General features: G+C 56.8%; 24 protein-coding genes across 44 annotated transcripts; 13 read left to right on the plus strand and 11 right to left on the minus strand.

Annotated features, from left to right (window-relative positions):
* Positions 1-1,355: 1,355 nt before the first annotated feature.
* On the plus strand, positions 1,356-57,230 carry NSD1 (nuclear receptor binding SET domain protein 1). Its single transcript, XM_050713615.1, has 23 exons — positions 1,356-1,474; positions 1,697-2,412; positions 17,419-17,554; positions 20,497-20,669; positions 22,615-24,556; positions 28,763-28,884; positions 29,032-29,323; positions 30,659-30,768; positions 31,833-31,902; positions 32,685-32,803; positions 36,853-36,996; positions 37,487-37,610; positions 38,154-38,354; positions 39,708-39,887; positions 40,264-40,420; positions 40,712-40,917; positions 41,493-41,605; positions 44,294-44,563; positions 45,883-45,999; positions 46,635-46,776; positions 47,263-47,369; positions 50,476-50,680; positions 54,637-57,230. Exons 2-23 carry the CDS (start codon positions 1,717-1,719, stop codon positions 56,964-56,966), a joined length of 7,956 nt encoding a protein of 2,651 aa, XP_050569572.1. The 5' UTR covers positions 1,356-1,474; positions 1,697-1,716; the 3' UTR covers positions 56,967-57,230.
* Positions 57,231-63,658: 6,428 nt separating this feature from the next.
* RAB24 (RAB24, member RAS oncogene family) lies at positions 63,659-66,404 on the minus strand. The gene is given in 9 exon segments (XM_050713590.1): positions 63,659-64,119; positions 64,420-64,482; positions 64,595-64,645; positions 64,934-65,033; positions 65,151-65,195; positions 65,197-65,219; positions 65,342-65,404; positions 65,523-65,607; positions 66,256-66,404. Coding segments are annotated over 9 exon segments (612 nt in total). The 5' UTR covers positions 66,373-66,404; the 3' UTR covers positions 63,659-64,054.
* Positions 66,405-66,648: 244 nt separating this feature from the next.
* Positions 66,649-68,490, plus strand: PRELID1 (PRELI domain containing 1). Its single transcript, XM_035559654.2, has 5 exons — positions 66,649-66,816; positions 66,989-67,214; positions 67,296-67,409; positions 67,690-67,768; positions 68,198-68,490. Exons 1-5 carry the CDS (start codon positions 66,725-66,727, stop codon positions 68,332-68,334), a joined length of 648 nt encoding a protein of 215 aa, XP_035415547.1. The 5' UTR covers positions 66,649-66,724; the 3' UTR covers positions 68,335-68,490.
* An 86-nt stretch (positions 68,491-68,576) lies between these two features.
* Positions 68,577-69,955, minus strand: MXD3 (MAX dimerization protein 3). Of its 3 annotated transcripts, none has more exons than XM_035559650.2 (5): positions 69,771-69,955; positions 69,662-69,691; positions 69,457-69,571; positions 69,183-69,354; positions 68,577-68,950 (listed from the first exon to the last, which is right to left on the minus strand). In XM_035559650.2, the coding sequence occupies exons 1-5, from the start codon at positions 69,953-69,955 to the stop codon at positions 68,673-68,675; spliced, it is 780 nt and encodes a 259-aa protein (XP_035415543.1). In that variant the 3' UTR covers positions 68,577-68,672. The 3 variants fall into 3 exon arrangements, with proteins under 3 accessions (XP_035415543.1, XP_035415544.1, XP_035415546.1); XM_035559651.2 differs by having other exon boundaries at positions 68,813-69,112; XM_035559653.2 differs by having other exon boundaries at positions 68,813-69,112; positions 69,662-69,730.
* Positions 69,956-71,007: 1,052 nt separating this feature from the next.
* On the minus strand, positions 71,008-74,602 carry LOC118254414 (lateral signaling target protein 2 homolog). The gene is made up of 13 exons (XM_050713683.1): positions 74,561-74,602; positions 73,611-73,751; positions 73,407-73,543; positions 73,078-73,326; positions 72,914-73,003; positions 72,727-72,816; positions 72,537-72,638; positions 72,219-72,448; positions 71,989-72,162; positions 71,798-71,911; positions 71,530-71,628; positions 71,284-71,396; positions 71,008-71,184 (listed from the first exon to the last, which is right to left on the minus strand). The coding sequence occupies exons 1-13, from the start codon at positions 74,600-74,602 to the stop codon at positions 71,053-71,055; spliced, it is 1,713 nt and encodes a 570-aa protein (XP_050569640.1). The 3' UTR covers positions 71,008-71,052.
* Positions 74,603-75,737: 1,135 nt separating this feature from the next.
* Positions 75,738-84,048, plus strand: FAM193B (family with sequence similarity 193 member B). The gene is given in 12 exon segments (XM_035559607.2): positions 75,738-75,827; positions 75,829-75,966; positions 75,968-76,048; positions 77,454-77,693; positions 78,293-78,515; positions 78,874-79,083; positions 79,539-79,953; positions 80,891-81,086; positions 81,466-81,702; positions 82,264-83,281; positions 83,475-83,550; positions 83,663-84,048. Coding segments are annotated over 12 exon segments (3,021 nt in total). The 3' UTR covers positions 83,760-84,048.
* Positions 84,049-84,205: 157 nt separating this feature from the next.
* DDX41 (DEAD-box helicase 41) lies at positions 84,206-90,289 on the plus strand. Of its 2 annotated transcripts, XM_035559702.2 has the most exons (17): positions 84,206-84,279; positions 84,366-84,467; positions 84,548-84,707; positions 84,811-84,885; positions 85,202-85,262; positions 85,860-85,996; positions 86,208-86,280; positions 86,451-86,604; positions 86,728-86,864; positions 87,052-87,214; positions 87,315-87,446; positions 87,574-87,645; positions 87,904-88,000; positions 88,316-88,465; positions 88,597-88,668; positions 88,879-88,989; positions 89,157-90,289. In XM_035559702.2, the coding sequence occupies exons 1-17, from the start codon at positions 84,256-84,258 to the stop codon at positions 89,291-89,293; spliced, it is 1,857 nt and encodes a 618-aa protein (XP_035415595.1). In that variant the 5' UTR covers positions 84,206-84,255; the 3' UTR covers positions 89,294-90,289. The 2 variants fall into 2 exon arrangements, with proteins under 2 accessions (XP_035415595.1, XP_035415594.1); XM_035559701.2 differs by having other exon boundaries at positions 84,217-84,279; positions 87,574-88,000.
* DOK3 (docking protein 3) lies at positions 89,662-92,719 on the plus strand. The gene is made up of 5 exons (XM_035559602.2): positions 89,662-90,006; positions 91,191-91,484; positions 91,562-91,655; positions 91,734-91,906; positions 91,988-92,719. The coding sequence occupies exons 1-5, from the start codon at positions 89,662-89,664 to the stop codon at positions 92,717-92,719; spliced, it is 1,638 nt and encodes a 545-aa protein (XP_035415495.1).
* A 307-nt stretch (positions 92,720-93,026) lies between these two features.
* PDLIM7 (PDZ and LIM domain 7) lies at positions 93,027-110,364 on the plus strand. The gene is given in 28 exon segments (XM_035559586.2): positions 93,027-93,138; positions 94,486-94,592; positions 97,717-97,868; positions 98,195-98,225; positions 99,874-99,890; positions 100,564-100,709; positions 100,969-101,005; positions 101,620-101,662; positions 101,788-101,929; positions 102,159-102,195; positions 102,757-102,795; positions 102,922-103,097; positions 103,273-103,309; positions 103,946-103,984; positions 104,106-104,260; positions 104,472-104,499; positions 105,035-105,073; positions 105,201-105,355; positions 105,570-105,606; positions 106,227-106,265; positions 106,354-106,508; positions 106,702-106,735; positions 107,667-107,725; positions 107,834-108,068; positions 108,157-108,337; positions 108,520-108,640; positions 109,068-109,183; positions 109,463-110,364. Coding segments are annotated over 27 exon segments (2,442 nt in total). The 5' UTR covers positions 93,027-93,138; positions 94,486-94,487; the 3' UTR covers positions 109,550-110,364.
* Positions 110,365-112,847: 2,483 nt separating this feature from the next.
* On the plus strand, positions 112,848-123,627 carry DBN1 (drebrin 1). Of its 3 annotated transcripts, none has more exons than XM_035559583.2 (14): positions 112,849-113,059; positions 117,181-117,236; positions 117,345-117,457; positions 117,627-117,701; positions 117,789-117,935; positions 118,073-118,150; positions 118,236-118,387; positions 118,495-118,558; positions 118,657-118,716; positions 118,849-118,963; positions 120,974-121,105; positions 121,915-122,480; positions 122,590-122,692; positions 123,276-123,627. In XM_035559583.2, exons 1-14 carry the CDS (start codon positions 112,974-112,976, stop codon positions 123,350-123,352), a joined length of 1,824 nt encoding a protein of 607 aa, XP_035415476.1. In that variant the 5' UTR covers positions 112,849-112,973; the 3' UTR covers positions 123,353-123,627. The 3 variants fall into 3 exon arrangements, with proteins under 3 accessions (XP_035415478.1, XP_035415476.1, XP_035415477.1); XM_035559584.2 differs by lacking the exon at positions 123,276-123,627 and adding an exon at positions 122,790-122,970; XM_035559585.2 differs by lacking the exon at positions 120,974-121,105 and having other exon boundaries at positions 112,848-113,059.
* Positions 123,628-123,763: 136 nt separating this feature from the next.
* Positions 123,764-124,946, minus strand: PRR7 (proline rich 7, synaptic). The gene is made up of 2 exons (XM_035559765.2): positions 124,535-124,946; positions 123,764-124,411 (listed from the first exon to the last, which is right to left on the minus strand). Exons 1-2 carry the CDS (start codon positions 124,836-124,838, stop codon positions 124,023-124,025), a joined length of 693 nt encoding a protein of 230 aa, XP_035415658.1. The 5' UTR covers positions 124,839-124,946; the 3' UTR covers positions 123,764-124,022.
* On the minus strand, positions 124,910-144,916 carry GRK6 (G protein-coupled receptor kinase 6). 2 transcript variants are annotated; one of them, XM_050713571.1, is made up of 17 exons: positions 144,837-144,916; positions 142,024-142,119; positions 139,283-139,395; positions 138,969-139,046; positions 138,606-138,706; positions 137,259-137,351; positions 136,927-136,990; positions 136,165-136,305; positions 135,289-135,479; positions 134,555-134,592; positions 134,326-134,415; positions 134,028-134,236; positions 133,635-133,772; positions 133,284-133,421; positions 132,966-133,100; positions 125,082-125,178; positions 124,910-125,046 (listed from the first exon to the last, which is right to left on the minus strand). In XM_050713571.1, exons 1-17 carry the CDS (start codon positions 144,886-144,888, stop codon positions 124,910-124,912), a joined length of 1,911 nt encoding a protein of 636 aa, XP_050569528.1. In that variant the 5' UTR covers positions 144,889-144,916. The 2 variants fall into 2 exon arrangements, with proteins under 2 accessions (XP_050569528.1, XP_035415541.1); XM_035559648.1 differs by lacking the exons at positions 124,910-125,046; positions 125,082-125,178 and adding an exon at positions 131,413-131,463.
* A 3,109-nt stretch (positions 144,917-148,025) lies between these two features.
* Positions 148,026-149,063, minus strand: LOC118254509 (alpha-2C adrenergic receptor-like). Its single transcript, XM_035559784.1, has one exon. It carries the CDS (start codon positions 149,061-149,063, stop codon positions 148,026-148,028), a length of 1,038 nt encoding a protein of 345 aa, XP_035415677.1.
* A 752-nt stretch (positions 149,064-149,815) lies between these two features.
* On the minus strand, positions 149,816-153,989 carry SLC34A1 (solute carrier family 34 member 1). 2 transcript variants are annotated; one of them, XM_035559705.1, is made up of 13 exons: positions 153,925-153,989; positions 153,518-153,634; positions 153,202-153,384; positions 152,890-153,018; positions 152,673-152,816; positions 152,461-152,572; positions 152,184-152,379; positions 151,899-151,994; positions 151,664-151,763; positions 151,321-151,488; positions 150,822-150,938; positions 150,550-150,674; positions 149,816-150,475 (listed from the first exon to the last, which is right to left on the minus strand). In XM_035559705.1, exons 2-13 carry the CDS (start codon positions 153,618-153,620, stop codon positions 149,921-149,923), a joined length of 2,028 nt encoding a protein of 675 aa, XP_035415598.1. In that variant the 5' UTR covers positions 153,621-153,634; positions 153,925-153,989; the 3' UTR covers positions 149,816-149,920. The 2 variants fall into 2 exon arrangements, with proteins under 2 accessions (XP_035415598.1, XP_035415597.1); XM_035559704.2 differs by lacking the exon at positions 153,925-153,989 and having other exon boundaries at positions 149,921-150,475; positions 151,664-151,781; positions 153,518-153,620.
* Positions 153,990-155,800: 1,811 nt separating this feature from the next.
* RGS14 (regulator of G protein signaling 14) lies at positions 155,801-162,853 on the minus strand. Of its 2 annotated transcripts, XM_035559659.2 has the most exons (15): positions 162,708-162,846; positions 161,287-161,308; positions 160,166-160,320; positions 159,963-160,055; positions 159,299-159,442; positions 159,059-159,208; positions 158,801-158,921; positions 158,600-158,724; positions 158,334-158,531; positions 158,169-158,245; positions 157,942-158,068; positions 157,633-157,714; positions 157,383-157,441; positions 157,111-157,225; positions 155,801-156,906 (listed from the first exon to the last, which is right to left on the minus strand). In XM_035559659.2, exons 1-15 carry the CDS (start codon positions 162,750-162,752, stop codon positions 156,668-156,670), a joined length of 1,752 nt encoding a protein of 583 aa, XP_035415552.1. In that variant the 5' UTR covers positions 162,753-162,846; the 3' UTR covers positions 155,801-156,667. The 2 variants fall into 2 exon arrangements, with proteins under 2 accessions (XP_035415552.1, XP_035415551.1); XM_035559658.2 differs by having other exon boundaries at positions 158,334-158,921; positions 162,708-162,853.
* A 1,284-nt stretch (positions 162,854-164,137) lies between these two features.
* Positions 164,138-166,874, plus strand: LOC118254445 (ADP-ribosylation factor-like protein 3). 5 transcript variants are annotated; one of them, XM_035559664.2, is made up of 6 exons: positions 164,138-164,269; positions 164,886-165,074; positions 165,157-165,273; positions 165,378-165,428; positions 166,112-166,297; positions 166,385-166,874. In XM_035559664.2, exons 1-6 carry the CDS (start codon positions 164,222-164,224, stop codon positions 166,430-166,432), a joined length of 639 nt encoding a protein of 212 aa, XP_035415557.1. In that variant the 5' UTR covers positions 164,138-164,221; the 3' UTR covers positions 166,433-166,874. The 5 variants fall into 5 exon arrangements, with proteins under 5 accessions (XP_035415557.1, XP_050569540.1, XP_035415556.1 ...); XM_050713583.1 differs by having other exon boundaries at positions 164,904-165,074; XM_035559663.1 differs by lacking the exon at positions 164,138-164,269 and adding an exon at positions 164,499-164,588.
* A 379-nt stretch (positions 166,875-167,253) lies between these two features.
* Positions 167,254-171,030, plus strand: LMAN2 (lectin, mannose binding 2). The gene is made up of 8 exons (XM_035559660.2): positions 167,254-167,438; positions 167,544-167,662; positions 167,747-167,864; positions 168,395-168,474; positions 169,515-169,676; positions 169,880-169,994; positions 170,298-170,417; positions 170,488-171,030. Exons 1-8 carry the CDS (start codon positions 167,294-167,296, stop codon positions 170,646-170,648), a joined length of 1,020 nt encoding a protein of 339 aa, XP_035415553.1. The 5' UTR covers positions 167,254-167,293; the 3' UTR covers positions 170,649-171,030.
* Positions 171,031-171,667: 637 nt separating this feature from the next.
* On the plus strand, positions 171,668-174,397 carry B4GALT7 (beta-1,4-galactosyltransferase 7). The gene is made up of 6 exons (XM_035559668.2): positions 171,668-171,842; positions 171,962-172,303; positions 172,937-173,162; positions 173,439-173,522; positions 173,671-173,775; positions 173,909-174,397. Exons 1-6 carry the CDS (start codon positions 171,796-171,798, stop codon positions 174,062-174,064), a joined length of 960 nt encoding a protein of 319 aa, XP_035415561.1. The 5' UTR covers positions 171,668-171,795; the 3' UTR covers positions 174,065-174,397.
* A 3,371-nt stretch (positions 174,398-177,768) lies between these two features.
* Positions 177,769-183,059, plus strand: N4BP3 (NEDD4 binding protein 3). 3 transcript variants are annotated; one of them, XM_035559856.1, is made up of 5 exons: positions 177,769-177,870; positions 179,684-180,118; positions 180,339-180,893; positions 181,219-181,476; positions 181,682-183,059. In XM_035559856.1, exons 2-5 carry the CDS (start codon positions 179,714-179,716, stop codon positions 182,252-182,254), a joined length of 1,791 nt encoding a protein of 596 aa, XP_035415749.1. In that variant the 5' UTR covers positions 177,769-177,870; positions 179,684-179,713; the 3' UTR covers positions 182,255-183,059. The 3 variants fall into 3 exon arrangements, with proteins under 3 accessions (XP_035415749.1, XP_050569533.1, XP_035415750.1); XM_050713576.1 differs by having other exon boundaries at positions 177,821-177,906; XM_035559857.1 differs by lacking the exon at positions 177,769-177,870 and adding an exon at positions 178,578-179,162.
* A 317-nt stretch (positions 183,060-183,376) lies between these two features.
* Positions 183,377-184,781, minus strand: NHP2 (NHP2 ribonucleoprotein). Its single transcript, XM_050713698.1, is given in 5 exon segments — positions 183,377-183,590; positions 184,242-184,348; positions 184,417-184,491; positions 184,641-184,745; positions 184,748-184,781. Coding segments are annotated over 5 exon segments (447 nt in total). The 3' UTR covers positions 183,377-183,464.
* A 9,433-nt stretch (positions 184,782-194,214) lies between these two features.
* On the minus strand, positions 194,215-209,805 carry BRD8 (bromodomain containing 8). 3 transcript variants are annotated; one of them, XM_035559871.2, is made up of 21 exons: positions 209,710-209,805; positions 209,267-209,363; positions 208,673-208,742; positions 207,608-207,657; positions 206,805-206,927; positions 206,567-206,647; positions 206,041-206,105; positions 205,404-205,540; positions 203,343-203,487; positions 201,952-202,161; positions 201,258-201,538; positions 200,308-200,763; positions 199,862-199,955; positions 199,600-199,646; positions 199,026-199,240; positions 198,622-198,714; positions 198,338-198,406; positions 197,445-197,622; positions 196,685-196,789; positions 195,777-195,821; positions 194,215-194,622 (listed from the first exon to the last, which is right to left on the minus strand). In XM_035559871.2, exons 1-21 carry the CDS (start codon positions 209,795-209,797, stop codon positions 194,563-194,565), a joined length of 2,709 nt encoding a protein of 902 aa, XP_035415764.1. In that variant the 5' UTR covers positions 209,798-209,805; the 3' UTR covers positions 194,215-194,562. The 3 variants fall into 3 exon arrangements, with proteins under 3 accessions (XP_035415764.1, XP_035415762.1, XP_050569654.1); XM_035559869.2 differs by lacking the exon at positions 195,777-195,821 and adding an exon at positions 204,755-204,970; XM_050713697.1 differs by lacking the exon at positions 194,215-194,622 and adding an exon at positions 195,012-195,185.
* A 154-nt stretch (positions 209,806-209,959) lies between these two features.
* Positions 209,960-219,350, plus strand: KIF20A (kinesin family member 20A). Of its 2 annotated transcripts, none has more exons than XM_035559866.2 (18): positions 209,960-210,334; positions 210,767-210,856; positions 210,989-211,108; positions 211,571-211,709; positions 211,802-211,989; positions 212,076-212,220; positions 212,911-213,111; positions 213,363-213,474; positions 213,570-213,641; positions 214,205-214,348; positions 214,431-214,596; positions 214,848-215,009; positions 215,691-215,830; positions 215,929-216,031; positions 216,666-216,876; positions 217,275-217,366; positions 217,647-217,784; positions 218,319-219,350. In XM_035559866.2, the coding sequence occupies exons 1-18, from the start codon at positions 210,176-210,178 to the stop codon at positions 218,589-218,591; spliced, it is 2,655 nt and encodes an 884-aa protein (XP_035415759.1). In that variant the 5' UTR covers positions 209,960-210,175; the 3' UTR covers positions 218,592-219,350. The 2 variants fall into 2 exon arrangements, with proteins under 2 accessions (XP_035415759.1, XP_035415758.1); XM_035559865.2 differs by having other exon boundaries at positions 209,962-210,334; positions 212,908-213,111.
* Positions 218,710-244,091, minus strand: SFXN1 (sideroflexin 1). The gene is made up of 11 exons (XM_035559867.2): positions 243,981-244,091; positions 232,917-233,091; positions 232,128-232,298; positions 229,777-229,875; positions 228,609-228,684; positions 227,521-227,606; positions 226,178-226,305; positions 225,598-225,647; positions 221,100-221,149; positions 220,375-220,422; positions 218,710-219,037 (listed from the first exon to the last, which is right to left on the minus strand). The coding sequence occupies exons 2-11, from the start codon at positions 233,078-233,080 to the stop codon at positions 218,941-218,943; spliced, it is 969 nt and encodes a 322-aa protein (XP_035415760.1). The 5' UTR covers positions 233,081-233,091; positions 243,981-244,091; the 3' UTR covers positions 218,710-218,940.
* An 11,202-nt stretch (positions 244,092-255,293) lies between these two features.
* On the plus strand, positions 255,294-261,032 carry DRD1 (dopamine receptor D1). 4 transcript variants are annotated; one of them, XM_035559710.1, is made up of 4 exons: positions 255,631-255,796; positions 255,880-256,758; positions 256,868-257,034; positions 257,483-260,629. In XM_035559710.1, the coding sequence occupies exon 4, from the start codon at positions 257,491-257,493 to the stop codon at positions 258,844-258,846; it is 1,356 nt and encodes a 451-aa protein (XP_035415603.1). In that variant the 5' UTR covers positions 255,631-255,796; positions 255,880-256,758; positions 256,868-257,034; positions 257,483-257,490; the 3' UTR covers positions 258,847-260,629. The 4 variants fall into 4 exon arrangements, with proteins under 4 accessions (XP_035415601.1, XP_035415602.1, XP_035415603.1 ...); XM_035559708.1 differs by lacking the exon at positions 255,631-255,796 and adding an exon at positions 255,294-255,407 and having other exon boundaries at positions 256,868-261,032; XM_035559709.1 differs by lacking the exon at positions 255,631-255,796 and adding an exon at positions 255,304-255,407 and having other exon boundaries at positions 255,880-260,629.
* The last annotated feature ends 5,099 nt before the right edge of the window (positions 261,033-266,131 follow it).

A 266,131-nucleotide genomic window follows, 5' to 3' on the forward strand; every position in this document is an offset into this window, starting at 1 on the left:
GGAGCGAGGCCGGGCAGAAAGCGTGCCCGGAGGCTGCCGGTGTCCCCGGGGCACCCTCGGGGAAAGAAACCCCGAACGGCCCCGGCCGGCCGGGAGGGCACCGCGGCCCCCCCCGCGGCACCCAGCCTCCCTCCCGGCACCCCGGGGGGCCGGCCGGGCCCTGCCCCCAGCGCGGCCCGGGCAGCACCGCCCCGGTGCCCCATCCCCGCGCTGCCCCCCGCCGGGCCGCTGCCCCCCGCCGGGCCGCCGCCGCCCCCCCCCCGCCCCGTGCCTGCCCAGCCGTGCCGGTGCGGCGGCGGAGTGGCGTGGCGTGGCGTGGCGCGGCGCCCGGCCCCGCTCCTCGCCGCTCGTGGTGGCGGAGACCCCGGCCCCGGCATCTGGAGGTAGCGACGGAGCCGCCGCCGCTGCCCGCCCCGGGGTGGGGGGGGGGTGTGCGGGGACCGGGGGGGGCGCGGCGCTCGGTGGCGGCGCTCGGAGGGCGGCGGGGAGCGAGGGAGCGGCGCTGCCCGCCCGGCATCGCGGAGCCGGCCGGGGACAGCCCCGCCGCCAAGGCCGCGGCCCTCCCGGCGGGGCGAGGCCCGGTACGCGCCCGGTGGGGCCGGGGGGGAGGCGACGGGCGGGCGGGCGGCGGGGCGCGGCGGACAATAGCAGGGCCCGGCGGGGGAAGGCGGCGGCGGCGGCGCCCCGCGGCCCCCGGCCCGGTGTGCGGCCGCCCCGCGGAGGGGCGGGCTGCCGGGGTCGGGGCCGCAGGGCCCGGCCGCCTCCATTTTGTTGGCGCCCGCTCCGCCGCCGCCGCTCCCCGCAGGCCCGCGGCCGGCCCCGCCGGGCCCGGGGGGTACCGGGGGAGCGCGGCCCGCAGGTGAGGCACGGCCGTGCCGCCCGGTGCCGGGCCGTACAGCCCCATCCCGGCCCGGCCCGGCTCGGGGCCGCCCGGTGCCCGCCGCCACCTAAGATGGAGGCGAGGGCGCGGGGCCGGCCGGGGGCCGCCATGTGCGCGGGGCCGTGCCGGGCCGTGCCGTGCCGGGCCGCAGGTGGGAGCGGGGCCGGGCGGGCGGCCGCTGGCACGGGGCGGGCCGGGGGGGGGCAGCACTGAGCGCCCCCTCCCCTCCCCCAGCCCCAGACCGGGGGGGGGGGGCAGATGGGGGGGGTCCGGGCTGGGGGGAGGGGGGGCACGGGGGAAGGGGGGGGGCACGGGAGGGAGGGGGGCGCGCGGGGCGCGCGCTGATTGGCCGCCGCCGAACCCCCCCCAGGAGCGGGCGCGCGCGCGGGGCGCGCGCCGGCGGGATGGCGGCGGCGTCGGGAGCGCGCATGCGGGGGAGGGAGGTGGAGGAGGAGGAGGAGGAGGAGGAGGGAGGAGGAGGAGGAGGGAGGCAGCGGAGCGGCGCTGGCGGGGCCTGGCCGGGCCGGGTCGGCGCGTCTCCTCCCGATCGGCCCGCAGCGGGGGCAGGCGGCGAGCCGGCCGCGGCGGCCGCAGGTGAGCGCTGCCCGGCGCTTCGGCCGGGCGGGCGGCGGAGCGAGAAGGGCCGGGCCGAGCCGGGCCGAGCCGGGCGGCGGGCCTCGAGCCTGGGCCTAGCGCGGCGGAGGCCGGGCGGCCGCCTGCCTGCCGCCTGCCCGCCGAGCGGAGCGGAGCGGGCCCCGGGCGCGGCTGCCATTTTGTGTCGGCGGCCGGGCTGACCCCATTGTGCTGTGCCCGCAGGTGGATGCCCGCCGCCCGGCATGGAGCAGGCCTGCGAAGTGAGCCGCCGCAGCTGCCTCGTCCCCTTCGGCACCTCGCTGGCGGTCGCCGAGGCCAAGGGCGGCCCGTTCGGCGAGGGCCGCGGCCCCGAGCCGCCCGCCATGCAGCTGGCGGCCGCCAAGCCCGTGTACGGCCAGGACCCGTCGTCCTGCTACATCCCGCTGCGCCGGCTGCAGGACCTGGCCTCCATGATCAACGCCGAGTACCTCGGCGGCGCCGCCGACGGCGCTGAGGCCCTGCCCGACCCCGGCTCGCCGCCCCCCCGCGGCCCCGGGGACCCGCCGGGCGGCGCCGACGGACCCAGCCCGGCGGCCGACAGGGCCCCCCCGGCCTTCCCGCTGCTCCTCCGGGACGGGGAGGACGAGGAGGAGGAGGACGAGGGCGAGGAGGAGGAGGAGGAAGGCGCCGAGACGCCGGAGGAGGAGGAGGACGACGAGGAGGAGGACGACGACGACGACGAAGAGGAGGACGAAGACGAGGAGGCCGCCGCCGGTTCCCGGGAGCGGGCCGCGGCGGAGCAGAGCCACGGCCGCGCCGGGCCGCAGCGGGGCCCCGGCAGCCCGGAGCCGCCGCCCCGCCTGCAGCAAGCCGAGCTGCCGCTGCTGGACGGCGGCCCCGCCGCGCCGGCCGGCGGGGGGGACAAACCGGAGGCTTCCGCCACGGCGGCCCTGCAGCTCGTAAGCACCGGGGGTGGTGGGAGAAGAAGAAGAAGGAGAAGAACGGGGGAGGGGGGTAGGCCGGGGGGGGGGGGGGGGGGAAGCCGGGGCTCCATTTTGCGGCCGCCGGCGCGGAGGGGCCGGCGCGGTCCCGCGGCTGGCAGCTGACATCGTCGGGCTGCCTGCTGGCAGCCATCTTGCCGAGGGGACAGTTTTGACACCAGCGCGGCCGCCGGGGAGCCGCCGCCGCTCGAGGCCGCCGGGCCCGGGCCGTGCCCCGGGTAGCAGCGCTGTCACTCGCCCCGGGGACGTCGTCGCCTTTGTCGCGGGGCTCTGAGGCCGTCCCCGCCGACACCTCTCGTTATTTGCCCCTTAACTGACATCATTCCTTCGCAGGAGCAGGATGCTCGCAAAGTTGCGCCAGAGGTTTTGGTTTTTTTTTCGTCCCCATTACCGGCTTTTTTCCTGGTGCACTTAATGATGACAAGGGCAGGAGCAGATCTTTCTCCTCTCTTAGCATCTTTTTTTTTTTTTTTTTTTTTTAAGCTCTGTCAGATTGCTCTCTTTGTTTGGGTTAGCGTAAGTTGCCCAACCTGCGAGACTTTCCCGATTGCTAGGGAGGGGCTGTGTCACGGCCTCTCCGATCTCACTTGGGAAACCTTGCCCGTTATTCGGGCAGGCTTTTTTTGGTTCTTTCTAATTTCACCCTGCGCTCACAAATTCCATCAGTTGGTTTTGAGATGTGCTTAATGAGCAAAGCTGGTCCAAGCCTTAGAGCACTGATAGTGGTTAGATGCACATGACGCGTTCGTACAACTCGTTTTTGAATGCAAGCATAACTTTTGAATGGTTTCATTGTTGAGGTTCATCATCAAGTTGAGGTTCATTATTTATACATACATACCTTTTAAATATATTTAAGTTCTTAGAGATCTTGAATATTTTCCCCGAGTATTTTTAAAACGTTTTTGTGAGCTTAAGTTTTCCCACTCTGGCTTTTAAGTATTATTTGGTGGTGAGGTGTGGAAATTAACTCTCGTGACAATGCTGACCTCTGAAACTGTTTCGCTCTTTCTCATTGCAGTATAGCCGCTGATGCCAGGCAGATGCTACTGGTGCATGCAGCGTTTGGGGGAAAAAAACCCGCTTGCTTTCACTTGTGTTCATTTGGGAACCTGTGCGTTTCTGCCGTGTGCTGTGGGAGATGCGGGACCGCTTGTCAGCGAGTGCCCATAGAAGGGCTGATTGCAGCACGGTGCTGAAAGCAGCTGAGTTTGTTTAAGGCGCTGCCAGGCTCAGCTCTGGATCACGGATCCTTTTGCGTGTTTCTTTGGGAGAATTGTCTCCTTGTGGAGACCCCACCTTCAGTGCTCTGGGGTGAGAGGCTGCTGTCAGCGTGAGGTCTGTATGTAAACTTAGCCTTGTTTTTAAGAGTAAAGCAGGGATCTCAGCAGCCATGTGCTCAGTGATGCGGTTGTGGGAGGGTCTCACGTTGTAAACAGAAGCTCGCAGAGGTACTTTCACAACACTTGCTTATACTATCAGTGGCTTTACTACGTGCACTGCAGAGCTGCAGCTTTGTGCAGTGAACACATTTAGTGATTGAGCCTGTTATTTGAATATGCAATGAAGGGTTGACTTCTCAGTGAAGCTGCCATCCTGTCTGCCATAGTATGACATTAACCTCACTGAATTGTTCTGCTGGCTTTAAAACACAACTGCATTCAGGGGAGAAAAAAAGCATTAAAAAAAGCGTATTGTAGACAGCTTGGGATCCTTCTCTCCTTGAGCCTTGCATTCTTCTGTTGATAAGGCCGTGCAGGTTGTGCCAGCGTTCACCCATTTTAGCTCTGTTGTTCATGGGATGGGAAGCGGCAGAGATTTCTGTCTGTGCCAGGTTACCAACGAGATGGTTAAATCTCTTAATTGTTGAACATGACATAGCAGCTTGGAATAACCAGGCTTGTCCTAAGAACCCCATTCATGTAGGCATTTAATTCCTGTCTCATTTGTATTTGCATAACTCGAGTCAGCTGTCTTTGAGAGCCTGCTAAAACTTGAAAAAAAACAAACAAAACCAAACAAACCTAACAACAAAATAGAAAAAACAGGAGCTCTGCATTGCTATTTTTAGGGTGACTTGTCATAGCTGGGCTACTCTTTCAGATAATCCCATTTACCTAGCCCGACATGGGTCTCCTTCACTTTACAGCAGGACTTTGAGCTTTTATTTGCGAAGCTAAGGGCTCTGAGTGTATGCCCACTGCTTCTTCGCTCCCTGTTTTGCCAGGAGAAAAGCGTGCATGCATCTCAGCCCTCTGTGCGCTGACATTCAGCTGCCCATCAGACCCTTGCAAGCTTTTGGGTTTGGCTGGATCGTTAGGAGCTTTGAAAAGGCTCATTTCCAAAATGTCAAGGGTGCTTCCAGCAGAAGGGACAGCAGTTGGCTCGGCCTTTAGTGGGATGCAAAGGCCGGCATTCAGGCAGTGCCTCTGGGCAGGCGGGGTGGCAGGCAGGTATTGTTTTGCACGGAGTTGTTAATAGCCCTGGCCTCTGGTTGCTCTGGGGTGGCAGCAGGCAGGGGACAGGTCGCTCCGGTAGCATTCAGGTGTAAAGTGGGATGTGCATATTCTGAAGTTGTTTTAACTGCCGCCTTAATCTTAGTTAAGGGTTGCTGAAACTCTCCTCCCAGCTCTCAGCAGCTACTGCCAGGTTTTGTGCTGGAGGGAAACAAATCGCAGCAGCCGTTATTGGGGCTATTGTTTCTGCTCCAGAAGTGACAATGCAGTGACTGCTGGCAGCTGATGGCGTGCTTCATTCTGAACGTGGTGTTAATGTTGGATCGGAGCCATTCAAATTGAAACGGTGGACTTTTTTTAAAATTTGTGTTCTTTATCAGCTTGACGGGAACTTGTCTTTAGCACTTCTTTGGCCTTTGCGAGTTGCAGGGGTCCTGTGACAGCCTTGTGTGGGGCTGGATGGGGACCGGGACCCAGGCTCTGCCTGCTGGGGAGGGGGCGTGCAGCCACGGAACGGACCCCTGAGCGCTGCCCGTCGTGTGTGGACTGTCGCTGCGGTACTGGAGCAGGTGGGCTTGCTCCTGGCACGGTTCTCGTGCTGGAGTAGTGCATTCTTAGCTAAGTTTGGTACCATATTACTTTGCTTTCGCTTTGCCAGTTGCTGATTTTTTAATTGCTACCCACAAAGTATGTCGGAGCCGTTTGGTTTGCAGAGCTGAGCACTTGAAAGCTGAGAGTTCTTGGCTTTAAGTACGCTTTGCTCTTGTGCATATATATATACGTTATGCAATGCGCAGGCTTGGGTTATGCGTTCACAAGCTGGTTTTCCCCAAGACCCTGGTGACTTCAGGCTGCGGGATGTTCAGAGCTTGGAGAGGGGAACTCGCTTGGTGTTGCTTGTCGTCGTCATACCGGTGGTGGTGTTGTCCTGTTCCACTCTGTGGGAGTGTGACGTTCTTGTATTAGAAGCGAGGAAATGAGGCCCAGGGAAATCAGGAGCCAGGTCGTTCATTACTGAAGTTGGCTGCTTCCAGCGACTGGATGCACAAAACGAGTAGGGCATGCATGAAATGAGTAGGGTATGTGTGTAGGGCCGCTGGGGGTTGGTTTTACCAGAACCGCACGCGCAGAATATGTTTAAAGTACTGAAGGCTAGCAAAGTCATCTCTTTAAGCCTGGAATTAATCCATAATAAACTTGAGACTTTTGTTGCAGCTGTGGGAAAGTACTCTTGTTACAAAGTGTTTGTGTCCCTGTATATGAGAGTTACTGAGGTTCTCCTTTATTGACAGGCTTCTCTAGTGCCATTTCTCCCTTCGCTAGAAGTAAAGGAACCCACGCCACGTGATGCTTGCTGTTCCTGTAAACATTTCTGAAGGCATCTCCTACTACGCTCTGTTGGTTTGTGGTACACATAACTGCTGGTAATGGCAGATCCCTGAGATAGAAGAGGCACTGCAGTAGTTCGAGCAGGGAACGTAAATTTCCTTGGGCAGTTGACATCTTCCTAGTGGGGAAATCGATCCAGTTTGGCTGGCAGTACCTCCTGCGAGCCTTGTCTGCAGCTGGAGAGGCCAGGTTCTCGCTGCAGCGCTGTCCCCATCTGTCTGGCTTCACGCACCCCTCTGCCACCGAGACTGCGCTGCTGGGAAGGATTTATTTCTTCTCAGAAAGCACGTAGCTGGATCTCACCTGGCTGCGGAGCTGGCTGGCATCCCCTGGGTGTGAAGTGGCTGATTCTGTCATTTAGAAGTGCCTTCGTGTTTTGAAAATTAGGCACAAAGGACTTCAGCCATGGTGGGCATCCAGAAGAAGGTGGGTGGATGTTTCCGTGCTAGGGCACTGCCCTGGACTCTCTCAGGGCTTGACCATAAATTCTGAGGTTTTTAATGGCTTAGCTTCCCTGGTGTGAGAGCACTGCCTGGCCCGTGCGTGGTGGTGGAGTAGGTGGCGGTGGAAATGCTGGGGCAGCAGGCGTGCAACTGGGGCGAGAGGAGCGGTGTGGTTCAGTAAGTGCTGCTCCGGGACCTGTCCCTCGAGCGAGAGCTCCCCTGTGCAGGGAGTCCGGGGAGTATTTATTCCAGTATGTGGCCGTGATGGCTCTTTTTGTTTCGTTTGTGTCTGTTTTCTAATCTAATATTAGGTTCTGTGTGTGCGGTGTTACTGAAAATAACCTGGCTTCTGTAGCAATACGGATGGTCTGGCTACCTGTAGTGCGATGTGCAGCTTGGGTGATAGATGCCTCCCCTTATCTTACGGGGCCGTGCAGATCTCTAGAGCTGTGTCAAATAGCAAGAACGGAGGTATTTTGGACACTTGAAGGTGTGGTTTCGCAGAATAAAATGTCAAAAACCTCTCTCACTTCTGCTTTCTAAATTATTAAAAATTAAAAAAAAAACGTAGCTAAGAGAGGTTCTGTTCAGGCAATGCCCTGGTTAATACACATAGCCATAAATAATTAGTCAAAACTTAGTCGAGTCTTCAGTTGTTGGTTAGGTTGTTGCCGGAGGAGTGTAGACTTCACCTGGCCGGTTGGCAGCTCAGTTCTGGCCTGTACAAAGCGTGGTGTACGTGGTGCATCCCTGCCGCTCTGCGGAAACGTCCAGCAGCAGCACTGCCTTTCTCGGGTGCTTTTCAGAGCACGTGCTGCCTCCTTTTTGTATTTACTTGCTGGTGACTTTTAGAGAATTGTGTCTCCCAGACCTTGAACTCTTTTGTAAGGTTTTTTGTTGTCAGGGGCATGATGATGCTAGCCCTGTTCGTCTAAACCCTTGCTGAAACTAGCGGTGGTGGCTCGGTTTGCTTCTGTTACGGCAGTTCTTGACCCCAGGGCAAAATATTTCTGTTTTGCTTGGAGCCACGGATTTGTTGATTGCCTCGTGCTTGTACAGCAGCTTCTTTAGACCTCGGTGCTTCCTACTTCCAGAAGTGGGGTTAAACTGTGCAGTGTGTAAAGATGATTAGTTTTTTAATTTCCCTGTGTTAACTGAACAAATCTGTAGCTCACTGAAGAGATGTCAACTCTGAATGTGATCGTAATAAGCCACTTAAGCCCCAAGAAAAGAAGGGATATTTTCTGAATTATTACTGAGACAGTGCATCTTAAAAAGACATTATTAACTCAAAAATTAGTGTTTTGGGTGGTGATTAACTTTCGTTGCGTATTCTAAGCAACAAGTTCTGTTTTTCTTGTCCGTGATTGACAACTTTTTGTGCATAGTGACTTTTTTTTTTTCTTTTTAAGTCAGTTACTTTTGCATTTGGGAGGTCGCAGGGACTAGAAACACATGCAGAACGAAACTCAAAATCCAGGGGGGGGCATGTCCTGGAAGAATTTTTTCAAAAATAAATACCAAGTTAATGTCACTTCTGATACCAGGAAAAAATGACATATGTTTTGTTCTGTCTGCACAGAGCCATCTGTGCTGCGCAGTGCAGTCTTTGCTTAGTAAAATGGGAGTTAAATCCTTTATGGTGGTGAAGGCATTGCCAGGATTTCCAAGTTAATGGGTGGAAAAGGTCTGTAAGACAGTCTGCTTTGAATTAGAGCAGCAGTTTTCAACCTCTATTGATTTGTCCACCCCTGAACACTTCCCAGGTGCAGACTCTTGTATGGAGAACTCAGACCTACCAACAATAGCCTCGCTTTCTTTTATGCAATTTCGTGGCATGGCAGTATTTTTCTGCGGACGCGAGCGTGCAGACAGCTGAGCAGCAGAACCCATTGTGAGTGTTCGATGTGGCACTGAATTTGGTGCCGAGCAAAACACGAGAGGGGCCACGTGGCTGCTGGGCGCTCGGTGAGAGCTGCGCTGTGCCCCGGTGAAATATTTACCGGGGGCTGTAAATGTACGCGGTGCCCTGGTTGCTGGTCTGGGTCGGAAGCTACGAGGTGTGGTGGTGCCATCCAAGATGTGTTGGGGCTTTTTGGAGTGCTGCATCGCAGGGCCCTGACCACCAGGTTCCCTGTGGGGCATGATGAAAGGTGCTGCCGTGCGCTGGAGGCGGAGGCTGGTGCCTCTCTGCTCGTTGTTTTTATCGAATTAGGAAGCTGTTTCTCTGTGGCTGCCCACAGGGGCTTCTGCAGCAGCGGCTGGATGTCCCACGGAGGTGAGGCTGCCTCGGTGCGCAGCACTCGTGTGCGTCCTAAAGCACTGGTGAGTCCAGGAGTAACCCCAGTGCTGTGCTTCTCTTGAGAGATGGGAAAGCATCCACTAAAGCTGACATGTTGACTTTCTGCAGCTGCCATTAAGATTGCATCAAGCTTTACCTCACCCACATCTTTAGGAAGTATGGCAAAAATAATTAGGAGCACAGTCCTGGTGTGCCATCCCCTTCCCAGCAGTTGTGGGTGAGCTGCCCTGGCCAGAAGGCTTTCACCTGCACCTCTAGCACAGCCTGAGCAGCAGCTCCGTGCCAATTTGACCACGGCTTCTCCAGGCTCTGGTTGTGGCCTCGACAGCGACAGAGCTGCGTGTGCCCCACAGATGAGTGGCAGGACCCTTTAGTGCCACGGGGTGGGCACCGCTTCGGTGTGCGTGGTGCCACAGGGCAGGTGGCGCTCCTGGGGGCACGGCCGGTGCCAGGAGCTGTGGGAGCAGGCAGTCGGCCTGTGGTCGTGGGGGCTGCTTCCAGGCCCCCCAGGCCGCCAGCAGTTGGGGTGTTTGCCCTGGGAGGCAGCTCCTGGTCCCTGAGCAGGGCTTTGTTGGCGTTGGTTCTCACAGGGAGCTTGTCCTGCGGGTTACAGGTGGTGTCAGACGGTCGTGAACACACATTGACACTGCTCTGGTCTTGAGGAAAAACAAACAGTTTTATTGGTAATAAAACAGAGTAATTCCTGTTAGCTTTCGGGCACCTGTTGGAAGACCTGTGCTGGGGACCAACATTTCAGTTCTAAGCGTGCAGAATTGCTTTTTTTTGCAGAGTTGAGCTGTAGAGAGCAACCCAACACAGTGTTATGTACTCGTTAAAGAATGTTTTTTTAAAAAACTACATGGAGAATAGTTCCTTGCGCAGTGGTGTCTCAGGACACTGGCAATCTCCAGCTTTTCCCAGCTCCGTCAGGGCATTTGCTGCTGAGCACCCAGCGAGGCTCTGGTCCCGAGTCCTCCTTGAAGCTTCCACGCTCGTTTTGTTTAGCAAGAGTGTACTAATGACGTTAATTAATACGCTCCCACTGTTAGTGGAAATATAGAAACCTGCCTGTTGCCTAATGCACGAAGGGCGAGGAGCAGGATGATTATCTCCTTGTAATAGTTCCTGTGCTTGCCCTGGTGCTGGTTTGTTTGGTTTTCCCAAACACCTGTTCAGACACTTGCTGTTCTGGGCAATGCCCTGACCGCCCACAGGTTAATTAGCAGCAGTGAACCAAATCAGATTCTTCTTAGTTTGTTGGCTGGCCTCAGTATGAACGCGAGTACGTAAGAAGCTGGATCCACGACGTAAGGGTTAAGGAGCTTCTCTTAAGTGTAAGTTCGTAGGACCAGGTGACTGAAGCACGAACCTTCTCAGGGCACGAGCCAGAGTGCAAGTATCAAGAAATGAGTAAACACAAGTGTATTGCGCTCTTAGTGTTCAAAAATTTTGAAATTTCAGCAAAAGCAGATGAAACTTTAAAATTTTGATGTGAGCATGACATCTTTTTTGTTTGGAAGAATGGTTCGATGGCTTGCACGCTGGGCACCTGCTGGCTTTGAGGAGGTGGCAGCTTTGTGGAAGCGACATCTTCGGACTGTGAATAACGAAGTGGGATTTCGTATCTCCTCCTCCTGTGGGCAAGTCATAATTTCTGTGGGAAATGACACTTAAAAGCCCTAGTTAGATGTTGCTTTTAAAGAAGACCCTGGAATTATATTAAAACCCCAAAGTGTGGGTAGTTCCTCATTTAATGTAACCCAAACTCCCAATTTTTAGCTGTTAAGGCTCTAATTCACTGGTTGCAGTGTGTGTACACTCTGTTCTCTGGTCCTGCTTCCTTCTGGTTACAGCCTGTCATGAAGTGCACACTTTACGTATACAGATGAGAATAACCAAGTTTAATGTTTGCACCATTTGAATCTGGCTTTCATTTCATGGATTTTGAAACCTAATTTCTGAAAATGAACGTTGCATTTACTGGATGTCTTGCTTGTAAACAGTCTGACAGAGTAACCAAACACAAAAATAAGGCTGAAAAGAGGGCAGATCTGATGACCTGGTTTCAGTTTGTTTTTTTTCTGTAGTTCACTGATACAAGAAAATATTTGTTGATAATGACTTCTTTGTGAGACTTTGCGAGGTTCTGGTAATGCCTGCAGTTCCTCCCTTTCTTGAAACAGTGCGGGTAAAAGAAGCCAAATGTAAAGAGAACTCAGTTTATCATTTAAAATGTATGCGGATAAGCAAGTGTGAGTGTTCCCAGGAGTAGCTTTTCTTCTGCTTCAGGCTTCTGGCAGTGGTTTGAAATCTTTGTGTCTGTGGGTTTTTCTCCACTGCGTAATCCGGGTGAGTCTGTGCCCCTTCTCTCCCGCTTCCTCCCTTCTCCCTCAAATCTTGCTGTCAGACCCATTTCTGGTTACTGCGATGCTGAAGTGTCAAAGCTTTGTATTGCACTGCCATTCTATTCAAATCATAAAAATGATTAAACCATTAACAAAGTGGTGAAGCAGAGATGCTGTTGCCCAGTTATCTTCATGTCTGAGTCTTGGTGTTCTCACGTTAAGTGTGCTCTTTATTTAAGTATATACATTTATATCTCCCAAACTTGGAACGGTTGCTCCAGGATGTATGAATTACCCAATATAATGCAATCAGCTCTCTTTATTTTAACCTTTCACGGCAGTTTGTACGTGAATTTGTACAATTTGCATTTGTAGGCTGCCTCAGCCTGGGCAAGGGTACTACAGGCTAGCCAAAGACAGCGCACGTCCACAGGCACATAGATAACAGATGTTTGGCTTGTATCATAACCCCCGCTGCATTTTCAGCTAGTGAATATTTAATTAGTGAGTATTGAACACTTCTTTGTGATGATGGTCCCAGATAAGAGGTGGCATACTTTTTCGGGCCTGAATGTAGGTCAGGTGCCGTTGCCCTCACCTCTCTGCTGGAGCTGGAGGGGGCTGGCGCAGCACGGTCCGGGCATGTGCCCTGCACGCTCCCTGTGGCCCCGTGTGGTGCTGCGAGGTCGATCCCCAGACATCCTTTCCCCAGACATCCTTTCCCCAGCCATCCTACCCCGAGCAGCACCACGTTCTGGCCCTGGCTTTCCAGCAGTCCTCTATCATTTTTGCGTTCACGTCGAAGCTTGCCATAAAGTGAAGTGCCGGTGTGATTGCTCCGGTGAGGGCGGTGATGGTTTCACCATACAGGTGTTGTGGTTTGCGTGTTGTTTTTTTTCACTCCCTCAGCTGGGCTCAGCCCTTCCCCGAGCTGGGTTAGCCCCGTAAGCGCTCTGACAGCCGAGTACCTGAGCCAGCGTTGCTGCTCCTGCCTGTGGAGGCTTCACAGCTCGTTTGCTTTGTAGTGCTACTTTGTACTGAGGAAACTTTGACCTCTTTTTGCTCGGTTTCAAATACTTCCTGAGCTATGAAGTAGATATAATTTATTTTTCTTTCCATTTTCTGCTTTTTGACAGATCTGGTTTTGATTTCAGAAAAGCTTATTTAAAAAGCAAGAATCTCTCCTAATGGGAATTCATTTTTTGGCTTCGTCACAAGCAGCTATTAATTACCATTCTTGACTTTGGTTCCTTAATTTTTGTTCTTAATCTCATCTCCTTCTTATCTTTTTCATGCACCATATTCACAAACTTAAGATTATTTCCCAAGTCCTGTCGTCTTTCTTTCTATCTGTATTCATTCATTTCTCAGCGCACGAGTGCTGGAGCTGAAAAGTAATGAACAGGGAGTGGATTGCTTAGGGGTGGGAGGGTGGAAGGGAGCCCAAGAGAAGGGCAGTGGTAGAAGTCTTATTTTTGACTGTCTCTGACTGTGAGGAGGAGTCACTGCATACCAGCTGCAGTCGTAGCTGTTTTTTAGGTTTAGGTTCGGTTAGAATATCTGGAGCCCACAGTGATAGCAGCCGGGCAGACCAGGACAGAATGACGAACCTGAGCTCAGTGGGCTGAGATTTTAACACAGAGCTGAGCAGCTTTGCCGTAAGTTAACTCAATGATTGTAAGAGTAAGAAACAAAATATTGGCCTGAGCTTGCCTGGAGGGAAGCACCAACTTGTGAAAGCTCTCGAGATATTTCTTGCAGTGCTTCCAGGCTGGTTCTGGAGGCATTTTTAACAGAAAGTTTGTGCCCCAGCTGCTGCCCCCCCTTTGTGAGGGCACAGAGGGTGGGCAACCTGCTGTGCGTGGTGGGGAAAGGGAGGGATTTTGGGAGTGCCGTGTCCTCGGTGTGGCACCTGGGATGCCAGCTGCGGGGCTGGTTGTGTTCCAGTCAGCCCCAGGGACCTGCAGGTGTCATCCGTGTCCCGGGTTTGTTTTATTAGTGGTTCTTGGCTGGCACAAAGAGCTTCAGAGTCAGTGCTAGCGGAGTACCTGGGGTGGGTTGGAAGTAGGTGAACTTGTCATTTCCTCCTGTTCAGGATCTTTATCACTGAGCTTTAAAGGAAAAAAGCTGGGTGGCGGGCAGGAGGCCGGTCCTCACCAGGGCATCCAGCCCCACCTGGAAGGCAGTAGGGAGCTGCTGGGGCTGGTGGGCTGTGAGGAGAAGTGGGAGAGGGGCTGCCCAGCAAGGAGAGGCCTGAGGGAGCCCTGGGCTGCCGCCATCCTCCCGTGGCGCTGGGCTGGGCGAAGTGTGTCCGGGGCTGTGGTGGCACTCTGAGGAAGCGAGCGGTCCTGGCTGCCTGCTGTTGGTGTCGTGTATGCGCCGCCTCCTCTGTTTTCTTCCTTGGCTTTCTTGGGGCCTGCTCGTGCCTGTACCAGGCTGACAGAGGCTTTGTGTTGTTCTTGGGGTCAGCAGCTTCCTGCTTCCTTGTCCACGTCCTCATGCAGTCTGTTCTGCCACCCCAGCTGCACTTGAGGAGCGTGTTCTGTCCCTTGCTTCACTGAATAACGTCACGCTTGTAGTTAAGGCAGGAATAAACTGTGAAAGGGTTGTTTTGGCCAACCTTTTCTGTGATGGTTTTCCAGGTCTGAATTTCAAGTATGTGGGGCTATGCTGGGTGCAGCTGGGTGCTCAACCTCTGGCAAGCCAGGCTGCTTGGCTGCGTGTCACTGGGGGTCTTGGCCTGTGACAATAGTTCACCTGCCACTATGCGTGACATTTGGTCTCGCTGGGGCTTTACCAAGTTAATTGTGTCCCCAGCCACACTGCTGGGATGCCCAGGTGCCTGCAGTCATGCCCGAGATGGCAGAGGTGAGAGGTGCACCCCGGATCTCCCAGCGTGTGGGTGTGCTTGTGGTGTTTTGTGCCACCGCTTCCAGCAAGGTGAATGGATTCATGAACGGCAGCTCGAGGTGACGCAGCCGGAGTGGTTATTGGATAGGCTTTATTTTTGTCACTGTTTAATGATGTGGTTATTTGAAAGGGAAGAGGATTGCTGAGAGACAGTCGAGGGCTTATCGTATGTGTACAATAATAAAACCATTTAGAGGCGTAAGTTTTCTTTGCTTGATGCTCGTTACGTATTTGTCTTGTGGTGAGAATGGCAGGAGTGCAGCGATGCTGCTTGTGCAGTTGTCGTGGCTAATAGAAGGCCTGCTCTCATGAAATACTGCCCTAAGCTGACGCTCAGCTTCGCTCAGTGACTTGCAAAGGCTGGTGTGTTTTGTGTAATACAAATTCAGGAGGTGGCTGTCGAAGCAGAAGCATTTGTGTCCTGCTGCTGAACCTTGCTTGTGTCCCTTCCTCAGGGATCGGTGCTTGTTTGGGGTCTTGGCTGGTGGGGGGGGCTTGGTTAGAAAAACACCCACAAGATGTATTCTGGTTCTCTCCAAAAATAGCACAAAGTGCTCTGAAATACTGCGTATAGTCTAGAGTTCAGGCTGTAGCTTGTCTCATCCGAGCAGCAAATTAACGCCAAACAGCTGATAACAAAGCAGCAGTGGCTCCTTCAGGAGAACACCTTGCAGCACACAGACTGGTGCTCGCAGGTGGAGCGGGGCCGTGTCTGGCCCTTCCTGACGAGCCCAGGCTCCTGCACTGAAGGCACCCAAAGGAGGGATCTCCAGCGGAGTTACGAGCAGGACCTACCCGGTATGCGGTCGTTTGCTTAGTTTTGTTGTTATTTAAACACTCAAACATTTGATTTCTCTCTGGAATAACATCCAGTACCCTGACCACATATGGGGGCTGCATCGGAAGTTCGGCATTTTGGTGTTGTGCTTCAAAAAATGTGGGGCTTTCCCTGGTTCACGTAAGTCATGGTTACTGCAGGGCTGAATCTTTTGCAGTCAGGATTTATTAACAGTTAGATCTTTGCATAGTAAATGGAAGTACTAGGAAAGAAATTTGTTATATTCTGACCCAAGAAATAAATGCTTTGGGGCTGCAATTATGGATCATACAGCAGAGTTGAAACGACGTGATTTTATTGTACCTGGAAATGATGATAACTGCTGCTTCTAGAGATGGGGAAAATAGTGCAAGACAGTGGCTGGTGCCTTCTGTGCCCACTGGTGGGGCCTTTGTGGTGCTTAATGCTGAGGCATGAGAATAGCTGGGGGACAGGAGTGCTGCTGAAAGCTTGCTGAGTGCTCGGGAAGAGAGTTAACTGTCGAAGCATTGTCTGAATGGTTTCGGGAAAGCCACGTTTCCATTAGGCTGTGTGTGGTATTAGAGGGTGACAAAGGGTTGATTTAAATGCAGACTTGCCTCTGGGCAGGGGCTGTGGGTGTCGCTCAGGTGAATCAGTGTGAATGACTTGGGCAAATCCCCAGCATAGTTTTACTGCTTGTCCAGCTGACTCTGCTCGGGTTACAGATTTCAGCAGGATGCACGTGCATTGTGTGTACTCTGCAAGGCGTTTGAGATGTGTTTAGTGACGATATTCATGCTTCCCTTAAGACCCGGGGTTGAAAAATGCGTGAATAGCTGGGGTAAATGTTTACAAGAAGAGCACATAAGCTGGAAAGAAAAAAAAACAAGCACACAAATTTTGCATCTCAAAAAGCACCCACGATTAAGGTGCCAGCAAGGCTGGCACCTCTGCTTGCCTTGCTCACGGATGTGTGTTTTTGGTGCAGAAAGCTCCCCTCTGTGGTGTGGGGTGGTGAAATGATGTGCGGAGCAAGGGGGTCTCAGCAGCCCCTGCCCCGTGCTTGTTCACGATGCCTTTCTGAGCTCTTGCTCAGAAATAAGTTATTGCATGGCTTTTGATGGCTGAGTGAGAAGAATTCCAGCAATGTAGTCTGTAACGTAATTACCTGCCTTTTTTTCATGTAACAGAGGAGTTTATCCTTTTGTAGTCTTTGTAACCACATGAAGAAATCCCATAAACCTCGACCCGAGGTGGGATATACCTTTTATTAGATCTGTTGGGTTTTAGTCTCTAGGATGTTGAACTGTGAATTGCAAGAGGCGTGCCTCAAAGGGTGGCGAGCAGAGCGAACAAGCGAAGTGAGAAGGTGTGTGTTTATGCCATGACAGCTTTAATGGGGAGCACATTGCTGGTGCTTATTGGCAGGGATACCTGCAGCACTGCTCAGAGCTCTTAAAATGCCAAAACCGCCTGGGACGGGTCACCGGCAAGTGCTGGTAAACGGGTGGGGTGCCTCATGGCAGGCACGGGGCTCCTGTATCGCCTGAAAACCTCTTGCACCCCGTCCTGTTTGATTCATCAGGACGTGTGCAAGCTCCTGAGTCCTCGTCCTGGCAGAGGTCCCTCTGTCGTGTTTCACAGAGGAGGGGTGGCTGCAGTTCTGTTCCCTAGCCCTGCTATGCCGTGTTGGGGCAGAGCAAGAGCCCTTCTGGTCACACAAACCAAACATTAGAACATAAGCAGTTTTTTTTCTGTTTGTAGTTGCCCTTGGTTTCAGATGCTTTTATGATGAAGGTTTTTCCTGAGCGTCTGTAAGAAGAAAGATAGTCATTAGCTTGTACATACTGACTCTTTCTTTCTTTTTTTTCCCCTCCCTATTGATAGATTCCTTATTTGCTGTTCTCATCGCCTCCTTCCAGACAGGAACATTTCATTGTCTCTTATTACTTTTTCTGTACGCCGCAACCTTTGAAATGAACAAATTGGTGTTAGTGAAGTCTGTCGGCGCTAGTTGTGACTCAAGGTATTTACCTGGTCAAATGGATGGAGTTCGAGTGCAGTCATTTACCAGAGGTCACATACCATACTGAAAAAAAAAGATAAAACCAACCCTAGTTTATTGTTTCACCCTTTCAGAAGGATGAGGAGAGCGATCGTGTTCTTTGAAGGTGTAGGAGCCACTAAGTAAAATCAGGACTTGCTTTTTAATGTAAATGTCTCTGGTGGCCAGATGTAATCTGCGCACAGGGGGGAGGCAAATCTCTTTAAAAGCATCTGGAGCTTTAGTGATTTCTTGTGTTCTGGTTTTTCCCCAAAGATCCGAGCCAAGAAGAAACCTACTCCAGTGAAGTATGAAGTTGGGGATCTTGTTTGGGCCAAGTTCAACAGACGCCCATGGTGGCCATGCACAATTTGTCATGACCCAGTGCTGGACTGTCACTCAAAAATGAAAGGTACTGTATCTATTCAGACCGCAAAGTGGAGGAGTTCTTTATTAATGGGGGGAAAAAAATCTGGCCCTTGAAAGATGTGAAGAAATAGACTGTAGAGTTGAAGACCTGGGTCTGTAAAGCAGACCTAGACCAGGGAGGTGACGGGGGAAGAAGGGGCTGAAGCTGATGGAAGGCACAGGCAGCTGCTGGACCTGTAGGCTTTGGTTTCCAGGGCATGAGAAGGACGAGTGTCCAGGGTGAGTGCAGGGCAGTGCAGCCTCTTGAAAAAGAGATGCAGAGAGAGGTGAGGGCAGAGGAGTGCAGCGGATGGAAAGGGTGGGCAAGCGCAGCTGGGTAGGCTGGAGCAGCGAGGGCACAGAGGGTCGGCCAGGCTTGGGAAGGGGAGGCGGGAGAGGCTGTGAAGTGGTGTGTGGGGTCAAACAGTGTAGCTGCTGAATGCCTGAAGGTGTGATGTGAATGTGTGGGAGGAAGTGAATATTTTCTTGGCCTTGTTTGGCACAGGGAAGCAGGGGGCTGTTTATGGGGAAATATCGGAAAAATCTGGTGATGGAACCACATATGTGAATGTTTAGGGCATTAGTGTGTTAGCTGAGTGTGAGGGGATGGGATGGAGGGAAATAAGACAGAGCTGCATGTGCCTGAGCACAGGGAAGAAGAGGGTTGAGACAGGAAGGAACGGAGTCTCACAAGGTCAGGACAGAAGCGCAGATAAGTCATTGAGAACAGAAGGAAAGTGATGGTTTGGAAATTGCAGTTTATTTGAAAGCTCTCACACTGCTTTTAGGATCATACTAGCTGCCATGGGGAGACTGCCACAAATGGAAAGGCTTATTTATTCTGGGTTTTCCCTTCTGGTTCGTTTTGTTCTGTGGGTAACCAGAAACCCCTTGAAATGGTGCTGTCTGCCACTGACAGCTCGGTGGCCCTCACCAGCCAAAGAACCACGTGCTGAGAGTGAGGAGACATTTTTCTAGTGACCACAGGCTCGGAGCCATCTGCTGTCTCTCTAGAGACATGAAGTGGCCTTTTCTACATTGTGCTCATATCGTCCACAAGTGTGGTTGCTGTAGTCTTACTTGCTATTTCTCCACCTTCCTCTTCCTCCTTTGGGAGGCGTTCATCTGGTTCTGGGTAATCCTGAATGTGCAGATTTAAATAGTCCCTTTTGAGCTCTCAAATTCCCATCAAAGATGGTGTCTGAATCCACCCCTGTTGCCCTCTGTCCCCCAAACGTAATGAAATTATGGACAGGGTTTAATATATATAGCTGTCCTGCAATCCCCCTCAGCCTGTGTATGGTGATTTCTAATAACGGAATTCTGCGGGGAAGAAACATGCTATTAACAAATTCCAGCAAGATCGAATCTCCAGCTACATGAGAGACTCTCCCGTCATGTTTTATCCATGTTCACATCAAGAGAACTCTGGGGAAAACTGCATTTTCCAGTTGTGGTTTCATGTAATCTATTCATCTCACTTCCCCAAGGGGAGGAATGGCAGAGCAGGTGGATCCGAACTCTGGTGTTTTGGGGCAAAAGGAGCTGCTAGGGCTCTGCGTGCACCATAGGAAGCGCAGTCCTCCTGCCTCAGCTCTCTCCTGTTGTCATGGGAACCAGCCCTTCAAAACAAGGCAGGTTGCTTCAAACTCATCACTTGTGCAGAAAGCTCTTCTCTTGGTTCGAGGCACGGTATTTCGTTTCAAGCACTTTCCCTTTTCTCAGCAAGCTGAGTGACATAGAGATTTTTGGAGCTGGAAAACCGAGACTCAGTGGCTTGAGTCCCATTACTGTAGATGGGATGGACTACATCTGTCATCTTTGTCCTTGGATCGATTTTTTTTTTCCCCCAGTCAGCATTTGTCATCCTCTTTCTGTTCTTGGTCAGAAGCTTAATTCTGGCATCACTGAACGCCAGGCTGCTGGTGCTGCGTTGGCGCTCCTGGAAGAGGCAGCACAAACAAACCGGGCTGCAGAGTTTAGGCTGCGTGTTCAGGCAGTGAAGGTATTCCCAGGACAGCAGGAAACACACGCCTCAGTGAAATGTGGGGGAAAAGTTTATATCCCTTGTTCAAGCCTCATTTGCTTTGTTCTGATGCCTGTAGCCTGTCCTTTTTTGCCAGCATACCTAATTGTGGTTCAGTTCTTAAGTGTATCATGCCTGTTCAGAGCTCTTGCACAGAAAACGTCTTTGAAAAATCCTCAAGTGGTTGTGATTGTGCTCTCAAGATTTTCTTCTCTTGATCTGCACCTTAGTGCCCCTGGTATTGAAATACTCGTTACAACTGGCGCTTTGTCCCAACGCACCCACTCCACGTAGAGTGTGTGTGCGTGCATCTGTGGCTGACTTAAATGCTGCTCTTCATATTTCATGTCCAGAGTAAGAGTTTGTTAACAAAGCGTTGAGCGAGATGGGATATGTTGTGCTGGGGGAGGTATGACCTGCATGAGTAAATCCTATCCGAAAGGCTCTTATTTCTGAGTATTGCGGGTGCACCGTTGTCTTTTCCTGATGGTCAAATGGGGTGGGCTGTTTAATTATTAATTGGGGAGAAACAAGAAGAAATGGCTTGCCTAGTATGTTACCTCTCTCAAGGAAAAAACAAAACAAAAACACAAAACAACATTTGGCTATTTTTCAAAATTGTTTTGCAGCCGATCTCAGTGGTCATTGCTCTAGGGAGACAGATATCTTAGACCTGTTAATCGCTGTAAGAAAAAAAATGCAGAAATGCAGAGTAGCAACACAAAATAGACAGCAGGGCTCGTCGGGGTCTCCCCGAGTTCTGACTAGGAATTGCTAGAGCCAGCATTCAGGTGGGAATGTTATTAAGCAGAAAGTGTGGAAAAATAACTGTCAAATTGCAACTGATTTATATGATTCTTGTTATGCATCTTTATTCTGGTATGTGCAAGGGGTTAATTCTGTTAAATTGTCCAAACTAGTTTCCAATCGGAGACCGTACCGAGAGTACTATGTGGATGCCTTAGGAGAACCTTCCGAGAAAGCCTGGGTGGCTGGCAAAGCTATTGTCCTCTTTGAAGGAAGACACCAGTTCGAAGAGCTGCCTGTTCTGCGGAGAAGAGGAAAGCAAAAAGAAAAAGGCTACAAACATAAGGTGAAAGATCTGTTTTCTCTAATACGATTTTGATTCCTTGAATCTGCACAATGAAAAGTATTCCTTTGTGTCTGGAGGTGTACTTTGACAGCTTGCTTCTGTGGCAGGGACTGCAGCAACAGGGCCAGGGAAGTGATTCTCTGCATCCGCCTAACAAGCGTGGTTTATAAGCCGCTGGGAGTTTCTGGGCTCCCTTTTATGTTTATGTCAGGGTGTACCCACTGCTTTTGTGGCCCTGCAGAGCTCTGAGAGGCAGAGGAGTCAGGTCCCCGTCAGTACGGGAGTTGTAGCAGCGTGGCCCTCTCCTGATGCCAATTACAGTGTGCTTTTAAAGAACTTCCTGTGCTCTCTGGCAGCCCCTTTTGGCTGATCTGAAGTCGAGCTGGAGTTGCATACTTGAGCTAGATTACTGACTGAGATAAAGCGGTGGGGTTTTTAGTCCCGCTTCGATAATTCTCTTTATAGAAACCTGTTAGGACTTACCGTTTGACTTAAAAAACATAGTCAGCGAGCCTGTAGGAATGAATTTTGTGGCTCATTGCATCATCTCCATTTCCAAACATAACAGCCCTGAGCAGTTGTAGCCAGTGCGATGTAATGTGACACACAAGCCTGGTCTACGTCTTTAGGATCGTGGCTGCAGAAATTAACTTTTTAGAATTGCTAAAACGAAGTAAACAGGCTACCACGTTACTGTGAGAGAGCAGATAGCCATACTAGGCAATGGTGTCTGTTGTGGTTTTTGTTTTTTAAAGAAATTTATTAGCAGTTAAGTACTTAACCCATGTTAGTGCAAAGCAATTGGATTAAATTTGCTCTTGCAGATGTGAGCTACCTGAGTGTAAGGCTTTATTTTCTTTTTTCAAGGGTGTGCTCAGTAGCTTGTCTCACAACTTTGCTACCTCTATTTCCACCTCCCTCGCCTAACAACTCATTCCCAAGTAACATTTCTGGTCCTAGGAATTAAAATGCTTCATGGCTAGAACCTCATCCTGTATGTAAATCGTAGCACCAGTGTGGCTGCAGCCGAGGGAACTGAATCAGAGCATTTTTCTGCTTTGCCACTGGGCCCTGTAAAACTTTTTTTTTTTTTTCTAAATCTGCTGAGATGGTAATTTATTGCTGTTTTTTTTCTTTTTAAGGGAAAAGTATCAAATTTGAGATGTTCCTCCTGCCATGGAATAGGTTTTGATTTTTAGGAGCAGTTGTGAAGCATTTGGTTTTCTGTTGTGCAGCCAAGAACAACATGTGCAGATAAGAATCAGAATAAGAAAGTTTCTTGTTGTTTTTAGATGTTAGCAGAGGTTCCTGTCCAGTATGCAGTGTGCCCTTGGTTTTATTCTAAGGGTGGAGTTGAAGCTGGGAGAATTATGGATAAAGGATATGTTGAATCTATTAGATTATATTTTAGGTGTGTGTCTCTGGATCTTACGTTTGTACCAAGGTGAGTTTGTGGAGAGGGAAGGCTGAATTGTGCCCTGAGTTCAAGGGATGCAGGAACAATGAAGAACAAGAAAAGCAAACGTGTCTGTTCAAATATTCTGAGAAAATGATTTTACAGTTGCATTGAGAGCCCTGTGGGCTGTTGCTTTGCATTTCTGTCAGGGTTCCATACCATATGCATTCCCTCTGCCTGCTGTTGTTTTTGGGATGTGGTGGGATGCCAGGGTGTTTGGTCCCGGGGAGACCAGTGCTTGCAGTTTTGCTATTTTGGGAATGCACAAGGATTTTTATTAGGCTTGGGGAGAGTGTGGGGTATTTACCTGGGAGGAGTGTTTTGTGTCCTCTAGGTACAGTCTCTGGGAATCCATGTTAATTGTCTTAAAGATGCAAAATGCAGGATTGTTACTCTGTTCTGTGCCTTGTCCATCTCTATCTCACTTTTATCCTGTTGGTTACCCCCTCATTTTTTCTTTTTTCTTTCTTTGTCTCCTCCAACTTTAAGGTTCCCCAGAGGTTTATGGCTAAATGGGAAGTCAGTGTTGGACAGGCAGAAGACATTCTTCTCGGGGGGCCAGAGGATCAAAAGTGCAGCCAGAACTCCAGCGAGCTGGACAGCGAGAAGGAAGTGCAGTCGGAATACTATGCCAATGGCCCTGGAGCCGAAAAGGACAGGCAGCTGAATGGCTGTTTTAAATCCTTGGCGTTTGACTCGAGACACTCAGCCAGTGAAAAAGGAAAATTGCACATTAAGCCACATGTGAAAAAGAGCTCTGACAGCAGAAAGAGGACTAGAGTAAAAAAGAATAGCATGAGAGGAGAAGCTTCCAAGGGAGAAATCAAAGAAAAAATTCCAGAGAGCATAGTTAAAAATATGATGGTTGGGGACCTACCAGATAAACATGCATCTCATGAGCTTCGCCGGATTGCGAACAGCCTAACGGCATCCAATAGCACCAGGGAAAACCATTTGCTCTCCTCCTTTGGAGAAAGACATTTCGAAAAGATAACTTTGAAACCAGACTATGAGAATCGTAAAAGCGGTGCTCTGAAGAACACACTCCAGGGGGATTTGTTTTCCAGTGCATCTTTGGAGAGAGAGAAAAGTTCCCTGGGCATTCTGTGCAGTTCCAAGTTACAGATACACTATTCTGCGTCTGAGGCTGGCATTGAGAAAAAGCAAACTGAGTCAGATTCATCCTCTTCCCTCTCAGACGGTGGGAACAGTGATGTGGATACCATGGACCAAAGTTCAGAGAGAGCCTCTAGCACTCTCGAAGTCAGTGATTCTTCAGATAAGGTGGAGAAGGAATTTCCTATGACGTCAAGTGGAAACATTAAGCTTTCTATGTATTTTTCTCAGAAGAGCAACAGAAGGGCCAGGAAGAAGTCGTACAGAGATCGCAAACCTTTGGGAGGTTCCGTAACCAGCAGACTTGATGCTGAATTTGCACATGGGGAGCTTGAAGGAGGCTCCTCTGATGCTGAGATGTCATTGACAACTCTTGAGCGCTCTTCAGATGTGAGAAATGACAATCTTTCCCTAGCAAACAAACACACTACTCCCCAAAGTGTTTCCAAGGACAACTCCTGGCCTGCTGTTGCAAATCAAACAACCTTAAAACCGAAAAGCATGAAGTTGCCCCGGATCAGGAGTATAAAATGCAAACATAAAGAAAAATGTTCTGGGTTGGAGCCTTCTCTTGCAGAAGAGGAGGGTGGCATGAAGCGCTGCTCTTCTGATACCAAAGGTTTCTCTGGCCTTCAGAAAGATTCTCTTCTGAGAAGTGGAAAAGTTGATGGTCAGAAGCTGTTAAACAACATGCACGAGAAACCCAGGGATTCTGCTGAAATAGAAACGGCTGTGGTGAAACACGTCTTGTCGGAGCTGAAGGAGCTCTCTTACCGGTCCATGAATGATGATGCTAGTGACTCTGGCACTCCAAAGGCCACAGTACCTTTACTTTTCTCTTCTGCCTCTGGTCACGGTCGTTTGCCTATTGAGCCAAATTACAGATTCAGCACCTTGTTAATGATGTTGAAGGATATTCATGACAGTAAGGCAAAAGAACAGCAACTGATGACTGGTCAGAACATAGTCCCGTATCGAAATACCAGCACAGCCGATGGTTCTGGAAGCAATTCTGCGAGTGGTCTGACATCCTTGTCTATTGTAGGTCCCCCATATAAAATAGAAAAAAATGGAGATTGTGTCCAGGAAACGGTCAATGCGAACTCCAGTATAAGCAACTCCTCATTTTCACGCAATCCTCCAGCCAAGTTAACAGGGATTGGTGCTAGTAAGAGGGAGCCTGCGAATACTGCTGTTTCTGGGACAAATGGCACAAATTGCGTGTCCAAACGCAACTGTTCAAAATCTAAGCAGTCATCAAAGCTTGGAGATAAGACAGTTTCAAACAGAAAGGACTTAAAACCAGGAGGGCCAAGTAAGTTGTTAAGTCGGTTATCCAGAGATTCAGGAGAACATGCATTCCGCGTTCACGGTTCGGTTACCAGTCCTCTAGGTAATGAAGCAGAAGATACTGGGAGGAAAGAGTCTGTTGATTTAACAGAACATTCAACTGATGAAGACTCTGCTTGTTTATCTGATGACAATTTAGGTCGTATTGGAAGGAGACCTGAAGCTGGTAGAAATACTGAGAGCTGCACTTCTGCTGAAAATGGGGAGAGTCCAGACTTGGATTCAGAGGCAAATAGTGAGAGCTCTCTTGGTGATGAGGCTAATGATATAAATCATGTAGCACCCAAAAAGCGATGGCAGCGTTTTAACCAAAGCAGTGCTAGATCTAATAAGCACATCAGTAGATCTAGGGAACAAGGAAACTTGGCAAGTCCCCTTGGCCTGAATTCTCATGGCTTTTCACTGAAGGGAAATGAGTGCTTGGGACGTAGGCATTCCCCTCATTCAAAGGTGCTTGAGGGAGACCTAACAGGTCAGGACTATGAGAATCATTTAGACTTAGTTGAGAAACGTTTGAATGTATGTGGTAAGCCAAACAACAGTGTGATGGACTCAGAAACAGAGCTTGGCAACTTTGCTCCCCAGTCTGAATTCTCTGCACAAGGTAAGGGAGCTGGACTTGCGCCAGAGTGTGTATTTATGCATTTTATAATTTTTCATTTAAAGCATAAGATGCAGATTTTTGGGCTGTTTGACAACATGGAGGCGTGTATATATCTGTGAGCTGAAGAAAAAGTGTTGTGTTGTTTTTGGGTTCTCTCAGCACAGAGAACAAAGAAGCTGGCATGACTTTGGGATTTTGCTTAGCTTTTGGTTAGAAAACTTAGATATTTAACAAATAATTAGTTCCTGCACAGTGAAAGGTAAAATTTTGATCTTTCCAAGCCTAGGATTTTTTTCCTTTAACTTACACCTTCGTAGTGTCTCCCTCAGTCACGTGCTTGGTCTTAGCTGGATAGATAGCTCTAGAAAGCTGTAGGAAATGGATCATAAAAAGATCCCTCTCCTTCCCCCCTTTTTTCACCTCCTGCTGTTTGACTTAGACATAGTCTCTTTGACTTGTTCTGTAGTATTTCATCAAGACAATGTCTTGTTTATTTTTATTTTAATGTGAGGTTTATTAGTTGCTAATAATGAATCGGGGAACTGCACAGATTTGCTAATTCACAACACTTGTGGGGCTGTCTGAGGGATAAAAATAAAAGGGAGAAGATAGGATGGGAAAGTTGCCAGGGAGTCTGGGATGGAGGTGGGTCTGGAATATGGCGCGTGGTAATAAGGCAGCCTCGTCCAAAGGGAGGTCACCTCAGAAGAAGGATGCTTCAGGGGGCCACAGGGTCAGACAGCCCTGCCTCTCCCACAGGGATCTGGGTGAGTTTATTATGGATAGCTAAGGTTGGAGGGGGGGGGAGAAAAAGGTTCCAGCAGAACCATGTTCAACACATGCCTTCCTCAGGCTTCTGCAAAGAATCTGGCGAAGCAAGCATTAATGGAATGCATTAATTTCACTGAAATGAAAATTTTACAAAGATCTTACCAAAATTAAACTGTTTGCAAGTAATAGCATGAATGATGGGCAGAGTTCTGAACCTCTGGGCACACTGTCACTCATGTTCCCTGTGTCCCCTTTTCGTTGCACGAGTACTTTGCCATCAGCAAGCGGTTGCTGCACACCTGTGCAGTGCAAAGACAACATCTGGCCCCATGGTCACAGGACCTGCGAAGGGCAAGTCACAGCAGGCACAGAAATGGGCCCATAGGGTGTGATGCACTGGGTAAAAGTCGTGTTTTGAAATCACGGCAAGCTTAATCGCTCGCTGAGTGCTCTGGCTGTGTGTTTTTGAGGACTTAAGTCCTCCCAGAGGAAGCGGAGAGCTGAGCTTTGTTCTGGGATGGGGCTGTGTGGAGAGGCCGGGCCGCAGCCTGCCGAAGCGAGCTCCTGCTTTATGCAAAGGGCACCACTGGATTCTCGTGGCTTTCTGATGGTTTTGCAGTTGAAGCATCCAAGCACCTCGTGACGCAAGGTGAAGGTGCGAGTCTGCAGAGAGAGCTAGAGAGGAGCTGACACGAGGCGGCAGTGCCGGGAGAACCGGCAGCGGGAGGCAGGCGGGAGCCGCATGGGGCTGGCCTGGGGCAGCGGGCTGGAGAACAGCAGAGGAAGAGTGCGTGGGCCTGGGTTTGCTTGCAGAAGTGGCAGATCAGCAGCCGTAGTGTAATCTGGTTCCCCTGCCCTCGGTAGCACACCTGAAGTTTGTAAGGAGACACCAGAGCCTCCGTGCGTGAGGAGCTGTCTGGGCTGCTGCGGTGTCCCCAGTGCAGGATGGGCAGGGAGTGAGTGAGTGCTGGAAAAGGTCCGTCAGTGGAAACTGGTCTTCCTTTGTGTTGGAGCAGGCCAGTTATACAGAAAGTAGAGAGAACGGTGCTGGAGGTTAGAACTGCCACTTACAGAAGAGAACGGGCTTCCTCTCTTTGCCAGTGCTTTGAGAAGATGTGACTAATCCTCCTCCGCAGGCAGACATGTAAGGGGCCACAAAAGATTGCATTCACAACTGTGTAATTTCCACTGAGCTCAAACTATACAAGTCCTCATCGTAGCCAAATGGCAACATCCGGCATATTTCTGCTGCAAAATTTGTAGTTGGGTGTCGAGCAAGTAAGGCAGAAATGATGAGCGAGTAAGGCAGAAATGATGGATGATTGGTAGCATTTGTGACTGAGAACATACAAATAATATCTTTTTAAGGTGTGTCATTTGCCGTTGCCAATCAGATTGCATATAAGATTCTTGTACAGGGTTCACTTTAGGGGAAAAAAGTGCAGTTAAGCCACCCTTCCTCTGGTACAGTGCTGCGTGCCCTGCTGGGTGGCTTTGAGGCTCTCGGTAGTCCCCTGGTGAAGATGCTCGGTCTGGAGCTGGGTATGTGCTGAAATGCAGATCTCACTTAGACACCTGTGCAGAGGGTTAATAGCAGCTGAGAATAGTTGTGTTTGGGGAAAAAAAAAAGTTCCTTTCTTCTCTTTTGGCCAAGTTTGACACTTCTGTGCTTGTTTAACCACAAAGCCCCAGTGAAGTGTAGCAGTCTCGTCCAACATCCCTGTTCGTGTAAGTGTTGCACTGGAATGCTTTTTTGTGAAATGTGTCTGGACAAAGAAGAAAAACCCACCTTCCACCCGGGAAGGGGAGTAAAGAACAGAATATTTAGTGTTTGTTCGTTAACTCCCAGGAGACCACAAACGTTCTTGTGATTAGAACTGCTGTGACGATGATAACTCCGGAAACTAGTGAAGGGGAAAAGTCAAAGGTATTTGAGAAAGTGAGATGACGACGTAAACTTGCATCATCTTGCTTGTGCAGCTTACTGAGTAGAGATGAGTACGATGGTATCAGAGCTCTTCTCTGGAGCTTGCTGTGAGCTGGGTGTTGTGAGAGTGAGCAGTTAGGTTTGTACTGGGGAAATCCCTACTGCCAGGCTTTTCCCTTGTGACGATGTTGTGCAAGCGTAAAGAAAAAGGCATCCGAGCCTTGAGCAGCTTGCAGTCTCTGGGGAGGATGGGTTGCTCCCTCGTCATCCTGGTCTCGGTGTAGAACGTATTGTGGGGAGGCAAAGGGAATAAAGAGGCTTGCAGTGGCAGACGGGGAATGCAGGGCTCTTGAAGCCTGTGAGAAGATAGGCTGGGGAGGAGGCGAAGGGAGGGAATCGGGCTGACAGCACTAGGGATGCTGGTGACTGAACTGTGTTAGGGAAAGTAGCCTTTTCCTGTGCTCCTGCCCCCAAACCCAAGGGAGTTTGGGTTAACAGGAAAAGTAGAGTGAATCTGAGTTTGTAAGAGATGTTAGGTTTCAGTAAGAGTACTGCATAAAGGATAAATGTTGTTTGTTTAAGATGTTGGATGAAATTCCTAGGAGCCTCTCAGTCAGATAGCTAATGTTTAATTTCTTACCTGAAGTGCTTGAAGGCCTGAAAAATCTCACTTGCTATGTCAGGCTTATGGAAATGCGAAGCTCCAAATGATAAGGCAGTATCAAAGAGAAAGAAGTACCGGGGCTCTTCCCACGTGGAGCCTGCAGAAGAGAAAAGGCAGGAGCAGCTATTACCTGCAGATCATGAGGAGAATTTGTCTTGTGATCTTCTCAGAAACACAGTCTTGAAGCTGCTTTCCTTTTTCTTAGTACATTCAGAGAGGAAACGCCTTAGAAAGCCAAGTAAACGGCTTCTGGAATATGCAGAAGAATATGATCACTTATTTGCACCCAAGAAAAAGTCAAAGAAAGTCCAGGAGCAATTGCAAAAGGTAGGTTAAGGCAAATGTGCTCTTCATGTCTCTTGCTTTTGGGCTCCAGTTCACGTGCTTTTGCTGTGTTCTTGCTTGCTGACCGTCTTTGCTGTCTGCAAGGCTGTGCAGGGCAAATGTTTTCACCAACGTGTTTCGCTACGCTAGGTGAATTCTGTGGCGAGGTCTGAATTTGAAGGAGGTCTTCCTGCACAGTGCAGTCCTGACAGAGATACCCAGCGGGGGCCAAGCCCTTTGATTTCAACTCCATCTTCAACCAAAGAGTCCCCTCCCATTCTTGAAGCAGAGTGCTCCTTCTCAGAACTAGGATCCCATTCCACTGATCCCACCCACCAACTTCTAGAAGGACCTTCTGATTTTCCAGAGCTTGTGCTATCTTCCTCAGATGTTTCTGAAGTTTCTGCTTCTCCAGATGCGGAGGAGAGGTTCCTGAAATCGGGTAAGTGGGAGGTTGTGTGATTCTGCTCCCGTAAGCGAATGTGTCACAAGTTCAATGGAAATATTGCTTCAGTCCAAGTTAAAAGGTTAGTAACTGCTGATCTGTTTGGTTATTGGTATATTTATTTTGCTTTGATTCATTCAGAGACCATTACTGGTGCTGGGAAGGGAGAGGGCAGGTGCAGTGTGTTACGCAGTGAGGTGGCTGATTATCTTCTGCTTTTACTGTTCTGTGTAAAGATGTGACCAGGGTCAAGGCCCTGGTGTTCTGGCTTTGTAAACATGTAGGGAATGCTGTTTCTGTTGGTGTATGTATTTTCCTGTAGTGTTTCATTTTGTTTATAGAAACAATAAATGGTGTGTGTATATATACACATTTAATAAATATATAATAAACATAAATATGTATCATAATAAACCAAGCATGTAGAGAGAGGTATAGTCACTGAGAGATCAGTTAGCCTGTTATTTCTGGGAACCGGGGGGCTGTGGGTGTCAGATGGAAATGGAAAGTTGGCGATGATTAAAGGAGGGAAAACTGGGAATGTGAACCTGAGGTTGGATATGCAGGAGAACAGCACACAGTGCAGCAGTGGAGCAAACATCCAGCATGCAGGGGTTGCATTTCTCGTCCCACTTGTGAGAAAGCTCATGTCTCGCTGAAGCACGCGGTGCCCGAGCTGTGGGCAGAGGCTTGCCTTGAACGATGATGTGTTGTCCTCCGTTAGGTGTCTGATGTCTCTGGTATCTGCGCAGAGGCGTGTGTCGTAGGAAGGACATAGTCAAGGCTGATAAAAGAAACAGATGAACAGGGTAGGGTAGGTAGTAGGCTGTTTCTGTGGAGTGTCTTGCACTCATAGCATCACAATTTCCTGGTCATTTTACATTTCTACTGTTGCCCACATTTGGCAACTTGTTATTCCCAAGGGCCAGCAAAAAGCTTGAGCAAGAAACCAATGCAGCTTACAGCTACTTTGCTTGAGTCGTCTCTTACCAGGTGGTTTTAACTGGGAGCATGTCCTATAGCCTGTTTACTGTATGCAGCAAGAGCACTGGTACGAGTGGTGTGGGAGTGGAAGCGGGAGGAAGCAGGGCTGTATTTGTCAGTGGTAGGATTGGATTCTTCTGGAATCTTCTTCTGGAAAGAGGTCCAAATGGAGGTCCATTTTTATATAAGGTGTACAGGTAATTGGCACTTTTCCACAAGGAGCTTGTGATACAAAAGACGAGATGAATTGGGTTGTTTTCAACTGTTGGCTGGTATTTGCTTAATGGTCTTAGTGTGACTGAAGTTAAGAAAATCCCCATTTATCTAACAAGAAGGACTTCATTGCAGGAAACTTTGAGAGCAAACGTCAAAGGAAGCCCACTAAAAAGCTCTTGGAATCCAATGATTTGGACACTGCCTTTATGCCAAAGAAGGAGGAGTGGACTCCCCCAAAGAAGGTATTTTTCCTTCCAGTGCTTTTGAAAGTCTGATAGAAAATGAGCCCAGACACCAGACGCTGCTGAATGAGAGGCACAGTGCAATGGGCTGTGGTTTTTGTTGGCTGTGGCCCAGGAGTGAGGGTCCACCCTTCCCAAAGGTGCTGGTTGCTGTGTTATGATGAAGAAATCTGCTAAATACAGAGGTGTTCCCCACCCCTCCCCGCTTGTAATGAGAACTGGGGAATTTTGGCTGTAAAGTCTCCGCTCTCCATTGATTTATATGGAAAAATGAGTCATCTGGATACTGGTTGGGAAGGTGTGAACAGAAATGTTCTGGGCAGAGCTGTTCTGTCACAGGGAATCCCTGTTATGTTACGGTGTAACTCGAGCTTGAACCAAGGCTTTCTCCTTTTCTGTCAGATTTCCTCTGAATAGTATTTCCTTTGTTATACTCCCAACTGGGCAGGCACATGGTAAGTAAGTGCAGAACTTGTAGCCGGATGGAGGTTTGAGTTGTATCACATATGGTATGCAGTGCTTGATGCAGTGAAGCAGAAAATAGCAGCATTTTCTTTTAAAAATACTCGATATTCAGTAACATCATTTGGAGAAAAAAAAAAAAGATCAGAAAGAGTTATGTCAGGCATTGTACATGCACAAGACCTGTCATTGTTTCTCAGGTGAATTAATAAGTTTTGTTGCTTTTCCTGCTCTCTCTCTCTGTGGCACGGTCAGCATGGTTGCAGTAATGCAGAAGCCAGTGTAATTCAGTCTTAGGCTCCATAAAAGTGTGAAACCAGGATTGTATTCCCAGCAACTTACAGGGTGTGAGCAGCCTTTTTGGGAGAGCTCAGGAAACCATGGGGGATACTGGTGAGCATGAGGCTCGTCAGTCTCTGTGCAAGGAGGAATGCCTTTTCTATGTGGGATCTATGAGACACAAACCAAGTGTCGTCTTGTAATGCTGATAATCATTGATGAATTCATGATCTGAAATAAGAATTGTTGCAGTCACTTGTAAAAGGCTGAGGAACATGCATCTCTGATTTGCATCTGGTGAATCGTCTCTTGTGTATTTGTAGGGCACCGGCCCTTCGGAGAGTGACAGCTCTGAACTGTACTCACCAGCCCACTTCTCGGACCTGGGAGAAGGTAAGTGAAGACAGGGCAGCAGGGGTAAACTGATGCCATGTGGATCAGTGCCTGTGGCTTTAGAGAGAGCTGTGTGTAAGGGCTTACGTGTCCTAGGCTCTTAGTACTGCTGAGGCAGTGGCAGAAAAAATAGGTTCACCGATTGCTTGTCAAAGGTGTCATTATATCTTTGACTTCCTTAAGGAAAGTGGAGGTGTTGGGTTCATATTTCCACTGGAAAATATTAAATTTTCATTCTTAGTCTGAATGGTTGAAGGAAACTCATCACCGCAGGTGCTGTACCACTGCACATCTTGCCTGATGGCGTGCTGTGCCCAGGCTCAACAGTGGTGTTCCATGGAGGATTGTGCAGTTGCACTGTGTTCCCTCCCCCGTGTGCCTTTATATCAATCACATTGGTGTCAACATGAGATTTCTGTTTCATGGTGGTGGGAGGAGATAATTATCAGCATTTGAATAGCAACGTTAGCTTTGTGTTGGTAGCACTTCCTTTTTGGCTGGGGGGCTGTCTCAGGAAAAGTCAGTAAGGATAATCCTCAGCTCAGCAAAAGAATTCATACTGAAATTAGGGTGAGTCAGTGTGGTCCAGGTCCTCTGATGGCTGCAGGACAAAGGACAGACTGCCTTGGAGGCAGGCTTGCATCGCCCCAGGCCATGTGCCTTCCAAAACAATGGGAACCAGTCTGAAGCAGTCAAGAGTGTAGAAGCTGATGATGGGCCTGTAGTAAGCAAGCAGATTGTGATTTTTGCATTTTTCTTGAATGGTCTTTGTCACATCCCAGCTCCTGAAAAGCTCTTGGAGAAGCAACGGAAGCGGAAGAGACAGCGCCATCCCTCTGTCGCAATGCATTCCAAGAAGGAGAAAAACGGGGAAGGGCTGGGGGAGACCCCACATTCTGAGGTACTCTTGGGTTTTCCTACACTCTCTTATCCCTGTAATCTCTCTGCTACATCTCAGGGTGCTGTGCAAAGCCTAGGCCAAGTAGTCTTTGGCTGGCTGAATGAGATCGGTGTCAGATGGGACTTCGTCCCCCTGATGTAGTTGCATGAGCTGGGGTTGAAGCTGAAGGTATCACCTTGATTTAGTAACTATTCTGTGATGGCTGCTTAACTCGGGCTCAATTTTTAAGCTGCTACTCAGCTAATTCTGCAGGAGAGAGTCCGTTCTGATCTGACAGAACCAGGGTTTGCCTGGCATCTTGCTTTGCACCTCAGAAGGCCTAATTGCTGTAAAAGGTCTTGTCTTCTGGTGGTGGGTATCTTGCCCTTTTACACACCAGTATGAAATGTAAGCACTAGATTGTGGACTTCAACCCCTTCTTGCACTTGCCCTGCTTGCCAGGGTTAGCTAAGAGCCGCATCGGAGGGGATGGGAGGGGGGGGACTGTCTGTGTCTGCTCGCAGGAGCCTCTGATTACATTCTGCCATCCAGCAGAAAGGGATAATTGGGGCGACTCCCTTCTACTGCATCCTAGCAGAGCTGGCATACAAATATCTCTGACAAGCACGTTTTGCCTTTTAGGAGTGAGCCAGGTATCACCAAGTGTAGGGGAAGCAAGACTTTTCCTGGGAGAGGCGGGACACCTCTGGGCCTCTCTCAGCATCGCCTCTCACTTCCAGTGGCCCAGGTTCAGCAGCAGGCTGTTCTGTCAGGATAGTCAGTATGTATTTCAGGAGCCAATTATAGACATATATTGTTATATTTGTTGTTGTTATACAGCTTCCAGCAGAGCACAAACGTCACACCAGTTGTCTGAGCAGTGCCAGCTACCCTGCTGTCTGCTGCTACTGCTGTTTGAAAAGCATTTCTGACGGGGGTGATAAAGTTTGGGGTAATACCTCAGGGCCCTGCAAGCCTTCCCGTGCTGCTTAAAGAGCACTGGTCACTTGTTTCTGAAGTGTGCTCACCTGGAATCATGTTTCAAAGAAGCCTGTACAAATATCTTTGCCAATGCTGGGGGGTAGTTAACACTCTGCTGTTAGGCACCCTGTAAGAGGCCGGCTCAGTTCAGAGCCAGCAAATTCTCTGCACACCCTTTGTAGCGAAGAAGTGAGGGGGCAGTTCAGAGCAGCAGGGTAGCTAGGCCACGGCTCTGAATGCCGCGCTCACCGCTCACTGCAGAGGAAGTCCAGGGAGTCTTAACTGCCTCCAGCCTTAGACATCTGTGTTGGGTACCTGAAGTCATGTAATATCAATACTCGGCACCTTTTACCAGCATCCATTTTCATGATTGTCTCTCTCGAGCCAGTGCGGTGAGTGTTCACCCCTTGGCTTAGGTGAGTGCATGGGTGAGTATTGGGGTGCTGTGATGCAATTACACTTTCACTTGGAATTCAGACCACACTGGTCCCTAAGTGACTGTCCACACACCTGGCAAGGAACCTCACTTTCTCCTGAATGGTGCTAGAAGAAATACATGTTCTGATGGTGCAGCACAGTGAAGCCATGGATCCAGCTGCTTTCAGAGGGCAGAGGAAAATCTGTCTACCTGGGATGAACTGGGCAGTTTTCTCTGCCCTTGCCTGTCTGTGGAGCCAGGAATGCAAGTTGGCAACATCAGGGCAGCAAGAGACCAAGAGAACAAGATGGAAAAATACTGTTGAAGTGGTGGTCAAGGTTGTGTGTCAAGGTCAGGCTGTGCCAAAGAACAGGCCAGGCTTTTAAGGATGTACCAGATACGACAGCAGAAATAGCTCTGGAAGAAGACCCAAGATGAGACCTGCCCTCTATAGGAGGTATGTAGCTTCACAGCGCTCACGTTGGGTAGGGGAAAGAGTGGGAACAGTGTGAGAGGTTCTTCTGAGTGATGGATGGCGATCTCCCTTCTCCCTGTTCGCAGAGCGCAAGTACCTGGCCTTGCCCATCCTGCCCAGTTCTGACATCCCATTCCTTGTGTGTTTCTGGGAGGACTGATTAAAAAATAAGGCCAAGGTCCCTGACATGTTAAATGTACAGATTGGCCAGGTATTTGTGGAACTAAATAGGATGGCTTGAGGCTGAAAAGATACGGGCTATAGCATGCTCTGCTACATTGGGCAGTCTGGGGCCAGTTGTTAAGGTTCTTGCTAATAGCAAATATTTTCAGCTCTGGGGGTTGCTGGTTCATGTTATGTAACTCGAGGTACCTTTTAGTCTGTCACTCCATTGACACGTGAAACGTGGCCTGGGTTCATAACAAGCAGTCCTAGCAGCCATGGTAGAAAGCAGCCAGAAGGATGAACCAGTTCTAAATCCCTCGTACCTCTGGCTGTGGCAAATCTGAATGTCTCCCCTGCCTCCTTCTAAAACCCCCTTGAAACTAGTGGGAAGCTAGTGTCATTAACCGCAGAAGGGATGGTGGTCGTTAGCCAGTTTCCTGCCGCTCTGGAAGGGTCCTCAGCGACCACACGAGGGGCCAAGCTTCCTTTGTCTCTGCAACACTGACCCCAGCACAAACAGAAGCTGTAGCTGAAGTCATTTGCCCACACCAGTAGCTGATTAACCCTGCTCTTGTTCTTCCTTACAGTGACCCCTGCAACCCTGAGGTCACTGCTGAGCTGAGCAGAAGAGGGAGCACCTATGTAGGAATAGGAGGACCTGAGCTGTAACCAGTCCCTGGGATGCTGGTCGCTGATGCTGCTCCTGGAGCATTCCAGGAGCCAAATCGAGTGTTTGAGCCAGAGGGCTGCCTTGTGGCAGACTGCGCCCTTCCTAGCAGAAATACCTAGCAGGAGCAGAAGTATCTAGGTAGCACTTCAGATGCCATTGTGTGTAGAGGCAAAGGCAGCTGTCGTGTTGTTAGCAAGTGGTTTTACCAGAGCTGTAGACCTTTTCCTTACCCTTCCATCTTCTAGGGTTAGGATGGCAGCAAATGACATGCTCCTTCTCAGAATTCCTGCAGGCTGTATCATTGCCAGCCTTCCGGCATGTATGTAACGATAGTTTGTAAGGTTGTACACTGGACGTGTGATTGGCAGTAGTTTGTAGCTGAGAGTTTTCTTTTTCGTGCTCAATAAAGCAAACTTACACCACTCATATTTGTATTGTGTGCTTTAATATGGTGTCAGTGCATCATTGGTCCACGTGGTTTTAAAAGGTTCCCAAGTGAAAACATGCCGACGTATTCAAGGACTGAAAAATCAAGCAAAGGAAGCATCATTACCTGACAAGAATACCAGCTCCATGTTCTCCCAGCTTAAGGATGTAAAGCTTTCCCAACGTTTGTTTTGCTCAGACTAATAACGTGTTCAGAGTGTTCAGCTGAGCTTACAAGCTTTAGTGGCACCACAGCTCAGATGAGTTATGGTATTCTCATGTACAGAAAGTGGTGCAAAGCTCCCTCTCGTCATCGTTAGTTGTCCACCCGGCACTGAGCAGGCTCCAGGGTATGGGTGGTGGTTGCTGCTCTTGCTAGGAGTTGGAATTCCTAACAAGGTCTTTAAAGTGCACAGCTTTCTTCCGGACATGCAGTATGCATGGCTTTTTGACCCAAGGAGGATCTTGGATCAAAAAGCCGCTGTAGCTATGCACTGAGATCACTCAGCTATCTGCAGTGAGCTGGGATTTAAAACCAAACAAAAATAAATTTCAGTCTTTTTATTTGCATTTCTAGTACAAGCAGACATCAACATGCAGGATGCTTCTCTGGCATTGGTGGGCACGACTTTCAGACTATGCAAGCCTGCCCGATGTGTTCCTATGAATCTGTTCTTCCTCAGTTGTGACTTTCTTTCCTCAAAGCAGTTTATGCACAGAAAAATAGTTATGTTCATTGTGTATTTTAAATGATCTAACAAACTAAAGAGCTCTTCCTTTCCTTCCTTGTAAGTCTTTTGGTGGAACTATACGGGGGGCGTTCTCTCCAGGGTGGGTAGCACTGACTGCCAAACTTGTATGTGCTCGATGGCTGAATTTGTAGTGTGCAAGACAGGACAGAATACACAGCCCTAATTTTGAATTTCTTTTTAAAGGGGGAGACATCAGGTCATGGGACTGCTACAAGCCCTAAAGAGGGAAATGAAGAGGGGTCTGAGAATGACCATGGAGTGCCTTCATCCAAAAAGATACAGGGGGAGCGTGGAGGAGGAGCAGCTCTCAAGGAGAATGTGTGCCAGGTAGTGTCCTTGAGGAGACCTCTTTGAAACTTCAGTACTCCCAAAGATTTTCCATGTGAGTGCTGACATGCTCTTGTGCCCCCAGCTAAGTCCAGGTGGCCTCAAGGTGCACGTTATTGAAATAACCAGCTTTTTGTGCTCTTTGAGGGGCTGTGTGGTTCTGAGGGCTTTGATAGGCCTTTAACCAGTAGTGTTCTGAATCGAGCCTTTCCTGTGCCATTGTCTCATCCTGCTGAAGTTTAGGGATGTTAGGGAGATGTGACCAATGTACAGTTCATTTTAGCTGATGCATCGTAGTAGGGACAGGACAGCAAATGGCAGTGGTGATGCACAAACCACCTGAACTTACTGATACACTGAAAATTAACCTTTTTTTTTCCGCAGGAATCTCTGCTGGCAGCTGCGCTCAGCATGCAGAGCAGTGCTGTCCAGGATGAGTTGGGGAAGGGGTTGCTCAGAGCTCACGATGTGCTTCCTTCCCACCCCACAGATCTGTGAGAAGCCAGGGGAATTGCTGCTGTGTGAGGCGCAGTGCTGTGGTGCTTTCCACCTGCAGTGCCTTGGGCTCTCTGAGATGCCAACGGGCAAATTCATCTGCAACGAGTGTTCCACAGGTACAGCAGCTTTCCTGAGCACAGAAGGGCAGAGTGTTTCCTGCCCGCTTACCTGGTGCTTCCTTCGCTGAAGTGTTATGCCAGCAGTAGGGCCACTAACTGGCTGTCAGTCCTTTGGTGATTGGTTTGATGATCCTTTTCTAATTAACTAATCTTACCATTGATTCCGGCACGTGGGTTGGGGATAAAAAAGTGAAATTCTTATCTGGGATTAGGGTGGAGAGGGGTGGTAGGGTGGATGGGTCCAGAGCAGGCTGAGTATGGCTCTTGGTTTTTGTTTTTCTTTCTTTTTTTTTTTTTCCCCCAGCCTGCAGTCACAACTACGGTCTTTTTTTTTTTCTTTTTTTTTTTTTTTTTTTTTCCAGTCTGGGCTTACATTGCAGCTGCAGGCAAAACCAGCCTGCTGCAGAGACTTGCGCTCTGCAATGTGTACAGCAGCAGGCTGGGAAGTCATACTGTGCTGCCCCGCAGCCTGGCAGAAGTGACAGGTTTTCATTTAGTCTTTCTGTATGACTGGTGTTCTGTCTGCTGCTCTTTCTCCAGGAGTCCATACCTGCTTTGTGTGCAAGAGCTGTGGGGAAGACGTGAAACGGTGTTTGCTGCCACTCTGTGGGAAGTATTACCATGAAGAATGCATACAGAAATACCCGCCCACAGTCATGCAGAACAAGGGTTTCCGATGCTCTCTGCACATATGCATGACTTGTCATGCTGCTAACCCAGCAAACATCTCTGCGTCTAAAGGTACTGAAATCTTCCGGTGTGATCCCAGGGAGGCAGTTAGAAGCCTTCTCTTTGTTGACCTGGTCCGCTAGTTCTTGATGCTGTTTTCCTGTCCTCGCCACAGTGCTCGCTGTAGCGTTTGCTTCTCTCAGGGGAGCCGAAGGGGTGGTGTCCATGTGTAAGGTCGCTGCTCATCAGCACTCCTGATGGCCAGGCACAGCAACTGAACTGTTCATTTCTGTCCAGATGTTTGGATGCCTGCACGTCTGGCAATGTCACGTTCTTCTCTGGATTTTTGAAGCCTCTGGAGCTGTGTGGACACTCTTGTGTTTCTTCTTTGTACTTCTCACTATGCCAGTGCTGCAGACAGTGCGTCCTTAGCAGTGGCTATCAAGGCAATGGCATTAGAGAGCAGCGTAGTAAAAATTGTGATACTGTTTTTTCTTTCTTTTTCTCTTAAATGCAAACTCTGATTTTTGTAGTGACACTACTCACTTAAGCTTCTCAGGCAAATATTTGAGCCGTTTGCTCCAATACCTTGACCTTTATCTCGCATGATTAAACTTAAAACTTTCATTTGAGTGCCTTGTATGTTTGCTTCTAAAACTGCCTTTCTTTAAATCTTTGGTATCTTAAGATGAGTGGCAATAATACCAGCCGTATTTTTATCCTCAGGCTCTGTGTTAGTCTTGTTTCCTTCCACATGTCAGTACTTAATATGGAAGAAGCTATTAGGGCATTAAAGCCCTAATAGCTCATGGCTTCCTCTCTGAATATTTGCCTTGTGCCCCTCTGGCTGTTGCTTTCCAGTGGTCAGATTTACCCCTTTCTTTCCACCTCTTCTCCCTGTTAAGTCTCTTGTGAGGAACTTAAAAGACACTGAGAAATCTTGGATGAATTAGGCCTGCAGGCAATTTTAAGTTCTCTATTTGGGACTTTCAGAGTAAAATCTGATAAAATGGTAAGGCAAGTGTTGATGTTTCAGAAGCTATGGGGATTGGTTTCATTACGTTCAGTTAAGTACTTGGAACACTCGCTCTGTAATTAGTGTCTGAGCTGGTTTACTAATTACTTGTGTATGATAGGAAGCAGTCCTAGTCTGTGAACTCTTGAACTGTTCCTGCGTATCATGCAGGAGGTTTTTCACCTCTAAATAATATGATTTTCTATTGTATTATATACAAATACAGATCTATTTTTATACGTATTTCATTTTATTAATTTGATGTTCTGTAGAAATTAAAAGTCAATTTCCATTTCCAAAAATCACCTATGGTTTTGAGCTCAGATATCAATAGAGAGTAGTTTGGGGAGGAAATAAAAACTCAGTTTCCTTTAGAGATTCACCATGTTTCTGATACGTTCTGACGGCAGGCCGCTTGATGCGCTGCGTGCGGTGCCCAGTAGCATACCACTCCAATGACTTCTGCCTCGCTGCTGGCTCCGTGGTCCTCGCCTCCAACAGCATCATCTGCCCCAACCACTTCACTGCACGGAGGGGCTGCCGCAACCATGAGCACGTCAACGTCAGCTGGTGCTTTGTCTGCTCGGAAGGTGAGACGGTGTCCACTGGGTCCCCTGTTGTCGAGTGATGCCCTGACGTAAATGACAAAAGAGCAACAGAAGTGCTGTGGGAGGAGATCATTGTAGCAGGCAGAAGCTTTGCCGGTGCAGAGGGTGCTGGTGAGAACTGCAGAACTGCATAGAGCAGGTTGCCTTCCTATACATCCCCGTTTAAGTCCAAATTCAGGCTAGGACTTTTTCTGGATCCTTAGAAGGGTTCTTTGTGCAGCAGAGGTATGGCGCGAGCTGTTGAAAAGGGTTTGCAGAAGAGCATCGTGCCCTTCTCCCAGCAGTTTCTGTCTAGAATTGTGTACTCCAGGGCTTCTGCACAGTGACTTCAATGAATTCCTCCTCCTTTTCTTCGCAGGGGGCAGCCTTTTATGCTGTGAGTCGTGCCCGGCTGCGTTTCACCGTGAGTGTCTAAACATTGAGATGCCAGAGGGAAGCTGGTATTGTAACGATTGCAAGGCAGGCAAAAAGCCACACTACAAGGAAGTAGTCTGGGTGAAAGTTGGGCGCTACAGGTAGGTGAAGGTAGAACAGACTTGTCCCTATCCCCTCTTCATGCAGTGATCATGGTGTTTGAGGTGAGAAGCTGCTTGGCTCTGCAGGGTTCAGTGCAGCAGCCTCTGACTTTTTGCACGCACGTAGCAGCTGAAGTGCATGCCTTCCTTCTCCAGTAGCCTCTTCTCCCCCAAGTCTTGCTGGTAGCCCTCAATTTTTTTCCCCCCATGTCTCTATGAAGTAACATGCTTCTGAGGCCATGGGGGAAGTGGGGAAGTCAGAGGTTTCAGATGCCTTTCCCTCTGTTGTAGGTGGTGGCCAGCTGAGATTTGCCATCCCAGGACAATTCCTGTCAACATCCAGAAAATGAAACACGACATCGGCGAGTTCCCTGTGCTGTTCTTCGGCTCCAAGGATTACCTGTGGACCCACCAGGCTCGTGTGTTCCCGTACATGGAAGGCGACGTCAGCAGCAAAGACAAGATGGGGAAGGGTGTGGATGGCATATACAAGAAAGGTAATTTGTCTTCATCCGGGGAGGTCTGTGTTCTGTTTCTCCTTGTTCCTGTTTGGAGAAGTGATCTTCTTGTAACAAAGAAAAATACTATTTTAGAGCTAAAGCTGAATTAAATTTGCAGAATGAACTGTTGCTTATCTATCATTGCGCACACCTAGAATTTTCGTGGGTCTCAGCTCACAGAGAGGGCCAAGGGTGTGTAGATCTTGAGTGTTTCTCTAGCTCTGATGTAGCTCCTCTTTCTGAGCAAGCTGCTGCTCTGTCAGCTTCCCTGTGTCTAGTACAGTCGCTATCTGTATAAAAGTGCATTTGAGAGTTAGGAATTGACGCTGCCTGACAGCTCTTCCCCAAAACACTCAAAGCTAGCTGGCAGCTTGGATGCTTCTTCACCCACAGGCACTGTAACTCCTGTGACTGCCCTACTGCATTGTCCTGTTCTCCCTGTGACCCTCTGCCTCTAAAAGTATTCTGCCAGGCAGTGTTGTCTGGGGAGCTGTGTGCTGGGTGCATACTGGCAGCCCACCTCTGTGTGAGCAGGGGGAATTCCTCATAACACGCACTGTTATTTCACATAGCTCTTCACGAAGCTGCGGTAAGATTTGAAGAACTGAAGGCACAGAAAGAACTGAGACAGCTTCAGGAAGACAAAAAGAATGACAAGAAACCTCCTCCCTACAAACACATCAAGGTGAGGGCAAGTGAGGGGGGGCAGGTGCAGAAGAGAAGTCCTGAGCTGTCGGTACAGGTGATTTCCAGGTATACAGAAACATTTCTACTGTTTGGGCATCTGGCTGCATTTGAAGGTTACTTTGGTCCCTTTGGCATCTTCAGTCATCCTCCACAGAAACAATTCATGTATCTGCAGAGCTGTGTGGAAGCTGGATATCAGTGATAGAGGTACTCTGCTTTGCTGGAAGAGATCTGGCCCTCTCTGCTGTTCTGTGGCAGTTGTGTGGTGTGAGAGGAGTGTCCCTTCCTTGGGGACTTAGGGAGAGTGCTGGTATCATCCATTGTGCTCAAATTGTGCGTGGTACTGGTGGCAAGGCGGGCCTCCAAGGTGGTTTGGGACAGGAGATGGTCAGGGTACAGTGGAGCAGAGGGGAGGATGGTAACCCACAGTGGCGTGTGACAGTATCTTTGTTTCATCTCTGCTATTGTGGGGTGGTTTCTTCGGTGGTGGTTTTGGTTCTTTTTGCTTATCAGTTAAACGGAAACACTAGAACAGATACATGTGCTGGAACACCATCCTTTTTGCTGAGTTTTGGGGACAGCCAGGTTTAGGGCTGATTTTTGACGTAGAAGTGGAGCACCATTTTTTTCAAGGAATTGCTACAGGATGGAGGTGATTTGAGAGGAGAGCTAGGGCCAGGCAGGTATATGTGATTGGGGCATGGGCCAGAGTGATCCGAAACCTAGTGACTCAGGGACTGTGTTCCTCTTTTTCATTGCTTCCTTCTGCTACTTCCATTTTTTATGTGGCGAACTATGAAAGCTTGATTGATTGCTGGCACTTTTTGTTTATAGCTAGACTTTTGAGGCAGGCAGGTATATACTGTGTGAGTGTACTGTACAGTGTAAAGAACACAGCTGAATGCTGTGGCAGCAGCATGGGCCAGGCAACTCCAGCAGAGGAAATCAGTTTCTCATTCTAGGTATTTTTAAGCCTGTCTCTGGCTGCAAAACAAAGGAATATTTGAAATAGTCTTGAGCCTTTGAAAAACACTTCTAATGTTAATAATACTGGTTGCAGTCACTAGCCGTGGTAGATCTTTGGAGGTCTATGTGCAAGCTGTTTGTTTCTGTGAAAGCAAAGGAAACACTCTGCCCGAGAATTCCATGAACTGGCCAAAGCTTGAGGATGGAACGGACAAATCTGGCTGTGTCTGCTCCTTTGCTTGACCTTCTAATGAGATCAGCACCTCAAGGTCTATCCCAAGGAGTGCCAGTGCGAGAGACTGCTGCAAAATACATTTGGGATCCTTCATCACATCAGGATTAGGATTGTGGCTAGTCGAAGAGTTTTGCCCTGTTTTGGAGCTGATTTCATACCAACAGTGCCTTGGTGATTAGGGCCGTGTCTGCTGGGTGTGTGTGAATGCTGAGGGGCTGATCTTGCTCAGACACCGTTGTAGTTTAGAGCAGCGAACTGGTATTCTTCTGTCTCCCCTCTGCTGGACAGTCCTAATCTTGTGGCTCGTTATTGAAGTGATGAGCTAGCAGTTTAAGTAAGAGATGGGAAGCAGCAGAGAACGCAAAAGCGACACGGTGGGAGATGAGAGGCAGTACTAGGAGAAAGAGAGTGGAGGAGGAGGAGGGGGGACACTGTTAAGAGATTAATCAGGGGGTTCTGCAAGGTTTGCTTTTAAAATTAGAGGGTAGGAGCTTGGCCTGCCTGTGGTAGGCTGCCAGTGCAGAAACTGCTGTGTGAGTGGGACTTGAGAAGGTGTGGGAGGGGGAGGGCCGGAAGAGTTTTGCTAAACAATCTCCATGTTCTGGGAGAGGAAAGGGACCTAATGGTGTGGCTCGCCTGGGCAAAGAACAGCAAGGAGCTTTTCTTCAGTGTGTCTCCAAAGTCCTGACTCTCTGTTGCCTGCCTTTCAGCGTTCGCTGCCTTTAACCAAAACCAAAGGACCCTGCTCGTGCCAAAGACAAGCCAGTCGCTTCTCCACCTGGTGCTGCGCTCTGCTTCCTTCAGGAGCGGTTTTTAGAGAGCTCCTTGGCTTAACTCTGAGCTCCTGTTTGGGCCTTCCAACCCCAACCCTTGTCTGTTTTTTCTTTGATTTACATCTGCAGGAAAGTTGGGTAGGGAGCTCTAACTGCTTGTGGCCTGGTGCGTAGGTAGAGCCTCTGTACTCTGTCACGGGCATGCCAGCCTGGTTCTCCTAGTGACAGCTGAGAGCACAGAACAGCTTGAAGGTAACAGATTCAAAAAAAATAGGGCTGTAAGAACAAAATACAGAGAAGGACCTGACACTCAGAGACTGGAGAAGGTGCTGCTACACCCAGAAAGTGTTCGGTGTCGGTCACTGGTATATTGTGTACCCAGCTAGAGCGCTGGGCCATCTGGGCTGGATTTGGTCACAGCGGTGTTGGGAGGGGGACACCTTGCAGCCTCTCCCCACTCTGGGGATGCAGAACACACACGGTACCAGGTGGTGCTAATGGGGGATCTGCATCCTCCTTAGCTCTTCCCTCTAAACGTTCACTTCTTGAAGTATTGTGCACAGAAAAAAAACCATACACGCCTGTGTGTGTGTCGTCCTACCCCTTGTAACTTGCACTGCAGCCTGTCGGCTCATGGGCAAAGGCTGAGCACAGAAGTGTGTGTCGTGATGACCTGTTCTTAATTAGCTAACGTCCTCCGTGTGCATTCAAGGTGAACCGGCCGGTGGGTAAGGTGCAGATCTTCACTGCAGACCTGTCCGAGATACCACGGTGCAACTGTAAACCAACAGACGAAAACCCCTGCGGCCTGGACTCTGAATGCATCAATCGCATGTTGCTCTACGAGTGCCACCCCCTGGTCTGCCCCGCAGGGGAGCGTTGTCAGAACCAGTGCTTCTCTAAGCGGCAGTATCCCGAGGTACAAATTTTCCGCACGCTGGCACGAGGCTGGGGCTTGCAAGCCAAAACAGACATCAGAAAGGTACGTGCTCTGCTTCTGCATGCAGCTTTCTCTTGCCACTTCTCTCTTGCTCAGTGTCAGTTTTAATAGATTTGAAAAATTGTCTTCTGTAATTTGAAGGACTTTGTTGCTATAAAATGCTGTTCAGGAAAGAAATGGATTAATTTTTTACTGTCCTACAAGCATGTTTTGGCTCAGCTAACTAAGAAAATGTTTTATGTTAATTTCCCACAGGATAAGAAAGATGATTGCATAATCTGTCTGTAAGGATGGTAGACGTTATGAATGTACCAGAATACTGACGTAAAAGACTACTCAGGATTTTCAGATGGGGAACAGTGATTACACCCATGTCCCCAGTTCTTGAATAGCGAGGCTCTTGTAGTATAAGTCTTGTATCACAAACTGAGACCAAGCCTTGGCTCTTTCAAAAGAGTAATGTCTTAGAGATGGCTATAATTATTGTGGAAAATAGTATCTGCAGGCAGCTAAAATACTTGTATGCATATTTTAAATCCCAAGAGTAATTATTCTGCGTACACACATCCATGCTGAATGAAGAAGGAAGAGTTTTCCAGCAAAGAGAACCCCAAAGCTAAGAAACAGTGAAGTGACACAGAGGGCCATAGACAGCATAGTAGGAGAAGAATGTCTGAAAAAGGAGTAGAAGAGGGCAGTCAGGGAAGGCTTGATATCTGTGGGAAAAATGCAAGTCTGTCCTGTTCAGGCTTTGCTGCCTGCTGTGATATAGGTTAGAGGGTCTCTTTGCCATTTCATGCACCTTATGTTTCACTGTTAACAGACGGTCTGGAAACAGCAAAACTCAATTATTTAATGGAGGCACCTGTTGGCCCCAGTGGAGCAGAGCTGTGGTTCCCTGTAATGGTCTCTGTAGTACTTACTGCAGGTGAACACCACAGATTTACTGCAGGAGCAGGTGCCCCTGGTGTATCGTGCTCAGTGTGGTAGGTCCCCAAAAGGATGTTGTTCCAGCTGGAATGCAGTTATGCAGTGCCTTGAGCTTTGCAGAGAAGAACTACACATGTGGTTTAGTTCATGGTGTCCCTGAGTGTTAGTTCTGTCTGTAGCACAGAGAATAATCTGATGGCTATTGTTGCGTTATTTAATTTATTTCAAGTTACTTGTTTCTGTGTGTAAAATGGATTTGTAATTCAGGGCTCTTAATGAAATTATAGGTCAAACCGACTGCAAAGCACAGAGGAGGATTATGAAAAAAATTCCACAAAGGAAACAGGAACTAATTTTTAGCACAAAGGTGTATGTCCCTCCATCTCGGAGGGAATTTGTCATATCTTATCAGTCTGTTTTCTCTGTGGCAGGGTGAATTTGTTAACGAGTATGTTGGGGAGCTAATTGATGAAGAGGAGTGCCGAGCCCGAATCCGCTATGCTCAGGAGCACGACATCACCAATTTCTACATGTTGACACTGGATAAGGTATGTGGAAGGAACTTCTCTTGCCAGAAGCCTAGCCAGAAGTAAAATTATTTCAAGGTAGGCATGGTAGTGCTCTTTTCCAGCAAGTAAAAAGGTGCTAAGAGACACTGATGAGCTGGTCTGCATTTCCACTTAAAGTGAAGACTGAAAGAATGGACGTAATGTGCCGTAGAGAAGTTTCAGGTTGGATCTTAAAATCAGCTTCATTGGTGTTTATTCAGTCCTGACATTACAGAGAGTGCTAACTTCCCAGAAAGCAGTGGTAGTGCCTTCATGGCTGTCCAGGAGGCTGTGCCCCTTTTAAGATGATGATATTGGGCAGGAGTCTGTATTGGTGCATGTTCTGCCAAGTCTGATCAGAGACATCAGTGTGGAAACTGATCAGCCATCTGTTGATTGTCCAGGCAACAGAGCGACTGACACCTGCACTTAACACTTGGTTAAAACGTGTTTGCATACTCAGGTGCTTTGCAAGATGTCCTGACGTCCAGAGACCAGATGTCTCAGTTGTTGCACTTCTCACTACCGAAAAAGATTTTGTTGGCACACTGGTACCTCTGCTGTAATGGCTTGAGTGGGATGTGGCAGTTATTGAACGTGCTTTTTTTTTTTTTTTTTTTTAATTGCAATTCCAGGACAGAATCATTGACGCTGGCCCAAAGGGCAATTACGCTCGGTTCATGAACCACTGCTGCCAGCCAAACTGTGAGACTCAGAAATGGTGTGTGAATGGTGATACTCGGGTTGGGCTCTTCGCAATTGTAAATATCAAAGCTGGTAAGGAACCCCATTCTGTCAGTACCTGCAGTTGAAAGCATGGGAACCTTTCTGTAAGGAAAGGAGGGGAGAGGAGGGTATGTAGCTCACCTGGGGAGATGCTTAATCTTTCTGTTTCCATGCTTAATTTTTCTCATTTCACACCAGCTACAACACCAGCACTGCCATAGTGGAACGTAAACATATCCATACTACAAATGGAGGTTCATAGATTTAATTTATAGGTCCAAGAAATGGAACTAAGCATCCTACAGTATGGGACAGAATGCCCTTTTTGGCTGTAGGATGTGGTAGGAGAGTGAGGATACACGTAATTCTTAATTCCCACAGATCTGTGCTGAGAAGAATATTTGGTACCCTTACGTAGTTGGGACGGTCATTTGTGTCATTTTATTTCAAAAGTGCTTTTACTCTAGCAGTAGCAATAAGGCATTCTGCCACATAGGTTGTTACAACTTCTTTGGGTTTTATCTGCTTTTGTGCCAGGGACTGAGCTGACTTTCAACTACAATCTGGAATGTTTGGGAAATGGAAAGACAGTTTGCAAATGTGGTGCTCCAAATTGCAGTGGCTTCCTAGGAGTGCGGCCAAAGGTATGATACCTCCCTTAAGCTTTTGTTCTTCCAAATGACCTCTCTGCATAGATGTGGTGCATTTGTTGCAGGTATTTTGGGAAGGGTAGTCCACTTTCAGCGTGGTCTTGAGAACACTGCTTGAATTGAGATGAATGCTCAAATTACCGTTCTGAGAGTGCAGATCTGGGGTCTGAATTTGCTGAAGAGGTGCTCCAACCAAAGCGTAAATAAATGTGTTTTTTTTCAGAATTTTCTGCTGGTTATCATGGCAATTTCAGTCACTCTAGAGCAGCAAAAGATAGACATGGGAAAGACTTCTGTTGGATAACCAGGAAAGTTCTGCTCAGCTCATTTCCCTACATGAAGGCCTGAGTAAATTGTGAGAATGCATGGGAGGCCAGCAAACTCAGATTCCTTTAGCTCCGAGTTGCCTTAGAGCTAGAAGGCTTCTGCATCGCTATCTTTCCTGCAATAAGAAAGTTCCTATTTTTTTCATTCTTTTGTTTAAGTGGCTCAAGTGTGCATATCAGACAGGAATAATACATTTGCTACGTCTATAGTAGAAAAATCACTACATTTGAGAACTCACTGACTTTGGAGAACTGTGTTTTGTAACTGCAGTGTTGCAGTAACAGGAATTGATTTCCGATACCTTCTTGTGAGCTGGTTCTCACTGGGAAAAGGAAATAACAGAAGCATTTGGCCCAGTTCCCAGCTGTCACCAGCTAAATCTGTCTCAGCTGTTGGTTTGTTTCAAGAGCTTCACCAAATCAGCCTGTAATCCTTCTGCTCTGGCATGTCGATACCAGCAGCTTACCCACAGTAAAGGGTTAAAAGCTCCAGCAGCGTAGTTGTTAAGCCCTGTCAATATATAGGGTAGGTTTGCGAATTTCCCAGAGAGCTTAGTTCTGCAGACAAATTAACTTAAGAAAAAAATGATGTGTCTTCAGAGGTTGATGGATGAGTTGAATTATACGTCTGGTGTATTTAGTTCTTTTTTGGTTGTGGTTTAAAGTTCAGTTTCTTTCGTGCTGCTCCCATGTTATACGTGGCTTGACTACTGTCATTTTTGCCCTGAAATTACAGGTTGCGTGATGGAAATCAGAGAAAGGTGCCGTTAAATTGGCATTAATGTTCCATTGTGATGACTGAGGTGATATATTCCATCTTGATGAGGTGGGCTAGGAAACAATGCCAAGCAAACAGTACCTTGGTGGTATTTTTTGTCTAATTCATCCAACAAAAGATGCATTTTTTAAGATTCCTGAAGATACAGCAAGACAAAACTTCACTGCATATATACTCAAGTTAACTCTTAAAAGTGACCTTTCTAACTAGGAATTCTAGGAAGAACGTTCTGGAGTCTGATGTACTGCAGTTGAAAAGTGAGAAATGCTAGAGTTGCTTAGATATTCAAATTAACTGTGAAACGTTTTCTTGTTCTCCTTGTAACTAAGTGCTAGGTGGTGAGAATAGGTGAGATAGTTTAGGTATGGCCTGTGGTGATTACATTGCCTGCATTTACAATGATAAGAAAGGCCTGACCTGTCCCTATTGTTAGTGGAAATGATGGTATGAAAACAGAAATATCTGTGTGTGAAGGGGAGGCAAACATCAAGAAGTGTAACACCCTCCTGATAGGGCTACCAGATAGTCAGTACTGCAGAATTCTTAAATTGTAGGGTCTGGAGACAAAGGTTTCAAAAAGATGTTGGTTTTATCTTGAGAAGAATGACAAAAATAGTGCCTAATGTTTATGCAGAATAAAGGCATGCAAAAACCACCTCACAGGCTCCTTCTCAGCATGCAGAGATGTTCTGGGTGTAGAACGCGAGTTTGGACATAAAGAATAGGTGGAAAATGGGATAAAATTTAGCTTGTGTCAGTTTAGATAAACTAAATTGGTAGTTCTTTGATAGTGTCATTATCTGTGTGAACCTGAGTGTTTGGTACAATGGGAGGCTTATCCTGGGGAGGATCAGTGCTGGGGATTAGGAGGACCTGGCTTGAAAGGGTGTGGTGTGGGACATTGAAAGAGGGAAGCCTTAGGCCAGGGAAAAGAGCACTTAGGCCATTGAGATGCCAATCTTGGGACCAATTGTGGTTATTCCATTACTGCCTGTAAGACAGATGTTGGAAGCATGAGAACTTAAGTGTACTGATAACACAGAGGTGTCTGGTGCCATCAGCATGGAGACAGTTGGGCAGTTGCAAAGTACTGGAAATGGGCTGAAACGTAGTGATTCAGTACTCCAGAGTACACCTGGAGGGTAATAGCAGAAACAAATCTGCAGTAAGGTCATCGATGGGAAGTAATATGGTGGAGAAGGAGCCGCCGTGGTGTTCAGCCCTGGCGTGACTGGGAGCTGCTATTGCCATACAGCTGTGAAGAAACAAACACATCCAGGGTATTCTGTAATACCGAGAGGTATTCATGTCACTACACGGGCCTGGGGGACATCATCCAGGGCAGAGTCTGTAGTTCTGTAACTTGTATTTGGGAGAAATGACCTCGAGAGAGGCAGAAGAAAGCCATTAGGAAGATTGGGGGTGAAGACTGAAAGCGTTGGCTTGTGAACAGGAGGGAGTAGCCTGGTGGTTACTTCAGGGAGGGAGAGTGACCTCTGTGGGATGAGAACAGTGTTCACACGAGAATGGGTTGAAACTGATCACAAATAAACTCAGGCTGAAAATGACGATGGGGGTGAGAAACGCTAAAAGTCCAGGAAGGCCTGGGGAGGAGAGGCTCCTGGTGAGGGTCAGGGGCGTGAGGAGACAGACCCAACTGCTTTGACTGAGGCATCTGTGAGAGGTGGCACGACCTCATGGCAGCAGGCAGGCCTCGGCTCCTCGCTCTGCTCCTGCTAATTGCACATACTGCATGTTGAACCAGGCTTTGGTGCAGGGATTCCGGACTCTTTCCTTAAAAATTTACTTGAGTAAATTGGTTGCCAAATATTAAGAACCACCGCAGAGGTACTTTGTATGCTCAGGTATGGCTGGCAGTGGGATGTTTGATCACATCCCACTGGACAGTCACAGGGCTGACAGCTTTCTGCGCTGTATCAGGAAGAGGAAGGATGGCAGGGGGCTGTGTTAACGTGTTGTCTTGTCTTACCCACAGAGCCAGCCCACCCTCACCGAGGAGAAGTCCAAGAAGATGAAGAGACGGCCGCAGATGAAGCGCAGGTCGCAGGCGGAGGTGATGAAGGAACGGGAGGACGAGTGCTTCAGCTGCGGGGACGGAGGGCAGCTGGTTTCTTGTAAGAAGCCAGGCTGCCCCAAAGTGTACCACGCCGACTGCCTCAACCTGACCAAGAGGCCCGCAGGTCAGTGCGGTGCGGCTTGTCTCTGCCAGCGGAGCAGGGGAGGGCGCGGGCTCCCCGGCGCTGCTCTCCTCACAGCTTCTGCAAATGAGAGAGATTTTTCTCTCTTTAACAGGCCTCGTGGCCCACAGGGCACGGCCCTGGGTTGTGCCATGCTGTGACTGCAGGCACGTTGGTTACTGACCCATCCTTGGGGCCTGGCAGAGAGCAGGCCCAGCAAGAGTCGATTCCTGCTGGCTTTCCAAAGCTGCAGAGGACCGAGTGAAAAGAATTACGAGAAGCACTGGTGGAAAATGGCAGTTAAAGAAGAAGAATGTGCTACGTGTCTTAACTAGCCACGAGTCCTTTGTTAAGGAAGGAAACAGAATCTCCTAGTTTGTGGTGAAATGAGGGCAAAAGATTAAAGTACAAAGAAAAAAAATCCCCAAGGTACTTGTAGTTGTGTGCGGAGAAGCAGGCAACCTGTATGAGTGGTGAAACGGTTTCTAGTTTGCCAGTAACTCAGGAGTAAATAATATGTATTAGAGGAAAAGGCTTGAATTGCATTTAAAAGTCTTACAGGAGTTGGTTGAGGGGAATGTTTCCTCTGTTCCAATAATTTTTGGTTACTGCAGAGGTTCATGAGACCTTCAATGAGTGTTTAGGTTTAACTGATATTCAGAAAGGGAAAAGTCTGACCTGAGTCTTGGTAGGCCAGTTAGCCTGACATGGGATCAAGTACCGTAGAACTAAATGGTAAGAATATAAGCAATACCAGATAAGTTTTTGAAGTAGAATACCTCAGCAAAGCACTCAATTAGGCTTGATGAAATTATAAATTCAGTTAATAAAGGCAATTGCATTGAAGTAATTGGTTTAGGGAGTTGTAACACTTCTGATTTAATACTGTAAGCATCATCATTATTAGAAATATTCTCTGAACACACCTGAGGCAGGCTGGGAAGCGTGTAACCAGGTCTCTGAAGCTACCTGTCAGGAGAGTGGCTGCAGCAGGGCTTCTCTGGAGCTCCACAGGGAGTCAGAGCTGAGCATTCAACACCTTCAGCTGTGACTACCAGAACATATACAGGTGCCAGCAGCGTTTTTTGTAGATAGCAAAAAGTGTGCGTGTTAAGTTTTGGGGAGAGTGATGTATTTATACAGAATAGCTTGGGTTGATCACTGAACGAATGCGATGTAAAAGCTAGCAAGGAGCACAGGTCATTCCTGTGGAAACAGTAACTGAGGGTGAGAGTGTCCTGAACATCACCCTTCTATTCTCATTTTTGTGTGCTAACACAGGACATTTGAACATCCTGGCAGGTTTTCTCATGCTTTAGATTTTCCTTTATTGGAGGTTTTAGCATTTAGCCTGTTTTCTGGGTTTCCATTTGAAAAACTTCTCCTGAGAGTCTGACATGAAATAACAATGGGTTGCCACCTCTCCGGTATCCATTCTTTTGCATACTGGAGGACTCTTATCTCCTAAGTGCATTTCCAGATGAAATGAACAGCCTTTCCTTGCAGCTCTTATTTTTCTAAAAGTATTATTCTTGGTCTGTTCTGGAATGTGTCCCATTTCCCTCCGTATTTTTTTTTTTTTAACTCTGGTAACACATATTTTTAACAGTATTGCAACTGAGATTGTGCTAAACCGACGGAACAGAATATTATTTTGTGCTTTACATAAAATTTGTCAGGAAATGAGATCTGACTTGTTTAGCAAAAATAACTTGATACTCAGTTTGTGATTTGTCCTATCATCCTTGAGTCGTGTTGTCTTGATCTTCTTCACATATTTATTCTGTTTCTTCCTCCTACAATCCTCCTTCGCCCTGCTCTTGCTTTACCTAATTGCACCTTGTTGGTACAAGAGTGTTTGTCCAGTTTATCAATACCATTATGAATTCTGAGCCTGCCTAAGCAGATTCTTGCAGTTCTTCCCAGGACTGTGCAGATAACCGCGAGGCTGTAAGAGTACTTGGTATTCTGCTTCCAGAAATGAAAATTAAAATATAGGCTAAAATAGACTCCTGAAGCACCTCATTTGAAAAGTCCCTGCACTTTGCCAGAAGACCACTAATAGCTGGTTTTGAGAACGATTTTCAGCCTGTTGTAACCATTTTACCATTTTTATACATGGGCAGTTATTTTCCTAGCTTGCTCCTTAGAATATCATGCAGGACATCAAAGGTTTGTCTTTTTTTACTTCAAATATTTCTTCTGTCATGGGCATTGCTGTTAAGTAATTGGAATTTCCTGCTTGTTTGCATGTTACTAATGGTGCAATCCTGCTTCCAAGAGCCCCTCAGCTCTGGGCCATCTCTGGAGAGACGGCTTATTCATTAGCCTTTTTATCCTGTCAGAGACCATTAGAGTGGTTTGATATGATTTATCCGTCCTGAAACACACTGGCACTTTTTGACTGACTTCATTTTCCGTCTGTACAAGCGACCTGTTTAATAATTCCAGAATCTTTCCGCTGGTCAAAGTGAGTGTTCAGAGCGGCTGCTCTCTGCTCAGCAGCAGTGCACCACGAGAGCTCGCTCTGCCCTGCGGTGGGAAGGGGCTCGGTGCACACCGACAGGGGGGGGAGCAGTGATATAACCCGTGCTGCAGCACTGCGAGCCTCAGGCAGGGGAGAACGCATGTAATTTTAAACAACCCTGCCCCGAAAATTATGTCAAGAAACTGGAAGAGGCACACAGAATCTGTGTACATATTTAAGACCAGAACAGAAGCCTTGGACTGGCTTCAAAGGAGGGGAAAAACTTACTGCGTGTTTTCTTCAGCCCAGGGGGAAAAGCAGCAGGAGAGGGGGGAGTGGAAAGCTGATGTTGCACAACAGCATCAAGAGATGACCACAGCTGCTCGGCACAGTGCTGCAGCCTGCCAGCCTCTCTGGAAAAGAGCTGGTAGCAAAAACCACGGATGTGTGGGCTTGGTTCAGAGAGGTGGGAAGTGCTCTGCCGGTGCCCACAGCTGTCCTCCGTCGTTGCTTGTGCAGATGCCTGTGGCTCTACTCAAGGTGCCGGGGGGGGCCTGCCATGGAAAATGCTTTTTACAGCAGGATGAGGAACCACTGGGAGCGTGGGGCGCTGAGGGGAGCACAGAGGCAGGGGGTGTCTTTGGAAAGGCAGCCACGCTGATCCCGCAGTGAGAGGGCAGAGCCTCTGCTTTGTGTGCCCTGGGTACAAGTGGGCCCTTAAAGAGAAGCTTTTGGCAGAGCCAGCAGCAGCCTTGGCTGAGGGGAGTGGGGAGCTGGACCAGTGAGATCCAGCTTCAAGTGAAGGAAGCAACAACCTCTCTGCTGTCACGTTGACTTGTTTGTTTTCCTCCGTGATGGCATTGATACTGGTGGTGAATAGATTCAGTGTAGGCACTGAGCTTCTCGGGGCACAGCTTGGCTTTATGATAAGAAGCATTTTTATCATATCCGTGCACAGGGTTAAATATGCCTTTGGGTATGGAGACGAGAGAAACCTACTCCCTGATGTCCGCTGCTCTCCGAGTACTACTTTCTGATAAACAGGAAGGGAGGATGTTGGCCCAGAACTAAACAAAGACTTAAGACGAACCTGAAATATCTACTTAAAGTCTGTTGGGTGTATTCTGCGCAGATACTGTTGCTCTCATCTGGAAATAGGAGACACGGAGAAGTGCAAGCTGGGGCTGTCTTCTTTTGTCTAGGGACCCATACTGGTTTGTGTCATACTGGAGCCAGATGGACTTTCGGTCTGACCTGGCAGAGCTTATGTTCGTTGCAGTTATGATTTCCCTTATTGCTTCCAAGGATGCAGATTCCTGTTAACTGCCCTTCAAGCGTAGGAGCTATGGCAGAATCCGAGAAGAACATGTAGAATTGCATCGGAGTCTTACAGGGGCGTTCCCTCTTGCCCTTAAACTCTTGCAGCAGGCCTCGTTATCTTCCCTTTATACCACTCCTAAGTTATGTCTTTTCTCCTGTGTTTGTGCTGCAGGAAAATGGGAGTGCCCATGGCATCAGTGTGACATGTGTGGTAAGGAAGCAGCTTCCTTCTGCGAGATGTGCCCCAGATCCTTCTGCAAGCAGCACCGGGAAGGCATGCTCTTCATCTCCAAGCTGGATGGACGCTTATGCTGCACAGAGCACGATCCCTGTGGCCCTAACCCCCTAGAGCCAGGAGAAATTCGTGAGTATGTGCCTCCCATGGGAGCACTGACTAACGGCGACGACACCCAGCCGCCAGAGCAGCCGCCTGCAGATACAGACCTGAGCGTTCAGCCTTTGGACAGGCTACCTCAGTCTACGGCCTTCAAACTGCAGTCCCCAGAAAAGCCCCCCGCTACCCTAGCGCTGCGGCTGCCGCCGTCAGACAAACCCCCCACCACCCTAGCCCTGAGGCTGCAGCCGTCAAACAAGCCCCCCACCACCCTGGCCCTGCGGCTGCCCCCGCCAGACAAACCGCCCGCCGCCCTGGCGCTGAGACTGCCGCCGTCAAACAAACCCCCCACAACCTTGTCGCTGAGGCTGAAGCCGTCCAACAAACCCCCCACCACCCTGTCCCTCCGGCTGCAGCCCTCAGACAAACCTCCCACCACCCTGTCGCTCCGCCTGCAGCCGTCAGACAGGCCCCAGGCTGCCCTGTCCCTGAGGCTGCAGTCGGAGAAGCAGCCCATCATCGTAGCGCTGAAGCCTCAGCAGCCCGACAAACCTCCCGCCAACGCCGTGCTGTGGCCGCTGGACGAGGCTTCCAGCGACGCCTCGCAGCCTCCTCTGCCCAGCAAGTCTCCGGGAAGCCCGCAGTCATCGGACGAGGCGCTCGTTCCTGCTGGGGCCCTGCAGCTCCAGCTGTCGGACGAGCCTCCTGCCGCTGCTGGGGTTTTGGAGTTAGCGGACAAGTCGCTCGGCGACACCAGGACCCAGCAGCCGGAGCTGCTGAATGAGTTTCCGACAAAATGCCTGCACCCTCAGCTGTCGGACAGACTTCTCGCCACGGCAGGGACCCTGCAGTCCCAGCCCGTGGATGAGCCTCCCGTGGCCGATCAGCCTCAGCTGCTGAGCAAAGCTGCTGCCCAGAGTCTGCAGCCTCAGCCTGTGGAGAAGGCCCCCAGCTCCGTGGTGCAACATGTCCCAGCACCGGAGGAGGTTCCCAGCCCTGGGGTGCTGTGGCCTCTGCCCATTGAAAACGTCCCCAGCTCCCCGGTCTCACGGATCCTGCCCACGGAGAAGGTTTCTGGACTGGGGGGGCTGCGGCCCCCACCTCCGGAGAAGGCTTCCTTCTCCGGGGCAGCGCGGGTCTTGGCCACGGAGAAGGCTCCCGCCTCTGGGGCACCCCATCCCCTGCCTCCAGAGAAGGTTCCTGCCTTGGGGATGCCACGCATCCTGCCCCCAGACAAGGCTCCCAGCTTAGGGATACCGCGTCCGCTGCCCCTGGAGAAGGCCCATGGCTCCCGTTCACCCCACGTCCTGCCCATGGAGAAGGCTCTCGGCTCGGGGGCCCTGCGGATCCCCCTCACGCAGAAGGCTCTGAGCCCCGGCGTGCTGCGGCCCCTGCCTCCAGAGAAGGCTCCCGATGCTGGGGCGCTGCGGGTCTTGCCTCCAGAGAAGGCTCCGAGCTCCGGGGCCGTTCGGCCTCAGCTCCTGGAGAGGCCCCTGGCTCTTACGGCCCCGTGGCCTCAGGCCTCAGACAAGCTGGCTGCTGCTGTGGCTCCTCGGCCCCAAGTCTTGGAGAAGCCCCCAGCCGCATCGGCCCCGAGGCTGTTGCTGTCAGAGAAGGCGCTGCGGCCCGTCGACCAGAACGCCCAGCCCAAGGACAGGGGAGCGCCCGCCGCGGAGCTCAACCCCCAGCAGAAGGAGAGGACCCTGTTAGCTGGCGAGCAGATCTCGTGGTCGGTTGGGAAGGCGGTGCCGCACGTCGGACAGTTACCTTGGCCCACGGAGAAGCTCCAGACACACGAGCAAACCCACTGGCCCGCTGCGAAAGCCCTGACGCCTGCCGAGCAGTCTCCCCGGACAGCAGAGAAGCTACCAGAGCCGACTCTTCAGCCTGTCTGGGAAGTGGCCTCAGCCCCCGCGGAGCAAACCCCTTGGACATCAGAGAGATTGCGTGCGTTCGAGCAGACCCCCCGGCCTGCCAGGGAAGCGCCGGTGCCCCCAGAGCAGACGCAGTGGATTGTCACAAACATTCAGACTCTTGACCAGATTTCTTGGCTGGCTGGAAAAGTACATACTCCTCGGGGGCAGGACCCTTTGCCTGAACAGAACGCAGCACTAGCCCGTAACCAGGATTCTGTCTGTCACGAATTGGCTGACTCAGAGCCAAAGTGAGGTCGGTGAACATGGGAGGCAGGTTTCAGTCTTTTAATGTTTAGGGAGGGGGATATTCTTTGTTTTGTTTTCTTTATTCACTTCCCTGAGCCCAGCCCCTAACCCATGCACATCCCATCCATATTCTCTCGTGACATGAGCAAGGACATTCACTTCAGTCTGAGTGTGGCCCAGCCAAAGGGAGAGAGCATCCGTGAGCTTTTCCTCTTCCTTTTGCGAATGGTAAAGCTGAAATAAAGAGTCCACTCTGGGTAAAATCTCAAATTCCACTGAAATGGTCACATTACTGATCCAGCATGTTCAAGCTCCAGGTCCAATTCCTAGGCAGGTTCCCGCGTACAGCGAGGGGCCTCGCTCTTGCTAAGTGTATTTAGAGGAAGCAGATCCGTCAGGCTGCCCCGGGGTCGGAGAGGTTTCAGGGATCGGATGGGGAGCAGTCAGGCGCGTACTCTCTTGCCGACCTCTGCAGAAGGCAGGGAGGGGGTTTATCTGTTGTCTGCCCTGCAGGGTTTTGCTTTGCGAGGTTCTGTCCGTATGTTCACCGGGACGTGCTGCGTGCGCGGCACACCGAGGACAGGCGTTGTGTCCGGCTGAGTTAGGAGAGGAGCCTGCTGCACCCGCTCGGTGCGGTTTTCTCCAGCAATAGGCAGTATCCGCGTAGGCTCCTTGATACAAAGCTGCAACTGCCCAGGCCCCAGAAGCGGGGAATCTGAAGGAGGTCAGGGAAAAAGAAAGATCTTGGAAGAAGCCATCTGGCAGGTTTTTCCTTCTTGTGTCTTAACCCTTTAGCACGGGGCACGCGGCGTGCTTCCTGCACTTGCCAACACCCAGACCTGTAAAGCAGCAATAGCAGAGTCAGGCAGAGGGACTTCCCCTGGTGCTGGGCGTTGGTGTCGGTGCTCCCTTTGACGTTTCCATCCAGTCTCTTGGTGACTCGTGCCGGCACCGTGAGCCAGCAGCCTGCGTGGTCTTTTCTCCCCTTGCCTCGGACGTGTTCAGGACGTGCTCGCATCCCACCAGGTCTTCCCAGCAGCATGGGGCGTTGCAGAGCTGCAGTCGAAGCCTGTCGTTAACTTTGCAGCGCGGAGGCAAGGGTGCTGTGCGTGTAGGGGACCCGTTCTGCACCTTCCCCTCGGGTAGCTTCCAGCTTCACTCATCTACAACCAAAGGAGACTTGAATTAACTGGACTGTGTCGGTGTGCGTGTGTGTGTGCGCGTGTGTGTCCTTCCGACCCAATCGTAGTTCTCACACTGGAACGCGGGGCTCGAGCAGCTGGCCGCCTTCTTTCCTCTTCGCCCTTTTCCGGCTGAGGAGCCCCTTTGTTACCTGGTGGGTGTCCAGGCTAGGCCTGCTGAAAGCAGCTCACCCCAGCGTTGAGGCAGAAGTTGGGGGCGAGTCCCAGAGGACCGGAGCGGCGTCTCGCAGTGGGTGCCGCGGGCCAGCGCCGCCCGTGCAGGCAGGAGGAGGACGGGTGGCCCCGGGCACGGTGGGGTCGGCACCCTGCCGAGGACACACTGCTGACCCGGACGTTCTCCCACTCTCCCAACACCTTACCTCTGGTTTTCCTGAGCTCTGCTGACCCGGGTACCGCAACCTCAGATCTCAGTGCCCGCCACCAGGCTCCGGAGAACCCCCTTGTTTGGGGCAGAGGCGCAGGAGCCTCCCCAGACTGGGTTTGGCTCCAGCTGACCCCTTCCCGCTGACTTGGGAGCACATCCCTGGGCTTGCAGGTGCTTGCTTGCTGCTCCTGGAGCAGGTGGTCACGAGCTTTGCTGTTTTCCGTGAAGGGAGGCAGGCGCATGTACCAAGACAAATCCTGATCCATTCTCCTTTCCTTACGTGTGCACCCCAAGACAACGTCCTACTGTAAAGGCCGGGTGTGCTGGGCACCCGGGACGTTACCAGTGCAGTGGTGCATCTCTTCCAGTCCGCATCATTTCAGATCCTTTGTAGAATAGCTAGCGACTTCAAAAAGCTTTACGGCTTATGGAAACTTACTGATTAATGATGTTTTTCCGGGAAGACTGGCAGGTCAGTTCCTGCTCGCTGCTGAAACTGGGGGAATGCAAGCAGCTTGTGTTTCTGCGTGACTCCTGCACAAAGGGAATCAGGACAACTCCTCAGAGCCATTGAGAGAGAAGGTAATCTAAGGGCATTTAACTTTTTTAAACAGAAATAAAAATGGTAATGAGTTTCAGTATATTAAGTATTTATCATGTGTGAGAAGGAAAATAAACCTTGAATTCACATTTATAGGCCTTCCCATGAGCTGGACGTAGTCATGTAGAGTATGTAAGTAGGGTTACCTCCATGCCAGCCGCCCAGCCAGCTACAGCTGTAACAGAGAGGGGTCTGCGCTGCTCTGCCCAGCTCCGCTTTGCATCGTCACGTGTTAACTAGCTATTTGTTTCATGAAAAATAAACTGTGAATATTTTTGGTGCAGGCTTTTTTAAATCTGTAAAATGGAGAAGTTCTCAGTGAATTCTCGTAAGTGCAGGTTTGAAAAATCACTTCTATAAATCATGTGCTCAAACAATAGGGCGAGGTTCACGGCAGCAGAAGCCTTTCACGCAGCGCGTTGGTTATCCAAAAGCTTGTTCTGAGCAGTGACCATAGATTGAACTGTTGCATGGCATTTCAAACCCACAGCCTTATACCTCGCATCTGACCGTACCCCACCTCTCTTCGCTCCCTTCATGCCTTTTCCGCAAGGATCCAGGTTTCCGACTTGCTCCCTTCCAGTTACGTGTTGGAAAGTCTAATTTAGCAAGCTGCTGTTCCCTCCCAGCCCTTGTGGGTAATTCTCTGCCAGATCAGGAGGGCTTCTGAGATGTGTGCAGGGCTCTGTACGTGCTTGCGGCAGTGACTGCAGTCACCCCAGTAAAATGGCCTGAGGTGGGGAGGTCGGTCCCTGAAGTCCTGCTGCTCCCAGCCTGCCTTCACCTGGGGGTGAGCAGCTTCAGGCAGTGGCAACCCCACCGAGGAAACGCGGGCTGCTTCAGCGCTCGGGTGACTTGGTGGCAGCTGGTGGCACAGCCTTGGAGGAGGAGAGGTGTGTACTGAAGCGGTTCGGTTCATTTTCTGCCTTGCAGAGTTCAGCCAGTTTGAATCACGGATTCTGTTGACGTAGAGGAAGGTGGCAGGTAACTCATACCCCTGGTACGCTGCTCGTGCAAGAGAAACTGCTGGCGGGCTGCTCCGGCTCGCAGAGCCCCAGCGCTGGGCTGGAGGTGGCCGAGGTCGGCAGCTGTGGCACCGTTTTGGTGTGTTGGAGTGCTCCGATCAGCAGGTGAATCAAGGGCAGTTGTGAACCTTGGTCAGAGTAGCTTCCCTTTCCCTGCCATCGGGGAGGCTCGCGGGAACTTCCCGGCAGCAGTCCCCTTGTAGGAACGGCTCTCCCTTCCCCGTGGAGAAAGGGCTGAAAGCGTTCACAGCTTTCAGCCTGCTTCGCCTGGCAGCGTGCTTGCTGGTGGGGCAGCCTGCCCCCGCTGCGAGCAGTGCGTTGGGGTCACCGCCTGTGGCCTCAGCCCCACGGCACGGCTCAGTTCAGTGCCCCACCACGAGCAGGAGAATTGAGTCCCAGTTCACCTCTGCTGGTGGAGGAGCTGTTCTGGTGGAGAACGGCAAGGCGATGGGCCTCGCGTGGGCACCATCTGCCTGCCGAGGTGGTGCTGGAGGGTTGCGGGGCTGGCTCCTGCTGTCAGCGGGGCTCCGGTGAGGCTGGCAGAGAAGAGATCACTGAGGGATAATCCCGTACCCTGTACCTTCTGATGCTGACTAGCTCACGGTAGCTTTCTTTTTTGCTGTTCACATGCTAATACTTTTTTCCTATTTAAAAAAAAAAACAAAGATTCACTTCCATGCACAAACTCCAGGTAGTACTGTGGGTGCATGCGTTACAATTGGGGTTAAACCCACCCCCCAACAGGCACAGGGCTTCGAAGGTGTGGCTATTAGAATGCAATTCGGATAGATGGTTAAATCTGAAGGGCAGTCACGTATTAAGGTGAGGAGATGTGGGCTTAGGGTGCCAGAGGAGCTTCAGCTGTGTTTCACGGGAAGAAGAACGACAAGAAGGAGACCTAACCCTAACGCATCGTCAGCTGCTTTAACCCGAGCATGCCGCTGGCGTACGCTGCTCGTACCGGGGTGCCGCAGCCGGTGTTGCAGCAGGGCAGAGGCGAGGCCGTTTGAGGAACCTCAGACCTTCAACACCTTCTGTTTTATTTTTAATTTCAGCCTTAACTCTGATTTTGCTTGATGTTTGGAATAACCATAACTGTAACCTGCTTGTAATGTGCTTTGCCCTAACTTCCCGATGAGTCATTTCAGCCTTCGCCAGCGAGCGAATGTCAAAGCAAAGTGGCAAAACGTGCGGCTACTCCGAAAGGAAGCGACAGAGGCCGCCACCCGGGTCTGGCGACGGCTCATTCCGTGGTTTGATCACCCCAAATTAGCTTTGTGCTAATGACTCCCGTGATAGTGGCAACGCGAACGGAGGCGCTTGCAGCCGAGGTCTGGCTGGCGGGGGCTCAGGGCTCCCGGGGGCTGTTTTATGGGGCATGGGGCTTGGGGACATGGCTTTAGGGGCAGCTGGCCGGCGTGGTGGCAGCAGGGTGCGGTGCCCTCGGTCAGCTCGGTTGGGGGAACGCCTCCGAAATGGATCTGAGCCGAGGCAGGGGCAGGCGCCCTCCAAGCGAGGCAGCGGGACAGGGTGCGTGAGCGCGGGCGGGGGCAGCGGCGGTGACGGACAGTCCTACAGCACTGAATCTACCTCCTAGGGAAATCTGAGAAATGGGTGTTGCTATGTCCTATTTCAAGGTAAAGTTTTAATCAGTTTGCCCTCGGCTAAGCTCTTGGGCTATCGTGGTGCTATTGTAAAACGTTCGGCAGCTTAGCACAGTAGGGCTGGACTCACGGCTCCTAGCCCACGGGCCGAACCCCGTCCCCGCGCAGCTGGGGCTGGGCTGCGGTGCCCGCGACCGAAACGGGACAAGGCATGTCTCCTGCGCCCGGGGAGACGGGGTTCCTTTGATTTGTGGTGGTTTTGAGACCCAAACCAGCCGTGCCAGTGGGCCCTGTGAGCGTAGAGAGCGAGTGGAGCCACGTGAAGCAAGCCAGGCGTCCGCTACCTGCATGTTCTGTGTGTCCGTTTGGTACTGAGCTGGTTTCAGTTTTGTTTTTCTGATGTTTCCGAGTTGTTGACTTCAAGGAACTGGGTTTTGTGTATTTTTTTTTTTTTTTTTAAGACACTGGGAACTTGTTTAAAAGCAGAAGCAGCAGCACCGGGAGGCTTGAGGTGGAGCGTGGCTGGAGCTGAGGGTGGCCCCGGTCGATGTGCAGGGAGGAGGGCAGGGGGGCGCTTGTGCCAGCAGCGGCTCGTGCTGGCCCAGGGGGAGCAGGGTGCCAGGGGCACGCTCCCCGCCACTGCCCCTCTCCCTGCCAAGGGCACGTTACACCCCGATAACCCACGGCGCTGCATTTGCCGCCCCGCCAGCCCGCTCGCCTCCGAGACACCAAGCCTGGGGTAACGCGCCCGGTCCCGAGCAGCCTCAGCCATCCTCCGGTGCCATGCGCCCTGGCTTGGGGCCCCGGGGAGGTGGCCCGCTCCTGGCCCCGAGGGGACCTACCTGGGTGTGCAGGGGGCTGCCGGGGAAGGAAGCTGTGCCCGCTCCCCCTCCTTTGCTGCCAGGGAGGGGACAGGGGAACGCCGTGCTCGGGTGGTGGCGTAGGGTTGTGCTTAAGCCGTGAGGTCGGTGCCGGGACTCCCAGAGGCCAGGACACCGCCCTGTGTCACCCGCTGAGGCTTGCTGGGGGCGTCCTGCGCAGGGTCCCCTCCTCGGGCTTCGCCGAAGGAAATCGTGGCTGGAGCGGGGGTGCCCAGCCCGGGCGGGTGCTGGGGGCGGGTGGGGGCTCCGGGGGGGACGCGGGGTCACTCAGAGCTGTCCAGGTCGCGTCTGTCGGTTCTAAGCGGGAGTGCCAGAGCGGGTGAGAGAAACCTACATATTTCCAGCATGTATATTATTTTTAGAAGAGGGAGAGGGGAGAGTCTTGGACCATTGATTACTTTCATTTTGCTCCCCTTAGACTGTTGGCTGTGTATGTGAAACTTATAATGAAAAGAGGGTTGCCCTGCCCAGGTGCTCCCAGAACATGTACTGTAATTCTTTGTATATAGAAGAAAAATTACTGTAAAGTAAAGTTTAACTTTACTCTCGATGTCCTCTTGTGTTTTGTCTTGCTGGGGGGGGCAGCGGGCGAGTGGTGCTCACGGAGGCAGCACGGGGGGGGGCCCAGCCCTGCTGCGAGGCTGACCGTGGGCACCGGGCACCCCGGGGCAGGGACGGGAGAGCCCCGTGGGCACCGTGCCACTGGCCTGGAGGAGGGCGGGAGAAACCTTGAGCCCCCCGAGGGCAGAAACCCTGGTGCGAAGTGACCGTGTGCCGCACGGCAGGGCCGGGGCAATCCCGGGGCACGTCAGGACAAAGCCGAGGGACGCATCCCGGGCAGAGGCCAGGCTGCGGAGCTGGCGCAGCAGGTCGGGCAGGCCCCGGGAGCCGCTCAGGACCGCAGAGGGTGCAGGAGCTCAGCCCCGGGTGCAGGGACCAGGTCGGGCCCCACACGGCCACGGCCGAGCCCTGGCGCCAGCCCCGGCTTGAGGCACGCGCCGGTGTCACGTCCACGAGCCCGTTCTCAGACCACAATGCATTTTATTTACATTGTACACCTCGGTAGGAGACACTTAAATAATCTGCAAAGAATCAGGCGCTAGTTCAAGAGAATAAGTTAGGGGCTGCTGCTGGGCCCCGGGGAAGCAGCTCCTGCGGGCGCGGGGTCAGGGGCACCCTCGGCGGGGCGAGGAGCCCAGGGGGCAGCGACCCGCAGCTCCTCACGCCGCTGGCGACTTCCAGCACCGTGCAGCTCTGCACGCCGAGTCCGGGGAAGAGAGCAAGTCCGTGGGGCCACGCTCCCTTTGTGCGCCGCGGACGGCTCGTGCAGCTAAAATACAGCAAGTAAAAAACGGGAGGAGTCCAGAGAGCGCCGGCTGGCCGCCCGGCAGCAGCGATTCCCTTCGGGCACGAGGCCTCAGTGGTGGCAGCAGCTGTAGAAGTAGGTGCTGCTCTTCTGGGCCAGGTCGACGCCTTTCTCCTCTGGAAGAGACAGGAGGAGGAGGAGGCTGCTGACACGTCCGTGCCGCGATGCCAAACGGAGCCCAGAGCTCACAGCCCCCCCTAAGCCTCTAGAAAGTCCCGAGCAGGGTCTGCGTCCGGATCCTCCTGGCTGCCCCCTGCCCGGGGTGAGGGGACACGGGGACACCGTGCACGGGGACCGTCCTCAGCAGCGTGGCACGATCCCAGCGCAGTGTCCCGGGACCCCCGCAGCGTTCATCCCCTGCACCCTCCCCGTGGGACCCCCAGCGCCGGGCGCTCAGCAGGGCCCTGCCCGCTCACCTGTCATCACCTGGAAGGCGGTGAAGTGGACGTAGTCCTCGGCCACCTTCTGGAACAACTCATCTGCGGGAGGGGACGGGGGCAGCGTGGGTGCCAGCAGCGCCCCAGGCCCCGCACAGCCGCCCGCCAGCCCCGCGCGAGGGGCGCTGCCGGCTGCGGCACGGGCGCTACTCACCCACGCTCTGGCCGGTCTTGCTGGAGGTCTCGAAGAGCTCTGCCTTCACCTCTGAAACAAGGACCCGGGTCAGCGGTGCCGGACGTGCCCCTGGGGCTCAGCTCTTCCCGGGTCACCCCTCAGCTGTGCCTGCTGACAGCGGGCTGGCCGGGGCCCAGGGCACGGCCCCGCGCTGCTCCCGTCCCCGCCGCCCAGCTGGCAGCGGCCCCAGCCGGCGGGTCGGGACACGCCGTGCTCGGGGAGGCTCCTGGCGGAGCCGAGGCCCTGCCGCCGCGCGGGGAGCCCCGGCACCGGAGCCGGGGATCGATGCGGCAGCGGGGAGGCAGCACGCGGCCGTACCGTCGGCGTAGTCCTGCGCGTCGTGGAAGTCGACCGCTCGTGTCCTGGGGTCGTCCTCCAGCAGGTCGCTCTTGGTGCCGCACAAGTAGATCCGGCAGCCCTGGGGCCGTGGGGGGGGGGGCGCGGTGAGCACCAGGCACTGCCACCACCGCTCCCACCCAAAAAAAAAACAGAACACCCCAAAACACCCCAAAGCGGGGCCCGTCCCCGTATTTACCTCCTCGCAGTTCTGCAGCTCGTTCACCCAGAACTTGGCCCGCTGGGAAGCTGCTGCTGTTGGTGAGGTCTGGGAGAGAGGGGTCAGGCCCTGCCCCGGGCCCCCACGTCCCCCCCCCCCTCGGTGCAGCCCCCGAGCCCCCCGGCACCGTAACCCTCATCCGCCGGCCGCTCCTCTCCCCATGCCCTTACCGTAGCAGACGATGGCGGCCCGCGCCCCGCGGTAGTAGATGCGGCTCATGGCCTCGTAGCGCGCTCCGAGCCGGCCGTGTCCTGCGGGGGGACAGCAGGGGGGGGGGTCGGTGTGGGGCTCGGGGGAGGGGGGGGGGGGTCCGGGAGGGGGGTGACCGGGGGTGGCAGCACCCGGCGTGGCCGGGCCCTGCGCTCACCCAGATCCCCAGGGTCACCGTCTGGTCCCCCACGGCCATCACCTTCGCCACGAAGGCGGCCCCGATGGTCTGGAAGAGAAACGGGGTGTGGGGACGGGGACACGGTGGGGACCGGCAGGGGGACGGGGGGGGGGAACTGGGGTGGGGACTGGCCCGGGGACACGGTGGGGACGCCCGGCCCGGGGTCGGGAACCAGCCTGGGGTTGTGGGGCCTGGCCCGGGGACACCGGGGTGACACGGAGGGGGCAGGCCCGGGGAGGCGAGCATGGGGACGGGAACCGGGGCGGGGGACACGGGGGAGAACCGGGAGGGGACAAAACGGGGGGGGGACACCTGGCCGGGGCGGGGGGAGACCGGGGAACGCCGAGGGGGCCCGGCCACCGGTGCCACCGGGGTGACACGGAGGGGACTGGGGGGGGGCAGGGGGGAGGGGCGGGGACGAGCACGGGCGTGGGGGGGAACCGGGGCGGGGACTCGGGGGGGGGGAACCGGGGCGGGGACTCGGCGGGGACCACCCCGGGGCCACCGGGCCCGGAGCGGGGGAGGGGGGGGGGGGGGGGGGGGGGGGGGGCAGCGGGGACCCGACGGCGGGGGCACCGCGACGGCCCGGGCGGGGACGCGCAGCGCGCTGCGGGGGGGCGGGGGGGGATAGCACCGCGTTCCGGTGGAAGGGTCCCGGTGTCGGGGGGGTCCCGGCGCGGTGGCCCGGCGCCTCACGTTCTGGTAGGGCCCGGCGCGGAAGCGGCGGTGCGCGCAGCGCTCCACCAGGCTGCTCTTGCCCGCGCCCTCCTGGCCCAGCAGCACCACCTTGGCGTCCACCCGCCGCCCGCTCATCCTGCCCGCGCCGGGGGCGGGGCCGCCGGGAGGGGGGCGGGGCCGCCGGGAGAGGGGCGGGGCCGCCGGGAAAAGGGGGGCGGGGCGGGGCCTCGCCGCGCGCGCCGCACCGGGAGGGCGACGGAAAAGGGGGCGGGGCCGGCGCGGCGGAAGCGCGCGCGGGGCGCGAAAGGGGCGGAGCGGGGCTAGCGGCGGAAGTTACGTGCGCGGCCGCGGGCGGAAGTGCGCGGCGGCGCGGCGGGGCGGGGGCCGCATGGCGGCCGCCCAGCAGGCGCGGGCCGGAGCGGGCGCGGAGGGGGCGGCGGCGGCGGCGGCGGCGGCGGCGCGGGCGTAGATCGGCGGCGGGCGGCCCATGGGGAAGTACTGCGCCAGCCTGGGCGTCCTCAAGGGGCCCTGGGACCAGGTCTTCGCCGCCTTCTGGCAGCGCTACCCCAACCCCTACAGGTGCGCGCGGCCCTCGCGGCGCCGGGGCCTCCCCCGGTCCCCCCCCCGGTCCCTCTGCCCCCCCCGCCCCCCCCCCCCCAAGGGGCCGCCCGGGGTCCCCCTCTTGAGCCCCGGCCCCCCCGGGGAGGCTCCCGGCGCCGCCCCGACCGCCGCCCCCCTGTCCCCGCTGCAGCAAACATGTCCTGACCGAAGACATCGTGCACCGGGAGGTGACGGCGGACCACAAGCTGCTCTCCCGGCGGCTCCTGACCAAGACCAACCGGATGCCCCGCTGGGCCGAGCGCTTCTTCCCGGCCAACGTCGCCCACTCCGTCTACATCCTGGAGGACTCGATCGTGGACCCCAAGAACCGAACCATGACCACCTTCACCTGGAACATCAACCACGCGCGCCTCATGGTGGGTGCGGGCGGGCAGGGGAACGGGCAGGGGCGCGCACGGGCCCTGGGCAGCGCTGACGGCTGGGGTTTGTGCCCGCAGGTGGTGGAGGAGCGCTGCGTCTACCGGGTGAACCCGGAGAACAGCAACTGGACCGAGGTCAAGCGGGAGGCCTGGGTCTCTTCCAGCCTGTTTGGCGTCTCGCGGGCTGTCCAGGTGAGTGCTGCCGACAGCCCCCGCTTTGCCCCCCCCGGTTGAAGAGGTTTTAGTGCTGCTGTTTCCTCCTGCTGGGCTCTACCCCTACCTTGTGCTGTTTTTCTCCCCATCACTCCCACAACCGCCACAAGCTCTTGGGAAGCCCCAAACCATCCACCTCAGGCGGTGTAACACCTGTGAGCCACTAGGGGTTTGGTCAGGCTGGGACAGAACCCCGTATGCAGCGCCCCTGTATGAGCAGGGGTCCGGGGCTGCGCCCTCACAGGCTCTTCTGTTGCAGGAGTTTGGTCTGGCGAGGTTCAAAAGCAACGTGACCAAGAGTACTAAGGGATTTGAATACGTGCTAGCAAAAATGCAAGGTGAGCACCTGAGGGGAGGCTGCGCCTGACCAGGACGGGTCTCGGGGGGTTACAGGTCACGCTGGCATTGCTCCAGTCTGTGGACAGGCCGCAGCTTGAGCTAAACTGACCGTGAAATCCTTGTCCCTGGCCTTTGCCCCCAAGGGCACAGCCCGCTCTTCCGGAGCGGAGCAGGCAGGCAGCGCGTTCAGGCTCTGCCTCGGCCTGCAGGGAGGCTGGGCAGGGGTGGAGCTGAGGCGGGAGGGGGAAGCAGCACGGCAGCAGTCACGTGCCCGCAGCTTGCTGCGACGTGCCGCGATGCACACAGGTCAGGAACGCAGGGTTCCGCTTCTCCCGGCGCGGGGCAGGAGGCAGAGCTCGGGCTCAGGCAGCTCGCGTCAGCCAGGACGGGGTTAGCCGGGGTTGGGGATAACGATTTGTGTGTTACAGGAGAAGCTCCCTCCAAAACGCTGGTGGAGACGGCCAAGGAAGCAACGGAGAAAGCCAAGGAGACGGCTCTAGCTGCTACAGAGAAAGCCAAGGACCTGGCAAGCAAGGCGGCCACCAAGAAGAAGCAGTACGTGTGAGGAGCCAGGCACAGGCAAGGGTCGGGCTGCACCACAGCAGACAGGAACCTCCTTAGATTTTATATTTTTAAACAAACTGTACTAGTCTGACAATCAGCTGCCGGTAGATCCTTTCCAAGATGTAATTATCATTAAAGAATCGACTTCCACCTCTGACTTCGCCTAGGGCTGGCCTGTCTGGCGCAGAGCTGGGCTCCGGGGGGTGCGGGTGCAGGGGGCAGCAGGGAGGAGGCAGAGGCGGGTTTGACCAAGTGCCTTTACTGCAATAGTGTCGGGTATGTACAGGGGAGGGGGGCCGAGGAAGCAGTGGGAGCGTGTGGGCGAGTTGCTCAACGCCCTCACTTCCCCTTCCTGGCCCCGGCGGGCGGCGGAGCGGGCCGGTGGCCGCGTCTGGCGGGGCTGGGCACTGCCCAGTGCCAGCTGCAGGCAGCCTCGGGCTCCGCGGCATCCCCGCCGTGGCCGGGCCGGCTGCCAGCGCCTCTTCCGCCCTCTCGAAGTGCTCTGCTGTGCGCAGCGGGGACCGTTAGCTGCGCCGTGCCCGGCTCCGCGCAGCGCCCGGGTGCCCGGTGTCCCCCGGTGCCCTGTGCCTGGGCGGTGAGGCTGGCGGCGGCACTTCCTGCGGCACGGGCAGCGGGAGGAGGCCGGCGGTGCGGAAGGCGGCGCTGTCAGGACCAGGCCCCGCGGGGGCTGGAGTAGCTGTGGTCCCTCCCGGTGCTGAAGGCGGCCGGCGGCGGCTCCCCGCCGAACACCGCGCCCTCCACATCCACCTCGGCCTCCTCTGGGCACAGCGGCGAGGGTCAGCGCCCGGCGGCCGCCCCGCACCCGCCCCCCCCCGTCCCCGCACTGACCTCCGTCCGAGCCCGAGTGCTCCGAGAGCCGGGACGAGTCCAGGCTGTCCGCCCGCAGCCGCTCGCTGCCCGCAGGTGCGAGCAGCTGCTCGAGGCGCTGCCGCAGGCTCCGCTGCTGGCTGCGCAGCCGCTCCTTCACCCGCCGCGCCCTCACCTCCTGCTCCTGCAGCCGCTGCGGGGCACGGGGCGGGCGGGGGGGGGGGGGGGGGCGCTGTCACCGGGGCGGTGGCAGGGGGACGTGGGGGGGGGTTCCCCTGCACCGGGCCGGGCTCACCTGGATGTGCAGCCGGGCGCGGTGCAGGAGGCTCAGCGTGGTGGGCCGGGCCGGCCCGGTACCGGCGGGCACCTGCTGCTTCAGCTGCTCCAGGCAGCGCCGGAGCTGGGCTCGCCTGCGGCCGGGGCGGGCGGCGCTCAGCGCGGGGGCACTGCCCGGTACCGGCCCCGCTCCCGGTACCCCCCGCCCCTCCCTCCGCCGGTACCTGTGCTTCTCCAGCGCGTTGTGCACCGACCTGCGGGAGAGCGGGGGCGGTCGGTACGGGCACCGAGCTCTCGGTACCGGCACCGGGCGCCCCCCGTCCCCCCGCTCACCGATCGCTGCCCGCCGCCTGCCGGGCGCGGGCGGGGCACAGCGAGGCGTAGCCGTGCTCGGCCTCCGCCAGGCCCGCCGGGGCCCGGCCGCCCCTCCCGGTGCCGGTGGCGGCGCCGCGGTCCCGGCGCTCCAGGAACTCCGCGGCCCGCAGCAGCGCCTGGATGCTGCCGCCCGCGGGCTCCATGCCTGGGGGGGGTACGGGGAGGGGGCGGGGCCGGCCCGCCGGGGGCGCGCTCCCATTGGCCCCGCCGCGCCCCGCGGGGCTGACGTCGGCGCGCCGGGGCGGCACGTTCGGGCGGGAAAGCGGCGGCTTCAAATTTGAATCGGCGGGAAGGGGCGGGGCCGCGCGGGGCGGGGACACGCCCACACCTGGAGGCGCCGCCCACAAGCGGGTGGCTCCGCCCAGCCCGCGGGGCGAGGCCACGCCCCTTAAAGGGGCCGGGGCGCGCCTGGGTGGGCGGGCGCGCGTGCACGGAAACCCCGGGGCGGTACGCGGGGCCGCGCCCGTTGGCGTGCACGTGTGCACCCGTGGCTACGTGTGCAGGCAGCGCGCGCGGGCGGGCGTGCACGTGCACAGGGGTGTGTGCACACCTGCGTGTGCACGCGGGCGGGCGCGCGTGCTCGTGTGCGCGTGCACAGCAGCGCTGCCCCCCAGCCCGCGCCCAGGGTGGCCGCTGTCCCCCCTCGCACCCGCCCCGCTGCCACGTTGGGGCACCCTCACCCCCCCCCCCCCGCCCCGCGCACCCGCGGGTGCCCCGCCGCCCCCCAGCCCCGCAGAGCACAGCCGGGCAGCACGCAGCGCTCGGAGCCGTTTATTGGAACCCTGCCCCCGGTGGAAGGGGGCGCCGGGGGGCCCCCGGGTGGCAGCCAGCCCCCCCACCCCCCACCCCACCCCACCCCGGGGCGCGGGCGGCCCCGCCGTCATGTGAGGGCTGTTTGCACCGTCTCAGGACAGGCCCCGGGGGCGGGGGAGACTCTGCCCTGGGCCCAGCAGCAGCCAAAGTTCACCTGAAAAAACGCAACGAAGCAAAACGGGCCCCAGGCAGATCTCCAGCCCCGCGGGCAGGAGCCTGGCGGCGGCCCCGCAAGCCCCACCGGGAGCAGGGGCACGGCCACCACGCACGGGGTGAGGCGGTCCTGCGCCCACCGCGGCCCCGCCGGCACGGCCTGGTGCCGGGCACGGAGCCCTACTGCCGTGGAGCCGCTCCGCAGCCTCGGCACAGCCGCTCCCAGCGGTCCTGCGTCCTCCTACGGAGCCAGGTCTTGCAGCCGGGGGGGGCCTCACCGGCTCCGGGAGCGCCGTGGCGCGGGCGAGAGGTGCACGGCGTAGCAGTGCGTGCAGACACGCACGGGTTTCGGCTGGCCGTAGTGCGGCAGCGCGGCGGTGTGCGGCGAGCAGCGGGCGCAGAAGATCTGTGGGCACAGAGACGGAGTGGTGCTGAGCAGGTCCAGGACCCCCGCAGCCCCGTGCCTGGCGCCGGAGCCCCGTGCCCGGCCCCAGCCCCCCGTTACCTTCCCGCAGCTGCGGCAGTGGTGCCGTCGGCGCAGCAGGGTGAAGGGCGCGCGGCAGGCACAGCACTGGCTGCACGTGCTGTCCGGCACCCACTCCGGCCGGCCGTGGGCTCCTGCTGGGGAAAACACAAAGGTGAAAGCCCCCTGTGGCCCCATCCTCACCTTGGCCACAGCAACGTCCCCAGCCCTGTGGTGCCACCGGGCCGGCACCGTGCCCCAGCCGAGGGCAGCCCCCGTGACCCTCACCTGCCCTCCGGAGCCCGGCTCCCTCCGTGGGGCTGTGGCACAGGGGGCAGTCGGCTACTCGGGGTGCGTCACCCACGTGCAGCTCGCCGTCCTCTTCTTCTGCAGGGACAAGGGAAGTAGACTCAGTGGCCAGGACATGCAGCAGCCCCTGCCCGGGTGGCTGCCAGCAACCCCAGCCGGGTGCTGCGGCCACATCGTCCCCACGCCTGCTGCCACGGCCCCGTCTTGCCTGGAGGAGAGGAGCCGTGCCCCGTGCCCCGTTACTCACTGCTGGTGCCCAAATCCTCTGAGGGGTCCCCCTGCGAGGCAACGATCTTGAAGACCGTTTTCAAGATGCTCCGCAGGTCGCTGGCGAAGTTGGTCTGGAGCTGATCGGCCACCCCTGCGCCGCGAGAGCGGGGCTCTTGGTGCTGCTGGGGGGGCGCGGGGTGGCCGGGGGGAGGCGAGGCGCTCACTCACCTGAGATGCAGACGAAGAGGGTGTGCAGCATGTCCTTGGTGCTGCTGTAGTGGGAGCGCAGCTCCGACCAGCGGGCACCCGGTGGGGCCTCGAGCCGTGGCCCTGGGCTACTTCTGGGGGGCTGGGGGCTGTACGGGGGGAGGCGATGGTCACCCACGGGGTGGCACGAAAAATCTGGACACCCCGGCCCCGCTCCCTCCCCACGCAGACCCTCACGTGCCTGTCCGTGCCTGGGCTCTCCACGGCACTGGGGGGGCCCAACCGCCCCGTGCAGGTGTGGGGTGGGGGGGTGGTGTGCGGGGCCTCCAGGAGACCCCACGGAGCAGGGGGACCTGCTCCAGGCATGGCTGCCCCCCAGGTCGGAGGGGTGGCCGGACTGCAGGGATCCTCTGATTCGGCTGCGCACAGGCTCCTCTCCAGCAGGCAGAGCTCCTCCGCTGACAGCACCCGCAGCAGGTCCCTGCGGCGAGGGGACACAGTGAGCCCTGTGTCACCTCCCCACCACCACCCCGCGGAGGCAGCCGTGTCCCCCCCTCTTGCCCCCATACCTGATCTTCTTCAGGAGGTTGTAGAAGGGGCTGAAAACCCGCGACATCTGCTCGGGGCCGCGCTCCAGGCTGAGGGGACCCTCGGGGTAGATGAGGAGGCCGCTGCGAGGGGACAGCGTGTGACACGGGGTGGCCGCTGGGGCTGGCACGGGGCACCCCCGGGCACCCGTCTGCAGGGGGCTGCACCCACCTGATGATAGCCAGGCGCGGGATGGTGAACATCAGCAGCGGCTCGTAGCCGTCGATCATCTCCTGGGTCAGGTAGCCCGAGCGCAGGGCTCTGTCGGGTGGGGGACACGCAGCCTTACAGCGGGGCTGGGGCAAGGCCAGGGGGCTCAGAGCCCCGGCCCCCCCTCCCCGTGTGCCGTGCCCCTCACCTCTCCACCGTCTCGCAGAAGAGCACGATGATCTCCTGCTGCCTGTAGATCTCCTCGGGGGACTTCACCGCCACCAGCGAGGACACGTAGCTGGAGAGTCGAGGGGGCCGTGAGGTGCCACCAGCCTCCCCCGAGCCCCCCCATCCCAGCACCCCGGCCCCTACCTGAGCTCGAACTCCGCGAAGAGTCGGTCGAACTGGATGAGCGCAGCCCGCACGGGCTCGGGGTAGGTGCCGGGCTGGCTCAGGCTCTGCTCCCGCAGCACCGTCCGCACCAGCTCCAGGCTGCACAGCAGGTTCCTGGCCCGCGGCCGCAGCTGCGCCCCCTCCGCCTCCTCCACCTCGATGAAGGTCCCCGCCAGGAGACACTGCCGGGACCGAGGCGGGGTCAGGAGCCGGCCCCCAGGAGTCTGCCTGTGGTGGGGTGCGCCCCTCGCCCCCCCAGCCTGGGGGACCCGGTTTCCAGCGCCCCCTCCCCGGGGAGCAGGGCTCACCTCGGCAGCGAACAGCATGTGGTTCCCAGGTTGTCCACCAAGAGCTCTTCGGGGAACTTGACCAGGTAGTCGCGGCTGTGCCGCTGCGTGGGGATGCACTCCTCCATGATGCGCTCGATGACGGCCAGCAGGTGAGCCTGGGGAGGGCACGGGCGTCACCCGCAGCCACCCCCATGGGGACCGGGGGACGCGGTGGGGCCGTACCTGGCTGAGGTGGAGCTGGTTGAGGAGCACCAGGTACTGCTGCGGGTCCAGCTCGGCGTCCAGCCCGTTGATCTCGGCCACCACCCGCGTCACCCGCTCGTCGGCAAAGAAGAACTGCGAGAGCAGCCGGGGGTCGGAGCGCTGCGGGGAGAGCGGAGGGGCGATGGGGGGGTGCCACACGGGGGGTGCCACGCCGCAGGGCACCGGCTGGGGTCTGCTCCCGGGTGGCAGCACCCCGCGGGGCAGCCCCGCACCGAGCGCTCCCGGCCGAGGCGGCCGTCCCCACCCATGCCTCAGTTTCCCCAGGGCAGAGCAGGATGAACAAGCTCGCCTGCATCCCGCGAGCGTGGGCACGGATCCGTGCGCAGCTGTAAACACCGGACCGGGTGAAAGGTCCGCAGGAAGGCTCCCGGGCAGGGAGCGCGGGGGCACCAGGAAACGAGCTCCGTGCCCCGCTGCTCCCTAAATCTCTCCGCAGGGCCGGGCCCGCAGGGCTGGGGGTGCCGAGGCCCGGTCCCGGCGTCGCTGGGGCGGGCGCGGAGCTGCCCGGTCCCGTCCCGCTCCCGTGAGTCACCAGCCGGGCCCGCCGGCACCGCTCCCTCCTCCGCCCTGCCCCGGGAGGGCCGGGCCCCGCCGGGCTCCCGGCACCCACCGGCGTCGCGGCGAGCCCCCGAGTCCCGCTGCCCGGCTCCGGTGCCCCCGGGGCCGCCTCCTCCCTCCGCAGCGCAGCCCCGGGGCTGCCCCCGTTCCTCGCCCGGCAGCACCGGCAGCGCTCCCCCCCGAGGGGGCTCCGTCCGCCCCCCGCCCCGGCTCGGCCCCGGGTGCCCACCGGCCCCGGTACGCGGGGCCGCCGCTCCGGGGGCACCGGGGCTGGCGGCCGCCCCGTCCCCGGTACGGTCCCCGGCGGCCCCGACGGGGCGGGCGGCGGTGGCCGTCGCCGCCGCTCTCACCTTGGGCCGGTGCAGCCACCTCCGGAGGGCGGCGGGCAGCATGGCGCGACCGGGAGCTCTGTCGCCGCCGCCCGGCTCCCCGAGCCCGCCGCTCGCCGACGGGGCGGGCCGGCACCGGGCACCGCCCGGGGGCGTGACGGGGCGGTGTCCGCCCACCTTCGGGTCTACGGCCGCGGGGACGCGGTCGGCCGTTCCCCGTCGCACCCCTGCCCGCCCCGCCCGGCCCGGCCCGCGGCGGGACCCGGGGCTTGCCCGGTGCCGGCGGCCCCCCGACGGGCCGGTTCCTCGCTGCCGTCTCACCGCGGGCGGATCCCCGTCGGGGCGGGCAGGGTGCCCGGTGTCGGTGCCCGGTTCCCTCCCGCTCCTCCCGGTTCCCCCGTGCCCCCGCGGCCCCTCCGGTGCCCGCCCCCGCCGGCCGTGGGCTGCAGGGCGGGACGGTCCGGGGGCGGGCGGCTGCTCCCACACGGCACCGTGCCCCAGGATGTTGCGGACGGCGATAACTCCGATGGCTCAGAGCCTAACGAGGTCAATTCACCAGCCAAAAATCCACTGGGGACGCACCGAGGCACCACCCGGGCGGAGGAAGTCCCTGAGTCACGGCTGGCACGGCCGGTCCCGGGGGGCCCGCTGGGCTCGGCTCCGCCATGCCCGAGCACCGTGCCCACGTCCCCGGTACCGTGAGCGGGACCCCTGCCCCCCCCCCCGCCCCCAACTGTGGGTAGCGCTGTGTGTTGGGGCTGGGGGCTCAGGGGGTGTCCTCGTCCCCACGTACTGCGCTCATCCCGCTGCAGGAGGCCCGCCGGCACGAGGCTGTGGCGTGGATGGAGGCATCCCACGGGGCATTTTTGGGGCGACGTGCTGTAGGGGGACAGGGGGGCGAGGGGCTGAGCCGGCCCCAGCTCTGCCGGTGGGTTCGGGGTGCCCCGGGGGGGGGGCCTGGCGGCGCTGTCCGCGCACAGCACCGGGAGCAGGGTGCTGGGACGCCCCTGGGCGCGGGCCCCGCTGCACTCCCCGCAGAACCGAGGGGGGGGTTCCGAGGGGACCCCCCCCCGAAACCTGCGAGCCCCCCACACCGAGCTCCGGGCCTCGGGGGCGGGCAATGCCCGGCGGCGGCTCCCGCCGAGCCTCCTCCGGCCGCCGGGCGGCGCCCCGGTGCGCGGCGCTGCCCGCTCGGGAAATGGCGGCGGCGGCTTCGCCTCGCCGGGCCGCCCCCCCCCGGGCAGGGGCCGGACGGGCCGCGCCGCCATATTGGCTGTTGTCCTGTCTGCGGCGGGCGCCGGGCCGCGCTCGCCATGACTCGCAGGCGGAACAAGGCGGCGGCGGCCACCGGCGGCTCCGCCAACCGCCGAGAACGCCCCGGGGGTGCCGCCGGGCCGACCCCCCCCGCCCCGCCGCCGCCGCCGCCGCCCCCCCCCGGAACCTCCCGCCCCGTCCGAGGTGGCGGCGGCGGCGGGCGGCAGCGCCGAGCCGGGCAGAGCCGCCCCGCAGGTACCGGGGGGAGGGGTCCCGGGGGGGTTCGGGGGCCCCGCGGGGTCTCCGGGGGGTGCGGAGCTTGGGGGGGGCCGGGGGTGCCCGGGGGGTGCCGGTGGGGCGGGGACGGCGGCGGCTCCCCGTGCACCGCCGGGGGGTGCGGGGGGCTCCGCGCTGCTCGGTTGCCGCCCCCTGGGGAGGGGCCGGAGCCCTCGCCCCCCGGCAGTGCGGGGGGGCCGCTCCCCGAGCCGCCGGTGCTCTCCTGCGGCCGGGGGCCGGCCGCTCCCGCAGCCCCTGCGCGCCGGGACCGCCGTGCAGCCGCCCCCCGGGGGCTGGGGGTGCGGTGCGTGCCCCCCTCCCGGGGGGGCGCCCCCCCAGCTCGCTGTGCCCGGGGGGCCGCGGGGGGCCGCAGCGCCCGCAGGGCGGGCTGGCCCCGCTGCTGGGCGATGCTGCCCGCTGTCCCCAGGGTGCTGCCGCCACCTGCTATGGGGGCACGCGGCGGGACCGGGGGGCGCGGGTCCCTGCTCCGCAGGGGTGCGCTGGGTGCCCTGGGCAGCGCCATCCCCTACAGCATCCCCTACAGCAGCGGTGCCGCCTGCCCCTGCTGCAGCGCGGGGTGGTCCCGCGGCCACCGCCCCCCAGCCCGCAGCCGCCCGGGGGGCTGCGCGCCCCCCACCCTCTCCTTGGCCTCTGACCTTAGCGTCACCTTGAGCCCGGGGGACGCCATCTGTTTGGCAGCAGCGGCTCGGTGTGCGCTCATTGTCGCGGGGCCCGCCGCAGCCGCAGACAATGGGGGCCCCCGCGCAGCGCTCGGCTCGGCGCGGCCTCCGGAGAGCCCGCAGGCTGCGGCCCCGTGCCCGCTGCCGTGCCAGGCTGCGAGCCCCGTCCCGTCCTCCCCGCGCACAGAGAGCACCGGGGGCTGCTCCCCGCCCTGGCGCATCCTTGCTGCTGGGTTTGCAGAACAAAGAGGTGGGCGGGGGGGCTCAGGGGGTGTGGGTGCTGTGATAGGGGGTCTGCGATGGGCAAGGAGGGAGCGTGGTGGCTGCAGGACCCCCAGCCCGGCCCTGCGGGGTGACGTCCGCGGATCCTGCTCTGCCCTGGGAGTTTCCTTGGTCCCGCTGTAGCGCAGGTGCAGGGGGAGCTGCTGGTGGCCTCGCAGGCTGGCGTGGTGCTACCTGGTGGTGGGACCGGCTCTTGAGCACAGCGTGGTCCACCCAGTGGTCTGAGATGCTCACAGCTGGCACATCTTAAGCCCGAGGCCGCTCTGTGCTGCTGGGACAAGGCGCAGACCCACGTGTAGCCTGCGAGAAGCGCTCCGGTTTGATGCCAGCATCCCGAGGGCTGCCCTGGTGTGCCAGGCTGGGCCCCGCCGCGAGCCGTGCCGTGCCCCGGGGTGACTTGTGGCCCATGTGTCCCGCCGCAGGGGCTGCCCACCGCCAACCAGTCGGTGCAGACGTGCTGCCTGCTCTGCCACCGCGAGCGCAAGGACTGGGGAGGGCCGTCCCACAATGGGCTGGTTTCCCCCGGCGAGAGGCTGCCGCCAGACTTCGTGCCAACGCTCGTGCAGAACCTCCTGGGAGAAATGCCGCTGTGGATCTGCCAGAGCTGCCGGAAGAGCGTGGAGGAGGAAGAGCGGCGGGCGGTGCAGGAGCAGGCCCTGGCGGTACGCGGCCGGGCAGCGGCGGGTGGCAGGGCTGGGTGTCCCGCGAGCGCGGCCTCGCAGCATCGATCGCCCCGTGGCGTGAGCTGGGTGTGCAGACCCCCTCCTCGCCGCGACCTGAGCTCCTCAAGAGTTGCTCGGGTGGGTCAGAGGGTGGTACGGAGGCTTCCCTGGCAGCCTGAGCAGTGCAGGAGCTGCCTGCCTGGCCGGGCCGGCGGTGCCGCTGCTTCTGTGCCAGCCCCGCTGCACAGCGCCTTGTGCTCGTCCTCCCCGCGCTGCCTGGCCCAGCCCTGGGGCTCTGGGCTGCGGGCACCCGGGGCGGTGGGGCAGCGTGTGCCAGGGCAGGTGCCTGCCTGCGTGCAGGGCTCGGGGGGCAAAGCGGTGACTTCCCCTGTGGGTCTATTTAGCCCTGGCCCTTGGCATCCACCTGGCTTGCTGGCCTGGGCCCTGGGAGCCAGGGTGCGTCGCTGCTGGATGGAGGCAGCGAGAGGAGCAGGGGCTCGGATCAGTGGAGGGGGTCTTGGCCCCAACACCGCGGGGCTGAGGGCGTCCCGCCTCCCCCAGGGGCCCGCTGCTGCTTCACTCCGTGTTTTCCTTGCCAGGTCTCGTTATCCCACACGTCCTGCAAGTCGCAGTCTTGTGGGGGTGGCTCCCACTCCTCTTCCTCTTCCACCTCCTCCTCCTCCTCCTCGTGCCACGGGAACTCAGGGGACTGGGACCCCAGCTCTTTCTTGTCTGCTCACAAGCTCTCGGGGCTCTGGAACTCGCAGCACACCAACGGGGCCGCGCAGGGCAGTCCCCTTGGGGCCCCCCCTGCTGCACTAGGTGAGTTGAACCCCTGCGGGGCTGAGCAGAGCTTTCTCCCTGCTCCTTGGCTGAGGCTGCTTCCTTGCAGGCACCGGAGCGGCGGGCAGGGGAGGTGGGCTGGGTCTCTGCATGCCGGCTGGGTGCCTGGGTGCCACCCTCTGCTGTGTGCCACCCTCTGCTGCAGCAAAGGCAGAGGTGCTGGGCTTTCAGAGCGTTCTGCTTTGCCGTGAGTGCTGCTCCAGCACCGTGTTGGCGTGCCACGCTGCGGGCAGGGTAGAGCGGGGTGGCTGCAAGCATGCTTGAGCTGCTTTTCCCCCCCAGAAATGGCCAGGGGACGCCAGGCAGTAGCCAGGCCCTCGCTCTGCTTTCCTTTCAGGCGACAAGCACCCCAGCCTGGCTCTCTCCCCAGAGTGTGTCGGCCAGGCTCCTGCCGCGGCGCCGGGGCTCAAGGCCTGTCCCTACAGCCACGCGGCCTCCCCCGCAGCCGGCAGCGCCGCCCCGGGCTCGCCTCTGCCTACCTCACTCGACTTCTGCAAGACGCTGCCGAAGCAGTTCAAAAGCATGTGCCGGAGGGCCACCCCGCCAGGTGCGTGCGCCGGGGCAGGGCTGGCCTCGTCCTCCCAGCCCGCTGCTCTGCGCTGCCTTCTCCAGCCCCCTCTTTCCCCTCGCTCTGCTCCGTGTGGGGCTGGGCCAGGTCCTGCGGGGGAGACAAGGGGCTGCCGAGGCCCCTTGCGAGCCGGGATGGCTTCGAGCCCACGTTCCCTGCGGGGAGGCAGGGTTGGTCCCGTGGAGAAGCAGCCCAGAGAGCAGAGGTGCTCGCTGTCCTGCTCCCTCCGGAGCAGCCCCTGTGCTTTGTCTGCTGGCTGAGGATGCGCTGTGGCACCTCTTGGCACTAGCAGAGGTGTGGGAGCCTCCTCTAGGCTGGTGTGGAGCTCGTGCTGAGGGACCCGTGCGATTTTGGGCGCGGGGTGGCTCTGAGCATGTCCCTGGCCCACGTAGGACAGCCAGCATCTGACCGTCTCTGCTTCTGCCCGCCCGCAGGTGAGGCCTTCCACTCCTCAGAGCACCATCAGCACTCGGACCTCACCGCTCCTCCCAACAGCCCCACCGGCCTCCCCTCGCAGCCGCCGGCGCTGGTGCCCTCCAAGCAGCCCCCTGCCCACCCGGGGCCCTTCGGCTCCCCTCCGCACGTCCCGCCGGGCTCCTCCCCGCAGCCCGCGCTCTTCCCCGCGCCCAGCGTGCAGGCGGCAGCCCCGAAGCCGGCGTCCGAGCCCCCTCCCGCTGGCGTCGCCTCCCACGGCCCGGGGTCGTGCAAGAGCCCCCACCTGCCCCCCGCCAACGTGCCGCTGCTGAAGATGCCGCCTCCGCTTTCCGGCTGCGCCCACCCGTGCAACGGGCACTGCAGTACTTCGCTCATCCCTCCGCCTGCCTCCCACCAGCTGCCCGGCACGAACAGGTGAGCGGGCGACCCCCGCGTGCTTCCAACCTCTCCTCCTGGCCAACACGCCCCTTCTCCCACCCTGCCCAAGGATGCTCCTTCCCCATGTGAAGGCACCGACCGCTCTGGAGCGGTGGTGCAGAGCTGCCGTGGTTGCGGGCCGGTTCCGTAGCCGCAGACCCCTGGTGTCAGGGGGTTAAGCCCTTTTTCTCCCCGTGTGTCTTCTCTGTGCGGTTGTCCCGTAGTACTGCGGTGCAGAAGAGACTCTGCTCGCTTGCTCCTCCTCCAGTTAAAAGACCCAGAGGAGCCGCCTGGCCAGCCTGCTGGTGGCCACCAGGACCTTTGTCAGTGAGACCCAAGGGACCGGGCAAAGGTCCTCGAGAAGACGAAGCCCGCGGACCGCTGGTTCTGCTCGCCCGCTCCTCTGGCCCTCTTCGGGCTGCCTGTGCCTGGGAAGAGAGCACGCTGAGCCCAGGGCGCTGGTCCCTCTCCGCTGCTTAGCGCTCGCCGCTGAGGGCCAGCCGGGTCTCGAGCAGGAGCTAGAGGAATGGCGCTGTGGGCTCTGCCCCGGCCACCCCGGCCTTGAGCTGGGCGGGCCGTGCCCGCGGGAGTCGGGCCCGCCCGCGCGTGGGGATGTCTGGCAGCTGCGTGCAGTTCCAGCGTTTCTCTCCCGTGCTGCCTGCTGCCCCCAGTGAGTACCGCTCCTTGCCCTGGGATCAGCTCGTGGCCTCGCAGGGGACGGTTTTTGGAGCTCTGCTGTGCCAGAGGCGCTGGGAGGCGAGGAGCTAGAGGTGCCTTCTGCTCTGGGCTCCTCCACTGCAGGAGGAGGGTGCAGGGGATGGGGTTTGTCTGCCCTGCGAATCGTGCTCCGGCACGGGAGGGGTGCTCCTACACACCCAGCGCCGGGTGATTCTGAGCCCCTGGGTTCCCCCTCACCTCTTGCCCTTCTCCCCAGGGACCCCTCTTGCAAAGGGCACAAGTTCCCAAACGGCACCGGCTGCCACCCGCCGCAGCCGTGCGAGGCGGACGAGGGGCTCGGGGAGGACGAGGACAGCAGCTCGGAGCGCAGCTCCTGCACGTCCTCCTCCACCAACCAGAAGGACGGCAAGTTCTGCGACTGCTGCTACTGTGAGTTCTTCGGCCACAACGCGGTGAGTGAGGGGCTGCTCTGCAGCCGCCCCCGGTCTTCGGGCTCGGCTCTGCTCTGTGCTGTGAAGTTATGAAGTCTGTGTGGAGGGTGGGAAGGTGGGAAGCTCGGGCCGCAGCTGTCCTCTGCCATCATGTGTACCCCCTGCACCCCGTTGATTTCCCTCCTGCCTCATCAGCTTGTTGGTCCCCCTTGCTCCCAGCCTTCTGCCTGTCAAACCCTGTGGCTTGGAAAAGAGTTTGGCAGGGGCTGTGCTCACTCATCCCGCTGTGACCTCAGGGACAGGAGCGGTTGGGGAGGGCAGTGGGGGACCCGTGTGGAAGCTGGGGCTGCCTGCGCTGGTCCCCGTGCCTGCCAGGCCTGACAGGTTTTGCCTCCCGCAGCCCCCAGCCGCTCCCACAAGCCGCAACTACGCCGAGATCCGGGAGAAGCTGCGTTCGCGCCTCACCAAGAGGAAAGAGGAGCTGCCACAGAAGCTAGGGCACAACAGCGGCTCGGGAGAGCCGGCTGTGGACCACCGTAACGTGGACGAGCTGCTGGACTACATCAACAGCACGGAGCCCAAGCCCCTGAACAGTGCCAAGGCGGCCAAGCGGGCACGGCACAAGCAGAAGAAGAAGGTGAGGCTGGGCAGAGGGAAGGGCTGCTCTGTGCCATGTCCTGTTGTGCCGGGTGGGGAGAGCGTGCAAGAGGGGAGGCCTGTCCTCCTCATCTTGGAAGGTCAGGCCAAGACTGCGAGGGCTTTGCCTTCTCTCTCTTCATCCTTTTGGTTTCTTCAGCTCTATGTCCTTTACTGCCCCTCTGCCCTGAGGTGACAGCAGTGCTCCGTGGGGGGAGCTTCCATGGGGAGCTTCCCTGTGCCTCTGTTCATACAGAGGGTACCCAAAACACCTGGGAGGGCCAGACTGGTGTGTTCTGCCTGCTGCAGGCTGGGGCTCTGATAAACAGCACGGCTCTGTAGTGGAGAGAGGCAGTGCTGTGACAGCTTCTGCTGTTTGCTGCTGCCTCGTGCCCAGAGTGGTGGCTGTTGTGGTGCCCACAGTGGACACCTGACAGTTTGGGAGCTGTGGACGACATGGGAAAGCCATACTGAGCACTAGCCCTCAGTTTGCTGCCTGACAAGGCTAATGCGTGGCCTGCATGCGTGTCTCTGACCCATCTGATCTTCTCCTGTGTTGCAGGAGAAGGAGAAAGCCCAGCTGGAAGCGGAGGCCCAGAAGCGAGCAGAGCGCGCCCCTGCAGCCAGCCAGACCAGGGAGCCGGCCGAGGAGAAGCTGCTGGAGTGGCCAGAGCTGGAGCTGGAGCGAGTGAACAGCTTCCTCAGCAGCCGGCTGCAGGAGATCAAGAACACCATCAAGGACTCCATCCGGGCCAGCTTCAGCGTCTATGACCTCAACCTGGACGTCAACGACTTCCCCAAGAAGGCAGCTGTCCTGGAGCAGAAGAACCTGCTCTCCCACCTCAACGGCTCCTCCGACCTGCAGGACATAGACCTGGCCCTCGCCCCGCTCAGCCTGGGCCCCGCCAAGAGCCACGCGTTGCTCCGGGGCGAGCTGGGCCCCCGATGGGGCGAGGGGCCGGGGGAGCCGCCGCCAGCCCCGCCGGCTGAGAACGGCGTGGTGAAGCGCCTCAGCGCCGTGCCCAGCCTCTCCCGCATGATCTGGGTGCAGTCCAAGGCCGCGGACTCCGCCGTGGACGGTAGCGGGCTGAGCCCGGAGCCCAAGGAGGGGCCGCAGCCCAAGGGGCTGGAGCCACCGGAGCAGGCGCCGGCGGGAGGCCGGCAGCGGAAAAACAAGCGGCAGAGCGGGCAGGTGAAAAAGGGGGACGGTGCTGTGGCGCCCGGGGGCCAGGCCAGGCTGGAGAGCCCTGGTGCGAAGGGGCAGGTGCTGGGAACCAAGCACCCTTCGAAGCCCGGCGCCACGGAGCCGCAGCGGGCGGGTGGCTGCGCAGAGGTGGTGGAGGGCAGCAAGGGGCAGCCCTGGGGCTGCGGCAGCGCCAGGCCGGAGAAGGAGAGGAGCGGCGACTGGAAGGGCCGGAGGGGAGAGGGCAAAGCTGAGCTGCCGGATCCGGCACAGCCGCCCAACGCGGCCCCCGGGGACCGGCAGCTGCCTCACCCCACTGCCCGGGGGGGGTCCCCCCAGCCCAAGGGCAAGAGCAGGAAGAGCCGGAACAAGGTGGAGAAATCCAGTACCTCTATTGGTGAGTGTCAGCGGCTCTGTTCTATGGTCCCTTCCCCAAACCAGCCCTTCCCCTGCCCGCTGCCACCCCCCTTCCCATCCCCGTGCCCTGGTGGGGGGAGTCCCGTCCCTGGAAGAACGGTGATGGGAGGGAGCTGGGCGTCCGGCATGCCACCATATCATGCTGACCCGTTGTTCTCTGCCTTGCCTGCCAGATGACGTGTTCCTGCCCAAGGACTTAGACGGGGTAGAGATGGACGAGACTGACCGAGAAGTGGAGTATTTCAAGAGGTGAGGTGGCGTCACCTGGCACGGGACGGGGGCTGGGTCCGGGAGCTGGCTCTCAGCCCCGGGCTGGTCGGGGAGCTGCTGGCTCATGGGGGCTCTCTCCTTTCCCCGCCAGGTTCTGTCTGGACTCTGCCAAGCAGACGCGCCAGAAGGTGGCCGTGAACTGGACCAACTTCACCCTGAAGAAAACCACTTCCAGCGCAGCGCAGTGAGGCGCGGGGCCGCCCCCCCGCCCCCGGCCGCTCCGCTCTCCTCACTGTGCCCCTCGCCACCGCCCTCCCCGGGGGTCCCCCCGGCTCTCCTCTGTGGGGTCCCCCCTCGGGGGGGTCCCGGTGCTCTCCTGCCCCGCGGGACCCCCGGGGCTCCCTTCGCCCCCTTCCTCCCCGCCGCGGGGTCACCCCCGCCCCAGCCGTCCCCTCGCCCCTCTCCGCCCGGCTCCCTGCGGGGAAGAAAGGCCCGTGCTGGACCCAATAAAGAACTTTTTAATTTTTTATTTTATTTAACCCCAGCCTCTGCTGCTTTTGTTCTGCGCCCGGGGGAGGGGGGGGGGGGGGGGGCTCGAAGAGCTTTCGCGCGCGCCTTCTGAGGAAGTTTGGCCTCCGAGGCGACCCGTAGGGAGTGCGGAAGGAGGGGAGCGGCTCGCGGCGTTGCTAGGCGACAGCCCGGCACTTCCGGCGGGCGCCATTTTGTATCCGGGGCGGCGGCGCCATGGAGGCCGCGGCGGGCAGGAAGGTGAGGCAGCGGCCCCCCGGCCCCCCTCGGCCCCCCCCCCCCCCCGGGGCCGCCTCTCCCCGCCCTCACCTCGCTTCTCCCCGCAGCGGCAGCGGGAGGAGGCGGCCGAGTCGTCCGAGCTGTCCGGGGAGGAGGAGGACGCTGACTACGTGCCCTACGTGCCGGTGAAGCAGCGCAAGCAGCAGATGGTAACGGGGGGCCGGGGAGGGCAGGGCGGCCCCGTCCCGCTGCGGCGCCTCACACCCGGCCTCCCCGCGGTGCCCCCCAGCTGCAGAAGCTGCTGCAGATGCGGCGGAAGGTGGTGTCGGAGGAGGAGCAGCGGGACAGCGGCGGCGAGCAGCGCGGCGACGAGGACGACATCCCCCTGGGGCCGCAGTCTAACATCAGCCTGCTGGACCAGCACCAGCACCTCAAGGAGAAAGCGGAAGGTGGGGGGGGGGGGAAGCTGGCGGCAGGGCCGGGCGGCTGGTAGGCCCGGGTGGCCGTCTGGGGGTGCTGGGGCCATCTCACGGCTTCCCTGACTCTCCCCAGCTCGGAAGGAGTCAGCCAAAGAGAAGCAGCTGAAGGAGGAGGAGAAGATCCTGGAGAGCGTGGCGGAGGGCCGAGGTGAGTGCTGGGAGCTCTGTGGGCTGCGGGCACGTCTGTAGGGCTGTCGGGCAGCAGGAGGGGCGCTGCCTGCCTTGCAGTGCTCGGTGATGTTCCACCCTGGGGTTGGGAAAGGGATCCCGCCGTGAGTTCCCCAGCTGGCCTCTGACTGCCTGGCTTAGCTGGGAGCGTGCTGGAGCAGGCCCCTAGACCCAGCAGGCTGCAGCCCTCAGTGCTCCTGCACCCGGAGGTGCTGGCTGGCTCACTGTCTTACCCTAACGTCTGCGTGCATGGAGGTGGAGAGCGCTCTCTGATCTCGTTGGCCTTGTTCTTGCAGCCCTGATGTCAGTGAAGGAGATGGCAAAGGGTATCACCTATGATGATCCCATTAAAACCAGGTGCGTTTCACAGCGTGGAAGTTGTCTTTCTGGAAACCTCAGTTCCTCGCAGCTGACAAGAGCAAGACGCTGTGCAGCCTGGTAGGAAGAGCGCTGCTCTGTGGCCACCAGCTTTACCGCACTGCCTGGCTTCATGCCTCTGTACGTCAAATCAAAGGCTGCTGAGTTGTTCAGGATGTTGTTTTATGTACAGTAAGACTTGTTAGAATGCATTTACGTAAAACTTGAAGGCTTGAGCTGGGCTTTCGGATCTTGGGGAAGACTAAGTTAGAGAAAAAAGGGGAAAGCTCAAGGAGCCAGCGCTGCTCAAAGCTCCGCAGTGTCAGGGAAACAACCAGGATGTGTCCAGGTGGTGCTGGCGTGGTTCACCCATTATTTCCAGGCTGCTCTCGGGTGTTAGCTTGGGGCTTCTTACTTGGAGCTGGGGGAGGTATTTCATGGACTGGCTTGGGTCTGCTTATGAAGCCCCTTGGGGTCACCTCTTCTCCATGGTGGGATAACAGCTCGGCAGGGAGTTCTCCTCGGCCTCTGTTGGTGCTGCTGGCTCTGAAGTCCCGGGACATTTTGCATCCTGACCTTCCTCTCTTGCCTTCCCAGCTGGAGAGCACCTCGTTACATCCTGGGCATGTCCGAGGCCCGGCACGATCGCGTCCGCAAGAAGTACCACATCCTGGTGGAGGGGGAGGGCATCCCGCCTCCCATCAAGAGCTTCAAGGAGATGAAGTTTCCAGCAGGTGGGACCCAGGGGGGGGTCTTCTCTGGGGACACTCGTGTCCGGCAGCGAGCAAAGGTGTCAGATCTTTTGCGCTGTCCTAGCTTAAATTCACAAGTGGTTGTGTCACCTGGCTGCTGCTGTCAAATGGCTGCTGCTGAGGGAGGAATTAAAAGGGAAAACGGGGGAAAAACTTTGGGTAGCGAGCGTGCGTGTCCCTTGTTCTCTGGCAGCTATCCTGAGGGGCCTGAAGAAGAAGGGAATCCAGCAGCCAACGCCTATACAGATCCAGGGCATCCCAACGATGTGAGTGCTCTCACCCCCTCCCAGGAGTTGTTTCCCCCCCACCACCCACCAAGCAGGATAAAGCGGGCGCTGTGCCCTGGTGACAGCGAGCCCCCTCACCCTGCTCAGGCCTTGAGGCCTGACCCCCCCTGTAATTCCGTGGCTCACCGTCAGCCCTGTTTCTCCGGCAGCCTCTCGGGAAGGGATATGATCGGCATTGCCTTCACTGGCTCTGGGAAGACCTTGGTGTTCACCCTCCCCGTTATCATGTTCTGCCTGGAGCAGGAGAAGAGGCTGCCCTTCTCCAAGCGGGAGGGACCCTACGGGCTCATCATCTGTCCCTCCGTGAGTGCCTGGGGCGCGGTGGAGGCGGGGAGGAAGCTTTTACCGATGTCAAGCACCGATCCCACGCTCTCCCCGCGTGGGAAGGAATTAACGTGCAGGAATTAACGCGTTCTCTCTCTGCAGCGGGAGCTGGCCCGGCAGACGCACGGCATCATCGAGTACTACTGCCGCCTGCTGCAAGAGGACGGCCTGCCCCCGCTGCGCTGCGCCCTCTGCATCGGGGGCATGTCCGTCAAGGAGCAGATGGAGACCATCAAACAGTAAGGCCCGGCTGGGGAGGAAGTCCTTTGGTCAGGAGCCGCGCTCGCGTTTGCTGGCGGGAGGCCGAGGGGTGGCGTCCTGCCTGCGGCGGGGGCCAAGGGGACGTGCCAGGCAGATGGTGCGGGCCCCGGGTGTTGTGTGGGGCGGGAATCCACGCGCCCGACCGCGGCTTTTCTCGTCCCACAGTGGCGTGCACATGATGGTGGCGACCCCGGGCCGCCTCATGGACCTGCTGCAGAAGAAGATGGTGAGCTTGGACATCTGCCGCTACTTGGCCTTGGACGAGGCTGACAGGATGATCGACATGGGCTTCGAGGGGGACATCCGCACCATCTTCTCCTACTTCAAGGTACTGGGCTGGTACGATACGAGCGCCCTGAAGCTCGATCCCTACACCCAGCTCTTTGGGCGAGCGCTGAGTCCTTGCCTGTGCCCCGTTCCCCGCGCAGGGCCAGCGGCAGACGCTCCTCTTCAGTGCCACAATGCCCAAGAAGATCCAGAACTTTGCCAAGAGTGCCCTGGTGAAGCCCATCACCATCAACGTAGGGCGAGCGGGTGCTGCCAGCCTGGACGTTGTGCAGGTGAGGTGGTTGGGAGCTCCCTGTGTGGAACCCAGCGTGGTTCTCGGGGGCGCTGGTACCTCTCCCTGCCAGCCGTGGGGTTAATTTCTCTGCTGTCTGCCCGACCCGTCTCTGTGCTCCTTCCTAGGAAGTGGAGTACGTGAAGGAGGAGGCCAAGATGGTGTACCTCCTCGAGTGCCTGCAGAAGACTCCGCCACCCGTGAGTAACGCGCTCTGGCTGCCCCGGGCACGCCGCAGCCCCCAGCTGGGTGCTGGCTGGCAGCGGGGACGTGGCCGTGGCGCTGCCAGGCTCTGCCCTGCGTGGGGGCGGGCGCAGGAGGGAGCCGCGCTCCGTGTCGGTGCTGGGCCTGGAGCTGTCGCAGCCCCAGTTCGGCGGGAGGGAACGGGTTTCTCGGGGCGCCGTGCTCTTTGCCAGCACGCGCAGGCCGCTTCTGCCAAGGTGTCTGCGTCGTGGCAGGTGCTGATCTTTGCGGAGAAGAAGGCCGACGTCGATGCGATCCACGAGTACCTGCTGCTCAAGGGGGTGGAGGCTGTGGCCATCCATGGGGGCAAAGGTCGGTGAGAGCGCCGGGGGGGCGTGAGCCTGTCTGATCCCACTCACGGGCTGTAGGGTCCCAGCACGCAGCGGGTTGCGATGCTCCGAGGGAGGACTGTGCTGGTGTCAGCAGTCCTAGGAGTGCACGCCGCTGTGCTCGCTGTTACAGCAGGTGTAAACGTCGTGCGGGTCCCTCTGCCCCTTTGTTTGGGGAAAGGATGCGGGGGTCCTCACGCAGGCCGAGCGGTGCTCGCCTTTGAGGCCGCAGGGGTTGCTGCAGGAGGTAGGACCGGGAGCTCTGCCCCCGCTGATCTCCTGCGCTGGGCCTTTGCAGATCAGGAGGAACGGACGAAAGCCATCGAGGCCTTCCGGGACGGGAAGAAGGACGTGCTGGTTGCCACCGATGTCGCTTCCAAGGGCCTGGACTTCCCGGCCATCCAGCACGTCATCAACTACGACATGCCGGAGGAGATCGAGAACTACGGTGCGGAACGGGCGCTGCGGGAGGGCGTCTGCGTGGGTGCAGGGCTGCGTGCCTGTCCTGCTGCTCGCTGGGCCGGGGGCTGGCCGTCGCGTTGCCTTTCCCCGAGCCTGACCCTCTCTGCTTCTCTGCAGTTCACCGCATCGGGCGCACGGGCCGTTCAGGCAACACCGGCATTGCCACCACCTTCATCAACAAAGCCTGCGGTGAGGAACGGTTGGGGGCTGGGGGAGTCGTGGGGTGGGCTGCAGCCCCCAGCAGCCGGACAAAGCTGCCCTGGATTTGACGCGGGAAATGTTCCCGAGCAAGCAGGGATGAGTAACGGAGGGGAAGTCAGGGCCCTGCACGTCGTCCTTGGGGCGCTCTGGGGTCGGGCTCCTGCTGGCGCCGCGTCTGATCCACGTCTCTGCCCCCAGACGAGTCGGTGCTCATGGACCTGAAGGCTCTGCTCCTGGAGGCGAAGCAGAAGGTGCCACCCGTGCTCCAGGTGCTGCACTGCGGGGACGAGACCATGCTGGAGATCGGAGGTGAGAGAGCCCGGCTTGGAACTGGGAGCTTCTGCGGGGACTTGGGCTGCAGACGGCGCCCCCGTTGCTCGCGGGGTGGCTCCTGCCTCCCTGCCCCGCGGGGTGCTGCCTCGTCGCCCGGCCTGGCGTGGTTACGGCTCAGCCTGACCCCGTTCCCCCCGTTACAGGGGAACGCGGCTGCGCCTTCTGCGGCGGCCTGGGCCATCGCATCACGGACTGCCCCAAGCTGGAGGCGATGCAGACCAAGCAAGTCAGCAACATCGGCCGCAAGGACTACCTGGCCCACAGCTCCATGGACTTCTAGCCCGCCTGGGTTTCGGTTCCCTTTCAGCCGGGGCTCGCGTTCCAGAACCCAGAGCAGGCCTGGACCAGAGGCCTCTCCTGCGCTGCTGTGGCCTGGTCTTGGGGCTGTTGCTCGCCCAAACTCCTGCGCTAGGAGGTGTGTGGAGCAGTACTGCAGCAGCCCACTACAGCGCACGCTGCTGTGAGGTGCTGAGCAAGCAGCTAGCGGTGCCCAGTGGGACGAGGAAGCTCCAGGGGCTGCTCCCCCTGCCCAGTGGTGTGTCCAGGGTCTTACACGCCGCCCCCCCAAAGCCCCTCAGCCTCGCCCCCGTACCTCGTTCCGTGCGTCCTCAGCTCGTGGCTGTTCCCGTTGCCACCAAAAGAGCCCCGATGCAGCCGGGCTGGGCGCACTGCGCTCGCGTCGGGCGGTCCCCTGAGAGCTTCCCCCGCTCTCGCGGCATGCGTTCTGCCCCGCTGCCCCGCTGCGAGAGGAAGGGCGGACGGACACCTCCTGTGGCCCAGCCTCTGCCCCTCATCCCACACACCAAAAAGGGGAAGTCTCGGCGAGAAGGAAGTCCGTCCGCCCCGTGCAGTTGCTTCGGCTGCAGTCACGTTTCTGTGCCGCTGCCTGCCCGAGGCCCGGAGCCTCGCACTGACCGCCGGGGCTGCGCGGGGCCCATGGAGAGCCCGGTGAAGGATGGCATCCTCTATGTGCAGCACTGCAAGTTTGGGAAGGTAAAGGGCAGAGGGGGGATTCGAGGCTGGCTACAGGGTTTGCCCTGATCCATTTTCACGCTAGGCCTGCACCCCCCGCTGCTGGGGAAGGGGGGGAACGGAGCCAGACCCCTTTGGGCCCCCCAGGGCGAGCCCTGCGCTCCGTAGCCCCCCCCGCCAGCGGGCTCCCCCACGGCCCAGAGGACCCATCCGTGCGGGCACCTGCGGGTGCTCAGCCCCGCGTGCTGTGTCCCTGTCCTCGCTCGGTCACCGCCGGGCTCCTGATGAATAAAGGCGTGGTAACGAGGCGCGGCTCCGTGCCTGTGTGCCGGGGGGGGACAGCGGGCGTGGGACGGTGGACTGAGCATCGCCCTGGGGCGGCGCTGCAGGGAGAGCTGCTGGGCCTGGGACGGGCAGCGGGTGCCGTGGCCCTGCGGGTACCTTACGGGGACCTTACGGGGACCTTACGGGGACCTTACAGGTGACCGTGGCGGTCCCCGTAGGGTGGATCCAGCGCCAGGGGGCTGTAAGGCGGGGTGTTCACCGACCCCTGGCCTCCCCGTGCTCGCTGGATGTGCGGGGCTGCCATCGTGCCCCCGGTGCTCTCAGAGCTGCTCCCACCTCCCTGCCAAGCAGGAGCCGAGTCCCGGAGGTGAAACGGGCAGTCCCTACGTGCGTGGGGCCGGTGCCCTGCCGCGTGGGAGGCCGCAGATATTCTGGGTGCTCGGCAGCGTGGTTTTTTTTTTTTCCAGGGCGGAGGCTGGGCCGTGTGCTTCGAGGTGCACGGGGCCACGCACCCCCTCTATTCCATGACGGGCTGGGAAGGCGCTGGTACCGCAGAGCTCCCCTGGGAGGAAGCGGGCTGCGAGCTGCAGGGCCTGGCTGTGCTGAGGCCCCGTGCAGATGTGAGGCTGCCAGCAGGAGCCCCAGCAGCTCAAAATGGCTTTAATTTGCATCGCGATCCCTCCTGAGAGCAGCTCGCGGGGCTCAGCTGCAGCAGCGGCAGGCTGGCCTTCGCAGCAGGGAACAAAGCACAGGACCTGGTGCTCAGCGAGCCGCAGCGAGTGACGCTGAGGGCGCTTGCAGCGAGGGCCCTGCCTCTGTCCCGTCCCCGGTGGGCTCTGCAGAGGCAGCGCGGACGTGGCAGGCAGCTCTGCTGACCCTTTTTTCCCCCCCCCCTTGTCTGTGCCCTTCCTGCGCTCCAGCGGTCCTGGAGGAAGGTGCGGGCGCAGCTCTTCGCCGCCAGCCCCTCCGGCGTGGCCCGCATGGAGAAGTTCGACGTGCGGGACGACGGCAAGGCGCTGGGCAAGTCCTCCCTGCGCCGCTGCGCCCGCCGCGTGATCCGCCTCTCGGACTGCGTCTCCGTGGGCCCCGCGGGGGCCGAGAGCTGCCCCAAAGCCACCGCCGCCTTCTACCTCACCACCACGGAGAAGAGCTACGTGCTGGCGGCCGAGCAGCGGGACGAGTGGATCGAGCAGCTCTGCCAGCTGGCTTTCCAGGTACCGCCGGCACCGCTCGCGCTGCTCCCGGCCCCGGCGAGCCCGGGGGGGGCTGCGCTCACCTCCCTCTGTTTCAGGGCACCAAGCAAGCAGCGCCGGGCAGCGCCAAGCCCCAGCCCGGCACCGACGTCCCCATGGAGGAGAACTCCCTCTACTCCTCGCGGCAGGACCGTACGTGCGGCGGCGGGGCCGGGGTGGGCTCGGGCTGGGCGCGGCGGGGCTGACCCCGGCCTCGCTCTGCTCCCCCAGTGACCGATTTCCCGGTGCTGCTGCTGCGGACGGACGCGGCCACCCGCTGCGGCCTCCACGGGCACTACCTGCTGGCCGCCCTGCCCCACAGCCTGACGCTGAAGGACGCGCAGTCCCGGCAGCCCCTGCTCACCTGGCCCTACCCCTACCTCCGAAAATTTGGCCAAGATCAGGTGCGTGCCCCTCGCCCTCCCCGCGCCCGCTGCCTGCCCCCGGCGGCTGCCAGCCCCTCACCCTGCCCTCCGACCCCGCAGAACGTCTTCTCCTTCGAGGCCGGCCGCCGCAGCGACTCCGGCGAGGGCACCTTCACCTTCAGCACCCCACGGGCCCTGGAGCTGTGCCGGGCCGTGGCCGCCGCCATCGCCTCCCAGCAGCAGGGCAAGGACGCGGCGGAGCCCCAGCTCTCAGCGCAGAGCCTCGAGCCCCCTCCAAGGGGACCGGGGGCCAAGGAGCCCCAGCCCAGCCCGCCTGTGGGGAGGGCGCAGCCCGGCTCGCACCCACCGCCCCCCCGTCTCTGCTTCCACCCCTCGGAGCCCGAGCCCCCCGGCCCCATCGTCTACGCCTCCATCGCTCGGGGCCAGCAGCCTCTCTTCGGGCCGGGCCGGCCGGCGCCCGGCGAGCCCTGGGCGGGGGGGAAGCCGCCCCCCGAGCACCTCTACGAGAACATCTTCACCGCCGAGCCGGGGCCGCCCGGTGCCCCCCCGGAGGAGGAGGAGGAGGAAGAAGAAGAAGAAGGGCGGTGGGAGCTGGGCAGCCGCCAGGCCCCCGAGGGCCGCAGCAGCGAGGCTGCTCACGTCTACGACCCCCGCAGCTCCCCGGCCCCGCGGCGGGGCAGCCCCCAGCCCCCTCCCCAGCAGCCCTGGGGCCGGGGGGCGGCGGAGGAGCCCCCGGGGGGGCGCCCGGGCCCCAAACCCCCCGGCAACCTGCGGGCCCGCTTGGTGCGCCTGCTGAGCCGGGAGGGGCCGGGCCCGCGGGACTGGCTCTGAGCCGCCCCGGCTCCGTTCGCCTCTGCCGCTCAATAAACGGCCTGCGCCGCACCCGCCTCCGCTGCTGCTCCGCGGGGCCGCGCACCGGGACCGGCCCCGGCCGCGGGAACGCGCCCGCCCCCCCCCCCCCCAGCCCCGTCCCGTCCCGTCCCGTCCCTCCCCGCCAGGGGGCGCCGCCGCGCCCGCCCCGTCGGGGGGTGGCGGGGGTGGGAGGGGGGCCGGCCGCGCGCGCGCTGATTGGCCGAGCCGCCCGCCGGCCCCGCCCCCTCCCGGCCCTATATAAGGCGCGGCGGGGCGGGCGGGGGGCGGTGCCCGGGTTCGAGTCCCGCGTCCGCCGGCCCCGCTCCGCTCCGCTCCGCTCGCCCGCTGCGGCCACAGCCCTGCGGCCCCGCTCCCCCCGGGGGCCGGCCCGGCCGCGGGTGAGTGCGGGGGGGCTGCTGCTTCTAAAGGGGGTGGGAGCTGGGTTGGGGGGCTGAGGGTCTAAGGGTGGGGGAAAGCGGGTGGTCGGGGCCGGGAGGGGCAGGGCAGGGCTCCCAGCATGGGGGCGGGGGGCTGCCGAGGGGAACGGGGGGTCCTTGTGGGCGGAGGGGGTCCCGGTGGGACAGGGGGGGTCCCCATGGGGCTGGGGGGGGGCCAGGTGGGTCGGGGGGAGGCTCGGCCCCGCAGCCCCCCAGCAGCAGGTGCCCGGGATGCGGGTGACCCCATGGGACGTGGCTGTGCCCATCCTCCAGCAGGACGCACGAATGGGGGGGGGGGCTCCCACCTCACCCCCCCCCCGCTCTCCCAGCCCGGGGCTGCCAGCCCCCCACCCCCTCCCCCCGGTGCTGCTGGGGACCCCACCTTGTCCCCCCTTCCCCTCCCCGGCGAAGGCAGCGCCTCGCTGGGGTCTGCGCGGCTGCTGCGTGCCGGGGAATGTCTGACCCGGGGAATGTCTGACACGCAGCCTGCACCCAGCCTCGGCGAGAGGGAGCCGCCGGGTGTCAGCTTACACGCCTTATATAGCCCGGGTTAGGCCCGGGGGGAGCCGGGACACGGCGGCCCCCGGCCCCCAGCCTCCAGCCCCGGGCGAGGCGTGGGGAGAGGCAGCCAGAGCCCAGCCCGTCCCGGTCCCATTCCATGCGTTCAGGGCTCGGAAAGGGCATCGCGGCTCTTCTGAAGAGAGGTGCGGCCAGGGCTGGCCCGAGTGCCCCGTGGCTTGGCCGGCTGACAGCTGTCAGCGCGGTGCTGGTGGGCAGGGATGCGCTGGGATTCCCTGCCCGAAGCCCCGGCGCTGCGTGCGGAGATGGGCTCGCTCCCAGGTAGCGTCTGCTCAGCCAGCTGCCGGAGCGCCAGCGCTGCCAGCCACCTCGCGGGGCATCGCGCGGCTCCCGTGCTGCTGCTGCTGCTGCTCATCCACCCGGCAAAAAGGCTTCTGGTTCCCGGCCCTGCCAGCTGCCGCCTCTCCGCTGTCTGAAATGCCCTCGGGGGTTCTGGGGTGCTGCGAGGGAGAACCCGTCCCAGGTTTGGGAGAGGGAGGGCAGAGCCCGTCTGGCTCCCTGGTGTCCGTCAGCGTTCGCCTGGGCCCCTCGGCTCTGGCGCTGCTGTCGGAGATGCTGATGGATTTGGGGTGCGTCGGTAACCACAGTGTGGGATGGTCGGGGTGGAGCTGCTGCTGGAAACGTGACCTGTCTCCTCCTGCCCCGTCCTGCCAGGCCCCCTCCTCGGCTGCTCTCCCCACGCCGTTCCCACGTCGCGCACCTCCGGGCTCACACCCTCTTCCCTTGCAGAAATGGGCGACATGGAGTCCTACAAGGTGATGCTCAACGGGCCGGCGCCCTGGGGGTTCAGGCTGCAGGGAGGGAAGGATTTCAGCATGCCGCTCTCCATCTCTAGGGTAAGAGAAGCCAAGCGCTGTTGTGGCTCGTTCTCCTCCGTCTCTGTGGGTTGGAGATCATGGCCGCTGCACCCAGGAAGCCGAGGCAGAGCCGTATGGGGGATGCGGGCGAGCTGGGGCCCCGGGAGCGCTGTGCCCGGCCCTGCCTGGCTCTGCTTAGCCTCCTCGGAGCCGCCTTATCAGCTCTGCTCTGGCAGGGGGTGTGTGTGTGTGCTGGGGGTGTTCCGGGCAGGGAACCGCAGCAGCGCTGTGCAATGCTGCTCAGCCTCTGCAGAGTCATCCTGGCTGCTGGGGGAGGCAGGGGAGGCCTCTTCCGGAGCGAGCCCCGCGCAGGGGGAGGGCGGCTGCTCTCGATGCGTCTGAGCCACGGACCGGCTCCGATCTGCACTGCGACACCGTGCTCACTGTCCTGGGGCCCAGTTTGTGCAGGGCACTCGCCCTGTCTGCCCTAGGCTGCAGTCCTGCTGGCAAGGGACACGTCCCATCTACAAAACCAGCCCGTTTCCTGAGCACAAACACGCACGAGCAGTTGTGCTGCCCGCTGCTCCTGCCCGGGGCACCTGGTGCGAGCTTCCCCTGGCGTGATGCTCACCGAGGCCAGGTCTGGCCCCTGGGTGCGTGTGGGTCCCTGTCCCTGGGTGGCCTGGCCCACGGGTGCTAGCAGCAGCTCCGGCCACAAAATTGCCTTATAAGCCTCGGAATGCGCCTGCACCGCCCGTGCTGCTGACGCTCGGGCAGCTGGCACGGGAGGCTGCTTCTCTGAGGACGGCCGCGCCGGCGGCACCGGGCGCAGCGTGGGGGCCTGCCCCCGGCACCAGCCTTGGCGCTGGGTGCCCGTCCCCGAGGCGGGGGTGTCCGCAGCGCCCAGCACGCAGCTCCCACCTGGGGGGCACCGTGCGAGGCTGCAATCGCTGGCACCGCTGCCCTGGGGCCAGCCGATCCTCGCCGAGCGCGGAGACGGCTTCGGCGAGTTTATTCTCTAAAAAATGTTTCTCTTGGCTGCGAGCCAGCGCTTAACAAAGGGTCTGATCAGACGGAGGAGCCTCCGAGGGCCTAGGGCAGGGGCCTTGTGAAGCAAGAGGCGATGTGCGCGCAGGCCAGCCCCGCTGCAGGGGCTCGGGAAGGGTAGGGCAGGGCAGAGCGGTGCGTGGGGCCCGGGGCGGAGGCGCTGGGGCTGCAGGCGGCTCCTGAGGAGCCTGGGGCTGGGCAGTGGCGGGGTGAGGAGCAATGAGGACGTTCCCAGGGGACACAGCCAGCTTTGGGGTGGCCCTGTGGTGATGCTGGGCTGTGTTGCAGGGTGATGGGTGCTGTCTGATGGGGCGGCATGACCCTGTGCACTGCTCTGCACCCCGGAGCTGCTCCCAGCCCTGAAGGTACCGCCTGGAGCATGCTGGTGGCTCTGCGGGGTCCCGACGCCTCGGCTGTGAGGTGTCCCCAAGGAGCGGATCCGTGGGCTGGTGGCAGGGCTGAGGTAGGGGCAGCAGCGGGTGCTGCGTGGCATGTCCTGGGGCGTGCCAGTGGGGAAGAGGAGAGACCTGGGTGCTGCGGGTGAGAGGGATGCTCCTTGTGCCGGGCTCACCTTGCTGGTGAGATGCGGAGCCCTGCAGGGAGGCCGCCCGGTGGCACCCGAAGGTGTGGGGAACAAAGGCCTGGCTGGGCGGAGAGGGGAGGAAGGAAACCAGGGCAGGAGCTTTAGCCCAGGGGGCAGGAAACGGGAAGGCCAGAGCAGCTCCTGGCCGAGCCCCGAGCCCCGCTGAGCTGGCATCTGCAGGAGGGGCTTCCTGGCGTGGCGGTGCTGGCGTGGGCTGGGCGTGCCGGGACACAGCCTGCCGCGCTCCCCCTCCCCGGGCAGCCGTGCGAAAACCTCTCCCAGCTCCTGCCTCCAAACCCACGCAGCCACGCTCCTTCCCAGCCCCGAGGGCAGCAAGCCGGGGCTTGCAGGAGTGGCCGGGAGCCGGCCGGGAGCATCCTTCTGTCCCAAACACCGCGGGGGATGCCCGTGTCCCTTCTGGGGACGGCGGCGAGGTGCAGGTGGAGCTGGGCCGTTCCCGGCACCGGGGGCAGGATTCAGCCTGGCGCAGGGGGGTCGAAGTACCTGGGGCAGGGAGCGCTGCGCCCAGGGCGGGCCGGGCTCTGCGCATGGGCAAGGAGGGCCCCGATGCTCGGCGGCAGGGATTTTCCAGCCCTCTGACAGCGCTGGGAATCTGGCTCGCTCCTTTTATGTTCATGTCGAACAGGGCTTGAGGAAATACTTGGTCCAAATCCAAGCGCCTTGAGTTCTTCTGCGCTGGAGGAGCAGGAATGGCTGCAGCCTGCCCACGTCTGTCTGTCTGACTGTCTGTCTGTCTGTCAGTGCCTGGGAGCTGCCTGCAGCGGCGCTGGGGCCTACTCCCTGCTCGCCCCTCGGCTGCGCATCCCCGGCAGGAGCAGAGGGTGTTTAGGGCCGGTGGGGGCGATCCAGGCTCGTCCCAGCCCCGTAGCTGAGCCGGGTGAGGGGTCCGAAGGGCACAGGAGCGCGGCCTGGCTGGGGGGTGCAGGGTCTGTCCCCCCGTGCCCCACAGCCCCAGCTCCAGGCTGGGAGAACGCCTGTGGTTTGCGGCCCCGAGGGGCGAGACGTGGGTTGCGTGATGGGCCGTGACTCACCCCGCTCGCTTCCAGCCCCGACACCTCAGGGAGCGAGGCAGAGCCAGCGCGGCCTCTGCCGACGGGCATCGCTTGGAAAGCCCGGGCTCTCCGCAGGGCTCCCTGTGGGGATGGGGACAGATGGGGACGGCGCTGTCCCCGGGGTGCTGGCACAGCCCCCAGCTGTGCTGTGCCTCAGGGCAGTGTCTAGGGTTAGTGCTTGGCTGCTGCAGCAAGGAAAAGGCTGCTCTGGGTTAATGAAACGGGGAATGTGGGGTGGTCTGGGGGTCCCTGTGTCAGGCCCGGTGCTGCTCTGGCCCCGCACTGCTGCAGCACCGTGCTGCAGCGGGGAGAGGCTGTCCTAAAATGGGACAAGGGACTGTGAGGGTTGTCCTGTGCCTGGCTCGGCAGAGCCTGGCTGACCTTGTCCCTGGCTCTCACGGGGACAAGATCATCCCTCCGCCGGGCTGGCCAGCTCCCCCTGACGCTCTCTGTCCTGCAGCTGACTCCGGGCGGGAAGGCGGCCCAGGCTGGCGTGGGAGTAGGCGACTGGGTGCTGTACATCGACGGGGAGAGCACCAGCGCCATGACGCATATCGAGGCCCAGAACAGGATCCGTGCCTGCGGGGACAGGCTCTGCCTCACGCTGAGCAGGTAGGGGCTTGTGGGGCCCGCAAATACGGGGTGCTGGTGTGGCCGGAGCCAAGCTGGGGCCCTCTGCCCGTTGCTCCCTCTGGTCCTGCTGCCCCAGGGCAGCGTCAGGCAGCTCCTGCAGCCCCAGCTGGGTCCGAGGGCTCTGCTTGGCTGCATGGGGCTCGCCCCGGCTGCAGCAACCCCGGCTCCAAGCCCTGACCTCTGTCCGTGGGGCAGTGCTGGCCGGCCATGGCTCCCTTGGGTGTCAGCACCCCATCGGTCCCGTCCGGGGGGGGGATGGCTGCTGGGCCCGTGCAGCACCTGCCTCACTGTCTCCTCTCTTGCAGAGCCCAGAACCACCTGGGGAAGCCGCAGAAGGTAGGTGTTGCTGCGTCACTGCCTGCAGCAGCTCGGCCCTGAGCTGGGGGTGGGGAAGTCTCCGAGCTTATCCAGAGGAGCGGACTTTGCTCCTGGGGCCCAAAGGCTTCTTGGGGACCGGGGTGTGTTTGGAGGGCTGGTACGGCAGCTCTGAGCCCTAGGGACACAAGAGATCGGGGAGAGCAGGACCTGCCCTGTGGGTGCCCAGTCCCCAGCTGCCGCCACTGGTCCTGGGTGAGGGCAAGGGTGCGGAGGGACCAGGCAGCAGCAGCAAGGCCTTTGGGCACCACGTTTGCTGGTGCTGGAGCTCCCTGGCACAAAACTCCCTCCCTCCAGCTGCTGCACGGGGAGGCAGAGTCAGGGCCAGCGGCTCCTGGACGGAAGCCACCTGCATGCCTTCCGCTTTGTGCCACGGGATGGTTGCGAGCAGCGCGTGTGCATGCCCGGCCCCGCTGCGGGGCAGCAGCGAGTGTGCGGGGCACTTACTAATCCTGCAGCAACCCTCGGGACGGGTGTGCAGCCTGGTGTCCCTGGGCTGGATGCCCTGCGGAGAGGGGACCTGGCTGGCAGAGCCCGGTGCCCGAAGCTCACGTGCTGTCCGTGTTTGCGTGCCCGGGTGTGTGTGGCTATGAGGGCCTGCAGGCGAGGACAAGCCCAGCTTTTCCACCTGGCTGCCCGCTGCGCTTCCTGGCCCAGGGCTGCCCCTTGCATGCTGCTTGACGTGTGAGCCCGTGTCTGTGTGTTTTGTCTCGCTCAGGACTCACTCCCCTGCTCTGAGCCCCCGAAATATAACTTCGCTCCCAGCACCGCCCTCAACAAAACAGCTCGGCCCTTTGGGGCCGGCTCGCCTCCGAACCCACGGCCCGGGCTGGTGACGAAACCCGTGACGTACGTGCCCCTGGCGCCCGCCTGCACCCCCCAGCACAATGGGTATGTTGCTGTCCATCCCGCTCCCCGAGAACACAGGGGAGCCCCGCTGCCCGGCCCCGCTGCGCCTTGCATGCCAGGCACCCATGGGTGGGAGCGGGTGACGGTGCCTGTGCCGGGTCCCCCGACGGCTGGTGCTGAGACTGCGTAACAGGACCGTCACGCGTGGGGACACACTCACGCCTGCTCCTCGCTCGGGGACGTGTCCTCCTCCGCTGGCCTTTGGGGAGCCCCATGGGGCGCAGCCATCATAGTACACTCACTGGTGTCTGCGACAGCCCTGCACCGAGGGGCAGGAAGGCTGTGGCTGCCATGGACGCTATCGGCAGCCCAGGGTATTCTGTGGGGCTGTGGGGACAGGCTGGCAAAGGGAAGCCCTGCGGCCCTCCACGGCGCTGCCGTGTGCCCGGCCAGCTGCTGCTCCCTGCCCGTCCTGGTCACAGCAGCCACGGCATCCTGGAGCTGGGTGATGGGGGGACGTGGCCCTGGCTGTCCTCTGCACCCAGGCCTGTTTTGGGGGCTGAGGGTGGCACAGTCTGCTCTGTTGGCAATGTCCCTGCAGCCCAGCGTGCTCCCAGCCCCGGGTGAGCTGGACACAGGCGGCAGGGGGAGTGGTGCAGGCTGTAGGTGAGCTCTGGAAACTTCTTGGGTGCTCTGGGTCTAATTTCACCTTCCTTCTCTTTCTTTCTCTCCTCCCTTTCTCTTTCCCTCTCCCCTACAGGTGCAGAGCCTTGACAAGTCAGTAAGCCTTTTGCCTGCTCTCTCTAGCCTTCCTGCATGCCTCTTGCCCTGTTAGTCCCCTGCTGGTGCCCCGTACACCTGGGGCAGGGTTAGCCTGGTGGCTCAGTGTCACCGTGCTGGCAGCACACTCCACTTGGGTCACGTGGGTCTCTCCTGGCATTAAGCTGTCCTTAGAGGTGCTGGCTGTGAGGGCACTGAGGTGTCCTCGCACCTGGTCCCTTTTCTCTCCAGCATGCGGAAAGCTGCGCTGTGCACCCTGCCCATAGCACCGCAGGTGTTTGCCAGGCTCCCATACTGCTCCCCTGTGTGTGATTTTGATCTTGGCTTTCTCTTGCCCTGTCCTCTCTCCTCCTGGCCTTTAGGGCCAGCCTCAAACAGCAGAGATGGAAAATGAGTGCTGAGAAGACGTCCTTAGTGGGCCCTTCCTATGTGGACGATACGTAAGGGGTGGGGAGGACGTGCGCATTTGGTGTGTCAAATACTTGCTGTTGTGCTGCTGTTGTGAACCTGCAGAGGTATGGGGTGGCCTCGGGGAGGTGGTGATGCTGTGGGGATCCCCATGGGTCTGTGGAGCAGTGGTGGGGATGGGACATGGGCAGCGCTGCCCCATGCCGCCGGCCGGGCAGGGACAGGACGGTGCCAGCTGAAAGCCCGCCCCTGTTGCTCGCAGGCAGCCGCCGCAGCACCCCACTACCCCTATATATGACCCCAGCAAGTTGCATCTGATCGAGGACTCTGAGGACTGGCAGCCCCGCAACACCAACACCCAGTCCCGCTCCTTCCTCAAACTGGCCCAGCTGACGGGCACAGACAGCCGTAAGTTCCTGCGGGGCCTGGTGCTTGCCGGCTGCCCGGGGTGCCCAGAACAGGCCCTGGATGCGGGTTGAGGCGGCATCGGTTTGTAGCCGTGGTGGCCCCGTTGTGTCCCTGCGTGTGGTGTGGGCACGTGGTGGTGCCGCAGGGCTGGTTTGGGGGCAGCAGGGAGGGGGTGCCCGGTTCTGTTCCGTCGTCCTGTGCGGGGCTGTGGCTGTCCCCAACTGACTCTGTCTCCTCCTTTCTCTCTGGCTGCCCTCAGTGGAGGATCACGATGAGGAGCTTGTTAGGAAGCCCAGGTAAGGGGTGGGCTGCAGGGCACAGCACAAGCCATGGGGCCCACAGTGCCTGGGCTCAGCTCCCAGCCCGTTCTCCCTCCCACTGTGTCTTCTTCTGTCCTGCCACCTCCTTGCTCCCTGCCCCTCTCTGTCCTCTCTGTGTCTGCAGAGCCGAGGTGGTCACTGAGCTGCAGCACTCGCTCTGTGTTCTCCTCTGCGATGGGCACCGCCGGCACTCAGCCACTGCTGTGCCCGTCCTGTTGTGAGGGTCCTGCCCGGGCGTTGGGCTGTCTCAATCTGGGGTGTCCTGGTGCTGGGTGTCCCCATGCGTGTGTCCCCGGCAGGACCCAGGGCACTGCTGGCACTGGGGAGGCTGAGCTGCACCGCTGCATCGAGGACACAGCGGGTCGGTGGGGTCTGGTGGCCCTGGCAGAGCCTGGCTGTGGGTGTAGGGAGGTGCTGGGCATCGTCTGGACCTCGTGCACGAAATCCTGTGATCGTGATGAGGGGCTGTGGGGGAGCTGGAACTGAATGAGTGCTGCTGGCGTCACCATGGGGCTGCGGACAAGCCTTTGGGAATGCTCGGCCACGTGCCAGCGATTTACCGTTGTGCCATCATTTTCTTGCCGCCGCAGGGGTCCTCGTGTGTCATTCTGGGGTACCGAGGAGGAGTGGTGAGTGCTGGGCTGTGCTGGGGGTTGATATATACCTGACCCCTTTCAGCACTGCCCCGCGCCGCTGGCTGTCAGAAGCAGGGGCAGGTCAGTGCCAGCTGAGTCCCCGCCCCTGTCACTCGCAGCCAGCCCCTGCACTCCCCTGGGACCCCCACGCGTGACCCGGGCAAGCTGCGGCTGATCGAGGATGCTGAGGACTGGCAGCCCCGCACCGGCACCTCCCAGTCCCGCTCCTTCCGCAAACTGGCCCGGCTGACGGGCACAGACGGCCGTAAGTTCCTGCGGACCCTGGTGTCCAGAGCCGTCCCTGGGTGCGGGGCCCAGTGTCAGGGTCTGGCCATGGTGGCCCCGTGGTGGCCCTGTGTCGGCACGTGGTGGTGCCTCGGGGCTGGTTCGGGGGCAGCAGGGAGGGGATGCCTGGTTCCGTTCTGTTGTGCTGTGTGGGGCCGTGGCTGCCGCTGACTGACTCTGTCTCCTCCTTTCTCTCTGGCTGCCCTCAGTGGAGGATCACGATGAGGAGCTTGTTAGGAAGCCCAGGTAAGGGGTGGGCAGCGGGGTGCAGCATGAGCTCCTGGCCATGGGGCCCATGGTGTCAGGGCTTGGCCCCCAGCCCATTCTCCCTCCCACTGTGTCTTCTGTCTTGCCACCTCCTTGCTCCCTGCCCATGACGGGTACTGCCGGTACTCAGCCACTGCTGTGCCCATCCTGTCATGAGGGTCCTGCCCCAGCACTGCGCTGCCAGGCTGGGCTGTCCCCATCCAGGTGTCCTGATAGTGGGCTGTTCCCAGCTGGGGTGTCCTGGTGCTGGGTGTCCCCATGCGTGTCCCTGGCAGGACCCAGGGCACTGCTGGCACTGGGGAGGCTGAGCTGCACCGCTGCATCCAGGACACAGCGGGTCGGTGGGGTCTGGTGGCACTGGCAGCAGGGAGGTATGAGGCAGCACCGGGACTTCAGGCAAGGGAGCCCATTGGGCTTCCATGTGGCTGTTTTGGCACAAGTGCTGACAGCATCTTTGGTGGACTGGGGATAAGCCAGGGGAATGCTCAGTGCTGTGTGCAAAACATTTACTGTTGTGCCACCATTTCCTTGCTGCCACAGGGATTCCCGCGGGTCATTCTATGGCACAGTGGAGCAGCGGTGAGTGCTGGACTGTTGTAAGGTTCAGTGTGTGTCGGGCCCTTGGCAGCTCTGCCCCGTGCTGCCCGCTGGGTAGGGGTAGGAACAGGATGGTGCCAGCTGAGCACCTGCCCCTGCCACTCGCAGGCAGCCCCTGCAGCCCGTGGAGCCCCCCGAGACACCCGCGTGTGACCCGGGCAAGTTGCGGCTGATCGAGGACGCTGTGGACTGGCAGCCCCGCACCGGCACCTCCCAGTCCCGCTCCTTCCGCAAACTGGCCCGGCTGACGGGCACAGACGGCCGTAAGTTCCTGCGGGCCCTGAGTGTGGGGCTGAGTGTCAGGGTCTGGCTGTGGTGGCCCCGTGGTGTCCCTGCGTGTGGCGTGGGCTGGTTCAGGGGCAGCAGGGAGGGGGTGTCCGGTTCTGTTCCGTTGTGCTGTGCGGGGCCGTGGCTGCTGCCAATTGACTCTGTCTCCTCCTTTCTTCTGGCTGCCCTCAGTGGAGGATCACAATGAGGAGCTTGTTAGGAAGCCCAGGTAAGGGGTGGGCAGTGGGGTGCAGCATGAGCTCCTGGCCATGAGGCTGGCTCAGCCCCCAGCCCGTTTGCATTCCCACTCTGTCCTGCCCTGTCCTGCCACCTCCTTGCTCCCTGCCCCTCACTGTCCTTTCTGTGTCTGCAGAGCCGAGGTGGTCACTGAGCTGCAGCACCCACCCTGTGCTCTCCTCCGTGACGGGCACCACCGGCACTCGGCCACTGCTGTGCCCGTCCTGTTGTGAGGGTCCTGCCCGGGCACTGCGCTGCCAGGCTGGGCTGTTCCCATCAAGGGTGTCCTGGTGCTGGGTGTCCCCATGCGCTGTCCCCAGCTGAGGTGGCCCCGGCAGGACCCAGGGCACTGCTGGCACTGGGGAGGCTGAGCTGCACCGCTGCATCGAGGACACAGTGGGTTGGTGGGGTCTGGTGGCCCTGGCAGAGCCTGGCTGTGGGTATCGGGACATGCAGGACAGCACCGGGACCGTGTCACGAGGCAGTGATACTGGTGTGGGGCTGCAGGGAGGCTGGACTGGGCCTAGTGCTGCTGGCGTCACTGTGGGGCTTGGGTTAAGTCATGGGGAATGCTCTGTGCGGCATGCCAAGCATTTACTGTTGTGCTGCCATTTTCTCGACGCCGCAGGGATTCCCATGGGTCGTTCTATGGCACAGAAGAGCAGTGGTGAGTGCCATGCCGTGCCAAGGGTCAGTGTGTGCTGGGCCTTTGGACAGCTCTGCCCTGTGCCACCGTCTGGGCAGGGGTAGGGGCAGGTCAGTGCCATCTGAGCCCCTGCCACTCACAGGCAGCCCGTGGAGCCTGAGGAGCCCCCCGAGACCCCTGCTTGTGACCCGGGCAAGTTGCGGCTGTTCGAGGACGCTGTGGACTGGCAGCCCCGCACCGGCACCTCCCAGTCCCGCTCCTTCCGCAAACTGGCCCGGCTGACGGGCACAGACGGCCGTAAGTTCCTGCGGGGCTGAGTGTCAGGGTCTGGCCGTGGTGGCCCTGTGGTGGCCCTGCGTGTGGCGTGGGCCCTGTGGTGGTGCTGTGGGGCTGTTCGGGTGCAGCAGGGAGGGGGTGCCTGGTTTTGTTCTGTCATGCCGTGTGGGGCCGTGGCTGCCGTCGACTGACTCTGTCTCCTCCTTTCTCTCCCCGCCGCACGCAGTGGAAGATGATGATGTGTTTGTTAGGAAGCCCAGGTAAGGGGTGGGCAGCGGGGTGCAGCACGAGCTGCTGGCTGCATGTTCCGGGCACTGCTGTCACTGAGCTGGGGAGGTCAAGGTGTACCGCAGCCTCTTGTGCTGCTGGGGCAAAGAGGAGAGTGGTGGCACTGGAAACCTTTCTGTGGGTGCTGGGAGGTGCTGGGCAATGCTGGGGTTCCTGTCAGAAGAGCTCATGAGGTTCCTGTGGGGCTGCAGGGGCCAGGCAGAGCTGCTTAGCACTGCTGGCTGCTCCATGGGGCTGGGGCCATGTCAGGAATGGAGCTGGGGCTGGGGAGGCCGTGCCCTGCAGAGCTGGGGCAGGTCTGTCCCCTCACGCTGGTGGCACCTCTTGTGCCTTCCCATTTCTGTGATCCCTCCTGCCTTGGCATTGTGACCACTGGGTCCCCAAGTTGGGAGGCGGCATGGGTGCAAGGGCAGCTGGCATCGCTGTGGGGTAGGGATAGGCCAGGGGAATGCTCCGTGCCACGTGCCAAGCATTTACCGTTGTGCTGCCATTTTCTCAACGCCACAGGGATTCCCGTGGGTCCTTCTGTGGCACAGTGGAGCAGCGGTGAGTGCTGGACTGTTGTAAGGTTCAGTGTGTGTCTGGCCCTTGGGCAGCTCTGCCCCATGCTGTTGTCTGGACAGGGGCAGCAGCAGGACAGTACCAGCTGAGTGCCTGCCCCTGCCACTCGCAGGCAGCCCCTGCAGCCCGTGGAGCCCCCCGAGACACCCGCATGTGACCCAGGCAAGTTGAGGCTGATCGAGGACGCTGAGGACTGGCAGCCCCGCACCGGCACCTCCCAGTCCCGCTCCTTCCGCAAACTGGCCCGGCTGACGGGCACAGATGACCGTAAGTTCCTGCAGGGCTGAGTGTCAGGGTCTGGCCGTGGTGGCCCCGTGGTGTCCCTGCGTGTGGTGTGGGCTGTGCAGGGCCATGTGGTAGTGCTGCAGGACTGGTTCGGGGCAGCAGGGAGGGGGTGCCTGGTTCCATTCTGTTGTGCTGTGTGGGTCCATGGCTGTCCCCAACTGACTCTGTCTCCTCCTTTCTCTCTGGCTGCCCTCAGTGGAGGATCACGATGAGGAGCTTGTTAGGAAGCCCAGGTAAGGGGTGGGCTGCGGGGCACAGCACAACCCATGGGGCCCACGGTGCTGGGGCTCAGTCCTGGCCCATTCACCTTTCCACTGTCTTCTGTCCTGCCGCCTCCTTGCTCCCTGCCCCTCACTGTCCTTTCTGTGTCTGCAGAGCCGAGGTGGTCACTGAGCTGCAGCACCCACTCTGTGCTCTCCTCTGTGATGGGCACCGCCGGCACTCAGCCACTGCTGTGCCCGTCCTGTTGTGAGGGTCCTGCCTGGGCACCACGCTGCCAGGCTGGGCTGTCCCCATCAGGGGTGTCCTGGTGCTGGGTGTCCCCATGCGTGTGTCCCCGGCAGGACCCAGGGCACTGCTGGCACTGGGGAGGCTGAGCTGCACCGCTGCATCGAGGACACAGCGGGTCGGTGGGGTCTGGTGGCACTGGCAGAGCCTGGCTGTGGGCATCAGGACATGTAGGACAGCTCCGGGACCTTGTCACGAGGCAGTGATACTGGTGTGGGGCTGCAGGGAGGCTGGACTGGGCCTAGTGCTGCTGGCGTCACTGTGGGGCTTGGGTTAAGCCACAGCGAATGCTCTGTGCCTCGTCCCAAGTACTTACTGTTGTGCCGCCATTTTGTCAACGCCACAGGGGACCCCGCGTGTCGTTCTGTGGCACAGAGGAGCAGCGGTGAGTGCTGGGCCCTTGGGCAGCGCTGCCCCGTGCTGATGGCCGGGCAGGAGCAGGATGGTGCCATCTGAGCACCTGCCACTCACAGGCAGCCCATGGAGCCTGAGGAGCCCCCTGAGACCCCCGCGTGTGACCCGGGCAAGTTGCGGCTGTTCGAGGACGCTGTGGACTGGCAGCCCCGCACCGGCACCTCCCAGTCCCGCTCCTTCCGCAAACTGGCCCGGCTGACGGGCACAGACGGCCGTAAGTTCCTGCGGGCCCTGAGTGTGGGGCCGAGTGTCAGGGTCTGGCTGTGGTGGCCCCGTGGTGTCCCTGCGTGTGGCGTGGGCTGTTCGGGGGCAGCAGGGAGGGGGTGCCCGGTTCTGTTCCGTCGTGCTGTGTGGGGCCGTGGCTGCCGTCGACTGACTGTCTCCTCCTCTCTCCCCGCCGCGCACAGTGGAAGATGATGATGTGTTTGTTAGGAAGCCCAGGTAAGGGGTGGGCAGCGAGGCGCAGCACGAGGTGGGCTGCATGTCCCGGGCAGGATGCTGGGCACCGCTGTCACTGAGCTGGGGAGGTCAAGGTGTACCGCAGCCTCTTGTGCTGCTGGGGCAAAGAGGAGAGTGGTGGCACTGGCAAACCTTGCTGTGGGTGCTGGGAGGTGCTGGGCAGCGTTTGGATGTCAGGCATGAGGGCTCATCAGGGTCAGGCCACGTCTGGAGGCAAGGAAGGTGCAGGGACTGGGAGAGGCCTGTTGGCAGCTCTTCTTTTGGCTTTGTACTTCACCTTCCCTCCTGCCTTGGTGTTTGAGTGCTGGTTCCATATCCGCCTGGTTTGCTCTGTAGCAAATAAATTCTCCTGTTCTTATAGCCTGCTCCTTTTTCTGTTTGCCCTGGAGAGGCACAGAGCTGCTGGCTCTCTGTCACTGTCCTTGCCCCTCTGGACCTCGCTTGCCCTGGCTTCTCACAAGCCCGGTGCTGGCAGCATGTCGTGGGGGTCACAGGCACTGCCACCCAGGACCAGCCTGGCCCTGCCCTTCCCTGCCTCTGCTGGAGCTGGCCCGGGGGCTCCCCACGCCTGACTGGCTGTAGGGTGCTGTGTGTGAGGCTGGGGGTACCTAGCCACTGTCATATTTGAGTGGACTGCAGTGGTGTGTGCAATCCTACAGGTCCCCGCCACCCTACAGCACCCAACAACTGGGGCACGGCACCCCAGCAGCTCGATGCTCCTACTCTGCTGGGTGCCACAGACCTGGGGGTGCTGCGTCCCCCAGCACCAAACCCGCTACCGGCCGGGCACGGGGGCTCGGCCAGCTCCTGGCTGTGGGGTGGGGGTCCCTGCTTGCATGCACATGCCTGCCGGGCAGCCAGCCTGTGTCATGGGGGTGAGCGTGGCAGGCTGGATTAACTGCTGGTTCTGTAGCCAGGTCTCCGTGTTGGATCCGTCCCCGGGAGCAGCGATGAAAACAGAGCCGGGACTGGGTGAGTGAAACGTTTCCTTTGGGTTCGGGGCAAGAGGGGTGGGGGCAGAGGTAGGGCTGGTGCAGGGGGATTGGGAGCACTGTCCAGGAGGCTTCTGTGTGTGTGCAGCCCCCAGGACCCCCGCTGCCACCCCTGGCCCTGCCAGCCGCCCACCCTGGGCTGTGGACCCGTCATTTGCCGAGCGCTACGCCCCGGACAAGACGAGCACGGTGCTGAGCAAGCACAGCCAGCCGGCCACGCCGACCCCCATGCAGAACCGCAGCTCCATCGTGCAGGCGGCCCAGCAGGCGCCCGAAGGCCTCGGCCGCACACCGCTCTGCTACAAGTGCAACAAGGTCATCAGGTGAGCCCTGCCACCCGCCGCCACCCTGCCACCCTCCTGGGCACGTGCCAGGCCCCGGCCGGGCTGACGTGGCTCTGTTCCGCCGCAGGGGACGCTACCTGGTGGCACTGGGACATTACTACCACCCCGAGGAGTTCACCTGCTGCCAGTGCAGGAAGGTGCTGGATGAGGGTGGTTTCTTCGAGGAGAAGGGCTCCATCTTCTGCCCCAAGTGCTACGACACGCGCTACGCGCCCAGCTGCGCCAAGTGCAAGAAGAAGATCACCGGGGTGAGTGTCCCTCAGCCTGCCCCGTGCCTCCTGTCCATGCTCCTCACTCGCCTACGTGTCCCCAGCTCTGTCCCTTCCCATCCTGCTGGCGCTGTGCCCCAGGGGACCCCCTTTCCCTTTTGGCCCTGGGTAGGGGTCCCCCTGCAGTGCGGGGTGCCTGGCTGACAGCGTCTCTCTTCCAGGAGGTGATGCACGCGCTGAAGATGACCTGGCACGTGCAGTGCTTCACCTGTGCAGCCTGCAAAACTCCCATCCGCAACCGTGCCTTCTACATGGAGGAGGGACAGCCCTACTGCGAGAGAGGTAGGACCGGGGGGACCCCCCGTGTCACCCCGGGGCACCGGCAGGGCTCGGCACCTCGCGGCAGGAGCCCGGGGTGAGCTGCCCTGCGCTGCGGGGCTCTCCCTGAGCCACGGGGAAGGCTGGGTGTCCCCCGAGCCCTCTGTCCCCGTCCTCCCCGGCTGCTGGGTGGTGCCATTGCTGGCGGGTTGCCACGGCGATGACGGAGGATGTACATCAAAGCGAGTGCTGCATCCTGGGAGCTGAGGTTCGCCTCCTCCCCGCAGCATGGTGGCGGCCGGGGACACCCTGCCCCGGGTGCCTGGCGCCTCGAGCTTTGTCCCTGTCCCGGGCTGGAAGCGAGATGTCCCCAGGCTGTGCCCTGCTGCACGGGGACCTGAGGGGTTGCGGTGTGGGGGAACGCTGACCTGGGCTCTGCCTCTGCTCGCAGACTACGAGAAGATGTTTGGCACCAAGTGCCACGGCTGCGACTTCAAGATCGATGCTGGGGACCGGTTCCTGGAGGCGCTGGGGTTCAGCTGGCACGACACTTGCTTCGTCTGTGCGGTGAGCCACGCGTCTGCCTTGTCCCCCTCTCCCTGGGTGCTGGCTGGAGGCTGGCCGGGGCTGTAACTCTCTGCGGTTGTGCTGCACATGGCGGGGTCTGCCCACAGCGCAGGGGCCCTGAGTCCACGAGTTTTTCCCCACCTCGCTCTGTGCCGGTGCTTCTGAGCCTGCTGCTCCTTGGCGCCTGCACGAGGCCAGTGCTGAGTGGGAGGGCAGCTGGGGCTGAGCGTGGGAGGGGACCCCGGGGACCCTGCTGACCGCCTGCGCTCTCCTCCCCAGATCTGCCAGACCAACCTGGAAGGGAAGACGTTCTACTCCAAGAAGGACAAGCCGCTGTGCAAGAGCCACGCTTTCTCCCACGTGTGAGGCGCGGGAGGCTGGCTGTGCCCACGCATGCCCCTGGCCCTGCATGCTCCTCTTCCACCCCTTCCCCTGCCCCAGGGAGCCAGGCTGGGACCTCACCCCTTCCCCTCGCTCCTGCCTCTTTCCTGGCAGCTCCTGGCTGGGCTCCAGCAGAGGCAGCGCCGGCCTCAGAGCCCCTTCTTGCTGGGTGGCTTCTTCTGTGCCCCCCCGGCTGATCTAGGAGCCCGGGGAAGGGGATGCCACGTGGCTCTGCTGCCCCTGAGCCGCTCAGCATCGGGGCTGGAGTCAGGGGTAGGTGCCTGGCTGCAGCGGGGCTGCTCCCTTGCCTGGATGAGGCCCACCTGCCCTGGCACCAGGGCAGGGACGCTCCTAGCGCATCCCTGAGCGGGCGAGGACCAGCCCCAGCCCCTGCCGAGCTCTCCCTCACCTTCCCTGCTTCATGCTCAGCACGTGGGGTTGGAGAACCGGCTCTTCTCCCCCTGCCTGCCGCGACCCCACCACGTTGCAGAGCACGGCGGTGCCTTCCCATGGCTGTGGGCCGGGGGTCTCTGTGCCTTGTGTCCCTGCACCTAGCTCCCTGCTGCTCCCCTGGGGCTGGCGGGGGGCAGCACCCCCTGCCTGGCCGTGCCGGGGTGCAGGGCCCCGTGCCCGCCTCTGGCTCCCCGCAAGGCTCGGAAACAGCTTCCTACCAAAGAGCGTGTGCCGCCGCTGTCCCAGCACTGTAAAACGCCTCTCCCAAACCCACACTCTCCGGTTGGGCTGCGTCTGATGTAGCCACGGTGCTTTTAGTGCCTTTAATAAACACTTCTCTGCAAGTGCCCGCTGTCTTGGGGCCTGCGGTTTCGCCGAGCGAGGGGCGGCGGGGCTGGGAAAGTGGTGCGCAGCCCTCGCCCCGCTTCGCCTGGAGCCCTGCCCTGGGGCCTGACTCAGCTCGATGGAGCTCGCAGGGAAAAGCTTTGCCTCGGGTTTCTCCTCCTCTGCCCCTGGGTCTCCCCCGCCTGCTTTTAGCAGGCAGAGGCTAACGGAGGCAGGAATTAATCCAGCAGGCAAAGCTGGGGCTGGGCTGCGCGAGGGGGTATGGGGTCGGACACCACAGCGGCGTCCCTGCTTACCGGCATCGTCCCCACGTCCCTGCTGCTGCGTCCCGGAGGCCGTGCAGGGGACAAGGAGCCGTTGGCACGAGCGCGGTGGTGCTGGGCGTGCTTCGGCGTCACGCGGCCACGCGGCCGCGCGTTGAGTACAGCCGCTGTCCCAGAGGACGGGCGCGAGGCAGCGCCGGCACCGCCGGCTGGAACGGGCTCGGGGGCAGTGGGTGTGGGGAAGAGCTGCTCCCACTGCTCCGCTCTGGCAGCCGTAGCGGTCATTAATAATTGCAGCTCTTAACATGATGAGCAATCGTAAGGAAAAGTGTCTTGCTAATCTGCTGGAACGTTCTGCCGGGGGCAGGGTCTGGCTGCGGGAACCAAACCCCACCCAGAGCCAGGCCGAGGTGCGGGGTCCCCGGCCCCCGGAGAGATGCAAAACCCCAACAGAGACTGGCAGGGAGGAGGTGGAATAACTGGGACTTACTGGGAGGTTGGAGTTGGGTCCTGTCCCAGGCTGGGGGCGAACGTGGGTGGTGTGAAGCGAACGGGGACGGTGACACCGCTGAGCTGGGTGGGTGAGAAGGGGCAGGACAGCCAGCCTGGCAGGGACAGAAAAAGCAGGGACGTGGCGAGCGCCTGTGTGTGAATCCTGGCTGCGAAGCCAAGGTCAGGGGAAGTGGGGGGAAGGTGGCACAGCCGCGGCGGGGACACAAAACCGAGCAGACGGCGGGGAAGGGGCAGGCAGCCGAGCGTGACGGGGCCCCAGCCGCTGGGGTGGCACGTCCTGGGAACGGGTTGTGCCGGCTGAGCCGCGGGGCACCGGCCTCGGAGCGGGGCAAGGGCAGCCCCAGCCTGCTCCGGGCTGACGGGGACGGGGTGGCAGAGCGAAACCTCTCCGTGCACCCAGCGGGGGCTCTGCTGCTTCCGCCGCTTGGTGCCCTGTTGCCTCTGGTCCCTACTGATGGCCTCCGGGAGCCGAAGTGCCGCCGTGCTTTGCCGAGAGCGGCTCTGCGCACCATGCGAGGAGCTCAGGCGGCGGAAGGAGGGTCTCGGGTGGGCTGCGGAGGTGGAGCCTGGGGAGGGGCTGCAGCCGCGCTGCTCCGAGAACAAAGCCTCGCGGCGCCGAGCTCCGCGGGTCCCAGCGCGGGCTCCCACCGCCGCCACCCCCAAAGGCAGCTGGGCCGCTCGCGGGGCGCCTGCCGCAACCCCCGGCCCCCGCGCTGGCGCCGGCAGCTGCTCGACAGCTGCTCCCGAGCCCTCCGAGCCTCCAAGGGCGGCTCCGGCTTCGGCCTGGCTCGGAAACGCCGCTGCAAGAAGGGCGTGGGCAGGGGGCAGCCACCCCGTCCTGCACCCCGCTGCGCTCGGGGGGGCTCAAAGCTGGGTGGCTCTCAAGGGCACGGTGCCCTGAGCTGCAGGGGTCGGGCCACCACCCCCCCCCCCGGCTTTGTCACCCCGGTGTGGACGTCCCTTTGACACGGCTGCTGGCCTGTTTTGTGCCTGGGGCATGGGGACACGGGCAGGGTGACGCTGGTGTCCCTGGCGTGCCGCTGCCCACCTGGCTGGGAGCAGATGGAGCTGGAGCTGGGCACCCTCTGGCCCCGCTGGGCCCTGCCTGGGGTCGGCTGGAGGCAGCTTTGGGGGGTCCGCGCGAGGGGCAAACCCTGGTGGAGACGGGGCCGTGGGGGTCTGGGGCGGTTTGGGGGCAGGGGGGCACATCTGGCAGCAGCTGGGGCGGGCAGGGACGGAGGGGCAGGCTGGCACCAAAGGGGACCCCGCGGCACAGGGGACCCCGCGAAGGCTGGGCGGCACAGCTGGGGGGCTCGGAGGGCAAAACGGGGGGCGTGGGGGTCTGGGATGGAGGGGAGCTGATGGCAGGGGGGGTCCCGTCGTCGGGGCGCAGGAGATGGAGCCGTGGGGGCATCCCGGGGATGCGGGGTCCCCGGTAGGAGCCGCACCCGGGGGGGGGGGGGGACAGGGGGTGCCCGGGGCATGTCCCCAGGGCGAGCCGTGCTCGGGCTCACCCCGGGGGCGACACCCGGCGGGGTGTCCCCGGGGGGGGGGGGAGGGGAGGGGGGGGAGGACGAGGACGCGGGGCGGGGGGGGGCGCGCCCCGGGGGCGCGGCGGGGGCGGGGGCCGGGGCGGGAGAGGGTGGGGGGGGCCGAGGACGGGGGGGTGGGGGGGGGGGGGGGGTTGGGGGCCGCCGTTCGCGGCGCTAGGACCGGGCGCGGCGGCGGGCGGAGCCTCCCCGCCGCTCGCCCCTCCGCCCGGCCGCTGCGGCAGTGTCTCGGAGGCGGGCAGGCGGCCGGTCCCTCCGGTCCCCCGGCAGCATCCCGGCCCCGCCATGGCTGGCGTCGGCTTCGCGGCGCACCGCCTGGAGCTGCTCGCCTCCTACCAGGACGTGATCGGCGAGGACAGCCCCACCGACTGGTGAGCGCGCCCGCCGCCGCCGCCCCTTTGTCCCCCCTCGCCGCCGGGCCCCCTTTGTGCGCACGGAGCCGCCCGGTGCACCGAGCGCGCCCCCGCCGCCACCGGGGCCGCGCCCCCCCCCCCCCCCCCCCCCTCCCCGCCGCCCCCCGCCACCTGCCGCCGCCCCGGGCCGGGAGGGACCGGGAAGGACCGGGAGGGGCCGGGAGGGGCCGGGAGCCCCGGCACACAAAGGCGGGCGGGGCCGGCGGGGCGGCGGAGGGGGTGTGCCCGGCCCCGCCGCCCCCGGTGCCCGCACCTGCCCGCCGCCCCGCGCCGCCCCGCACCGGGCCGGGCGCGGCCCCGCTTTGTCTGCGCCGGCCGGCACGTGGGGGCACCGGCGGACTCCCCCTCCCCTCTGTTCCCCCCCCCCGCCCCCCCATCCTTCCTTTCCCCGCCGGTACCGTGCGTGGGGACAGGCCCGGGGGTCCCCCCGCTGCTGGGCCCGGTACCGGGATGCGGCGGATCCTCGCCATTGTCTGCGAGCGGAGCGCCCGGCGGTGGGATGGGTGGGATGGGATAGGGACGCCCCCGGCCCGGCCCCGCTGGAGCCAGGCCTGCGGCCGGGAGGGAGCTGGGGACCCCCCCGGGCCCGCTGCTCCCGCTCCCCGCAGCCCCCCGGGGGGTCTGTGGGTGCCGGGTCCCCGGGAAGGCCGTGCGGGGTCACCCCGGGGCTGGGCTGCAGTGAGCCAGGGCAGGGGCTGGGGGCACCCTGGGGTGCTCGGCTGCACCCCAATTGCTCTGGCAACCCCATGCCGCAGGCCCGGCAGCTCCAGGCCCCGCTGCAGCCCCCAAACCTGCTGCAGCCCCAAAGCAGGAGCCGTCGGGGAGCGTCTCCCACCGCAGCCCCGCTGCCGCCAGCCCCCCGCACCGGGCTGGCCCCGGGGACCCCCTCGTTGTCCCCTCAGTGCTCGCAGGGGGTGCTGCGGGCACCCGGGGGCTCAGCGGGGTGCTGCGCGCTGCTCCCCAGCCGGCTGTCCCCCGGGGCTGGGGGGGCACGGGCACGGCCCCCTCCCCACCAGCCCCGGGGTCCCCGCGGCCCCACCGGCGGCGTGGTGGCCGCCGAATGCGGTGCGTGGCGCCGGCCAGGAGGCAGCTGTCAGCCCCGGGTGCATCCCGCTTCCCGGCATCCGCCGCAAAGGCTCCCTCCCTGCCAAAGCTGCTGAGAGCAGCAGAAACGGTTCCCGGGAAGGCGAGCGGCAGAGCCTGCCCCCCCCCCCCCCCCTTCCATCACCGAGCCCCAGGCGGGCAGCGAGCCCCCACGGCCTCCGTCCTCGAGGCTGAGCTTCGCCCCGTCCTCCCCAGCCCGTGGTCACCCGCGGTGCCCGGTGCCAGCAGCATCCCTGCCGCAGGGCCCGGTGCTGGTGCCCACCCTGGGCGTGGGGTGGGGAGCGGTGCTGGCGGGGGGGGGGGGGCATTGCCTGGGGTCTGTGGGGACCATCCCCTGATGGTGGCACCGGGCAGGGTGAGCCGGGGCTGCGAGGACACTGCACCGGAGCGCGTGGTGCGCGGCGCTGGCTCTGGGGAACGCCGGGATCCCCGTGGCCTCGGGATGTTTAGTCTGGGATTTCCCCCCCACCCCCCGCCTGCCCCCGAGCCCAGTCCTGGAGGGTCCGAGCCTCCCCTCCCCCTGCCCGGCCTCGCGGAGGCTGCTGGGGCCCATTACTCGATAGGAAAGGAATTTGGTGCTGCTTTCTGAGCACGCCGACTCCCTGGAGCTCGCAGCCACATTGGAAACACATGTGCCCGGGCTGGGGCAGGCGGGACGGGGCGCCCCCCCGCTCCAGACATGGCACGGGGGGCAGGCGGCCGCGGGGACACCGGATGCCAGCACCCATGGGTGCTGTGCCCGGTGTGCTCCAGCTGCACCGGCGAGCGAAGGGGGCTGCGGGAGGGCAGCGGGCTCCTGTTCCCCCCCCTCCAACAGCAATGGGGGTCCCCCGGCCACGATCACCCCCTCCCTGCCTGCCCCCTTGCACCCACAGGGGATCCCGGAGCCCAGGGTGCTGGGAAGGGGCTGGGGAAGCTACGGGGACCTGGCGGGGGGGATTGCAGCCCCCGGACGGGGTCGGGGCTGCCCGCTGCAGCCCGCACCCTCGCTGGTGGGGTTGGTCCCCGCTGCCGGGGCTCGTGGTGATGTTTTTTGGGCTCCTGGGGCTGCTGCTGACCCCCGTGGGGCTGGGAACGCTCAAACCATCCATCCCAGTGTGGGGCAGGGGCCGTTTTGGGGGTGATACCCGGGCTGGCAGGCCCCTGCCAAGCCCCGGCTGCCCCACGAGCACCCCTGGGTGCCGGCAGCAGCACCCAGCTCGGGCATCACCCTGCGTAGGGGGGTCCTGGGGTGGGGGGTTGGGCACTGGGTCCCCCAGCACCCACACGGCTGCCCCGGCGGCGACACCTTGGCTGTGCCCTACTTGTGCCCTCCCTTTGCATCCCGCTCCCTGAGCGCCCAGCTCCTGCCCGCAACCCTGAGCCCCCCCCGGAATTGCAGCACCCCAAAAAATGCATCCTCCGCCCCAATCCCAGGGGAAGCAGCAGGGCCGGGGCCGTGTTTGTTGCCTTTCCCCGGCGCAGAGGCACTGCGGACCGCACCGCGCGGCCGCTCGGCTGCCCCCAGCCCGGGAGCCGGCGCCGATTAGCGGGATTTGGCCGGGCGGATTAAAGGCAATCCTGTTGGTGCAATTATCTGTGGCTCGCTGCAGGAGCTGGGCTGGGGGGGGGCGGGGGGGACTGGGGACATCGGGTGCGGGCGGGTGAGGACGGAGGCTTGTTTTCCCCTCTTTGTTAGGCACGGCCCTAAATTCCCTTCGTTTGTCGGCTGGAGGGGGCCAGGATGGAGTCGGGTGGCTCCGGTGTGGGGTTGGCTCTGCCTGTGGGGGGGCTGCCTGCTCCCCATCCCCATCCCCATCCCCATCCCCTTCCTGTAAGCCGCCAGCTCCAATGAATTTGCCCTTTCCCAGCACCGCAGGGATTTTGGCACTGGGGCGAGCACCGCCTGGGTGCCGCCATGCCAATCGGCACAGCCGCCCGCCTGCCTTTATGGGGGGGGGATGGATTTGGGATGGGGGACGGGGGGGGGGGGGGGGGAGGGTCCGGCACGGGCTCCCCAGGAGCAGTGCGTGACGGTGGCGGGTTTGGGCGCCCGCCAGGCCCCCGCTGCCTGCCTGCCTCCCCCGCTCCCCTCCGCTAATCACCTCGTCATCGGGGCGAGCTGCATCCCAGCTGGGATGGGGGGGGGTTGCCGTGGCGACGGAGGATGCTGGTTGCATGGCAACATCCATCCCTCGCCCACCCGCCCCGGACCCGGACCCATCCCGATCCCGCAGGCATCCCTCTTCTGCCCCCCCCCCACCCCATAGCCTGCTGCCTGCACCGGCGGGGGGGGGGGGCGCGGGGGCTGGCGGGGGGCTGCGGAGCCCCGGGGGGGCTCTCTGGGGCGCAGCGGGGGCACGAGGGGGTTTTCCCAGCCTCGGTGAGCGGTTTCCAAGGAACGGTCTCCATGACGGCCCCATCACACCCCGGCGGCACATTGATTTGCTGCTGCTGCTGGAGCTCCGGCGTCCTCCCCCGGCCTGGAGCCTGGCGGGCCGGCGGCTCACGCAGCCGGGAACGTGAGCGGCCCCGAGTTCCCCGTCAGGGCGCGGGGCTGTCCCCAAAGCCGGCTGTCCCCGTGGGGTTGGGGGTCAGGGGTGGGTGTGCGGGGAGCTGGGAGCGCTGCAGGATGGGCGGTGGCACCCAGCTGGGCCCCGTGCCCCAGCCACCCCTCTGTCCCCGTCCTCGGGACCTTGCCCTGTGGTTGTGAGGGTGGAGAAAAAGGCCCTGCCCTAAATCCTGGGGGCAGGGGCAGTGCCCAGCCCCTGCTCTGCAGCGCCCTGTGTGCCCCGTGCCTATGGGGCAGCCAGGCCCTCCATGGTGCTGACGGGCAATGGGGGCTTGGGGGACCCTGGGGACACCTCAGGGACTGTCCCCGGGACCTGTCCCTGCCCCGGTCTCTGTGTCACCAGCACCAGGAAGGGGAGGTGAGGAGGCTGCCCCGTGCTCCCCCTGGCTGTGCGGCGCCATTTCTCACCCCTCTGCCTCCCCAGGGCCCTCTACACGTACGAGGATGGCTCCGATGACCTGAAGCTGGCAGCGTCGGGAGGTAAGGTCCTCGTCCCCCCCGGCCGGCTCCGCTTTCCCCAGCACCCATCCTGGCTGGGGGTCCCGGTGCCGGGTGGATGTGAGCTGAGGGTGCTGTGTGCCCCCCCAGGAGGGGGTCTGCTGGAGCTCTCCGGCCACTTTGAGATCCAGAAGGTGATGTACGGCTTCTGCAGCGTCAAGGATCCCCAGGCCGTGCTCCCCAAATATGTCCTCGTCAACTGGGTGAGTAGGGGGAGCGTGCGGGCACCCCCTGCCCGGGGTCCCATGACAGTGCAGGTGCTATAGGGGAAGGGGTGCGGGTGCCTTGCAATGGTCAGTGGGGTGGGGGGCATGTGGGACACCCCCCCCCCTCGGCTCTGTCCCCCTCTCAGCTCCCCTCTGGCCACCACAGGTGGGCGAGGACGTGCCCGACGCCCGCAAGTGCGCCTGTGCCAGCCACGTGGCCAAGATCGCCGAGTTCTTCCAGGTGGGTGACAACGGGGACGGGGGTGGTGGTGACCAGGGAGCCCGGGGTGATGGTCGGAGGGGGTCTCTGACGTGTCTCGCCCCCCAGGGCGTGGACGTGATCGTCAACGCCAGCAGCGTGGAGGACATCGACCCGGGGGCCATCGGGCAGCGGCTCTCCAACGGGCTGGCCCGCGTCTCCAGCCCCGTGCTGCACCGCCTGCGGCTGCGGGAGGACGAGAACGCCGAGCCCGTGGTAATGTCCCCTCGGTGGTGGCATCACCCTGCTGGCCAGGCCAGGCTCTGTCTGCCCCGGCCCGCCGCCCCCCGTGCCGCTTACTCGTATTCCCCTCGCTGGTCCCAGCCACCCCCCCTGACTCTGCTCCGTCCCAGGGCACGAGCTACCAGAAAACCGACGCCACCGTGGAGATGAAGCGGCTCAACCGGGAGCAGTTCTGGGAACAGGCCAAGGTCGGGGCAGCGGCGGTGGGTGGTGGTGGGTATGGGATGTGCCCCGGGCCAGGCTGACGGCCCCGTCCCGACCCCGTCCCCGCAGAAAGAGGAGGAATTGCGCAAGGAGGAGGAGCGGAAAAAGGCGCTGGACGCGCGGCTGCGGTTCGAGCAGGAGCGCATGGAGCAGGAGAGGCTGGAGCAGGAGGAGCGGGAGCGGCGCTACCGGGAGCGCGAGGAGCAGATCGAGGAGCACAGGCACGGGGGGATTTGGGGTGGGCGTGTGGGTGTTGGGCCCCGACGGGGACGGGGACGAGGACGGGTGTTGGTGGCAGTGCTCAGCCCTGCTCCCGTGCCCCTGGCAGGAGGAAGCAGCAGAGCATGGAGGCGGAGGAGGCCCGGCAGCGCCTGAAGGAGCAGTCCATCTTCGTGAGTGCCCCCGTGGGGACGCGGATGGGGGCTCTGGGGGTGGCGGTGCTGGAGGTGGCGGTGCTGAGGGTGGCAGTGACGGTGGCATTTCTTGGCAGGGGGAGCAGCAAGAGGAGGACGACAGGCAGCAGCTCCGGAAATCGGAGTCGGAGGTGGAGGTGAGCGCAGCAGCGCCCTGCCCGGTGCCGGTCTCCGCTCCCCAAGCTGGATGGGACCTGGAGCGGGTCACGTCCGCCCGGCCGGGGGTGCCCCCCACGGGACGAGGGTCCCAGCCTGCCCCCTCCCCGCAGGAGGCCGCTGCCATCATCGCCCAGCGACCCGACAACCCCCGGGACTTCTTCAAGCAGCAGGAGCGGGTGGCATCGGGCAGCAGCGACGCCATCTCACCGGGCAGCCACAGGACAGGTGAGGGGCTGGGGGGGGCACGGGGGGCCATGGAGCAGGTGAGTGCGGTGCCACGGGGGTGTCCGCAGCTCACTGGGTCACAGAGGGATCGGGTGTCCCCTCTGCTGTCCCTTTGGCTGTGATTTTGGGTTCTGGGGGTATCGCTGCGGTCATCCTGCTCAGCACCACCACAGCTCCTCAAGTGGCCTCGCGTCTTCTTGCGCCTCCAGGGGGGTGCTGCAAAGAGGGGAGGGCTCATTCCTCATCCTGCTCGCTGCTGGGTGCCCTCTGCCCACCCGTCTGCTGGCACGCAGGGTGGCGGCGTGGTCCGGCTGTGGGGACAGCTTGGGGACCGGGCGGTGGCTTGGGAAAGAAGCTCTGGAAGCTACAAAGGGCAGCGGTGGGACTGGGGCAGGGGGGCAGAAGTGGGGCGCCTGGTGTGCCCCCGGCTGAGTGTGTGTGGGGCACCCCTTGTGCCCCGTGGTGCTGTGCCCGCCCCAGGGTCCCTGGTGCCAGGGCAAGTGTGTGCAACAGGGCAGGGCGCCTCTTTTGGGGTCTGGGTGCTGCCAGCTGGCCCTGGCAGTGGGGCTGGCCCTGCCGAGGGCTCTCTGTGGGGTGGGGGTGGCTGGCAGGGGGTGCCCTACGGGGGGCTGGGCTGCCCCACAACGTGGGGTGCGGCCCTGGGGCTCCGCTTGTGGCTTTAGGGCAGGGGCTGGCTGTTCTTGGGGTGGGCGCCGCCGGCCGTGGGGCTGTGCCGTGGGTCAGGCTGCGGGCTGTGCCGTGGGGCTGTGCCGTGGGGCTGTGCCGTGGGGCTGTGCTGTGTGTTCTTGTCGTGGGGCTGTGCCGTGGGGCCGTGCCTTGGAGCGATGTGCGCACTGTGGGTCGTGCTGTGGGCTGTGTTGTGGGGTCGTGCTGTGGGGCCGTGCTGGGCCTGAGCGAACAGAAGGCCCCGTGTCCTGTGGCTGTGTCCTGGCCTCTCTCCCCACCTGGCCACTTGATGCTGCCTCCTGTCCTGCCGTCCTGCCATCCTGCCGTCCTGCTGTCCTGCTGTCCTGCTCTCCCGCCGTCCTCCATCCCGCTGTCAGTGCTGCCTCCCCCCCGTCCTTTCCATCCCGGTGCCCCGGTGCCCCGGCCCCGCCGAGCAGGGACTGACCCATCTCTCTGCTCTCTCTCTCTCCGTCCGTCTGTCTGTCTGTCTTTCTTTCTCTCGGCAGGTCGTCTGCACTGTCCTTTCATAAAGACAGCTGACAGTGGGCCGCCTTCTTCCTCCTCCTCCTCCTCCTCCCCCCCACGGACCCCCTTCCCCTATATCTCCTGTCACCGCACCCCAAATCTCTCCTCTTTCTTCCCATGTAGGTAGCTGGGAGCCCCCTGGGCACGCAGTCCCCCCTGGGGCCGAGCCCCGCACCCCTCCCCAACCCCTCCACGCACTGGGCCCGGGGCACGAGGACGGAGCCGTGGGACTGACGGCCGAGCCAGCACCCACCCACGGGCACCCCGAGGGGACCGTGCGCCCTGTATGGCCGGGGCTGCCCCGTGGGACAGGCTGTGCCCGGGGACAAACGGGGACAGGGCAGAGCCGTGCCCAGGGAGGTGATGCGGTGCCAGTGGGGCAGCGAGGGATGGACGAGGCTGTGCTCAGGACCGTGCCTATGGGGCCGAAGGGGCCATGTGGGGCTGTGCCCCCTGGCTGGGGGGGGGGGGGGCGGAGCGGGCACAGCGCGGTGCCTGCGGAGAGGAGAGGCTGCGCCGGGGCGATGTGCGGGCAGGGCCAGCGTGTGCTGCGACAGGGATCGGGGCTGCGGCTGTGTGGGGACACCCGGGGGGGGCTCGGGTCTTGCAGCACCCATGGGTGCCTCCCCGCTGCTCCGCAGGAAGGCGATGAGGCGGCGGCAGGTAGGTGGCGGCGTGCGTTTGTCACCCGGTGGCCGGGCTGGCGCGGGGCAGGAGCACGGGCGGCCCCGGGGCGCTGGATCCCCCTCCCTACATGGGTACCCCCCCCACCCCAAGCCGTGTCTCCCTTGTCCGCAGGCAGCCAGTCGGACGCCTACCGAAAGGCTTCGGCAGTGGGCTGCAGCCCCTGCGAGTCCAGCCCGGCCTCCACGCCGCTGGGCCAGCAGGGCGCCCGCGGCTTGGCCGAAGAGACGCCAGCAACGCCCAAAGGTGGGCGCGGGGCTGGCGGGCTGCCCGAAGTCCCCACAGACCCTACAAACCTCTGTGTGCCCCCCCGGTGCATCCCCTGCCGCCCCCGGGTCCCCTTTGCATCGCTCAGCGCATCCCCGCCGCCCCTTCTGTATCGCCCGGCGCATCCCCTGCGGCTCGGCCGCGTCCCCGCCGTCTGCGCCACGTCCCCCGTGCGTCTCTGCTGCTCCCCGCCACTGCGCCTGTCGTCGCTGCTGCATCCCTCGTGTATCTGCTGCGTCCCCCCCATGCACCCCTGCCAGCTCCGGTGCAACCCCCCCCCCCCAGTGCATCCCCACCATATCTGGTGCATCCTGCAGAACATCCCCGCTGCATCCCCACCAATCTCCATCCCTGCTACATTCCCAACCACCTCCATCCCCGCTGTCCCCACTCCATTTCGCCCCCCCGTACACCTCGGCCATCTCTGCTGCATCCCCCCTACATCCTCGCTGTCCCTCTGCACCCTCTGCTGCATCCCTGCTGTATCCTTCACACCCCGGTGCATCCCTGCTTTCCCTTCTGCGTCTCCCAGCCACCCCCACCCCACCCCACCCCACCCCTACCAGGGACCACCGATCCCCTCTGCGCCCCCAGGTGATCATCTTACCCCACACCATGTCCTGTAAGTCCCTTGGTGCGTGCCATCGGTCCCCTCGCTGCCCAGCCAGCCCCCCCCATCCCCTCAGCATCTCCCAACCCAAAGACCCCATCCCCGTCCCCAGGTGCCCCCCAGCCCTGCCCGGGGGCGTTGTGCCCCCGCTGACTGCTGTCCCCCCATCCCCTTGCAGACTCCCCAAGCCCCAGCAGCGCCCAGGTGGCCGAGCCAGCGGTGGCCGAGCAGCACTGGCCCTTCCCGGGCCCCGAGGACAAAACCGCGGAGCCCCCGGGGGACGAGCCCGACCCCAGGCCGGCGTGGGCAGCCCCTGACGCCCTGGGGGACCTGGTGACCCTGGAGCCCACCGACCCATCCCCGCTGCCCGCGGCGGCCGAGCCGCAGCCCACGGTGCCGCCCGGCGCTGCCGAGCCCCTCATCGAGCTGTGGCAGAGCGACGGCGCCGCCACCGCCTGGCCCCTGCCCGTCGCCCCCACGCCCGCCCCCGAGGGACCCCCGGCCGCCCCCGACGAGGGGCCGCTGCTGAGCCTGGACGAGCTGCCCGAGCCCCCCGCCACCTTCTGCGACGCAGAGCGGGAGGAGATGGAGGAAGAGGAGGAGGAGGAAGAGGAGGAGGCCATTGCAGGGGGCCCCCACCCGGCGGGGCTCGGCTACCAGGACGCCGGCCCGGGCCACGAGCCCCCCCTCATCACCAACGGGGAGATGGCCCCCAAGGACGGCACGCCGGGCCGCAGCGAGCAGGTGAGCGTGGCCGGGGGCGAGCACCGCGGGGGTCTTGGCACCGTGTCTGTGTTTGGTGGGGGTCCTGACCGCGGTGGCACTGTTGTGTCTCCCCAATAACCACCCCCAGGCCAGCGAGGGCTACTTCAGCCAGTCCCAGGAGGAGGAGGTGCTGCAGCCCGAGGAGCCATCGGCCAAAGCCCCCCAGCCCGTCTTCTACAACAAGCCCCCAGGTGAGTGGGGACGAGGTTTGAGGGGTGGGGGGGGTGGGGGGGGGGTGCCTGTGTCCCCGTTACGGGGGTCCCTGACCCCCCCACCCTGTCCCCACAGAGATCGACATCACGTGCTGGGACGCAGACCCGCTGCCCGAGGAGGAGGAGAGCTTCGGGGGCGGCGTGTAAGGCTGGCCCCCGCTGCTGGCGCACGCAGCCAGGCCCCTGCTGATTCGGGGTGCGAGCGGCCGCGGCCAGGGGCCGGCCCCGGCCCCCTCCCCGCTGGGGCCCCGCAGGATGAGGCCTCCGGGCGGGAGCCGGCGGGGGGGGGGGCCGCCCCGTAGCACCCCCGCCCCGGGGCACCTTTTACAGCTCCCCCCCTTCTCTTTCTCTCTCTCTCTTTTTTAAGTTGTCGGTAGGAGACGTGTCAGCCCCCCCATGACCCCCCGTTAGTTGCCCCCCCCCCCCCCCCCCGACCCACCCTGGCTCCCTGTACTGGGGGGGGGGGGGGGTTTGGGGTACGCGTGCAGCCCCCCCATGTCCCATGTCCAGCTGTGGGATAGGGGCCTCTCTTCTCTTCTTGCCTTCCCCCTGACCCCCCCAGTACTTTGCACGAGTTCAACAAAAAAAATGAAAAAACAGAAAAAAAAACAGCGGAATAATAATAATAATAATAAATGAATATGGCAATAAAGTGACCCTACCGAGGCGAGGCTGCGGCCGGCGGCACCCCCCCACACACACCCCAAAACACTGGGGGGACGTGGGGAGCCAGCGTGGGGCTTCCCCCCCTCCCCTCCTTGCCAGGAGCCCCCCCCGGGCGCAGGGCTTGCCCGCCGGAGCCCCCTCCCCATTTCCCTCCCTGCTTCGCCCCTCGCTTGGCCCCTTTCTTCCCCTACGGTAACTGTTTTTGGAAAGCACAAGTTCTGTAACGGCGGCGTGCTGATGTATGTTAATAAATAAAAGCGACTCCCACGGGGGCTGCCGCCTGCTGGGGGGTGGGCGTGGGAGGGCCGTGGGGGGGGGGGGACGGGACAGGGACCCCGCCACCCCAGGGAGCCCCGCGACGCCAGCCCGGGGGCGAGGTGATCCGGATCCACAAACTTTTATTCTCAAACTGTAACAAACAAAATAAGAAACAGAGCAGAGTCCGAGCCCGGCTCCGGGCCCCCCCCCCGGCCGCGGGGGTGCCAGCAGGGGACGGGTGGGGGGCGAGACGGGGAACCAGCCCCTTCCGCGCTGGCGGCGATGGCCCGCGACGGGGACGTCGTCCCCGGGAACAGCGGGTGGCCGAGCCCCCCCGGTGTCGGGGGGACACCCGCAGGCGGCTGCGGCTCCCCCGGGGCCACCCCTAGACGGCCGTAGTCCTGCCGAAGAGGGGCATGGAGACGGGGAGGTGCCACGGCCCTGGCTCGTAGGTGTCCCTGCTGCTGAGCTCCGAGTCCGTCCAGCTGGGGAACATGCGCGGGGAGCACTCTGCCTGCAGGTAAAGGTCCGGGCAGGCCGGCCCGGGGCTGGCCGAGCGGGGCAGGTGCAGCGCCGAGCCGTAGCCGGCGTCGAGGAAAAGGGGTTTGTAGCTGGGGGGCTGCTCCTGCTTCTCCAGCCGCTCGTGGCTCAGGAAGGGCGCGTTGATCTTGCGGTAGAGCCCGCGCGTGTCCATCAGCACCTCGCTGTACGGCGGGGGGGGCTCCGCCATCAGCAGCGCCTCTTCGTAGCACGGCGGCTTCGACAGGTCCGACTCTGCCGGGCAAAGCCCCCCCCCCCCGGCATCAGCGCCGACCCCCGGCCACCACCGCGCTCCCCGGCAAGGCGGGCGCGCGCCCCGCGGCGGCGCCCCGGCGGCACCCCGCTGCTGCTCCTTACCGTGCCGGCAGCTCCAGGGCCGCGGGGGCGGGATGTGGGGGTGGTGGTGGTGGTGGTGGTGGGGCTCCATGCGGAGCCGGTGGGGGACGGCGATGCCGGGGGGGCTGCCCCCGTAGCCCTCGTAGTGCAGCGGCTCCAGCTCCAGCGCGCGCAGGCTCTGCTCCCGCAGCCGCTCCTCCTGCTGCCGCTTCACCCGCCGCCGCAGGTAGCTGCAGAAGCAGCACAGCAGCACGATGAGCCCCCAGATGAGCCAGAAGCCCGCGAAGCAGGTGAGGAAGGTGTAGGTGCCCTGGGACATCACCATCTTCGCCGCCGCCGGCCCGCGGGGGGAGGCCCCCCGCTTCTCCCTGCCCTCGGGGGTCGGGGTCGGGATGCTCAGGGCGGCGGCAGGGCCCGCGCTCGAGCCGATGCGCTCAGGGCCGCCGAAGGGCTCCCCATGCCGTGCCCGGCGTCTCCTCCTGGCCCGTGGGCGCCCGCCGTCAGGGCTCCGTCCTCGCCATGGAGCCGCGGGGCTGGAGCGGGTGGGTCAGGCCTGGCTGCGCGGGGCAGGGGGCGGGCGGCGGGGGCACGGGTACGGCGCGGTCCCGGCCCAGCCGCTGCCCATCGCTGGGAGGGGGCCGCCGGGGAACGGGGTGGGGGGGGCCCTGCAACGAGACAGACGCGAGCGTGAGCGTGGCGGGGACGCGGATGCCCCGTTCCCATGGAGACTCGCTCCACATGCGCAGCGGCACCCGGAGCCGTGCCCGGCCCCACGCACGCCCCCACCGGCACCCCCCCCCCCCAGCTGCAGATCCCCCCCACATCCCATCCCTGCATCCGCCCCAAAGCTGCCGGGCACCCCGGAGCGGGAGGCGGATGCCGCAGCCCCGCAGCATCGACGCCTTTGCGGCCACGCGGCGTCCTCCAGCCTCCTCCCACCCCAAATGTGCTGCGGCACCCGGGCAGCTCCGTCCCTGCTGCCTCATAGCGGGGGGCCACGGGGTGCCCCCGGGGGGCGGGGAGCGAGCGGCTGCGACGTGCGGCACGCGGGAGCACGTGCACGGGGGGCCTCGTGGCTGTAGGGAGCGCGTGGCAGCTCGGGGACGTTTGGGAGGCGGTGATGCGGGAGGGGTTTGGTGGCGGTGGGACCGTCACCCCCGCACGGTCCTTGGCTTTGGGCAGGGTGACAGCTCGGTCACCTTCAGCTGAGCACTGTGCCAAGGGGGGGGGGGGGGGGGGGGGGGGGGGGCTGTGCACATCAGCCAGCGGGGAGCAGCACCCATGGGTGCTTGCAGGCTGGCACGTAAGCGCCCGTCAGGATTATTCTTATCGTGGTGTGGGAGAAAATGCAATCGCCGCCGGGGAGCGGGAGGATTGCGAGCAGCAGCCGAGGGCAGGGCGACCGCGGTGGCTCCGCTCCCGAGTGCCTCGGCTCGGCAAAGGGACGCGGGGTCCCCGGATGGCACAGGGCTGGAGCACGGTGCCCAGCATGGGGACCATGGGGGGGACGCCGCGTGTCGGGGAGGCCGGAGGGGAAGCGGGCAGGGCAGCGGGGCCGGAGGGCCGTGCCGAGCCGGAAGGAAGGAGGGAAGGGGAAGGAAGGGGCTGGGGAGCCACGCTCCGGCGTCCCCGCTCCGTGCGGCGGGGGCTGCTCCGTCGTGCAAACGCGGGGGCGGAGGCGGCGTTTTTTTGGGGAGCGGGGCCCATTCCTGGGGCTCCCCAAGGTGCCACCGCTGCCGGCCAAGGCCAGCACGGTGCGGGCAGAGCTCGCCAGCCCCGGCTGCAACAGGCTCCCCGCCGCCAGCACGGACGGGGGCACCGTGAGGGTGGTGGCGGTGGCTCTGGAGCCGGTGTCACGGCCAGGCTGGGGACAGCAAGGGCTGGCAGCGCTTGGGGACCGGGGGTGCTTAGGGACCGGGGGCGCCTGGGGACCGGGGGCGTACGCAGCCAGGGATAGCTCTGGAGAGGGGACGTTGGGGCTGGGGGTGTCGGCGGCCGGGGGCATTCGGGAAGCGGGGACGCGTGGGCTGGGGGTGCTGGGGGACACCCACGCGGTCCCGCGGGAGCGGACCGGGAGCCCCGGCCGGGTGGCGGCAGGCACCGAGCCGAGTCCCCCCCTTTCTCCCCATCCCTCTCCCCGTCTCCCCCCCCCCTCCCCCCGCTGCCCGCGGCCTGGGCCCCGGTGCCGGGTGCTTCCCTGCTCGGTGCCAGCGGAGGGCGGGATGGGGACACCCGGCGGGGACCTCCCCGCTCCCGCTGCCGGGCGCGGCGGCCCCCCCCCCCCCTTCCTCCTCCTCCTCCTCCTCCTCCTCCCCCCCCCTCCTCCCCGCCCCCCCCCCCCGGAGAGCGCGCGCGCGCGCGCCTCCGCCGCGGCCGCGGCGGGGGGCGCGCGCGCCCCGGGGACGCGCCGCGCGCGCGCCTCCGCCTCCGCCCCGGCCCCCGGTTCCCGGTGGCCACGGCCCCGAGCGCCCCCGCCCCGGCCCCGCTCCCCTCCCCTCCGCGCAACAGGCGGGGGCGCCGCGCCCGTTCCCCCCGCGGCTCCCGTTACCGGCGGCGGCGGCGGCGCACGTGGCTCAGGCGGCGGGCGGCGGCTCCATAGGGCGGCGGCGGGGGGGGGTGGGGGGGAACGGGGGGGGGGGGGGGAGCCCGGTGCGCGCCCGGTGCGCGGCGCCGCCGCCGCCTCCCGGCGCTGCCTTTGTCTCCGGTGAGCGCTCCCGCGCCGCCGCCGCCGCCGCGCACCGCCCCGCCCGGGCTCCCGCCCCGCCGCTCCGCCCCGCCCTCGGCTCGGGGAGGGACCCGGGCGGCCCGGAGCCGGTGGGGCCCCCCCTCGGAGCCCCCGCACCGGGACCCGCGGATACCGGGGGTGGGGGTGGGGGGTGTCGGCACGGCCGCGGGATCCCGGTGGCGTTGCGGCCGCGGCATCCCCCGGCGGGGGGGGGGGGAGCCCGCGGGGGAGGTGGCCGGGGATCCCCCGGGTGACCCGCACGGTCCGTGGGCTGGGGGGGGGGGGGGGGGGGGTGACGGCCCCGGCCGGTGGTCACCCATCCCCTGGGGTGGCAGGGGGCGATGGCCGGAGACCGCTCCCGGGCTGACGGCCACAATCCCGCCGGTGCAGAGCGGGGACAGTGGCTGTGCGGGGGCACCAGCCCCGGCCCCCCCACCCGATGATGGGGTGCACGGTGGTGCCGTGCAGGAAGACACATGCCCGTACCGGGCAGAGGGTGCCAGCGCAGCCCCAAAGGTCAGAGGTGGCACTGGGCACCCTGGGGGTCCCTGCGCTGCCCTGTCCCCCTCGTTGTACCCCACTGACCCAGCCCAAGCACTTATCCCCCTGCACTGGGGCTCCCCCCGGCTATTTGCCACCGGGCAGATGTCACCAGATGTTCTCTGCGGTGTCCAAGCCGGTGTCACGGTCACACCGGGGGCGAGGGCTCTGCCATCTGTGTGCCCGGCTGCTGCCCCAGCACCACGTGGCTCGAGCGGGAGCGGCGGCGGCGTGGGCACCGGGCAGGAGCCGTGCCAGCCCCGGGGCTGCTGTGCCCTCTGGGTGCCCAGAGCCAGAGCATGAGGCGGTGACACGGCGGTGACACGGCGGTGGCACCCTGCGGGGGTGCCGGCGCAGGCCGTGACCCCGCCACCGCTTCCTCCCCGTGGGCAGGGCGGCGGGCGCCCGCCCGAAGGAATTCCTCCTCGCTGGGGACACCGGGCAGCGCAGCCCGCTGCCGCCATCGCCGTGCCCAGCTGGGCAGAGCGGTTCCATCGTCCGTCCCGGCTTCGGCACCGTGCTGGCCTCGTCCCTCCGGCCCCCTTTGCTCCGTCCCCGACTCACCTCGCTGGGCCTCGGCTCCTGCGGTGTGCTCTCAGAGCGCTGCAGCGCGGCCGGGCCGCCTCGGCGGTGGTTGCGGGGTCGCCCGAGCGGCTGGCGGGGTGGGCAGGGGGCTGCGGCCATGCAGGGGGGCCGCGGCGCTCCCCTTGGGCACGAGCGAGGGGCAGCCGGGGGGCACGGGCGGCATCGTCAGGCCGAGGCGAGCGGGTGGGCAGCGGGCGCCCCGCGGGCGGTGGGAGCCCGGCCTCCGGCCCCGCCAGCGCCAGGGGCCGGGAGCTGCCTTCCCCACGGCGGCGGCGGGGGGAGGCAGGCGGGGGAGCGCTCCCCGAGCCACATGGTGGGCCGGAGGAGGAGCTGTTGCCCAGGCAACAGCTGAGAGCATCCTTCACCCCTGAAAATCGTGTGTGCGGCGCTGCCTCCACAGCCCCAGGGCTCGGGGCAGGGCCCGGGGTGCTCAGCACCCCTGTGGCAGCCCCCCCCCCCCCCCCCCCCCCCCCATGCGGCTCACCCGTGGGCCCCACATGCCCTGGATGTGGCTGGGAACGTCTCGGGCCGGGCTTTTTCCAGGGGCCCTACAGCAGCACGCAGGGCACACGCTGCTCCCCGCCTGCAGGGACATGGATGGGGACACGGGCCCCCCCGCTGTTGGGACTGGGGCACCGCTGGGCGAGGCAGAGCCCTTCCCGTGCCCTCATGGGGCTTGGCCCTGGGCTCCCAGCCCCCAGCCCCACCTGAGAAGCCGCGGTGCCCATCACCAGCATCGTGCTGGTGACCCCAGGACCCCCAAGCCTGGGTGCTGCAGCCCAGGCAGTGCCAAAATGGCATCAGGACCAGCCCTAACCGGTGCCATGGGCGCAGCTCTCCCCATCGCTCCCCATCCCCCCGCCGTGCCTTCCTTTCTTCCACGGCTGCAGAAAATTCCTGGATTTTACCCCAAGATGCCCCCTCCGAGTGTGAGAACTCCTCGGCCCGCTCCCATGGCAACTGTTCCCTAGCTACCCAGCCGCACTTGCTATTCTCATCCCTGTGCAGCTGTGCGCGGCCACCCCGCGCTGCGCACCAGGCTGCCGACGGCCCCGCCACCGGCACCGGGCTCCCGGCCCACCCTGCACGGCCCCGACCCTCTCCCAGGCCAGGCTGCCGCCCTCTGTGTCCCCCCTCCCGGTGGCTCTGCTGGCCCCAAGCCCCGTGCCAGGCCCTGGGTGTCCCCTCCCACACACGGAGCCCTCGGTGATGCCACCCGTGGGTACTCGGCCCCTGCGCACACCGGGGTCAGCTCTGGGGCTGCCCCGCACTCAGGAGGGGCTGTGCCGAGGGCAGGCGGGGGATTCTGGGGACATGTCCCAAAGGGGACCACAGCAGCCCCCTAGCACACCCCACGGCACGAGGCTTTGTGCCCGTCACACCCCCGCAGTGTCCAAACCGCCCGGGAGAAGCCACCGAGGGCCACCCGCAGGCCCCGGCGCTCAGCACCACCTCTGCACGCCGGGAGCACCGGCAGAGCCCACGGCCACTGGCAACCGGGCGCAAGGCCATGGGGCCTCCCCTCCTCCTCCCTAGGCTGACAGCCAGCACCCTGCCCGCAACCCAACCCGCCCCGCGCGGCGCCCTTCTGCCCCCCTTCCCCTCGCCGCGGCAGCAGCACGAGGCGCGGCAAATCGCACGCTTAACGACAGGTTTAAAAATTTAAATATTTCCAAACTTTAGTGCAAGGCAAGCAAACGATACCACAGGTCCAAGTAGGTGCTCAGCCCACCCGCGGGGCCTGGCTCAGAAGGAGCAGGGGGCGGCAGCGCACACACACGTGTACACACACACACGTGTACACACACACACACACGGAGACCAGTTATTGCTAGGGACACGGCCAGGACAAACATGCACGAGACAAGACAGGACGAGCGGGACAGGGGCAGGGGAGCCGTGCTGAGCCCTGTGTTGCTCCCCGGGGACACGCAGGACCCCTGCGGGGGCTCAGGTCCCACCACCCTCTGCCCTTAGGCACAGCCACGTTGGCTCCTGTGGGATGGAGGACCCTGGGGGTGCTCCCTCTGCACCCCAAGAGCACATCCCCTTACGTGTCTGCGCTGCCGTCCCGAGGGACTGCCTGCACCCCAGCGAGCACAGATGGCTGGTCCAGAGCTGGCGGGACCGTGCTGGGGACACCCTGCACCACGCAGGAGATCGACCCTTGGGGCTCTACCTTCTGAGCGGCTGCTGCCGGAGTGGCTCCGTCCCCCGGTGCGCTGCAGGCAGGCTGCCGGCGGGCTGAGCCGGGGGCCAGGATCAGCCCCTGGAGCCGGCAGCACGTGAGGGAGGAGGCAGGAGGAAGCAGGCAGGGAAGCAGGGACGAGGCAGTGACGCTCTGCTGCCGGGATGCAATGGTAGATGCTTCGGCACAGGAGATTCCCGCGCCTCAGGGCTGAGCAATGGACTCCTCTGGAGCCAGGGACGCCTCAGCATGGCCAGAAAGGTCCAGGATAAGATGCTTTTACACCTCAAGGCACAGAAGGCCTTTGCCCAGGACTCCCCGGTACAAAGCTGGGATCGTCGCTCCCCCCATAGGAGGACATTTGTGCCTGTGACAGGGTGGGGGCAGCGCAGGCCCCCCCCCTATAGATTAAAAACTGACGTGTGCTATGTACAGACCGACGGATATAAATACACACCAAACCTGCGGCGCCGCTTCGACACCACGGAATGTGGCAGCAGAGCTGCTCCAGCCCGGCCTTGGCCCACGCCGGCGCGATCCCTCCCTCCCGCCCTCGGCCCCAGAGGGGAGCAGCAGCCGGCAGGCAGCGGCGGCACCATCCCCAGCAGGATGCTCAGGACGGTCCACGTCTGTCCTGGGGACGTTGGCTCGCCCGTGGCTGGAGGTTCTCGGGCCCGGGGCAGGCGCTGAGTGCTGCTGCCAGCGCTGGAGCCGTCCTCAGAGCCTTCAGCTAGACTGGTAAAGCTGTAAACAAATCCACCTTGCGGGGCCACTGCTGCCTCGTCCTTCGGGCCGGCCTCTCGTTCTGCTGGGCGCCCGGAGAGGCAAGGGGGTCCCAGGGGCTGGAGAACGAGCTGTGCTCTACAGCCGGGTGGGCTCTTCCTCGCTGTCGCTGCAGTTCCCACAACAGTCCTGAAGTCAGAGGGGCAACGAGAGGGAGGAGGGAGAGAGGAGCACAGCAAGCACAGGGTGAGCACGGTCACACAACCCAGCCCCCAGCTGCCCCCTGGCAGGGCCAGGCCAGGCCCCCCAGGCCTGCGCGTGGGAGAGCTACGTGGAGGCGAGGGGCTGGAGGGGAACCCCAAGGCTGCAGGGAAACAAAGCTGCACCTCGGGGTTTGGCTCCTGGCAGACGAACTTGTGAGCACACGGCTGACTAGCTCAGAAGCTGGGAGGAAGAGGGGCTCCATGGACTACAGCCACCCGGGGAGACAGCTCAGTGCCAGCACGGTCTGCCCCAGGCAGGGCTCAGCAGGCCACGGAAAGCAGCTGAAGCCCTCAGGAGGGGGGCTGAGCACAGGCCTACGCCAAACCCTTCACAGTTTCTCAACCCTTCTGTGTATCCCGGACATCCAAGGAGAGGAGCAAAGGCAACCCGGGGCTCCCCGCAGCCCCCCAGGAGCAGAGCTCCCGGCGGTACAGGGGCAGCTTTGGCTCAAGCCTAGGGCAAGGCTTCCCCCCAGCAGGGAAGGCAGAGAGAGGAGGGAAGCGGGATTAGTGGCTCAGGGGGCAGTTAGGACAACAAGCAGCTTGTGCTCTGGTGGGGGGACGGGGTTAGGCACTGAAGGACAACACTCCTCCTTCCCAGATCTTGCCATGTCCGTGGGCCACCGGGTATTTCCCTGAGCAGAGCAGCCGGGAGGGACTGCTCACCTCTGGAAAGAGAAAACACGTGGCAAATCACAGCTCAGCCCCTGCCACCGACAGCCCATCCTCGGGCAGGTCCTGCCTGCCTCGGGACGAGCTGGGTCACACCAAACAGGGAAGCACAACTGGGAGCTTGGTGGGGAAGCAGGAGTCAGCGCTGGGTGGCTGGGAGTAGGTCCAGGGCAGGCCAGAGCCAACCGTGCTTGAGAGCCCCAGCTGCAAGCAGCTGCCGAGGCAGCAGCCCAGACTTTGCCAGTCCTGGAAAGAAGGCAAAGACTGTTCTGGCCCAGAGGAGACATGCAGGCAAACAAGCCCGCAGCAGATGCGAAATGTTTCCGTTCTCCTCATCCCTAGAAAGCGCCGCTCTCTCTGCCTGCTCAAGGACTAGCAGAAAGGCTCTGGGGAGCCCGGGAGCCCACACAGCCCATACCAAGATCAAGGTCTTCTTCGGGGATGGTATTGTGCATGTAGGAAGGGAGAAGACTTGCTATTTTAGTGCCTTCAGCAGCATCTCTCCGCCTGTGCGACTGCAGCATGTTTAGCCAGGACACTCCAGCCCAGCCCCCTCAACACGCAGCAGCACCAGGAGTGCCTCCCTGCAGCCCTGCACGGGTCCACCCGAGAGCCCCGGGGTCCGGCCACCCAGCACGGGGGGAGCCCGTGTCTGCTGCCCCCCCCCGTGCCCAACCCCCCTGCCAGATCTGCCTGGCACGGGTGGGAGAGGGCTCGGTGCTGCGGAGCAAGCGTTGGGCGAATGTTCTTCCTTACCTGTCTGCTGAAGAAGCGCTGGAGTAACCCTTTTTTGGGCTGCGGGGAAGGCTGCCCTTTCCAGTCCAGGTCTGGGGGCACTGAGCCATCCGTGCTGAAGACATTCAGCTCCTTGAAGCACTCCGTCTCGATCATCTGAAAGAGGGCAAAGATGGCTGCAGCAACTGCCACACAGAGCCCCTCACTGAGGGACGAGCGCAAGAGCAGCAGGGACAGCAGGAACCCTGCGGGACACTGTCCTCAGCCACGGGGAGCACAAGCAGGGACAAAGACCTGTCCTGCAAAAAGGGGCTGGTGCACGTGCCAGTCCCCACCTACCTCGTTCTGCCAAGGAATGGGCACGCTCCCTGTAGCAAACTTCTGGTAGAAGTCATTGTCCGTGGGCTCCAGCTCCACGCCTTTCACCGTGGAGAACTGCTCGATGTCCAGAACGTCCTTGCAGTAGATGGCCTGGGGCTAAAGAGCACAAACACGGCTGTAACGCCGGGCCCCGCCGTGATGCCACCCACTGAGACAGCTGTGGATGTTGGGAATCCGCTTGTGTCTGTGGCCAGGGCAGCAGCTCCAGAAAGAGGGAAGGACCCCAGCTCCTCGGGGAGCCACCCGGGGGCTCCCGCTTCCCTCGACAGCGCCAGCGAGTGACGAGGTCAGGACGTGGGCAGCACTTACGTCTGGTTTGAAGGGGGGGTCCAGCATGCCTGCTTCCAGCCTCCGGAAATTGAGGTGCTTGAAGAGGGGGTGCTCCTTCACTTCCCGGGCCCCAGCCCCTCGGCAGCCCAGGCGCTCCAGGGGGTCTTTGCACAGGAGCTGCAACACAAAGGGAAATCAGTGACCCAGCAGCGGTGCTTCGGGCAGGAGCAGCCCTGCTGTTGGCTCCTGCACTATGTCCCTAGGAACAACATGGGCTCACAAGGAATTAAGACACTCTGGACCCTCCTGTACTATCTTCGAGCCAGAGCAAGGGAACCTGACTTCTGCCAGTGCCTCTCCAGGGAGCAGCCCTGATTTTTTGCTGCGGTGTGCAAAGGGACGGTAGGTGCGAGGGGACAGCGATGCTCGTACCATGGTGCAGAGGGAGCGGGCGCAGGGCGAGAACTTCTCTGAGTACTCCTCCTGCACATCCTTCACCAGGCGCTCCACCTCCTCCCGCTTGATCTTCTTCTTGCGCTGCTGGAAGGGCGACTGCCCCTCGATCATCTCGTACACCAGGCAGCCCAGAGCCCACCAGTCCGGGCTGAACGTGTAGCGCTCGTTCTTCACAACCTCTGGAGCTACATGGGAGCAGGGGCGAGGGATGTGTGAGGGCAGGGAGGGTACGTGTGCAGTCAGAGGGCTTCTGGATTAAACCAGGGGCACTTACCCATGTAGCCGACTGTCCCGACACGTCCCTTGATTGTTTGGCCCTCAGGCACGTGCACAGCCAGCCCCAGGTCTGAGATACGGATGTGACCTGCACCGAGAACGGCACAAGTCAACAAGACAGGGTCAAGGGACAGTATTTGAGGCTGCCAAGAACACGGAGCAACCCTGGTACAAGCACAGGAAGAGAGAAGGACCTAGGCCTGGGTTTCTCTTTGCCCTGCACTCACCATGGTCATCCAGCAAGATGTTCTCTGGCTTCAGGTCCCTAGGAAGGAAGAGACTAGATCAGCAAGAAGCCCACTATGAAAGCAAAGGGCACAGGGAACAGCGACATCTCAGGAAGTCACAGGTAAGCAGCAGAGGGATACAGGGCCCCTGCCTCAGGCACCCCCTGCCCTGGAGCTGGCCCTGCTGCTCGCCCCTGCCAGGCAGAGGCAGGTCATGGCAACCTTCGATCCTCCACAAGGAGGCAGTGAGCCTGTGGCTGCCTCCTTCTCTGAAGGTGCAGAACTCAGAATGGGGCAAGCTGTGCAAGAGGGAAGGAGCAGAGGCTTCTCCTGCTTGTCCTGCCCAGGGCAAGGCACAGGGTAGGACAAGGAGGGACTTTCTGGCTCTGGGTGCTATCCCTAATGCAGCATCACACAACAGGCGAGCGCACTCAGCTTGTTTTCCCTCCTGCCCAGTGTCAATTCTGCCTGTGGAGTTAAGCACCCAAGCGCATGCCCTGTGGCACTCAGAATTCGCATCCTGCTCTGGGTGATCCTTTACCAGCACAAGGAAGCAAAACTAAGTCTTCCTGCGTCTCCCATGAGATCAGCTTTCCGTTCCTGATCCCCTCTCACCCAGCTCTGTGCTGCTTTCAAACCTGGGCTTATTTTCTTGAGCAGACAGTCCCGGCTGGGCTAGTAAGAGCAGCAGAAATCTTGCTCCTGCAGCTGGTACAAGGTCTCACAGCACGCACCTGTACACTATCCTCTCCTGGTGCAAGTCCTCAAGGCCACAGCAGATCTCAGCAGCATAGAAAGCTGCCCGGGGCTCCTCGAAGCCAGCCTCTCCCATGTGGTAGATATGGAACTTGAGGTCCCCTCCATTCATGAGGGTCAGCACTAGGCAGAGAGCATCTTTAGTTTCATATGCATAGGCTAAGCTCACCTGCAATTCAGGGCAGAAAGGCTGTTAGAAGACACAGCTGGAAGAGGGAGGCCCCACACTCTGATGGACACTTTGTCACCCAAGAAGCCAGGCATGGGCAGCGGGACGGGGCCTTTACAGAGGGGAGGAGGCAGCGAGTGAATTGTTCAAGCCCAGGGAGCATCTGTAAGTGCCCAGCGGCCCCTGCACACCCTCAGCTTTCCTCAGACAGGGAGGACATTATCTCCCCGAGCCAAAACTGCTCCCCTTTGGGGGCAAGCAGCACCCAGCAGCAACCCTGGGGCACCATCTCATGAATTCTCTGTAATGGGAGGTTTCAGGCTGTCCACACCTCTGTACAGCCAGGGAGAGCTCCCTGCCACGCAGCTCAGGGCTAGGCTTCTGCCCATTCGGCTGCCTGGAAAGACAGTTCTCACGGCTTTCTTTTGCCCTAAAGGTAACGAGGTGTCTGTGAGACCAGATGGGACTTTGGGCCTGCTTTTGGAGGCATTCGGGTCATCTTGTGGAGGCGGCAGGAGGTCCTGCCAGACCCCAGCCTTATGAGAGGTGCGCAGCCACCAGGAGCCTGCCCCGTAGGCAGCGCCTGCTCCTGGGGAAGAGCTGAAGAGCACAGAAGTGCCCGGCCGGCTGGTTGTGGAAGGAATCAACCACCACAGCAAAGTGAGAGCAATTCCCATGTACTTACTACAAACCTACTGTTCACTTTTTCCAGGATCTGTTTCTCGTTCAGGGCCATGGCCTCTCCCTTCCGCTTTTTGATCCGTTTCTTCTCCAGCTTCTTGCAGGCGTACATCTTCCCCGTGGCACGCACTTGGCAGGCACAAACCTGGAGGGGGGACAAGGCTCAGCGCTCTCCCACTGCTGTTTCTGTCGTGGGGTTTAGGTTCTGCTCTTGAGAGGCACAGGAAGGCAAAGAAGTTCTTGTTCCAGCCTCACCCCGAGGTCAGCAAGGAGCGTGCTGTCAAAGCGAGGACACGGGGAACAGCGACATCTCAGGATGTCACAGATGAGCAGCAGAGGGATGCAGTGCCCCTGCCACCTGTAGCAGACACCATGGCTGGTGCCTGGGAAGACAGAAGGCCACTCCAGAAACAGAAGGAAGCCTGACAGTGACAGTTTTCAGGACTGCAGTTTGCTCTGCCAAGACACTGGGAGAAGACCTGATTCCCTACCCAGCAGTGTGCACCGCACAGCACACGCTACCTCTTCTGTGCAGCCACCTTCTGCAACTCCCATGGCTGGCAAGAGGGGAGCTCCTGTCCATCAGAGAGGAGCTGACGGATAATGCAGTGCCCAAAGCACAGCAGTACCCGGCACAGAGCCCAAGGGAACAGCCCTGCAAAATCCCACAGCCCATCGAGCCAGCAGCTCCTTGCCCCAGGTGCTGAAGCAGCTTGCAGCACGCTGCCTGCCCGCCCCGAATGCAGGGGAAATGCTGGTCACTCACCTCTCCAAAACCGCCCTTGCCTAGCACACGGTACTGGCGGAAAGTGTTTTTGGTCACTGGCTGCCTGCAAGGCAAAGGAAACTGGAGTGAGATGGGAGCAGGAAGAGAGCAGGAGCTGAAGCCCAAACCACCCCCATGCCCTGAGTCTGGGGGTCACCCTGAAGCCCCCACTGAAGCAGACCTTGCTTCCCTGCAAGGCTGGGGCAGCCAGTGGAGGCTGTCTGTGCCAATACGGGCCCTGAAGGAGAGGGCCCAGCAGGGGAAGGAGCTCTGGGGACCCCTCAGGCAGCCCGTGTGCTGCAGGCTCAGGTCTCCCAGCGAGGCAGCATTACCGTTCCAGCCATTTCCACTGCAGGAAGCGGTTGAAGTACAAGCTGTCGAGGTAGTCGGCAAAGGGAGCCACACTCAGGTAGTCGTGGATAAGCCTAGGAGAGAGCAGAGCCAGGAAGGCTGGTGAGGGCTGCTCACGGCTGCAGGGCAGACGGCGGTGCAAGGAGAAGAGCCCCGAGAGCCCGGTCACTTTGCCATCCCCTCACCCAACCCAGGGCTGAATCACCCTGCACAGCCCTGGCCCAAAAGCCCACCCTCTGCACTGAGGCTTGATGCAAAAGGAAGGTGTGTTGGAGACACGACTGGGACAGAGGTAGTGCCCTGGGACTAGGCTGGCACTGGTAACTGCGGCCTCTCAGCACCAGCTCAGGCCGTGGGACTAAGGGGGATGATAGGGCTCTGCAATTCCCCCTGCTCACAGGGCAAACGCACGCACACGGCTGTAATCAGCTGCCGAAAACTGCTAGCAACACTCAGCACCGGGCGCCGAGCCATTCAGTTTCAGATGAATATCCAGCACAATGGCCACAGGGGATCCCGCTCGGGAGAGCTGACTGCCTCACAGGCTGGTGCCAGGGCTGCCCAGCAGAGTAAAAAAGCCTTAGACACAGTGTCTAGACTGGAGACATGCATCAAGGCGAAGCGGATGGGCTCTTCCCCTTTCAGAGCTTGCCAAGAGAAGGCAGGGCCCAGCCCGGAGGCTCTGCATTCAGACAGCGACACCAGTTACCACACACGGAGCTAACGCTCCCCAGAAGACTGCAGCAAAGCCATTGCCACAGCCCTGGGTTAGGCAACGCGCTCCTGCCGCTGCTCGGGGAGGGGTGGGGGCCGCCAGCCCCGTTTCCCTAACAGCTTCCTCTTCGCACCCGGAGCCAGGACCTCGGTCACCGATTCTGCGATGAGTCAAGGGACCAGAAGTGACCTTAGATCCCCGTAGCGACGGCCTCCGTAATCTACCTGCAGCTCTATCTGTGGCCAGCGGGAGGGGACAGCTGGCACCGCAGCAGTCAGCTCTGCGCCACTGCTTCCTACCAGCGCCAGGCACGAGACCAGAAACAGCACGGCCAGACTCTGAGGCTTGCTGAGACGGTGTCTTCCCAAAGGGCAGCTCAGACCCGCGGCGAACCGAGAGGAGCGACAAAGGTCCCCGCAGCAGTTTGTGGCTCTCAGAGCCCACAGGATCTCGTCGCGTTTGTTTTCCTGGAGCTGTGTTGCAAACCACTAGCCCCGAACTCGCCCGGCCCACACAGTCCCAGCCCTAACACCAGCTCTTGGTTTCCTGGAGGAAGGGAGCGGGGTGGACGAGGTGAGCTCCCCGCAGCACCACCGCCGGGCCCACAACGTACTTGGTGGATTCCTTGAAGAGCTCCTTGGAAGGTTCCTGCTCCAGCCGCTCGCAACAGGCATCCACCAGCTGGGAGGGGACTTCAGGCACATGGTCCTCGCTCTGGGGACGAAGGGAGCGGGTCAGACACAGTGAGCAGAGCCCAGGGGTCCTGCCGGGAAGGGGAAGCCCACAGAAACAGCACCCACGTGCCCACCTGCTTTAGCAGCAGTGGGAAAAGCAGCACATTTTTACTCGTCAGGTGGTGGGGTGGACTTTGCCCCCACCCTCCTGCCCAGCACCGCGGCAGGATGTGGGCGATGACAACTGTCAGCCTCCCAGCTGTTCCACCACGGCAGGCAGCAAACCCGGTCCTCTCACTCACCTTTGGCTTCAGGTACTTCTCGATCAGGTGCTGCCCGCATTCCTTCCGCTTCTCGTCCGGAGCCACCTCGTACCCGGCCTGCACAGAGCAAACACCGTCGGGGGCAGGCCCAGCAGGAACCGGGCCCTGCTGCCAGGCGACGGCAAGGCCCTGCCCCAGAACCAGATCCCCGGCAAACACCAAGGCCCAGCCCCATCTGGGAGACACGGCAGCTCCCGGGAAAGCCCTCCTGGCCCAAAGGACCCGGCCATGGCCCCAGGTGGCCAGGAACGCCCCAGCCTCCCCCCGCGGAGCCCGAGGGGCCCGGCCCTTACCACGGCGTCCAGGAACTTGACGCAGCGCGACAGCTCGGGGCGCGTCTCGCAGAACTGCCGGAACAGCGTGCGCCCGATGGGCTGCCTCTCGCACAGGCTGTGGTAGTCCCGCTCTGCAAACGGGGACAGACAGGGTCAGGGCGGCCGCCCGGCGGGCTGCTCGTGGGCCTCGTCAGCCCGAGAATCCCGGGAGAGGGAACTCAAGGACTAAAGGCTGCCACGACTGAGCTTTCACGGCCCCCTGCGGAAGGTGTTCCCTCAGAGAGGCTCCAGCTGCTCTGCTGTACGGTCTCCCCAGCTCATTTTGAGGAAGGGATCTCCGTATCTCCCCTCGATCCCCTCCCCATGGAGGACCGGCAGAAACACAACTTTTTGGGGCCCTGAGGAACACCCTGAGCTTGTTTTGAGGCAGACCCATGCCCAAGCCCAGGCTTGCTCTGATGACTCCTGAGCCGCTCCGCTTCCCCAAGGCCCTGCTGAGAGTGGCGGGGCCAAAATGGGGGAACCACTTCCAGAGGTGTCCTGGTAGCACTGCACCCTGGCCCCACTGTTTGTACCTCAGGTCCCACCGCCCTCTGCAGCTGGGTTTCCCCTGCTGACTCCTCCTAGCCCTCTCCCTGAGGTATTTTGAACCAGGCACAAACACCTTTGACTATCCAGAGCGCTTCCAGCTGTTTTTTTCCCTTTCTAACAGTTAAATACTGTTTAATCACGGACCAGAACAGAAGAACCACTGCCCTGGAGGGCCACGGGCTGCCTGGGACTGGACGTGCAGCCACTCAGCACCTCAGGGTGCCCTACACCCTCGTGCAAGGGCACTCACAGCTCCCCAAACACACCTCAGAGCGGTGCTTCCACCCTCTTCCTCCCTTCCCCTGCCAAATTACTGCAGTGCTACGGTCGGAGAGCTTTCCCTGAGACCTGCCCTATACTGCAGCACCCGGCCAGGGCCCAGCACCTTCCTCAGCACCCGTCAGCCCCTCACCCTGCCCTGGGCGGCCCCTGCATGCTGCCCGGTGCGGGGTGCTGCCGCCTTCCTTTGCCGGCGTTGCAGTTTGTCCCGAGGAAGCCGCGGCTTCCTGGCGGTGCTCAGCGTGCGGGGAGGCTGCCGTGGGGGCGGGGGCCGCTTCGCCAGCTCGGCCGCCCCGGCTGGTTCCCTCGTCTGCAGGGGAAGGAGTTCCCCTTGGGAGCTCGGGGCCGCTGGGATGGGTTCGGGGCTGCCCAGGCGCACCGCAGGGTGCTGGCGGTGCCCAACGGCCGGCGCTGCTGCCGGCGGCCAGCCCCACCGCAACCCCGCCGAGGGTCCTGCAGAGGAAGCGAGCGTGTCTCTGGTGGGCTGCGAGGGGAAAACAAAGGGAAAACAAAGCACTGCAGCTGCTCAGAGACCTGTGTGTAGGGATCGGGGCCGCCTCTCAATGGGGAAACCGAAAGAGGCAGGCAGAGCGCTTCTCTCGTGCCTCCGCAGGGGGAAGTGGGGGCATGGGTGGTGACAGCCGCAGGCTGGGAGGGATCTGCCTGCGGAGCATCGCAAGCATCACCGTCCTGGACAGTGGGACGGCAAAAACGGGCAGACCACCAGCACCCACCGCCAGCAGATGGGTGGTGTAACGAAGCTGAGCTTCAGTGCTGGAACAGGTATCATGGCACCCACAGGATGCGTGCAGAGGAGGAAGAATCTGACAGAGCGGCCAGAAAAGCACAAAGAGGTCGGGGCGGCCAAGACGAGAGCTGCAAGGACAGCTCGCACCAGAGGTGCCCTCAGTGCTCAGGACCTGCTCCGAGAGGCGGCCGGCAGCAAACCAAGTCCAGAGTCTCTGACTGCAGTGGCTGCGAAGCCAGCCCGGGGAAGGTGGCTGCGGGCTGGGAGGTGACAGCGTGCAGGACGGAAGTCATTAAGCCAGGTGCTGCAGTCCCACGTGCCTTCAGACGGAGCCACCCATCTCCTTGGGGCTACCAGCACCTGGGACACCCGGGCAGTGCAGAACCGGGGACGGGAGCTGCGGGCGCGTCCCAAACCCAGGCAGCCCAGTGACACCCACCCTGAACCAAAGCCAACGCTGTGCCGCTCTGCAGCTGGTGGCTGAGTCTGGAGCGACAACTTAAACAAGCTCTCCCCTTCCCAGAACGGAGAGCATTCCCACCCTTCAGCTCCCCAAACAATTCCACATGATGTCAGGACCAAACCTGCTGCACAAACAACATTAAACCCATGAAGAGTACAAAGTGCAAAATTAAAAGGACAGGCCTAGCCCTGCCCATCTGCACAATTCTTATCCATATGGCGCAGCAAGAACCCAGTTCTGCCCGAGTAAAGCTGCTCTGTTAGAAGCTGAGGGCTCAATCCCAGCCGGGCAGCCCAGAGGATGCTACCAGGAACTTTGTAACTTGTGCAAAGGCACCCGTGAGCAACGCTCCAAAGCTCTGCAGCACCGAGCAGGTCTGTTTGCACCGAGAAGGGGGCAGACCTCTGCTGAAGCTTGTCACGGTCTAGGTTTGTGGGCACATCAACAGCAGCTGGGACTTACCTACTTGTTGTTTCTTCCCTCCAAACGATGTGGGAAACCCAGCCAGGATTTGGCCCACACGTGCCCCGTTGCACACCCCTGACCCTCACACGAGTCGAGTGTGTTCAGGTGTGCCCAGCTCCGGCAGCGCAGTGCCCAAAGAGACCCCCTGGCCCCGGGCGCTCGCCCCCCGTCCCGACCCCGCAGCCGGGGCGCTGCCCAGCTCCCACTGCTCACCGAGGGCTTGCCGGAGATCCTCGCAGAGGCTGATGTGGGGGAACTGCAGCATCTGGCGCCATTTCTTGCTCTTGCCCTTCCGGTTTCCGCCACCACCTGCAGGGCACACAAATTCGGGGCCATGAGGGATGAAGGAGGGGCGTCCTGCCGCAGCAGCAGCCACCCTGTGTCCATCCCAGGCAGGGCCCGGCGGTACCACCGCCTCCTGGGGTCAGAACGGAGCTGGAGCCGCTGCTGAGTGCCGGAGGGGCCGGGCAGACCGCCCGCTCTGGCTGCTCAGAAGGCAGAACCAAGTCACAGGCGGTACCACTGAGGCCTTTCCTCCCGATGCTTCAGCTACTCGTGTTTGAGATGGGAAAACGAAGGCGGAGGGCGGGGTGCCTACAGCCCCAGGTCACCCCGTGCCTTGGCTCCCGGGCCTGTCCTCAGGACCTGCGCATAACGAAGCACCTTTCGAGGCCAAGCCCTGCTCGGTGTGAAGCTCCCCGCCGCCAGTTTCCTGCCGTGGTTCCGATGCTCATGCCACCTACTCACTCCAGGCTGATTGCTTACTCCAGGGAGGGGCTCGCAGAGAAAGGACACGAAGCTGGGAGACAGGAATTCCTGCTCTAATCCCGGCTCCACAGACAGCTCGCTGCATTGCCCCGGGCTCATCGCTTCGGTTTCCCAGCTGTGAAGTGGGGACACTCCCACCGCTCTCCCGAGATAAGCCAGCCTCCCAAAAGCAAGATCCAACAGCCAGATATGACTCGCGCTTCAGGTGCTGGAGTAAGTGCCCAGCGCTGCAGGACAGGGTGGGAAAGCTTCTAGATAGACCAAAAGATTTACATCACAGCAAGCGCCGAGGACTGAAACACGCCGGATCGCTCGGATCAGCCGACCTCCAGGGATCCTGTGTGCCCTCTTTGGCAAGGCACTAAGCCGCCCCGCTGAGTGGGGCCAAAGGCACGGCTTTCCGAAATCAGTGTTGACCACCATTTACCAGCCCTTGAGAAACAGTTTCATAAGACGTTCCTCCGCCGCAGATGCAATTCGGCCCCGTCCCCGAGGTCCGGGCTCCCGGCACCCGGCAGCAGGGGAGGCACCGGGGGGCCAGGGGGATGCCGCACGGCCCCGGGGAGCTGCGCTGCATCTGCCCCCCAGCAGCAGCCGGGCTGCACGACCGTACGCGCTCAGGAAGGAAGTGACTCAAGGGTATGCAGGGGTGGAAGAAACCAGCAGCGCAGACACCTTCTCGTCAGCCACGGCTTGCGGCCGCGGAAAGGACAGGGATGGCTAGTGTGCGAGGGCACGGGAGGGTAAGCCACCCGCGGCCCCGTAGGCACGGAAGGAAGGGCAGAGCTGTGCCCCGTAACGCCCCGGGGATGCGGGTCTGCACCTTGCGGCCTGCTGTGGAGGGAAGGAGGCTCCAGTGCCTCTCGTGCGTGGCTCCCCCCCCGGCCCTGCGGGCGATGCAGCAAAGAGCTGAGCGGGGAACTCGCACCCCGAGCGCCTCCGTGCTCAGCGCCCTCGTTTTGGGGACAGGGCAAGCCCGGAGCTCACCGCAAGGGCGTTTTCAGGGCTCGGTGACATCTTGTCGCCGGGCTGTTGAAGCCAGCAGAAAGGGAGGACAACGGAGGAGGGCTCCTCCGCCTTCCCTGGGCCAAACTCTCCTGGGGTTCCCTTCCTCACGGCAGCACCTCTTGGGGCCCCGGCACCACCAGGATGTCCCAGCACACTGCGGGTGCTGATGGCACCACCGGAGCCAGGCTCCCGCCCACCCGCGTGAGGCTGGGTCTCACGTCCCAAGGTCCCAACGCCGCCGTTGGGCTCCGTCTGCGTTCGGCGTCGCCTGCACCGGCGCCCAGATCCCCGCTTCCCGCTGCCGTGCCGGAACCGTCTCCCTGAAGTCCAATTTTCGGGCAGCTCGGAGTCGCCTCTGCCCGGGCGATTTTAATTTCGCTGCTCCCTGCTGCTCAGATCTCACCCCCAGAGCCTCTCGCTAGGTTTTAGCGGGTCCCTCGGGACCGAGGATTGCCCGGTCTGCACGCCGTGGGCTCAGCACCGCGGGGACCGGACTCCCCCCGTGCCCTGCGGGTCCTGCCGAACTCCCCGGTGCCCGGCTGAACCGGAGCTCTGCTGACTGCTGCAGAGCCCGCGGAGCTCCCGGTCCCCCCGGTAAGCCGGGAGGAGGCTCGGAGGCTGGGAACGGCCTCGACCCCGGGGACCGGCAGGAGGAGGCCAGGGGCCGCACAGACCCGGGGCAGGGCAGCCTCCGGGATCGGCGAGGCCGCTCCCCGTGCACTGGAGGGGCTCAGGACCCCCCGGAGGGGCTCAAGATCCCCCCGGAGGGCCGCATGCCCGCAGGCACCGGGGGTGCTGAGCACCGGTGCACCGAAGGGCACCGAGCTCCGGGGCTTCGTGCAGGGCAGGGCGCCCTGCAGCAGCCCCCGCCGGGCCCGTTACCTCGCCGGTAACCCCCCCCCGGTTACCGCCCCGGTCCGGGCGGTGCCGCCACGGGCACGGGTCCCCCCGGGAGGGCCCGGCCGGAGCCGGCGGGGCTCAGCCCGCCCTGCCGCCGATCGGAGCCGCCGCGGTGCCCGCGGGGGGGGAACCGAGGACAGGCCCGGGACCGGCGGCAGCCCGGGGAGCGGCGGCGGCTCCTCCCCGGTTCCCGGAGGCGGCACCCGGTAGCCCCGGGGCAGGCTCCGCCGGGGCTCCCCACACCCCACCCGGCACCGGCCGCGGGCGGCCCCGTCCCTGCCCGCCCCGCGGTCCCCTCCCCGCTGCGGGAACCGAGAAGAGGGGACCGGCCCGGTACCGGCTCCTCTCACCTTCACGGGCCTTAAGCAGGACGGTGTTGGCGACGATGTTCTCCAGCTCCATGGGCCCGGGCGCCGCCGCCTCCCGCCCGGCTCCGCGCCGCTCCCCGCCGGCACCGATCGCGTCCCGGCCGCCGCCGCCGCCTCCCCCCCCCCCTCCCGCCCGCCCCGGCCGCCGCCGCCGCCGCGCTCCGCCCCCCGCGGCCCAGCCCGCCAATCGCTGCCCACGCTCCTCCCGCGCCGCGCTCCCATTGGCCCGCCTCCCTCCTCCTCCCCCTCCCCCCCAGGAAGCCTCGCCCCCGCCGCTGCGCCGCTGCACTCCCGTTGGCCCGCGGCGGGCGGAGGTGTGAGGGGGCGGGGCGGAGAGGGGGAAGAGCGCGTCGCGCGGCGGTCATTGGTGGAGGCCGGCAAGGGGGCGGGGCCGGGTGCTGACTGGAGGTAGAGCTGTCAGTCGGAGAGCGCAGCCGCAGCGCCGGGCGGGGATTGGGCAAGCGGCAACGGTGCCCACCACAAGAAGGTCCCGCCTACCCCGGGCTTTGATTGGGTTGAGAGCTGCCACTCTGTGGAGGAGTGGGTGGTGATAGGGGCGTCGCGTAGGGGGCGGGGCTAAGAGGGTATTTATAAGGGGGTGCGGGCACGGGGGGCTGGCACACGGCGGTGGGCGGGTTGCAGGCTGGGTTGGGGGCGGTGTCGCTCTGCACATGTAGGGCGGTGCCAGCTCCGGCCCTGTGCTCAGCCCCACCGGTCAGTGCTTTAGGAAGAGCCTTGGGTTTCTCTTCCAGTTGGCCTGGGTGCTGCCCTGCCGGCTTCCGTCCTGCTGGGGCTCGGTTCTGTGCCCTTTGCGTGCCCTTTTCACGCCCAAGCGCCTTTAGGGCTTGATTAAGTGCTGCTCCTGGAGGCTTCTTCCCTCTACTGATACGCTCTAGAAGCCTTTCCTCGTGGCGCTTCCGGTAGCAGGGGCTCTTCCCACCCAGGGAAAGCTGCAGCCTGGGAGACCAGTCCTGCCCGCTCCCCTCAGTGCCCCCACAAGCACACCGTGAGCTCTGCCCCTGCGTGCTCCCCGTGCTCCTTCCACCCAGGCCCTGTGGCAGGTCTCTCCTCTAGCAGCTCTGCCGGTAGGAGCCAGCCCAGGGCCCCTCTGCTCCGTGCAGGCAGGAAAAGGTTCCTGTTCTCGTTATCTCCCCCGATAACAAGACAAATTGCGCGGGCAGCGAGTGCTTGCGAGAACCTGCAAGGGCCGTGCTCTGCCGCGTCCTCCAGGCTCTGCCCGCGGTCGGGCGCTGCAGCGTTTGGCCGTGATCCCCGGCCATAAGAGCAGTGGGGTGCTCTGCCCCGCCGTACTGCGGCGGCGATCTCCCGTGTCAGCCTGCCACGGCGGGATGAGGTCACGCTGAGCGCGTTCTTCTTTTAGAGCTCTTTTCCTTTTAAAGGTGGCATATGCTTATTTTGAGCCGCAGATGCAATGACTTTGTTTTCGTGCGTCTGCACGCTCACCCCTGAAGTGCAGCTTTCAGTTTCCTCCTAGCTGGCATTTTGCAGCACCGCGGGCAGGCGTTGCTGCCCGCAGCACGGTGTCGGAGCACGCACGAGGGTCCCGGTGCCCCCCAGCAGAGCCGGTGGCAGCCCGGCTGGAGGGGGAGAGGGCTGCAAACCCACGCGTGTCACAGCGCAGGGTAATAATTCAAAAATAATCTTGACAAATCAGAGAAACAGCATGACAACACAGGATGCGGTTCAATGCCGACAGGCGCAGGTACTGCACGGGGGCAGGAATAATCGGTGCTCGCAGGGGAATTGTTCTCCCGGCAGTGCCTGTGTCTCAGCAGCTCGCCAGCTGAGCAGAAATAAGGGTCGTGCTGTGGGGGGTAAAGCAGTCCTCGAACAAACTTTGAATGGAAAGGGACATGGAGGGGATGGGGCAGCCTGCTTGGCCTGCCTGCCGTGGGTTGCGATGCGCATCCTGCTGTGTCTCTCCCTGGCTGTGCACCCCTCACGTGCCCTACCCCGGGTATTTTTAGCCGCAAAGTGCTGGTTAATTGTGAAAAGGCGAAAGGCCGGCCGCAGGAGGGGAAGCAGGCAGTGGCGATAGGGGCAGCTCCTTCCGTCCAAACCATGCCAGTGCCGGGCCCGATCCCACAGCATCCCCATGGGGAGTGGGGCCGTGCCTGGCGATGGTGCCACACGCCGACCCGACCGGGGCCACCTGCCCCTCACCACCCGAGTGCCCGCATCCCTTGCTGGTCCCCGGGGCTGGCCTGGGGCCGGCGTTCCTCAGGATCCGGCTCCCAGGCGCCGGCGGCTGTTTTTAGCCGAGTGAAAGTTTGATGTTTTGAGATTTTCTATTTTGAGCTGCGAAGCTGGAGAAGTCGAGGCGCCTCTGACCCCTGCGTGTCTGCGCAGAGCAGCGGGGCCGGGCTGGCCTGCCGAGCACGGGCACTGCCCATGGGGGCTGTGGTTGCCCCCGGTCTTCACCCCACAATTGCCCCCTCGTGCCCCAGGCCGTGAGGCAGTGTGTTTCTGCATGGCCCCATCTCCTGCACTCTCCCAGGAGAGGACGGCCTCTCCTCCTGCAGCGAGATCCTGCTGAAGCCCCCGAACAGGCAGTAGGGTGTCCTGCCCCAGCCCAGCACCCCTCATGCCCCCATGGCATGGCACAGCTCCATGCTGGAGAGGACAGCCTGGGGAGCCCTGGTGGAGGCACTGGGCCGATACTGGGATGCTGTGTGGCACGACCAGCTCAGCCCAGCACCCATGGTGCTGCCACATGAGGGTTTTGTGTCCCACACAGCAGCCACAGGGTCTGTCCCTGTGCTTTATATGAGGATGCTTGGGGCCAAATGCATGCAGAGGAGCTGGAGTTTGCTTGTTCTTGGGCAAATCCAGCCAGCTCAGGCTGTCCCTGCCTGGTGGGGGGGCAGGGAGCGCTGGCACTCACCAGAGGTGCCACACGAGTTGTCACCTCTGACGGGTCACCCATGCTGGAAGAGGTGGCAGGGGGAAATGGGACAACCTGGGAGAGGAACAGGGCTGCGTGCCCACAGGGGCAGCTCACCAGGCTCCTGGGAGGCAGACACCAGCCCCGGGTGTGCAATCTGTCCTTTTTTATTCACCCTCCTGCAACATCCTGCATTTCTGAAAGTACCTCGAGGTCAGGATCAGCAGCACAGCCCTCCGTGTCCCAGCTGTCCGTCCTGGGGGGCTCTAGGAGCCGTGCCGGCCGGGGGCTGCCAGGAGCCTGCGGAAAGCGGCACGGAAATCCCTGTTGAAGACGGTGTAGATGACGGGGTTGAGGCTGCTGTTGCAGTAGCCGATCCAGAAGAAGAAACTGAAGAGGGGCTTGGAGACGCGGCAGCCCTCCCCGCACACGGCCTCCAGGCTGTAGGTGAAGAAGAAAGGGAACCAGCAGAGCACGAAGGCCCCGATGACCACGGCCAGCACGATGGTGAAGCGCCGCTCCCGCACCCGCACCAGCCGCCGCCGGCACAGCGACACGCTGTGGTGCTGGCTCCGGCGCCGCCGGCCCGGTGCCGCGGCCCAGGACGCCCTCCTGCTCGCCTCCCCAGGGCACGGCACCGAGCCGCGGCGGGCGGCGAGGACAGCGGCGTTCCTGCGCGTGGTGAGGCGGTAGATGCGGCAGTAGACGGTGACCATGACAAGGCAGGGGGCGAAGAAGGAGGCGACGCAGGAGGCCAGCACGTACCACGTCTCGTCGCTCAGCTCGCACTCCCGCGCCCGCGGCCGGGCCTTGAAGAGGGGCGGCAGGGCCACCAGGGCGGCCGTGGCCCACACGGCCCCGATCATCCCCTTGACGCGGCCGGGGCTGCGCCGCAGGTTGAGCCGGGCCGCCCGGGTGACGGCCCAGTAGCGGTCGAGGCTGATGGCGCAGAGGTGCCCGATGGAGGCCGTGCAGAGCAGCACGTCCAGCGCCAGGTAGAGGCTGCACCACAGGCTGCCGAAGTACCAGTAGCCCATCACCTCGTTGGCCAGCGAGAAGGGCAGGATGAGGACGGCCACCAGGATGTCCGCCGAAGCCAGGGACACCAGGAAGAGGTTCTGCGGGGCGCGCAGGGCCCGGCTGGTGGAGACGGCCGCCACCACCAGCGCGTTGCCCACCAGCGTGGCCAGCAGGACGGCGAGGACGGCCAGCAGGATGAGCCCCGTGGCCGCCGGGCCGTGCGGGGGGCTGCCGGCGTGGCTGCCGTTACCGGAGGCATTGGGGAGGGTGCCGGCGGCCTCCATGCTGGCCCGGCCCCAGCCCCTCTGGTGGCTGAATCCCCATGGGGCTGCCCCCCGCTGCGTGCTCCCCGCTCACCGCAGCCTCTCGCCGCTCGGCCCCTCCATCACCGACCGCCCAGGCGTCCTGGCCACCGCGGCTCCTGATCTGACCCGGTCCGGCGGGGCAGAACCGGTGTCCCCCAGCCCGCTGCCTTCGTGCTGTCCCCACAACAGCCGGCAGCGGCTCGGCGGCAGCCCCGCTGGCTCGGGCAGCCCGTTTCGTCCCAGCCCTGGGGAGGAGGGAGGGCGGGAAGCAGGGAGGGAGGGACGGCCGGACGGCTGCTATCTCTGGCAGGAGCCCAAGCATCTGTGGGCAGTGGGAGAAGCAGTTCTTGCCAGTGCTTAAAGAGCTCCGGCCAGGGTCACCGGGAGGGTGGTGGGCTCGTGCTGTGGGGCTGGGGCACTGCGCTGTGGTGCTGTGCCAGCATCCTGCTGAGCCCCAACCCGCAGCACCTCTCTGGCTGCCCTATGCCGTGTCCAGCTCACCAACACGCTGCCGTGACACTGGGCGATGTGACACCAACCCTGTACCACCGGCTCAGCCCTCTGGGGACGAGGGAGGTGGAGGAAGATGCTTGGTGCTCCCCCAGTGCTGGGCACCCATGCAGCCCCGGGGCAGGCTGCGAGGCTGTGTGTGGGCGATGTACAGACACGGGTGCGGACGGCGGGCGTCCAGCAGGACTTGCAGGGGCAGGAGCTGAAGTCTCACACACCTGGGGCAGGCAGGTGAAGCCTCACACACCTGGGTGCTCGGCCTTTATTAGACACCAGCTGAACGGGGACACTGGAAACCAGCGCAGAGGCCAGGAGCCCGGTACCAACTAGAGGCGGGTGGCGCCGTGCGGGGGCAGGCGGGGGGAGCCCACCCGGACCGCGGGACCCGGCACCTCCTCGGGGTAGGAGAGCGCGGGGTTGTCCAGCCCCAGCCTGGCCTTGTCGCGGGCTGCGCCCTCGCGCTCGTCCCAGCCCTCGGGGCTGCGGCAGCGGTCGGTGCAGCACAGCGCGGCGCGCGTGATGAGGTTGTCGAGCGGCTGCAGCGAGTGCATCCAGGCCGGGAGGAAGTCCCAGGTCTGCAGCCACTTGGGCAGGCGGCCGGGGCTGCGCGCCTGCAGCGCGTTCACCAGGCCCACGAAGAAGAGGAGGCCGAGGAAGGGGGCGCCCACCCCCACCAGCACCCGCCAGCCCGCCATGGAGATGCCGAAGATGAGGGAGGGCAGCAGGAGGAAGCAGACGATGAGGTACAGCACGGCGAACCAGCGGTACTTGGCCGTGCGCTCGCCCAGCGCCTTGGCCATGCGGATGGGCAGGCGGGTGAAGGGCAGCGGGTACCACAGCAGGATGCCGGAGATGTTAAAGAAGAAGTGGCAGAGGGCGATCTGCGGGGACAGCTGCCTCGTCAGCCTGGGCACGGGGGTGTGTGGGCTTCCCCCAGTCCCCCGGCTGCCCGTACCTGGAAGGAGCTGGCCAGCTTGTCCCCCGGGCTGGCCAGGGCGGCCAGGATGGCAGTGGTGGTGGTGCCGATGTTGGAGCCGAGGGTCAGCGGGTAGGCACGCTCAATGCTGATCACCCCCAAGCCTGTGGGACAGGCACCCCATGCCATTGCATCGCCTGCCAGCACCCCGTGCTCTCCATTGGGGACACAAATCTGAGGACCCCAGCATCCGTGGGCCACCGTGGTGGGGACCGGCAGGTGGCAGGGAACCAGGCTCGGCTGGGACTCACCGATTAGGGGCGTGATGGCCGAGGTGAAGACAGAGCTGCTCTGCACGACGAAGGTCATCCCAGCGCCCACCACCATGGCAAAGTACCCGGTGAGCCAGCTGAACGGGTGCGGGAGGTCTGCCACGGCACAGACACGGACACAGAGAGGGGAACATCAGCTGGGAGCAGCCCAAAGCTCCTACACGGTGCTGGGGAGGGAGCTGGCGGGGCAGATGCTGCATATAGGGCCAGATGCTGCATATAGGGCCAGGCTTGGGGCAGGCAGGAGGCTGGTGGCCAGGGTGGATGGGGAAGGGGGACGTGGACACCAGGAGGATGTGACAGCCATAAGCAGAGCGGGGAGCAGGTAGGGATGGGGACAGGGGACTTGGGGACCAGGCAGGGCTGGGGGTTAGGGGCAGCCAGGGTTGGGCCTGGGGGTGGCTGGGGGCAGGCAGGGAAGGCTGGAGCAGGTGGGCCCCCGTCCCACTCATCCCACGGTGGTCCCCGTCCCACTCACCAGTGTTGATGACCTTCTGGATGGCTTTGGCCACCTGCCCCTTGAGCACGGAGTTGAGGAGTTTGACCAGGAGGATGAGGCAGGTGCAGAGCACGACGAGGGACCCGGCCAGCAGCACCAGCCCCACGGCCAGGTCCGGCAGCGGCGTGTCCGTGAAGAGGTGCTCACCTGCCCCACAGCACGGCTGGGCGAGGGCCTGGGGCCAGCCCGGCCCCGCTCACAGACCTGCCCCCGCCACACACACACACCCCCAGCCCCAAAACCCCCAGCCCAGCATCTCCCAGCCCTGCCACGCGTCCTGACTCCAGCCCCCCGTGCACCGGCAGCCCCCAGCCCCACTCACACTTCTGCCTGGTGACGTTGTGGAGGCTCTCCATGCTGTTACCGCTGCAGTGGCCGGGGGACATGCAGTTTGGGGGGGCCCCAAGCCCCCCGGCAGCTGTCTGTAGGGTGAGAGCAGGCTTTAGGTGGCTCCACAGGGCCCACCCCACTCTTTGGGGTGCTTTTGGGGTGGCCAGCGTGCTCCCTCCCAGCTCTCCACCCTTCCCAGCCCCATGGCAAGGCCAGGGGCCCCTCACCTGGGGGGGCGCGGGGCCACACCACACGCGGATGAGGCTGCGGTTGCGCAGGCTCTCGTCCCCCGTGGCGATGCCCGTGATCACCGACTTGTCCAGCTGCAACAACACGGCGGAGAGGGCGGTTGGGGGCTGGCAGCACACCCAGCCTGGGGGCATCTTCGCCGTGATGGGGACACCGCTCCCAGGCTTTGAGGCCACCACCACCAAAGGGACAACAGTGCTGGGGGACCACCAGCAGGTTTAAGGACACCGCGCCTGGGGACAGCACGGGCGGCCCGAGGACACCTGGATGATGAGCTTGGTGAAGGGCTCCGTGATGATCTTGAGCAGGTCGGGGGCGTCCTTCCCGCTGCGGATGTTGAAGGTGGCCACCACCAGGCGGGTGACGTGGTGCAGGTACCCGCTCACCACCTCCAGCGGCAGCAGGACCAGCACGGACAGCCAGTTGAAGCAGTCGTGCACCGTGGCACCGGCGAAAGCCCTGCATGGAGGAGCCCACGTGTGGGCACGGGGCAGCCCCGAGCCCCACCTCGAGCCCCCCCAAGCCCCGAGCAGCTCTCACCGTTTGAACTCGCTGCGGTCACCGGCCTGCATGAGGGCCACGATGGTGTTGGTGACGGAGGTGCCGATGTTGGAGCCCATGATGATGGGGATGGCAGAGCGCACTTCCAGCACTGGGGACAGAGAGACCCGCTAGCCCCACGTGTCCCAGCTCGGGGTGGCCCCCTCCAGCCACCCTGTCCCCCAGCCTCGGCTCCCAGCAAGCGCACTCACGCCCCGAGGAGACCATGCTGACGATGATGGAGGTGGAGGTGGAGGAGCTCTGCACCAACACAGTCACCAGGATGCCCACCACAAGCCCGGCCACGGGGTTGGAGAGAATGGCGTTGTCCTTGAAGATGTCCCCGGCCACCTTGCCTGTGAGAGAGCGCAAGCAGCAGGGTGCCGGAGCAGCAGTGCCGCCGGCTGCCCGCTGCCCCCGTGGCCGTACCTCCGGCCAGCTGGAAGGCAGAGCTGAGCACGTCCAGGGAGCAGACGAAGAGGTACAGGAAGCCGAACATCAGGGGCACCTTGAGAAGGGAGACACAGATGGACTGGACCCTCGCCCAGCACCCCAGCTCTGCGCAAGACAAGAGGAAGTGTTAAACGCCGGCCGCGTGTCCCCATGCCCGGCTGTGCCACCGGTCCCCAGGTCCCCTCCGCCTCCCTCTGCTCTGCCCACAGCACCCCGGGGTGCCGAGCATCTTCCACGCCGGGTGCTCTGGTTGGGGTGCTCCGTGCCGGGGCGCTGCGGGGACCTCACCTGGCTTCTGCAGCTCGTCCAAGCCCAGCCGGGGCCCCTGCCAGGGCAGCGCGTCCAGCTCGTAGCGCTCCATGCCCTCCACCAGCCTCCCCGGGGAGCCGGGGCACAGGAAGCCATGGTCAGGGCAAGTCACCGTGCTCACGGCGAAGGGACAGGCGTGGGCACCCGGCAGCCTGTGCAGAGCTGGGGAGAGGTGGCACCCACGTTATGGCCACGTCTTTGGAGGGTGCCAGGCAGGGACCCTGCCCAGCACGTGGAAGCGGAGCTGAGCTCTGCAGGGTGAGGAGGAGGAGGAGGAGGGGGAGGAAGGACCTACCTGGGGGGCTGGGGCAGTAGGCGAACTGGGGCCCGTGCACCACCCTTCCTCCCCGCACCGGGCAGCGGGGCATGGCCGGGCTCTCCCTGCGGTACGGCAGCATCGCTCTGGGTGACTCTGAGCACAAGCAGCCACACGTCACCGCGGCGGAGCCACGGCTGCACCGCTCCGACAGCCACCTCCCCAGCACGCTGCAGGCAGCCACGCAGTGGTGGCACCTCCAAGGAGCACCATCCCCGTGGTCCCCTCGGCCGCCAGCTGCCACTGTGCCACCCCCAGGGCTCCCGCAGGGAAAGCAGCCCATGGGATGGGGTCAGCTGGTGGGCATGGGGCAGGGAGTTGGGAACAGCCAGGTCCTGCCCCATCGGGGCCACCAGCAGCCGGTCCTGCCCCGGGGCCCTGCTCACCTGGGGCTGGCCAAGCAGTCAGGGCAGTGCCATGTCCTCATGCCACATCCACGCGTCCCTCTGGCAAAGTGGCCCGCGGGGCACCGGGGCCCTTTATATGCACGCCAAGAGCAAAGTCTAAGGAGCCCAGCGTTGCCCCTCGCCTCTGCTTGCCACTCACCTCCTCCCCAGAAATTCCTGCAGTTAATGGGTAACCCCGTGACAGCCCACGTCAGCCGCGGCCTGGGGCGGGATGGGGCACGCGCCCCCGGGGTCCGGTGCCCCCAGGACGCCCCACGTATCCCACCTCGCCTGCCCGGGGCTCTGCATCGCCCCATGCTCCTGGGGCCGTGCTGGAGCCCTGGTCCTGTGGGGTGGCCACTGATGTGGCCTCAGCACCGTGTGCTTCATCCTACGTGGGAGAGGAGGAGGAGGAGGAGAAGGAGGAGGAGGAGGTGTCGCTGCTGGAGGTGAGGCCATGCGCGCATCCTCCATCCTCGCAGCCACCCGAGCATCACCCACCAGGGGCCCAGCTCTGCTGTCCTGGCTGAGTGCGGTGGCAGCGGTCGCACCAGCATTGTGGCAGGGTCCTGCTGGCAGGACAGGCACCAGGGTGGTCTCCATGTCACCGGCGATGGTGGCACACAGCTGCAGGGACCGCTGCTGCTCAGCGTGTGCGGTGCGGGGCCGGGCGGGCGGGGAGCGGTGCCAGCGCTGCCGTCACCGCCGCCCCGCTGCCGTTTATCATTACCCCGTGTATGCACCTCCGGCCAAGTTTCCATCCACCCACGAGGTGCCCGGCCAGCGCGTGCCCATGGCAGCCGAGGGGAGAGCTGGGGCCAAAGGTCCCTGGGGTGGCTGCTGCTGTCAGGCGGGGTGCAGAGGGGCCACACGGCCGTGCCACCTCCGTTCTTCTGGGGCTTGGAGGTGGATGCCAGGAGCCGGCACCGCTGGGTCCTGCTGGTGCCCACGAGCGCGTCGTTGTGCCGCAAGCCGTGCCCACCGGGGCGTGGAGCACTGCGTGACCCTGGCCTGGGTCAGGCTGGCAGCACACGCTGCTCCCTGGGCGCTGCGGGGACCGAGGGACATGCGTGGTGCTGGACAAGGGTACCCCAGTCCTGCCTGGGACCCAGCTTGGGGGCAGAGCTTCATCCCCATCGCCTCGTGCCATGCCGAATCCAGAGGGGACAGTGCCATCCATGTGCTGGTATTAGTGTGATGAGGATGTGCCCCTAAGCCAAGGCTCACAGAGTAATTTGTCAACTCCCTACCCCAAAAAAGCCAGGCATGAAGGTTTTACAGGCACAAGGGGAGACCCCTCAGGTACCTGGGATGCTGGCGGTGCCTGGGGACAGTCCATGGCTAAGGCAGCCCAGGGACCCCCTGGAGTTTACCAGGTTACACACCCAGGAGCAGCCACTGCACGGGGGGTGTGTGGCCTCTCCGGGGTAAAAGGGCCGTGGGGGTCCCTCCAGCCAGGGGGTGCAGCCTGGGACCACCCCGCAGCCCCCATGCCCGGCCGGTGGCCGCGTGTGCCCTGTCCCTGGGGGCTGTGGTGGCCGCTGCCCAGCTGCCCCCGCAATCATTAACCTGCGAGGCCCTGGCAGCTCGGGCTGTCACTCATTGACAGGCTCGGGGCTGAAGTCCTACCACCCTGTGGTGTGCCCTACACCACCAGTGGGGCTGGGAAATGGGGCTGCTGGCGCTGCCCCTTCCCGCGGGCAGGGCGGCACAGCTGGGGGCTGCGCGGCCACTGGCAGGGGTGTGGGGGCTGGCCCTGAGGGGCTTTGTGGGGTAGTTGGGGCGCAGGGAGGTGATGGCACCAGAAACATCCCTTGGCCACCCCTGGGCATGGCCCGGCTCCCCGGCAGGGCAGGAAGGAAGGCGAGGGAAGAGCTTCCAGGCAATGCTCTTTATTTCCCCCGGTTTCACACCATGGACAGGACCGAGCAGCACCACGGAGACACACGAGGGCTCTGTGCCAGCCCTGGGGGCCGGCCCGGGGGCTGTGCTCCCCCCCAAGGAGGCTGCCCTGGGCCACCCCTCTGCCTCTGGCCAGGCAGTGGGGACCGAGCGGTGGCCCAGGGCGCAGCCAGGTCTGGCCGCGCGGGCAGGCTGGGCACTTCGGGGACCTGGCAGCACCCAGGGCAGGCTGAGATGCTCAGCACCCAGAGGTGCTGAGCTGCTCCGGTGCCTCCAACACGGGGCAAGCCTGGCCCCGAGGGCTGAGAGCCCACTGCCCCAGCAGGGACAGGGCAGGGGGCCATTTCAGCAGCTCCCCATGCAGGGTCTTGCCATGGGAACCCACTGCCGGGATGGGGCTAGATCCATCCCCACCCGCTCTCCCGTCCCTGCCTGCCCATGGCACGGGGGCCCAGGGCTGCCCTGCCCTGCCACCCCATCCACCCACATCCTCTCCATCCCGCACGCCCTTCAGCTGGCAGGCTGCTTCCCGGGGGGCCGTGCCAGCCTGGCGCAAGCAGGATTCACCCCGAGGCAGCCCTGCCCCAGGCAGGGGAGGCAGAAGCACCGGGCAGGGCAGTGCCAGGCGTGCGCGGGACGCTGCCGAGTGCTTTGCAGCGGGGGGCTCAAACTATGTACAGGACTCCCTGGACGTGCACCGGGACGTGGCCCCACCAAGGGGCACGGCAGCTGCTCAACCACTCACAGCAACACGACACGAGTTTGGGACAGGACGTGGACGAATCTGCGGTCCGGGCAGTGTCGGCGGCGCCAGGCGCTGGGTGCGGGCGTGGGGCAGGGCTCACCGGGGCTCCTGCTCGACCGCGGGCTGAGCCGGTGCGGGCTCCTCGGCGGGGCCGGGGTGGTTGTTCCCCTCGGATCCCGGGTGAGGGGCGCTGGGCTGATCGGAGCCCCCGCAGGCACTGCCGTCCTGCCCCGGCAGCTGGAGAAAGTCAGGCAGCACCAGGTCCTCCTTGGAGAGCAGCCCCCGCTGGTCGTTGGCCCGGCAGCTCTGGGCACGGTTCAGCAGCTCCACCAGCCCTGGGGGAAAAGCAGGACACGCACCTCAGCCCGGCACCGCCACTCGCTCCTAAATGCCTCGGCCTGATGTGACCCCAAACGCAGCACCCACAGCCCCTCCATGGGACCCTGCACCCACAGGACCTCATGCAGTGGGGACCCCGCTCCCCTCACCACCCTTTGTTTTGCCCTGGTCCCGTGGGTTTGGGGCGCACCGGCTCTCACCTTCCAGGTCGTAGGTGCGGCGGTTCAGGTTGGTGGCAGCCAAGGACCGGGACCTGCAGGAGGAGGAGGGCATCCCCCACGGCGCGTCGGCCTCCGCTCCCGTCGGGCTTCCCTCCTGCGGCGAGCGGCCGAGCTCAGCGCCGGGGCAGGGAGGCAGCGCTCCCCCAGCCCGCGGCAGCCTGCTCCTGCCCCTGCAGCGGGCACCCCTACCCCATGGCACCCCCGCAGCCCGGGGCATCTCCCCTCCTGAGCAGGGAGGATCTGGGACTCACCTCGCTGCGGAGCGGGGAGGGGGCGGCCGCAGCCTCGGCGCTCTCTGTCACTCTCATGTCTGCAATGTATAGAGGAGCAGGGCTCAGCACCGCTGTCCTGGCTGGTGACAGGACAGAGCCCATGCAGGGAGCAGGAGCCGTGGCCAGCAGAAAGCAGCCCGGCCCCGTGAGCAGGATGGGCTCAGGGGGCTGGCACAGCTCGGGGGAGTGACATGGCTCGGGAGGGGACACGGCTGTCCCCAGACGTTACCTGCTGGCGTTTCCAGGACGAGTTTCTGCGCAGCCACCGTGCTAACCAGCTTCTCTAGGTCCAGCGCTGCCGACTCACCTTGCTGCAACGGGGAACCCCAGTGTCACACCGGTGTGACACGGCGCGTGGCAAGGGCGGCCGGGCGGAGAGCCCATGACACCAGCATCAGAGCTCGCTGGTCACAGCCCCGCCAGGTCAGGGGCCGCCCGGCAGACAGCACGCCCACCCAATGCTGCCCATCTCAGCCTGGATCGCTGCCCCCCACCCCGCCGGACCCCCCGGCCCAGTGCCGTGGCTGGCAGCCCTCACCCGCCGCAGCAGCACCAGCTCCACGTTGACGCCGTATTTGCCCAGCACGGGCTGCAGCGCTTCCCGGATGCGCTTGGTGGACTTGGCCGTGATGCGGATGGTCTTGCTCAGGGAGGAGATTTCCAGGCTGCGGGGAGGAAGAAGACGCGAGAGGTGCCAGCGGCTCTGCAGGGAGGTTGGGGGGATGATGTGGACTGGAAGGCATTAATCGGGAAAACAACACTCACTCAAAGCTGATCCTGTTCTCCAGCTTCACCTCCTGGTCTGCCAGCACGCAGCACTCCTGGTCCAGCACCAACGCTTTCTGCAAGAGCCAACGCATCAGCACGCTCCTGGCACGGGCACATCCACGCCGCGCCAGCCCCGCTGCCCGGAGCCCCCCTGCCCCGTACCTGCTCGTTGCCCACGAGGTACACCTTGATGTCGGGGAGGCTGAAGCCGCGCTTCTCGCATATCCCAGCCAGCATGTCGCGGATGGAGAGGCCGGGCCGCACAGCGGCCAGCGAGGCCGTGCCGTCGGGCAGGTAGACGCAGCAGTACTTGGTGGGCTTGGCCTCGGCCTCGCTGCCCCCCAGGCTCTTGCGATGGCCCTGCGGGACGGGAGAGCCGCCATCAGCAGGGCCGGTGGCGGCGCGGGGCCGGCCCGGCGAGGACTCACCTCCGTCCAGGGGCTGGCGGCCGTGCTGGCCGAGGAGAGGAAGCCCAGGTCCAGGCTGGCGGAGGAGTTGAGGGAGCCCTGGGACTCTCTCCACAGCACGGCGCTTCCACCGCCTTCTCCCCCGTCTAGGACAAACAGACACCCGTGGATGGGGACGGCGTGGGGACGGGGCTGTCCCCAGCTGCCCTACACGGTGCCTACCTGCCCAGGAGGGCTCCCGTCGCTCGCCCTTGCGGAAGGAGCGGCGGGGGCTGCGGGTGGCCCCGCTGCCGGCCGTCTCCACGCCGAGAGGCAGGGACTTCCCCAGCTTCAGCTTCGACTTCTGGAGTGAGGAGAGGAGGCTCAGCCTCCGTCCCCCACCACGTCTCTGTCATCAGCCCGCGGGCGGGCTTGTGACATGGTGGGGACGGTGACCGGCCCCAGGATGGGTCTGTGTCCCCCCCTTTGCATCCCGCTCACTTTGCTGAGGTCTGGGGGGGGGCTGCTGCTGCGGGAGTGGGGCCGCAGGTCTGGCAGGGGCTGCCCCTGGCTCTCGGCCCTCAGGCAGGCTTGGTAGAGGGGGGACTTCACAAAGCGCGTGTAGCTGTCGAACTTCATCAGGTTAAAGATCTGCGAGGGGAGGAGGTGCCCGCTCAGCGCCCCAGCCCACGGCTCCCCGGGGGGCTGCTGGAGCAGGGCTGGGGGTGGGGATTGTCTCACCTGGAGCTGCTGGAGGCGGAACATGTCTGGGGAGGGGGTGGCCAGCATTTCCTCCCCGATCCAGGCCTGCCTGTCGATGTTGATGGGACTCACCGAGTGGCTGGAGAGGAACTCATCGTAGATCCGCCGCGCCTCCTGCGCCAGCTGGGAGCAGGGGTCAGGATGGGGCCAGGAGCCCCCTCCCCTCCCCTCCGAGCCCCTGAGCACTGGGCCAAGTCCCCACCAGGGCCACCTCACAGCTGGGGGATCGGCATTGGCCCCACATCCAGCCCCGAGCTCTGGGCACAATGTGACGCTCTCTCCATGAAGGTACAACCTGCTGGAGGAGCCACCTGGCCCTGGCCCCACACCCCCGGTCCCGCTCCCTGCCCTGCATCTCTTTTTTTCCCCAGCCCTGGTCCTGGCAGCAGCACCCTCCCTCCTCTTGCAGCCCCAAGGGTGGAGAGGCACAGCCTGCCCCACGGGACGGGCAGCCTTGGCTGTGGCTCTTCAGATGCGCGCCGCATCCATCCCCTTGTCCTGACCAGAAGAGACCCCAACCTCCTGTACCGGGAGTCCACTGGGACCCTGCACACAGCACCCGGGGACACAGTGACGTGGCTGCCACCTCCCTCTCTCTGTCCACATCCCCTGGGTGACGCAGCCTCAGCTGCAGGGCTGGTACCTGCTGCGTGTCGCTGGCCGGGATCTGCTGGAAGCGCTCGCATGCCTGCCAGAAGTAGACGTTCTCGGCGCTGAACTCCTTCTTGAGGAATTCCTGGGGGGCAGAGAGCTGCTGGCCCGGCTGCACCCGGTGTGTGGGATGCTCGAGGCCAGGATGGCTGCCGCGGCCGGCGCGGGGAGCGGGGTCGGGGCTGCGGCACTCACGGTGAAGTAGGTGACGGCCACGCGGTCCTGCAGCAGCGTCTCGAAGGACTCTGCCCAGCTGCCCACAGAGCCGTGTGCGGAGCTGCACGTGGTCTGCGGGGCGGGCAGGCTGTTCACGCTGTGGTTGCTGCCCCGGGCCCTGGAGGCGTTTAATTCTGGGAGAGAGAAAGGCTCAGGCCCGGCTGCTGGGCATCGCGGCCGCCCTGCCTGGGGGCACGCGCGGCCGGGGCTAAGTTAGCCCCGAGGTGCCCGCCGCCCCCCGTGTCTGCCCCAAGTTCATCTGCCCCGTCCTGGCTGCCCTGAGCCTGCGAGGTGTCGGGGTGGGAGCACGAGGAGCCGAGCTGCTGCTCCGTGCATCGCAGCATCGCCAGCAGACCAGCGCCGTGATGGCACAGCGCCGTGATGGCACAGCCGACACCTTCCGGCGTGACAGCACTCCCTCCCGGTGACAGCACTCCCTCCCGGGGCTGTCACCGTCACTCCACGTGTGACTCATCTCCCAGGGGAACAAAGCAGCTGGTGGGGAAGGCGCCCAGCGGGGAGGGGAAGCAGAAGGGCAGGGAGACGAGGGGCAGGCGGCGAGGAGGATGGGTGTGGGGCTCCTCTGGCACTATGACCACGCTTGCACCTCGATTCCCTTCTCTGCTTCTGGGTCCCTGGCCACTGGGGGCACAGAAATGGTCTGCCCTGGCCTTAAAGGAAGCCGAGGGGAACAGAGATGACTGCATTCAAATGCAGCCCTCCTCCTAAAAGAGGGAAGTCCCCACGGCCAGCCAGCTCCTGATCGGGTCTGACTGGTGACAACGGGGAGCAGAGGGCCACTTGTCAGCGGAGGTCGGGGCGCACAGGAGGGGTCTCCTGGCAGAGCCAGCGGGAGGGGGGCAGCGTCCCCGTGGCTCCCCAGCAGAGGAGGCAGGTCGCTGCTCTGCTCCCTGCCCTTCTTGTTCTGCCCAAGGCGAGGCATGACTTGGCAAACAGACAGCCTCCCCTCGGAGCTACCGGGCTCTGCGTGACCCAGCCAGCACCGCCGCTTCCAGCACCCAGGGCCCCATCCGAGCAGGGGGGGCCGGGCACGGCGGGGCTTCCCCCTCCCCGGGTGACGATGCGAGGAGCAGCCTTACCTCCATCCGACACGGCCGGGCCCTGTGGGGTGGAGAGGAGAGGTGTGAGGGAGGGCAAGCAGCTGGAGCGAGGGGCCGAGCCGCCGGCAAACACCGCCCTGCTGTTATCTGGGGCTGCTGCCCCGTGGCGGGGGCAGGACGTGGGGCTCCCTCCAGCACAGCGAGCAGCCGCGAGGGCTCACAGCGAGCACGCAGACTTTCTCTCACTGGGCTCAGCGATGGGGAAAGGGCAGATGCTATCGGCCACAACCCTGCTGCTACCACCCCGCAGCTACCCCGGGGAGGAGAGAAGCAGCCTCCCCGGCACAGGAAGAGGAGGGGAGGAGGGGAGGGAAGCAAGGAGAACCACAGCCCCAGGCAGGCAAACTGCTCGCTGCCTCGGGGCCTGGGGCTACGGGAGAGCCAGCACCCAGGAGCGGGCACCGCCGGGTCCCGCAGCATCCCCCTGGGCTGCCCCAGGCACCTCCCTTGGGGACGTGGCACCTCGGGGATATGAGCAGAGCCCGCACGGGGCGTGCCGGCCGCCCACCGCCCGCCTGGGCCACCCTGGAGCCGTGCCCTGGGCCTGGCCAGCCGGTGTCCCCCCAGGGCCACGCACCCCAGCCTGCCCTGCAGCCCCCAGCCCAGCCCCACGCATCCCAGCCCCCCCTTGCCTCCTACCCCGGCCCCACAACGTGCCCCCTGCCCCCTGGTAGCCCACCCCCATACCCCTGCCGTGCCCCCTATGGCAGCCCCGCACCTCCCAGCCCTGTTCGTCCATCTCTGGCCCCACAGCCCCACCTCGCCCCATTCTTGCTCTTCCCCATCCATCCCTGGTACACACCCCAGACTCCCCGGCCCTAAACCACCCAGCCCCACACCGCCCAGCCCCACACTCCCCAGCCCCACACTCCCCAGCCCCACACTCCCCAGCCCCACACTCCCCAGCCCCACACTCCCCAGCCCCACACTCCCCAGCCCCACACTCCCCAGCCCCACACTCCCCAGCCCCACACTCCCCAGCCCCAAACTCCCCAGCCCCAAACTCCCCAGCCCCAAACTCCCCAGCCCCAAACTCCCCAGCCCCACACTCCCCAGCCCCAAACTCCCCAGCCCCACACTCCCCAGCCCCACACTCCCCAGCCCCACACTCCCCAGCCCCAAACTCCCCAGCCCCAAACTCCCCAGCCCCACACTCCCCAGCCCCACACTCCCCAGCCCCACACTCCCCAGCCCCACATCACCCAGCCCCACATCACCCAGCCCCACACATCTCTACCCACCCATCCCAGCAGCGCATCCTCACCCCAGCCCCACACGCCCCAACCCCACGGCCCCTCCTGCCCCATCCCCAGCCCCCTCCAGCCCCGTGCCCACCGCCGGCACCCCCGGAGCGGCTCCTCCCGGTCCCGGTCCCGGTTACCGGTGCCGGCGGCACTCACCATGCGCCCGTTGTGGACCAGCAGCAGCTTGCCCTTGCCCTGCATCCCTGGCACGGCCCGGCCCGGCCCGGCCCCGGCGGGCTACCGGCTCTGCCCGGAGCCCCGCAGCATCCCCGCCCGGCGGCGCGGCGCGGCGGGCCCGGCCCTCCCGGCACCCCCGGCACCGCCGGCACTGCCGCTTTCGGCTGCCACAGGAAATGTCGCCATGGGAACCGAGACCGCAGCCGGGGGGGAGCGGAGCCGCCCTCCCGACGCCGCCACCGGTAACGGGACCGGCACCGGGACCGGCTCCGGGAGCGGCATCGGGAACGGCACCGGGAACGGGACCGGCACCGCCGCCCTCCCGCTCCCCGCCCCCGGGCTCCCCCGGGGCACCGGGCACCGGTTCCCGGTTGTGGGGGTGCCCCCGTGCCCCGTGGGGAGCCGCCGGTACCGGGGGTGCCGAGGCCGGGCTGCGCTCAGCACAGGGCCAGGGCCACGGTTCTGTGCCCGTCGGCAACCGGGAGGGGATTTGGGGAGGTTTGGTAGGGTTTGGTGGGAGATAGGAGGAACCGGGTGAAGCACGAGCACCGTGGCGTTGTGCTCACGGGGGTGTGGGTGACTGGGGTACGAGGTGTGGGGTGAACCCCCCGACAGCTGGCATTGCACCGGTGTGGGTCTGCGTGGGGAGAGGCGAAGCGTTAACGCCGGCAGCGCGCACGCACGGCAGCGAGGCCGAGGCCGGTCGCGCCTCTCGCCGTCCCGTTGTTTGCCTTGGCTCTGTGACGGGAGTTATAAATAAAAATGTCTCACCCCGGGTGCGTGACTCACGGCCCTCCCTGCAAGGGTAACCTCGGCTAGGAAACCTGAGCCGGGGACCGAGCCGCAGAGAGAAGCGAATGCACCGCTGGATTCGCGTATTTTCACATATTTATCCCAAATGTTGACCGGGCGAGCCCCCTGTCCCACCAGGGTTAGGGTGGGCTGCTGGGGACAGCGGTGCCTGTGCCCCTCCGCACCCTGTCCCCTGCCGGCTGCCAGCAGCCCGGGGGTTTCCCTCCGATGGGAGCAGCTGACGTGGCCCAGGGTGGCTCTGGACAGCCGTGCCCCGGCGTCGCCTCCTGCTGCACTCCGGGATGCAGGCAGCGGGATGCAGGGAGCAGGATTCTGGCCCCACAGGATGGTCCCGGGGTGAGGGCTGCAGCCCTGCTGCCCTCCTTCTGTCCCCATCCCCTGCCCATGGCACCCCTGTGCCGGTGACTCCAGCACGGCTTTGGGAGCTGGGCTGGCACTCGTCCCCGCTGCGCTGTGCTCGGCGCCGTCTGGCGCCACAGGGCCGAGGGGATGGGTTGTGGCTGCTGGTGTCACCTCATCCTGCTGATGCAAGTGGAATGTGGGGACCGGGATGTGCTGGAGGAGGCGTCGCCCCTTGCTGTGCCAGCTCCACACACCGAGAGGCTCTGCCTGCCTCCGCCATCCCAGCTGGGGCCACAGTGCCTCTCCTGGGGGCACCCGTGCCCTGGCTGTGCCACTCCATGTCCCTTGGCCGCACTCTGCCAGGGCATCGTGCCCACGATGCCCAGGTACCGCGTCCTCCTGCTGTGCTGGCGCCGTGGGGAGAGGGGATGCTCGGTGCCCCCCGGTTTATCCTGGGGGTAGGGAGCAGGGGGAGGTGACGGCTGGGTGACAGCTGGCTGGGGGATTTGCCGAGGGCATTATTTAATGCTGTGGGTAAATGGAGAAACAGCAGCTAATTCTGGAGCCCGTAATCCTCTTCCTCCCCCAGGGATGGGGAGCGTGCCAGTCACGCAGATGCTGGTGGCCCCGAGGAGAAGCCCCTGGCATCCCCCAAGGCGTGCCGCGGGCTGCAGCCGCTCCCAGACCATGGGTGAGGTGCAGAAGGTGAGGGGGGGGTCCAGCTACACCCCGTCTGCCCCAGGGCAGCTGCGCTGGCACCAGCTCCCGGCTGGCAGAGCAGGGCCAGGGCTCGGTCCCCAGCCTGCCAGGAGCTGGCCAGGTTCCCAGGGGACAGGGACAGCCCACCCAGGGGAGGGGGACAGGCTGGGTGGATCTGTGGTGTGGCCACCCTGAGCTTGGGCACCTCGGGACCAAGTCCTGGAGCTCGCTCGGGCTGTGGACACGGGGTACATGGCCAACAGAGCACCCAGATCCCCCCACCGAAACGAGGGTGCTCTGCAGCGACCCGGCACCCCGCAGGGCTCCCCCAGCTGCCCGCGCCCCCAGGGGCTGCTCTCCGTCATCCAGAGGCTGCGGGGCTCCCCGGGGCAGGAGCTCCGCATCGTCCTGCTGGGGCTGGACAACGCGGGCAAGACCACGCTGCTGAAACGCCTGGCGTCCGAGGAGGTCACCACCATCACCCCCACCCAGGTAGGGGCTGCTGCGGACCACGCGAGGCAGGAGGGCGGCAGGTCCTGCCTCGGGTGATGCCGGGGTTTGGTTCCCTGCGCAGGGGTTCAACATCAAGAGCGTCCATTCGCACGGCTTCAAGCTGAACGTCTGGGACATCGGGGGGCAGCGCTCCGTCCGCCCCTACTGGAGGAAGTACCTGGGCAGCACCGACCTGCTGGTGAGCGCCGGAGCCGTGCCGCAGCGGAGCTCCTGCAGCAGGCAGAGGGCTGTGCCGCCGGGCGAGAAGGGGCTGCCCACTGTCCCTTTTGTCCCCCCCGGCAGATTTATGTCATTGACAGCGCAGACCAGAAGCGCTTTGAGGAGACAGGACAGGTATGAGGGGGCTGGATGAGGGGTGGTGGTGGGGTCCTGGGCCTCAGACCTGGCACTGCCAGCTGCTGGAGGCTGAAGCGGGGAGCGAGGATGTTCCCTGTGACTGCTATGGGCTGTCCTGTGGGGCTGAGCTGTCCCTATAGGTGCATGGGAAGAGCATGCAGCTCTGCCCCAGCCAGCTCTCCCCATTTTACTCAAGCTGGGGGTGATGCCCTGAGATGCCCAACATGGGGGCGGGTGACTGCCTCTGACAGGAATCCTCCCAGCACCAGGGGAGCCATACGACAAAAGCAAAGCTTTACTCCTTGAAGCTCAAGTAGTGAACTCAGAATTACAAAACCTGGGAAGTAAAACTGAAGGTGAGACTCCCAGTGCCAGTCAAGGCTGTACTGACACCAAACACCGCTTGGAACGGAGGCGTGGGTGCGCCAGACAGCCGGGGCTGACAGCAGCCTCCTGCCGCTGCTGCCCTTTGCCCAAGGCACTCGGTGCCGGGTGCGTTTATCCCCCAGGTGATGCTGAGAGCGGCTCCAGGTTCTCTGCGGGGCAGATGTAGCTTCAGGGGTGCACGTCTGCCCCTTGGGATATGGAGACCTCACGGCTTCTTTGGATTTGGGTTGTGGGGAACGGGCTGCCCCAGCCCGCTGGGGCCATGCTCCTGGGACAGGGTTATCTCTCGGCAGGAGCTGGCCGAGCTGACCGAGGACGAGTCTCTCACGGGGGTCCCGCTGCTGGTGTTTGCCAACAAGCAGGACCTGGTGACGGCAGCACCTGCGGCCGAAATTGCGGAAGGCCTGAGCCTCCACACCTACCGGGACCGGGAATGGCAGATCCAGGCCTGCTCAGCCCTGTCCGGGGAAGGAGTGCAGGTAGAGAGGCGAGGGCTCTGCGGGGTGGGAGAAGACCTAAGGGCCTGCCGTGCTCTGAGGCTGTGCTCACGTCTCTCTTCCTTCCAGGATGGGATGAACTGGATTTCCAGCCAGATCATGAACAGGAAGAAGTGAGAGCTGTGAAGTGCCAGACTGGACTGAGCCGCGGGTCCCTAAGCCATGGCCAACCGCCCTGGTCCCCACACTCCTCCCAAAGGCTTGACTGGGCCCTGAGCCTCAAACTCTTGCTCAGATGGGTTTTCCAACCTAGTCTTTCACTGCTCGTCTGCCCACATCACTCTGCGCACCCCAGATAAAGATGCAGCCGAACGGTGTGAACCCCTCCGTTCCTGCAGGATGTGGCTGCTGCCTCCCCAGCCAGGGCGGCCAGGCATTGGGACGGATTGCCCGGGGAGGTGGTGGTGTCACCGTCCCTGGGGGTGTTCACGGAGAGGTTGGACGTGGTGCTTGGGGACAGGGTTTGGTGACAGTGGTGGTATGGGGGTGGTTGGACCAGACGACCTTGGAGGGCTTTTCCAACCCTAATGGTTCTGGGATTCTATGAGAATGATTCTGGGATTCTATGAGACAAGCTGTGGAGCTTAACGGCCGTGGGTGGCTCTCAGTAAAGCCCATGATGCCCGCACCGCCTCAGCCATCCCTTCCTATGCCGGGGAGCCCCACCCCGGGCCCCCAAAGCCCGCCGCCATCTTGTGAGGCGTTGCCATGGCAACAGGGCTGCCGGCCGGGGAGGAGGAGGCACCACCACGGGCCGCGCACGTGACCGGCACGAGGCGTAGCGGAGCGGACTACATCTCCCAGCATCCCCCACGCGCGCCGCCGCGCAGTGTACGCCGGGAGGCGCCCCTCCCTCCGCCCAGAGGCGGCGCCCCCCCCCGCGGGGGGCGGGCTCTCGGCGGTGTGGAGCTCGGTGATTGGCGGCGCGGCCCGCCGCTCAGCGGGAGGGCGGGGCGGGGCGGAAGGCGGAAGCGGAGCATGGCGGCGGCGGCAGGAGCGGGTGCGCGGCTGTGGGCGGCCGCGGTGCTGCTGCTGGCGGGGGCCGGGCCCGTGCCCGCCGAGCTGACGGACGGCAACAGCGAGCACCTGAAGCGCGAGCACTCGCTGATGAAGCCGTACCAGGGTGAGCGGGGACCGGGGTGGAGGACCGGGACCGGGGGGAGGGGGATCGGGGCCCGGGGCCCGGTGCGGGCCCGGTGCTGAGGCGCGCTCCCTGTGCCCGCTGCAGGCGCGGGCTCGGCCGCCATGCCGCTGTGGGACTTCCAGGGCAGCACCATGGTCACCAGCCAGTACGTGCGCCTCACGCCCGACGAGCGCAGCCGGGAGGGCTCCATCTGGAACCGCGTGGTGAGCGCCGGGGCCGGGGGGGGGGCGCGGGGGGCGCTCCCCGCTGCCGCCGTCCTGACCCCGTCCCGCTGTCTGTCCGCACAGCCCTGCTTCCTCAAGGACTGGGAGCTCCACGTCCACTTCAAGATCCACGGGGCCGGCAAGAAGAACCTGCACGGGGACGGGCTCGCCCTGTGGTACACGCAGGAGCGCCTGGTGCCAGGTGGGTGCCCGGTGAGCAGCTGCCCTGTGCGTGGGTGGGTGCTGGAGTGGCCTTGGGGCCGCTCTTGTGCTGGAGGGGCTCCAGAGCAGTGGTTTGAGCTCTCCTTGGCTGCACTTCATCTCCCTGGCGTTGACCGCCCACATCCATGCACCTGCCAACCAGCGCTTCTGCAGCTCTTCCCAGCGGGCACCTCACCCGTGTCCCGTGGCTCCTGGGGGGCGCGGCTGTCTGCAGTCTGCGTGCAGCAGTGCGAACGTTGTGCCTGCTGTTCTCATGCAATTGCTGCCTGGTTAGGCTTTGCTTTGTAGCGAGGCAAGGCTGAGCCGCTCGTGCTGGCTTCAAGGCACCTCAGAGTCCTCCCATCTTGGGATTTCAGGACGTGGGCACAGAATTGCGCAGCTTTTCTGTTCATACAGGAAGGCTTAACTTCCTCTGGGCTCCCTGAAAGGTGACAGACGGCTGCCTTGTTTCTGGGCACAAATTTCTTCTGAGTGCTGTTGATTTGTTCACTTTGTTCTGCCCTGTTCCAGGTCCTGTCTTTGGCAGCAAGGATAATTTTCACGGGCTGGCTATTTTCCTTGACACCTATCCCAACGATGAAGCAACAGAGGTGAGTAGTTCAGGGAGCTCGCTCGGTGCCATTTCCTCGTGGTTTCATGCTCCGAGTACTTCATGACTTGGGCAAGGAAAGCTCCTTATGTGAGAACAGGTTGTTCTTCCTGCTCTGGGAGCTAGCAAAGGGCAGAGGATTTATGTGCATTAATGGAGACAAGAAGGTGCTTGCTCCATCTTCTGGTGTTGACTGCGCAGATGGTTCCAAGGCCTTTTCCCTGCTGGCTGAGAGGACAGCAGAGATCAAGTGTGAACTCTGCACCAATAAGTCGACTTAGAGGAATCCATCTGAAAGGGTACTCATCCTGAGTGTCACTTCTTGAACCTCTCTGATCATCCTGCGCTGTTTCCGTTTCCAACGCAGGTGTCTCTAAAAGAGAAGCTCCTGTGCTGGCTTTCTGCTCCAGAAATACTTGTGGTTGAAATGCAGCTCGGTCCCATGGGGAGTGTGGTCCTTTTCTTCTGCCCTGCTTTGCATTTGTGGGTCTAGCTACAGCACAGTCAGACAGTGTAAGGGTGTTAGGGAGATTTATCACACCAAAACCCCGATACTCCAGTCACAAACACCTGGAAGCGGCCCTGTGCCCTTGTCTCGATGCTCAGTGAGTCGTTGATTCTTGCCTCCAGTTGGCCCCTTCCAGCGTATGCCACGCACTGACTAAAAAATAGTATCTGTGGTTTCGCTGGTAATGAGCAATTGCTGCCCGTTATAGTTCTGTGCTCTGCTTGTAGGCTTTTTACCTGGTTTTGTCTTTTCTCTGCAAGCCGCTCGCTGGGGACGGTCCCGTTGTCACGGTCACACAGTGCTGCGTGAGCCCACGAGGGGCCTCGATGCAGAAGCTCAGAAAAGGCCACTGCTTTAGAGCAGAACAAGCCCTCGCTCGTTTTAGAAACAGCTTTGCATAGAACAGGAGCCTCGATCCAATTGTTCTGCTCTCCGTGCCGTTCCCTTGCTGGGATAATGGTCTTGCCGAGGTTTCAGAGCAGGCAGGGGGAGGCTCCCGCGGGCTCCCTGCAGCGACGTTCCGCTCCCTGCAGCGCGTGTTCCCGTACATCTCCGCCATGGTGAACAACGGCTCCCTGACGTACGATCACAGCAAGGACGGGCGCTGGACGGAGCTGGCGGGGTGCACCGCCGACCTCCGCAACCAGAACCACGACACCTTCCTGGCCATCCGGTACTCCCGGGGCCGCCTGACGGTGAGCTGTGGCGGGAGCCTCGTGCCCTCTGCGGGGCTCGGCGTGCCCGTTCGACAGGGCAGCGCTGGAGGGCGGGTGCTGCTGTGGTGGAGGTGGTTGGCCGGGCTCAGCCTCCTGCTCTCCGGCGCCTCTGGCTCCAAAGTTGCTGTCGGCCGGGCGGGAGGACAGCCGGCGTTCTTGGTGTGAGCCCCCTTGTCTCGCAGGTGATGACAGATGTGGAAGATAAGAACGAGTGGAAGAACTGCATTGACATCGCGGGGGTCCAGCTGCCCACCGGCTACTTCTTCGGTGCTTCTGCGGGCACTGGAGACCTGTCTGGTGAGTGGGCTTGGCTCGCTGCTTGTCGCCTGGCACGTCACGCTATGGATGCAGGAGATGCCTTCCTTTCCTTGTATTGTTCACCGGGCTCTTGAAACCATGCTGGGTAGGGACCCGCAACCTGGGAAAGGAGGCATCTGAAAGCTAAGGAGCATCCTAAATTCGTTCGATAGCTGGGCTGTGAGGGTGGCTTGAGAGGGGAGGAGACCCGTGCCTGGCAGAGCACAGATCCGGGGGTGCTCTGGAGGTGTGGGCACTTCTCAAGGCTTCCGGCAGTCTCCAGTGCTGATGGTTGTTCCCTAGACAATCACGACATCATCTCAATGAAGCTCTTCCAGCTCATGGTGGAGCACCCTCTAGAAGACGACACCGTTGACTGGACAAAAATTGAGCCTAGCGTCAGCCTCCTCAAATCACCCAAAGGTGAGTCTCTGGGCTTCCGAGACCTTTGCTGGAGGATTCGGGTGCCCCTGTAGCTTTTCTCTCCTTGCAGACAACGTGGATGACCCGACGGGGAATTTCCGAAGTGGGCCCTTGACCGGGTGGAAGGTGTTCCTGCTCCTGCTCTGCGCCCTGCTGGGCATCATCGTCTGCGCTGTGGTGGGAGCTGTGGTCTTCCAGAAGCGCCAGGAGCGGAACAAGCGTTTTTACTAGTGGAAGAACGGGGCTGGGGTTGTGCCCAAACCCTTCTTTTCTATGGGGAGCTGTAAAAAAAAAAAAAACAACCCAACGAACTGTGGTTTCTAAAAGCTGTTTCTGAGAAATACAAGAAGTATTTTCTTACCTGTCCCTGTGGCCGTAACTCCTGCCGGACACGTGGCCTCCAGCGGGCCGGACCCAGGGGGGGCGATTCCCGTGGGGGCCCCCATCTCCTGCAGCCCGGGGCGGGTGCCTCCCGCTGCCTTTCCGGGCCCCCCCTTGCCCCCTAGGATCTGCTGCGCTGCCCGGGGTGCGGGGGGGGGAGCTGATGCCGGCGGGCGTGAATGTAGGGGGTGTGTGGGGTCGGGGCTGTGAGGGCATTAAAGGACTGACACCACCTGCGGCTCTGCCTGTGTCTGGGGGGGGAGTGAAGGGGGGGGGATTTTGGGGGGGAATGAAGGGGGACCAGATGTTCTTGGAGGTCTTCTCCAACCTTAGTGATTCAATATTCTAAGTAAGCACGTACAAAGCAAGCACATACAAGCAGAGGAAACTCGCTTTTAGTTCCCAGGGGAAAACAAATTGGGGGGAATGAAGGGGGGGGGGGGGTGAAAAGAATTGGGGGGAATGAAGCGGGGCGGGGGGGGGAGAATCGCAGGGAATGAAGAGGGGAGAAACGAACTGGGGGGAAGCAAGTGGGAAGGAGGGGGGATGAACTGAGGAAAGGGGCGACGAATTTAGGGGAAGGGGAAGGGATGAACTGGGGGGGGGAATAGGTTGGGGAGGGGGTGAGTTTGGGGGAAGGGGGGGATGAAATGGGGGAAGGGGGGGGAGGGAATGAATTGGGAGAAGGGATGGGGGTGAATTGGGGAGGGGGGGGAATGAAGGGGGAGGAATTGGGGGAAGGGGGGTCCCTCATGATGCTAGTGCAGGGGATGCCCGGTGTGGGGGGGGGGGGGATGTCCCCGCGGTGCCCCCGGGCCCGCCCCCGTCCCGCCCCCGCCGGGCGGAAGGCAGCGGGGCGGCGGGGCCGGGCCTTGTTTCCGGGGGAGCGGCGGGGCGCAGCCAGCGTGGCCCGGCGGCGGGGCCGGGGCCGGTGCCCGTACCGGTGCCCGTACCGGTGCCCCCACCGGGACCGGGACCGGGACCTCCGGGTACCGCCATGGGGCCGGGCCGCCGCAGGGCCGCGCTCCGCCTGCGCGGCGGCGGGTGAGCGGGGGCGGCACGGGGAGGGGGGGGGGAGGGCTCTGGGGACCGGGGGGGGGGGGGGGGACGCCGGGGTAGGGGGACACCGGGGGGTCCCCGCTGAGCGCCCGCCGTGCCCCCAGGTCCCCGCAGCTCCTGGGGCTCCTGCCCGGCAAGGTGTCCGTCTTCCAGCTCTTCTTCGCGGCGCTGCTCCTGGGCTTCGCCTCGCTGCTCTGGCTCCAGCTCAGCTGCTCGGGCGAGGGGGCTCCCCCCGGGAGAGGGGTCCCCCGCCGGCCCTGCCCGCCCGAGCCCCAAGCCCCCCCGGCCGACGACCCGTCGTGGGGTCCCCACCGCCTGGCCCTGCTCGTCCCTTTCCGCGAGCGCTTCGAGGAGCTGCTGGCCTTCGTGCCCTACATGCACCGCTTCCTGAGCAAGAAGAGGATCCGCCATCACATCCTGGTGCTCAACCAGGTGGATCACTTCAGGTACGCGGTGGTCGGAGCTCGGGGAGCGGAGGGAGCCGGGAGCCCCGTGCCCAAGCACCGAGGGGCTCCTGCTGGCCTCTCAGTGCTGGGGAACTCAGGGCACGCACAGCGAGGAGTCAGGGCCGTGGCGTGATGCTCTGCCCACCGCTGCTCACCCTAAAGCTTACAGAAGGACAAAGCAGTGCCTCATTTCTTTCCCTGCCGTCCTGCCTAAGCAAGAAAAGAATTCAATACCCCCAGATGTTGCAGCTTTCTTCCCAGTGCCACTTAGCAGCAGACCTCTGCGGACACTGAATTCCTTGAGGTGTTTGGAAATGCTGTAGCTTGCCCCTCTGCTGCACCCAGCCAGGTGGAGTTTGCCTTGACCCCTTCCTGCAGGCAGTGGCCGAATCCCTGCACGTTGCTGTTAGGCTGAGCGTGCACAGCCCTGCACCGGGCACAGCTTCAGGACGGGCAGCTGGAGCACCCGGAGCTGTGCAGCCAGGGGACGCCGTGTTTGTGTGTCTGTGCAGAGGGGCTTTGCGGTGACAGTCCCTGTTTGGGGACCAGGTTGGGGCCGTGGGGCACGGGAGGTGGATGTGGAGGGACAGGGGCTGCTGTGCTTGGCGCTGAGAGTCCCTGGTCCCGCGGCAGGTTTAACAGAGCATCCCTGATCAACGTGGGCTTCCTGGAGAGCGGCAACGACACCGACTACATCGCGATGCACGATGTCGACCTCCTGCCCCTCAACGAGCAGCTGGACTACAGCTACCCCGAGGCAGGGCCCTTCCACGTGGCATCCCCGGAGCTGCACCCGCTGTACCACTATAAAACCTATGTGGGTGGCATCCTGCTGCTCACCAAGCAGCACTACGAGATGGTGAGCACGTGGGTGCGACGCCCCGGCCAGTTTGGGGTACGACGTGGTCTTGGCACACAGTCAGGTTGTGCTCCGTGCTCAGGAAGGGGGAAGAGGAGTTAAAATGCTACAGGGACAGAGCCTGCGGTCTGAGCTGGCTGGGGATAGGAGAGGGAAGGCCGCAGGCGTGCCTGGGGCTTGTGATGCTGGTGTCTGCTCCCTGCGCCACGCGGAGTTGTGCTGTGGCTGCAGGAGGAGAGCAGGACCCCGGCCGGTACAGTGCCCCTCTCGTTTCAGTGCAATGGCATGTCCAACCGCTTCTGGGGCTGGGGACGGGAGGACGATGAGTTTTATCGACGTATCAAAGGAGCTGGTCTCCAGGTAAGCTGTGCTCCGTGGCCTCCTCGGTTGAAATTGCCCTTCTCCTTGTCTCCCCACTGGATCCCTGCTGCAGCTATCGAGGCTGGGACAGGGGCAGGGCCCTTCCACGTGCTTCAGTCGCTTTACAGAAGTTTTGCCCTGCTCCCAGGTTCGCCGTCCCTCTGGAATCACGACTGGGTACGAGACCTTCCAGCACCTGCACGACCCAGCCTGGAGAAAGAGAGACCAGAAGCGCATCGCTGCGCAGAAGCAGGTGAGGCCTGATCGAGGAGGACCACGAGAGATGCGGGTTGTTACCACCACGTGCTCGGAGCCCTCCCTGCCAGCTCTCTGCTCCTCTCCCAGGCACCGCGTGCTTTCTCCTGAGCGCTCTTTCTCTCCCTCAGGAACAGTTTAAGGTGGACCGGGAGGGAGGCCTGAACAACGTGCGGTACCGAATCGAGTCACGGACAGCTCTGAGCGTGGCAGGAGCCCCCTGCACTGTCCTTAATATCTTGCTGGACTGTGACACAAACGAGACCCCCTGGTGCACGTTTGGCTGAGCCTGTCCCCGTGCGCTGTGCTCATGCCGAGGTGCCAGGGCTGCCGCCGAGCTGCTTGGAGCAGGCAGGATTTTTGCAGCAGACGAGCGTGGCGGTGCTGGCAAGATGCAGAGGAACGGAAAGGGCTGAGAACTTGTCTTTGCTGGGACCAGCAGAAGAGGCCAAGAGCAGGACTCTGTGGCATTGCTGCAAACGCCGGTGCTGCCTCCCAGGGCAGGTGCAGGAGGCGTTTTTTTTTCTGTACTGGATGTGGCTGAGCTGCCACCCGGTTCAGAGGACAATAAAGAACTGTCAGGGCATCTGTGAGCAGTAAATGCCCTGCAGCACGCAGCACTGCTGTGTTTTCCTGTTGCCTTCCCTGACTGGTTTCAGTGCACCCATTTCTAGCTCAGCCTCTGGACAGGCAATCTGCTCTGCTTCAGAGGGGGTGTGAGGGCCGTGGTGTGGGCTCAGGACTTGTCTGGGTCAGTGAAAGGCTCGGGGAAGGTGCCCAGGCCAAGTAGCCGTGCCAGCCCCGTGGTGCTGGACACGAGATAGGGAGGAGGAGGGAAACATCTCTGTCTGGCTGCCAGGAAGGTGCCTGGGGGCACTGCAGCAGGGATCCAGGGCCGGGGAAGCAGGGAAGGCCCCTCTGGCCTGGCTGGTGATCCTCACCTGATCCTGGTGATCCTGGCTGGGGCCCTGGGAGCTGCCAGTGGTTTGGGTTTGGTGGAAATCAGCCTCACCTGCACCATTTGCTGGGAATCGTGGTCCTGCAGAGCAGCACAGGAGGGGCAGAGCAAGGGCCGGAGCCCTAAGATGGTCCTGGTCACCGTCCCCAGAGCCGATGGCCATGCTGCCAATGCTTGTGCTGGGAGTGAGCAGGCTCTGTGACATCTAGGATGCTTCTGCTCACCCTGACCCGCCAGCTCTGGGCTCCTTTCCTCCTGCAGCCTGGCCTGGCCACCTGCTGGAGCTGCTGGGTGAATCGGTGCCATGCTGCTCTAGAGCACGGGGGGCTCGGGCTGGCTCGCGGACGCTGCCATGTGTGGGGTGCACGATGCTGCCTCCGGGGCCCTGGCACCCGTTCCTGGTGTTGTTGCCTCCTCCAGCTGGGCAATGCCTCCCAGCCAAGCGTTTGGCCCCGTCACCAGCGCTGCGCTGGGCTGGCACCCGGCCTGCCGCCTTGCCTGGTCCCCTTCTGTCCTTGTCCCTTCTGCCTGGTGCTTCCTGAAGCAGTTGCCTTGCCGGGTGCTGGCAGACGGCTCCAGACAGAAGCTGTCACCATCCCGGGAAGCCAAGGAGCTTCCTGTCCCATGGGGACGTTCCACCTCCGGGAAGGAGCCCCGAGATGAGGGAGCAGACAGACCCAGAGCTGTGCGGGGGGTCACATACCACACGGGGGGAGTGGGTCCTGGTGGATCTGCTGCCACCTGCCCTCCGGGCTGCTCCAGAGCCAGGTGAGGAGCATGGAGCCCTGCATACCAGGGTGCTGCCTTCAAGGAGGGGTCAAGGTGGTGGCGAGGCTCAGCCCGTGCTCCTTGCATCATCCAACGCGCAGGCAGGCGCAGCCTGTGCTCCTCCCCAGCTTGGGGCCTGTCCTTGCCCCAGGGTAGGGGGGAATGGGGAACGCGCTGCCCAGGAGCTCCCCAGGGCCTCTCCGCCCTGCCGGCCCTACCGCAGGGTGTGGGCTCACCCCGCCAGCGCCGCCTTGGCTCTTGATGTTCTTGTCCCCAGCCCGGCGCTGATATCCTGCATGAAGATTGCAGGCTGTTTTGGTCCTGTGTGCGGAGGCGTCCCCAAGATCCATTTTGCCCTTGGCTGTGGGGAGATGTCGGCCCAGCATCGCCACTGCAAAGGCCCACGGTGCCTCAGGCGGTGTGAACACTGACCCCAGTCTCCTCTCCATCCCTTGGGTTTGGGGATTGGCCACCCGTACGTCAGCCACTTATCTGTGCCCAAGCCGCAGCCTCGGCTGGTGGAGGCAGATCAAAGTATCGCTCCGCACCGTCCAAAATAGATGACACAGTTTCGTCAGGTTTCACGAAGACGGAGCTGTGCAGAAGCAGAGAGCATATGTGCACCTCGCACTTCGCTCAGCGCTAAAGGCTCCTCTCCCGCTGCCTGGCAGCTATTTCTCAGCTCCGCTCGCAGCCCCCTCATCCTCCGGTTGCTTTTGTGGAAGAGGCGCCTTGCTGGAGACCTGGCTTCCTTTTATAGCCCTCAATGTGCCTCGGAGGTCGCTCAGCTCCGGTTCCCCCCCACGCACTTTGTTATTAGCAATGGCCCAGCGGGAGGGGCTGAGGCTTTTCCCCACCGCATTTTTGCAGACGGTAACACCCTGCCTCCGAGCCGCCCGTGTCCCGGGAGCCCTGCGGAGCCGAGCCGGAGGCCTCCTGGCATTTCTATGCTTGGCTGGGTTCTCAGCAGCCCTTGGGAGGGGTCACGGCTCCAGTCTCACTCCAGGACACTCGGAGGCAGCGAGGGCTCCTGTAGTCCCAGCCCTGCCCCTCTGCCTCCCCCCCACTTCTGGGGCCCGAATTGCTGCAGCGAGCTGTGCGGGGGCTGCTGCAGGCACACGGGTGCCTTCTATTGCCAGGCTGGTTCAGACCAGGCAGTTCCCAGAGTGCTGGTGGCCGACCAAACTGCGGTAGCATCGTGACGATGTGGGGCTGCAACAAGCAGGGAGAGGCAGGGAGCTGCCATCCCGCAGGGACGTGCTGGAGAGAGCACAGCCCGTGGTGGGGCCGGGATGCGGCAGCAGGAAGCGGGGCAGACAGGAAGGGATGTGATGAGCACCCGTTACGAGTCAGCCCAGCATCTCCACAACCTGCCTGGACCAAGGCCCAGGCAGGACGCTGTCACCACCCGCCTGCCTGCCCCTCCGGCAGGAAAATGGGGACAAGCGCGTGCGTGGCCACAGGCTCCGGGGGACGAGGCAGAAGGCCAGGGTTTGTGTGGGAGGCGATGGGTGAAGAGGCTGCGAGGGAGGGCAGGGCACGGCACCACTGCCCCTTAAGGCCAACACCCTTAAAATCCTCCTCGTGTTGCCTCCTTGCCCCAAATCCAAGTCCAGGCTCTGGGGGACCACCACACGTGTGGCGCTCCGAGGCCGCCTGTGCCGTGGCTGCGGCGTAGCGGGGAGCAATGGGGAACACGGGGCTGGCGGGAGCGGCGGCGCGCCTTGGCACCAGGCCGAGGATAAGGCGAGCATGCGAGCCCGGGGACGGGGACGGGGACGGGGACAGCGTGTGCGTGTGGGTGAGCACTGGCAGCACAGCTTGAGGACTGCGGCGGGCGGGGGGGGGGGGAGCTGGCAGCCGCCGGGGCCCGGCTGCTCGCGTCCCCGGACCCAGGCCGGAGGAGGACGGGTGCTGCTGCCGCCGGTGTCCCGCTCCCCGGGGTGACGGCGTGTGGCACGCTGCAGGGCGGCGGGTGCCCACGCGGAGGGACGAGGCCCGTCGCCTCCCACCGAGGGACGCCCGGTGCTGCCACAGCGACACCCCGCCGGTTGCTGGAGCCTACCGGGGGGGGGGTGCGTGCGGCGGGCACACGGGGCCGCTCCCCCGGTGCCTCACCGACCGCCGGGGCTGGGCCCGAGCCGTGCGGGCCTACCCGGGGAGCCCCTCCGGGGGGGCCGGGAGCCGGGTGCCGCCGCCCCGCCCCGGGGCCGCCCCGCCCGGGCGCCGCCCGCCTCCGCGCCGCGATTTGCCGGTGCCGGCTCCGCCCGCTCCCCGCGCGGCCGCGGCCGAGGGGCGCGTTCAAACGCGGCGAGGGAAGGAGCGGAGCGGAGCGGGCAGCGCCGGGACCGCAGCGCCGCCGGCATGGTGAGTGCGGCCCGGCCCCGCCGCCGCCGGGCCCCGGTAACGCCGCCGGTTCGCAGCCTCCCCCCCCCCCCCCCCCCCCGCCCCTCCACCGCCGCGGTGCTTTGTCCTCGGGCCTCGGCCCGGCCCGGTTCTTGGCCCCCCGGGTTCGCCGCCCGCCGGGCCCCGGGCTCATCCCCCGGTGTGCCGCCGTGCCCTGCTCCCCGCTCCCTTCCCGCAGCCGGGGAGGAGGCCGAGCCCCGCGAGCCCCGCCGTGCCCGCAGGGGACGGGAAGAGGCCGCACCGGGCAGGGCTCCGCCGGGGAGCAGCCCCCCGAGCCGGGCACGGCTCCCTCCGGGCCGCCGGTTGGGGCCGGTGCGGCGGTGCTGTGCCGCCCCGGGTGCCTCCCGTCCCGCCGGAGGCCGGGCTCCCCGGGCCTGACCTACTTCCCCGGCCGCTCCTCGGGGAGCAGCAGCAGCCTCGCCCGGTGGGAGCTGCGCCGTGCCCCGCCGGGGCTGCCGCCCGCCGAGCCCCCCGCGCAGCCCCCGGCACCCCCCGAGGGTCCCCCCGTCCTCACCGCGGGGGTTGCCGGTGCCCGGAGCAGGTGCTGCGCTCCCGGAGGGAGGTGACAGCGCAGGCCGGGAGCTGTCAGACAGGTTTGTGCGTGGCAGCAATTATCGGCGGGTGTTTGTTTACCCGCCGTGTGGAGCTGAGAACCAGGGCAGCTTCCTGGGTGTAGCCCTCCACCGGCCCCGCTGGCGGCAGTGGCGGCGGCGGTGGGGGGCTCCACGGCCTCACACCAAGCCCCGGCGTCACGGCGAGCCTCTACCGGAGGCTGGAGGGCCCCCGAGGCTCCCCGCAACGCCGGGGCTGCGTGGCTTGGCCGGGGGGCCGCGTTGCCCTTCCCCGGTCCGTGGGGAGCAGGCGGTGAGGCCGAAGACGTGCCGGCGGCCTTCCGGCCCCGCGGGGCGCAGGGAGGCCCGGCCACCTGCGCAGGAAGCTGCATTGTCCTCGCGGCCTCCTTCCCCTTCCTCCCGCCTCCGTCCTGCAGCCGCGTCCGGCCTCGCTGGTCTTGGGGCTGCAGGGAGGGAGCCCCGGACGGCGGAGGAGCCGGTGCCGAGCAGAAGCGTCGCCGTGGGGGGGGAGACGCGTGTGCTCTGGGGGGAGGCCGAGCCGAGAGGCCAAACGGGACCGCGGCCTCCTCGGGGTCATTCTGGGGGGTGTATGGAGGCTGTCCCCAGCCCTGCCGCCGTGGCCCTGGTGGGATGGGATGGACTCGCGGGCACGGGCAGCTCCGAGCTCGGTGCCAGCCCCCGGTAATAACCGTGGCCTCGCGGAGGGGGCAGGGAAAGGGGAGGCCGGCGTGGGGAGGCCGCGCGGAGGTTCCTGGGGAGGGGGCGGCTGGGTGCCGCCGGGCCGGGGCTGGCGCCAGGCCCGGGCAGGTGCTGCCGGCTCCCGAACTCGCCCGCCTGGCTGGGCGGCAGGTGCCTGTTCTGGTGGCGGCCCCGGCCGCGGGCGGGAGGTGGGGCTGGGTGTGGGAGGGAGGCGCTGCGCCACCGGGGGGGTGGCAAGGGGGGAGCCCCCACCGCTGCCTCTCGCCCCGTGCTCGGTTTTGTTGGCTCAGGGACCCCGGGGGAACTGCCGGGGGTCCCCCCCACCCCGGTGCTGGAAGCCTTTGGGGCCAGCCGGGACAGGGGATGCAGGAGGTGGGGGGGGCATGAAGGGACAGCAGGGGGCATCGCTGCACCCCTCGTGTGGGCAGGGGGTCCCCAAGGGTGGGACGGGCTTTGGGAGCGGGGCAGTCCCGGCCTTGCTGACTTTGTCTCTCCTTCGGCAGTGCTGGTCCCGGGCTTTTCTCTAATTCTCCATGGCAGCAGCACAGGGCCCTGTGACCTGTGAGCCCGACACCCGCGTCCTCGGCACCTACCTCTCCTCTGTGCCCGTCGGCAGCATGGGCAGCGTGGGCAGCCTGGTGGAGAAGCAGGACCTGTCCCCCCTGGAGCTGCGGGCCCCGCTGGGGGGCTCGCGGGGGCTCCGGCAGCCCGACGGCTTGCTCCGCAAGGGGCCGAGCCAGCGGGAGCTCTTTGGCTACCTGCACGGGGCCAAAAAGGAGACGCGGTCCGAGCGGAAGCACCAGACTTCGGGCGCCTGCTACAAGCGGGACTACGAGAGCGACCGCGAGAACCGGTCCCCTGAGCGCTGCTCCCGGGAGCATCACCGCGGGTCCGACTTCTCCAAGAGCTCGCTGCCTGAGCGAGGCCGCTTCGACAAGGTGAAATAGGAAATTTGTGCCCCCCCTCCGAAAATGTGCCCTGCTCTGGGATGGAGGGGGCTGGAGCAGAATGTGCTGGGAGTGGGAGGTGGGATGGCGGGGACTTGGGGATGTCCAGGTGTGGTGGTGGGGCTGGGAGCAAATGGGTTTTCTCTGGCTGGAGCTCAGGGGGGTCCTCACGCCGGTGGGGGCCCAGCCTGACCCCACTCGTGTTTTGCAGTGCCGCATCAGGCCCTCGGCCTTCAAGGCGGTGGCCGGGAAGGGGCTGGTCTCCATGCAGGGCCTCTCCTCGTCCAAGGGGCAGAAGCTGTCCAAGAGCAATGGGAGCCTGCACACGCTGCTGTCGCAGAGCAGCACGGCGCCCTCGCAGCACGGCCCGCTCCGCACCCACCTGCTCCACGCCATCAGCCTGGACGAGGCCTCCGACTCCAGCCACAACTCCATCCAGAGCTTCCCCTCCTACGGCTCCCGCCTCAAGCCTGCCCAGAGCCAGTTCAGCGCCTCCATGGGCCACATCAACCACATCGGGGGGTCCCTGGACAGGGTGTCCCGGAGCCCCAGGGACCCCCTGGCTCCCGAAAAGGCCCCCCTGTCCTGTAAAAGCATGGCCACGCTGAGCCGGCTGCAGAGCCCCGGGGAGCCCCCGCCGCCCTACGAGTTCACCTACTCCCTGGAAGACGCGGTGAAGCAGTTGGAGGATCGGCTGCAGGAGAGCGGGGGAGAGCTGCGGCAGCTCAAGAGGAGCCTCAGCGAGACCGAGGACCCCTTCACGCAGGTGAGACGCGGGGCTGGGGCTGCACTGGGTGTCCCTGGGCAGTGGTGACGGGGTGGCAGGAACCGTGAAGGAGCTGGTGTCCTGCCACGGTGCCTGATGGGCTGGGAGTGCCCAAACATGGGAGGACCCATGTCATGTTGTGGGGCAGGAGTGTCTGGGGAGCTGCTGTTAAACCTCTGCTCCACAGCTGGAGCTGGGGAGGGCATGGCCTGGATGAGCTGCTGGGTTTCTGAGAGGTCTCTGGGACCTCCTGGGATCCTTCCTGGGCGCTGACCTGCGCGGGGACAGGATGTAGAGCGTCCCCAATGGCTCTCTCTGCTGGCAGGTGTTTGAGGACAAGCAGCGGCTGTGGCTGGATGAGCTGGAGGACCTGAAGCAGATGTACATGGCCAGGCTGCAGCAGGTGACGCAGCAGGCGCAGCGCGGCCAGCGGGCGCTGCAGCTGCAGCTCTACAAGGCGCAGCAGGAGAAGAAGCGGCTGCAGGAGGAGCTGAACATGCAGCAGTGCCAGTGCGAGGAGGCCAAGCTCCGGCAGTCCCAGGGCGAGCGCGTCAGCCCCAAGCTGGAGGAGACCAAGTGGGAGGTGAGTCCCCTTCCTTCCCTCCCTCCTGGCTGCACGGCCACGATGGGGGCCGTGGTTCTCTGCTTTGGTGTCACCCGTGGCCACGGGATGGGAGAAAAAGCCAGGCACGGTGCTTGGGTTCTCCCAGGGATGCTGTGGCGATAAAACGGGGTGCCGGCACCCGTGGGGACCTGCTCCTTGCTCACCGTTTGCCTGTGCCCTGCAGGTGTGTCAGAAGGCAGCCGAGATCTCCCTGCTGAAGCAGCAGCTCCGGGACACCCAGGAGGAGATGGCTCAGAAGCTGGGCGAGATCTTCAGCCTGAAGACGCAGCTGCGAGAGGCCAAGGCTGAGGTCCAGGCCCGGGACTCGCAGCTGGCGCAGCTGGCGGACTCCTTCCAGAGCCCCCCGGAGCCCGGCGCCTCGCTGCCGCTGGGCGACGACCCCATGCCAGCGTGCCAGGACTTCCCTGGCTGTGAAACGGATGACTCCAAGTGCCGGGGCCTCCACAGCGACTCCGCGGAGCCCCTGGAGCGGCAGGTGGAGTGGCTGTGGGCCGAGCTGCTGCGGGAGCGGCGCCAGGGCCAGCTGCAGGCCGTGAACTTTGAGCTGGAGAGGAAAACCTGGCAGGAGGAGAAGGAGAAGGTGCTGCGGTACCAGCGCGAGCTCCAGGCCAGCTACATGGAGATGTACCACCGGAGCCAGGCGCTGGAGCGGGAGCTGCGGCAGCTGCGCTCGGAGCCCAGGGACGTCGGGGCCGACTCGCCGTGGATCGAGCGAGTGGAGTCCTCCAAGATCTGAGCGGCAGGACGCCCGCGGGACTGTGAAGGGGGAAGGTCTCTTGCTGCTGCAACGGGAGGAGCTCGGGGTCACGAGGCCCAGCCGCTCGGCCCTGCCCTGGGGAGAAGGACCGATGGCCACAAGGGAACTTTTCCTTCTTGCAGCGCTTCAGGCCCGTGGGGGGGGGTGGTCTCTGGAGAGGGGATCGTCCGTGCCGGGGCAGGGGTCTTGCATGTGCCCCGTGCTCTGCCTCCAGGAGCACTCGCCCTGCGATCCCTTCAGTCGTGGGGCCAGAGACCGAACGCCCTGTGAGACATTGCCCGTCCCTCCCGCTCTGCCTCCCCTCTTCCCTTCACCCCAGTAACTTAATACCTTGCTAAGGAGAGGCTCAAGCCCTGGCCCCCCTGTTCCAGCTGGTGCTCGCAGAGGCCAGGCCCAGCGGGTGCTGCCGCAGCTGCGAAGGTGAAGGGGGAAAGCCTGCGGCGTGCTGGTACAGCTGGGCGAGGGGGAGCTGCCCTCTTCGCGTCACCACTAGCGTGGCTGTCGTGCAGCAGAGGGGGGGGGGGTACCGCAGCTTCCCAGCACAGAGGCTGGCAAGTAGAGGAGGTGGGGGCCTTGTGCAACGACGACGGGCGGGAGCCCCCCGGGCTGTGCCCAGAGAAGCTGGAGCATCCCCGCATCTCCTCTCCCTGCAGGGGCGGAGCAGGGGGAGAGGTGCTGGAGGAAGGAGCCGGCGCTGTGCTTGTAACGTGGAGCCCCCTGAAGGCCAGGCGGGGCCCCCTCTCCTTGGCCTTTCCTGCAATAAACCCGGATTTCGTTCTTCTGCCCTCGGCCTCTGCTTTCTCCTCGGGGTGCCTGGGGGCTGCCCGGGGTTGGGGGTGGGGGGGGGGGGAACGAGCTGCAGCCCGGGCGAGCCGCCGCGGCGGGGAGGGGGAGGAGGCGGCGCGGGGCTGGCGGCACAACCGGCTGGGGCTGAGTCACGGCAGGGCAGGGCCGGGCGGGTTGGGGAGCCCCAGGGCGCTGCCGGCGGGATGGGGCCTCCCTCACCACCCCGAACAGAATGCTCTGACACTTCCCCCCCTCAACCGAGGTGACTCTGCCCCCCCCCCCAAAAAAAAGCACTCGGACAGCTCGTACAAACCCCCCCACGTTTATTCACCCCCTGCCCGCGTCCCTCAGCAGAGTCCTGCTGTCACGGCCCATCCCGTCCCCCCCCCCCCCCCCCCGTGGGTCAGAGCGGCATGGGCAGCGCCTCCACGTCCTCCAGGCACTCATCGTAGGCCTCCTGGTACTCCTCGTGGGGCTTGATCAGGATGACACACGTGGGGCGCTTCGAGCCGGCTGCAGCTCCCAGGTCCTGCAGGGGCAGAGCGGGGCTGTGGGGGTGTCGGGCAGCCTGCTGGGAGGGAGCCCCAGCACACCCCGACACCCCCCACCGGGACACAGGGAAGGCGCCCTGCCATCCCCCAAACACCCAAGCACTCTTTGCGTGGGCTGGGCGCAAGAACCCTTCTCCCAGCTCATCTCTTCTAGCCCAACCGCTGCGCTGATGCATGCTGTGAATGCCTGGCACCTGCCTCACGGACCCTGTTCCTTGCGCATAGCAGGGGAGCCCCAAAGCCCCTGCCCACCACTAAGTTCTAGTCTGAGCAGAGACGGACATCTTGCCGCTGCCACACCTCGGCCATCGTCTCATTTCCAGGAACATCCAGGTCCCAACTCAGAACTAAAAGGAAAAAAACCATCCCAGCTCTGTTCCAGAGAGCTCCGGTGCTGCTGCGGGAGCTCTACCAGGACAAAGGCTCCTGCAGCGAGAGCCTCCTACACCTGAGCTGTCAGTGTCTGTTCCTCTTGTGTCTGGCATGGCACAAGCACTGGGTGCTTCGCTCACACACCGCAGCGGAGCCTCCCCAGGACAGTTCCTGCCAAGGCTCGGGCCGGCTGCAGCCCACCAGGCTTGGTGTCGCAGGGGTGGGTCCCTCCGGGCTGCGCAGCCACCTGCCCTTACCGATTTGGAGGGGACGTACGCATACGGGAGGTTCCTGTCCTCGCACATGATGGGGATGTGGCAGTACACATCGATGGGCAGCGTGTCGCCGGCCAGCACCCGCGATCCTGCAGGGGAAAACAACACGCGTCAGCGGGCCGGCGCTGCACCAGGGCGGCGGGGCCGGGGGCTCCACTTACCCCTTCTCGCCCTTGTTTGATGAACTTCTGCACCTCCTTCACGCCGCGGCGGATCTGCTTCTGCTTGGCCGCTGCAAGAGAGGCGCGGCGTCAGGGGGCCGCCCGGCCCGGTCCCGGTCCCGGTCCCAGTCACAGGCCCCAGGCCCGGCCCAGGGCCCCGGCCCCAGGCCCAGGCCCCGGCCCCGGCCCCCCCCGGTCCCTGTCCCAGCCCCGGCCGGACCTTTCCTAATGCACTTGTAGAGCTTCCGCGTCAGCTTGCGGGAGGCGAGCGGCTGCGCGATGGGGTTGAGGTGCCCGAGCTGCTCCCGGTACGACAGCTCCGGGCCGCCTCCGCCGCCTCCGCCTCCTTCTCACGCGCCATGGCCGCGCGCTGCCGGCGGCCGCTTTCCGCTTCCGGGGCACGTGCGGCCCGGCGGCCGCCGGTTGCGCGGCAGCCAATGGGAGCCCGCCCTGGCTGAGCCCGCCCACCGCCCCGGCCAATGGCGAGCGGCGCCCGGCCCCCAGTGAGACCAGTGCGCCCAGTGGCCCCAGTACTGCTGGAGCTCCCAGTGCCTCCGGTGTTCCCGGGGCAGGGCCCCCAAGGGTCCCCAGTGCGCCCCCAGTGCTCCCAGTACCGCCCAAGTTCCCCCAGTGCTCCCTGTGCATCCAGTGCCACCAGTACTCCTAGAGCTCCCAGTGCTCCCAGTGCTCCTCGGGGCAGAGCTCCCAGTGTCCCCAGTGATCCCACTGCCGCCCAGTCCCCACAGTGCTCCCCCAGTGCTCCCAGTGCTTCCCCAGTTCCCCAGTGCTCCCGGTGCTCCTCAGGGCACGGCCCCCAGTGTCCCCAGTGCTCCCAGTGCTCCCAGTGTCCCCAGTGCTCCCAGTGCTCTCACAGTGGCCCCAGTGCTCCCAGCACCCCCTGTGCTCCCAGCATCCCCAGTGCTCCCAGTGCCCCCAGCGCCCCGTCACCTCCTGCCCAGCCGCAGCCTGTCCTCCGAGCACAGGAGGGCTTCACCCAGCATCTGCATCTGCTCCAGCACCTCCCGCTGCATCTCCAGGGCCATGCGGTGCACGTGGTGGTTGCAGCTGTTGTACATCACCGCGTTCTGGAACATGAGCATCAGGCTGCACTGGAACTGGGCCATGGACTGGATGTGCCCCTTGGACAAGGCTTCGCTTTATGCTGGTTAATCCATGGGCCTACGAAAAAATAACACAGCAGGAAAATTAAATGGCAGGCCAGAGTCAGGCTCTGCACGAACGTGCTTGTCCTCATTTCAGCGTGGCCCTGAAAGCACGGCTACTTTCAATCAATATTATTGCTCGGGACAAAGACGGGGAACGAGAAATGTTCTTCTAAGGCAGAACAAAAGTAAGTTCAGCCAACCTGACACTTGCCACCCAACCAACTTGGCAGGCCATTAGCAGTTGCTTCTAAAAAAATATGAAGTTATGCTCCAGAGAAGGCAAGCAGAGCGCTTCTAGTAATTAGTCTTCCTGAAGTCAGCCCAGGTCTGAGTGAGAGAAAGAAAAGTTACTAAAATAGGTATCTATTAAAGCCCCTTAAAATCAAATGGTGCCACTAGCAAAAATAGCAGTGCTGATAAGGGGAACATGAAGGAGAATAAATATTACTTCCCTTATTTTGACAGAATGAGAAAATGAATGGCTGCAGAGAGGACAACTGTGACCAGAATAGAATATGATTCAGCTCTGAAAAATGCCCTTAATCTATCTGGGAAATATTCTTATGACCCACTTCTCACTGAGAGTAAAACATCTGGGGAACGAGCACTGGATGAAGGGAGGACATTAACAGAGGCACATGCTTCCAATGTGGAGATAACAGACTGCTGGGCTGCAGAGCCTGAATCCCCCAAGCTCAGGCAGGGAGGGTTTACAGCTGCAGACAGACGGTCTCTGCAAGGCCAGCAAAGGGCAGGCACAATGCATATCAGTCCCACAGGCACTGCCATTTCCAGGTCCTGATCACCCGGAGGGAGTTTTTAATAAAATAAGTCAGTGGGAGAAGGTGATGACAGCCAAACTCTGCGGAACAGGAGGAAGGAGACAGTCCCAGTGGTGCTTGGAAACCAGAGGCTGACCTCAACCCGTCTTTCCTGTTCCGAGTGCTGGGTGCCAGAGAAGACAGAAACAGAGAGAAATCAAGCAGTGAACAGCTCTTCCACAAACTCACCTCTTCACCACATCCCTGTATCCCGGGGCTTGTTTCTCTGACACTGCCTTCAGGAATGGGCCGCTGTATCTACAAGGACAAGCACAAATGACATCTGCCTGCTTCCGAGCAGGGGGCCAAAGACAACACCGCAGCACGGCTACTGCTGGCCTCTCCTGCTTGCCACAAGGGGCACAGCCTGTTAGTGACTCCCCATGCTGGGCGGCTGGCACAGCCAGGCAGGGGAGGAGGCTGAGCCCTTGCTGAAGCTGGCCCTGCCAGCTGTGTAGGAAGCAACATTGGGCTTTGCACATTCTGCAGAGGAAATAAAATATGCAGTGTTCTCTCCGTTTTTACAGCGCCCAGCTGTTCTTCCTGCGAGGACAGCCAGAAGCAAAGCCACGGAGAGACGTGCCCACCTGGGGTGGCTGTCGTGGAGGGAGCACAAGGCCCGTTGACACGGGAGGTGGCACTCAGGACAATGCTAATCCAACCCCGTGCCCCACGTACCTGTGACTGGCTATCATCTTCCAGATGGACAGGACGGTTCTTTTGAAGTGCGAATGCTGCATGGGGTTATCCCAACTCAGCTGCATCCTGCGGAAGGAATGTAGTGCCAGACCACCGTGCTCGAGCCAAAGGAGGAGGCAGCACTTCTGTTAGCACCTACCACATCCAGGTGGGTACAGCCCAGAGATCCTTTTCTGTAGCTACACAAAGCCTCTCAGGGTGACATGGCAGAAGCGTTCTGCATCTGAACGCACAGCCAACCATCAACCATGCAGGAAGATGCAGCGTGACAGGCAGCTGGCTGACAAGGGCTGAGCTGAGCTGACCAGCATGATCAAGTCAGACAGAAAAGCTCACACTACTCTGACATTTAGAACTTTACTAAGGTGTTTTTTTTCTATTCAGATTCCTATCCCATTAAACCACGGTATTCCTTCGAAAGGCAGCCCAGGTAATTGCACACGTGGCAGAGCCTACCCATGACTGACACACCTGCCCTTGCCTCAAGGGCAATGGCAATACCTCTCTTAGGAGACGGACTGGACACTGCCTGATAAAGTCTGATGCCCACCCAGCTCATGCAGACTTAGCTGCCTTGAAGACACATGAATTTTCTATTTAAACCTCTCATTAATCACTACTCTTCTTACTTATGTACAGGATCAATGCCTAAAATGCTGGCAGACCCATAGAAATAGCACAAGTTACGTCCTTCCATCCTGGTCTCCTTGGACATAGAACCTTCCTGGAGGTGACCTGTGCCATACGCTTGTTCTTATGTGAGACAAGGAAAACAACTGTTCTGCTTTACTTGCGAGAGAGCAGACTGAACCACTTACAGCTGCATGTTGGCAGGACTTGTGGCGCGCAGCACGGGGTCTGCAGAGGTGCCATCACTATCATCTTGGTCCTGGGCCTGATGAATCTCCTGTGCACGTGGCTCACCTAAAGCTTGATCTCCAGGTGCCTCTTGAGTCTTGGCCTGAAGAGCAGAGAGGAAAATGGAGATATGGCTAAAATGCAGCCCATCACCTGATTCCTTCACACAGAAACCAGCCTGCTGCACATCCCTGACTGCATCCAGTCCCAAATGGGAGCTAGTTCTCTCTGTATTACTCTGGAGGATGATGTTTGACCTTATTCAGATCTTCATTGTGCTGGCCAGGGCTCCCAGTACCAGCTGGGTTTGATCTCCTGGCTCACAACCACCTCTGGCTAACACAAACATTGCGGAGCTGACTGGTGCCCAGAGGTGTGTCTGGTTTCTTTTCTGGGAAGAGTCATGGATGTACAGAGGGCAATCAGGATCTGAGGTAAGACTGCCTCAGGCTTGTTAAACCTCAAGACACAGAAAACAGGATCCCCAAGAGTACAACAGGACTGTTTCCTCAAAAACTCCCACATGAATATGACAGAGAATAGACTCAACCGGGAAGGAGAGTGGTGCTGTTGGTGCAGCGATTTGCTAACAAAACGGAGGGGGAGGTGCAGGGACAGAGGCATTCTGGAGGTCAGAAGTGGGATTATGTACAGGGACACCCAAGAATTCCTCAGCAGGAGATCTGAAGCATGGAGCAGACTCTCCAGCAGGAACACGGACACAGTGCTGGGCATGGCTTTGACCACTTGGCAGACCACGAGGGAACTGCTGGGAATAACCCTGCTCAGGCTGCGCAGGTGAACTGCGAGAACCTTGAAAGTAATTTCTGTCTCCAGTGTCTAAGAAACAAATGTGAGTGCAGGACTGAAAAACTGGGCACTGTTCTTCCACTGCTGTGGTGTTACAGCCTGTCCCAGCACCACCTCGCAGGCTGGTGGGAGCCCAGCACCCCCCAGACACAGGACTAGCACAAACCCAGGCTAAACAGCGCCTGCTTCCAAGACATGACGGTCTCCAGGGGCAGATGGTTACTGCTATTGCATCCACGTGGGCCTGAAACCAGCCAAGCTGCGTGCTGCATAACACAGCAATTAGAACAAACCAAGTATTCCAGTCTTGCCTTAAACCTGAGAGCAGGCTGCCAGCTCTCATGAGTCACCTTTGTGCTGCCAAGGAGCAATGCCTCCAACTCACATCTGAGGGTTTGATCTGTAACGAGCTTCCTGTTCATAAAGATTCATATCCATACATAACAAACATCCATCCTTCCCCTCATATACTTCTTTTGCATTCCACTCCCTGATGTCTCCTCCTCTGTGTCCCATCTCCCCAGCTGGAACGTGGGGCTTCCCCATCTCTTCTAGAGCTGATTTCCTTTACTGCCTCTCATCTCTCATCAGAGGCTCTCCTAGGACCACCTCTCCCCTACCTCTCTTCCCAGGAGGTTTTCTTTCTCGTCTTCTGCCAGGACATGCAGATGACTTTCCTCTGCTCTTGAGACTACTGCCCCTGTGGTCTTTTCCTGGCATCTTACATCTTCCCCATCACCCTGCTTTCCAGAGCCAGAATAATCCCATGGAGTCTGAGCTGAATCTGTGCAGCTAATGCGGAGAGGTTCCATCAACTGGGTTACCTGCGACACAGAGAGACACTGCTTCAAATTCTGAAGGCAAAAGGAAGAATAAATAAGCAGCACAAGTGCTATTTTTGCTTTCACTCACGAACGTCTTTCCATTTTTAGGAATCCTTGCAAAATCTTCTGATGAAGCCCTGTGTTGTTATTACAAGTGTCAGTTCGCTGACATCTCTGTGCTTTAGGGTGAGCTGTGTTTTGGCAAAGCAGCTGCCTGGCTGCAATGCCAGCTTTAAATGGGAGCAAGGGCTAGGCTTGGAACAGGGAGCAAGTTAACTCAGGGCATCTACACCTCCCCCAGAATATTTCTGTGTGTCAGGATGGTGGAGGCACTGAAAACTAGTATTTCAGGAAGGCCTAAGCTATGCAGCCCACCTTCCTGTCATCCAAACAGCCCTACCTCTGAGAAGAACTGGAGAAGACTTTCATCTTCACATTGCCTCTCTGCTTTTGGGTAGTCTTCGCTATCATCCTCCCAGAGAGGATCACTGAACTTCAGCCTGTAGTCTGCCTCTTGGCTGCTCTCCTCCAGCTTCCCCAAGGCCACCTCTTCGGTATTCCTCCAGCACCCCAGCTCCAGATCCAAGCTTGAATCCCAGCTGAGAACTGACTGGAAGTCGCTGTTCTTCTCTGAGTCGCTGGGAGACTCCGTCTCAGACCCGCACCACAGCCAGGAATGGCCCATCTGCAAACAAACACAGAGACACAGCAATTTCTTTGTACCCTGCTCCAGAACTGCAAAGCCTACTTCATCTCCTGACCTGCTCAGAGAGCCAAAACATGGCAAGGACTCTGTGAGGCGAGCAACCTGCTCCTGAGCCCAAAATTCACGGCACAGGGCAGAGCTGTAGCTGTGCAGCCACACCAACTACCATTTCAGAGCAACCGAATTTCCATTTTCCAGTGCTTTCCCCGTGCTCGCCCCTTGCCTGGCAGCAGAGTGGGTACTCTGCTCAGGGGGTACTGCGCTGGTTTGGAGCACGTGGCTGTGTCTGATGGCACCGTTAGGTGCTGAAGGCAGTGAGCAGCAAGCTCAAAACCACATCATGCTGGGGCCAGGAGCTGTTGACCGCTGTGGACAACCTGTGACTCCAAGGGCAGCTCACTGAGATTCCCTTTGCTGCCCCTTTTGCTGGTACATTGGAAACAACTTCTTACAGACACTACAGGAACCTGGGTTGGAAGTGACAGAGGTAATTTAACTGGGTGGCAGTATCTTGTGTGCCTGAGCCAGGAGCACTGCAGTGACGCACACTCAGAGGCTCACAGGGGACAGCTCTGCACACACGTCAGAAAATAAGAGTTAGCGTTCTCTTAAGATGGAAGAAACCACTCGTTTCACCTCTGCTTGTTAGTCTAAGTCTCTTCTGCTGCATGAGTCCCCTACAATTCCTCTAAAGTCTGGGGAATTGCTTGCAGGATCACCATAACAACAGCAAAGGGCTGTTAGAAAAATCTGCACCTTGCTACTGAACTACATGCTGCACCTATGGAGAGTTCTGTGCATTCATTAAAAATGTCTTTAGAGTTTTCAGTTAATTACGTACAACCTCATTTTTCCAGGGCTTTGCACAAACGCATTTCTCACTGACTTCCCTTTGCCTTCTCAGGACTGCCACCACGGCAGCAAACACAGCCTGCGGTGCCTAACTGGGAGAAATAAAGAATCCGCCGGCTTTGGGCCGGGAAAACTCGTTTGCTTCTTTTATAAACATCCAGGCAGAGCCAGGACCTCGCAGGCCTCCCTTCTAAAGCCTCTTCCAAAGTTAACTTTAGCGGAAGCGAATAAAATTTGATGAGGCAGGAGATAATGCTGCCTGCTCTGGGCTTCCAGCTAAAGGAGTCGGGCAGACTGATCCCATCGGAGGAGTAACCGTGCCTAGAGCACTTCTCTGCACAATCAGCAGAGCTGGTTGCACACGCACAACCGGTCACCGCAGCTCAGCTGAGGAGCAAAAGCCTTAGGCTAGGGTAATCCCATCGCTTGCGATCATCCTTCTGTACTCCAGCGCAGAGGGATCAGCATTTTGAAATCAGGAGGCCTAGGTAACGTGGGCATAAGCACCGATTAAAAGGGGCTTTGACCTTACGTTTGGTTTTACTAAATCCTGGAAGGCTCGAGATGTCAGAGAGCAGAGCAGCAGAAATATTGTAAGACAAGTGGGCTGAGCGAAGTAATTACAGCCTGCTTAGTTCCACACTGATTCTGTATGAAAAATAAGGGATGAGAAGGGACTCAATTTAACTTTTAATTAAGATCTTCTTTGCAGACTTTACGTAAGTTGCCAACAGGGAATCATTATCAAATGGGAAAGTTTTAGTTCACTTTGCAGAGATCAGATACTGCACAACTCCTGCTGATACAAGAAAAGGCTGCTAGAAATAAAGGTGACAGCCTTTAAAAGGAATTTACATGTCAAAACAAGGAAAATGATAAAAGCCCGAACTTTGGCAAATGAAATGTAGAATCCACAATGAAGTAGGCAAAAAAAGAAAAAAAAAAGATCAATTTGCTAAAGACATAAAAGCAAATAACAACAACAAACCTCGTCAAAAACATCAGAAGCAGCGAGCTGCCAGCTGATCAGTGGGGATGACGCACCACCAGTGCCAAACATCTCAGGGGAAAACAGGGCCAGTTGGAAAAACCAAATTAATCATCATTACCAGCAGCTGCCACAGAGGAGGACAGCAAAGTCAGAGAGACTTTCTCTTGGGACGGGTCCGAGGGACTGTTTGTGATTCAAGTGTCAACAGGGGAGGTTTTAGAGCAATTTGAGGGAGGCAGTAAGCCTTGGAACTACTTGGCATTCACTCATGAGTCCCTAAGAGGCTTAAACATAACATGACCAAACCTCTGCTGTGCAACCTGTCATTTAAATCAGCCATAGCACATGAAACACAAGGGGGCAATTGTTATTTCTGTCTGTGAAAAGGTGTACGGTGGGAGATGCAGCACAGTAAGCCCGAGCTCTAAACTAGACAGATTAGTGCAAAATATTACAAAGAACAGAGTTAGGAGTTGGAGCGTGAGATGGTGAATTTGGAAAGAGGCAACAGGGCTCTGAAGAGGAAACCAGTATCTTAAGAGTTCTGAAGATCTTAAATAACATCATTGCAGGCTATTGACATGTCACAGGGCAAGAGAAAAGGCTCTTTGAGGGAAAAAATACCTGGTTCAGAAAAGAAACCAAGGGTAGGAATGAACAGCAATACTTTCCATAAAAAAACAATCTACTAGTGGGCATAATAAAGGTCCTCCCATATGCTGCAACTTCAGTTGTTCAACACAAATCAGCAGAGGCGTTACACCAACGCTCTTAGTGGCCAGCAGTGAAAGGAGGTGGTGGTGACAAGTTGCACATAAATGTTTACTCCGTGAGGGCGGTAAGTGCTGAAACAAGTTGTCCAGAAAGGTTATGAAATCTCCATCCCTGCAGATTTTCAAAACTTGACTAGGCAAGACCCTAAGCAAGCTGATCTGCCTTCCAAGCTGGCCATGCACAGGGCAGCAGGTTGGACGAGCTGATTCTCAGAGAGCCTATCCAACTTAAACGAGTCCACAAAATACCAGAAAGCAAAGAACCCTGTAACTTTCTGTGCCACGAGCTTAACAACCTGTAATTTCTGGAGACTGAGGCCCATAAAATTTCAAATCAGAAATTTGTTTGCAAGTTCAGCAGCGAAGGACATTTAACCAGTAAGCAAACCTAAGGACTCCACATTTCTAGCATCAAATACAAAGCGACCCTTGGTGGAAATATACCTTACCTTCACCAAACAGGGGATGCAACACAGTGGGCACCACAAATTTCAACATTAAACTTATGAAAACCAACAGCTCTTACTAGATAAGGTAACAATCCCACTGTAGTAATTGCAATGACTGTTTCTTGCAACTGGTGTGACAGAATGCTGAGCCCTGTACATGCTGCACAACAAAAGGTGTAGACAACCCCCAGCTGCTGCAAGTATCACAGAGGATCATGGTTTTTTGTTCTTTTCTCATGGAAGGGTACATGGGCAGAAAATGCACAAGTTCACAGGTCATATTAGCAGAAAAAAAAAAATCAGGTAACTTGAAAGCTGTCAGAGGAAGCTTAAAACCCAGTCATCCAGGTTGCTGAGGAAAAGAACTGTTAACACCCATCCAAGAGAACCGGTTCAAAACTTCCGCTGTGAAACCAGGTAAGGACATGCCTACAGCAGCTGGAATCAGGTTTTCAACCTAACTACCTTACCCCTTTCAAATCTCTGGGGAAAAATGTGGTACATCCAACACAAGGTTCTGTTAAGGAAAGCTCCAGTGAGACTGTAGTACTTAACTTTCCGTGGTTAAGATGCCCTGTTTCGTAACAACACTGCCATATCCTTACACACACACTCACAGAGGGAACGTTCCCCTCCATCCAAGCACCGTGCAGCATTCTAATGATTAATGCATTGTCTCTGATGTCAAAGACCTGCGGTGCGTGTGTGCTCCAACGGGTAACTGGAAGTGCGTTGCGTTTGCAGGTGTTCAAGGCGTGTATGCACACCTGTACACAAGCAGGGTTCCTCCCTGCAGAGAGCTGTGATGCTCAGTACACTGCACACCGTACACCGGGTTTGTTTTTCCCCAGACTTTAATATACATACACATTTACACATCACTAGTAAAAATCTGTACACTTCACATTACAGTACATACGAGCCACCAGTTGCTAGCTAACACCAGAACACTGATGAAGCCCAAGACGACTGCCCTAGAACAGGCAGGGGGGCTAGTCTTCCCCTCCGAGGAAGTTTCTTTGGGTTACACATTCTGATGAGAAATTGCTTCCCAGAGTGTCAAGCCAAGAAGGTGGAACAGGTCCCAGAAATAGACCTGCAGCTTTTCTTCCTCCTCCAACAGCTTTAACAGCATCTTGCTTGCACTCCAGCTCCGGATGCCAGGTGCTGGGTTTTCTTATCTGTCCGCAGCATCATTTCTTCATCTTCATGTCTGCCTCGATGGCACAGCGACGCCCTCTGGTGCCTCCATCCTAGTCACAAGGCAAACAAAAGGACTGGCATTAGCAGAAATGAGTTATGCAACCCTAAACACAAAACACTTCCTCCAGCACATAGTGGTAAGGAATTGTGCATCTAGTAATAATACTTTTCATGCCTTCTGAACAGGAGAAAGGGAAGCTCTGACAGGAAGGCCTGGGGAGGCCTGTCTGCAGACCTACCTAAAGTTCACTCTGGACACAGCACAGGTGCTGGGATTTGCAGCATCTCTGTGCATTGCTGGCAGCCAGGAGAGACAGGCAACAAGGCTCTCACCAAAACAGATGCTTTTGGAGCCTGCACACTGCAGGCTTTCTCCTAAGTGACAGTTTCTAGCTTGGCTCTTAAGATGGAAAGAGGAAACTGCTGACTAACCTACCTTATCAGCTGCTGATCCCTATGGGAAGTGCTCCTCCAGTTGAGTGACCCTGGCACTAGCTCCCTAGCTTCTCCGCACAGCTCCTTTCCATGAGTAGAAGGCGAGCTGAGAGCTTCCTTTGATCCGCTGCCCTCTCCCTCTGGCTGACATGCTGACTCTCCCGGAGTACTCCTCTGTCTTTAGATATATGCGAGAGAAAAAAAAAAACTCTCCATCTTCCTCCCCTCTCTCCTCCCCGCAACTCAAAAGGCTTGGGGTTTCCCAGAGGGAATACTTTCCAAACACTTCCAGATCACCAGAGGCACAGAGCAAGGTATTTCTGCGGAGTATCTTATTTGCTTTCTGGACCATGAATGATAAAGGAGTACACAGCTGATTCCCCACTTTCCCCAGACCCTCTGTACTGTCTTGAATGTGAAGAAGGGGCAGCTGTGTAAGCATGAGAGATGTCAGAACTACAGCACTGCACCACTTGGCGTGTCTTCCCACTTACATGGAAAGAAAGCAGGAGAGCAGTTGTGGAAAAAAGCAAAGGCAGATGACAAAACAAGAACGCTTGGAACCAGCAGAAAGACTGAAGCCCCACCCACTCACCCACGCTGAGAGGAAGGGACTAAGATGTTTCTTCTCTAGTGATCATGGTTGTACAGCCCCTATGTTAAACACACATTGCTGTGATGCTAAGGATGCTGTGACAGTGCAGTGATCACCCAGACAAGGAGCAGAGCACGCTGCCAGCAGTACTTGCTAGCGCCTTTCAATACTTACAAAGAGAGAGAGAAGGAAGGCAGGAGAGCCCATTGGGACACTGTCCTGTTAAAAGGCCAAAACAGAAGCACTCATCAGATAGGGAAATGCACACACCACATAGAAGCAATAAGCCCACACACGAGCATAGAGAAACATCTGCCCCATTCCCCTTCCTGCACGGCTTCAGTCTTATGCAGCAGGAACATATAAATGCACAAAAGAGGGATATGGCGAGAGTAAGAATGCTAGGAAAGGGATATTCCCTCCTCAACCATAGCAATGCCTGGACTACCAAACAATTGCTGCACTGTGCGATCAGCCATGCTCGCCACAAGAACAAAGCAGGTAGCCCTTGCTGTTACAATGTTATGTATGCCAGCTGAGAGCATGTGAGGTCATGTAACCAAGTCTGGATGCATCTTTACAGAAGAAAAAAAAAAATCTACACTGCTATTAGTTCAGATCATCGTGGAAGTCAAAGGTTCCATGGTGTGTTTTAAACAGCAAACCAGACTGGAGTAATTCCCTGGTTCTAGGAACCTGACTTGGACGTGAAGAACATGGCAGAGGCTAGTCTTCCAGATCTCTACATTTTCACCTTCCTGCCATATCACGCTTCTTCCGATAGTCTACTCGTTTCCCTACAGTTTTAATATACTTGTTTTTAAAATCAGGGAACAAACATAGGGGTCACAGGAGTAACTCATGATTCTCAGACCTGCCTCTGGGATGACACACAGCTTCAGAGCTGAAATCTAATCAGTGGACACATTTAAAGAAAAATACTGTTTGTTCACACGAAGATGTTGAAGCTATTTTGATCTCAAAAAAACATTCTGCACATCTTTGTTACAGGAACTTTTTGCAGTATCTTGAGACTCTCCAAAAGATACCAACTGCCCTTCTGCAGGGTGCAGCATTCTCACCTTCTCCGAAGCATCTTGCTTGCGAGTGGAGTCTCGCCCACGCAGGCTCTTTGCACTGATCCCTGACTCTGATGTTTGCATGATCAGTTGCGTGGCCAGAAATTGCTGCAGGAAAACCACACACTGTTAAGATTCTCAAGCAAAACAAGCTCAGCTAGTGCTTGTCACTTAACTATCAAAAACCACAGGGCTGGGAATGATTGGGTCAGAGGCAGTTTCAGTTCCTTGTTTGCTGCTCAGAGTAAGTTCCCCCATTTACCTCAGAAGCCACAAGTCTGGAGGGACTATAAAAATCCATTGCAAACTGCGTTAGCCCTGGCTGTTGGGACATTCCACTTCGTAAGAAATTTTAAATAACACATATTCACAGGCCAGTTTCATATACACTTTAAGCCAGCACAGCCACCAAAAGAAGCAATCGCGTCCCCTGTCATTCACTGATCTTGTTGCTTGTTTCTGTTCCTGAACCACACCCTGCTTCTTGCTGGCCTAAGCATATGTACATCCCCTGAAGGAAATTAGATTTGAAATTGGTCTGGGCTGAACCTAACTGACATTTTGCCGTGTTAGTTTTAACCCATCCACAATCCAGCTCACCACAAACACCTAGCACAAGAGAGATGCAGGAAAAACGGTGCTACTTCACTCAAAGACACTGTGAGTGAAAGTGTGGTCTTACATCCAGTAACGTTTCCTATACCGGCGGACCAAGGCAGATGCTCTGTTCTGCACTGCTCCTGGTCTCAGCTCAGTACTTTACCTGGATCTGCTCCAGGACATCTCGCTGCATCTCCACAGCCATGTGGTACACATCGTGGTCTGAGCTGTTGTACATAACTGCATTTTGAAACATCAGCATAATATCACGCTGGAACTCAGCTGTGGTTCGTATCAGCCCATTCTCAATGTTCTTTTTGATTGTAGATAAATCCATTGGCCTATGAAAAGAAATGCATTCAGCATAGCAACAGACATACCTACCTCTTTCCCCTCTCATTTGCGAGCAGCCTTGGGTCTGTGACATGTCTAATTAGATAATCTATTTAATTGGCAGAATATCTTCTCCCCCACATAGGCTGTGTTCCTGAGTTCCAAGGCCTCAAATCAGGAGACACAAGCTGTCCAGCAGTTACCATAAATGGTGACAATACATAACAGATGCCTTGAGAGACATTTGCCTTCTCCAGGCATCACTGAAGGAGATAATAGGGAACTCGAGCTGCAGCCATTGAACTGTTTACAGAGATTTCTGAGGCTAGCAGTGGATTCTGTTACCTCTCCCAGAAAAGTCCACTGTCTGAGACAGTAAAAGAGCTCATCAAAGTCTTTGGAGTCCCAAAGATTAAACCCTACCCCTAGACAGAAACTGAGAGAACCTGATGATAGTCACATACTACCTTACTGACAAAAAATGTTCTGTGCAAGTCACCTTACTTCATTCAAGGACAGGGCTGGGTAAAGACTTGCGTCTATTACTGAAGATCTGAAGATGACTCTTTTCTTAGGGAAATCTGTTTCTGACTGGAAGATGCCAGAAGAAAAGTATTTTCCAAGTCTTGCAGTTTGAATTACAGATGAAGACTAGACCTTCCTGCCTGAAATTCCTACACAAATATACCAGAGATCTAATGACATGAGACTGCCGAGACTCACCTTTGCACAATACTGTGGTAGCCTGGTGCTATATCATCAGTCACAGGCTGGAGGAAGACATTAGCATACCTGCAGAGAGAAGGAATCTACTGAATGCCCTATCCTTGCTGATAAAGGAACAATCCTCAAATATTTGTTTCATGCTGTCATGTTTGTCTGCTATCAGTAACAATTTGATTCATCATCTCCCCGTAACAAGGCAGGTAAGCCTCAGAGGTGGGAGAGTACGGGCTTGTCTGGGATTATTTACTTCCTTCTGCCAATTCTCAAGGCATTAAACTCACCTGTGATTAGCTGCTGCTCTCCAAACTAGCATGATGGCTTTCTTCCAGATCTTCTGGGCCTGTATTGCTTCCTGATCCTCACTGCACACTGAGCTGAGAGAAAAAAAGAGTAAGACCTCCATCGTAAGTCTCCATACTGCCTTGGAGCAGAAACCTTAGTTTATTTTGCCTTTGCTGTGCCTACACTAACCCCTGCCAGAGACAGAAATAAAAAAAGGGACCCGGTACTATGGCACTGTCTGCACACCACACTTGTGAGTAAGGAGAATCTAGTGCCAGACAAATCATCAAATTCCCCCTTTGGACTCACTCAGTCAGCAAAACAGACATGAGAATCCTATGTTCCCTCCATAAAACAGCCTGGGATTTGCACCTGCATGGCTGAGACTTTCACAGATACTCACAACTGCGAGGAGGCCGGGCTGCTGGGGATGGAGTCGGCTAGCGTGTGCGACTGTAAAGGTGCGTTATGGACACTGAAGCCATCGTCGCTCTCACTCACAGGGGGTTCGTTATCCATCTCTGACAGATATCCCTCACCCTGATCTTCTTCTTTGGGCTCCTCCAAACTGGCAGCCTCACTGGCACCATCCTCATCATCCTCTTCACCCTGCCCATCCTGAAACACAGAGTTCATGAGTCTACACAGCCAACTACAGCAGCAACTCAGAGCCTCCAAAGAAACTATAGTTCAGAAAGTAAAGTGATTTTCTTACTACACACAACATCATCTACAGGCACATCCAGAAAATTCTGGTCACTATCCTGCCCTGCCTCCCACCGCCCTAACATAAACACAGAAACATTTATACCTAGCTGAACAGGGCCTGGAGCAATCTCCCCTTTAGCTCCCAACCTCACACTGACGACTTCCCAGTGTGGAAAGCTGAAGCAGGCTTTGATTTTCAGCGGATAGGAGCCAGAAAGCAAGAATGAACCCCAAAGTACCCAGGATGAGTACAACCAATTCAGAATTACCTTCATCTGACTCCTAAACAGGGCTCGGGCTTCCTCCTTCATTGAGTCTGTAGAAGGAAGAAAAGCAGAAAGGTTATGATTCTCCAAAGCAGTCTTTCCTACAAAAGCTCCTGTACCAAAGCCTACTGTCCTGCAGTAATTACCACTATTCCTACACATATCTTGTTTTCTCCCTCCTCCCCAAAACACCTGAACCAGATCACTGACATCTATCCAGCTAATAATGTTGCATGTAAAAGATTTCCTAGCTGAATTAAGTTACCTGACAGCTCAAATTTGTGCTGAACATCAGCCTGTGAGGAGTCTTCACTCACATTTGGGACTTGTGGAGGGGATGAATCATCATCAGGTGGGGTCTGGAGGGAAGAGAAATGCACAAATCTAGATGTTTGTGTCAGCTTACTTCAGTGAAGGTGTGGGCACATCTCACTCACCCTAACCTAACTCAAGGCAATGAAGTTCACTGAGCACCTTCCCAACAGCAATTCTGCACATGGGTGGTGGGAGATACATAAAGGCACTGCCTGAAGCAGAGAGCTTCCCTGCAGATCGAACAGATCAGCAGCATGACTCCCAAGGGAACAGCCAGCCACATTCATGGAAGGGTCACCTTCAGCCCAGCAGTCACCCTTCCTCTAAACTTTCCTGCCTGCCACAACTGCTCCTTTCCTTCCCCACACCAGTTCCAGGCAGCCTCTGCTCACATACCTCTGTCTTCACCGTGCTGTGCATCGTGTCTTCTCCCTTGGTCGATTCTATCTCAATTTCAGAACTCTCTCCTGCTGCCACAGCTGCTCTCTGATCCTCTTCTATCTCTTGACTCCTCAGCTCTGGTGTTTCTGTCACTCTTGCAGTTGCTGGTATGGTTTCCTCAGCGCCCAGCTGATTCTGCTCCTGCTCTGCAGGTTCTGTCTTTATTTCTGATCCCAGCTCTCCAATGCCCATTAGCTCTCGAATTCCCTTTGCCTCCGGCTCCTCACACTCCAGTCTCTCCTGCTTCACAGTCACAGACACTTGGGGTATCTGGGCCTGTTTCTCGTGCTCCTGACGAATTGGGTGTTCCCACGGGCCAGGCAGGGCCTGAGGGTCATCAGTATCTTCGCAAAAAGAAGACAGAGCAGCTTCAACAACTGCTGCATCCAGGACTTCGGGGTTGTCGTCTACCTTTATTGTCAAAACAAACAAACAGAAGTGCAGGCCAAGGTCAGAAAGAGGGATTAAAAAAAATAAATCAATGTTATTTGGTAACAAGCCAATTGTGGAAAATTTGGTGTAGTGGCTTTACAAAACCACCTTTAGCAGCCAGACCCCCATCACTCCCTGTGGAATTTCAGTTTCAGAAACTTGGCGCTCATGGAAAGTATGCTGCAAGCAGCGCTCACTTGTCTGCCAGGTCTGTGACCCAAACCCTACCCAACATGAGGAAGAAATTTCTTTCTGTACTATGAGTGAAGCACCAGGCTAATTGTGGCGGGCTACCAGCAGTAGTGTCATATGGTCATTTCCTATTGACCAGGACAAGGACTGTGAAAATGAGCGATTTGCAATAGTTATTTCTTCCTCGTTTAAACTTATTAAATTGGCAAGCAGTAATCACTTGAGATTAACCTAACTTGATGAGGAGCAAAAGCTACTGGCCCTCTATTTTGCCTCTTTACCTTGTCCTCAATGATGGCTATGATATTTCCAACAGTATCAAAGTCCAGTTCTTCCCCTGTATAGGACACCGCAATATCCATCTTCTCAGCCAAATCCAGGTCTTCTTTCCCATCCATGCAGTGATCTTTGGAAGAGCCTGCAGCGCTGCCAGCCGCAGAACCCAGGCACTCTTTCTTGATGGAGTCAATGATCATGGATATTTCGCTGCTGTCCATGGACACCGTCACTGTATGGGAATCAGACACTGCCTCCATGGAAACACAGGCTTCGGGCTGGCTCACTGCGCAAGGATGAGCATGACAATCATAAGCAAATACCACAGTGGTTAAGACCAAGCACCAACTGCAAGCATCCCAGCTCCACCCACAACAGCATGACTTAGAAAAATAAAAGGCAAATATGGGTGACATGTTTGCTTTCCCACGGTAGAGACAAAGTGAGATTCCAGGCCTTGAATCAGCCCTTGAATCACAATCCATCAACATACCACTAGCACCCCCACCCAACAAATCCCATTTAAATCCCACCTTCACCATCTGTTTACTCGAGAACTCAGCCGTAACCGTTCTTTCAGAAAGGATGGTGAGTCTGAGGTGATAAAACGCCAGCTTAGAGCTTCCTGGGTGCTGAGCCCAAGGGAAGTTCTGCTTTCCAGCAGTGCATGACCTGTGAGTGCGTAGTTCAGGAACGCACCTGTGGCTACGCTTTCTGGAGCTGCAGCTGGTGGCACAACGGATGGTGCTGACAGCGTGGGCATCATGACAATTGTTGCCTGCGACACAGGCTCTACTGGGGGTGGCAGGAGCTTAGCTGGAGGTTCGCTGGCAACAGCGGAGAAGGAAGCAAGAGGTGAGGTGAACTGCGCAGGACCAGCTTCTAAAAGCCGGGAAAGCGTAGGAGCACCTAACAGAGAGTAGAAGGGAAAAGCACATGAGCAAGAAGCAGCCAACACCGACGTCCACAAAGCCAACGCTGGGCTCTTCAATGTCTGCTGGCTTCCTCTGGGAAAGTACCTAGAAATGGTCCCAAAAGCTATACGGAGAACCCGCACCAAAAATGCATGACTCTTTGGGGTGTGCAGTCTCAGACAGGATCATGCAGACTCTGGGACAGTGCCCAACGTAAGGGCCAGACAGGCTAAGCCACACATGCAGAGAGACACCCTCCCGAAGGCTCATTCCAATATAATTACAGGAAATCTGGAAACCAGTGCTGAGAGAGCCACACAAAGTAAGCCAAGACAAACAATCATGACAGGGGTGGAAGGGAGCAGAAGGAATCTCTTTGCAGGTCTTTCCTAAAGACTGCCTTTTATCAGAGGTTGCCACTCAGCTGTACCTTCCAGTCTGAATTTACTGAACCGCCTTGACCAAAGTAACTGGTCTTGGAGAACAGAGATGCGTAAGGAAAGTGAGATTATTCATTTAGAATTATATATGAATGGCGTAAAACCTCAGTGAGAGGCAACATGACTAACCCTTTGTTAGTGTGAGCTGAGAATAAACTTCATCTTAGGCAGGATGTTGTGAGAAGATCCAGTGCAGAGACTCTGCATTGTTCCCTCTCACCCCGCCTATAGAACTTACTCCAGAACTCACAATCTACTGCAGTCCAATCCTCAACACACCCCTGAGCTAAAGCAAATGAGACAAATGAGGTCTTCAGTTCAGGGAACTGAAATTTAGACAGATTAAGAATGAGACAATAGACCCAATTTTCCCCAGCTCCCTGTCAACTAGGCACCAAAATGCCCGGTATTAGCCAGTGTCAAACCCAGAAAACTAGACTGAATGGACCAGGGCCAAACCAAATCAGTTTCAGTCGTTTTAGATCAAGGCACTTTTCTTTCTCCTGTGAGAATTAGAGTCTTCTTAGGAGGAAGAAAGGGGAAAGGGACAGGGGTACAGAAATAGCAACAGAATTCATAAAGAAGCCCCCAAACCAGCCAGGGTAGATGTCCTTCATCTCTCTCCAAAGAGAATTCATAAAGCAGTCTGTGAAATTACGCCACGTAACTGTAAAATTGCTAAAGCCTCGAGTACTTCTGAGGGAAGAACTGTACAGGGAGAGTCCTTGGGAGTTACCTGAAGCAGCAGGAGATGCAGGGACAGCACCAGGTGCCGACTGCATTTCCCCACTGTGCAGCACCGGGAGGACGCTTCCTACCTCCAGCAGGACTCCCGAGCTGTTCATGTGACCAGAAGCTACTGCCATTTCGTTTTCACCAACCTGCCAAAGGAAGACACAACTGAAGTTCCTGGAGATACGATCACATCAGTGATTTTCTGCCAGATATGCTCCTCCATGAATTTGTCCATCACTCACTGTCTCAGCATTTCTTTTTTGCTTTTTGTCCAGTCTAGTCCCTGCCTGAAGCCCCTTATGCAAGTGCAAGTGACAGTCTGAAACTAGTTAGTCTCCAGCTACAATACAGCTATGGTGCACACTTCCTTTAAGTTAAGCAAAATAGAAAATTTACTCTGCCTTAGTTCCTCTGTTCAAAGACCTTCCAACCTGTTACAGATACCAGTAGTGTTAGTGTCTCTACCCCTAAAACAGCAAAGAATTTTCCTTTATTTTTAGTTGAGGGAAACTGAAGCATCAAGATGGAGAGTAACTATGTCAAGGTCACGGTGTAGACCTGCGACAGACCCTGAAGCAGATACAAAACAGCCCTGTCGAGACAAAGAAAGCCCAAAGTCTTCCAAAGCCATTTTCTTTTCTTGTTATCTCATATCTTACATTGCAGCCTGCAAACACAGAACCCGTGGAGCATTTACGCAAACTAACAGAGAAGACCCCAAATATGACTTATTAAAAGGTCAACAGCAATACACCTATTCCATCAGATGAGCACTAACACAGGGAATCAATATCACGCACAGGCTGAGGGCTGCAGTTTTCAGAACAGGGCTCTGAACAACGTCAGCGATGGTTGCCCTCCTCAGACTTCCACAGTCACTAACACCACAAGGGTTGATTCATCATCACAGCCATTTCCCTACTGTCTACAACCAGAAGACTGAAGCCCTTCAATATTGGTCATAAACTTATTAAAGGACTCCTTATTCCTTTCCTAAGACCCATTACGAATACCGAAACACAACTCCCTGCCAGGATGTAAACAAGAACTGTGAGCCCAAAGGAGAACTCAGCAAGAACACCTCCACAGAGACCAACGGGACGATGCCTACTAACACGCACCCGCAGTGAGAGCCATTCCCTCTAGCAAAGCCTGCAATTCCAACTCCTTATGACTGGAGAGAGCCAGTCCTATGTGCTGACTGACACCTGCAGCCCTGCACCCACAGTACTGTCTGGAAAGAGTCCCACCTCTGTGGCTTCACAGGGGTTACTAAATCTCTCAGATTTCTCTTCTGTTGAGATTCTCACAAAACTGTGTTTTTAAGAAGCCTTTGCGGCTCCCCCTTTTTCAGTGGGAGAGTCTGGAGCGGACTGTTTGTGTGCTTGCATACATGAGCAGAGAGCTCCATACCAGCCTGGGGCTTGTGGGCAGGAGACTGCCCTTCTTCAGCAGCTCTGAGAGCAGAGGGGAAGGAGGCGGAGTTGCTTTTTGTCCTAGCATCTTTTTCTGGGGTGAATCATCAGTGACTGGGGTCATGGGGGCATCCAGGGGAGCAGAGCCTGGAGGGGTGTCAGGGATTCCAATGAAGGAGGCAACTGGGGTGCTGGGCAATGTCCCTGGAGTGACCTGAGAAAGAGAAAAACCACACTGTTCAAAGCCACACTCCAACACACGGACTAGTCCCACTTGCTCCTTCCCCCAAGAGCATTGAGCCAGCACACCACAGCCACCTTCTCCATTCACTCGCTACACCTACTCCAGGCATTTGCTTTTACCCTTTCCCTGCCCTTTAGTGCCAATTCCCAGGCACACACAGAAGACTTCCTGGCCAACCCACTGAGGCCCCTACACAGCCTTTGATCCAGGCACCTGATGGTCACAGACAGGGAAGAGGACACGTATCTCGAGCAGCACTGTACATCAGCCACGCTACAGCACTACCACAACAAAAAGTCTGCAAAACAAGGCAAGGGCTTCTCCCCAGGCTGCTGTTCCATGATGTATGCAGAGCCCGTGTCCCAAGCTGCTCTTCCCCTCTTACCATGGGAAGTATTCTTACCCCCGGGCTGGCCTCATCCACAGCAGGCTGAGACAGATCTCCCAGAGCATAGTCTCCCCCTGGAGAGGTTGAACCTGCAGGGGAGCGAACCATCACACCCGTTAATCTTCGTGGTGGATTCTTAATGGCCTGACGAGCTGTAAGAAAACAGAAAAAAAAAAAGTGGGATTCCGCGATTCCATCCACCTTGGACAGTCCCTGAGAGTTACCTCTGACTTTGTCCTAAAGAACACTAAGAGAACAATTTATATTGTAGGAATTTCGCACATCACACTACACTCAGCTCACAAATAGTACTAGCAAGGGGTAATGCACTTTAATTTCACATCTTCCTAGCAGTGGGTATTCACCACATCCCACCATGGTAGGTTAGCTCACCAAGTTGCTCCAGAAACTATAAATGGATGAAGCATTCAGAACAAATCCTTCTTCCTCTTACAGATGCCTTTTCTGCAGAATTTGTTTCCTTATCAGAAGCCGCTGTATTCAGCTCTGAAGAGAATACAGTCTTTCCCTCCAGTCCCTAGTGTCAAGGAATTCCTCCTGAACAGCTCTTAACAAGATGTAGTACTTCCCGAATGTTCTTACAAACATATGCACCTCTCTTTGAGGAGGAGTAAGCACATTTCCAGCTTACCCTGATAAGCAGCATCTGTAGCCTTCCTCTTGACTTCTGCCTCCTCCTCCTCCATTTTTTTCTTTCTGTAAACAGAACCAACTGTCACACAGTGTCCCACTGCCCCTTAGCTTCTCCTCCACAATCAGCTTACTGGCCCCTACCCCTTAATCTCCAGACAACAATGAACTGCCTCTGTGGACTCAGGCTCCATTTCTTTGAAGAGGGAAGCAGACTCAGAGGCCAGTCAGAGAATAACACATTTTGCAGGTTTCAGTTCCAGATGATTATCAAAACGGAGGAGGCAAGCATGATGTTGCAAGCCAGCACCAAGCTCTTTCTGAGAGCTGTCAAAAAGGTTGCACATAAGCTGGTGTCCCCCAGTCTAACTAGGACAACCCTCAGAGGCCAAAGCATCAGCCCAGCTGCCCTATCTGTCTCAGCTCAAAATGCATTGAGCAAAAGTAACACAAACACAAAGCCTAACACAAAACATCAGGGAACTACAATCTCAGAAGAAAACATAACGTGGAAATAAATAACGCACATCATAATCTCATTGCACAGCTCCTCCAGTCTGTTATCCATGTGTCCAGCCTGGATCAGCTCCGCATCCTTCTTGAGTTGCCTGTAAGCAGAAAATCTTCTCACGTACTTATCACTGAACAGTATGCACTGAGAAGCTCTTGTTCCATGCATTTTTACACCAAGCGTTGCTCCACTTATGCAACTTTTTCAAGACAGGACTCTCAGGTACACCACAGCTTAATGCCTCTGCCACACACCTGTATTTCTCTTGTGTTTCTTTGATAATTTTCTTCAACTCCTCAACTCGTTCTGCAGTCAGTTTCCGCACAATAACATCTTCCACAGTTTCCACCACCTCTCCCTTCTCGCCACGTTTTCTCCTATAGAACAAGAGAAAAACAAAACAGTCATTAAACAGAAAACCCGAGTTTTCCTTCCATACCTGGCTGCTGCCTGTCTTTCATACCACATACACAAAACCAACCTCCTCTTCCAATTTCCCTTAAATAACACCGACCGGAAAGCACAGTGTTCAAACAATCTGATCTGAAAAGTTTATCTAAATGTGTCCAGTTAAAGACTTCAGGAGTAGACCAAAGATGGAAGCCCACTACAACTCTCAACCTGAAAAACCCATCATTCAGCTTCAGAGCCACAATAAAACATTTATTTTTCTCAGTAACTCTACGATGTCCTTTGTCCTGCAACTATACCGTTAAAGACCGTTCAGCACTAACATAAATAAACACTACTTTTAAATACCCTACCTTTAATTTCATTTGATGTGAAGTTCCAAAACAAAAGAGACAAGATAAAGAAATATGGAAAGCGTGTTCTGAGAAATATTTTGGGCTTGCTTGCTAGCTGCTCTTCCCATTGAGCCAGCCTTCCACATCTGCCATACCCCAATCCCATTGTCCACCCAAGCCAGTTATTACAATTAAATTTCATCATTCCTGTACACTCCTCGTGGGGAAGAGCACTATCAAGTGCTTTGCTGTAGGAACTGACAAGTCCACCCAAAACTGCAGACTGCTCTTGCTTCCGACTTTGTACTTACTTAGGGGTCTCTGTAGTCTCCAAGAGCTCTGAATACTGAGATGCACAATGCTAAGAAGAAACAAAAAAAGTCAGAGGATACCAAAGAATAAGCATCAGCAAATGCCTATCAACGAAACCTACAGGGCACCTCCTCTTTCAGAGGTCTAACACTGTATGAACATATCTGACAGTCTTCTCCACAGTCTTCCCCAAAGCTATAATTTAGTGTTTGTCAAAATGAGGAGACATATTCACTCTTTTACTCTAGCACTGCCCGAGCTGATCTTCAAAACAAAGATAAAGGAACAATTTAGAAAGCAAAGAAACCAAACATGATTAGAAAAACTGTAGCTGCCTGCGAACATGAACCAAAAATATTTCAATGGGGAAGGTAGCATTATGTCAAGGTTAGGTTCATGCCTTAAGAGAACTAAGAAAATAGTAAGTAATGTTTAAAATAATAATAGTTATATATATAATACACACACAAAAAGATAAACAGATTCTGTTTATCTCTTTCTGGCCGTTATCTAACAAAAATCCCAGATGCTCGACCAAACAGCTGGACACACCAAAATACAAGGGCATCCACAAATCCCCATGGCAAAGAATTCCACAGCTCGATTACGTGCCTGGTGCTGCACAGTCTCTTTTGTTTTGCTTTGAACCTGCCTCCTGTTAGTCTTACCTAATAGCCTCTAAATCTTGTATTGGACGGGGTACTGAACAATTAAGACTCATTCATCCTTGCCATGCCACTCCTGACTGTACCAACATCTGTTGTTTCTCGTTAGTCATCTCTTCCTTTTGCTGAAAGGTCCCACCTTACTTACTGCTCCCTTACAAGGAAGCTCTTTCAAGTCTCTGATCATCCTTCTCTTTTTCTTTACCTTACCCAACCTTATCCACAGCTCACTTAATCTGATTTGAACAAAATCAGTTTCTTTAAAAATTGACTTTGCTATTTTTTCAAACTTTTTTTTTTTTTAACAGCAACAAAAAACTCCAACACCATCTTATGCGGTTGTCTTACACGTCCCATCTAGAATTCATTTTCTCCAAGATTCACTTGCCAGTATCTTACCTTTTGGGAAAACCAGTCAGGTGGGCGGCCTGGCTCTGCAAAAGGCTTGATGGCTCTGCTGACTGAGACCCTACAGGAGAGAAATGGTGAGTCACTGCCTACTGCCTAACTGAACCAACATGCTGTGCAAATATGCTGACCTGTCCTGAAGTTCATCACAGAATAATCCCCACAAGCACAATGCATTTGCCACGATGGAGTTTTTTTTAAAGGATTGTTCAAATATAGCCCTCGGGCTCAAAAATATCTGCCTGCTCCTAAACCAACAGCTTCCCTCTATTGCTTTGAAAAGCAACTTTCCAGCTTCTCATGACACCGTTACATTTCCACAAACAAACTTTTCTTTGGTGAGGCAGCAAAACAAAGCTGCAAGTGCAGCAGCGATGCAAAGCGATGCTTTGTTAAATGGATTTCTGGACCACAACTCACCTTCCCAATTTATGCACACGCTCTTTGCCCTAACTAATGTAGTTTTATGCGGCAGTTACAAAAGAAGCAAGCAGATTTCCAAGCCCCGTGTCTGATTCCTCCACCATTAACGCCTCCGCCTGTGCTGTGAACAGGGAGGCAGAGGCGCCGTGCCCGGGCCCTTACCAGTTCTGGTCGCCGCTGCGCATGACGGAGGAGGCCAGGCAGAGCTTCTCGCGGACGGACCAGGGCTCGGTGGGGCCGGCGCCCAGCAGCTTGTGCTCTGCGGGGAGACAGCCCAGCTCCGCACCCCGCCCGCGCGGCGGAGGCCACGCCCACCACGCGACCACGCCCACCTCCAGCCCCGCCCACCTCCGCTTAGCCCCTCCCCTCCCTCACTTTAGGCCCCTCCCCGTTGCCCCTCCCCTCCCCGTTAGCCCCTCCCCTCCCCGTTAGCCCCTCCCCTCCCCGTTAGCCCCGCCCCCTTCCCCACAGCGCCCCACAGCGCCCCTCAGCCCCCCCCCCCCGCCGCTCCCCCGCTCCCTCCCAGCCCCCTCCCGCCGCCCCCCGTCCTCTCCGCCGCCGCCGCCCGCTCCCCGCCGCCCCTCTCGCTGCCCCCCCGCACTCACTGCCCGTCCCCGCCGCCATCTTCCCCGCCCGGCCCGAGCGCGCCGCAGGACGGAGCCGCGCGCACAGCCCGCCGGGAGGTGTGCGCATGCGCACGCCCTTACCCATCCCTCAGCGCGAGGAGCGGCCTCGCGGGCGTAGGCCCCGCCCCTTCCTCCTCAACCGCCGGCTCTGATTGGCGGCCTCGCGGGCGCGGGCTCCCATTGGTGGAGCGGGCGGGCGGCGAGGTTTGAAACCGCAGCAGCGGACACCGCGCGGCTCAGAGGAGGGCGGTGGGGCTGGAGGGGTGGGGGTTAGTGCTGCGCCTGCGGGGCCGGGCACGAAGCTGGGCCCTCCCGAGGCGGGCACCGGCGGTAACGTGCGTGCGGAGAAGCCCCCTCGGTAGGGCCCGTGCGAGGGGAGCCGGCGGCGGTCCCATCGGCACACCTCCGCTGCCCTCCTCGCTCCGCCGCGGCCGCCCGAGACGCCATGGCGCAAGCCCTCGCCTCCCCGGGGCTCTTCTCCGACGACGAGGCCGCGGCCTCGCCCGTTCTCGAGTCCACCGCAGCGGGGTTCGGGGCCGACGTGCGCAAGGCCCTGCTGTCGGAGTTCTCCGCCATCTCGCCCAACCTCGAGGGCTCGCAGCAGGTGAGGCTGGAGCTCCTCTGGTGTATGCAGGGCTGTTTTAACGTCTGGGTGCAATATCTCACGCACAGCGCGCAGGGGCTGCGGTGCAGGGCCAACAGGGACGCTTCAAAAGAGCCTGGAATGAAGTGTTGGCCCGGGGGGGAGCTGCTTCTGTTCTGAGCAGTGCGCTTGTGAAAGCTGTGGTTAGCGTGGTGCCTCCTAGTGAGGTGCTTATCTGTGGGGCTGGTCTTGGTGTCACGTCTGGTTCACTACATAAAAAAAAGACTTTGCATGTGGAAATGCATAAGAAGGCTTATCTTCTGCTGTTGCTGATCTTGACACCAGTGAAGCACACATTAGCTACTGAGCACTATGTCAGTGTAGCTGAGTGTCTTCCACACAGCTGTGTACTACCTCTCTGGCTAGTGTGCTTAATCTGTGCTGATTTTGCAGGCTGCTGCTGAAGATATTAATGGGAAGTTAAAGGTGTATCTGAGAGTTCGACCTCTGAAATCTACAGAGCTGGAGAAAGGGGAAGACCAGGTGAGATGCTGAATGAAGCAGTCTCTTGAGCTAGGTGCCTGTGTACCTGCTGGGAGAAGCTATCTTCCTTTGCTGTCTATGCCACGGCATCTTGTGAGCCATTGAAATGATGGATTTTATTTGTTCTTTCAGGGTTGTGTCTGCATTGAGAATTCAGAGACCCTTCTTCTAAGAGCCCCCAAGGACTCCTTCACCATGCGGAGCACAGAACGTGGAGTGGGACAAGCAGCACATAGGTTCTCTTTCACTCAGGTAGGTAACTGGGACAAACAATCTGGAAGATTTTTGAGCTTAAACCAGCATTGCAGGCTTACTAATACATAGTAATACCTTCGTGAACCATGTAATTTTGTACAGTTTTATATGCTTGTTTTTGTTGCTACTTTCTTAATTTTCTTTTTTTAAATCTGATCCTGCCAACCTTTTCAGAAGCAAATGCCAACCTTTTCAGAAGCAAATGCCAAACTTTTTTTTGCTCTTGAAGCTCTAAACATCCTAAAGGCTGTGATACTGGATAATAATATTGGATGTTACTAGATTAAGCAAGTGACAGATTGTTTTTGTAGAGGGCTTGGACTGGAATTACTAGTGGTGTTGTTCATAATGTAGGCGACATGGAAGGGGAACTAAGGAAAGTTATTTCTTGAACAATCACCTGCATTCAAAACTTAGGAAATACTTACATGAGGCCATTTTTCATGTGTTTTGCATCAGATTTTTGGACCAGATGTGGGGCAGAAATTGTTCTTTGATGAGACAATGAAACAGGTGGTTAAGGATGTACTGGATGGGCAGAACTGGCTGGTTTACACCTATGGGATCACCAATTCAGGGAAGACTCACACCATTCAGGGTAAGGAGAGTGTGAGGTTACTAGCCTATTGAGGTAGTTCTGTGCTTCTACATTCATGTTGAATCCTCAGCTTGCTGCTGTTGTTGCTTCAGGTAGCATCAAAGATGGTGGGATTCTGCCTCGCTCCTTAGCAGTCATCTTCAATAGTGTGGGGGACCGGCTGTACCAAGCCATGGACCTGAAGCCTTCGCTCTCCAATGAGGTGATCTGGCTGGACAGCAGGCAGGTTCGGCAGGAAGAGACCAAGAAACAAACCATGCTGCGGGGGGGCCTGTGGGAGGTAAGCGTGTTGCTTCTAGGAGGCTTAGTAATCATAAGGAAAGGATGGTGTTGTACTACATGGTCATGTTCTTTGGTTCCTTGCAGGAGGAGCTGTTAACGCCACTAAAAAGGAGTCATAGTGCTGAATCTCAGCTCCAGGCCACCACCAGTGGCAGCTTTGACAGTGGAGTTGCCGGCCTCTCTTCATCTAGCCACCTTACCAGCCATTCAGACGTCAGCCAGACAGAAGGTATGTACTACCTGCTGCTTGTTGGAGGATGGGGAAGAAAGGGCAATAGCTATTTGGATGCTTTGTTGTGGGATGAGGGAGCAAAGGTGCTGTAGTACCTGATTTTCTCTTTGAAAGATGAGGATCTCTTGGCTGAAGAACTTTGTCTTATCAATATATGAAGATTCACTGCTACTTAATAACTAAATCTTGTGAAATGAAAAGTTACTTGACACTCACTTGATTCATGAGATGTGGTTATGGGGCAGATGAATGCCATGCTGTAGAGGTTGCCGGAAAGCACAGTGCCAAAGTGATATGTTGCACTGAGCACTTGTGCCAGATTATCAAATGCAGAAACAGGAACTACTAGCTGAGGTATCCAAAAGCAGGGCATAATTGAGATAACAAGGACTAAAACTTCATTTACCCTGGGAAGAGTCCTGTCTTGCAGTATCCTGTGCTTCTTGAGTACAGAACAAGTACATAAATCCTTACATACAAAGGAAAATACTGTTAAAGGGAACCTTAGGCTGTCTGGCTGGACATAGGCGTTAATGTAGGTCCAAACGGGAGGAGGTACATAGAAGAGATTTCAGTCTGGGATTGTGTTCCTGCTGAAGAAAGACACCTCAGCCTTGACCTGAACCATTCAGGTTGAACCAGTGAAAGGCTGCAATCATTTCTTTTTTCTTCCCTCCTGCCCAGAAGTGGGCCCTCGCTGGGCTGACTTGGATCGTGTTTCACTCTCCACCACCACGGGAGATGTGCAGTTTTCCATCTGGGTCTCCTTCTTTGAGATTTACAATGAGTTAATCTACGACTTGTTAGAACCAACTCCACCTGGCCAGAACCGCAAGAGGCAGACACTGCGGCTCTGTGAAGACCAGACTGGCAACCCCTATGTGAAAGGTACATTTAACTGAAAGATATTTACAGGGGTCCACTAAATGGGCCCTGGTAGATCACACGTGTGGGAGACTTAAGGACTGAGTGGGTGGCTTAGCGGTGACCTGTTGGGGAGCATGATGTCCTCTATAGCCCCTCAGAAGTTTTTGATGCCCAGGCATCATGTTCGCATAAGGGGAACATGAAGTTTATTAGTATCAGGAAAATGCTACAGTCTCTTAACTGCCTTGCTCAATGCATGCCTGGTTTTCCAGATCTAAACTGGATCAATGTCCGTGATGCTGATGAGGCCTGGAAGCTCCTGAAACTGGGTCGGAAAAACCAGAGTTTTGCTAGCACCCACATGAACCAGAACTCCAGTCGCAGGTTTGGGATGGGAAGTTTTTAACAGACATACAGTTCTGAGGAACTTTTTAAATATTGCATTTCCTTTTTTTAAATATCTGCATATTTCTTTACAGTCACAGTGTCTTCTCCATTCGGATTCTGCACTTGCAAGGAGGTGGCAGTGAAATTGTTCCCAAAATCAGCGAGTGAGTTTCATGCTTTCTAGGATTTGTTTTTTTTTTCCTGTCTTAACTGCTATGGATCTGGGATATCAGAAGTATTTTAAGGAAGGTCTTGTTGGAAGCACTTGGGAGGAGCGAATGTTTCCGCTCCTAAGGCCTGCAGCTGATAGTGTGGAGGAATTTGTGAGGAGTACTGCCAAGTGCAACTTGAGATTTCCCAGCCTCTTTGAAGGTAAACATGAGTAACCTTGCCCTTGTGGTGGGGCTGATCTGACTGCTGCTGCCTGTTCCTCAGATGTAGTTATATGGAAATGAATTGGATCAGTGGCTGTCATGGGGACTGGCAGAGGATCTTTGAATGTGTCACTGCTAAGCCTGTATTAGTGTTATCTTGTTTAACCCTCATACTTGGGGTAGGTCCTTCTGTCCAGAAATAGCCCAAATTTTCCCTAAAGAGGCTTTCTCTGCCCTCCTGAGGGAACCGGGAGGGTGAGCAGGGTAGGTGATCGCAAGGTGACTGAATTGTAAAGCTGGTGAGAGCAGGACAAACCTAGCAGGTCAGGTGATATCATCTGTGTTTTCTTCAGGCTCTCCCTGTGTGACCTCGCGGGGTCAGAGCGCTGCAAAGACCAGAAAAGCGGGGACCGAATGAAAGAAGCGAACAACATTAATACTTCCCTCCATACCCTGGGGCGCTGCATTGCTGCCCTCCGTCAGAACCAGCAGTCCAAGTGAGCACCTGGAATTTGGCAGGGAGGGTGTGAGGAGGCTGTTTTAGCTTTCCCATGGGCTCACTCTTGTCTCTCCCCATAGATTGAAGCAGATTGTGGTTCCCTTCCGGGACAGCAAGCTAACCCGTGTGTTCCAGGGTTTTTTCACTGGACGTGGGCGCTCTTGCATGATTGTCAACATTAATCAGTGTGCATCTACGTATGATGAAACTCTGTATGTAGCCAAGTTCTCAGCCATTGCCAGTCAGGTAAGTAAAACAAACGAGCTTTGTGACATGCTCAGGATACCTCCTGCTTTTGTGGGAACGAGTCCCTTCCCATCACAAGGCGGGGAAAATGCTTGCATTTCTTCCCTCTGCTTTTATAGTGGATTCTTACCTCCACAGTAACTACAGCTTCTACTACGTTGAAAAGTTTAACAAGTTGCAGAGAAGTACCATGTTTAAAGACTACATGCTTTCTAGGCTTTGTGTACTAGTAATAATATTTTCCCTTCCAGCTTGTTCAGGCTCCTCCTACAAAGGTGGGACTGCCATCCATACAGTCAATCATCAAAGAGCACAGCAGGAGAACCAGCCAGGGTCCAGAGGCAGTGGCAAAGGAAGAAGTGGAATCAGAGGACAGTGAGGATGAAGCAGATGTCTCCATGTATGAGAAGGAGGTGGGTTGTGATTTATTCTGTAACTTTTATAGATGGAAGAGCAAGAGCATGACTTAGCTTTGGTCTGGGAGGTGGGTCTGGAACTCAGCACTGTAAGAGATGACAGAACCTTAGAAGGATATGGGACCTTAAACCACTGTAAATTGGGAATCTGTGAGGAAGACACTCCACGGTTACTCTACATGTGAAGTACATGCTTAATTTTGAACACTTTGCCACCTGTAGAATAAGGACAGTAAGAGCTCAGATGCAGACCCATAATCTCTTTTAAGGGAAATTTTGATCAGAGAATTAGCAAAACAGATGGCTAACCTGAGGAAAAACAATCAAACTTCCTGAATACTCAAAGAGGGCACCCGGAATAGCTGAAAGATCAAGGGGGGATGGAAGATGCATATCTACAGAGACTTAAGTTGTAATGTGTCAAGGTAGCAAAAGCAGGTGCATTCTTAGGCAGTGCAGTAGAGGAAGCTGCTAAGGAGATAGCTCCATCTGGAGCACACTATTGTTTACACCATCCCATGGGAAATGAATTAAGAGCAAACCTGACAACTTTTTTCCAGGTGACTAAAAGCATTTGAAACCTAGATCACCCCAGCCTAGAGATATGGGACCAGCTAGTTTCTTCTAGGTCTTAGTTCTGTTGTGCAGTATGAGCAAGAGTGTTTTTTCTTCTTACAGGACTTGTTGCGTGTGGTAGAAGCTGCGCGAGAACTGCTGGTGCAAGAGCGGCAGGAGAAGCTGCAACTAGAAATGCGTCTCCGTGAGGAGATCTGCAACGAGATGCTGGAGCACATACAACAGAAGGAGCAGTGGTGCAGGTACAGCTTATGTGGATCACCCTCCCTTTGTTCAGGGTGTGCTGCAGCACCAAGGACTGCCAGATCGAGATGCATATAGTTGCCCATTCTCTTTGTAGCCAACATGTTGATGCCCAGAAGGAGCTGTTGGAGGAACTGTATGAGGACAAGCTTAATAACCTGAAGGAGTCGCTGACTGACTACTACCAGGAGGAGATCCAGGTTTGTTCAGAGGAATGGAATGACATCAGGAAACTGGCAGTGGCTTGAAAGAGGACTTGAGTACTTGAGTCCAAGAAGGTGACTTACGCAGGCTGAGAGGAAGGATTTTGCTTTCTGTTGTGCTATTACTTGATAACTTGATCCACAATTTTCATTTCTTGCCTATTATGCAGTTCATTGGGCTTTCAGATTTTTGGCCCTTAATCTGGAAGCTAATGTGTAAACATTTTTATTCCCTGATTTGTTCAACGTTATATTTTCCTCCTTTACTCTTTTTGCTCGTTACTTGCTTTGCAATTTTCAGATAATTTAAGTTCTGTGAACTTCTCTTAATTGTAGTTGTGATGATGAGTATGAGCCTGTCCCTATTTTTCATAGTATGAGTGGCCTCTGGGACTTGCTGCAGGCCTCTCTGAAGATGCCAACTCTCCAAAATGTGCTAACAGGCTGGAAAAAGTGGTTTAGGCTCTCAGGAAAAATAGATTCACTATCTTCACTTAAAGGACATTAATTGCTGGGTTCAATGTGGGAAGTGAATTATTGAGAATGTCTCCTGGAAAAAAGACCCTGAAAAAATCAGGGAGCAAAAGCTGTATTAAAATCTTTTTTAACCTTTGAATAAATTCGCTTTAAGGAGCGTGATGAGAAGATTGAGGAACTCCAAGCTGCTCTGCAGGTGGCAAAACAAAAGTTGGAGAACTTGGATGTTACGCAAAAGGACTCAGGGCAGCAAGGCTTGCGTCGATCAAAGCGAGTGGCTGCCTCGTGTGCTCTGCAACAGGAGCTGCTAGATACTAAAGCCAAACTGGAGCAATGTCAAATGGAGCTGAATACAACAACAGCAGGTAAGGCGGTGATGCTGCACTTGCTCTGAATTATGCCCAAGCAATCCTTACAGAGGGTTAGAGATGCTTTTTCAGCAAGGTATATTGGATTCAGACATTCTGTAACCACTGTTTGTAGTTGTAGAAGATAGGAATAACTTGATGGATGGACAGGAAGGACTTTTCATTTTTTTTTGCATGATGCGCTTCAGGGCAGGATCGTTTCCCTGTTCAAAATGTTGAGTCCCTTTGCTTAACTGAAAGGGAAAAGCCTGGAATGTTTGTGCATGTCTGCACAAACTGAAAGCTCTTCTCTTCTCAGCTTGCCTGTGGCAGCTTGTCTGAAGGGGATTCTAGACTTAAGAAAAACCTAAAGCTTATGAATGAACTGTTGCTCACTACATCTTCTATATTCCTAGAGCTGCGCAAGTACCAGAAATTATTGGAGCCACCTCCCTCTGCCAAACCCATTACTGTGGATGTAGACAGGAAGCTGGAGGATGGACAGAAGGTAACTCCATCTCCCTTACAGAAGGGAACTCTTGCAGGGCAAAGAGGTTGCCAATTTAAAACCATTTGGAGCTGCTGTCTCCAGGTTTTTAAATGAATGGTTGATAGCAAGGGGTCTGTGAAAACAAACCTTTATCATATAGAAGGTGTTGGTGTTTGTGATCCCAGTGCACCTTACTCAGATGAATCTCCTTTGATATTGCATGTCTGGATTACCCCTCAGAGTGGCTCTGTTTCTAGAATGATGTTAAAGCTAGCTGTTAATTTTTTCCCTCCTGTAGAATGTCAGATTGCTGCGTTTGGAATTACAAAAACTTGGGGAGTCTCTTCAGTCTGCAGAGAGGGCATGCTGCCACAGCACAAGTGCTGGGAAACTTCGAGAAACCCTCTGTACATGTGATGACATTCTGGCTAGACAGGTAATGTTCTGTTTTGTTGCAGGTGCAAGGGATGTAATTTATGCACTTTGACATAATCAGCAGATAAACCTAAGTTCTTGTAGCTAAAAATATAAATGACGTATCCTCTAGGCACATACTGTCTATTATATTAGGGGAGCTATACTGCTAACCTTCCAGTGGCTGAGTCAGGCAGCATATTTAACTCTCTAAAGGAGACCCAAACTGTTCCTGTTCAGTCACTTGTCAGTCTGCACCAGGTCTGCATCAGTAGGAGAATTCAGAGTTCTCATTCCTTTATCTACTGCACTCCGTCATAGCTGCTATGGCAACATGTCTGCAGCAGGATGGATTTGGTTTTTTCTTAGCCTTACTGTTTCTATTTTGTTATTGTACTGCTATACTGGTGACAGAAAAAGCCATAAAGGCTTTTAACCAGTATGGCCACACTGGTTAGTGAACTTCAGCAAAGGCACTTTATCCTCTTCAGTTCATAGTAACTAAGGAGTTAGGCTTGTCACATTTCTTAATATATAAATATCTTTCCTTTTGCAGGACCAAACACTGGCAGAACTGCAGAACAACATGATGCTGGTAAAATTGGATCTGCGGAAGAAAGCAGCCTGTATTGCTGAGCAGTACCACACTGTGCAGAAGCTCCAGGCTCCTCCAATGTCTACCTTAAAGAAAAGGTTCTGTGCCAACAGGGAAAACCTACAACCTAACCAACCTCCTGGTAAAAAGCCCTTCCTGCACAACCTCCTGACACGTTCAGCTACCCGTCCTGTTGCTGGCAGAGGATGGCAACTTCGTTCAGTTGCTCTATGACTTCTCAGAAAAAGATCCCTGCCCCATTGTTACTGGAACAGGTGGCAAATCCAATGTAATAGTATTCTCCTTTATGTGCTTGTTTATTATTGTAGCTGCTTGAGAGCTTATGTAAACATTTTTTGGATATGTATGGTTAAACTTTTAATCAATACCAAAGTGGACAAAATGACCTTTTGTAATGTAAACACTACAACAAGGAAAGTTTTAAAATGTAAAATAATGTAGATGATCAAAGTTGTTTAACAAAAGGATCAGTTAAAAGTGAATTCTCCTTTTCAACTATGTTGGCACACAATTCAAAAATAAGTTCAAGGTCCTCCTTGACAGATATTCTCCCCTCCTTGAATTATAGTCCTTTATTAAAGTATACGCGTTCTAGTTCAGGGCAATTCTCCTGGATCTTGGCTTGCAATTCTGGTTCCAAGCGTGTTACAGACATAGAACTGAGCAAAAGAAACAGTAAGATGGTTATATATAACAAGCACTTGAATCTCAAGTAAGATAGATGATGCATCTGTTTAAAATTCCTGGATTGTGAAAAAAGTTTTCAGATTTTTTTGAACTTTATGAGAAACCACTCCACAGAACAGGGGCAAATGAACCTCCAGTTAAAGGCAATAGAGATATTCTATCAAGAAACAGCTAGTTTCCTACTATCATGAGGGTAGGAATCTACTTAGTTGCTTAAGGTTGTTGCTGGCACTAGAAACTTCCCTTCCTAAAGATGTTTTTTCTTAAATATAATGTATTTACCTATTTAACTTACTGCCTGACTTTATTCAGTTCAATAAAATGTTTATTTTTATAAGAGCCATCTCACAGTCAAGTGAATTCAGCTGCCAGGTCATGTAAATAGCTGCAGTTTCCTAAGCACAGTTTGAGATCTAATCTTCCTGTAAAACAGAGTCTTGGTTAGAATCAAGAACTGTACCACAGTACAGTGGTACTGTGACAGTTCTATGCTAGTTGACAAGCTAGCGAAACAAGTCATCTCCAGGTAGCCTTGTGATGCTTTTTTTTAACCACAGTTCTTTGCTATGCCAGGCAAGGAAACAGATGGTATTATGTGCTTTTTGCTATTCAGTTAAATCAGATGAGAACTAAGTGTTTTTTTTTGGAAGTTAAAAACTACACATGTTCACTATTTTAACCAACTTAGCTCCAGCTGGCATCTCTTAAACATTTAGCAGCTTGTCAACTTACTGTAGTAATTCTGACAACCACTAATAATAATGAGAGAGGGACAGGTTAGTTGAATTTAAGACCCTGTTTATAGTACATCCTGCAATTTGAGTTAACTTCAGTTGAAGGTAACCCATCCAGGTTCCATTCTGATCTCAGCTATAACAAATATTTTCTCTAAGAGTTTTGAGTACTGAGCTCTTCTTGTATTGAAGAGAAATTCTTTCTGGAAAAACAATCAAATTGCAAATAAGCACATACAGTCAAGTGCTGTTCTCTATAACCAGGGAAGTTTCCAGCTTGAAATGCCATGGTTAAACTACTCACCCAAACCTCTCTTCTTGCTGTATCCCTACTTCACTGCATCTCTGAAGCTGCTAGCAGTTTGTAAATGAGTGAGCCCAATTCAACTATGTATTACTGATGAGTAACGTAACTATTACTTTTATGAATATTCTCATTTTTATCACATTTGTTATATGGGAATTGAGACTGTATGCTCTGGGAAGCAATGACAATTTGTTTGTGTCTTTGCAGTATCTTGCATGTATCTGGGAGTGTAACATTAAAGAAAAAATAACCTAAGAGGAATACGTACCTTTTTTGAGGAAACAGCGCACAACACAGGGGTGTTGCAAACACAAGACTAGAGAAAACAAAAATAGGTTTACAATATTTAGGGTGCTAAAAGAAAATCTGAAACTCTCTAGGCAAAAAAGTGTGGACAGTGACGTAAAGTTCCATTAAATGCAATGTACCCTATTTCTCACTGCATTACATCTTATGAAATCATTTAGCTACAGTCTAGTACTTAAAAGCATCAATACCAGCCTTAAAATGTGTATAAAACTCATTTGTCCTTTCAGTGCTTTGTATTGGTGTACATAGCAACATAAAATGTTACACAACAGCAAACCAAACCTTCCATTAACCAAACATTTTAAGAATTCAAGTGACAGGATTAGATTCCAATTATTGTCTATGGAGATAGCAGGCAAAGCATCTTTTCTAATCAAGCTGCTACATGCCTTTTCTTGTCACTCCCTTTCTTCTCCCCTACCCCTTCTTTTCTTGGCAGCTTCTTCATTACTAACTACTTGCTTTTTTTAACGGTATTATCAGTTACAGATGTGGAAATAAAGCAACTGCTGTAGTCTCATTCTCGGCTCACTGGAGGAATATATTATTTGTGCAGCTTCTTGTCCTTACTGCCTTATAATACATAGCTTTTTCTTTTTTTCAAAGTGCAAATATTGCTACTTTTTCCAAAAAACCTGCAGTTACACCTTAAAATAGCAGAGACAACCCAAAGAAATCACTCACCAGAATCCAACTAATCCAACTTGAATGGGAGCGCTCATCCACGGAAATCTCTGTTAAAAATAAAAGGTACACAGTGACTATGAGCATCTTTTCTTCTTCCAATTTTCTTGGAAACCTGTTTCTTGAATTGTAGGGACAGGTTGCACTTGAAAGACTTTTACATGATGATGGTAACACAATTACCAGCATTCCTTAAGCCTGAGCTCTGGTGTGAGAGCCTGATCTCAGTCCTTTGTAAGCAATAAGAAAATTCCCAGTGATACACGTATACACTGTTATTCAGAGTGTCACTTAAACTTTAGTAGGTTGTTGGCTTTATTTATGAACTGGTCCTGACCTGAGTATGTGGGCAGTTTCTTTTTGAGTCGTGTAAGCCTGCACAGCTAGCAGCACAGTCAAAGTCTGGAATGGTGATACTGGTGCAATGTGCTGCCATGCCTCTTGAGGGCACAGTGAATTTGGGCTAGGTATTCCTTTGCAGATCCAGGTCTGGCTACAGCTCTCTTTGGTGACATCAAATGATTTTAATACAGAACAGGAGATTTGTTCTGTGCACCACAGCAACTGCCAAGCAAAAATAAGGAAGGTGCCAAGGGAAAAAAAAGTCTATTCCTCTTAACCCTTCCTCCTGTCCTATGATTTGCTTTGATGTGTAGGAACTTGCCCCTTTACCACACAGTCTAATACACTCCAGTTCTGCAAGAGAACACCTCAACACCTTTTATTAAAGGAAAAATGTGGAAGAAGGGGGGAGGCTAAGCAGAGAAAGCAACCCATAATGTAGAGTTTTCTTTTTTTTTTTTTTTTTTTTACTATATTCCTCAACATTGAACACATGCCAAGAAATACAGTTTTCCTGTAGGTCTCTAAGTGATTGAGGAATCCCCTCCCCTAACCCATGTTAGATTTCTAGTTGAAATTACTAATGAAAAAAAACCAGACCTACTCAAATAACTCTGCTGTACTGGGCTTTTTTGTTATAATAAGAACAGTGCCTTCAGCAAGTAGGACATATAACTGCTACAATAACAGCAAATTGATTTTTAAACAAAATAGATAATGAGTAAAAATGTGTTATAGTGGATGATGTTCTCAACAAACGTGATGGTTTTTCTGTAAGAGGCATTAGTTTTCAAGATGTGGAAGTCAGAGGGAAAACTGGTGAACATGAACAAAAAGCCAGGCAGTACTTGAGATGTGAAATAGAAAAAGGAAATTTAGAAAGCACAGGAGGATAAAGATGGTGCTAAGTAAGGTCACAGCAGCATAAGAGGCACGGTAAACAATCCTGTGTATTAAACTTTCTCCAGAGCCTGAGAGAAGAAATGATGTAGGAGATTGTTCCTCTTTTTTCTTCTCCCTTGAGTCAATCTGTAATCCAGAAATGAGTGCAGGAAGAGCTGTGCAATTCAGCAGTAACCTGTAACAATAGATAATAAATGGAAAAAGACAGCAAGCAAGAAGGATAAAGACTGAATTCAGCTGTGCTCCACTGTTCTGGCATTCCTCTAACCATACCTTCATTTGATTCTCATTTGGGATAAATTTACTCAAAAGGCTTTAAATTTTATATATTGGGGGAGTTCTAGTGGTAAGAGACTGACTGATGGAAAGTCAAACTCGGTACTCTGAATGGCTCCAGTCTATGAGGAGAATTAAGGGAGAGGGATGATAAACATTGCAGTATGAGATACATAACAGAAAAGCCCCAAACATCTTGTTATAGCTAAAAAGACTTGAAGAGTATCATGATAGTAATAGATGCTGGTTTTCAGCTTTCAACTGAGTTGGTCATTAATCTGATAGGTGTCTAGTGTAGACAATATAAATAAAATCTATTTCATTTGGTGGAACAATTTTGCCAAGGTGCCCGATCTGATTTATAGCCTTTATTTTTCAAGAATTTTATCAGACTGCACTAATTAAGAGAGATGGTAAAGTAAAAACACTGACCCTAGAAGGTCAATAGATGCCCAGGGAACAATTTAAAAACAGTAAAGCAAGTCCCAAACAGAGACTACACATCCTTCCAAAGAGATAAAATAGAGAAATACAAGAGGACAGAAGAATTCAGTCTGTTAAAAATCTATCATTTAACTAAAGAAGAAGGCAGTTTCAAATTAGGATTTCGCTTCCAGATGACTTTGTGGCATCTTTAGCAGTTAGCACAAACAGAAAATTGAGAAGTGATAATTAAACCAACAAAACCCAAAAGGGGAATCAGTTTTTTTTTTTCCTCTCTAACTGGTTCCTTTTACTGTTCGATCCCCAAACCTTTCAGTTTTCCCAGTCTAGCTATGCCTGTTTTCAAGGAAATAAATGAAAAGCTAAGTTAGAAATGCATGGAATAATTTAAGGCATAATGCATTCAAGAAAGATTTTTTTTTTTAAAAAAGAAGCTCTGTTCTAGTTTTGTAGCACCTTTGAATACATATTTTAGTTGCAGACTAAGAGATCCCAGATAGCTTGTTTTAAGGACATAAGAGGAAGTTTCTGGAATCAAGCTGAATGTTAACACAGTATGCAGAACAGAAGAGAAACAGCAGCTGAAGATGCAAGAGTGGTAATATAAATCAAACGCTTCAGTTTCAATTGAGATTTTCAGAAGTTTCTATGAAAGAAATGAAGTATTTCCTTAGGAGAAAGGTTATCTGCAACTAAAACCCTGTGCCTCAGGGCACAGTTGTTTATGGATCCTTCAGCTGCAGCAAATAAATTTGGTTCTGCACACAGCTAGTCAAGTGCATGTCAGTAGGGAAAAATAATATAGCCAGTATACATCATCAAGAATCACTAGACTGCTTAACTGCATAAAAGGCAGCCAAAGCCAGTGCTGAAACCTAAGGCAAAAACACACACACACACACAGACAAAAAATTGTCAGAGCTTTCTGATGAAGTAATAAGATTCGTTTTGAACCAGCAAGTATGTGCTTGTGTTCTAAAAACATTTTTGAATCATTTTCTAGTAATAACTTTTGGGAACAGTGTAATTTATACTAACGTTATAATCAAAATGTCCTCATGCAAAACACTATCAGAATATGGGATGAATAGAATTATATAATCTGTATCTTATTTTAAGTGTCAGAGGATGATAGCCTGCTATCACCGAGACCAGCATTCCAGAAGGATTTGTTTCTTTCTATCTTACTGCAGAACATCATTCTATTTTCTTCATTATTTAAAAACCATTTGACTATTTTCTGGCCTTGCATATTGCTTAGTAGGCTTTGGCAAGCTTACCAGATTTTTTTTAAAGAGTGGTGATGACGTGCAAAGCAGGCTAAGAGAAATGAGTTAGTAAAGCGTTCTCTGGATGGTGTGACTGAAACCTCAAGAGAACATGCAGAAGCTGCTTGTTAGAAATGCAGCTCATTCCTTAATGGTTTTAATACTAATCTCTACCAAGTGTTACAGCTGACTACCTGCAGAGCAGTGTTTCACCTCTGCTCAGTCTTTGAGGCTGAGGGGGAGGAACAGGTGAGCATAAACGGTCATGATGGTACCAAAGACCACTGAGTAGTCACTGAAGAAATCGCTCATTTTTGCTGATCTGAAAAATTCACAACACCTTTATATTGATTATACTGCACAAAAACAATAGATCTGTCTGCAAACCCTGAGAATTTTCACAATTTCTTCACAAATGCCATGTATTTGCCAGTTGAATTCACTGCATTTTTGACATTTCTCTCATGTTGAAAACATGTAAAATCATCTTTGTTCTCAATTAACAATTTTTTTTTTAAACAAAGGCTAGTGTTCTGAGTATTATGTTCTCAAGAACATAACAGCTGCTTCAAGTTATTCTTCACACAGGGCATGGGTCAAAAGCCATCAGCAATTAAGTCAAATCAGGATAGGGCTCTTTACATTGCAAGCAAGTAGTATATTTGGATGCACTGCAGTTTCACTTCTTTTGGGAGATAAAAGCAGCAGGGACAGACTTTTACTCTAAAACTCATCCACCACATTTCCTGTTTTAAAATTCTGAGCAATAGTGTTTCCTGTTAATGGGGGACAAGGGTAATCAAGCTACGCACAAGAAGTGTGAAGAACAGAAAAAATAGGAAATAAAGTTGAAATATTTTAGAAACTTATATCCTAGACAAAGAAATAGAAATAAACAACTTCCCGTGCTTCTTCATCCTGGGTAAAAAAAAAAAACATTATACAAAGTTTCACTGTTTTTTGCATAAGCTACATGCCGAGTCTTGATAAAAGGAAGGTTTCTTTATTAGGAGAAACTCTGCATTTTAAGGATAATTACTAGAATAACAAAAAAGTTCACAATATCTTAATTTTACAGAATGATAAAAAGAACCAAGATATCTCTGTCTATGAAAGTCAAAGAAAGCAACAGCTGTAAAGCATGCTCTACAATGATGACTCCAGGAGTGCTTGGGAAGAAAATATCAAGACTCAAAGTATTTTAAATACATGAAAGTATTAACTTAGTATGCAAAATACATATACATAGATTATCTAAGACTAACCTTCAAAAATGCTCTCTTTTCCAATGTGTTCATTATAAACGGAGGAATTGCTGCAAATGAAATAAAAAGAGAGTCAACTTCGGAGAAAAAGGCACTTTGGTTTAACTTTCTGTTTAGATAAACCGATACTGTAACTCAATTTTCACAACTGTTTGTTATTAACTGAGCTTTCATTTCACATACCCAGATACTGGATTGCTATTTAGAAAAGCAGACTCTCCCAGTAAGTGGAACTTCTAATTTTACACATAACTAAACCTGAGTTCAGTAACTTGGCACAGGTCAAAACATCTACTTTTCAGTAAACCACTTCCAGTCAAGCAGAACTTGCTACCATTCCTTTGCTATCTGTATCATTTCTGCAAATGCATCCCAATAACTGATCTGCTGCACTTCAGTGTAACATACTGTGGATGTTTTTACAGTAAGAAATGTAGGTTTAAAATGTAACGAATATAAATACTGCATGCATAATTGTAAGATAATTTGATTTTGAGAAAATCACTTATATAGAATTTAAGGTCTCTCTCACATTAGGAAGTCATAATCAAGAGCTGTATTTGACTGAAGTTACTCTTACCCATGCCAGGAGCAGCCATAAGAATCCTTGATATAACCACCTGAGTAATTGCCTGTTGAGCTGCTTTTGTTGATTCACCCAGTCTGTTTCCGTTCTCATCTGTGATGGGGATTCCAAACTTTAGTTCCCTGTTGAATAAGAAGGAAAAATATAACAGACTGACAAACATGTATCCACTTTTTTGGCAACATATCTGTCTCATCTTTAAATTTGTCAAATATAACAATTATATTATTTATTTTATTTTCCATGTTTGGCATAAATATTTCAAAAGACAGAGAAAGGTCTGGGGGAAAATATGCTAAAAAGTGAACAATTGAGTATTTGTAACATCAATCTGACACTTGAACCTGGTCACACATATTCCAAGATCAATTACTTCTGTAGTACACAGAAGGGAGAGGTTTCTTCAAAAAAATTCAGAAGAGTAAAATTTTCTGGACTGCTCTCAGAGTAGTCTGTCCTCTTCCACAGACAACACAGGGAATACAGAAAGATTAGTTTAACTAACTAAAACAAGTCTTTGTGAAATCCTTCTCTGGCATGCTAGTCTGGGTTTACGTTTTAACTGTCAAGAGCATATTTGAAAGCATACAAGCATGCACAAAGCTAACTACATTTCTATAACCGTATTATTCTCTACCTTTTGCTTAAGCACAGGATTAGGTGTTAAACTTGCATTCTGGGGAGAACCTTTCAGAGAGTGAGAAGCAGACAGAAGGGCATTTATACTGAGGACTGCCTTAATTCTTCTCCCCATCTTCTATAGGAAATAAAATACCATGGATTGAACTTTGCTGTGAATATAAACTTCAAAGATTCCCTTTTTTGATTATAACTTTGTGTTTATAAGAGGATGCTTTTAATTTGTTTTTCCTTATTTCTACTCTTAGTCCTAGTCAAATTAGAACATATATATAAAACTTTGCTGCTGAGAAAGTGCATATTTCTGTAATCTCAGATAATTAAATAGAACTCCAAAGCCTGACTTCTATGACTAACTTCTGTATGTGGGATTTGAAGCACCATTTTTGAGATGATTATATTTTTCCAAAGTGCAGTTTGTATCTAAAGGGCCCATGTGATCGTGTCTTGAAGGACAGGTACTTGGTTTCTGAGATCTAAGACTGAAAAACTAAATGGATATTTATCTGAAGAGAATAAGGATGTTCTATTTTATACGTGTCACCATCAATCAATCAAAACAAGATCATGCATGAGGTCTTTGCAAGGTTCAGAAACAGGTTAAAGATACATAATGTTCTTTATTTAGTACCTTGCTGATCTAAAAACTCAATAACATCCTTTCTTCTAGAATGAGTGATCTTCATTCTTTTCCCTACCTTTGTCTCATTAGTGGAATATTAATGCAGTTAGCAGCAGCAACAGCAGCAAAAGGAACAAATCGTCCTATAAGAGGTGAGACATGCTATGAAAAGGACAGAGGGAAAAGAAAAAACGAAAAATTATTACATAATCATTTTTTCAAAAGGTCATATTCAGATGCTTCATGTGTTCATGACAGACCAGATTAATTTCCTTTAAATTAAAATTCAGCAAAAAGTCACTGGTGGGACAAAGGCAAAAAAAGAAACAAGACCTAAGTTATAAGCACTTCAGTCAGGTGAGTGCTGTCAGGAGACTGGCAAAAATGATCTTAATTTAATAGCATCACTGCAGACAAGTGTCAGCTTCTGAGCACGCTTGTCAGCCCAACAGTAACACTAAACAGACCTTAACTTCACTGCCTCCACTGGCAAGGTTACAGCCAGCAGCATTTGTAATAGCTTCTTCGCATCTACAGGCACTCACTGTGCAAAGCTATTCACCTAGCTTATGTCTTGTATAGTTGGAATTGCATTGGTTGTCAATGCTGTACCACTCCTAGTATACTACAGCATAAACAGAGAGGTATAAAATAGAATTTTTTTTTTTTTGGTAAAAAATCTTCCTTCTTGAACATGCCGTGCATTTCCTGAAAGAATTTGAGTTTTCTGCATTTAAGAGAAGCACCTCTTTATGTATTCTTTAGCCAGCCTAGAGTAGGCTTCCATGTTTGCAGAAGTGATACTGCACCTTAAAAACACACCCATACAGTTCATGGTTTAACAGTCCCACATTATTGTAATTACACATCCACTCCAATTAACTTTCAAACACCACTGGATACTTTGACATGTTAAAAAGAAACTGCAAAAAAGTGCACTTACATTGGATACTTTTTGTGTTATGAAAACAGCAAGTATAGGACATTTAAAAATATATATAAAAGCATCCATTTGGGGGAAAAATAAGATTGGGATCTAAAGAAGGCAATTACAACTCCATAATGGGAGCTGTGCACAACATGACATAGGCACAGGAGGAGAAATGAGACATTTCATAGAACGCCAAAAATCTCATTAAGAATGGAAAAAAGTATCGGTGATACCTTTGTTAGTGCGTTCAGTCCTAAAGCTGTTGCAACAGCACCTGTGGTAGCAGAAACATAGGCTGTTCCCAGCTGGCTAAAACAAAAATAAAAATGTTTGCACATGCACAACAATTACATTTATTGCATTTTCAAAAATAACAGCCTTTTACACATGCAGTTATCCCCCTCCACCTATGAAATTTAAAAAGTAGACCTTTCTGTGACACTGCAGTAAGAAAACGATGGAACAGTCAAATGGGACAATAAATTAAACACTTTTCTTTCGCCATCGGTAGAAACAACATGCAGACAACATTTTAACTTTGAACCAGGTTCTACTGATTCTGCACTGCTATCTGTTCAGCATTTTCTCTTGCATCTGAATGCACACTTTCAAGAATTTAGTTCTGTGTTTAATTTCTTAATTGCTTAAACTAATAAAATCAGTTTAGATTTCTAAGGCCATGTCTGCAAGAACAATTGAAATCAACTGTACAAAAAAACCATAAATGTAGCTATGCTGTAAACACCCAAATCCTACTCAATATGCCCTAAACCACACTTTATATAATTACTAGCTCAGAGGTGTCTGTACATCCTCTAATCCACTGCTTCCTACCAGACATCTACAGGAAAGCCAGTCTCAAAACCAGGAAGCTAAGCACTGCAATTCCACAGTCTCCTACTCATGATTTCTAGCTCTCTGCACCTATTTAATCTCTCTCTTTGCCTTCAATTAAAGTACTGTACAGACCAATTCCTTGAAAGGTCCTCTTTGCAAGTAAGCACAGAGTATTGTGTGCACTACACTGCAGGACACAGAGAGGAAGGTAGCACTGAAAGACACCTGGAGATCTACACAACACATCAACTTAGAAATACCCTAGTATAACACCAAAGTGAGAGCATTTTCAAGTGGGTGACTGATCAATGCAACACAGACTGCTCTTAAATCCTGTGCTGTTGATAAAGTGCTTATGACTGAGGTGCTTAGGCTTATCTTTAAGGGCAGAAACAGAGGTCTCACCTCCATCATTCTCAGGCTTCTTGTCTATGAGTATCAGAATGATAATAAACACAGATAAACAAACTTATCTATCATCTCAAACTGTAAAGACCAACCTTGTTCCAGTACATCAGAGAGCAACTTATAAACATATCAGAAGTATCTGGTTCAGTGTCTGACCTGACGGTAATTGGGGCATCACCACTCCTGTTCGTGTAATTTACTATAGCATTGAAGGACTGGTTAATCCACTGCCAGAAAACCACCGCTGGTGTCGTTCTTGAAAAGAGAAACAATTATTAGCATTTTTGAAAACACAGTCGAATCAACAGCACAGAAAAATGATTACAAATCAAGAAAAGCCTATGCAAGCAGCAATCATGCAGTTTCTTGTTCATCTGAATAAAACAATTCAGTCAATGAGATACTGTCTTAATAATGAAACTACAAGCTACTCCTAAGATTAGATTTTAAAAGCACTGAAAATAAACTGAAAGGTTCACTTGGGACAACGGTTTGTAGTAATAACAAAACCATTACAGCAAACCTCCCAAAAAAAAAAAAAAGAATGTCTGTTAAGAACTAGAATACTTTCCTATTGTTATTATTCCTTTACAGTTGACTTGTTCTCATTAAAAGCTCCATAAGTGACTGAGAATTGGGTTTTAAGAGATACAGTTTATCTTCTCAGTCTTCAAAAAGCTAATATGACCTCAGCGTTTAATATATCTCCAAGACACTAAAACATTCAGATACATGGAAAACCAAAGATGACATTCCAAAATGAAAATTATTTGTCATGCAAATATCTGGATGTTTAAGGAGTACAGGTACAGCACAGAAATTAATCTGGTTCAGTACAGCATTAATGATGGGTCAAAATGACCAAGCACAAGGAGTTCTCATAAACGGTGCCACTGCCAGTATGCAGATGCCTTAGGACTCAAAGGTGCTGGCTTGTGAATGTGCGTGAGGGGGCAGCAAAACAAAAAAACAAACATTCTGCACAAGTCTCAGAGTCCCTATTTGCCAAGCTAATGTGGCAGTGACAATAAAGAAATGTGGTTCTCACTGAAGGGCTAAAATGGACATTAAGAGCACACAAAAAAAAGCAGTAGTTGTACGGATTATTCTGCAACAAGCAGGAAAGCAAGGAAGAGATGCTAGAATAAGAAGGTGTGTGTCTGTCATGAGGCTTTGATTCTGAAATAGGAAGATAAGTTATTTCATAAGACTGCAAAAAATGAAAGATAACGGAAATTTGAAATTGTATTCTTACTCCCTCTAGTTTCTGGTATCTGAATGAGAAACCAAAGTAACAGTGATAAACTAGCTGGATTTTCTCCATCAGTACTGCTGTTCTTTCTCCTTTCTTCTTACGCATGAGCAACTCTTTCCTGACTCATCTGTTCCTGTTTCCTTGCTACTGTGGTGGTAGAGGATGTTAGGCCCACTGCAAAGGTCAGGCATGACTCACATTGCTTTACTGCGTGCCTAAAAGCCCTCATAGGTATAATGAGGAATTTGCTTCTCCCAGTGACCAGCAGTAACCAGAACACAGCGGCACGCAGTAAGACAGAGCCTAAACTGCATCATCTAAACACTTCTACAAAATCTTCTGCTAAGGGTTTGGTCCTAATAAACCAACATCTTCCAGGCTAAAACAACCTAGTTTTGAATCTGAGTGACTATGTGAATAATGTTAAAAAAAAAAAAAAAGAAAAAAGTATAGAGCTGCTGTATTATTATATTATGTATAAGTATTGTAGATGATAACAGAACATGCATAAAAGAATAACCACTTAACAGAAAGCAGTACTCGTGAATGGGCAATTAGACTGATTGTTTTATTCGTTATCTTGGCTGTTTTTTAAAAACACAGCAGAGTGCTTTCCAAAATGACTGTGCCTTTCTGGAATGGGTGAGTCAAGAATTTGTAAAATCTTGCTTCAAGCATACAATTATTATTTCCTGTGAAATTTCCATTAATTCTTGCTAACAAAGCATTGTTTCACAAAAATATTTCTAACACAAAGACTACTAACAGAAGTCCACTGACTTCTGGGGACTTCACTGTATCAGTGATTCAAGAACTATAAGGAAATAGAAGGATCAACAGGAGCTGGAGAACTTGATTAATGAAGGACAGAAGCATAGTTAGTACTTACTTGGCAGAAAGTATGTCCTACATGCCAAATCTCTAAGCTTAGAGATTCCCACGTATCTCCGCCTCTTTGTCCTTCACACAACCCTCCTACAAGGATGGGGTTTTGGAACATTCAACTTTCCCAGTTTGGAGAGGAAAAGAGGGATATTTGGTGAAGGAGTAGAAGGGGCCAAGGGCTTATCTCACAGCTACTTCTAGAGGAAACCACTAATCAGTGTGGGTGTGAGGGAAAGCAGAGAGAGAAGAGAAAAAGAAGCAGAATTTTACATTTTCAAATATTTATTACACATCTTCTAAAATAACACTGATTTTCACTTAACCATTTGCTTACAAATTAGATATGTGTAACACCGCCATTACTTACCTATAAAAGGTCATCATACAACCTGTGATAGTCATGTTCATGGGTACCTGAGCTGACATTCGGCCAATCAAGACCATCTTTTCACCAGTGTCTGGATGAAAGGCTGAATCATAGATATATTTTGCTCTCCACAATTCATTTTCAGTCAACCCAGGTGCCACGATACCTTGCCTGGGGACAAATTGAAAAAAAACAAAGCAACAGCAAAAAGCACAACTGTTACAAAACGCTGCAACTTCCAGAGACAAATGTAACATCAGAGGGTTTGGGGATATTCATACTAAGTTAATCTACCCTCATAGCTAGCTTGTAGGTCTTCAGCTTTTAAATGAACTGGCGAAATAAAAAGAATCAAAACTCCTAGCAGATTTTATGTTGGCTGAGTCAATATATCCAACATCAAACTTCTATTTACTCAAACCGTATTAGGATATTAGTGCTAAAATGTAGAGCTAAAATCTCTGGAGTCATTAGTTTGAAACTTTGAAAATTTACCTGGATTTAATAAACTACATGCCCCAACAATATAACACGTAAGAGGCAGTTTTAAACACTGTTGTCATATTAACTGTTTTCAGATTTAGACACTTCTGTATTTTCAAAAACTTAATAGAGTTTCTCAGATGACGTAATTTCCCCATTCATTAGCAAATTTGCTAGCGTTTCAAGCCTGAAATAAGAAGACAGGGCGATACAGTGTCTTAAGTATTTCCTTTAAAATATGTAACTGTATGCTTAGCACTGTCATGGTTTCTACGGGCCAGCATTAAAAACAACTAGCGGCCATACCTGTAATCATGCACAATTTGTCTTGCATTTTCCAGCTGGGCATCAGATAACAAAATGTTCCGGGGGTCTGTTACAGTAAAGAAGTGACTGGCTCGTCCAACGAAAGTGCTTTGATCCCATCGGGGCTCCTTGATATTAATATTTAATGGTATATCTGCAGACATCTTCGAAAACTCTGGGATGAAAACAGGAAAATTTGCAATTCAGAATTACCCTTACTTCATAATGCGTCTATAACCTGTGAGACTCTAGAATGAGAAATGGTTATGCTTGCAGCAAATGAAGAGATGCACATCTTGCAGAACTGAGTTTAAAAGAGTATGTATATACAGAAAGCAGATGATGTTAGACATCATAATAATTTTAATGAGGTTGCTATTCATGTAAGTAAAAAACTTTAAGGAAAACTTAAAGAACTTAAACGTACAAAAACATTTCTGTGCCTGTTTCCTCAAGACATTTATATGTTGAATGTTTTACTGTAAAAGTATGATTATCTGAGGGTGAGGATGCAAAGTATTGTACTAAGAAGAAGCTGTACTAAATAAAAAGATACTAAACAGAAATTTGGGTTATTTGAATGATGAATTAGTGTTAGATAAAAATGTTGTCTTAAAGGAAAAGAGAAATTAAATGCTTCAAGAGATCCCTGAAGAACTGTTACAAAGTGCAGGAGCAGAAGAAATATTTTACAAAATCCAGCTAACATCTCTGGCATTGCAAAACAAAATCACAAACCCCAAAGATTTTTTTTTAGTAAACGTTGTTTCTCTAAATCCGCGTTCTAACAAAACAAAGATTACATAATGCAACAATTTACCACAATACGAACGCATGACTGATTCTCCTACTGATATGTCAAAGATGGCAAAAGATCTACCATGAAGGGCACTGCTAACATGCTTGTGCATTTATCGGGTTTAGATGCCAGAAAATTAAAAATTTAGTTTAGTATGACTAAAATTACGTTATGGAAGTAGTGGAAGAAGGGCGGTCTCTGCAAAATACAAGTGATATGAGCTTTAACTTTCTTCAAAGAAATTTCTGTAACATATTAGATGGCCAAAAAATCCTCCAAATAGTGCTTGTTATGGCTGAATTAAACTGGATCTATAACAATACAGATGTTGTCGTCACATAGCATTTTATCTGTTTTAGTAGGAAAAAGATCATCATATTGAGGACAATTGACATACATAAGCTGCCACTGCAGTGTTTTCATCTTAACTCAGATTTTTGATGGGATGTTCTTTACCTCCTGCTAACAAACATTAGGAATGCCGTGAAGCTGTCTGAGCCGTTTTTGTCAATTTAATGAAACTTGTATGATGGAGAAGTGAAAAAAGAAATCACCAACAGAAAGTAACTATGGATACAGACTGTCTTCGTCATAACAAAATGGGAAAAAAGGAGTGACAGTCATGAAATCTGAAGAAGCAAATGTCCATCCCTCAAATGTAATTATGATCCCTCTCTTCTACCACAAGTGGAAAAACCTGGAAGTCATTGGAGGAGTAAATTCAACAGAAATAAAGGCCTACAGCCCTTTGTCTATAAAAACCACACCTAAATTATCAGTGTTAAGGGACAGGGAGGAAAAGGAGACTAATGCATATTAAGATGACACTATACAGCAATATTTCTAGCAAAAAAAGAAGAAAAAAATAAGTCTGTTCTTGAAAGGGAGCAAAAACAGATCACAAGACCATAGCCATAGAAAAAGGACAATATTCAGCTTTGTAACATCCTCATAGGAACCAGGAAATCCACTTTGTAAGCAGACAAGGACCAAGTAAGAGTCATTCTGCCTTGAACCCCGTACCAGTCGGAAGGGCTTTTACGAGTGTGAAGCATCCAGGGAGAAGTATCCGATCTTCCCTCCTCTTACCCACGTTTTTATGCTTATGTAATAGCACAAGCACGAACCTCATTTAGGACTTTGGTGGTTATCATCATTGAGATTTAATTACAATGAAAACCTAGTTAGTGGTCGCCTACTGTTTTATGGTACACCGTAGGTACATTACAGGGAGAAGTTAGTTTCCCAACGCATCAGCTGCCAGAAGGAACTGCCAATGACATTCAGATTGCTCAAACCCTTCCCAACATTACATGTGCTCATGAAATCAATAAAACCCGTGTATGCATAAGCACGATTTCACCGAACACCAGACACCATTGTAAAGCTGTAAAGATAAGGCAGCAAGAATGCAGAATAATTGCATTATAAATGAAGATAAGCAATGTCCAAAGCGGAATTGGCCGGTATGTTCTACTCAGCATCGCCAAATATTCGAGGCAATGTCCCACACACGTGGTTAATTAAGAAAGCAAAGTAACCTACTGCTCATATACCAAAATTTTAGAACCTGGGATAGATTAAATAAACAATAACGAAGGGTTGTCCTTCAGCACGGTCACCATCACAGCATGGCTAATACCTGAATGATGAAGTGTTATAACTTAGCCAGTATTACTGAATAAGCTTCTTAAAAAAATAATAGAAAATCCTGACGTGATACCACTAAATAAAAATGTCCTTCCTTTCTTACATTTACTGCTAATTATGCAACATTTCCTTGTCTAATTCATCAAATTAAAAAACAAACCAAAAACATTTAGGGTATTTATGTATTATTTTTATGTTTAGCTTGTATTGTCTAAGATAGAATAGCAAAAAATTATTTACTATTCAAATTATTTTCCCTGTTAAACTCATTATTGGCTGGCAGCTTGTATTAGCACCTTTACTACGCACTGAGACAAGACTTCCCTACAGCGATGGCATGGATCATGGAAATGAGGATTCAGGCTGAGTTTGGAGATCAGAGTTCTCGTGCAGAACATCTGAGTGGGAGATGCTCCTCAGGTTTCTTCTCCCTCTCTTATTACTGTACCATCACAGATGCCTTCCCACAAAGAGTGATGTGTGAAAGAATAGAGCATCTTCTGGTCTAAAATGGTGATACCTGGTTTTGCAAAGCAGTACCCTATGAAAGCAGGGTGAACTCATTTACTCAAAACTCTTTCCCACTAAAGAAATAATAATCTGCACATTGGGGCTGGGAAGTCATTCTATGAATACTTCCTGATTGGTTCAGTAATTGTGGGAAAGTCTAAGTTTCAATATTTTTGTAATTTAATTATCGGTTTCATTAGGAAAGATTAAAAACTACTTAGGATAACTTATGTTAATCTGTTTAAAGCTGTCTAATGAACACTTAAGAAAGCAGTCCATAAATAGAAGCTCTTTGCTTTCTTTTCAGTCTGATCAGCCAGTGCTGAAAAATTGCTTTATATACTCTACTGGCTTGTCTGTGAATTGCTTTTGTTGCATAGGACACCTCTGTCCACAAAAACAAGCCCTTGAATAATAAGAAAACTAAACAATAAGGATCATCTTAGTATCATTACACTCCATTTCATTTAGCCTACCCTAGTGGAGGTGGATCTTTAGAAAACAGAAGAGGGACCACTGCCACGTCCTATCTTTATCCCCTCCTCACTTGCGGGCTCACTTTGTGCTGGTTCTGATGTTCCTCGAGCCACGTCACGTGTGCTGATTTAGCTTCACTCAACTCACATCACAACAATTTAGTAATGACCATCAGTGGCCCCAGATAAACTGACACGAGAGTGTCTATCCTTCCTAAAACATGCCTTCATCTTCCTCTACGGACGTACCCTAAGGAAAAGGCTGGGATTTCACGTAGCTGCGTGGGAAGCCTGCACTGGCCAAGTGAATGGTTAGCAGCTGATGACTTGTAATCAGAGCTGCTGGCCCCATGTCACCAGTGGGAATCGAGGTCTGTACTCTGATGCTCCAGCACCCACATCAGCTTACTGCTTTGCTCAAGTTGGAGATCTGCAGCTCCTGGAGGAGCCGGGCACAGCGCCTAACCCTAAACCTGCAGACAAGACCATCAACAAGAAACGTAAAGCATAGACAGCTCTAAATGTTTCAGCCTGCCAGAGTCAAGAGATTGAAAGCATACAGTACAGACGAGGCAAATGGGTGTGGGAGAGACCCTACTAGCTGTAAATTGGGAAAACTCCCACTTCCTGCATGTCTACACAGGGAAAATAAAAATAAAAGGCATGATGGTAGAAAGTTAACGTGATTGAGACAGCAAGTGTAACAGTCATCAGGCTGTCTGTAAGGCATGCTAACAGAGTAAAAACACCCCAAAGACAAGACACAACCACTCTGGTTGCCAGCACCAGGTAGAGCTCCTGCACCTCCTTAGGCAGACTAAGCAGCAGCAGCAGCTTGTCAGCACACGCTTCAATCTCTCTTTCCCCTTGTAAAAAAGGGTTAGCATGGCAGCAGCAAAAAGCAAACCAGCTGGAAAACGGGAAAACACACATTAAAGGACGATTCCTTGGCATGTACTACAACAAAAAGTCATGCTTGAAATAGCTGCGTTTGTTTAAAAAGATGTCAGCAGCAACGGGAAACGTGGACTTTAACATCAGCAGTCTTTGCAAAGGTATATGGGCTCCACTTTTGCTGGTGTTCACCCTGCATAAGTTTAGATCTTATGCAAAAAGGGATAAAAACTTTATATGACTGCTATTTAAGCACTCAGAAATGTTTTCTTCTAAATGATGTGACTGACATAATTGCCTTGCACTTTAATAACCTAACTAGGAACAATGCTTTTCTAATTAAGTTTAAAATACAAGTCATAAAGGCTGTGGCCATGGACAGACCACCAATGCACACAAAGGAGGAAAAGATGCATCATACAAGGGAGTGTAACAGTTCAGACACTGGAAAAATACAATGTGGTGACACACAAAGCTTGCAGTGAAGTAGAAAGGCTGCTAAGGTTGCCAGTCTCGGGACTCTGAGTCACAGATCTGCTACAATGCTGCTTGGCTAAGGCAGCCAGGGAACTTCTGCCCTGAAAATTTGCACATTTTCCGGCAAAATATTTTTAGAATAAAAGTACCATTGCTTGTATTAAACAGACTGCACGATGCTCCTCACGATTTATCACCCCTAGTAGTAAATGTTAAAGAGGGAAGTAAATCCCATAAAGCGAGGCCATAAGCCAGTAAAATGCCTGTGTGCTCCGAAGGGATGCTCTTGTAAACCAAAATGTCCAACCCGGAAGTAAAAATGGTGACTGTGCACAAATATGGTTTCATCAATATATTATCCAGCAACATCAAGTTGTCATCATAAACTGAAAGGCAGGATTTTTAAAAAATTATTTATTTTTACAAGGGAGATCATAAAGCCGCAGTAAGTACAAAATTCTCAATTTAAGTTGCTGCAATAATATTTTACCTAGCTGTCACCTTAATTTTCAGATACAATTTTAGAGGTGTGCTGCTGTTGGCATATCCATTCAAATACTCAATAACAAAAGCATCATAACGAAACTATTTACCATTTAATTATTATTTTAAATACAAGGCTTTGTCAAAGGTGTAGCCCCAATATCTTCAGTGATACAATTCTCAACATACACGCCCAAGATTTAAGCTCTAATTATCCAAATATCCATAACAGAATTGTGTGAAGGAAAAATAGAGGACACTTAGGTTAAAGTAAAGTAAAATAAATCTATCTGAACCCTGAGATAAGTGGAAAGTTTGCAAAGGGATTGCAAAGTAAATGTACAAATCTTCTAGAACAAAGGTAAAAATGTTTACTTTGCTACAGCCAGCTAATAAAGGCAAGCCTAGACAACTACCTAACACTTAACTGTGCATATAAAACCACCTGAATTTATTGTTCCTACAGCTATTGCTACTCAGTAAGCACCAACAGAGGGGAGACTACCTGCATAATAGGACAAAAACGTGAATTAACAGCACCTTAAATTTTAAGGTGGAAAAGTAAGCAGTAAAATTACCCAATCTGATCTTGAAACACCCTTCTATCCCAAGCAGAGGATTTGGGAAACAACGTTCATTTCACAGTTGCTTAAATTATTAAAATAATTCATACTGAAGTGGCACTTTGAAGGCACGCTCAGCACTGCTGGAAAGGATAAATAACAACTGCAACATCATAACAGCCAAACACTTCACATCTGTCATGGAAAATACACCGTAAGGAAAGAAATAATGCACATCTTCACTGTTTCAAACAACTGAATAATTAGAAAAGCATTTAATACTTGCAAACCCCGAAGTTAGTAATAGTCCAACTAGTAAATTAGACCAGCAATAAAGAACTGAATGTCCTCTGGCCTGTTCATATTACTAAACTCTCTGGTTTCCAAAATGCCCGTGGAGAACGGCTGCTAAATCCTCTCTGTGCAACAGGATTGTTTGGGTGAGCATCAGCTGCTGGGGGCAAAACTGCTCTAAAACTGCTGTAAAACTGCTCTGCATGGCACTCTAGCAGCCCGACAGCGTGGGGACTGCAGCCCCGTGACAGCGAGGGTTTTGGCACGGTTTGGCTCCCCAGCACTGACGCAAGCTTTGACTACCCACGTTCCTCACTTCGGCTGTTCCTATGGATCGAGGTATGTTTTCAGAAGCCTAACTGAGATCATGCGTTCATAAACTTTCTACATCTTACATGAGCGCCAAGCCAGACGCAGGGCTGTGCCAAAACCAGCTGCCAGGAGTTCAGCTGCAGGACCAGGGCGAGGTGGTTCCGCAGACCACAGGCAGATAGAGGTGATGATGCAAGCCTGCGGATCACAGGGAGGAAACCAGATTTGCTCTCCGAATCTCTCTGCTGCCTCCTCATCTCTCTCCCTGACCCTCTCCCAGTTCGGGAGAAGGAAAACCCAGAGGGATGGTAAAACTTACTGACCATCATTTTGTGCTATGCCTGCGAGCCAGCGTTTGTGACTACAGACCTTTCAGAATAAGTAGGTTTTACCAATAAATGAAGTGTCATGCCCCAAAATAAGGTCTTTTTTATCTTAAGAGAAACTTTCAACTCCATATTTTTAGTAACCTTCTACAAAAATCGTCATTTTAAATCAATGACTTTTTGACTATGTCTTTCAACCCCTACTGCCAATCAGGGGACCTTGAAATGCCCCAGTACTGAGCACACTCCCATTTCTTGTCCTCTCTGATCAGATGGAGTCATCTGCAAATTCATATTGTAATGCTTAACATGAACACAAACTGGAGAGAAAAAGGGGGCTTAGGAATAACCAAGAGTGTCCTCTCTTAAAAAAAATAATTACATAAAACTCAGCACAAAGTCTAATCAAGAATGTTAGGACGACTGCATTTAGATGTGCTGCAGAATCAGCAATGGCAGAAGACTTTAAACCTCGTTTAAAGGTCAACAATAGCAGTTGCAACAATTCTCCAAAATGCAGATTCAGGAGTTGTCAGGAGTTCAGGAGTTCAACTCTCCCCTGTTCTTTTTCCAAGTTCACATTGCAAACCTCACACTGAACATCATGTAACCGCTTCTCAAGCTGAAGCAACAGCCCAAAGACTACCAACGGCTATTTATTTCTGACAGCAACATGCCACTCAATTTTGAACAACCCAGACATTTGATAATTTATCTCAACATGAACAAAGGGAAATGTGGTTGAAAACAACAAGTGAGGTTTTACAGAAGTTTAAACTGCATTTGCTACCAATAATGCTCTTAAGACTCAAACTAGGGGCTAGGCTCTGTTGCATGACTGGATAATCCAGGCAGGTATGTGATTTGGGAAATTCTGGGCAACCTAAACTCACACAGCATTGCGTGGATGATGAAAAGCAGATTTGCTCCTTTCCTTGGAACCATTTATATATTCATATGTTTTTTACCCTGTATTTTAACCCGTCCTGAAAAAAAAATCAATCCATAAATAAAAAACTCCATGTCTTTATTTTTTCCAGTCTCTAAGCTAAAACTGGGAATAGAGCAACAGCAAAGGAAATGTCTTGATGACATAACTGCACACCCAATTCTCCACGTCTGATTTAAGTACAGCTTTTTAAAGCTGTAGTCTGTTCTAAAGCTGGCTGTTTGGAGCCAGGAAGCATCCCTAATGTTAAAATGTCCATTCCTTGAGAGTCAGAGACCTTTCACCACTATTCTGCAGAGCAGAGAGGCATTTCTGACAATGGCTAAAGGATAAGAACTACTTATAGATTCCTAGGGAGTGTGATGCTGTCAGAGAGAATATTTCTGAGAGAAGCTAGGCTGAGAAGTACCCCAGAAGTTGGCTTTCCTGAACAGGTACGAAGCCCTGAATTCCCTTGAGGAGGGATCCTTTAGCAAACATCCTTAGATAGGATACTGGATAGGGTACTGCTTCACCCTCTGTCCAGAATTTTCTGTTCCTTTTTGCCTTTATGGGAGCCGGAGTCCAGATTAAAGCCTCCTGCACCTTCCCCTACAGGAGATTCTGTTAATGAGAGTGGCCTTTTACCTCTCTTGCACGCAGTTTCAGAAAGTCAGCAAACACTGAGCTGGGGAGGGAGAACACCTGGCCTCAAGAAGAGAAGTCTATGCTCAAAGTAGCATGGACATGATAATGAACATTGCAACATCTCACTTCTGGGTGCCCAACTCCCCAAAACCAAATGTGAAACCCTCCCTTACCAAGCAGTGGACACACGGATACCTCTAGCTTAAAAGAGAATTCAACTCAGCCTGCATGGAGGAGGGGAAGAGTAAATTCACCAATACAAATGCTGAAAGAAGGGTGTAACTTGCATGGTGTCCTTTACAAGGACTTAGACCTCTCACTTCAGGTGGTACTTCAGAGGCATTTACGTCAGATTATGATTCTGAAAATCTCCTGGGAGGACCTACGTGTTACTTTTTTAAAGGAGAATTGCAGTCACTTTTCCCCCATGAAAACCCATTAAAAATGGAAGGTAACAGCAGTACCTCTTTCTTACCAGAATCCCACTGTTATAGTTCAAAAGTTAGAGCCATGTGCTGCTGAAAACATTTCACGGGCAAATTAACTGGGATAGAGGAAAAAAAAAAAAAGTTTGACATACTTAGGCCCCTAGATCTCCATTCTCCAAAGCAGTCCCCTAACAGCTGGAGGTGCAGCTGTCAGGAGCCTGTTCTGGGCAATGAGAGATGTTGGCTGGAAAATCTTTAGGTTGAGAAAAGCATGTGCTGCTATAAAATGGGGAGAGGAACAGCTTCTCTTCTTCCTCTACCATATTTATAGACCAAACCAACCATAGCCTCTTGTTTGCTTCTGCAGAGCTCAGTTCTTTTGAAGCACCTCTCGAAGTGCTTTGATAGAAAAATATGTAAGAATCCTGTTAGGCCTTTTTATTCCTCAGATAATACACCGGCCCTTTTTAGGCCTCTTTTGCCTAAACAAACTCAATATCTTCATTTTCCAGGAGAAATGCCCTGGGAACAGCTGCTATGCTGGCTTAGGAGAAAAGGCAGGAAATTAACGACCTTCTGATTAGTAGAAGGTGACCCATTCTATTTTAAAACTACAACACACTGACAAAGCAACAGCAGAAATGCAAACTGAGCCATTACCCATATTTTGATTCCTCTGACAAAGAAAAGAACACAATGCATTCTCCAGGGATGTCGGTCAAAGTAGTATAATTAGTTCAAATGAGAAGTACTATCAGGTTTCCAGGGGAAAAAAGCACTTCTGCACGATGGCAAAACAACGTGTATCAAATTTATTAAGCAATGATATTCCTCTGTTTGCACTACACCTGCTACCAGAGTTTGCAAGAGGCAGCACAGCTGATGATGCAATGTACTTACACCAAATGTTAACAAACCCACTTGCCAAGTTTTCCTTTCCCAAATCTGCTTCTACCAGTAAAAATCTACTTAAATCACAAAAAAATCTTTGCACTATGATTTTTTTTTTCCTATTGCAATCATAAAAACAAATTGAATGCTGGAGAAGGCAAACCGTGGCAACACTACAAGATACTTTTTTTGCTTATAAATGTACATCCTGCTTGTAGCCTAGCAACAAAAGCAGCAGTCTGTGTGAAATGGACATAGTGCCTGCTGCTGGGGCTCTCTCCTCAAAACAGCAGCCATCTTTGGTGAGTAAGTTGACGAGAGATTTCATCATTCTGCGTTAAAGCCACCTCCAGATGTTAGCGGCTGCAGCAGCCAACTCGGCAGCGTGTGCTTTCTGTGTGCCATCCCTTCTCTCGTCGCTCCCACCGCAAAAGGTGCGCCGCAGGGACCTGTCACACCCTTACCTCTCCTCTTCACTAAGGAAGAAAAAGCTTCCTTGCTAATACGGGTTAACTCAAGGTCTTATTTCATTCCTGATTGCTGCAAGCTCGTTTCTGCTCCTTATTTCTAAAGCCCTGTGGTAAACTGAGGCAGGATTATCTGGCTGTACCCAGATGTGTTCATGGCCTTCTTCTGTAATAGATTTTCCACTATTTCATTTTTTCCTGATAGGATTTATACAGGTCATTTTTCAATTGCACTTTGGCACAAGGCCCGTCTTCGTTCCCTGCTATCTCAGTACCCGTTACAACAACAAATTATTCATAATTCAGTTGATAAATGAATCGATGCTCATCATTAGAACCCCTGGCTACCAGGCAGCCAGCCTCCAAGCTACCAGGCATGTTCCTCCCTGGAGAAGCTGATCACCTTGGCACGAAGGTTGCCTTCACCTGCCCACACCGGTACCCAGCTGTGATGCAGCACCCTGTGACACGGGCACCAGAGGCTTATTTTGGGAGGGATTTTCGAGGTGTGGAAGCAGGGAGCCGATATTTGTGCAGAGAGGATGACGCAGGGGGAGGCAGGCCTGGAAGCCCCCTCAGGCAGCTGTCCGCTGAGCCTGCAGCCAGCACATCCCCAGCAAAGGGCTCACAGGGAGCAGGGGCTGGGGAAGGGACGGGGTGCCCCTGGCGACAGCGGGGACACAGGGGACCTGTGGAAGGGGACCTTGGTGACAGATGGCTCCGGGCCTCCGCAGAGTGGCCAGGCTGACACGCGTGCCCGGTGACACGGAGCGGGGCCGGGCTGACAGACACGGGGCTGGGCCTCCGTGGAGGCCTTGGGCCCCTGCGGAGGGCACCGGGCTGCCGGGAACCGGGCTCCCGGGGAACCGCGCTGTTCCCCCCGCCCGCAGCCCAACCCCTCGCGGTGCCGGTACTCACCGCGGCCGCTGCCCGCTGCCGGCTCCGCACCGCCCCTCGCCCCGCCGCCCGGAAGAGGCTCTCGCGGACCCGGGGCCGGGGGAAGGCGAGCGGCCGCCCCGCTCCGCCCCGCTCCGCCTCCCGGGGCAGGGCAGCGCCGCGGGGGCGGGCGGCGCCGGGCTTCGGCACCACGGCCGGCCCGAGCGGGCCTCGGCGCCTCAGGGTCCGCCGGCGCTTCAGGGTCCGCCGGTGTTCCCGCCCCCCCCCCCCCTCAGGTCGCTCCCCTCCGGTGTTTGCCCGTCCTCAGGCGATCAGGGCCTCGAGTCTCGGAGCGGCTCAGGCCCTGAAATTGCTTCCAAAATTAAAGCAGGAAAAGCTGACGGAAGAGTTGCCAGAAATGTTACTTTTCCTCCCCAAAGACGGCACTGCTCGGTTGGTGGACAAATCGGGTCATCGGCCAGTGTAACGGGGACAACTTCTGAAGCAAAAGTACTGCTGGCCCGAACGCAGCTTTGACAACAAAGATTTTATTTATTTATTTATTTATTTATTTTACATACTTTCTCAATTTTGTCACTCCTGCTTTAATAAACATTGCAGGAATACTGCCAGCAGCTGGGAAATGTTCATAGGAAACCACAATAAATGAACCCTTAAAATAGAAAAATAATTTACTTTCATGTCCAAGTCCTTAAAAAAAAAAGTTCATTCATATGAAATTGATTCCAGCTGATGAGAACTTTCTTGCATATGGTGACTTAAAAATGACAGATAAACATGGATCTTTGATTTTGTTAGAAAGCTGGGGAATGGCTCACAGAGCATTTCATTCTTTTTGGTAATTATTTTCACTCCACGTTTGTAGCATCTGATAGCTCCTCTGTTTGAGATGAGATGTTCAATCATTCGATATTTTAAAAAATACAATAAGGATACTCAAGGTACCTGTTCTTCCTCCATCCCAGCTTCCAGATGAACATGACGATAGATGCACCCACTAGGTTGCTAAGACACGTCTCAAGTATCAGTTATGTTCATTAATATCTCAGATGTTAATTTGATAAGTCAGTAACACGTGAGCTGGTCTCACCCCATAGTTGAAGTGGTATCTTTTGGGGAATGGAGAAAAACGTGCAGTGATACAGCTGTATTGCATCCCATTTATATTCTGCAAACAGTGCTAGTTTAACTCTTGTGTACCAGAACAGCATACCAACATAGAGAGGCCAATTTATGGTTTTCAATGAAAAGCTAATCACAGAATCACAGAATCATCTAGGTTGGAAGAGACCTCCAAGATCACCTAGTCCAACCTCTAAGTTTCAGCTCTCATTCTGACATGGACACATCAAATCTCAGATGTCCAGCCATGTGTTTCCCCCATGGCTCCAGAACTAGTGTCTTACTTATGGATATGAACAATAATTGCATGTGCAAGTATTCCAGGTGAGAGTCCATCATGAAAAAATAAAAGCTGGCACTGATACTCTTGCACTGCATTTTTGTTGCACAACAAAATTGTTCACAATTTATTAACTTTTCTGCTAGTGTCTTTAGCTCTTTTTAATCTTGCCGGACAGATCTGTGTCCATGCCCACTGACAGATCAAGTACTGAATACACCTTTGAAGGTGTCCAGCCCTAACACTTGTTGCTAAAAGCAATGCACTGACTGAGCAGGAAAGACATCTCATTCAGAAAATGGAGACAGATGGATGTTGTGCATTGAAACAAATTAATCGCCAGTGGGGATAACTGATCCTGTGTTATATGGTTTACATTCTGAGGACTGGTGTCTTCTGCCTCTAACAATTCTCATCTCTGCCGAAGATACTAAATTGTTAATCTGTGTTAAAGCCACACGTATCCTTTCCTGAATGTCACAATAGACACTCTGCTCGCAGAATCTTGGATATAAATTATATTAGTACTTCAACTTCTATGAGCTGCTAAATGAAAAGCGATGGATAAATTCATTGCTGGAATTAATCATTTGCTCTATATTTAGTGCAGATGGTGTTGAACAGCTGCATAACTTCTCTTTCACTAGACTAGTTATTTCTCTCATCACTGAGAAAGAAATCTGTTTTTTTTTTTTCCGTGAATCTCGAGAAATTCTGAGATGGCTTTGACCAACCAGCCACAACTGCTCATGAACCAGAAAACTGGAAGGCAAACGAGTGAATATAGGTATTCATGTGGAATGGCTAACCTCCGGCTACAGGTATTTTCTACTAATCTTCATACTAAAAGTGCTTTAGGCTGCATTTAAAAATGCAGGATTCAGGAGGATGTGCCAGCTCCAGAAGTGTGCTTTGGCCTCATCCTGCTTCCATTCTGAGGTGAAACAGTGGAGTTAAATTACTGTGTTAGCATTAATAGTACTTACAGAAAGCACACACCTAGAGACTACAAGGGGATTCATCAAAGAAGCCCCACCTTAGCTCCACGTGAAGCATTCCTTTCAGTTATCTTATTTCCTAGGGACCGTGTTAATAAGACTCCTGCAGCCCCCCGGGTGTGCATTCAATCCTTTGTCTTTGCTAAACTAGAGATGAATTTAGCTGTCTGCGTGTTTTCACCTGAAAGAATTCCCGGACTGCTCTAGAGCAAACTCTTCCCTATGCTACCCAGAGCAGGAGGATTTCTGTTCTTTCACAGTTCCTGCCTCATCTAAGAAATGAGCTTTACTGTATTTACTTTCCTCAAGCTTCACTCTATTCATAATATTTACATTGGACATTAATGCTTTTCATGTTTTTTGCCATTTCAAATTGGCACCGGGAATCAGCCGACAAAACCGAAGAGCTGCTGTGCCTTGCAACTCTTAGCATAGCTCCCCAGCAAGCGGCACTACAGGACTAGCTTTCCAAAACCCTGTGTCACAAACAGCAGTCAGACAGAGGAAAGGCAAGCGTGGGCTATGTCAAGACTTTTCAGCTCGGTGAGAAAGGCAGTTAGTTGTGCAGCAGGTGGGAAGTGATGTGTGGTGACGGCCGGGGAGGTACGGAGCAAGGAGCCGGAGTGTGTTCAGCTGCTGGCTCTCGAGGACGGTGTTAGGAACTGGCCTTGGCACCGAGCTGACTGCTGTCAGAGGTTTGCCAGAAGAAACTCGCCACGTTTCTGGGAACTATTCATTAGCACTCACTTGATGGGAGGTGCCTGTGAAGGCTTGGTGCTGTGTTTTACTATCAGCAGCAGAATACTGGGCTAGGTCAACCATGAATTTATGTAGCATTTGTTTTGGCCTGCTGACTTACTGTGCATTATTTTTTTTTCCCAGAAAATCCAAACCCCAGACTGGAAGGGACGTTAGTACAGTCTGAGGAGTGCTCATAAATTCAAAGATTGTTTCTGTAAATGAGCTAGGGATTTCCGTGTCTGTATATCAAAAAAAATCACACTGTTTTCCCATAGTCTGAACTGCTAATGAATAAACTATTAACTAGGGAATTTTGGTCCAACAAACAAACAACTTTTTGGTAACATAAATTATACCGAAGCCTTATATAAGCTGATTGAGGACGAGTTACAGAATCAGTTAAAGATTTTGGCTCCGTCTGCAGTATTTGAACCTGATTTTAGGTTACTCATGCTATATTGTGCCAAGCTAAATTGATGCATACCAAATTTTCCTATCTATCTAGATGAAAACATGCAGTTACATCAGATAAGACTGGAAGCAAAAGAACATGAAAAGCCAGTCTGCATTTAAAAGGGACATAGCACTACATTTAAAGGCATAAACCAGCCTTTCAAGGGGATTAGGAAGCCATTTCTTCTATGATGTGGCTATTCCATAAATGTCTCTTGTGGGGTTGTTCATATGCTGAAGCACCTTTGCCAGGTGCTGTTGGCAGTCTGGTGACTAGGCAGACTGATGGCAGCTGTGGATGGAGCATGGGGCAGGAGGAGGGGTAGTTCCCTCCTGCTTTAGCACCATCCCATAGGGTCTCACAGCAGCTTCAACTGGGCTGGACAAATTATTTCATCATCCTCTTGGGACCATATGTTGGTAACTCATGACACTTTCACCTGCTCGCTCTTTCCAATGGATTTGGAAAATGGTAATTAAAACTATGAACCCTCAAATATTTATTGCTGCAGCTCTGCAGGATGGCACTTGAGAACCACTGACAATGTGTGGCAGCAGCGGATGACACGCACAAGGGCATGCTGCAACACGGGAAGGCATGCAGCAACGCAAACAATCTGGTAAGAGCAGCAAGTGACAACACAACATGGGGCAAAACAAGACACCACCACATGCAACAGCATTAACAGCACGGAACAGCATGTGACACCATGCCACAGTGTGATAGGTATACCTAGAAAGCTGGTAGAAGTACCTAGACAGTGGTGAGAAATTCATAGCAGCAGGAAATTCCTGGAAACAATTCCTGGAAACAATTCCTGGAGCACAATTACTAGAAAGCATTTGGGTATTTCTAGAAAAGCATTAGTGATTTCTTGAAAGCGACTGTAAATTCCAAGAAAGCAAATGTAAATTCCTAGTAAGGTGAAAGAAATTCTTAGGAAGCAATGGCAACTTTTCCTAGAAAGCAATACAAAATTCCCTGAAAGCTGTGTGGAAATTCCTAGAAAGCTGGAGGGAATCTCCCTTGAGATCACCAGGAGAAAATCCTAAAAAGGCATGTGAGATTTGTAAAAGGATGTAGAAAAATGCAAGAAAGAAATGGAAAATCCCTGGTCAAGTTGTGTATCCTGTAGTTCCTAAAGACCTGGGGGAAGTTCTTAGAAGGCAATGCTGAGAAAAGCACAAGAGGAAATTAACCACTGTAAACAGCGAGGGAAAAAGTGAAACTAGAAAGTAGATAGGATCAAATCCAAGAGTCTTCCCTAAATGCAACTTTTAGCTAGACCCTAATTTGAAACTCTCCTAAAGGGAGAAGACCAGCTTGAGGGACTCCAAATGTCAGTGCTGGCACAGCCAAACCCTGATGTGCACCCAGCCCAGCACCTCTGAGCCTCGCGGGACAGGAGCACGGGCAGCCCACCGGCTTTGAGGCCCCTGACCCTGAGACAGATTTTGACAAATCGGTGATGAAGCACAGGGAACATTTCCAGCTTTCGAAAACAGAGACTGCTCTGGGAGCTGCTGTTGCAGCAGCAGGGCAGGGAAAAGCCAAGGGCATTGAGGCAGCTGCAAAGACGTTCCTGACGTTACTGGGATGAACCAGTCCTGCCTGGTTTGGTGGGACTGGCACAGAGCCTGGAATGGAAAAACACGTGCAGATGAGGTGAGGTGAAAGTGCATTCGGGATTATGTCATGGTTTGGGGTCAGATTCATGGGTTTTTCAAAAGCTCAGATGGAAGTTGTGGCAGGAGGAATGAGGCAGACCAAAGCTGGGACCCTGGTTTGGGTTCTTATTGGGAATGTTGTCCTGTCGCTTCTGGTTTTTTATTTAACTCGCTGGAATATTTCTGACTGCCTTCAAGCCCAGACTGTGTGACTTGTAAGGAGCTTGACAACCAGCACCTTGCCTCCAAGAACAGTTTAATCCCTGTAGCTGAAGGTGGAATCCCGGGCTGGCCCAGCTGCAGCACCCCAAAGGCAGAAGGGCTGTCTGGGACTTGCAGCGGACGGCAGGACTTGTGGGAAGGGCACGGAGCTGCGTCAGGGAGGGTCAGGGTGGGCATTAGCAAACAGTTCTTTACTGTGAGGGCAGGCAGACATGGGAACAGGCTTCCCAGTGAGGTGGGTAATGCCCTGTGCCTGTCAGTGTTCAAGAGGCATTTGGGTAATGCCCTTCATACTGCACTTTAACTTCTGGTTAGCCCTGACATGGTCAGGGAGTTGGACCTGATGAGCTTTGAGGTCCCTTCCCACTGAGCTATTCCATTCCATTCCATTCCATTCCATTCCATTCCATTCCATTCCATTCCATTCATCATTTTTTTTCCTGGTGTTTCATTTAATTCTCTTTAATTCAAGGACCGTTTTTAGCTTGCCTATGGAAGGGCTGTGGAGCGTGACCATCCTGTCAATGTGCAATATTGTGCACATAATGTGCAATAATGTGTACTTATAAATCATCAGCTGTGGTGTAACACCCTGACTTTCCTCACCTGCCCCACCAACCTTTAGAGGAAACGGGCTTAGGTCAGTACCAAACACTTTTCACCATCACACATCTTGCATCAGAAAAAACTAAAGTCTGCTGGTAGAAGCGAAACCACCATCCACCAGTCAGGGGCTGGGCTGGAATATGGGAGAAGGATCCATTTTGTGCTGCTGGCTGGCACACAGCTCAGGAGTGAATTCATAACACCAGCTTAGGAGTGGAGAGTGCCACCTACCAAGCCATCTGCTAAGAAAATTGTATTATCTGTAGTTTTATCCACTGCTGCTAGAAATCACTAACACTCAGCTGTGGAGAGCTTTGCTGCTAATATATCTATTTGTATTCTTTTTATCTATCCACTCAGAATTAATTATTTCTCAGATTAATTTCATTCTAATGAATCATTCTGTAACACAGGCTTTATTTCATTTCTGAGGTACTAATTAATATGTCAAATCCATCTTTAACATTAAAAGTGCTGTCATTTTTTCCGTGACTTCTCTTTTGATTCATATATCCAATTTATCTGAGGGCCTAAAATGTCCATGCAGTATGGAGTGAAAGAAAAAAAAATGCAACCCATACAGGATGAAAAAAGTTATGCACATGAAAATAAAGCATAACTCAGCAGTGAGGGGGCAGTCCGTATTTTTGTGTTGACACACTGGTTTATGTTCTGTTTCACAGAGTAGATCCTCAGCAATCAACTGTGGAGGGATTTTTATATGTATGGAGTAGGATATAAAAATCAGCAGCACATGGAGTGCCTGCATTTGTCAGTGAGGTGATTGGGAAGACCGAGCTATGTTGTTTCAGTGAAGGCTTTGTGTTGGTTTGCTGTGAGTTTCCTGGCAGGGCTGTGCTGTGCGGCAGGGATGAGGGGGATGAGGCTGTTGGAGGAAGCGTTATTCCTTCCCCTGAGCTCTCCTCTCTTCACAGCAACATTTTATTCTCCTCATCCTCTACAGCTTGGCTCTGGACCCACTCTGGAGGAAAGCGTTGGCAGGGCTGTGATCTCTCTCCTATCCTGTGTCTGCAGCAGTTGGGAATCCCAGGAAGAGAAGGGGGGAAATTTAGGGTCCCCTGCCTGAGTGATTCCAGGGGGAGCCGCAGGAGGAAGGGTTGCTCCATGTGTTCATTGTGGAGAACTTGTCTTTCTCTGGGCCTGTGGGAGGGAGTGGGTGGAACTGGAAAACCCCCATAAAAATTCACTGTGTGAGATTTGCTGATTAGATAATGGAGTTATTGGCAGCATTGTGCAGAGCCTCAATCACCCATGGCTCCTGCCTGGCAGGAGATGGGGTTGTTCAGGTGACAGCTTCTGCTCTGGTACCTGGCTACAAGCTGGATATTTCCCTCTCATTCCTGTCTTTGACTTCTATCCTAAAAGAGCCAGTGTCTTGTAAAATCTCAGGGGTTATGGCTGAAACCAGCCTTGTTTTTTTTTTTTTTTCATGGGGGTTTGCACTGAAAACGTAAAGAAGGATTGGTGGCAAGGCTTCCGCTTGAACAGAGCAGGTTTACAATCAGGTTATGGCCTTCCACATCTCCTAAAACTAGTGCGTGCAGACACCTACAGACAAGTGGCTGCTTTTTGTGCATCTGCTGCCTAAGTTCCCACAGAGAGCAAAAATCCTTTCTGCACACTTCCTCTGTTACCTTTCCAACCCCAGGGTTAGAGGTGGGACTTGAACGAGTCATTTTAATTCATACTTTCATAAAAGCTGTTTTTATCTGGGCTTTCTTCATTCCTCATTTTCCTGTTGGTGCCCGGACTTCTGAGCATACTTCAGCAGAGACCTGACATCCAGTTGTCATCAGAAAGAGCTCAAAAGTCAGCATCCATGAGGGTACTTATGAGCTTTTTGAGATCAGTATTACCGAATTCCCCAGGGTCTAAGGTCCAGTTGTAGGTGGACACACCCATAAGCTACACTCAAAAAAAGGAAAAAAAAAAAAGGAAAAGAAGTCCACACTCAATACTGACTATTTGAGCCTCTTGTTAGCAGTGTTTGGGGACTAAATATCACTTCTCTCACTGATCCTTTCTCCCTGCTGGTGGGTCTTTATCATACAAGAATGAGCTTGAGATCCTTGGAGATTTTTTTTTATTTTATTTTTTAGCAGCAAAGTAATAGTTCTTTCTGCTTCTACTCTTTGCTCTGTGTTTTGTACTCACTACTGCATTTTTCCCTGTGGAATGCCCAAACATGATATTATACATTTAACCAGTGTGCTTCACTGATCTTTAAGGGAGTTCACAGCTGTTGTTCGATTTCCAGAAACCTTTGATTTTTCCGAGAAGGTTAAATTGAGTCTAAAGTTATCTTGGCTTTTTAGTATAACCAGTTATTTAGAAGCTTGACAGCTCTTTCAGACATTATTTCTGCTAACATGCCTCAGCTGATTTCATGTTTAATACATCCCATGCATGCAGACTCAAAAAGTCATCCTGAGAGTGACGTGAGTACAATTTGTATCCACATACTGTAATATTATTTTGTAAATTAAGCTGCCTTTCTCCAGCGTTAGTACAAGTGTTTTTTTTTTTTTAGATTGAAGTGTGTTTGTCTCTGAATACAAGATTTGGACTTCTTTCAACTCTGGCTTGGTCTTCCAGTAGCAAATTACTGTTTGGATTAAGATCATTTGGATCAAGGTGCTACTCAGTATTTATATTTTCAAATCTTTATGTCAACCAAGAACCAAGTAGGCATTTCTCCAAAAAGAGTCTCCAGGGAGGAGCAGGTGTCTCACAGGGTGGTAACAGAGACACAAAAGATTTCCTTTCCCGGGCATTGCTTTGATTCCAGCATCAGACAGTAGTGGTTGGAAAACATTAAAATTAAGCTGCTGTTTTATGTTGGGGCCTAGGGAAAATTAAACAAGATCTATACTTGTTTTGGGATCTCAAAGAAACACCTGCACTGTTGCTGGCAGTTTTAGGCAAGCCCCGACCTGGACAAGAGCTGATCCTTCAGCACTGGCTGAAGGCACGTCAGCTGGAGAGCAGCAAAAGGAAAATCCAGCCCATGCTTTGCATAAATGGCAGCCATGGCTCTGTCAATCAGCTGCCTAATCCCACCACTGGATTTTCCTAAACAATAGGGATTTAATGGATTTCACTTCTGCTCCTCACCTGGGTATGACTATTAAGCCATGAAAGTTTTAAAAGCTTACAAATGACCTGATGTGACAAATGAGGACAGCAGGGAGCCCTACATGAAGTGTGAGTGTTTGAAAGCTGCGCTGCTGTTTAAGGGGCTTTGCTGCACTGGTACGGTCTCAGCTGAGCCAGGCCCAATTTTCACTCACAAAATGATCACAGGAACTTAGGGATAAGATAGGAGAGATGCTCTGGCAGCTGAAACAGAAACTGGACTGCCAGACAAATGAAGAAAGTGAGGTTCTTATGGGAAGCTCAAAGATGTCATCAAATGAAACTTTTAACCCTCACACGTATCAACAGCATTAGACCACCTGATGCTGAATTCTGCTTTTTCCCCAGGAAAATCTAGTCCCTAGCAAAAGCCAACAGAAGAGTTCATTTGACTCAATAAGCAGATCATTGAGAGGGAACTTCTCCCTTCTCTGCAATGTGCACCTCAGCTTTCTCTTCCTGCATGCCTGGAAGATTGTGCTGTTTGGGTGCTCTGCAGTTGCTGCGATTCCTCTTGGAATAATCTAAGGTGGCTGTGGTAGAAAGCCGCTCTGGGGGAGCCTCTTGAAATTCTCACAAACAGAAGCAGATGTACTCAGCGACTTCTTATGCAGGCAATGTTCCCCTCAGCCTAGGGTTTCTATTGAGAGGCAGAAGTGTGCTACGTTTTCAAAAGACAAGTATTGTGCAGTAAACCTCACCTGTATTGTGTTTCAATGAGAAAAAGAGAAAAAAAATAAATCTTGAATATATAAAAACAAAATTCAGAATGAGTTTCATTAGAGATCTCTATTACCAAACAGCACAGAATTCATTTCTTGTCTATTTTCACTTTTCTCTGGGGATCAATGATGATTAAAGGACAGGATAATAAGAAGGGGGAATGAGAACTTGCTGAGAAGCAATTAAAAATGGGAGAGAGAGGGGAAGGGAAAACAAGTATTTTAGTTAGCTAGTCAAGGTTAGTTTAGCACTGTATCTGCTTTAACTGACATTATGGAAAATTATAGATGGCACATAAGCAACTTCAGTAACGCTGAACTCCAGGAAATGCGTCTTGACAACTTAGTGAGCTTATTTGTTCTTCCAGGAGAATTTAACCCCCCTGTGATGCCTTTTATCTTCATTTTCTGATTTTTCGTTTGGAAGTGAGATTATTATACCAAGGTAGGAACTTGTAAATCAACGCGTTCATCTTCCTTCGTTGGCTGTCGTGGCTAAGGTAAGAAAGAAAAATCCCTTTCGTAGAAAGAAGGGGTTTGGGACGGAACCGCTCTGTTTCCAGGGCTTGCTGCCAAACCGGATTGATTTTTTTTTTTTTTTGCACAGAAGCAAACACCGTCCGAAGAGAGCGGTCTGAGATTTTTGCGGGCAAGCAGTGCAGTTGCTTGACCCGAGTTTTCTCCCGCAGCCAGAGGCCGGGACTCAGCCCCTGCCCGCAGGGTGCCAGCCCTGGGGCTCCCGGCAGGTCCCGAGGGCCGGAGCCACTTGTCCCTCTGCTGCCCCCTCGCCTGACCCGGGACAAATCGCTCAAAATCCTCAGGCACCTGAGCACCCTCGGGAAACTGAGCTTGAGGTTTTTCTCCTTGTTCCCTCCCTGCCCGTATGCAGGGATAGGGATGCCCCTGGGAACTGAAGTTTGCCCGTGGATGTTGCATCCTTCTCAGCCCCTCCAGCGGTGCCCACAGCGCCGTGCTCGCCGGACCAGCTCCCTGCCCGACGGCGGCCTCGGGGTTCCCGTCTAGCGGCTGTCCCGGGCTAGCCAAGCCGATTTTTTTGGCTCTGAGCCCCGGCCCTACCGGAGAAGCTCCACCGGGAGTCCCCAGGGGGCCGCTCTCCATCCCTGGGCGCCGTGTCCCGGCCCCCGCATCCCCCGGGGTCCCTCTCCCTGCGGAACCGGGACGGGTCTGGGGGCTTTGCGGGGGGCAAGGGGGCACACAGAGAGCATCCCGGCGGCGGAGCCCCCCTCTCCTGGGGGTTGCCCGGCGGTGGGGCGCGGGGCCGCGGCCGCCCAGGAGAGGGAGCCCGGTGGCCGCGGCTGCGCCGGGTGCCGCGGGGGCGCGGGGCTGCGGCGGGCGGCGGGGAGGCGGCGCGGAGCGGAGCGGAGGGGAGCGGAGGGGAGCGCAGGGGGAGCGCTGCCCCGGCTGCTGCCCGCCCGCTGCCAGCCCGGCCGGACCCGACCCGACCCCCCCTGCCCCGCCGGTGAGTACCGACCCCGACCCCGTTTGTCCCGGGGAAAAGGTCCCGAGCGTGCCCCGGGGGTGCTGGTGTCGGTCGGGGAAGCAGTGGCCGCCCCAGGCTGCAGCCGGCATCCTGAGCCGCTGCGAGCATCCCCCGGGCAGAAGTTGGGTGCCGGTCCTGACTTTTCGCATCAGTGTCTTGAACGCGGCCGGCTCGGGGCAGCACGCAGCACCCCGTGGGTGCCGGGGCTCGGCGGAGCTCAGGACGGGGCAAAGTTGTCCCCGTGTGCCTTAAACTCCCGGGCAGCCTCTCTCGCTGCCCGGCTTTGCTTGGCATCCCGGTTATTCCCCGGGAAGGCAGAAAAATCGGGGAGAGGCAGCCCAGGGGGGAAGCTGCGGCCGGCCGAAGATGTGAGAGGAGGAGAAGGGGGGGGGGTTGCTTTTTGCTCTCTGCATGCCTCCATGCCTGTCTTCCCCTTGTCTTAATCCTTTAGGAAGAAGACGCCGGGCGGACAGAGCTTTCCCGGAGGGGCGATGCTGCCGAGCCCTGCCCCCGGCAGAAGAAAGCCCTTGCCGCCGGGACCCCCCTCGCAGCGGGACGGAGGAGAAGTCCCCGGCCCCGGAGATGCGCGGCCCGGGGCAGGCTGCGGGAGAGCATGAAGAGCTGCCTTCACCTGCCCTCTTATTAAAGGAAAAAGCATGCTAAAGCCGGCCCCGACCCTCGGAGCGTAGCCCTTCTGAGCAGGAGGTGGGATTATTCCGTGGAGAGCTGTAACCTGGCAGAGAAGTGCTAAAGCCACTTGTCCCCACTGCAAGAGGAACCCACTCCAGGCATCGCCGGCTTCACACACCGCGTTGTGGCACAGAGGAGCTCACTCAGGTCCTGCCTCTTCCTCTTGCCCTTCTTTCTCCCTCCAGGGAACAACAGAAGAGAGAACTGCTACTCGGCTCTTGCCAGTGCTGGGAATACTGTGCCTTTTGCCTGGGATGAATCGCCCCAATGTGCCGCTTCTGCGGGATGTACAAAGTGCGATGGGGACTGACCCAGCCACCCACGTTTGCCAAGTGATCAGCAGTGGCCATGGGCTGGAGGTAGCTGGACACACGCCGGCGGGGTCCGTCACGCACTGCCCGACAGCGCAGACCTGCTGCTGGCTGGAAAACTAACTTCTGGTGGTCCCACTTTGGCGGCTCCTGGTTTTACTTCTCCCCTGCCAATTTGCACTTTCAGGGAAAAACACACGCAGGCACCTGATGCGATGCAGCATTTCTGGGATGGTTTTGTGTGTAAGATTTGCTATGCAATTCCAAAACTAAATGAGAAGGAGAGACGGCCTTGCATTCCAGAGCAAACAGAGAATCAGAGGTGAAAGGTAGGAGCCAGAATTTCTCATTTAAATAAAGCTAAATAACCTGAGCTGCTTCTTACTGAAAATCTTTAAAACACACCTACTGTATGTTTATTTTCTTTGTCTCTGGAAGTGTAAAACTTGACCGGTTTGGAACAAAGTGAAGAACTGCTCGCTGACGCTGCCCAGAAACAGAGGACTGATGGATTTTGTAACAGGAGCGTGCTGAGGAGGAAGGAATGGAATGTTTCAGCAGTGAGAAATTCAGGGGACCAAAGTAGAGAACAAGCACCTTGTATAGTACGCATCAGTAAATATGAAGGGCTAGTGCAATGGACGCTGGAAACACTCGATCAATAGTCTATTTAAGTGGGATATGTGCAAGCATGGAAAAGTGATTGCATTCCTGTCTGTGGGGTATATTTGTAGAGGACAGCAGCAGAACATTTGCAGGTGATCAGTCTGAATTAGGCTACTTCATGCTGGGGTGGTGCAACGTGTTTTTGAAGGGGATTGCTTAAAAACTGTTCTGTGGAGCTGACTGTACTTGCGCATTTGCAGTTCTTGCTCGTAGAGCTTTCAATGTCATTCAGGGAGATTCAAAGTGGATGAAGCCCATCTGGGGGTGTGGGGACCATAAGAAAGGATCTTTGGTCTGTTTGGTGACGAGTAATTAGTGGATGTCTGATGTCTCTGCAAGGAAAGGAGCTGATGTCGTCATCAAAGTCATGATATGATTTCCCCTCAGGAGAAACTATGACTTGGAACGACACCACTATGGACGGGGAAGGGTTGCTTGTGGAAAGGGACTCTTCCTTTCGGATTCTCACGGGCTGCTTCCTCTCGCTGCTGATCCTCTCCACGCTGCTGGGAAACACGCTGGTCTGTGCAGCCGTCATTAGATTTCGCCACCTGAGGTCCAAGGTGACCAACTTCTTTGTCATCTCCTTGGCTGTGTCAGATCTCTTAGTGGCGGTTTTGGTCATGCCTTGGAAAGCCGTGGCTGAGATTGCTGGTTTCTGGCCTTTTGGTTCATTTTGCAACATCTGGGTGGCCTTTGACATTATGTGCTCGACAGCCTCCATCTTAAATCTGTGTGTCATTAGTGTGGACAGATACTGGGCCATCTCCAGCCCATTTAGGTACGAGAGAAAAATGACCCCCAAGGCAGCCTTCATCTTGATCAGTGTGGCGTGGACTTTGTCTGTGCTGATTTCCTTCATCCCCGTGCAGCTCAACTGGCACAAGGCTACCACCACAAGCGTTTTGGACCTAAACGCCAGTTTACAAGGTATAAGCATGGACAACTGTGATTCTAGCCTAAACAGGATGTATGCCATTTCCTCTTCTCTAATTAGCTTCTACATACCTGTTGCCATCATGATAGTAACTTACACAAGGATATACCGGATTGCTCAGAAGCAAATACGACGAATCTCAGCTTTGGAGAGGGCAGCAGTGCATGCCAAGAACTGCCAGACCACGAGTGGCAACAGGAGCAGCATGGACTGCCAGCAACCTGAAAGCAACTTCAAAATGTCCTTCAAGAGGGAAACGAAGGTTTTAAAGACTTTGTCGGTGATCATGGGGGTGTTTGTGTGCTGCTGGTTGCCATTTTTCGTGTTGAACTGCATGATTCCCTTCTGTGAGCCTACCGAACCGTCCAAGGGAGCAGAAGCTTTCTGCATTAACTCCACCACCTTTGATGTTTTTGTTTGGTTTGGATGGGCTAATTCTTCCCTCAACCCCATCATTTATGCCTTCAATGCTGATTTCCGCAAGGCATTTTCAACCCTGCTAGGATGCTACAGGCTCTGCCCTATGTCCAGCAATGCTATAGAGACTGTTAGTATTAACAATAATGGAGCAGTTGTGTTTTCAAGCCAACATGAGCCCAAAGGATCCAGCCCCAAAGAATCTAATCTGGTTTATCTGATTCCACATGCAATCATCTGTCCAGAAGAAGAACCTCTAAAAAAGGAAGAAGAGGGTGAACTGTCTAAGACCTTGGAGAAAATGTCTCCAGCACTGTCGGGTATCTTGGATTATGAAGCTGATGTTTCTTTGGAAAAGATCAATCCCATTACACAAAATGGGCAGCATAAAACCTGAGCAGTAAGGTTTACCCAGCAAGACCCAATAGTGTACATTGTAATAATCTTTTTAAAAAAACCTAAGCTCTAGGGAGAAATACACATTTACACAAAGCCCAGAATTAATTTTCCTGGCATTGAAAGCAAATTTAATATTTAAAACACTACACAGCAAAAGATACTGAAAATTGGTTAAAAAAAAGGATGTTCATCTGTACTCTTCATGCTGAGGAATATATACGAATTCGGATACAGGGCAGTAATAAAGAAAATATTTCTCCTCTACACCTAGAGAAGCCAATTTCTAGTTTGAAATGAGGCAAAAGATAAATGTTAAGTATTTAAAGATTAATGTTTACTAGAAGTTAAAAGATTGCTGTGTTTTGTGATAGTGGGTGTTAACAGGTCCTAATTTAAGACTGAGGGATTGTAAAGGTAGGTAGAGGCCTTCTTAAAATTATTTCTGAAAAATAATTGAGCCTTATAACGAGAATGGTTATTTTTAAAGCTTTGGGAGGTAATATGATGATACCAGTTTTATTTATTTATTGTTTTAAATTGATATTTTTCATATGTTATAAGAGATCTAGCTTTATTTATGTTATTTAAGATGTCTAAATAATGGGATATTTTTGGAGTGTCATAACTGCATTTTGGCCAGTCAACCAGTCAGCACTTTATTAAAAGCTCCGATAGCCTGGAGAGCCAGTGAGGGTATAAAGGAAGGCTAAGAAGCTCAGCAAGAAATGAAGGAATCTACAAAACTGATGTGGTGTGGAGTTCATTTGCTTATGGCCTTTTGTTTTTTAGTGGGATTTCTTTCAAAAGATAGGACCAGCGTTGACTGAGTTGTGAATTCTCTTCCCTTATAGAAATAAAAGAAATTGCTGCTATTTATTTTTAAAAAAGTTTCATGTTACAAAGACTTTGCTAGAATGTCAAGTTTGTGGATCTGTAAATACCTTAAATATGACTACAACCTTAAGAAGAATCCAATTTGAGAAGAAAAGCTTCTTAGATCACAATTCTTAGTATATAATATTTTGTATTTATGTAAGATAAACAGCTTTCTCAGACTTTTCTTATTTCAAGTCTTGGATATCTTTTCTGAACAAACACGGTTGGTTACAATGGTAGGAAACATGCCAAACCTCATTATCATCTGTTTTACTGCAGCAACACCAGGATCATGCTGTCTGTCTGCTCCTGTATCAGTCAGAGTTAAAAAGTGAGGTACCTAGTGCTTTACTTTGGAAGCTGGGAGGACATTACATTTTAGTAATTACCATGCCAACAGTCCGTTCAATAAGGAATAGTGCCTCATTTCCATTTGGGATTAAGACATTTCTAACTATGGATGGAACTGCAGTCCCCACCTCAAAAACGTCCTGTGAGCTCCAAACCAGAGTTGCCAATGTTCAATTCAAAAACTGCTACTTTTCCATTGTCCTTCCCCGCTGCTTTCTCTTTGTAACGCCAAAAGCAATCGGTGAACATTAGCAACAGGACCGCTGGGTGTTAATATTCAGCAGCATTCAAAGAGAGTGATTTGTTTTCTGAATGGGCGCAAATACCCTCTGGAGAAACTTTTCGTAACATATATCAAAAAATGTGTTGTCAGGAAAAGAGAACTGAGAGGAAAAAATTAATTCTAATGAACTCTATACATCCTGCATCAGGTCTGCGTATTTATGTATTGTGAATGTTTTCATAATTTTATTGCCTGTATGCTGCTTTCATACATATAATAAAATTATTTTGTGAAGAGGAGGTCAAATAAAACAATCCACATTGCATTTATTAAATACATGCTGGTTTTTGGCAGTTGTTTGGATCATGTTAAAGGCAAGGATGGTTCCTGTTTTTCCATTTGCCCTTATTTGGGAACACACCAGTGAGGCAGATGGGATTTTTTATTAGAAGCAGGAGAAAGTCCCCTCTGCTGAGAGACCTCTCGGCCCTTGCTCTCAGCTAGAGTTTGAAAGCAGTGCATGCAGCTTGGAAAAAAACACGTCCTGTTTTAATGCGACTGGTTAAAATGTGTAATGTTTGGTTTACTGGTAACTCTTATCTCAGTGATTTTGCCTTCATTTAACAGAACAGCGAACTTGGTTTATAGCATGCTTTTAATGTTGCTTTTTAAAAGAAATTTCTTCCTTTTGAAACTGTGCAGTACTTTTCAAAGCCCAATACAATCTTACCACTGGTGCCTGGTTTTTTTTCGGAGCAAAATGACTCATTTCAGAAGTGATGAGATGGGGGGGGGGGGCTCAGCTGAAGTACAGAAATGTCACTCTGTTAACAGTGACTGGTACTTTGCTTTTGTCTTTGTCAGCAGTTCAGTTTGAAATGAAGAAAAAAGGACAAAATGTGGTCACTTCTGCCTCAGGCATTACCAACATGGCTGGTTCAGCACCGGGGACCTGAGCTGGTGCAGGGGCAGCTGAGATGCCCAGCTCTCCCTCCCCAGCGCCGATGCCAGGGAGTAGTGTGCTGTCCCCGGTCAGTAAATGCAGCCTTTCTTAGCTTCCCGAGGAAAATTCCCCCACGTGGTCCAGATGCCTGATTTCTTTATGTGCCTTTGAGGAATTATTTTAGTTCTTTAAAAATCCACAGGCCAAAGATGAAGTTCTGTGGTTGCTTTGTTAATTGCATCTGCCTTCAGGAGCTTTATTCTCAAAGCTCCGAGCACTTTGATATAATAGCAAAAATATGGTTTAAGGGGAGCATGTAAAGCAAGATGCTGGTCTTGTACTAGCTGACACAGGTTTTATGTCCCGACACAAGTGGCTGCTGCAGTGTGACCAGGGGCTGTCCCAGGACTGCCCCAGCTTCAGAGGGAGGTTGTGGGGAAGTGCTCTTGCTCCTGAGAGCTTCCCTTCGAAATGATGGGCTCCCTGCTAAAAACAGGGCAGGAGGGACTGACTCTCTTCTGAGTTGATTTTATTGTTTTTTCTCTCCTTCTATTTTAATTTTTTTCTTCTAACTCCTTTCCTCTAGATACATTTTAGAGTACCACGAACTCACCTGGATCTCCATTTACCGCCATACTCCCATTTACCTGTTCCTTTTCCAGCCTTCCCCACTCATGACCCTTTACCTGTCCTCTCCTTTCCTCCCACCACTACCAGAGCCCTTCTTCCACCCTGTTTGGCTCCATCAGCCTCTGTAACTCTTTGCTGGGAAGAAAGCTCAAACCAAAATCTTCTCCCAGGTTTCACCTTCCCACAGCCTGCACCCAGAAACGCTTCCCTTACCTGCTGCAGAGCCTGGAGATCCGTGCCAGGGGGGACTAGAAAGACCAACAGCACATACCTGCCAATTGCTGCTCTATTTATGTGCCTCTAACCCGACTTAATCACCCAGAAGTTATTACCTGCTCTGCGCCTGCTCCCCAGCTGCTTGAAACCAGTGCTCTGCTGGATGTCAAGGTCAGGGCGCACCCTGGGACTGGAGAGGCCCAGCCCCATGCCAGGCTTGGGGCAGCTCAGGGCTCCTTACTGGGGTCTGGCCAATTTTTGGGGCTGGGGCTCTCCCTGCCCAGTGTCAGCAGGCAGTAGCAGGCTTACTGGTGTTTTGGCAGATCAGAGGAATGAGCCTGGCCATGGGTGTTTCAGATGCACCCACACATACCCGGTGTAACCTTCTCCTTCTGCATTGATTCCTCGTGACTAGAGGTATTTTTCTATTTGTAGATGGGAGAGGTTAATAATTAACCTGATGGCCTTGATGAAGGAGCTGTTTGCAACGAGTGAACCATAATCACTAGATTAAATCTGAATACATTTCTCTGTTCCCTTGGCAAGCATTTCATGCTGATTTGGGTCTCTGACTTAACAAAGCGTACAAAAGATAGAGGATGGAAGAGTAAATGCCTTTGCTGATGTACAGTTCTAATAATGTAGTTATGGGGATCCAGTCTGGGATTTTTTCAAATGAATGATTTTCAGAAGCACCCAAATCTGAATGAAATCTCAAACAACACCTTTGATTAGTATCTCAAAGAGACAGATTATTCTAGTAAATATTTTGTTGGTTAGTACAATGATAGTACAAGTGTTCCCGGTGTTATCACTCATGGCCACACAACAAATGTAACTCAAAGAATAAGGAAAACAATGCTAGCTATTCCATAACTTCCAAAAGATGAAAGCACATCACGTAAGATGTTCTTGCCTGTTATGCTGCACTACAGCAAATACAGCAAAATACTGCGATTGGAGTCAACTGCGTTGTTTTCGTGCTGCCCCTTGCGTCGGGGTGTCTGTCTGGTTCCACCTGGGAAGACAATGTGGGGATCAAAGAGATTTGACCTGAAAAAAAATGAAATTGGCAATAATAGCAGTGGTAGGGGATTTGTACAGCTTGCTTACACTTTGCTTTGTGCCAGATAACTCATATATTTGTTTCTCTCAGGTCTCCTCTATTTATCATGTCAGCATGTGCCCCTTTAAACCAGTTGGATTTTTTTCCTGTTCGAATATCTCCAGTCCAACAGAACTGGAACTGTTGCTGGGATTTTTCAAATAACAAAAAAAATACAAACGAAGTGTTGGTTAAGAATATTATTAGAGGATATTTTGACATTTTCAAAACATTTTTTAAATTTACTTAACTTTTTAGATTACAGTTTTAGAACTCAGATGAGATCTTTAGTTTGAAAATAATGACAAAGAAGATAACTATTGAAAATAAAATGAAATCATTTAATATGACTTGCATTAAATGATTAGATTGTTCAAATCTTTTTCCTGCTCCTACCCCTTGATTTTCAGATCATTAAATTACTATTCATTTCACTCTTTCCTTAGAAAAGGAAACACTCTGAAATCTTGCATGAAGACACAGAATGAAAGAAGAATTTGCTTCCAAGGTTCTTCCACTGATGTGAGCAGAGAAGTCAAACATTTCACTGTGCTAAAGTAACATTGCAAACTTTCCCTCAGTTTCAGAGGGAGACAATTATGGCTTCAGACACCAAAACATTTTTGCCTGTTTTTAATGTTTTTTTTTCTTTTCTTCTTTGTTAATAAAGGAGTTTCTGACGGTACCACTTTCCAAATCATTTGGATGCCACTCTGTATTGCTACTAACAATTTTACTTTCAGATGTACACACACATGCAACGTATAATATTCTCGTTTAGTAGATTCAGTGAATCAGTAGATTCACCTTGTGCTGAGGAGCGCAGCCGATGGCAGCCTGCTGGAAATGCCGGTGGGCCCCTGGGTGCTGAGTGCTGGTTGGGCTGGAGCGGGGATGTGCTTGAGAGAGGCCTTCAGAAGGCTATGAAAATATAATATGGTTTGAAATTGCTCAGGGAAACGTGCTCTAAATAAATAAAAAAAAGAAAGACTTAAAAATGTTATTATTTATTTATTTATTGCTTTCTAGTTTTCTAAGTCTTTTGTAAAGATTTCTGTGATGATTTCCAAGATGTAAATTTTACCATCCAGTTTCAGTTCTCTTTGCTCTTCTATAGTTGTGTTAAGTTCTCTTTGCAGTCCTACAGCTCTGTTAGACTTTGCTGTCGATCTGTGTCTTCTGCTCAGCAGATCCTGCTCCAGCAGAGTGCCCCTCAACCTGCCAGCATTGCGCCCGCTCTGCTGGGGTGGGAGGGCAAGAGGTGAGAGAAACCCCCTGGAAAATGCCTCATCTGAAGAGGGGGAGAGCAACAAGTTCAAATTTCATGCTGCTATCTATACTGTATGGCCTAAAACTAACGCATTTTCATAGTTTTCCCAATTTGCTTGCAACAGTTTGAATTAATTTCCTTGAAAGCAATGCATACAACTTAAAGAACACCAGCATTTTCTAAGTAAGAAAGATATTTACATTATATTAATGAACATTTCAGAAATATTTTTGCTAAATATCCTTAAAACCCTTAGAAAATAGAACACTTTCAATGCATTTTGTTCATATAAAAAAAATATTCAAAATAAGAGGACAAATTCTTGATGAGAAAAATGTCACGCAGAAACTTTCAGTCATATTTCTTTCTTGTCTGAATGGATAAAATATAGTGATAGATAGCCTTGTGGTAGCATGTAGCACAAGTAAAAGCATTTCCTGGCAACCAACAGAAAACAGTCATGAGACGTGCACTTAAAAAGCTTAAAACTTTAGCATGGAACTTTTAAAGCACAATAAATAGAGCCAACATCGTGCCTAAAATTTGCCTTGCATAAATTTTGTAAACATTGATATGGATGAATTTGCTGAGAAAGTGCCTGCATTTTTTCCCTTATATGAAGGAAGCATATCTTTTGGAAGAGCTTTGGAAAATACAGCCTTTAGTGCAGTATTGGTGGTCAGAATTTCCTGGGATTTAAACCTGACTTTTTCACTAAACTGGCTTAGTTTTCTGCATCCACATTTGGAAGCGTGAACTCAGAGGTATTTTGCACAGACTAAACTCACCTTTACCAAGTGATGCAAGGACACAAATGTAGGTGCTAGCCTAATTCCTGCAGGACAATGCATGCTGTCTTGCTGGTTTTTTGAGGGTCCTGTGGAAACTTTTACCAGACATTTAGTAATTCTACTTGTGTTCTTTAGTCCATACAATTGAAAAATGCCAGTTAATTTTTTAAAATATATTAAATAAGTTTCTGAAGTTAGCTTCCATCCCTCTAAGTGGCATTTTCATATGCATGCCACAGGACATCAGTTCCTGCCTGCTGGGTCTTGCTGCCTTTCAGCAGGAGCAGGTTCCTCCTTCCTCCTTCCGTGACTTTTATTCGCGTTCTCTCTGTTCTGCCCCCTTTTCCCTAAATAACAGAGGATAACATAAATGGTAGGCAGGTGATTTGATCTGAAATGGCACTTTTTTACTCTCTGCGCATCACCAGGTCCTGTCTCCACCCCAGATGCTCTGGTGCAGGCAGACTTTTCAGCATCGGTCCCGACTGGGCCCTTGCACAGGTTTGCTGGGCCCTCGAAGCTCACAGGCTGCAGGTGGGTGATGCTTGTTTTAAGCTGGATGGGGAGAGCCACAGTGAATGTATTGGTTGAGACATTTTCAAGACAGGGCTAAAAAGCTGTCCAAAGCCTTTGGACGGTTGCGGCATGCTTGCCCCTTGAAATAGTGCTCCTCGAGCCCTGCCAAGCATCAGTCCTTCCCATATCAAAAAAATTATTTTCAGCAATTTATTGGATTTTGTAGTATTTACTCAGCTCTAACATGTAACCTTGTGTATCTCCTGCACCTAACTGAAGCAAAGAGCCAGCTGGGTGATAAGAGCAAATAGAATATAAACTCAAATTATCAATCTTAGCATTCAGGAAAAAAACAAAAACCC

Source organism: Cygnus atratus, chromosome 14 (assembly GCF_013377495.2).
Source record: "Cygnus atratus isolate AKBS03 ecotype Queensland, Australia chromosome 14, CAtr_DNAZoo_HiC_assembly, whole genome shotgun sequence".
NCBI classification, from domain to species: Eukaryota; Metazoa; Chordata; class Aves; order Anseriformes; family Anatidae; genus Cygnus; species Cygnus atratus.

Excerpts from the sequence above, each read along its gene's own strand:
- NSD1 (XM_050713615.1), top strand. The coding sequence starts at position 1,717 with ATGGAGCAGGCCTGCGAAGTGAGCCGCCGCAGCTGCCTCGTCCCCTTC. Across the intron at positions 24,557-28,762 it reads CTTAAAACCAGGAGGGCCAA|TACATTCAGAGAGGAAACGC; the intron begins GTAAGTTGTTAA and ends CCTTTTTCTTAG. Across the intron at positions 31,903-32,684 it reads CTTCTCGGACCTGGGAGAAG|CTCCTGAAAAGCTCTTGGAG; the intron begins GTAAGTGAAGAC and ends GTCACATCCCAG.
- PRELID1 (XM_035559654.2), top strand. The coding sequence starts at position 66,725 with ATGGGGAAGTACTGCGCCAGCCTGGGCGTCCTCAAGGGGCCCTGGGAC. Across the intron at positions 66,817-66,988 it reads CGCTACCCCAACCCCTACAG|CAAACATGTCCTGACCGAAG; the intron begins GTGCGCGCGGCC and ends TCCCCGCTGCAG. Across the intron at positions 67,769-68,197 it reads CGTGCTAGCAAAAATGCAAG|GAGAAGCTCCCTCCAAAACG; the intron begins GTGAGCACCTGA and ends TGTGTGTTACAG.
- MXD3 (XM_035559650.2), bottom strand. The coding sequence starts at position 69,955 with ATGGAGCCCGCGGGCGGCAGCATCCAGGCGCTGCTGCGGGCCGCGGAG. Across the intron at positions 69,572-69,661 it reads AACGCGCTGGAGAAGCACAG|GCGAGCCCAGCTCCGGCGCT; the intron begins GTACCGGCGGAG and ends CCCCGGCCGCAG. Across the intron at positions 69,355-69,456 it reads GCGCCCGGCTGCACATCCAG|CGGCTGCAGGAGCAGGAGGT; the intron begins GTGAGCCCGGCC and ends CGTGCCCCGCAG.
- LOC118254414 (XM_050713683.1), bottom strand. The coding sequence starts at position 74,602 with ATGCTGCCCGCCGCCCTCCGGAGGTGGCTGCACCGGCCCAAG. Across the intron at positions 73,752-74,560 it reads GGTGGCTGCACCGGCCCAAG|CGCTCCGACCCCCGGCTGCT; the intron begins GTGAGAGCGGCG and ends CTCTCCCCGCAG. Across the intron at positions 71,912-71,988 it reads CCTCTTCGTCTGCATCTCAG|GGGTGGCCGATCAGCTCCAG; the intron begins GTGAGTGAGCGC and ends CTCGCGGCGCAG.
- DDX41 (XM_035559701.2), top strand. The coding sequence starts at position 84,256 with ATGGAGGCCGCGGCGGGCAGGAAG. Across the intron at positions 84,280-84,365 it reads AGGCCGCGGCGGGCAGGAAG|CGGCAGCGGGAGGAGGCGGC; the intron begins GTGAGGCAGCGG and ends TTCTCCCCGCAG. Across the intron at positions 88,001-88,315 it reads GGCCATCCATGGGGGCAAAG|ATCAGGAGGAACGGACGAAA; the intron begins GTCGGTGAGAGC and ends GGGCCTTTGCAG.
- DOK3 (XM_035559602.2), top strand. The coding sequence starts at position 89,662 with ATGCAGCCGGGCTGGGCGCACTGCGCTCGCGTCGGGCGGTCCCCTGAG. Across the intron at positions 90,007-91,190 it reads AGCACTGCAAGTTTGGGAAG|CGGTCCTGGAGGAAGGTGCG; the intron begins GTAAAGGGCAGA and ends CCTGCGCTCCAG. Across the intron at positions 91,485-91,561 it reads TCTGCCAGCTGGCTTTCCAG|GGCACCAAGCAAGCAGCGCC; the intron begins GTACCGCCGGCA and ends CCTCTGTTTCAG.
- DBN1 (XM_035559583.2), top strand. The coding sequence starts at position 112,974 with ATGGCTGGCGTCGGCTTCGCGGCGCACCGCCTGGAGCTGCTCGCCTCC. Across the intron at positions 117,936-118,072 it reads ACGAGAACGCCGAGCCCGTG|GGCACGAGCTACCAGAAAAC; the intron begins GTAATGTCCCCT and ends GCTCCGTCCCAG. Across the intron at positions 118,151-118,235 it reads AGTTCTGGGAACAGGCCAAG|AAAGAGGAGGAATTGCGCAA; the intron begins GTCGGGGCAGCG and ends CCGTCCCCGCAG.
- PRR7 (XM_035559765.2), bottom strand. The coding sequence starts at position 124,838 with ATGGTGATGTCCCAGGGCACCTACACCTTCCTCACCTGCTTCGCGGGC. Across the intron at positions 124,412-124,534 it reads GCCCTGGAGCTGCCGGCACG|AGTCGGACCTGTCGAAGCCG; the intron begins GTAAGGAGCAGC and ends TTTGCCCGGCAG.
- GRK6 (XM_050713571.1), bottom strand. The coding sequence starts at position 144,888 with ATGGAGCTGGAGAACATCGTCGCCAACACCGTCCTGCTTAAGGCCCGT. Across the intron at positions 138,707-138,968 it reads AGAAGTACCTGAAGCCAAAG|AGCGAGGACCATGTGCCTGA; the intron begins GTGAGTGAGAGG and ends CTTCGTCCCCAG. Across the intron at positions 125,047-125,081 it reads GCCCCCGCCGCCCGCCCCCT|CCCCGCGGCTCCATGGCGAG; the intron begins GCCCCGCGCAGC and ends CACCCGCTCCAG.
- LOC118254509 (XM_035559784.1), bottom strand. The coding sequence starts at position 149,063 with ATGGAGGCCGCCGGCACCCTCCCCAATGCCTCCGGTAACGGCAGCCAC.
- SLC34A1 (XM_035559704.2), bottom strand. The coding sequence starts at position 153,620 with ATGCTGCCGTACCGCAGGGAGAGCCCGGCCATGCCCCGCTGCCCGGTG. Across the intron at positions 153,385-153,517 it reads CTACTGCCCCAGCCCCCCAG|CTCTGCACAGGCTGCCGGGT; the intron begins GTAGGTCCTTCC and ends ACCTCTCCCCAG. Across the intron at positions 150,675-150,821 it reads GGCCATCACGCCCCTAATCG|GCTTGGGGGTGATCAGCATT; the intron begins GTGAGTCCCAGC and ends CCTGTCCCACAG.
- RGS14 (XM_035559658.2), bottom strand. The coding sequence starts at position 162,752 with ATGCAGGGCAAGGGCAAGCTGCTGCTGGTCCACAACGGGCGCATG. Across the intron at positions 161,309-162,707 it reads TGGTCCACAACGGGCGCATG|GGCCCGGCCGTGTCGGATGG; the intron begins GTGAGTGCCGCC and ends TCCACCCCACAG. Across the intron at positions 159,209-159,298 it reads TCCGCCTCCAGCAGCTCCAG|ATCTTTAACCTGATGAAGTT; the intron begins GTGAGACAATCC and ends CTCCCCTCGCAG.
- LOC118254445 (XM_035559663.1), top strand. The coding sequence starts at position 164,499 with ATGCTGGTGGCCCCGAGGAGAAGCCCCTGGCATCCCCCAAGGCGTGCC. Across the intron at positions 164,589-164,885 it reads CCATGGGTGAGGTGCAGAAG|CGACCCGGCACCCCGCAGGG; the intron begins GTGAGGGGGGGG and ends GGTGCTCTGCAG. Across the intron at positions 166,298-166,384 it reads TGTCCGGGGAAGGAGTGCAG|GATGGGATGAACTGGATTTC; the intron begins GTAGAGAGGCGA and ends TCTTCCTTCCAG.
- LMAN2 (XM_035559660.2), top strand. The coding sequence starts at position 167,294 with ATGGCGGCGGCGGCAGGAGCGGGTGCGCGGCTGTGGGCGGCCGCGGTG. Across the intron at positions 169,677-169,879 it reads ACTCCCGGGGCCGCCTGACG|GTGATGACAGATGTGGAAGA; the intron begins GTGAGCTGTGGC and ends CTTGTCTCGCAG. Across the intron at positions 169,995-170,297 it reads GGGCACTGGAGACCTGTCTG|ACAATCACGACATCATCTCA; the intron begins GTGAGTGGGCTT and ends GTTGTTCCCTAG.
- B4GALT7 (XM_035559668.2), top strand. The coding sequence starts at position 171,796 with ATGGGGCCGGGCCGCCGCAGGGCCGCGCTCCGCCTGCGCGGCGGCGG. Across the intron at positions 172,304-172,936 it reads AACCAGGTGGATCACTTCAG|GTTTAACAGAGCATCCCTGA; the intron begins GTACGCGGTGGT and ends GTCCCGCGGCAG. Across the intron at positions 173,523-173,670 it reads TCAAAGGAGCTGGTCTCCAG|GTTCGCCGTCCCTCTGGAAT; the intron begins GTAAGCTGTGCT and ends CCCTGCTCCCAG.
- N4BP3 (XM_035559856.1), top strand. The coding sequence starts at position 179,714 with ATGGCAGCAGCACAGGGCCCTGTGACCTGTGAGCCCGACACCCGCGTC. Across the intron at positions 180,894-181,218 it reads CCGAGGACCCCTTCACGCAG|GTGTTTGAGGACAAGCAGCG; the intron begins GTGAGACGCGGG and ends CTCTGCTGGCAG. Across the intron at positions 181,477-181,681 it reads TGGAGGAGACCAAGTGGGAG|GTGTGTCAGAAGGCAGCCGA; the intron begins GTGAGTCCCCTT and ends TGTGCCCTGCAG.
- BRD8 (XM_035559869.2), bottom strand. The coding sequence starts at position 209,797 with ATGCGCACACCTCCCGGCGGGCTGTGCGCGCGGCTCCGTCCTGCGGCG. Across the intron at positions 206,648-206,804 it reads GAAACACAAGAGAAATACAG|GCAACTCAAGAAGGATGCGG; the intron begins GTGTGTGGCAGA and ends TTCTGCTTACAG. Across the intron at positions 203,488-204,754 it reads TGCCCACAAGCCCCAGGCTG|GTTGGTGAAAACGAAATGGC; the intron begins GTATGGAGCTCT and ends TTCCTTTGGCAG.
- KIF20A (XM_035559865.2), top strand. The coding sequence starts at position 210,176 with ATGGCGCAAGCCCTCGCCTCCCCGGGGCTCTTCTCCGACGACGAGGCC. Across the intron at positions 215,831-215,928 it reads CAGAAGGAGCAGTGGTGCAG|CCAACATGTTGATGCCCAGA; the intron begins GTACAGCTTATG and ends TTCTCTTTGTAG. Across the intron at positions 217,367-217,646 it reads AGCTGGAGGATGGACAGAAG|AATGTCAGATTGCTGCGTTT; the intron begins GTAACTCCATCT and ends TCCCTCCTGTAG.
- SFXN1 (XM_035559867.2), bottom strand. The coding sequence starts at position 233,080 with ATGTCTGCAGATATACCATTAAATATTAATATCAAGGAGCCCCGATGG. Across the intron at positions 225,648-226,177 it reads TATGGCTGCTCCTGGCATGG|CAATTCCTCCGTTTATAATG; the intron begins GTAAGAGTAACT and ends TTTCATTTGCAG. Across the intron at positions 221,150-225,597 it reads AAAAGAGAGCATTTTTGAAG|AGATTTCCGTGGATGAGCGC; the intron begins GTTAGTCTTAGA and ends TATTTTTAACAG.
- DRD1 (XM_035559708.1), top strand. The coding sequence starts at position 257,491 with ATGACTTGGAACGACACCACTATGGACGGGGAAGGGTTGCTTGTGGAA.